At 44.6% G+C, this 288,358-nt stretch overlaps 2 protein-coding genes across 3 annotated transcripts; both read right to left on the bottom strand.

Annotated features, from left to right (window-relative positions):
• Positions 1-22,674: 22,674 nt before the first annotated feature.
• Positions 22,675-80,400, bottom strand: LOC138657732 (carbonic anhydrase 15-like). Its single transcript, XM_069745412.1, has 8 exons — positions 80,272-80,400; positions 62,290-62,325; positions 58,516-58,686; positions 58,282-58,427; positions 56,907-56,999; positions 56,764-56,830; positions 54,504-54,667; positions 22,675-23,112 (listed from the first exon to the last, which is right to left on the bottom strand). The coding sequence occupies exons 1-8, from the start codon at positions 80,336-80,338 to the stop codon at positions 22,906-22,908; spliced, it is 951 nt and encodes a 316-aa protein (XP_069601513.1). The 5' UTR covers positions 80,339-80,400; the 3' UTR covers positions 22,675-22,905.
• Positions 80,401-165,262: 84,862 nt separating this feature from the next.
• DGCR2 (DiGeorge syndrome critical region gene 2) lies at positions 165,263-283,584 on the bottom strand. Of its 2 annotated transcripts, XM_069756875.1 has the most exons (11): positions 283,277-283,584; positions 258,557-258,589; positions 250,344-250,466; positions 224,986-225,111; positions 217,556-217,775; positions 215,243-215,319; positions 214,929-215,099; positions 194,138-194,341; positions 180,417-180,569; positions 179,170-179,406; positions 165,263-168,778 (listed from the first exon to the last, which is right to left on the bottom strand). In XM_069756875.1, the coding sequence occupies exons 1-11, from the start codon at positions 283,353-283,355 to the stop codon at positions 168,519-168,521; spliced, it is 1,683 nt and encodes a 560-aa protein (XP_069612976.1). In that variant the 5' UTR covers positions 283,356-283,584; the 3' UTR covers positions 165,263-168,518. The 2 variants fall into 2 exon arrangements, with proteins under 2 accessions (XP_069612976.1, XP_069612983.1); XM_069756882.1 differs by lacking the exon at positions 258,557-258,589.
• Between the last annotated feature and the right edge of the window lie 4,774 nt (positions 283,585-288,358).

Raw genomic sequence — 288,358 nt, 5'->3', positions numbered from 1 at the left:
CTCATACAAACTTTACTGTGGCAAGTAACCAATGTGGACACTATGAAAATCATGACTGAAACAAGATAAAAAGGGGTGAAGTTGACTCAATCTTTGTGTGTCTGTGCGTGTCACACAAAGCATGGAAAAAAAGAGAAGAGAATTGTCTGAGGACTTGAGATAAAAAGGTTCCAAGTCCATGTCCCGAAATCTTGATGCTCCTTTGTCCATGGTGCGCAACATAATCAAGAAGTGTACAATACGGGCAGCACGGTGGTGCAGTGGTTAGCACTGCAGCCTTGCAGCGCTGGGGTCCTGGGTTCTAATCCCACCCAGGAAAACATCTGCAAAGAGTTTGTATGTTCTCTCCCTGTTTGCGTGAGTTTCCTCCGGGCACTCCGGTTTCCTCCCACATTCCAAAGATTCTAGATTGTGAGCCCCATCAGGGACAGTGATGATAATGTGTGCAAACTGTAAAGCGCTGCAGAATATGTTAACGCTATATAAAAATAAAGATTATTATTATTATTATCCATGGCACTGTAGCTAGTCTCCCTGGACGTGGATAGCAGAGAAAAAGTTATGGACGGTTGCAACCAGGATACTCCTGATGGTGGATAAGCAACCCCAATCAAGTTCCAAAGAAATTCAAGATGTCCTGCAGGCTCAGGATGCATCAATGTCGGTGCGAACTATCCGTTGACAAATCAATGAAATTAAACTCTCTGACTGGAGACCCAGGAGGACCCCACTGCTGATACAGAGATGTAAAAAAGCTAGACTGTAGCTTGCCAAAATGTACGTGAGTAAGCCAAAATCCTCCTGCTAAAGCATCTTGTGGACACATGAGACCAAGATAAAGCTTTTTGGTAAAGCACATCATTCTACTGTCTACCGAAAACGGAATGAGGCCCACAAAGTACACAGTACCTACATTAAAATATGGTGAAGTTTCAAAGATGTTTTGGGGTTGTTTTTGCTACCTCTGGCACTGGGTGCCTTTACTGTGTGCAAGGCATCATTAAATCTGAAGATTACCAAAGGACTTTGGGACGCAATGAAGTGGCCAGTGTCAAAAATCTGGGCTTGCGTCCTAGATCATGGGTCCAGCAGGACAATGAACCCAAACATATTTGAAGAAACACCAAGAAATGGATGGAAAGTTCCAAAGCACACAAAGGAAATAAATATGTTTATAAACAAAACATGTGTAATTGCAATCATTTTCTGGGAGAAATACTTTATTTTCTGGACAAATTTCAAGGGTGCCACCAACACTTTCGCCCATGACTGTATTACATTTTATATATTTAACTGAAAAGTAGGCAGTGTTTATAAAAATATACAAAAATATTGAAAAATGAACAAAACAATACAGTATATGCATTCACATAAAAAATGTTGTGCATCCATGATCTAGCATAAAAATTATCCCTGAAAGCCTTGTAGAAGATAATCTTATGTGAAACCAGCATTTCCAGCCAGCCACTTGTCTACAGTGGGCAAAAAAAACTATTTAGTCAGTCACCAATTGTGAAAGTTCTCCCACTTAAAAAGATGAGAGAGGCCTGTCATTGACATCATAGGTAGACCACAACTATGAGAGTCAAAATGAGAAAACAAATCCAGAAAATCACCTTATCTGATTTGGCAAGATTTATTTTGCAAATTATGGTGGAAAATAAGTATTTGGTCATTTTTATTATACTATATTCATTATACTTTAATGTTGTTTATTTATTCTTTTTGATATTTAATAAAGATGTATAATGTTTTTTAGTTAAATTATCACTTGGTACTCCTTTTTCTCCTATTTGCCATGTTTTTTGGAGTTGGTGTAGCTGTTTTAGGGTGGGCCACCATAGGTGCCTCATTCTATTAGCATTTGATATGCAGCTGGGTTGGTTTCTATATTCATTACAGGTCAAATCTCACCTTGTTCCTGTTGTGACAATTATGTATATTTATCTGTTAATGACTGTAGCACCTTTCACTGGCCTGTATAGTAAATGTAGAATTTTATGTATACAGATTTACTGTATTACTGATGTTGTTTTTCTAGATAAAATATACTATATGTTTCATCACAATTTTATTCTCAGGATTTTAGCAGGTGAAACTTTTAGAAGTGTTCTCTGTACAATAATAATGGTTGACCTAGGAGTCACTGAAATCAAATCATTTTATGAGGATAATTGGGGATATATTGCAGATCTTAACATTACTATTCACTGGATAGCATTCTTTAACATATCATTATGTTTTAGATCAACTGTTCACCAAAATACTGGTAAATATTGATAAATACTGGTAAAATGCTAGTAAAGTTTTAGTGCTCATCGCAATGTGTAATTGAGAAGTAAGAGAAAAACACACAATGTATAATATATTTGATAAAGCACAGTAATTGCAGAAAGTTAAGGGATATGACAATCACATCTAAATATTAAATATAAAGAAACAAAGTTAACCCCTTTCTAACCTCGGACAGGATAGTACGTTCGAGGTCGGATGCCCCGCTTTGATGCGGGCTGCGGCAGTGAGCTCGCATCAAAGCCGGGACATGTCAGCTGTTTTGAACAGCTGACATGTGCCCGCAATAGCGGCGGGTGGAATCGCGATTCACCCGCCGCTATTAACTAGTTAAATGCCGCTGTCAAACGGTGACAGCTGCAATTAACTGACGCTTCCGGCCATCCGGACGGAAATGCGCACATCGCTGACCCCCGTCACATTATCAGGGGTCAGCGATGCGTCGGCATAACAACCAGAGGTCTCCTTGAGACCTCTATGGTTGTTGATGCCGGATTGCTATGATCGCCACCCTGTAGCTGAGCCGATCAAGCTGTGCCAGCTTCTAGCCTCCCATGGAGGCTATTGAAGCATGGCAAAAGTTAAAAAAATCTTTTAAGAAATATGAAAAAAATAAAAAAAAATTAAAGTTTAAATCACCCCCCTTTTGCCCCATTCAAAATAAAACTATATAAAAAAAATCAAATATACACATATTTGGTGTCGACTCTTTCAGAATTGTCCGATCTATCAATGAAAAAAAGGATTAACCTGATCTCTAAATGGCGTAGCGAGAAAAAAATTCAAAACACCAGAATGACTTTTTTTGGGTCGCCGCGACATTGCATTAAAATGCAATAACGGGCGATCAAAAGAACATATCTGCACTAAAATAGTATAATTAAAACGGCAGCTCGTCCCGCAAAAAATAAGCACTAACTGACCCCAGATCACGAAAAATGGTGACGCTACGGGTATCGGAAAATGGCGCAATTTTTTTTTGTAGCAAAGTTTGGAATTTTTTTTCACCACTTAGATAAAAAATAACCTGGACATGTTTGGTGTCTATGAACTTGTAATGACCTGGAAAATCAAAATGGCAGGTCAGTTTTAGCATTCAGTGAACCTAGCAAAAAAGCCAAAAAAAAAAACAAGTGTGGGATTGCACTTTTTTTGTAATTTCACCGCACTTGGAATTTTATTCCCATTTTCTAGTACATGACATGCTAAAACCAATGATGTCGTTCAAAAGTACAGCTCGTCCCGCAAAAAATTGTCACATAGAGAATGGTTGATAGGGATGAAGTCAAGATGAAATTTGATGGTATCGAATGGTGTATATTATGAGATGATTGCTACTTACAGTACTTCTGTTCTGAGTTGATTATTGGAGAGTTTATGGAAATGGCCTTTGTATATTGTGATATTTTGCATTCATACATGTTGCATATGTATACACGTATTTATGATGTTCTTGTTGGTGATGAGCGAATATACTCGTTACTCAAGATTTCCCGAGCACGCTCGGGTGACCTCCGAGTATTTTTTAGTGCTCGGAGATTTAGTTTTCATCGCCGCAGCTGAATGAGTTACATCTCTTAGCCAGCATAAGTACATGTGGGGGTTGCCTGGTTGCTAGGGAATCCCCCCACATGTAATCAAGCTGGCTAACAGATGTAAATCATTCAGCTGCGGTGAGGAAAACTAAATCTCCGAGCACTAAAAAATACTCGGAGGTCACCAGAGCGTGCTCGGGAAATCTCGAGTAACGAGTATATTCGCTCATCACTAGTAATGGTTCTTGATTTTAAATTGAAGTATTTGTAAGTAAATCACATGTTACAATTAAGGTCAGTTCACGATTAAAACGCTTCAAGATAATTTTTGCCAAGACTAAATAAAAATTGGAATATTTTAAACATACTGTTAGGCGTCGGGATTCTCCCGCTGTACGGGATAGATTGCAAGCTCTATCGGTCTCCCATTCAGGTCCAGCCACTAAGGCCTCTTTCACACTTCCGTCTTTCATCTCCCGTCACAATCCGTCGAGTTTTGAGAAAACAGGATCCTGCAAATTTTTCTGCAGGATCCTGTTTTTTCTCCTAGACTTGTATTAGCGACGGATTGTGATGGATGGCCATCCGTTTCATCCGTCGTGTACTGGATCCATCGGCCAAAAACGGTTCGTCGGGTGGAGAAAACTTTCAGAGGAACGTTTTTTCTGCACGTCGGAAAATCGCTCAGCGACGCATCCTGCGCTGCCTGTCACTGGCTATAATGAAAGCCTATGGACGCAGGATGCATCGCTGACTGTGAAAAACAGGAATCCAGCGACGTATCACGTTTTTCTGTTCTGAGCATGCCCAGAAGGATTTTCAAGTCAGGTAAAATTAATCTCTCTCTCTCTCTCCTCTAGAATCTTATACCTGAAAATCCAGGCAGCAACTCCTTTGACGCATTCATCATAACACTGGATGTGTTCCACACGTTTCCGCTACTTTCACAACATCCATAGATACGTCGCTTAACTGCATTGCGACGCACCCACAGTGACGGAAGTGTGAAAGAGGCCTAAGATTGCTGCTCAGCATAGACGTCGTTCCTAACTTCCTGGTATGTGCTTGGTTACTGTTGGCTCTCCAAACCTATAGTAACCAGTGTTGCGCAGGTGCAGTTTGGTGCTCTGGAGCCTAAGTCCAGAAATCACCTTACTGAGCATGTCCGTGATGTGGCAGCTCCGGATTGGCCTGCGGGCGATGTCATGTCTGGCTGGGCGTGAATGTTTGGGAGTGTAGCCTAATGTTTAAAAGGCTCTCAGAGGCGCATGCCGGTGTGCTAGTATCATGTTATGTACGGCTACGTGAGTGAGTCTCTATCACTGTCTGCAATTGTTGTGTGTGTCTAGCTTGGGACTGATCATGTAGGCAGGCCACTAGTGTCTGAGGCTTTAAAGAAATTTAACAAGATGAGACACAGAAATGGGCTGAGGAAAAACAGCAAATGAAGTCAAAAAAATTCCAGCGTGATACTAATGATAAGCAACAGAATAGGATGTACAAGTGGAGAAATCCAGGTGACAGATCACGCCCATTTTATAGAAATGAGTCTCAGTCACGATCACGATCAGCATCGGTGAGATCAGCGCGAGGTGAGGGACAGCAAATGAAGAAAAAGAATGGCTCTAACACTCAAAATGATGGCCCTACAACAAGTGAGAGTCATAGAAAAATGAATACTAGACAAAATGCCAAAAAAGGATCAGATGGTAAACAATCGGAGAACGGGTCTCAGGGTGGGCTGCAGGTAATCAATTTATCCGATCATGAGTTAACTGATGCACAGTTAGAGGTACTGAGTAAGGGTTTGTCCTTCTCCCCAACTAATGGCTTAAATTATTTTACAGCGTTGAAAGATTTGCACCTCTTCTCACGGAAGCTCATCCTTAAGAAGCTACATAGTAAAGGTGCTCATGATCTGGAAGGTTGGAGTTCTGCCGAGAGAGATACCATACGGATTTTAGAGGAACTTCTTGATGAGCAAACCCCAAGTAACGAAGGTGGGTTTCCCCAGTCCATCCTTCCCAGATCCACGAGGTTCCCTCCCTTGTCACTCTGCCCGGCGGTTGAGGTTTTTACAAAACTGGTATCAAATGAATTAAAAACTTTGTCTTCATACCGCCATTATGATAATTTAACCCACAAACAGAGGGAAGCAATTCGCCAACTACAATCATTTGAGGATGTGGTGTTTAAAGCAGCTGACAAGGGGGGGGAACATCGTGGTTTGGCCAGTTGTCAAATATGAACGTGAAGCATTTCGGCAATTGCGAGATAACCAGGTTTATACTAAATTGGGATACTGTCCTGTGGTTTCTTTCTCGGCACAGCTCCAAAAAATTCTAGGTAAAGCCTTTGATTTGGGGATAATTAATAAAAAAGTTCTTGACGGATTAACGGTGCAGTTCCCTAAGACACCTACATTGTATTTACTCCCTAAAATACACAAGGACGCCGTCAACCCACCAGGACGTCCGATCGTATCAGGGATAGATGGTCTGTGTGACCCTATCTGTAAGTTTATTGATTTCTACTTAAAACCTATTTGTTGAAGCATTACCTTCTTATGTGAAGGATACGACGGACGTCCTTGCAAGGGTTGAAGGCCTCCTTGTTGACACAGAAACCATTTTGGTAACAGCGGACGTTGAGACGCTGTATACCTGCATCAGTCATGAAGATGGTATTCAAGTGGTCCGTTTCTACCTGGGGACCTCCAACCTGGACGGCCCACTGTGTGAACTCATCCTGGAATTGCTACACTTTGTCCTCACGCATAATTTTTTTACTTTTAAAAATCAGTTTTACCAGCAAAAGCGTGGCGCGGCCATGGGTGCGGCCTGTGCCCCCGCGTACGCCAACCTCTTCCTGGGTTATTGGGAGAGGTTGGTGTTTGGTGAATCGGGGGCAGGGGCCGCTGACCGTGTGCTGTGCTGGCTACGCTACATTGATGATATTTTGTTTTTGTGGCCGGGGACGGTGTGGCAATTGGATGAGTTCATGGCTATGTTAAATCAGGGGTCCCCAACTCCAGTCCTCAAGGCCCACCAACAGGTCATGTTTTCAGGATTTCCTTTGCATTGCACAGGTGATGCAATTATTACCTTGGCAAGACTAAGGAAATCCTGAAAACATGACATGTTGGTGGGCCTTGAGGACTGGAGTTGGGGACCCCTGTGTTAAAATATAACAACTATAATATCAAGTTGACATATAGACACGATGCAACTAAAATGGATTTTTTAGACATCAGTCTGGAGGTGGATGCTTTTTCCACTATCCAGACTGATGTCTTCCGTAAAGAAACATCAGTTAATGCATTAATACATGCTACAACTGCACATAGCCATTCCACAGTTAGGGCCGTCCCGGTTGGACAGTTCCTCAGGGTGAGGCGGATCTGCTCAACAGACCAAAGATTTGAATCACAAGCCACTGATTTGAAAAAAAGGTTTGAACAACGTGGCTATAGTCAAAGATGCATTAAAAATGGGTATCATAGGGCCAAATTGGTGTCTCGGGACTCACTGTTGTATCATAAGGAGATGAAGGACAAAAAGGATGATAATATACGCTTTATTTCAGTATTTAATCATGAGTGGGATAGTATGCGTCATATTTTGACAAAATACTGGCCTGTTCTCAGCACCGAGCCCTCCCTGAGACCTTTTCTTACCGATAGACCACTAATGACCCCTCGTCGCTCTAAAAACTTGAGTGACTTGCTTGTCAAGAGCCATTATGTAGCGCCCTGCCCCAATCCTTTTGTTAGTACACAATCTAGAAAAGGTTTTTATAAATGTGGTCATTGTCTGGCATGCGCCAACACTTATCAAACATCCACATTCAATTCAGTAGACCAAAAAACATTTGAGATCCGAGAATACATCTCATGTAGTACTAAGAATGTGATCTATTATGCCACATGTGGCTGCCCCTTTATATATGTGGGACTCACATCACGCGAATTGAGAATACGTGTGAGAGAACATGTGAGGGATATCAGCGCGGCTAGATCAGTAGAGGACATATCAACCCTCAAAACCATCCCGAGACACTTTCGAATGGTACATGATTGTAATCCCAAAGAATTTAAAGTGAGGGGCATAGATGTGATAAATCTTGGGATTAGGGGCGGTAACATTAAAAACCTATTGGCACAGCGGGAACTCAAGTGGATAGTGACACTCGGAACCATGAAGCCCGCTGGTTTGAACGAATCTCTCAATTTTGGTCCATACCTGTGAAGTTATATTATGATTTATGTTAATATTCTTTTGTTTTTTTTCTTTTCTCTCCTTCCCCTTTTCTTTCTTTTCCCCTGCGTTCTCTGTATTTTAATTTCACCTTAGTTTGTTTTTAATGCGTTTTATGTTTATGTTATTTAGGCCTGATTCTCATGATTTCATCCGGGGTCTGGGTCCTTCACCCCTTTTTGTTTCCTTTATTTTGGAGACAAATACTACAAGTTGACAGTGACCGGAAGTGGAGTGAAAGATATTATCGTTTGGAAGAAATACGGGACTTACCATATAGTATCTTCACTTTGTATATGATTGCATTCACCCACTGCCTGTATTTATTTATGCTCGGGGTGAACACTGACTCTGGTGTTCTGCTGCGATAGTGCGTGTGCGCGCGTCTCCTTCTCGGCTCCGCCCCCTCTGTCCAGCATTGTCCTATGGTGAATGTGAGCGGGACCAGCTGGTGCCCGCTCGTTCTCTCTGTTGGGGCGGGTCCGGGCTGGGTGGGTGGACCCGGACGGCGGCGTGCGCACGCGCCGTGATTGCGCAGTATGGCAGTTTAATCAGGTGACGGTCATGTGGTTCGTTACCATGACTATTTTAAGGTCCTGCAGACATGTGAAATCACACTTCCCCTTGATAAAGCAACGCTATTAGCAGCGAAACGCGCGTCGGGGTGCGTGCAAAGGGTCTGGCCACACTAGGTAAGACATGCTGTTCTAACTACTCCCCGCTCATGGACACAACATGGGGCAAAGAATATTTATACATGCCTGACATACATTGCGTGTCCCGGAGGCTGGGAATTTCCCATACAACTATCATTTGGGGTTTATGATTTGAAACATGGTCCATCCCCATATGTGACTAATAGTCTTTGTGTATAGTGTTAGAATATTTTTGTCTGTACCTATACTTACTATGCAATTATGTGCACAAAGTGTTTATTCTGTGGCAGACCTTTTTTGTCTGGTGTCTTTTTTGCACTTTAGCATCTATTGCACAGTCACTTTTTGATATGTGCTTGTGTTTTAACTATTGTTTTCAATAAAGCTTGTTAAATTTTATACAAACTTCCATTTGTTCTCCTGATTAATATATTAATCTCATGGGAGTATATGTGATGGTTGGGTGACTGACAGTAGTCACCACAATGAATCTGGAAATTTTTGTATAGCTAGTGTCAGTGCGGCAATTAGCCTTGGCTTAGCATCTGGTTCCTACATGTGTGTGGTTAGCACAGCAGAGTTCCAGAACAAGCACAAACCTAGTGAGGGTAATAAGCTCTGAGCATCTGTTCCATTTCTGTGTGCGAGTGACATAGCTTAGTTGCAGATCACCAGTTTTATTTCTGTGTGCGAGTGACACAACTCAGTTCCAGAGCTTCTCTTTCATTTCTGTGTAAGTGACACAGCTCAGTTGCAGAGCTTCTCTTTCGTTTCTGTGCAAGTGACACAGCTCAGTTGCAGTGCATCTGTTCTATTTCTGTACTGTTCCTCTCTGTGGAGTAACAGGTTGGAACTCAGTGTCCTGTTCACACTGAGTGGTGTTAATCCACTGCATACAGGCAATCCCTCGTCGCATTTTTCGTCATTGTTTACTAGCAGCAGTTTTCCATCTCTGCACGGTGGACCCCGGGTTGTGATTGCGCTTTATTATTTATTTTATTTAGCACAATCTGCCAACCCTAACACATACCATCAGCCTACTATTTTTACATTTCAAAATTCTAAGTTATGGGATTAGGAGGGAGAACAAACAAAGACACATTTGTTTTGTAAGAGAGTCTCATTTAATGGTACATAAGGTCCCTCTTTTATAGGGTTATGAGTAACATGCGATAAATCATAAGACGATACATTTGCAAACATATTCATGGGTAAACATTTGAAATCTACTTACATATGCAATATTCTATGTTCCCACAAAACAGTGTCATATGTTATTGTCATTGTCATGTGTTCTTGGCATATAATTTTGTTTTTATGGGAGGACATAAATTTCTTCTATGAACTTTAGTTGTGTGACTACACACAACCCCCACTTTCCAAATTCCAGTATCTACTATATAATTGTCTAAGGGTCACTTCCGTCTTTCTGTCTGTCTGTCTTTCTGTCACAGATATTCATTGGTCGCAGCCTCTGTCTCTCATGGAATCCAAGTCGCTGATTGGTCTCGCCAGCTGCCTGTCATGGCTGCAGCGACCAATCAGCGACGGCCACAGTCCAATTAGTCCCTCCCTACTCCCCTGCAGTCAGTGCCCGGCGCCCGCTCCATACTCCCCACAGTCACCGCTCACACAGGGGTAATGCCAGCAGTAACGGACCGCGTTATGCCACGGGTAACGCACTCCGTTACCACCGCTATTAACCCTGTGTGACCAAGTTTTTACTATTGATGCTGCCTATCCAACGTCAATAGTAAAAGGATCTAATGTCCTGTGCTACCAACCCTGGGACCGGAGGCTGCCGAGTGCACCGCACACTGGCAACATGACTACAAGGGCTCCTTCGGAAGGTGAGTATATGTTTATTTTTTATTTTTTAACCTGTGACATACGTGGCTGGGCAATATACTACGTGACTGGCCAATATACTACGTGGCTGGGCAATATACTACGTGTCTCTGTGCTGTATACTATGTCGCTGTACAATATACTACGTGGCTCTGTGCTGTATACTATGTCACTGGGCAATATACTACGTGGCTCTGTGCTGTATACTGTCACTGGGCAATATACTACGTGGCTCTGTGCTGTATACTATGTCACTGGGCAATATACTACGTAACTGGGCAATATACTACGTGGCTGGGCAATATACTACGTGGCTGGGCAATATACTACGTGGCTGGGCAATATACTACGTGGCTGGGCAATAGACTACATGACTGGGCAATATACTACGTTACTGGGCAATATACTACGTGGCTGGGCAATATACTACGTGGCTTGGCAATATACTATGTGACAGGGCAATATACTAGGTGACTGGGCAATAGACTACATGGCTGGGCAATATACTACGTGGCTGGGCAATATACTACATGACTGGGCAATATACTACGTAACTGGGCAATATACTACGTGGCTGGGCAATATACTACGTGGCTGGGCAATATACTACGTGGCTGGGCAATATACTACGTGGCTGGGCAATATACTACGTCATTGGGCAATATACTAGGTGACAGGGCAATATACTAGGTGACTGGGCAATAGACTACATGGCTGGGCAATATACTACGTGGCTGGGCAATATACTACATGACTGGGCAATATACTACGTAACTGGGCAATATACTACGTGGCTGGGCAATATACTACGTGGCTGGGCAATATACTACGTGGCTGGGCAATATACTACGTTACTGGGCAATATACTACGTGGCTGGGCAATATACTACGTGGCTTGGCAATATACTATGTGACAGGGCAATATACTAGGTGACTGGGCAATAGACTACATGGCTGGGCAATATACTACGTGGCTGGGCAATATACTACATGACTGGGCAATATACTACGTAACTGGGCAATATACTACGTGGCTGGGCAATATACTACGTGGACTGTGCAATATACTACGTGGACATGCATATTCTAGAATACCCGATGCGTTAGAATCGGGCCACCATCTAGTTGTTTATAACAGTAGAGGACATTAGACCAAAGGGTAAAGGCCCCTTCACATTAAGCGACGCTGCAGCGATACCGACAACGATCCGGATCGCTGCAGCGTCGCTGTTTGGTCGCTGGAGAGCTGTCACACAGACCGCTCTCCAGCGACCAACGATGCCGGTAACCAGGGTAAACATCGGGTAACTAAGCGCAGGGCCGCGCTTAGTAACCCGATGTTTACCCTGGTTACCATCCTAAAAGTAAAAAAAACAAACAGTACATACTTACCTACCGCTGTCTGTCCCCGGCGCTCTGCTTCTCTGCACTCCTCCTGTACTGTCTGTGTGAGCACAGCGGCCGGAAAGCAGAGCGGTGATGTCACCGCTCTGCTTTCCGGCTGACCGACGCTCACAGCCAGTGCAGGAGGAGTGCAGAGCACAGCGCTGGAGGACAGACAGCGGTAGGTAAGTATGTAGTGTTTGTTTTTTTACTTTTAGGATGGTAACCAGGGTAAACATCGGGTTACTAAGCGCGGCCCTGCGCTTAGTTACCCGATGTTTACCCTGGTTACCAGTGAAGACATCGCTGGATCGGTGTCACACACGCCGATCCAGCGATGTCCGCGGGAGATCCAGCGACGAAATAAAGTCCTGGACTTTCCTCAGCGACCAACGATCTCCCAGCAGGGGCCTGATCGTTGGTCGCTGTCACACATAACGATTTCATTAACGATATCGTTGCTACGTCACAAAATGCAACGATATCGTTAACAATATCGTTATGTGTGAAGGTACCTTAAGGGTATGTGCACACATTAAGTATTTGTAGCAGACATTTTTCCACCGAAATTGCTGCAGTTTACAGTACCAGCGAAATTAGATTTCTGAAATGTCATGCATGTGCTGCTTATTTTTCCTTGCAGATTTAAAGCCATTTCAAGTTTGCTGCATGTAAATTATTTCAGAGTTTTGGCAGTGTTGTTTATCAATTCAAATAAATGGGTGAAAGAAACACATTAAATGTGTATGCAAAATAAAGTTAAAAATGCATTAAAAAGTGCATATGTTACACTGAGCTTGTCCTGTCAAAAGACGTATTTTGGGGGCAGAAATTTCTGCTGCAAATATTCAACGTGTACACATAACCTAAGGACAAATCAGATGATAACTCTTTGCCCAAGATACAAATGATGTACTCTGAATTTCACAAAGTATCAGTAAGAAATGTTTTAAATATTTATTTCTTATATACGTATTACATATGTGTATACTATCAAAGTTTTATGATTTAACAAAGCATTATTCACCTAGTTTTTCTCAGTAATAACTTTATACAACATTTTACATTTTTGTGCAATTAATTAAAGGGCATCTGTCAGTAGAATCAACTACCCTAAACCATCTCTATGTACATGCAAGTCATAAGAAGCTGAATAAAATGATATCTGTAATCCAATGTATTATTCCAGAGAAATCCAGGTTTTTGTTACATGTAAATGAGCTGTTTCAGGCTATGGGCCAGACACTAATATATGCATGAGAATCTGCCTCCAGAGATTTAATTTTAAATCAAAGGAGGAGTTACCAATGTTTGACATGTAATTAACAGAGAACAGTAGAACTGAACTTTGTCTCCTTACAAACACATTTGCAGCTGTCACAGCTCTGCTGTATTGCAACACTGACTGCCTATGAGATGCAAGCTGAGAGGAACCTGCAGATGTGTCAGGTATAATCACACACAGCTCTGCATTGAGATCAGGAGAGCAGAGAGCTGCCATTACACATCACACTGGTAACTCCCCCATTTATTTAAAATATGTTCTGGAGGTAGATTCTCATGCAGATCATTGTCCTGTTCATAATTCTTAACAGCTGATCTCATCTGAGAGCAGAAAATGTAGTAAAAAGACCCTGAATCCAACAATGTATCAATTGGTTTACTGGGTGCCGCAGTTGTGACACAATCAGTTTTTAGATTTAAAGGGACACTGTCACCTGAATTTGGAGGGAACAATCTTCAGCCATGGAGGCGGGGTTTTCGGGTGTTTGATTCACCCTTTCCTTACCCGCTGGCTGCATGCTGGCTGCAATGTTGGATTGAAGTTCATTCTCTGTCCTCCGTAGTACATGCCTGCACAAGGCAATCTTGCAAGGTGAATAGTGTTGAGCATTCCGATACCGCAAGTATCGGGTATCGGCCGATACTTGCGGTATCGGAATTCCGATACCGAGATCCGATATTTTTGTGATATCGGGTATCGGTATCGGAAGTGTAAAATAAAGAATTAAAATAAAAAATATTGTTATATTCACCTCTCCGGCGGCCCCTGGACATCAGCGGGAGGATCCGGCGTCCGGCACGGCTTCTTTCTTCAAAATGCGCGCCTTCAGGACCTGTGGTATGACGTCCCGGCTTCTGATTGGTCGCGTGCCGCCCATGTGACCGCCACGCGACCAATCAGAAGCCGCGACGTCATTCCTCAGCTAAAGTCCTAGAATGAGCGCCTTTTAGGACCTGAGGAATGACGTCGCGGCTTCTGATTGGTCGCGTGGCGGTCACATGGGCGGCACGCGACCAATCAGAAGCCGGGACGTCATTCCACAGGTCCTGAAGGCGCGCATTTTGAAGAAAGAAGCCGTGCCGGACGCCGGATCCTCCCGCTGATGTCCAGGGGCCGCCGGAGAGGTGAATATAACAATATTTTTTATTTTAATTCTTTATTTTACACTTTAATATGGATCCCAGGGCCTGAAGGAGAGTTTCCTCTCCTTCAGACCCTGGGATCCATGAGGATACATTCCGATACTTGATGTCCCATTGACTTGTATTGGTATCGGATATCGGTATCGGCGATATCCGATATTTTTCGGGTATCGGCCGATACTATCCGATACCGATACTTTCAAGTATCGGACGGTATCGCTCAACACTAAAGGTGAATCAAACACCCGAAAACCCCGCCCCTATGGCTGAAGATTGTTCCCTCCAAATTCAGGTGACAGAGTCCCTTTAACATGAAGTATACCTGAGAAAGCTTCCCCCTGCCCACAAGAGGCTCTCTATACACATTGTCTATAGATGGTGAGATGCTTATCAGAAGAGGGGGCATGGTCGGTATAGGAAGGGCATGAAGGCTAGTCCAGGCAATGATAATCACCAGGATATTAAACCTTCACTGTAAGGAAACAGCACCCAGCTTGTGGCACATCGTTAAAAATCTGTGTTTCAGCCTCTATCTCCTGCTGTCTTCAGATTACATGGCAAAAACCTGCTGACAGATTTCCTTTAAACAGAGATGTCATCGGTACACTTCTAATTGGCTTCCATTTTGCTTTTTTTCTCACAAATCCGATACATTGCTTAGTGATTAATTTGAATGTGATTTGATTTAAAAATAAAAATATCCAGGGTTTTTTCTATTTGCTTGGGAACAAACATCTCTGCAGTTGAAACAAAAGAGATGAGAAAAAAACAGGTGCAATACGATGCCACCAGGTTGCCAAATTTCGCACAGATGTTAAATTCACACAGGTGTTTGAATGTAGTCTTTTTTTTTATTAGGGCATCTAAACTTTTTTTTTTCCAGAGAAGTCATCTTTTGGAAAGTAGTGGCATCACCAGGTATTGTAGGAGTCAATGCCAAAATGAAAAACATTGGTCGTTTCTCCTTTCACTTGTTTTCTAATCTCAAAAGAATATTAAAGCTGACACAAAAGGTATGCTGATACACAAAGTATGACTACAAACAGAAAACAAAGTGTATAGTATTAGTTCATTTTTGAGAAAGCTTTCTTTCCTGAGCTGCACCCCACTAATAACAATTGTGTGTCTCAGGCCGGCGTCACACTCAGCGTATGCAAATACGGCCCGTATATTACGGCCGTAATACGCTGAAAAGTCCCGAAAATAGTGGTCCGTAGCTCCTCCGTAGGCAGGGTGTGTCACCGTTTTTTGCGCATGGCATCCTCCGTATGTAATCCGTATGGCAGCCGTACTGCGTGTTTTTATCGCAGGCTTGCCAAACCGACATACGCCTATACAAGGGATCCATGTGTTAAAAAAAAAAATAAAAACATATATACTGTCTATATATATATATATATATGTCAGTAGACACACACATATATATATATATATATATATATATATATATATATATATATTATTCCTTCATACAGCGCGAGATAGCAAAAAGCCGGTAATTCAATTACCGGCTTTTGCTTTCTCCTTCCTAAACCCGACATGATATGAGACATGGTTTACATACAGTAAACCATCTCATATCACCATTTTTTTGCATAATCCACACTACTAATGTTAGTAGTGTGTATCTGCAAAATTTGGCCATTCTAGCTCTTAAAATAAAGGGTTAAATGGCGGAAAAAATTGGCGTGGGCTCCCGCGCAATTTTCTCCGCCAGAGTAGTAAAGCCAGTGACTGAGGGCAGATATTAATAGCCTGGAGAGGGTCCATGGTTATTGCCTCCCCCCTGGCTAAAAACACCTGCCCCCAGCCACCCCAGAAAAGGCACATCTGGAAGATGCGCCTATTCTGGCACGTGGGAACTTACCTAGAAAGCTCCCAGGCTCCCAGGCTTTCTAGGTAAGTTCCCACGATCTATGAACAGCCAGCAGAGGGCGCCTCACCGCAAATGAAGCTAAATATAGATCATTGACCTATATTTAGCTTCATTCCCCGGAGTTTTGCAGCAAGGAGCAGCCTGCATTAGCGGAACTCCTTGCTGCAAAATGTTTTAACCCCTTCAGAAGGATTTACAACGTTGGACTTTACAGATGTGTGGAAGGTAAGTATATTGTTGGTTTATTATGTTTTTTCTTTTACAGAACGAGGGTCTTCAGTGATTGGATTGGGCGTTAAATAAAATATTACAACAACCTTTGTTTTTATTTCATTAAAATAATTTTTAATAATGTGTGTTTTTTTTTTAACCCTTTCATTCAATTGGATTAATAATGGATAGCTGTCATAATTGACGCCTCTCCATTATTAATTAGGCTTAATGTCACCTTACAATAGCAAGGTGGCATTAACCCTTCATTACCCCATATCCCACCGCTACACGGGAATGGGAAGAGAGTGGCCAAGTGCCAGAATAGGCACATCTTCCAGATGTGCCTTTTCTGGGGTGGCTGGGGGCAGGTGTTTTTAGCCGGGGGGGGCAATAACCATGGACCCTCTCCAGGCTATTAATATCTGCCCTCAGTCACTGGCTTTACTACTCTGGCGGAGAAAATTGCGCGGGAGCCCACGCCAATTTTTTCCGCCATTTAACCCTTTATTTTAAGACCTAGAACGGCCAAATTTTGCAGATACACACTACTAACATTAGTAGTGTGGATTATGCAAAAAAAAAATGGTGATATGAGATGGTTTACTGTATGTAAACCATGTCTCATATCATGTCGGGTTTTAGGAAGGAGAAAGCAAAAGCCGGTAATTGAATTACCGGCTTTTTGCTATATCGCGGCTGTATGAAGTAAGAATATATATACATATATGTGTCTCACTGACATATATATATATACCTATTCTATGTGTACATATTTATTCTACCTATTCTACTGTAAGCTGTCAGTGTGATTTTACTGTACACCGCACTGAATTACCGGCTTTTCTCTGTAACAGCGCTGCGTATTTCTCGCAAGTCACACTGCTGGTCCGTGTGTAATCCGTATTTTTGGGGCTTCCATAGACTTTCATTGGCGTTTTATTTGCGCAATACGGTGACAAACGCAGCATGCTGCGATTTCCTACGGCCGTAGAAAGCCGTATAATACTGATCAGTAAAATACGGCAGATAGGAGCAGGGGCATAGAGAATAATTGTGCCGTATTTTTTGCGAGTTTTACGGACGTAGTTTCTGCGCTCTTATGTCCGTAAAACTCGCAAGTGTGACGCCGGCCTCACTGTTAAAGGGAACCTGTCAGCAGGATTGTGCACAGTAAACTATAGACAGCGTCAGGTTGGCGCCGTTATACTGATTAGGCCGGGGTCACACTAGACCGTAATACGGACGAGTGCAATGCGATAAAAAATCGCATAGCACTCGTCCCAATGTTAATCAATGGGGCAGCTCCCATCATCCGATATTTTCTCGGCCGTATTCAGGATCTGAGTGAAATCGCAGCATGCTGCGATTGTCAGCGTTTCTCGGCCGAGAATCGCCAATGAAAGTCTATGGAAGCCCCAAAAATACGGATCACACACGGACCAGCAGTGTGACTTGCGAGGAATACGCAGCGCTATTAGAGAGAAAAGCCGGCAATTCAGTGCGGTGTACAGTAAAATCACATTGACAGCTTCCAGTAGAATAGGTAGAATAAATGTGTACACATAGAATAGGTATATATATATATATATATATATATATATATATATATATATATATATATATATATATATATATATAGTGGGGCAAAAAAGTATTTAGTCAGTCAGCAATAGTGCAAGTTCCACCACTTAAAAAGATGAGAGGCGTCTGTAATTTACATCATAGGTAGACCTCAACTATGGGAGACAAACTGAGAAAAAAAATCCAGAAAATCACATTGTCTGTTTTTTTAACATTTTATTTGCATATTATGGTGGAAAATAAGTATTTGGTCAGAAACAAAATTTCATCTCAATACTTTGTAATATATCCTTTGTTGGCAATGACAGAGGTCAAATGTTTTCTGTAAGTCTTCACAAGGTTGCCACACACTGTTGTTGGTATGTTGGCCCATTTCTCCATGCAGATCTCCTCTAGAGCAGTGATGTTTTTGGCTTTTCGCTTGGCAACACGGACTTACAACTCCCTCCAAAGGTTTTCTATAGGGTTGAGATCTGGAGACTGGCTAGGCCACTCCAGGACCTTGAAATGCTTTTTACGAAGCCACTCCTTCGTTGCCCTGGCGGTGTGCTTTGGATCATTGTCATGTTGAAAGACCCAGCCACGTATCATCTTCAATGCCCTTGCTGATGGAAGGAGGTTTGCACTCAAAATCTCACGATACATGGCCCCATTCATTCTTTCATGTACCCGGATCAGTCGTCCTGGCCTCTTTGCAGAGAAACAGCCCCAAAGCATGATGTTTCCACCACCATGCTTTACAGTAGGTATGGTGTTTGATGGATGCAACTCAGTATTCTTTTTCCTCCAAACACGACAAGTTGTGTTTCTACCAAACAGTTCCAGTTTGGTTTCATCAGACCATAGGACATTCTCCCAAAACTCCTCTGGATCATCCAAATGCTATCTAGCAAACTTCAGACGGGCCCGGACATGTACTGGCTTAAGCAGTGGGACACGTCTGGCACTGCAGGATCTGAGTCCATGGTGGCGTAGTGTGTTACTTATGGTAGGCCTTGTTACATTGGTCCCAGCTCTCTGCAGTTCATTCACTAGGTCCCGCCGCGTGGTTCTGGGATTTTTGCTCACCGTTCTTGTGATCATTCTGACCCCACGGGGTGGGATTTTGCGTGGAGCCCCAGATCGAAGGAGATTATCAGTGGTCTTGTATGTCTTCCATTTTATAATTATTGCTCCTACTGTTGATTTCTTCACTCCAAGCTGGTTGGCTATTGCAGATTCAGTCTTCCCAGCCTGGTGCAGGGCTACAATTTTGTTTCTGGTGTCCTTTGACAGCTCTTTGGTCTTCACCATAGTGGAGTTTGGAGTCAGACTGTTTGAGGGTGTGCACAGGTGTTTTTTTATACTGATAACAAGTTTAAACAGGTGCCATTAGTACAGGTAATGAGTGGAGGAAAGAGGAGACTCTTAAAGAAGAAGTTACAGGTCTGTGAGAGCCAGAAATCTTGATTGTTTGTTTCTGACCAAATACTTATTTTCCACCATAATATGCAAAAAAAATGATAAAAAAACAGACAATGTGATTTTCTGGATTTTTTTCCCCAGTTTGTCTCCCATAGTTGAGGTCTACTTATGATGTAAATTACAGACGCCTCTCATCTTTGTGGTGGAACTTGCACTATTGCTGACTGACTAAATACTTTTTTGCCCCACTGTATGTATGTGTCAGTGAGACACATATATATATATTAATATTTCTTCCAGCACTAGACAGCTTTAAAGTCGGTAATTCAATTACCGGCTTTTGCTTTCTCCTTCCTAAAACCCGACATGATATGAGACCTGGTTTACATACAGTAAACCATCTCATATCCCCATTTTTTTTTTGCATATTCCACACTACTAATGTTAGTAGTGTGTATATGCAAAATTTGGCCATTCTAGCTAGTAAATTAAGGGGTTAAAAGGCGGAAAAATTGGTGTGGGCTCCCGTACAATTTTCTCTGCCAGAGTAGTAAAGCCAGTGACTGAGGGCAGATATTAATAGCCTGGAGAGGGTCCATGGTTATTGCCCCCCCCCCCCTGGCTAAAAACATCTGCCCCCAGCCACCCCAGAAAAGGCACATCTGGAAGATGCGCCTATTCTGGCACTTGGCCACTCTCTTCCCATTCCCGTGTAGCAGTGGGATATGGGGTAATGAAGGGTTAATGCCACCTTGCTATTGTAAGGTGACATTAAGCCAAATTAATAATGGAGAGGCGTCAATTATGACACCTATCCATTATTAATCCAATACTAGTAAAGGGTTAAAAAAAACACACACACATTATTAAAAATTAGTTTAATGAAATAAAGACAAAGGTTGTTGTAATATTTTATTGAACGCCCAATCCAATCACTGAAGACCCTCGTTCTGTTACAAAAAAAACATAATAAACCAACAATATCCTTACCTTCCGAGGATCTGTCACGTCCAACGATGTAAATCCATCTGAAGGGGTTAAAATATTTTGCAGCCACGAGCTTTGCTAATGCAAGGTTGCTCATGTCTGCAAAACCCCGGAGACTTTCCTAGAAAGCTCACTGGCTCGAGTTCATATGAGGACAACCAGCAGAGGGCGCCCTCTTATGAACTCGAACCAGTGAGCTTTCTAGGAAAGTTCCCACGATCTAGGAACAGCCAGCAGAGGGCGCCTCACCGCAAATGCAGGTAAATATAGGTCATTGACCTACTTTACCTTCATTCTCCGGGGTTTTGCAGACATGAGCAACCTTGCATTAGCAAAGCTCGTGGCTGCAAAATATTTTAACCCCTTCAGATGGATTTACATCATTGGACGTGACAGATCCTCGGAAGGTAAGGATATTGTTGGTTTATTATTCGCATTATTAATTTGGCTTAATGTCACCTTACAATAGCAAGGTGGCATTAACCCTTCATTACCCCATATCCCACCGCTACACGGGAATGGGAAGAGAGTGGCCAAGTGCCAGAATAGGCGCATCTTCCAGATGTGCCTTTTCTGGGGTGGCTGGGGGCAGATGTTTTTAGCCGGGGGGGGGGGGGGGGGGGGGCAATAACCATGGACCCTCTCCAGGCTATTAATATCTGCCCTCAGTCACTGGCTTTACTACTCTGGCGGAGAAAATTGTGCGGGAGCCCACACCAATTTTTTCCGCCTTTTAACCCCTTAATTTACTAGCTAGAACGGCCAAATTTTGCATATACACACTACTAACATTAGTAGTGTGGAATATGCAAAAAAAATGGGGATATGAGATGGTTTACTGTATGTAAACCATGTCTCATATCATGTCGGGTTTTAGGAAGGAGAAAGCAAAAGCCGGTAATTGAATTACCGTCTTTCTGCTATATCGCGCTGGATGAAATATTAATATATATACATATATGTGTCTACTGACGTATATGTATATATATATATATATATGGTTTTTTTTTTACACATGGATCCCTTGTATAGCCGTATGTCGGTTTTGCAAGCCTGCGATAAAAACACGCAGTACGGATGTCACACGGATCATTTGATGTGAGAAAATCGCATCCTCGCACTGCACACGGATCACTGTTTTGTTAACATTTGTGCGATTCTCGTCCGTCAAAAACGGACCGTTTTTTTATACGTTGTGTGTGTCCCCGGCCTTACAATGATACCTTAGTTGATGAAATCCGTCTTGTGGTTGTTGTTTAATCTTTATTTTCAGTTAATAATATGCTCGTGCTTCGGGGCGGCCTGTGGAGGTGGTCTTCATGTAGTGCGCTGCTTAGGAATTCATGTGTATGGCTTCTGACAGGTCACTGATGCCTCAGTTTTAGCTGGTGCCATTTTCAAACAGTTTTTTCTTAATGCATTTCAGGATAACATCAAATAAATTAATTATAAACACATTACATATGCAATCAGGCTGCAGCGCAGGCACCACCGCTGGCACCTGTCTGCAGAAGGGGAATTTTTTTCCAAGATATATACTGTGTGTGTGTGTATATATATATATATATATATATATATATTATAGTGAAAAAATTGGAACAGCATCAAATTACTACCTTACAAGGCATGCAGAGCTCTCCCAACCAGCAATCCAATGGTCAAAAAGTAATAAACTAAAAAAAAAGGAAAAGCAGCACAAAATAATTTAAAAAAAGTGGACTTTAATGCCTGAACGGCGTGGCAACGTTTATTGACAAAGGATAACACATCCGAAAAGTTGCCACGCCGTTCAGGCATTAAAGTTCACTTTTTTTCAATTATTTTGTGCTGCTTTTCCTTTTTTTTGAGTTTATATACACATATATATATATATATATATATATATATATATATATATATAATTCATTATGTAAACTAGGGGGCAGGTCACTGAGGAATCAATGAACGGTCAGAATCCATACACATGAATACCTAATCAGTGCACCACATGAAGCCCCCCACAGGCAGCCCTGGAGCACGAGCAAATAATTAAACTCAGAACTGAAAATAAAGATTAATCAACAACCACAAGACGGATTTAATCAACCAAGGTATCATTGTATGCGGTATAACTGGTCTGTCCATAGACTACCATGCACAATCTTGAGGACAGGTTCCCTTTAAGAGAAACACTGATTTAGATTATGAGCAAGGAATGAGCACACCTCATGACAGTTATCGTTGATAGCTAGCATTTTATAAATGCATACATGGGGACAGTCTCATTGATGCCTGGTGTTCTTCGTGGTGTAACAGTTCCATAGTTTATCCAGTGTGTTCACTGATGTGTGACGACTTGCATGCAGACACATTATTTATATGTGATGCATTCTACACTCCCTTCATTTTTCAATGCGTTCAGTCCAGTTGGGAAATTTCAGAAAAGAACAACTGCTAAGATAGCGACTCTAGCCTTGAAATATTTTGGCTGTTGTGTATAACAAAGTCAGGGTTAATACTGAGGCCTGGAGCACAGCTGAAGAACTGACAGTGGCATCTTTAGAAGCAAATACTTTGCGACCCTTAAGTGGCTGAGGTGGTCGGAAATTTTCAGTCATTTTTTGACGAACTTCTCCTTGAGCTGAGAAATAGGCTGTGTCTGTCAGGATTCGAAGCTGTAAACACAATACGGAAGAATCATTATGTGGCATAGAATAAAGATTTATACATGTCCTTATTTTAGCATGAGAGGAACACCTAGATATTACAGACTGTAGTTAAAATTTCCCTATCTTCTAATGTGCCTCTTCTAACCTCAGCACTCCACGTATGTCAAGTATTAGGTCAGATAGACAGGACAACAGCAGTGTGAGTAGCCTCTTCTTACCCCAGAACGCCTGGTATCTCAAGATCAGACAGGATGGACAGCTTCTTCTTACCTCAGCACCCCTTGGCTTCTCCAGTAATAGAATCAGAGAATCATAGAATGTTGAAAGAACCTCCAGGGTCATCGTGTCCAACCCCCTGCTCAATGCAGCATTCACTAAACCATCTCTGACAGATGTCTGTGCAGCCTCTGTTTGAAGACTTCCATTGAAGGAGAACTCACCAGCTCTCGTGGCAGCCTGCTCCACTCATTGAACACCTTCACTGTCAAAAAGTATTTTCTAATATCTAATCTGTATATTCTACCTTTCAGTTTCATTCCAATGCTTCTCATGTTTCCATATGCAAATGAGAATAAGGATGATCCCTCTACACTCTGACATCCCTTCAGAAATTTGTAGACAGCTATTAAGTCTCCTCTTAGCCTTCTTTGTTGCAAGCTAAACACTCCCAGATCCTTTAACCGTTCTACATAGGACATATTTGCAGTCCGCTTACCATCCTGGTAGCTGTTCTCTGAACTTGCTCCAGTTTTTCAATCCCTTTTTTTAAAATGTGGTGCTCAGAACTGGACACAGTATTCCAGATGAGGCCTGACCAAGGAGTAGTAGAGGGAGATAATTACTACACGTGATCTAGACTCTATGCTTCTCTTAATACATCCTAGAACTATGTTTTCCTTTTTTGCTGCTGCATCACACTGTTGACTCATGTGCAGTCTGTGATCTATCAGTATACCCAAGTCTTAGATCAGATAGACAGCAGTGTGAGCAGCCTATTCTTACCTCAGCACCCCTGCTTTTCCAAGTATTAGATCAGAAAGACAGGCTGAACAGTAGTGTGAGCAGCCTCTTCTTACCTCAGCATCCCTTGGTATCTACAGCATTAGGTCAGATAGACAGGGTGGACAGCCATGTAAGCAGCTTCTTCTTACCTCAACACGCCTGTTATCTCCAGTATTAGATCAAAAAGATGGTGGATAGAAGTCTGAGCAGCCTCTTCTTACCTCAGCACCCCTGGTATCTTCAGTATGAGATCACAAAGATTGTGGAAAGCAGTCTGAGCAGCCTCTTCTTACCTCAGCATCCCTTGGTATCTCCAATATTAGATCAAAAAGATAGTGGACTAAATTTTTGTTTTGCTTTTTTGTTTTTGGACAGTAAATAAAAATCTATTAAAGAGAAATTAATATTCACTGCTCTCCACTCCCATTGGTGTGGAGAGCAGTGAATATTAATTTCTCTTTAGCAGTGGGTGCAGGTGTAAGCCGCAGCAGCTGGCTCCTGACCCTGTGACCCGCTGATCCGCCACTGCAGCTCCCCCACCTCCCCATCCACAGCCAGAGCAAGTACATCCAGACTATAAGATGCACCCCCATTTTCCTCCACATTTTTGGGAGCGTCTTATAGTCAGAAAAAAACGGTAAGCCCTCACACAATTCCATTGATGGAAAAATTAAAAAGTTATGGGTCTCATAAAATGGTGACACAAAGCAAAAAAAATTTTTTACAACGGTTCTGAAATTTTTGACCACTCAAATATCAAAAAAATCCTTTGCGTTTTGTATCACTGTTCTCACCTGAAGAATCAAAGAGCCACCCTAATGAATGCTGTAAAATCCAAAAAGCAATGATGGAAATGTAATTTTTATTTACGGTTTCACAAAACTTGAAATTTAATTTTTTTTACTCTCTTGCCTGTACATTACATGGTAAAGTAAATTGTGTCTTTCAAAAGCACAATTTGTCTTACAGAAATCAAGCTCTCATTTGGCTATGTTGATAGACAAGAAATGTTGATGGAAGAGAGGGAGTAAAAAATTGAAAGCGCAAAAACCTGAACATTTCCCAGTCATGACAAGGTATTAAAGGAATTGAAGAATTTATTTATAAGGACATTTTCTATATTATGTATATATAATAAGGTTATAACTGGATCACTGGCCAGGTATGACAGTCACCGCAATATCTGTGTCACAGGTTTACCGCGACAGAGAGAAGCCAGAAGACCGCAGCATCTGATTTCTCCTACTCCTGCACGGATTGGAAGCATTTCACCTTCATATTAAACGTAAGTTTACATGTAAGTTTCTAATAGCAGTGCAGGGGTTAATCTGCTCAGTTGAGAGCACCTGGAAGCTTTCCTGCATCAAGGCTGCCAGCTGTACACTGTTCGCCACTACCATCTCCTATATAAACTGGCCCCTGGATAGCACTCATTGTCAGAGTTAGCCCTTGCTGCATGGCTTGTGGTTCTTGGTGGTTGTTATTGGAGAACGCATTTGGTGGATTTATCTGTAACTGTTTCTAGGTTTTGTGCGTGACAATTTCCTTTCTTCTCCTACTTTGGTTTAACCCCATCCTTGACTCCCCTGGGTTTACCTATGTTGTTTATGTTTATATTTGCATGATTGGTATTTTCCTTTATCACTGTTCATATTACCTTTTTAGTCTGGTTGGTGTTTTACGGTACACTGCTACTCCCCACTTCCCTGGGTGGGGAAAGGGTACAGACTGAGGGGGGATTCAGGAGCAAGGTACGTGGCCCTGGCATCTTCACCATCAGAAGTTTTCCAGGGAACACTGTGAGTTAGGGTGCCCTAGCGTTAGGAACAGGGAAGAAGCCCCTGGTCCTGGGACACCTGACAACAGAGTCGTGACAATATGCTTATACAAACTAAATGATAGTTGAGCATTCTAGTTTCCATTCACAAAACCATCCACGGTTCTGTACTTTCCTATATATCTTCGTACTTTCTAATACATCCTTTCTCACCCTTTACAATTCAATACATGACCTGTTTCCTAATAATGGCCACAACCTATCATCATAACCTCTTACTTGCATCCTATAAGGCCTGATTCATATTTTGTGTTTTTTAAGTTATTTTCCTTTTCACTTGTTTTTGCAGATGATTTTTGTGCTAAATTTATTAAAATGGTGCACTCAATTCATAGATTTTGCATAAAGGCCCAAATTGTTTTTTTTTCTATCTTTAACTGATCGTACGACTTTTTAGCTGGTAAAGTCATACATTACACAACAAGTTGCAAAAATGCTCCAAAATAATTGACACAAATAAAATCACCAGCTGCATCCAATTTTGGTACCTTGGCTGTTGGGGGCTATCATGCTGTGGGGGGTCATAGTACTTCATGGAAGGCTGTGAGTGGTAGCCACTATTCTATGTAGAGGGCTGTTAAGGGGTTATTATACTTTGTGGAGGGATGTATTGGGCAATTATACTATGTGGGGTGCTGTGTGGGAGCCATTTTACTATGCAGAGGGCTGTTTAGGGCCATTATACTCTATGGAGGGTTATGGGGCGATTTATATTGTGTGAAGGGCTATGTAGGGTACATTACATGGTATGAAGGGTTATAGGGGGCATTATACTGTGTGGAATGCTGTGTGTGGGCCATTATACTGTGTTGTGTGGCTGTTAGAAACCATCATACCGTGTTGAGTGCCTGTTGGGGGCTCTCATACTGTGTTGAGAGACTATGGGGGCAATCATACTGTGTTGTGGGACCGTGGGGACCATCATTCTGTGTCATTGGACTTTGGGAGCCATCACACTGAATTGTGAAACTATGGTGATATCATACTGTGTTGGGGTTAATGGGGCCTCATATTGTGTGTGGAGGAACTTTTAGAACATCATTTTGATAAAAGTGTCCTTCTGTGTTGGGAGCACTGTGGGGGCATCATACCTTGTGAGGGAGGATGGGCTACTGTGACATAATCATATGGTGCGTATGGGGGATACTGTGGAGAAATTCATATGTAGATGTAATCTACGATGTTTCGGGGGTATTTTTGTTAACATAATACTTTGTAGGGTCCACGGAAGGTATACCATATTGGGTGAGAACACTAAGAGGCTTCAATAGAGTCAAAATTACTTTGCAAGTGCCACAATACATGTCTTTCTCTCTGCCTTTGGTTACACTCACAATAGTATATAAAAAATTTAGTCCCATTCTCAACCAGGAGATTGGGACGATTTCTTCTCATTTGTCATCCGTGTGCTGTATGCAATGTTCTTTTACTCAGCAGGTACTAATCATTTAGAGGACTATTTACAGTTTCCTATGTTACAGAATTGTAATGTATCCGTAAAACTTAGATACCATACTGATAGTCCGTATGGCATATGATTTTTTTTCTCTCACTGTACCGATTTCTGAGTGATATCGCAGCATGCTGCAATTTTTTTTCTCATGCCAATTACAGCTGAGAAAAAATATTCAGACCTGCACTGCCTCACTGAACAACAATGGTCCAAGACAAATCTATCTGCTAGTGTGAGCAAATCCTTTGGAGATATGCTCTTCTGTGACTATGACTATGCACCATGACCCAGTCTTCTTCGACAATTTTGTTTTGTAGGGGGTCACATTAATGACTTTTGATATGGGGCCCCAATGATTTCAAAGTAGGCCCCTTCACGTAATGTAAAGAGGAACCATTTCCACCACATCGAGAGCCCTTTTACTCTGACGGAAATAGAATTTTAATCAAACTTGACAGTGCTACTTATACAGTGTCTACATGGATAAAATCAAGTTGCTGTTTAACTCACTTCCTGTCACAGGACGGGCTAGTGTAGGGTACCAGTCACTGCTCACTATGCAGTGAGCGCACTTATTCACTCTACCTGCACCTTGATTGACAACCTGCTCTGCTGCATATTTGGGGAGCGTGTGTGTGCAGAGCAGACTTAGTCAAGGAGCATTGGGGAGTGATAGTAGTGCTCTTACTTTGTAGTAAGTAATGACTGTGAGGCCACGTTCAGTATTTGGTCAGTATTTTACATCAGTATTTGTAAGCCAAAATCAGGAGTGGGTGATAAATACAGAAGTGGTGACGTGTTTCTATTATACCTTTCCTCTGATTGTTCCACTCCTGGTTATGGCTTACAAATACTGATGTAAAATACTGACCAAATACTGAACATGTGAACGTGGCCTAAGAGTATGATATTACTGGCATTTTAAGCAAGTTGCCTACAAAAATGTCTGAAAAACACGCAGGGAAAGGCTTTAACCGCTTGCCTGTTTTCACCTTCATGACCAGGCCAAATTTTACAATTCTGACCAGTGTTACTTTATGAGGTTATAACTCTGGAACACTTCAACGGATCCCACTGATTCCGAGACTGTTTTTTTCATGACATACTGTACTACATGATAGTGGTAAAATTTGTACTGCATGACTTGCGTTTATTTGTGGAAAAAAAATTTATTTGGCTAACATTTGAAAAATTTAGCAATTTTCAAATTATAATACCCTTAAACTAGAGAGCTATGTCACACAAAATAACATTTCTCACATGTCTACTTTACATCAGCACAAATTTTTGAAACATGATTTTTTTTTAACGGTTAAAAGGTGACCAGCGATTTCTTATTTTTCCAACAAAATTTACAAAACCATTTTTTGGGGGGGACCATATCACATTTGAAGTGACTTTGAGGGGACTGTATGGCAGGAAATACCCAAAAGTGACACCATTCTAAAAACTGCACCCCTAAAGGTGCTCAAAACCCCATTCAAAAAGTGTATTAACCCTTCAGATGCTTCCCAGGAACTGAAGCAATATGAAAGGAAAAAATGAACATTTTACTTAACACTCAATTTTTTTTTTTAACAAGGGTAACAGGAGAAAATGTGTAATTTTTCTGAGCATGCCGATACTCCAAATCTGAGGGAAAACTACCGGTTAGGTGCACAGCAGGGCTCAGAAGGGAAGGAGCACCGTTTGACTTTTTGAACACAAAATTGAGTACAATCGAGAGTAGACGCCATTTGGAGAGCCCCCAATGTGCCTAAACAGTGGAAACCACCCACAAGTGAACCCAAGAACTGATCTAGATGTAGATTTATATCGATCAAAGCATTTAGGGAGTTAAACTTCCGGGAGCGGTGCTGGCGAGTGCTGGGTGTCAGCTGAACATCCAGCGGCGATCGCGCGTGCACAGCTCATATGCGTGCGAAATCGACAAGACATAATCATTCGTCCAAGGTCGGGAAGTACTTCCCAACTGGACCTATGGATACGTCTAAGGTCGGGAAGGGGTTAAAGTCTCTTCCTATTCATTACTATTGTTGAACAACTTGCTGTTCATATGTTCAGGCTTTTGAGTGGTTTTTAACTACTTCAGTTTTCCAAAATGCCAAGCAGTTAAAAGAAGTAAGCTGTCAATTCTTCAGGCCTTTTCCTTTATGAAGATGCTCCATGCTTTACAATAGGAATCAATGTGAACCTTTCTTGCCTCAAAAAAATGTAGAATTAAATTCTTTGCTTAATGGACATAAAATTAGAAATTAACGCCCCCCCCCCCCAGCAAAAAAAGAAAGAGGCACCTAAAAACTATTGAAAAAAACACTAGAAAAACGTAAAAAAATGTTAATAAATAATAATCTTTATTCTTGTATAGCACTAACATATTCCGCAGCGCTTTACAGTTTTTTTGCACACATTATCATCACTGTCCCTGTTGGGGCTCACAATCTAAATTCTCTATCAGTATGTCTTTGGAATGTGGGATGAAACTGGAGAACCCGGAGGAAACCCACGCAAACATCAAACTCTTTGCAGATGTTGTCCTTATTGGGGCTTGAACCGAGGACTCCAGCGCTGCAAGGCTGCTGTGCTATCCACTGCACCACCGTGCTGCCCTTAAATGAAAGAGTAAGGCCGGGGTCACACTTGTGAGTGCAATGCGAGAAACTTGCGTGAGTCTCTCGCATCAATACCTGGCACTGCTGCCGCCACTTGGGACCGGAGTGTGCGGCTGCATGTATTTCTATGCAGTTGGGACAAAAAAAAAAGCAAGTGTTTTCTGAAGTGGTTTCTGCTTGAAAAACCTGTCATTTTTTACTGCCTCAAAAAAAATATAATGTGAACATAGCCTAAGTATGTGTGGGTATGTGTACTCAGAGTTCATTGAGGAGATCAAAAATTATGAGTTTTCTAGTGGAAACCACCTCAGGAAACATTGTGCCCACATCTTTTTTTCAGGCATGTAAACCCCTACAAATTTTCAAGAGGAAGATGATTCAGGTAATGTCAGCATTTTTGTTCCTGAAAATTCTTTTTTAAAGTTTTTTGTTTTGTTGCTTCGTGAGCTCTATCTTGATGATTTTAGTGGTTTAACAGCATTTTTGGGGTCTATTTTTACTGAAGTTTTCTGGGTGTTTATTTAACTCAATTCACCAAAGAAACTAGGATGTCTGTCTCAGTGGGGTGCACTTATATAATGCTGGGCAGCTTGCCTCATCTAATAGCATAGGCGTCACTATTAGGCTATAAGAAAAACACTATGCACTAAAGGTACCGTCACACATAACGATATCGTTAACGATATCATTGCAACGTCACGCTTTTGGTGACATAGCAACGATCCCGCTAACGATCTCGTTATGTGTGACAGTGACCAACGATCAGGCCCCTGCTGGGAGATCGTTGGTCGTTGGGGAATGATCAGGACCATTTTTTGGTCGCTGATCACCCGCTGTCATCGCTGGATCGGCGTGTGTGACACCGATCCAGCGATGTGTTCACTTGTAACCAGGGTAAATATCGGGCTACTAAGCGCAGGGCCGCGCTTAGTAACCCGATATTTACCCTGGTTACCATTGTAAAAGTTAAAAAAAAAACACTACATACTCACATTCTTATGTCTGTCACGTCCCCCGGCGTCCACTGTGTCAGCGCCGGCCGTAAAGCAGAGCACAGCAGTGACGTCACCGCTGTGCTCTGCCTTACGGCCGGCGCTGACACAGTGCAGGGAAACTCTCGGCAGCAGCGCGTGCATTAGCAGCGCTCCTGCCGAAAGCAGTTTTAACCCTGTGGACGCCGGCGGGGGACGTGACAGACATCAGAATGTGAGTATGTAGTGTTTTTTTTTTTTTTTACTTTTACAATGGTAACCAGGGTAAATATCGGGTTACTAAGCACGGCCCTGCACTTAGTAACCCGATGTTTACCCGGGTGCTGCAGGGGGACTTCGGCATCGTTGAAGACAGTTTCAACTATGCCAAAGTCGTTCCCCTGATCGTTGGAGAGAGCTGTCTGTGTGACAGCTCCCCAGCGACCACACAACGACTTACCAACGATCACGACCAGGTCGTATCACTGGTCGTGATCGTTGGTAAGTCATTTAGTGTAAAGGTACCTTAACTGTGTGTGACCAACGCCCTATACAAGCCTTATTTGTGTGCTATTTCCAAACTAAGCAATCAACCCCTCCAAATATTGGTAGGTTGTGAGTGGTTGTCATCAGTATTTTGTACATGCGTTGCTTCCATGCCACGTTCACACATTCAGTATTTGGTCAGTGTTTTGCCTCAGTATTTGTAAGCCAAAAGCAGGAGTGGGTGAAAAATGCAGAAGTGGTGACGTGTTTCTATTATACTTTTCCTCTGATTGTTCCACTCTTGATTTTAGATTACAAATAATGAGAAAAAGAACTGACCAAATACTGCAAGTGTGAATATGGCCTACGACGCACTTTTTAACTTTTTTTTACTTTTCTAACTTTTTAAGAAAAGCCCTTGCCAAAAAGTGTGCATGTCTTATTGTCTGAAGGCAGCTTCCGTTGATGGAGGAGAACGCATCGTTCCTGATCAAAGAGAGAGCTGCTCTCTCCTAGCCGCACACTGATGTATTTGATTGGTGCAGAGCAGGAGAGGAAGCCACTGGGACCAATACAATCTGAACAGCTGAAGGACCTTCCACCCGACTAACTCAAGGACCTTTCAGGTCATGTGAGCAGTCACATTATTATTATGGTTTGCTTATATAGCGCTATCATATTGCGCAGTGCTTTACATACATTATCATCGCTGTGCCGAATTTGTCTCAGTCTAAATTCCCTATCACAATGTCTTTGGAATGTGAAACCAAAAAACCCCGAGGAACCCACACAAACACGGGGAGAACACACAAACTCCTTGCTGATTCTGTCCTTGGTGGGATTTGAACCCAGGACCCTAGCACTGCAAACAACAATGGTGATCACTGAGCTGCAACATGTGACAAGTATAGCGTGTGAGTGTGTGTAGATGTGCTGGTGGCATTGTGTGTGTCTGTCTATATGTGCTGCAGCAGAGCGGTGTGTGTTTGGCTATATGTGCATGTAGAAGAGCTGTGTGTGTGTGTGTGTGTGTGTGTGTGTGTATGTACCATGGCTGTGTATGTATATTTGTAAGGGGTGTGGACTGGACTGTTACATTCCTTCCCCTGAAGTCACTAATCTCGTTGCGACCTTTGTCTTTTGTATATGTAATGTGTCATATGAAGTGTAATATGTTTAGCTGTATAGTGTATAAGTAATGCTGGTAGTGTACACTGTTGGATAAGTGAGGGAATAGACATAGTTTAGGCCCTAGGACATAAAATAGGTAGCATAAGGTAGTTGACTGTAGTTGGGTAGCTACATGAGGCTGAGGATAGAGTTAAGTATTGGGACCAGCCCAGTGTGAGAGGGGCTTAGCGTTAGGAAAAGAGACAACTTCTTTTAGCTAGGCAGATAGGGACAAGTTCAAGTAACAGTAGGAAGTGTCTGTAAGCAGTGCTGCCATTTTGCGTTAACCACAGCAAAGGAAACTAAGGGATCAAAGGAGTAGCTTGACCTGTAACTGACCAAAGAGGAGACCAAAAAGTCTGGTAGCCTTGCAGGCTCAGATGTCGGTGAGTACACTACCCAAACTCAGAGGTGGACCCCAATCCAGGGAGTAGTTCCATCACCACTCGGGCAAAGTGGATCGCGGCTATGGTTCAAACTAAAAAGGAGTGGGAGTAGTGGGCCAGGCCCCACTAGATGGCTCCAAAGGGACAATGTTGAAGCAACAAATGTCCGGGGGAAACATGAAGCACTATATGCGCGCACATGGCTACAGGTTTCTCATGGAAGAGGCACAAAGTTTATGTCAATGCCGAATCCCTCTGGCAGGGCCCAGTTTACAGGAAAGAGAAAATATCCTGTTCCCGAAGGAAGATTGACTGCGAGGCTGGTTTGCGGTCGCATTCTTTCTGGTCTGGACTGAGGGAAAAAAGGAGTCAGCAGCTAACCAGCCTCGCCAGGTGGTGGCAGCACCCAGGGTGATCACACCCCTGAGAGTCAGGGTCAGAAACCCCAGTGGAGAGACAGTCCCAAGCTCTTGTGGGGTCTTATCTGACGGTTGGGTTTTGGTACTATCAGACATGGCAGCCAATGCGGCCATGATACAACCTATAAATATTTTCTTCCAAAATCAAGTTTTTTTGCTTCCAAAACAGAGAGCATTTAAACCTACAACAATACAGTCCAAATCCTCAAAATAATGGCATTTAAGTCATAATGGACTTAAAAGAAAGGTTCAAACAAAGTATGATAAAACTAACGTAGTATATCATATTCACAAGGATAACTGACTAGTTTAAACCTCTAGCACAAAAAGGTAAAGGTAAAGAAGATGTGAAATGTAGCATGTTAGCTTGCTATACATGTTGCCATGGTTGATCTATAGAGGGTGGGTAAATCCTGCTGCCGTGCTGCCAGGCGCCTTCTAGAGGTTTAAACTAGTCAGTTATCCTTGTGAATATGATATACTACTTTAGTTTTATCATACTTTGTTTGAACCTTTCTTTTAAGTCCATTATGACTTAAATGCCATGGTTGTGTATACATATGTTATCTCAGATTGGGGCCTTTTATATATTTAGGAATTCAGTGTGGTGTGGTTTTCACCCTGCGTTTTGCTACCTGGCAAAATCTCTTATCTCCTGTTTTTCTGTCTGTTTCGGGTGATTCTCACAGATTTATTGCTGATATGATGTTATCGTTTATAATACTTAAATAAAGTTTGTTATCTTTAGAAATTTTGGTTATTTGTTTCTATTATGTTATATAGTCCCAAAAAATATTATTTTGAGGATTTGGACTGTATTGTTGTAGGTTTAAATGCGGCCATGATGTATACGGCCGTGGATGTGAGAATAGAGGCCAAGGTACCCTGGGTCTGAACATGGCCACCTGTAGAAAAGGAAGACAAATCAGATGATGATTGGGCCTAGTTGAACAGGTTGCACACGTGTGCATTGGCCCAGAGCTTGAATGGGTCAGAAGACCCACAAGTTCCGGGACTCCCTTGTATCGATGGCCGCAGACTGCCAGAAAAGTTAAGTTTCCTTCTTCCCAGTTTTGTTGTGCTTGTTGCACATCCCCCTGCTGGATTACAGAGTTGCTGCAGCCACTGGAGGGTCCTACACCCTCAGCCAAGGACTGAATCCCAGTAGACAGGGAAGGAAACACTAAAGGGACTGTGCCCCTCATGGACTGTGCCCCTCATGGACTGTGTCATTTCAAGAAGGACCAATGTTTGGAGGGTGGGGGGATGGATGACCCGGTGTCCCAACTGATTTGAAGTCTTGTGGACAGCTTGTGAGCCTTTGCGGAGCAGGTCCAATGCTGACCTGGCAGGACTGTTTCCAGGACTGGAAGTAGTTGGGACATGCCCATAGACCGTTGGGTAGCTGTAGTTATATTGGCCTATGGGCCCAAAGAACTTGAACTCTCTGTTTTGGGGTCCTGACCTAGTGCAACCGGGGTCATGCTGGCCCACCAGGAAGAAGGTACTTACTTATCCCATAAGAGATATTGTTTATGTGTTTTGTGTTGCATCGGTGCCTTCCAGGTTCCGAATTGTCTAGGACAGAGGTCCCCAACCTTTTTTGCACCAGGGACCGGCTTTAAGCAAGACCAGTTTTCCATGGCCCGGTGGGGTGGGGGTGGGGCAGGGGTGGGGCTCTGGTCATATGGGGGTGGGGTTATGGAGGGGTGGAGCTTAGTGCATACTTATCATGTAATTATGACATTTATAATGAGAATGTGATTCACACATTCACACACACACATTCTCACACACACATTCACACACACACACACACACATTCACACACACACACATTCTCACACACACACACACACATTCTCACACACACACTCTCACACACACACATTCACATTCACACACACACACACACACACACATTCTCACACACACACATTCACACACACATTCACACACACACATTCTCACACACACACATTCTCGCACACACATTCTCACACACACATTCACACACCCCTCTCACCTCTCCTCGCACTCTACCACAGCATCTCATTGCCTTCCTCTGACACAGCCGGCCGCTGAATGATGACGTCATCCAGCGGCGCGTCTGTGTGAGAGGAAGCAGGAAGACAGATCGCTGGGCAGCGGAGCTGCGGGGATTTCTCCCTGCCCGTCGCAGCCACCCTGCAGGGGCTCCCCTCCACCTCTGCACACGTTGGGAGCCGGCGCTCTGCAGCTTCTCTGTGCCGGCTGTCAGCTTGACAGTCGGCACAGAGAACAGCTGACTCCCTGACCGGGGGCGGCAGAATGAAGCCGCCGGGGGAGACACTGCGGACCGCCGAATGAGGCGGCCCGACTGCGCCCCTCCCTGCCGGCTGCCCCCCCCCCTAGATACACCACTGGGCGTGTCAGTGAGGAGAGCCTGCCGCCCCACCCCATCAGGAACACACCATGCTGCGCAGGAGGGCTGCGTCACTAAGACCCGCCTGACGCCCCGCCCTGTCCTGCATAATGTTCTCTGCCGGGAGCTGCGAGCTGTCACAGAGCGTGCTCTGACCAGGCGCAGGGCCGCGAAGCTAGCTGTCAGCGGCACAGCGGACCAGCTGAAAAACCTCAACGGCCCGGTCCTGGTCCGCGGACCGGCGGTTGGGGACCTCTGGTCTAGGACAAACATCATTAAAGATGGAAGGACTGTAAAGGGAGTGGAGGCAAGTTAGGGATGTGGACTGGACTGTCACATTCCTATCCGTGAAGACACCAATCGCTGTGTGTGTATTGTGTCCTGCTTCTTTTATATATAGTGGCTGGTATAGTGTAATGGTTAAGTGCACGATGACATGGGAGACTGGGGTTCAAATCCCGGCTCTGCACTGTGGAAAAATGAAATTAAAATAAATTATACCAAGGCTACTAACACTATAGAGCCTACCTCAATAAACATGAGTGTCACAAACAAAGAGTCATGCCAGCTCAGATATCACCTGGATTAACAAGGTCCTTGTCAGATGTTTAGGAACCAGGACAATCTGATAATAAATGGGCTACTGGAACAAACCATACATGGACAAGGCAAGAGAATCTGGATCTGATGAAATGCTACTATAACAGTAGACCAAATGAGAGAGGATAGATGAAGCGTATGAGGAAACTCTGCATGGATGCAATACCTGCATGTCCACTGACTGAGAAACAACTGTATACTGCCCCTATTGGTCAAACAATCAGTAGATTTGGTTCCAGAACCATCTCTATGCTGATGACACCCAATTATACACTTCTTCTCCTGTTATCACACCTGCCTTTTTAGATAACACCAGTGATTGTCTTACTGCTGTCTCTAACATCATGTCCTCCCTCTATCTGAAACTGAACCTGTCAAAAACTGAACTCCTTGTGTTTCCTCCCTCTACTAATGTGCCTATGCCCGAAATTGCCATTTCCGTGTGTGGTTCCTCCATTACTCCCTAGCAACACACCCGCTGTCTTGGGGTCATACTTGATTCCGAGCTATCATTCACCACCCACATCCGATCACTGGCTCTCTTGTTATCTGCACCTTAAAAACATTTCTAGAATTCGACCCTTTCTTACTTTCGACTCTGCAAAAACTCTCACTGTTTCTTATTCATTCTCGTCTGGACTATTGTAACTCTCTACTAATCGGTCTCCCTCTTACCAAACTCTCCCCTCTCCAATCTGTCTTGAATGCTGCAGCTAAGATCATATTCCTCGCCAATCCTTACACCGATACCTCTACCTTGTGCCAGTCATTACACTAGTTACCCATCCACTCCAAAATCCAGTACAAACTTATTACACTCACCCACAAAGCACTACATGGCTCAGCACCACCCTACATCTCCTCCCTCGTCCCAATCTACCACCCTACCCGTGCCCTCCATTCTGTTAATGACCTGAAGTTAGCATCCTCAATAATCAGAATCTCCCACTCCCGTCTCCAAGACTTTTCACTTGCTGCACCAATTCTTTGGAATGCACTACCCAGGTTAATACGATTAATTCCCAATCCACACAGTTTTAAGCATGCCCTAATAACGCATTTGTTCAGACTGGCCTACCGTCTCAATGCATTAACCTAACTATCCCTGTGTAGCCCATTCAAAAATTTTACCATAACCAGGTTCCTCGCATCATGCTCTCACATGCTTTATGCATTTAATAGCCCTCTGTGTCTGTATTGTTGCATACTTAGGCTAATAACCTGTTCATGCATCATTACAAGACCACCCGATTCTTACACTTTGGCTTGTCCGAACAGCGAAACCAATTGTTAACATCCACCATTCGTGTCTCCCCTTTTCCTCATAGATTGTAAGCTTGCGAGCAGGGCCCTCATTCCACTTGGTGTCTGTTTTGATCTATGTGTTTATTGTTATGCTGTAATGTCTATTGTATGTACAAGTCCCCTCTAAAATGTAAAGTGCTGCGGAATATGTCGGCGCTATAGAAATAAAATTATTATTATTATTATTAGTCCCCCAATGTTTCAATGTCATAAAGAGAAAGCTTTTATCACAGCTTGAGATGGATCAACTGCACTGCAGATCCACCCCACAAGAAGACCTGGAAGAACAACATGTGCAACTCCCTGAAAATTCTGATCCAATCCTGCAACTAGAGAGCACTGCAGCTGATCTAAAACAGAAGATCTTAGATAAACTAAATACCATTAATACTAGAGATCGACTGCCAAGGCTCAGCAAAGAAACATCACCAGACAGTATGCTAGAAGATGCCAATAGAGCACTTGTATCAATACCACCACTATAACTTAAACTAATAAACTGATCTATGCTACTGCCTCAGCAATAGTGGAAATGCTTGGCTATACAACCAGCAAGAAAAGTAGTATGTGCCTCCCTGGAAAAGAAGACTGGAAACAAAGATCAAGGTGACATGAAGGGAAGTCAGCCAACTAACCGAAATACAGAAGGGTCTAAAAATCAAGAATAAGACCAAGCTGGACAAGTAAAAAGGCCTGACCCTAGCTGAAGCTCTAGAGACTGCTAAACAAAGACTCACAGCACTCGCTCCAATACTAGGGAGATACACTAGAGAAGCTGAGGCCAAGAAGATAAATGCCCTGTTCTCCAAAGAACCATCCAACTACAGAGTAACAGCACAAAGGCAGCAACTCCACCAATAGCAGAGACTGAACAATACTGGAGGAACATATGGGGGAAGGAAAAACATACAACACAAGTGCAATGTGGCTGCAAGATCTGAGAATGAAACACAGCAACCACCTAGAGCAAGAACCAGTCACTATTACAGAAGCAGACATCCAACAGTGGGTCAAGAACATGAAAAGCTGGACAGCACCTGGCCCAGACATGATCCACACCTACTGGCTAAAGAAATTAACAGCGGTACATGAACTCATGGCAAAGCAGATGAACCAACTGCTAGAAGCAGGCCACCACCCAGCTTGGCTAACACAAGGAAGAACAGTGCTGATCATGAAGGATCCAAACAAAAGAACAGTTCTATCCAACTACAGCCCAATATCCTGCCTTACAACAACATGGAAACTCCTGTCAAACATCATGGCCACGAAGCTACAGAACCATATGAACCAGTACATGAATCCAGCTCAGAAAGGCATTGGGACCTACACCAGAGGCTCTAAGCAACAGCTCCTAGTAAATAGAGCAGTCGCTCAAGACTCAAGATCCAAACAGACCAATCTCAGCACAGCCTGGATTGACTACAGGAAAGTCTATGACTCAATGCCACACACATGGATCTATGAATACTTGGTTCTCTATAATGTCAACATGAAATTAAGAACCTTCCTCAGAAACTCAAGGGGCTATGGAGAACAACATTGGAAGTCAACTCAAGACAACTAACACAACTGACCATCAAATTCGGCATATACCAAGGTGATACAATGTCCCCATTACTGTTCTGCATAGGCGTGAACCCCCTCAGTCAGATAATGACAGAGTCTGGCTATGTATATAAGTTCAAGAGTGGAAGCACCATCAGCCGCCTCCTCTACATGGATGACATCAAGCTGTGTGCGAAAAATGAATGAGACATCAATTCACTAATCCACCTGACAAGGATCTACAGTGAAGACATCGGGATTTCCTTTGGACTAGAGAAGTGTGGCCGGTTGGTAATTAAGAGAGGCAAGCTAGTCAAGACTGATGGAGTGGAATTACCAACAGGGCACATAGCAGATGTACAGACATGCTACAAGTACGTCATCATCCCACAGGATACGATAATCATGATAGAGAGGCAAGGAAAGCTGAAACAACCAAATACCATCAAAGGGTAAGACATATCCTGAAGAACCAACTCAATGGGAAGAATAAAATCCATGTCATCAATACATATGCCCTGCCAGTTATCAGATACCCTGCTGGCATAGTGTACTGGCCAAAAGAAGAGATAGAAGCTAGAGATGTGAAGACATGAAAGCTCCTCAAAATGCATGGCGGTCTCCACCCTAAGTCTAGCATCCAAAGATTGTATACCAACAGAAAGGAGGGTGGTCAAGGCTTGATAAGCATCCAAGCCACCATCATGAATGAAACAAGGAGTATCCAGGAATACATCAGAAAAATGCACCAAGGCACCAAAAGATGAGATGCTGAGACAAAGCCTAAGACCAGGGTCACACATATAAATGCTGCAGCGTCGGTTTGGTCGCTGGAGAGCTGTCACACAGACAGCTCTCCAGCGACCAACGATGCTGGTAACCAGGGTAAACATCGGGTAACTAAGCGCAGGGCCACGCTTAGTAACCCGATGTTTACCCTGGTTACCATCCTAAAAGTAAAAAAAAACAAACACTACATACTTACCTACCGCTGTCTGTCCTCCAGCGCTGTGCTCTGCACTCCTCCTGTACTGGCTGTGAGCACAGCGGCCGGAAAGCGGAGCGGTGACGTCACCGCTCTGCTTTCCGGCTGACCGACGCTCACAGCCAGTACAGGAGGAGTGCAGAGGACAGACGGCTGTAGGTAAGTATGTAGTGTTTGTTTTTTTTTACTTTTAGGATGGTAACCAGGGTAAACATCGGGTTACTAAGCGCGGCCCTGCGCTTAGTTACCCGATGTTTACCCTGGTTACCAGTGAAGACATCGCTGAATCGGTGTCACACACGCCGATTCAGCGATGTCTGCGGGGAGTCCAGCGACCAAATAAAGTTCTGGACTTTCTTCCCCGACCAGCGACAGCACAGCAGGGGCCTGATCGCTGCTGCCCGTCACACTGGACGATATCGCTAGCGAGGACGCTGCAACGTCATGGATCGCTAGCGATATCGTCTAGTGTGACGGTACCTTTAGGCAGCAACAACAACAGATCTGTAATGAAGAACAGGAACATGAAGCACCATGGCAAGACAAGCCGCTGCATGGGATGTACCATTGACAGATAATGGAGGTAACTGACATGGAAAAATTGTACCAATGGCTGGAGAAAACTGGACTCAGAGACAGCACAGCGGCCCTAATCATAGCGGCGCAAGAGCAAGCACTAAGTACCAGATCCATAGAAGCAGGAATCCACCACACAAGACAAGAACCAAGGGTCAGACTATGCAAAGAAACCTCAGAAACAGTCCAACACATAGTGGCAGGATGCAAAATGCAAGCAAGAACAGTGTATACCGAATGCCACGACCAAGTAGTGGGAATTGTATACAGGAACATCTGCACAGCAAATGGGCTAAGTCCCCCAAGTCCACGTGAGAGACTCCAGAAAAAGTGAAGGAGAATGAAAGGGCTAAAATCCTGTGGGACATCAAGATCCAAGATGGATAAACAGGTATTGGCTAACCAACCAGACATTGTAATAGTAGACAAGGATCAAAAGACAGCAATGATAATAGATGTGGCAGTTCCAAGTGACAGCAACATCAGAAAGAAGGAATATGAGAAACTGGAGAAATACCAGGGCCTCAAAGGAGATCTGGAGAAGATGTGGAAGGTGAAGCCAACAGTGATTCCAGTGGTGATAGGAGCACTTGGAGCAGTGACCCCTAAGTTGGGAAAATGGCTACAATAGATCCCAGGAGCAACATCTGAACTCTTTCCAGAAAAGCACAATGCTGGAACAACTAAAATCCTGCGCAGAACCCTCAAACTCCTAGGCCTCTGGTAGAGGACGCGAGAATGGGAAGGGACAAAAACATCAACCCCATTGGGGGGTGAGAAGGAAGTTGTTGTTTTTTCTGTCATGTGAAGCATATTATGTTTACCTGTATAATGTAATAGTGTCTAAGTAATGCTAGAAGTGTACAGTGTAGGATAAATGTAGGGTAAGACATAGTTTAGGACTTAGGACAGATAGGGACAACTTTAAGCAGCAGTAGGAAGTGTCTGTGAGCTGTGCTACCGGGGTTGGTGAACTACAGCAAGGGAGACTAAGGGACAAGGAATGAGCGTGACCTTGAATTGACTGAAGATTAGACAAAGTGGCCTTCCATCTTAAAGGGGTTTGTGGATAAAACAACATGTCACGAGAGACCCTGCGTGTCACGAGAAACAATGAGTGTGAAAATGCTTTACACTGTGACGAAAACATCCATAAGTCTTTGTGCTTGCTACCCCTTGTACATAACCCTTACCAAGTTACCCTTCAATAAAACCTGTATTTTAGAATGGGAGTCTCCTTTATTGAACTCCAAAGCCTATGGTCCTGGCCAGCCATCACCATCGGCTACAGGCGGCCTGCACGGGCGTAAGGCCCTCACCTCACCAACATCAACATCCAGCCTGCAGCTACCGCCCCCTGTGCCCTAGGCAGATGAAGCCAATGGTGCTCTCCCCCGATAAATACTCAGCCCCCAAGCAAATGAATGGGTCAAAGACTAAGGTAACAGGACCACTAATGCACCCCTCCATCCCCCTCCATTGGGTCAGGTAACAAGCTCTAACAACCATTTACACTAAAATTTTTACCCTTTACACAAAAAGAAAAAAAGCCAAAAGTGAAAGATTGGTGTTGTATTCTTATACGGATTGTAGTTTTGGTGACATTCATGTAGTGATGGTTTTTCCATTGCTGCAGTTATCATCATCAGATCATGAATATGAAACCAAAATCATTATCAGTACATAAATGGAACACTGGGGCCATCAATAGTACATAAATAAGGCACCAGAACCATCATACGGCACCAGAACCACCATCAGTAAATAAATACAACAGTTGCATCATCAGTACATGAAAACATCACCAGAACCACCATCAGTATATGATAATGTGGCACCCCTAGGGGTATTTGCCACAAAAATAGTTACTGACAGTAAATGCAAATACTAAAATAGCAAGACTGCACTACCACCTCCGGCCAGAAGGGGGAGCTCCAGAGACTCCCCTTGATCCATTCTGGTCTGAGAGAAGAAATGGCAGTTGGGCTAAGGAGCTGAAAGTGAGAGGTCATACAGTTGAATCTCTAACAGCCCTGTGACTGTTACCAGGCCTAAATCACCGGCCTGAGGAGAAGAGGGATAGAGAAAAAGGACATTGTGAGAACCGGGTAGCATTAATCACTACCCAGAACAGGCGCAAAGACGGATACCGGATCCGTGGCTGTATTCATTATATATAATACAGCAACCGGAAAAACGTGAGGTGATATCAGCTTCACTAGGGCCGGACGCAGCAACAGACACAGAGTCCAGCGGTACCCCCAGAGGGGGTAAACCGATAAAAGGACTCGGGTTGCCCGTCGAACCAGGACCCGGAGGGGACAGATTGGGCCGGCAGCCAGTTCACATACAGCAGCAGGGCCACACAGAAATTGCGCACAATAAGAGGCGAAGACCCCGGCAGGGTCAAAGTAACTCAGAGTTCCCATACAGACTCCGGTGACAGGACTGGTTGTAAATCCTTTTATGTTAAAGTAAACTGGTTAAACGTTTCAGTGCCTCAGTCTTTCATTTGGACAATAGCCATCTATCCAGGATCGGGATCGTCACCGCTGGGAGAACCTGCTGCTGATCAAGTAAGTGCCTGTCCCCTCATGATACCCCTTACACTGTGCATTGCCTGAGGCCACAGCACCGGGTCAAGCCACCCGTGACATCCCCCTCAAGAGACAGACTCCATTGGTCCGGTGCTGGGTATCCCGGTCTCCTGGGCGTCACAATTGGCGTCACGAACAGGATCTAGCCAGCCCGTATACCGGGTATTGTGTGCCGTGATTGGAGCCCAAAACTGTGAAAACTGGGATGAAAAATCTTGAAAATTGACTTTATTAAAGAAAAATCCATTCCCCATTGAAAACTATTGAAAGTGACTTTTCCCCATTGGTTATAATGGAGTAAAGATGGCCGCCATCCCCTGAGGTAATCACTTCATAACCGTTAGGCACGAGACTGTTAAGTGAGCTACGCCATCACCTGAGCCCCAGTCTAACTGAAAAACTTCAGAATCCGCCATTACAGAGCGCGGTGGGTGGGAGCAGCAGGGGGCGTGTCATTGTGGGCGGCACCAAGCTGAGCGCTCTGACATCAGAGCAAGGGGAAAATCGATCCTGCTGCACAGCGGAACGAATCTACACTATCCCGATGGAAGCGGAGGACCGGAAGGGTCCGGATTAACTAAGGGGGCACAGTATGTCGCAGCACGGAGACGCCGCAGCACCCGGCAACGCTAATGCAGCTAAAAGACAGAGTGTCAATAGAGAGTCCGGCAGCGCAGCGGTGCAAGGAGTGGCGCCCATCATGCCGGTGCTGATGCCATATACCCCGGGTGGCCCATGGCTTCCAATGTATGAAGGTGAGCCTAATACCCTTGACGATTTCAGAGAAAAGATGCTGGCCCATTTTGACATGTTCCCTGTGGGTGAAGTTCAGCGTGTTAGTCTCCTGATGATGCAGTTAAGTGGCCATGCTAAGCGAGAAGTCACAGCATGGGCAGCTGATCTAAAAGGCACTGTTGAACGCATATTTGCTGGATTAAAAGCTACATTTGAAACCACGGCCAGCAGCAAAGCTAAAATACGATTCTTTAATTGCAAACAAAAAGCTAATGAGGGCGTGAGAGACTTTGCCTTAAACCTGCAGGAAGCCCTTAAATCACTTACACTGGCTGAACCCATTTTTAACACCGGAGCGGATAAACTGCTAAGAGATCAATTTATTGAGGGACTCTACACCCCTTCTCACCGGGGGCATGTGAGCATGCTTGTTTTTAAGAACCCTGAATTGACATTTGCCCAATTAAAGGAGAGTGCTATACGTCTCCAGCTGGCAGAGGCACCTCGGGATCAGGATCCTGCGCAACCCATGGCAGAGGCACCTCAACAACAGGGAGTGCCAGTGACATCAGCTATGTCTGGGGCCATTGCTAAGCCCCTGGGGCCCAGTACTAATGAGGCTCTTCAACAAAAGCTTGACTCTTTAGCTGATGTTGTTGCTTCAATGGCTAAAACCATGCAGGAGATGAGAGGACACAAGATGGAGTTGGCAAACTGTAGAGAGGATGTTCCATGGATGAGACCCCGGAGATACCCGACATGGAGAGGACGACCCCGCGACCGCTACCAACCGGATGGACAGCCCATTTGCCGCCGTTGCCAGCAGCCGGGCCACTTTGCACGAGATTGTGATTTAAACGGGAATCCCCTGGGAATGCGGGCCGCTTCGCAGGAATGAACTTTCAAGGCCCAACACCCTGGCACGACAGGTACATCGGAGGACGACCCATTATCCCTATTGTGCTGGACGGAATTCCCCTCAACGCTTTGCTGGACACAGGTTCCCAGATTTCATCTATACCGTATATCCTTTATAAGAGGTACTGGGCTGATGCAGATATTGATAAAGGGCCCTCTGATGTTGAACTAGATATATGGGCCAGTAATGGTAAGTTGGTACCGAAACTAGGATTCAGGGAGATGACCATAAAGATTGGTAAAGTAGAACTGAAGAAACAGGGTATAATTGTTGTTGATGTTGACCGGCGGAACTGTGAACCAACTGTATTGATAGGAATGAATGTGTTAGAGAACTGCTTTTCCGAAGTCATTTCTGTCTTACAGCAAATTGCTGAAACTGCCCAATCCTGCCAGCAGAGAGTTCTCCGGAGGGAAATAAAAGTATTGATGTTAAGGCAACAGGTAGAAGTTGCAGGTGGAGAAATCGGCAGTGTGAGGGTAAGTGATCCAACGTCTATTGTAATCCCACCAAAAACAGAAATGCTGGTATGGTGTAGAGCAGCCATTGGTACTAAGGGACGAGATTATCAAGCCTTAATAGATCCAGTGTACACCGACAGCAGGCCCACTATACTCACAGCACGAGGGATAGTCGAGGTACATCGGGGACGAGTGCCGGTACGACTTTTGAACTGTGGAGAGGAAGAGGTCACTTTGCCAAGGTATGCTACAATGGCAAAGCTATATACTGTTGACAACAATGCCATCACAACCATTGAGCCCTTAGAACCAACCTGTCAGGTGGAAGGCAATGGCTCAGATGGAGAAATGGAGGATTGGTGCCAACAGCTACACGTGGGCATAAATTCAACACCTACCCATCAAAAACAAGGCACACGTGGGCATAAATTCAACACCTACCCATCAAAGGCTAGTGACGGAATATGAACAAGTCTTCAGTAAACATCCATTGGACTTCGGACGGATAGAAGGGATAGAACACACAATCCCCACAGGTGACCATCCCCCAATAAAAGAAAGATATAGACCCATACCGCCCGCTCACTATCAATGTGCAAAAGATATGCTGAGGGAAATGAAACAGGCCGGGGTAATAAGAGACAGCTGTAGCCCCTGGGCGGCCCCTCTAGTGATTGTCAAAAAAAAGGACGGAACCATGAGAATGTGCGTAGACTACCGGAAGATTAATAACATCACCCATAAAGACGCCTACCCCTTGCCTAGGATAGAAGAGTCCTTAACTGCTTTGAAATCTGCTAATTATTTTTCCACCTTAGACTTAACAAGCGGGTATTGGCAAGTCCCTGTGGCTGAGAGAGATAAGGAAAAGACGGCATTCACCACACCAATGGGTCTATGTGAATTTAATCGCATGCCGTTCGGACTCTGCAACGCATCCGGTACCTTCCAGCGGCTGATGGAATGCTGCCTCGGACACAAGAACTTCGAGACCGTCCTCCTGTACCTAGATGATGTGATCGTCTACTCAAAGACTTACGAACAACACTTAATAGACCTGGCAGAAGTGTTCGAAGCCTTATCCAGGTATGGCATGAAAGTCAAGCCATCCAAATGTCACCTTCTCAAGCCAAAGGTACAGTACCTGGGACACATCGTGAGTTCGGAAGGAGTAGCACCAGATCCCGAGAAAATAAGCGCCATAAGGGATTGGCCAAGACCTACCAGCGCAAAAGAAGTGAGACAATTCCTGGGATTGGTGGGTTACTATCGCAGATTTATAAAAGGATTTACCAAGTTGGCAGCACCCTTGCAAGACACCTTGGTAGGGCAGACGAAGAAACCTTCAAACCGAAACCCTCCTTTTCAGTGGAACGACGAAAGGGAAGACTCCTTTGAACAACTAAAGAAGGCACTAACTGGAGAAGAGGTTCTGGCATACCCAGATTACCATCAACCTTTCATCCTCTACACCGATGCCAGTAATGTGGGACTAGGAGCGGTGCTGTCACAAAAGCAAGAAGGTCGGGAGAAAGTCATCGCCTTTGCAAGTAGAAAGCTCCGGCCTACTGAAAGAAATTCAGAAAATTACAGCTCCTTCAAATTGGAACTACTGGCAGTAGTTTGGGCTGTGACGGAGCGTTTCAAACACTATCTGGCCGCTGCAGAATTTATTGTCTATACTGACAACAATCCGTTGACCCACCTGGACACAGCCAAATTAGGTGCGTTAGAACAGCGATGGATAGCCCGGTTATCTAATTACAACTTCATAATCAAGTATCGAGCAGGTCGCAAGAATGGAAATGCCGATGCCCTATCCCGGATGCCACACTTGAGAGATGTAGAAGAGGAAACGGGGGAGCTTGAAGAAATTGAACTACCAGCCTTCCATCGTCCCAAGGCAAAACATCATCAGTCAAGTACCTATCAGAAACAACAAGAGGTGAATTTTAATCCGTTAGCACACCATAGATGGGCTGACACCCAAGACAGCAATCCGGCTGTGAAGTTGGTGAAGGAACTGTTGACTGAGCAAAGTGCATATCCCGATGAGGATGCCCCAGAAGAGACGCATCAACTCTGGAAAGAGAGAGGCAAAATGTTCCTGTATCAAGGGAAGCTCTGTAGAAGATACACCAATCCGAAAACACATGAATTGGTTTGGCAGATTATTGTGCCTAAACAAGATGTGAAGATGGTCCTCGAAGCTTACCATAATGGTGCTGGTCACTTCGGTTGGAAAAAGTTAGAAGTACTTCTAAGAGAAAGATTTTATTGGGTCGGGATGAGAAAATCAATCGAACAGTGGTGCAGAAATTGTGGCCCGTGCAACCTCAGAAGAAACGATCAAAAGAACCAAAGAGCACCACTGCAGCCCATAATCACCAAACAACCACTTGAACTTGTAGCCATGGACCACGTGAAGTTGACACCAAGCCGGTCCGGCTATGTCTATGCCTTGACCATCGTGGACCATTATTCACGTTTCTTGGTAGTAGTACCCGTAAAAGATCTGACAGCAAAAACAGCAGCCAAAGCGTTCCAAACGTACTTTTGTAGACCCCATGGATATCCGGAACAGGTTCTCACCGACCAAGGTACAGCCTTTGAATCAGAGATCTTCAGAGAATTCTGTAATATGTATGGTTGCAAAAAGATCCGGACAACGGCCTATCATCCACAAACAAACGGCTTATGCGAGAAGATGAACCATATTGTAATAGAACTACTAAAGACTTTACCTGAGGCAGAAAGGAATCAATGGCCAGAGAAATTGCCTGACTTGGTGGATCTGTATAATCATGTCCCGGTGAGTTCCACCAATTGCACCCCAGCTTACCTTATGCGTGCAAGACCCGGCCAATTACCAATCGATCTAGAAATGGGAATTCTGAAACCAGACGCAGAAGTCCAAGACTCCAATTGGGATATCATACGGCAAAAGCAGTATCGCCAAGTGCAAGAGAGTGTGGAAAGAAGCCTTCAGCAAACTAGAGAAAGACAAGAGCGAACTTTCAACCAGAATGCTCTAGCGACCCCATTAAGACCAGGTGACCAAGTGCTCAAGAGAAATCGTCGAACCAATAAACTGGACAATCAGTGGGAAGCCGTACCCTACACAGTTTTACCAACAAGAGTGGATAATCCTAAAATGTGTCTCATTAGCAAAAACGGAGGCTTAACATCTGTACTAGTGTCAAGAGACAATCTTAAATTATGTCCGGAAGCATTGAAAGAGCCAGACGTTGTCCAGCCAGAACCAGAAGTTATTCAACCCATACAGGTTCAACCAGTAAAGGAAAAAGAAGAGGAAGTGTATCACACCTGTATAGGAGACTTTCCCAAAACCCTACTAACATACCATGGTGCAGTAGTGGTTCCCATGGTGGCCTTTTACCCAACACCAAACCCAATACCAGAGGTCCCAAGACAGGAAGAGGCTGACCCCGTACTACAGGAGGTTCCAGGCCAGGAAGAACAGATTCCTGGTCAGAGTAATCCCATTCACGGTGGACTTGCCAACTCCATAGTCGTGGAATTATCTTTAGCAGAGCGGGCAGATACTACATCCGCAGTAGACAGTAGTACACCACATAAAGAGACACCGCTATTACGTAGATCACAGCGTAGTACCCAGGGTCAATTACCGGCCAGGTATGCAGATTACCAACTATAAAGCTCATAATGTGAATTGTATATATGTTATGCCGTATATAGTTAAACAGAAAATGTAGTATAGTCATTGTTATCAGTCTGCAACGTTTAAGCCCAGTGCCTACAGAGACTTGTCTGTATGAACTTCTTGCATATTCTTGAACTTTTTATCAGCCCGGAGGCACTAAATCAAAGCTCCGGAAAGACTGATTTTTGAACTTTGCTCCTCGCTCTTTTTGAACTTTCTTTAGACTTTATATTGATAACTCCGTTGGAAAAATGGAACTAAATTCCTGGACACTAAGTACAGTGCCTTTCCTAATACCTTCAAGGATAGAACTGTATTAATGGACGCTATTTGAAGTGACTTTGTACAGAACTATATTTTTGTTTCCTCGAGTGGTTGTTGTAACTTTTCATTTTTAAGACTCTGTACATATTAATTGTTATTTCAAAATGTTATTGTCCCACAGTCCCGGAGTACTGTTCTTAACTAAGGGGGAATGTGGCACCCCTAGGGGTATTTGCCACAAAAATAGTTACTGACAGTAAATGCAAATACTAAAATAGCAAGACTGCACTACCACCTCCGGCCAGAAGGGGGAGCTCCAGAGACTCCCCTTGATCCATTCTGGTCTGAGAGAAGAAATGGCAGTTGGGCTAAGGAGCTGAAAGTGAGAGGTCATACAGTTGAATCTCTAACAGCCCTGTGACTGTTACCAGGCCTAAATCACCGGCCTGAGGAGAAGAGGGATAGAGAAAAAGGACATTGTGAGAACCGGGTAGCATTAATCACTACCCAGAACAGGCGCAAAGACGGATACCGGATCCGTGGCTGTATTCATTATATATAATACAGCAACCGGAAAAACGTGAGGTGATATCAGCTTCACTAGGGCCGGACGCAGCAACAGACACAGAGTTCAGCGGTACCCCCAGAGGGGGTAAACCGATAAAAGGACTCGGGTTGCCCGTCGAACCAGGACCCGGAGGGGACAGATTGGGCCGGCAGCCAGTTCACATACAGCAGCAGGGCCACACAGAAATTGCGCACAATAAGAGGCGAAGACCCCGGCAGGGTCAAAGTAACTCAGAGTTCCCATACAGACTCCGGTGACAGGACTGGTTGTAAATCCTTTTATGTTAAAGTAAACTGGTTAAACGTTTCAGTGCCTCAGTCTTTCATTTGGACAATAGCCATCTATCCAGGATCGGGATCGTCACCGCTGGGAGAACCTGCTGCTGATCAAGTAAGTGCCTGTCCCCTCATGATACCCCTTACACTGTGCATTGCCTGAGGCCACAGCACCGGGTCAAGCCACCCGTGACATCCCCCTCAAGAGACAGACTCCATTGGTCCGGTGCTGGGTATCCCGGTCTCCTGGGCGTCACAATTGAATCACCAGAATCACCATAAGTACTTGACTACATCACCAAGCTTAGTACAGCAATCAATTGTATTGTCAAGTCAGCCCCATATACTTTGATGTCGCATGAGTCTACAACTTCTAGTATTAACAATAGTAATGAGATGCTTGGAGTTGTTGTTATCAATCACTATCAGACTGCGGACCATACAGGAACCACAGTACTGATGAGATGCAGGCAGGCAACTTCTCCTCTGACTGGAGTTGTTCTTTCTTTTTCTCTCCATCTTGTCCAGACTCCATGATGACTTTTCACATCCACATCTCGTCTCTGCATAGTTCCCTCTCCATCGGTCGACGGCAGCAAATACCCATATGGTGCTCTTAAAAATAGGAGCATTAGTAACATGTCCCCTCTGTACAAAAATATCTTTCCATACTATGCCCTAAATAAACCTTGTTTGGTATATACACGGTCTGCCCTTATGAGCTACACTATCCACTTTTATGATCTAAAACCACCCTTCTGTCTGCCATTATCAGATATAACTGCCACACTGTCTGCCCCTATGAACAATGGCCTATACCATGACTGTCCCTTCTCCACTGTTTTTTTGTACACTTTCTATATCTCCAAAATGACCCCCGCCATGGTAACCTCTCTCCATTTCACGCTACTTCCTTTCTGTATCGATTCTGTGCCCCCACTCCACACTATGCAGTCATACTGCCTACCACGTTGTCCTCTCCAAATTGTACCCCCTCCTCAAACTGTCCCCATACATGATATGATGGTCACAACAGCTCCCCATACAGTAATATCTACAACAGACCCCCAATATACAGTATGATGCCCCACAGCTCAGGTATAATGTACTCTACAGCCAGCATCCCCAAGCATAACATGTACCCCAAAGCCAGCATCCTCCCTTATAATATGTACCCCACAGTGTAATATCCTCACAGTCAGCATCCCCCAGTATAGAATCCCCACAGCTAGCAGTCCCCAGTATAATATCCCCACGTCAAGGAGCTCCCAGTATAATATTCCCACAGTCATCAGCCCCCCAGTATAATACCCATACAGCCAGCAGCCCCAGTATAATATTTCCAGTCAGCAGCCTCCAGTATAATATTCCCACAGCCAGCATCTGCCAGTATAATATCTCCAGTCACCAGCCTCCAGTATAATATCCCCATGTCAAGGAGCTCCCAGTATAATATTCCCACAGTCATCAGCCCCCCAGTATAATACCCATACAGCCAGCAGCCCCAGTATAATATTTCCAGTCAGCAGCCTCCAGTATAATATTCCCACAGCCAGCATCTGCCAGTATAATATCTCCAGTCACCAGCCTCCAGTATAATATCCCCATGTCAAGGAGCCCCCAGTATAATATTCCCACAGTCATCAGCCCCCCAGTATAATATCCATACAGCCAGCAGCCCCAGTATAATATTTCCAGTTAGCAGCCTCCAGTATAATATTCCCACAGCCAGCATCCTCCAGTATAATATCTCCACAGTCACCAGCCTCCAGTATAATATTCCCACAGCCAGCATCTGCCAGTATAATATCTCCAGTCACCAGCCTCCAGTCTAATAACCCCACAGCCAGCAGCCCCCAATAAAATATATGCACAGTCAGCTGCCCCCAGTATAATATCCCCACAGTGTATTTATATGTGCATGTAACACAAAAGCCCCCCCAAAAAATTGAGCCGGAGTACAGGTTGGTATAAATGCATTGCATAGTTGTGTATTTACAGTGTGGCCATTTACTGTAAGAAGCAGAACATAAGATAAAAACAAAATGGGCAAATACCCTGTAGTAAATACATAAATATTAATAGTATATATAAATAACAAAGGGCACTTTGTTTTGATTAAAAAAAACATAAACGTCATCCTACCACTACAAGGTGTACCCCAATCAGTAACGTACTGAACTCTTGTAGTTCACCTCACTATGTATCAGCAGATGTAAAAATAGATAATGGCAGAGTAGGGCCTGGGTCCTGTTGTTGATACACCCACCCATATATTTATATAAATAAAATGAACAGCCCAAAAAAAGTTAAACCACACCCCAGTTTGTACAAAGTCAAAAAATTAAACCAAAACCCCCATGAAAATTTGTTGGTATAAATCAGGGGTCTCAAACATGTGGGCGTGGGCTGCATGCGGCCTCTGAGGCTGCTTCATGTGGCCCGCAGGCATTGTAGACCTCTTGGCAGGGGGTCGCCGAAGGGAGCATTTTATTTCAGCTGAATGTGTGTCCTTAGATGCACATTCAATTGAAATGATGTACCTGTTGTAGCTGTGGATGGGGAGGTGGGGGAGCAGCAGTGGTGGAACTGCGGGTCACAGGAGGCAGAAGCCGGCTGCAGTGGCTAACCCTTGTGCCCACTGCTAAAGAGAAATTAATATTCATGGCTCTCCGCAGCAATGGGAGTGGAGACCAGTGAATATTCATTTCTCTTTAATTGCGAGCACAGTAAGCGCAGCTGCCGGCTTCCTGCAGTGGCCAGGTGATCACGTGTGCTCGCTACTAAAGAGAGTGAATATTCACTTCTCTCAACACCGAGACTATAGGAGTGGAGAGCAGTAAATATTAATTCCCTTAAGTAGCGGGCACATGTGATTTCCCGGCCACAGGAAGCAGGGTACTGGCCCGCTATTAAAGATCAAGGAATATTTACTGCTCTCCACTCCTATACTCCGGGTGTGGAGAGCAGTGAGTATTCCATCAGCTGCCATCCACTGCTTATAAGCATAAATCAGCAGATGACATCAGAACAAGAGGCTGCGAGCGAATGGAGGGAAGGTAAGTAGGATGTTTTGTTATTTTTTAATGTTTTTCTGATGGTAGCCATGCATACCAGTATTGGGATGGGAACCATGTATACCAAGATAGGGATGAGGGGGCCATGCATACCAGGATAGGGATGAGAGAGCCAGGTATACCTGGATTGGGGACATATATACAAGTGCTTCTCACTAAATTACAATATTATCAAAAAGTTAATTTATTTCAGTGCAATGCAAAATGTGAAAGTCATATATTATATAAAGTCATTACAAACAGAGTGATCAATTTCACGTGTTTATTTCTGTTATGTTGATTATTATGGCCTACAGCCAATGAAAACCCAAAAGTCATTATCTCAGTAAATTAGATCACTCTGTTTGTAATGACTCTATATAATATATGAGTTTCACTTTTTGTATTGAAGAACCAAAATAAAGTATCTTTTTGGAGATATTCTAATTTTGTGAGAACCACCTGTATATATGCAGGCAAATATAATTTTTGTATGTGATAGGATCCTGCAGTACAGTGGCTCAGTTGTTAGTTCTAACGACTTGCAGTGCTGGGTTTCTGGGTTCAAATCACACCATGGATAAAATCTACAAGGAGTTTGTATGTTCTCCCCGTATTTGCTCTGCGTTTTCCAGTTTCCTCCCACACTCCAAAGACATACTGATAGGGGATTTAGATTGTGAGCTCCAATAGGGACTGTGATGATGTCAGTAAAGTGCTGTGGAATTAATGGCACTATGTAAGCAAGTAACAAACTATTTGCCAACCCCATATGATTGCCATAAACTGATTAGCCTACGGTTATAAACCCATATTAAAGTTATTGCACTAGGAGTCACTGTAGTTCTCTCTTTTTCTCTAACAGCCCATATAATAAAGGGTTTTCTGACAGTTTCCAAAGTTCATTTTAAATCAAAGATTCATGCGTAGAACTGATCTAATAAACATGTTCTAATTGTAATCTATATGGTTGGGAAGCTCAGCTAAATAATGACCTATTGCCTGCTGCTAATTATGATAGTATTAGCAGCTAATTCACTTTTTGTAGCTATGCAATGATGTAGAAGTTTTTGTTTCTTTTACCTGTGTTTGACTAACAGAAATTGGAAGCTCAAAAACTGTCCAAATCACAGCCTCGGAGCAGTCAGGAGTTGTGAGAGAGCCTTGGTATCGATAGTACTGGGTCAACTTATTCTTGGGGGGAAGGAGGTTTTCCAGTGGAAACGTTGGTATCTCAGTAAAGTCTCCTGGAAATACATGAGCAAAGTGATGAAACTGATTGTTATACTACACTGTGTGCAGAATTATTAGGCAAGTTGTATTTTAGAGGATTATTTTTATTATTGATCAACAAATATGTTCTCAATCAACCCAAAAGACTAGTAAACATCAAAGCTTAATATTTTTGGAAGTTGGAGTGTTTTTTTTTTTTAGATTTGGCTATCTTAGGAGGATATCTGTTTGTGCAGGTAACTGTTACTGTGCAGAATTATTAGGCAACTTAATGAAAACCAAATATATTCCCATCTCACTTGTTTATCTTCACCAGTTAAACCAATATAGCTGCACAAAATTGAGAAATAAACATTTCTGACATGCAAAAACAAACCCCCCCAAAATTAGTGACCAATATAGCCACCTTTCTTTATGATGACACTCAACAGCCTTCCATCCATAGATACTGTCAGTTGCTTGATCTGTTTATGATCAACATTGCATGCTGCAGCCACCACAGCCTCCCAGACACTGTTCTGAGAGGTGGACTGTTTTCCCTCTCTGTAGATCTCACATTTTATGAGGGACCACAGGTTCTCTATGGGGTTCAGATCAGGTAAACAAGGGGGCCATGTCATTATTTCTTCTTCTTTGAGACCTTTACTGGCCAGCCACGCTGTGGAGTAGTTGGAGGCATGAGATGGAGCATTGTCCTGCATGAAAATAATGTTTTTCTTGAACGATACCGACTTCTTTCTGTACCACTGCTTCAAGAAGTTGTCTTCCCGAAACTGGCAGTAGGTCTGGGAGTTGGGCTTCACTCTATCCTCAACCCGAAAAGGTCCCACAAGTTCATTTTTGATACCAGCCCTTACCAGTACCCCACCTCTACCTTGCTGGCATCTGAGTCGGAGTGGAGCTCTCTGCCCTTTACTGATCTAGCCTTTGGCCCATCAAGAGTCACTCTCATTTCATCAGTCCATAAAACCTTTGAAAAGTCAGTCTTAAGATATTTCTTGGCCCAGTCTTGACGTTTTATCTTATGTTTCTTGTTCAAAGGTGGTCATTTTTCAGCCTTCCTTACCTTGGTCATGTCCCAAGCTTCTTGCAACCGTGTTGGCTATTTTCCATGAAACGCTTGATTGTTCGGTGATCACACTTCAAAAGTTTGGCAATTTCAAGACTGCTGCATCCCTCTGCAAGACATCTCACAATTTTGGACTTTTCAGAGCCTGTCAAATCTCTCTTCTGACCCATTTTGCCAAAGGAAGTTGCCTAATTAAGCACACCTTATATAGGGTTTTGATGTCATTAGACAACACCCCTCCTCATTACAGAGATGCACATCACCTGATTTACCTAATTGGTAGTTGGCTCTCAAGCCTGAACAGCTTGGAGTAGGACAACATGTATAATGTGATCAAAATACAACTTGCCTAATAATTCTGCACACAGTGTAGAAAACCAGTAATGAAAAGAATTATGTTTTTAACTTTTACTTTAAAAGAATAAATTCATGCACTATTATATTCCTGGTGAAACATAGGTACCGATTCATCAAGAAAATACGGGACTTGATGAAGAGACGTGGATGAGTCAGATGCTCCAGGTTCATGAAGATGAGGTGCCTCAGTGCCCAACCCCAGAAATCTTACTCCAGTCCCTAAATGGAGGAACATTTCTGGTGCAGGGAACACCACAGCTCATTGGGATAATCGAGCTGTTATGCCTCACCCCATGCCACCCCTGCTCCGTCCATTTTGGTGGAGCTGGTAGAAAGCGGTGCAGCCAGACCATGAAATAATTTGCAGCATGCCTGAGTTTGAGCCAATATTCGTCCATGCAAGTCAATGAGTCCATGGAAATCACTGGACTGCACATAGATGACATCTGAGTGCAGTTCGATTTTCACGGACTGACAGAATGGGGGAGATGGAGACATTTTTTTCTCCATCTTCTGTAAACATTTGGAGGTATGCATGACGTGTTGCTTAAAATGGAGCACCAAATAGATCATTACATAGCAATAACATTCTAATAACATTTTAATAACAATTCAGTTATATTATTTAAAGACAAAGATAAAAAAACAGCATATGTCTATAGATTACATATTGCCTATACTGACCTTCCAGAGACACATTCTTCATAGCCGCCACCAATGTACTATAATTGGGGTTCTCAGCTTCTCCTACCTAAACACCAAAACGATATTAAAATCGGCCAGATAAACAAAGATGTTATTTATCTACATTTTTGCGCAGCTCTTACCGTGATGAGAATGCCTAATACTGCCAGGCCTTGAGGATCTTTCTTGGCCTCTGTGATGCTGGAGAATTTAGTATTCATGTGAACAATATGCAACTAAGGGGAGATATCAAGAATCACAAATTTAACACTTAAAGGTTAAAATTCAACTTATTTCTTGAGGTGGGCACTAATTTTCTGTCTCTCACTCAGCTACCTACTTGCCATGGGCGGTGTGCTCCTGAAAGTTCAGAGGATAAGCATTGTTTTGCTTCTGATCTGATGGCGCTAGCAGAGGAAGCTTTACCTCATCATCATCACCATCATCATCGGAGGAGAGCAGGGACACTGTGGTGGGCCAGATCAAGCATCTGGAATCTGGACAATTTTAGAGCAGCACTTGCAAGCTCCATAGCAAACAACTTGCAAGTATTGTCTTTGTCTAAGCAACTGATCAATCTGAATTGGCTGATAACCTAGGCAAAGAGTAGTAAACCATAGATAAAAAAAAAAAAAAAACTATCCGTTCTTGAGCGTGGAGAGGATTTAGTGTGTTGGCATTTTGGGGGACCCATTGCATTATTTAAATCTGTTGCCCTGTGTGAGGACTTGCTTTTTGATGGGCAAGCTGACTTTTTTATCGATACCGTTTTGTGGTACGTAAGATGTTTTGATCACTTTTCATTAAAGTTTTTTGCAGAGGTGCGACATTCAAAAAACAGAAATCCTGCCATTTTTGATTTTTTTTTTATGCTTTATGGCGTTTACCTTTCTCTGTTACATAACTTTATTTTTGATAAGTCAGACATCTATGGATGTAGAGATACCTAATATGTTTCATTTTTAAAAACATCATCATTTCTAATGAGGGAGAAGGGGTATTTTTTCAAATTTGTTTTATTTTTTCACATTTTTAAAACTCTTTATTTTTCACTTTTTTATAGCCACCTGAAGAAAAAGCCAGCACTCCGTTCTCCAGGATGAACTCTTATTCTTTATTCAAGCATCATGTGCATAGACTACATTTAAAAAATACGTATCAGAACATTTTCTTGCGCATTTCAGAATGAAATTACTTAGTCATAGCTAATTATGGAATTTCATTCCGAGACGCGTAAGAAGATGGTCTGATACATATTTTTTAAATGTAATCTATGCACATGATGTTTGAATAAAGAATAAGAGTCCGTCCTGGAGGATGGCGTGCCGACTTTTTCTTCAGTCACAACCCCTTTATTTCATTATACAGTGTGACAAAACACCAAGTTGATATTATTCCTATAATTGCATGATGCATATTGACATTTACCACCCAATGATCTTAACACAAATATGAAGTACAAATATGAAGAAATATTTGAACATCATATTGCACAACTTGTGCGAAGAAGTAACATACCTCAATAGGAAACTGCTTCCCTTCCAGTGTATGCTCTGACCCATCCTTGTTGGGACCTCCCCAGTGGAAGTGGAATTGTAATGCTTTGTAAGTATTTGGTAGTCCTGCTCCACTGATATAAATGTCTCCCGACAGACTCAGCAACACTGAAAAAAGTGATAGGCTAGAATCTTTAAAACTTTAATAAATAAGGCTGCAAAAAAGACAGAAAATGTTGGAAAGAAAAGGTCCAACCTGAATGTCCATCATTCATAAGCTTCCACTGGCCAGGCGGAGCTTGATCAAATCCCTGGAAAGTGATACCACCCAGGTGGTCATCTCTCTTTACTTTTGTCTTTTCAATGTTGATTGGAGATTGATGGTCGCCTCCACAATTGTGACTAATGTCCTTCCAGTGATCAGGACCTGGCCAGAAATACAGAAAATAATGATATGTAGAGCAGCAGGATTTACAATTAGGTGTTCTTCACACGTGCATATTTTAGTCTTCATCTGCAAAAAAGTTTAAATACTTGTGACTATTTATTCATTTATTAATTTTACTTACTTATGTAGCGCTTTACAGATATTATTGACACTGTCCCCATTGGGACTCACAATCTAAATTATGTGACTGTTTACTTTTGACTAGGTGTCTGTTTTCACTTCTGATTTAAAAAATGGAATGACGTCCAAAGAGAGGTTTCCTAAGCAGATCTTGGAAGACAGAATTCATGTGCTGTCCTTTTTTTTTTTTGCTCACCCATTCCATTAAATGCAATTTTGGGTCCCGAGTAGGACATGTCTCTCATCTTTCTAGTTTTGACCATCAATCTGCCAAAAAAAAAATCGCCCACGTGAATAGAATAGGGCATATTAATCAAGTTAAGCAGGCCAGAATTTGTCATAATTTGTCTTATATGACTTGCAACATATCTTTCTGCATTTTAGAAAGGGATGTGGCCTAATGTGATACAATTCGGCAACATCTTTGGGTAAATACGGTATGTAAAACAAAGTAAGCCAATTTATAGTGGTGTAGACCTAGTCTATACAGTCTTAAACTATAATATATTTATGAAACAGAATGTGATACGATAGTGGTGGACCGATAGGTTACTATGACCGCCAATGGCCTGGTGAAGGCCCCTGTCACTGCCGTCTCGGTCTTTCTGTTAAGCTCAGCTGCATATGAGCTCCATTGGAGACAGAGATTTTCACTATATACTCCAATACTGTAGTACTGGAGTATATGGCATAAATGATCAAATGATTGCAGATGCAAGTTCCCTATAGAGACTATAGAAAATAAAAAATACGTTTCAAAAATACCCAACAAAAATGTAAAAACTGAAATCACTCCCTTTTCCCCATTAAAAAATAAAGAAGGAAAGTAAAAAAGTAAACATATTTGGTATTGGTTCATAAAAGTTTGATTTATTGAAATATAAAATTAAGTTACCGAATAGGTAAACGCCATAAAGAAAAAAAAATCAAAATGCCAAAATTGCAACACGTTTATGTTGATAAAAATTTAAAAATAAAAAGTCATGGCTCTTGGAAGAAGAGGAGGAAAAAAATTAAAAGTAAAGAAATTAAGTGAAAAATTCCTTGGTGATTAAATGGTTAATCAATTACTCTGGCAGTGCTACTGCCACCTGCCATATCTTTTTCTGGAATGAGCTGTGCATATTGATTTCTATCCCTTAGCTGTAAAAGCATAAATCGAGGCTGCTTGGCCAGATCCCATTTTTTATATTTGCTGTCATGTTCTCCAATGATTGGCAGGCCCTGTACTGTTTAAGGAGGGTGCCTCTGACTGCGGTGCACCCTCCTCTCTCCCCTATGGTTAATATGGCACGCTCCTGCTCCTTCCAACCCACTCTTATGTTAAGGGGATGGTTATTAAATGATGGGGCCAATGAAAACGGGAAGTGGCTAGTACAGCCCCTTCCTGGTGCTTATAATGGGGCACTGCGCCATTTCTCCTCCTCTTCCCCCTGTTCGGGTCCCGGAGGTGCTTGTCCCACCCTCGCCACCCTTTTATGGTTGTATTTTATGATTGTTAAAATATGTTTTCATTTTCTAGAATTCAAGTCACAGTGGTAAATTAAAGAAAGGACACATGGTTACGGCTCGTTGGCTGACTTGCCTGTCAATATGCTACAGGGCATTTGGCAGCGAGCGCGGTTTAATAAATTTAAGTGCCTTTCTAATGGTTGAAGTAAAATACTTCACCCATCATTTAGTGTTATCGTATTATTTAGTGTGTTATCGTATTTATTAGTGAGTTAATTCTGGGTCACCACAGTCTGATTGACTCAGACTATGTTATGTGAGAGGTGCAGAGGACTTTGACTCACAATCCAGAAACGTCAGTGGCTGGAAGAAAGATTCAAGAGTCTGTCTGGATCCCAGAAACTCCCACAGCTTTTATGTACACACACTGATTACAAGCAAGCAGGTCACAAGAGAGGATGTTAAGGTACCTTCACACATAACGATATCGTTAACGATATCGTTGCTTTTTGTGACGTAGCAACGATATCGTTAAGGAAATCATTATGTGTGACAGCGACCAACGATCAGGCCCCTGCTGGGAGATCGTTGGTCGCTGAACAAAGTCCAGAACTTTATTTCGTTGCTGGATCTCCCGTGGACATCGCTGGATTGGCGTGTGTGACACCGATCCAGCGATGTCTTCACTGGTAACCAGGGTAAACATCGGGTAACTAAGCGCAGGGCCGCGTTTAGTAACCCGATGTTTACCCTGGTTACCAGCGTAAAAGTAAAAAAAAAAAAACACTACATACTTACCTACCGCTGTCTGTCCTCCAGCGCTGTGCTCTGCACTCCTCCTGTACTGGCTGTGAGCGTCGGTCAGCCGGAAAGCAGAGCGGTGACGTCACCGCTCTGCTTTCCGGCCGCTGTGCTCACAGCCAGTACAGGAGGAGTGCAGAGAAGCTGAGCGCCGGGGACAGACAGCGGTAGGTAAGTATGTAGTGTTTGTTTTTTTTTTACTTTTACGCTGGTAACCAGGGTAAACATTGGGTTACTAAGCGCGGCCCTGCGCTTAGTAACCCGATGTTTACCCTGGTTACCCAGGGACTTCGGGATCGTTGGTCGCTGGAGAGCTGTCTGTGTGACAGCTCTCCAGCGACCAAACAGCGACGCTGCAGCGATCCGGATCGTTGCCGGTATCGCTGCAGCGTCGCTTAATGTGAAGGGGCCTTTACCGTTAGTAGCCAATCAAACCCATTTGTGTCAACTTCTGTGCATGTTATCAGGCCAAAATCAACAGATTATGTGAACTTTTGATCAGGGTCATTTGGATGTTTTGGGTTGTCATGATGATTTAAAAAGAGAAAACACAGTAGAAAGCAAATATTCTGCCGGAGTATGTAAACTTTTGAGCACAACTGTATATACCTGGGTGGGGCACATTATTCCAGGATGGGGGACATATATATACGAGGATGGGGGACATGTATTCCTGGATGGGTGGCATATTTATCCAAGGATAAGGGGGACATGATGGGGGACATGTATACCTGGATGGGGGACATGTATACCTGCCTCCCACTGCCCTGAATGTTTGGCCCATGCTGCCTCTAGCAACCCACCGCACCTGAACTTGCACTACAATGTACACTTCACTGGCTGACGCTGAACTGCCTCTTACCTTCTTATCTGCACTGATGCCCACCCACTGGGTTAATCCTATTGTTAACCATTTCCTATCTAAAATGCTAAGCCTATTATTATTATTCTATATCCTATGCTGTCCTAAGCTTATCCTTATGCTATACTCCCATTATGCATTAACATCTTATATACTGTACATCAGCATAATATATTACATTACAGTACATTGAACAAATGCTACTTTTACATATAAAACCGCAGTCTATTGTCTTCAGGGGTAGGAACAGTCCACACCCTACAAGTACGGTATATAGTCATCTGTCCCATAATCAGGGTAAAAATAACATCTTTTTTGTCCAAATAACTGTTTTGCATTGTACTTACCACACACTGGGTTTTGAGAGGTGTAACACCATTGACCTGTGTTAAAAAATATATATGTGAAAAACATTTTCTTTGCTAAATTGTACTAAAATATTTAGCGATAATGTGTCAATACTTTTTTGTGTATTTTTTGTATGTATAATGTGAATGCTTAAAAGTCAACACAATATTTTTACTTGACTTCTGATTCTGATGCCAAAAGCTGGCCACGGATGGCTTGGTTTTATGATCATTCCAGCCATTGGTCCATCCCACAGGTAAAGAGCTGCTCATAAGCTTTGCTGGCAATCAGAAAGGTTCATTAACCCCTTCACCTCGAAGCCTGTTTCACCTTCCCGACCAGACCGAATTTTACAATTCTGACCAGTGTCATTTTATGTGATAACTCTGGAATGCTTCAATGGATCCCAATGTTTCTGAGACTGGTTTTTTCATGAAATATTGTACATTATGGTATTGCTAAATTTAAGTAGATTTTTTTTTTATTTATTGGAGAAAATTTTAAACATTTTGCAATTTTCAAACTTTTAATTTTTTTATGTTTTAGTACCTTCCGTTGAGCCCCTAGTCCATAACTTGGCGTGGCTGGGATGAGAGGGACCGAGACACTTGCAGAGTCCAACGTGAGGTGATCAGCAGCAATGAGCCAGGTAAGCTGCAGAAGTTTGTATGCTACTCGGCTCTTCCTAGGTGGCCCATGCACTGTACTCCCAGCCATGCAGAAGCAGGGCACCTGGCACCTTGGTCTCTGACAGTCACTCGGGTGGTGGCCGGAGCTGGCAGTCGCAGACGGAGCACACCCCTCAGCCTGCTGCATGCTGCTTGTCCGTGCCAAAACTAACTCCTGCCGTGCGCGCTTTTGCTTGTGTACGCCCCCTGCTTCCGGTTCAGGGGTTCTGTTCAGCCCCTTAGGCTAGGTTCACATTGCGTTCATTGACTACGTTAAACGGACTACGTTACACCGTGGCATAACGCGGTGTAACATAGTCCGTTAACGCCACCATTGAATGCAATGGCGAACGCATCGCTAGCGCACGCCCACAATTGGCGTGCGCTAGCGATGTGCCGTCATTTGAGTGACGGACCCGAGACGCTGGCTGCAGCGTTTCCGGGTCCGTCACTGCTAGCGCAGATGGAGCTAGCAGATGCGCTAGCAGCAGCCCGTTAGCGTATGTGTTGAACAGGCTGCTGCTAACGCAATGTGAACCTAGCCTTATGCCTTCCCCAGAAAACAGGAGACACAGACTCAGCAGTTCCTGTCTCGGCGTGGTGCAAGTGCCCGCGGTTCAGTGCTTCTCCTTACACTAAGCAAGCATATGTTGATATATCCTAATTATAAGGTATAACCAAAAGAATGGGGCAAATATTATGAGCTCCACCATATAAAAACTACAAAAAACCCCAAAAATGGAAACCAGAGCAAAGTAAGATATAAAAAAATGGTTTTATTGAAATCTTCAAAATTATTCAAACAACAATGACCTGCTCCTGGATGTGGCGTGAAAGACCCCAACGCGCGTTTCGCACCTCTGGCTTCTTCGGTGGACGTTGTCAACGTCAGACAACGCCCCCCGAAGAAGCCAGAGGTGCGAAACGCACGTTGGGGGTCTTTCACGCCACATCCAGGAGCAGGTCAGTTCTACTCTCTACATCGGTTCTTCTCCATTGCTTGGTCTTTTCTTTCCTTATGCTTGGTCGTAATCTCTTCCATTGTTGCCTCTCTACACTTCACCACCCGGGTTATATTTTATATTGAGGTCTTTGGATCTACCGTTAACTATTAGACAATCACAGCAATAGGATTTACTATTTCCAATCAGTGTACTGAATTTATAATCTTCAATGTGCGCCTTTAGTGAGATATTGATTTAATGTAGCAGGCTATATGGTACCTAAAACGCAGGTCCTTTTTTGGGTGCGTTTTTTGATGCGTTTTTTGATGCGTTTTTTAGTGCGTTTTTTAATGCAGTTTTCTATGCAGAGTCTGTGTGTTTTCTAGGAAGTTTTTTAGGGTTAAAATGGCTGAAAATACCCTACCCCTAACCCTACCCCTACCCCTAATCCTACCCCTAACCCTACCCCTAACCCTATTCTAACCTTAGTGGAAAAAAAAAATTCTTTATTTTTTTTATTGTCCCTACCTATGGGGGTCACAAAGGGGGGGGGGGGTCATTTACTATTTTTTTAATTTTGATCACTGAGATAGGTTATATCTCAGTGATCAAAATGCACTTTGGAACGAATCTGCCGGCCGGCAGATTAGGCGGGCGCACTGCGCATGCGCCCGCCATTTTGCAAGATGGCGGCGCCCAGGGAGAAGACGGACGGACGGACACCGGGAGGCCGGGTAAGTATAAGGGGGGGAGATGAGGGCACGGGGGGGGCGTCGGAGCACGGGGGGGGTGGCATCGGAGCATGGGGGGGTGGGATTGGAGCACAGGGGGGCAGCCACACTGCAGAGGTTCTGCACCACAAACCGCAGAAAACCCGCAGACATTTTTTTCATCTGCGGGTTTTACTGCGGGTTTGACCTCACAATGGAGGTCTATGGGTGCAGAACCGCTGCAGTTCCGCAAAAAGAAGTGACATGGTACTTCTTTTTTACCGCGGCTATTCAGCGCGGCTTTTTTCGCGATTTTCCGCAATGTGGGCACAGCAGTTCCTGTTTTCCATAGGGTACATTGTAATGTACCCTGCATGGAAAACAGCTGCGGACCCGCAGCGGGAAAATCGCGGCGGTTCCGCATTAAAAAAAGGATGGTGTGAACATGGCCTTAGCACTTTATTATTTGTAGCTGCTAGTTTAGCGCTCACTATATATATTGCACTATTGGCACTTTCCATACTTGTTTGAATTATTTTTAACTATTTGATCTCTCGGAATTACTACTATACCCACGATGGATTTATGCAGTGCACTATTGGCACTTTAATTTATATGGCTTCTAGTGTGACGCTTATTTTGTATTTTCGGATCTCATCATATCTAACAGACCGGACATTCAGTGTCTCCTTCTCCCACACCACCTCCTCATCTCACCCCCTGTCTGTCGGTGTTCCCCAAGGCTCAGTTCTAGGACCCCTACTCTTCTCCATCTGCACCTTCGGCCTGGGACAGCTTATAGAATCCCACGGTTTATAATATCATCTCTACCCTGATGACACGCAGATCTACCTATCTGGACCCGACCTCACTTCCTTACTGACCAAAATCCCACAATTTCTGTCTGCTATTTCATCCTTCTTTTCTGCTCGTTTTCTAAAACTGAACATGAACAAAACAGAATTCATCATCTTTCCCCCACCTCACTCTACCCCTCCACCCAACCTATCTATCAATGTCAATGGCTGCTTACTTTCCCCAGTCCCGCACGCTCAGTGCCTCGGGGTGATCCTTGACTCTACCCTCTCTTTCAAGCCACATATCCAAGCCCTTGCCTCCTCTTGCCGATTCCAACTCAAAAACACTTCCCGGATCCGTGGATTCCTTGACCATGAATCCACAAAAACACTAGTGCATACCCTTATCATCTCACGCCTCGACTTCTACAACCTCCTACTCTCTGGCCTCCCCTCTAGCACTCTGGCACCACTCCAATCCATCCTAAACTCTGCTGCCCGACTAATCCACCTTTCTCCCCGTTACTCCCCAGCCTCTCCTCTCTGCCAGGCCCTTCACTGGCTTCCTATTGCCCAGAGGCTACAGTTCAAAACACTAACAATGACATACAAAGCCATTCACAATCTGACTCCTCCATACATCTGTGACATGGTCTCCCGTTATCTACCTACACGCAACCTTCGATCATCTCATGATCTCCTTCTCTACTCCTCTCTCATCTCTCCCTCCCACAACTGCATCCAAGACTTCTCCCGTGCTTCCCCTATACTCTGGAACTCTCTACCCCAACACATTAGGCTCTCACCTACCACGGAAACCTTCAAAAGGAACCTGAAGACCCACCTCTTCCGACAAGCCTACAACCTGCAGTGATCCCCAGTATACTGAACAGCCACATGACCAGCTCTACCCTCACCTAATGTATCCTCACCTGTTATGACCTGGTGGTCAGGACAATAATGGACCTGGTGGTTAAGAGCACACGGAATGACTTGATAGTTACTGATAATAAAGGACGAGCTCTGGGACGTGGGAACTCTGCTGACCGCAATCCCTAATCCTATCAAACACACTAGAAATAGCCGTGGATTGCGCCTAATGCTCCCTATGCAACTCGGCACAGCCTAAGGAACTAGCTAGCCCTGAAGATAGAAAAATAAAGCCTACCTTGCCTCAGAGAAATTCCCCAAAGGAAAAGGCAGCCCCCCCCACATATAATGACTGTGAGTAAAGATGAAAATACAAACACAGAGATGAAATAGATTTAGGAAAGTGAGGCCCGACTTACTGAACAGACCGAGGATAGGAAAGGTTACTTTGCGGTCAGCACAAAAACCTACAAAAAGACCACGCAGAGGGCGCAAAAAAGACCCTCCGCGCCGACTCACGGTGCGGAGGCGCTCCCTCTGCGTCCCAGAGCTTCCAGCAAGCAAGACAACAATAAAAATAGCAAGCTGGGCAGAAAAATAGAAAACCAAAGAAATACAAGCTGGAACTTAGCTTCTGCTGGGAAGACAGGTCACAAGAACGATCCAGGAGTGAACTAGACCAATACTGGAATATTGACAGGTGGCATGGAGCAAAGATCTAAGTGGAGTTAAATAGAGCAGCCAGCTAACGAATTAACCTCGTCACCTGTGGAAGGAAACTCAGAAACACCCACCAGAGGAAGTCCATGGACAGAACCAGCCGAAGTACCATTCATGACCACAGGAGGGAGCCCGACAACAGAATTCACAACAGTACCCCCCCCCCTTGAGGAGGGGTCACCGAACCCTCACAGAGCCCCCAGGCTGACCAGGATGAGCCAAATGAAAGGCACGAACCAGATCGGCAGCATGAACATCAGAGGCAAAAACCCAGGAATTATCTTCCTGACCATAACCCTTCCACTTGACCAGGTACTGGAGTTTCCGTCTCGAAACACGAGAATCCAAAATCTTCTCCACCACATACTCCAACTCCCCCTCAACCAACACCAGGGCAGGAGGATCAACGGATGGAACCACAGGCGCCACGTATCTCCGCAATAACGACCTATGGAACACATTATGGATGGCAAAAGAAGCAGGAAGGGCCAAACGAAATGACACAGGATTGATAACCTCAGAAATCTTATACGGACCAATGAAACGAGGCTTAAACTTAGGAGAGGAAACCTTCATAGGAACATAACAAGACGACAGCCAAACCAAATCCCCAACACGAAGTCGGGGACCCACACAGCGCCGGCGGTTAGTGAAACGTTGAGCCTTCTCCTGGGACAATGTCAAATTGTCCACCACATGAGTCCAAATCTGCTGCAACCTATCCACCACAGTATCTACACCAGGACAGTCCGAAGACTCAACCTGCCCTGAAGAGAAACGAGGATGGAAACCAGAATTGCAGAAAAACGGCGAAACCAAAGTAGCCAAGCTGGCCCGATTATTAAGGGCGAACTCAGCCAACGGCAAAAAGGACACCCAATCATCCTGATCAGCAGAAACAAAGCATCTCAGATATGTTTCCAAAGTTTGATTAGTTCGTTCGGTTTGGCCATTTGTCTGAGGATGGAAAGCCGAGGAAAAAGACAAATCAATGCCCATCCTTGCACAAAAGGATCGCCAAAACCTCGAAACAAGCTGGGAACCTCTGTCAGAAACGATGTTCTCCAGGATACCATGTAAACGAACCACATGCTGGAAAAATAATGGCACCAAATCAGAGGAGGAAGGCAATTTAGACAAAGGTACCAAATGGACCATCTTAGAAAAGCGATCACAAACCACCCAAATGACCGACATCTTTTGAGAGACGGGGAGATCCGAAATAAAATCCATAGAAATATGCGTCCAGGGCCTCTTCGGAACCGGCAAGGGCAAAAGCAACCCACTGGCACAAGAACAGCAGGGCTTAGCCCGAGCACAAGTCCCACAGGACTGCACAAAAGAACGCACATCCCGTGACAAAGACGGCCACCAAAAGGATCTAGCCACCAAATCTCTGGAACCAAAGATTCCAGGATGCCCAGCCAACACTGAACAATGAATCTCAGAGATAACTCTACTAGTCCATCTATCAGGGACAAACAGTTTCTCCGCTGGGCAACGGTCAGGTCTATCAGCCTGAAATTTTTGCAGCACCCGCCGCAAATCAGGGGAGATAGCAGACAAAATTACCCCCTCTTTGAGAATACCTGCCGGCTCAGGAACACCCGGAGAGTCAGGCACAAAACTCCTTGACAGGGCATCAGCCTTCACATTCTTAGAGCCCGGAAGGTACGAAACCACAAAATCAAAACGGGAGAAAAATAACGACCATCGAGCCTGTCTCGGATTCAACCGTTTGGCAGACTCAAGATAAATCAAATTCTTGTGATCTGTCAAGACCACCACGCGATGCTTGGCTCCTTCAAGCCAATGACGCCACTCCTCGAATGCCCACTTCATGGCCAACAACTCACGATTACCAACATCATAATTACGCTCAGCAGGCGAAAACTTTCTAGAAAAGAAAGCACATGGCTTCATCACCGAGCCATCAGAACTTGTTTGCGACAAAACAGCCCCTGCTCCAATCTCGGAAGCATCAACCTCAACCTTAAAATGGGAGCGAAACATCTGGCTGGCACAACAAAGGGGCAGAAGAAAAACGACGCTTCAACTCCTGAAAAGCCTCTACAGCTGCAGAAGACCAATTGACCACATCAGCACCCTTCTTGGTCAAATCAGTCAACGGTTTAGCAACAGTAGAAAAATTAGCGATGAAGCGCCGATAAAAATTAGCAAAGCCCAGGAACTTTTGCAGGCTCTTCACAGATGTCGGCTGAGTCCAATCGTAAATGGCCTGGACTTTAACAGGGTCCATCTCGATAGTAGAAGGGGAAAAAATGAACCCCAAAAATGAAACCTTCTGAACTCCAAAGAGACACTTTGACCCCTTCACAAACAAGGAATTTGCACGAAGGACCTGGAACACCATTCTGACCTGCTTCACATGAGACTCCCAATCATCCGAAAAGACCAAAATATCATCCAAATACACAATCAGGAATTTATCCAGGTACTCTCGGAAGATGTCATGCATAAAGGACTGAAATACTGATGGAGCATTGGAAAGCCCGAATGGCATAACCAGGTACTCAAAATGGCCCTCGGGCGTATTAAATACGGTTTTCCATTCATCGCCTTGTTTAATACGCACAAGATAATACGCCCCTCGAAGATCTATCTTGGTGAACCAACTAGCCCCTTTAATACGAGCAAACAAATAAGACAGCAACGGCAAAGGATACTGAAATTTGACTGTAATTTTATTAAGAAGGCGGTAATCAATACAAGGTCTCAAAGAACCATCCTTCTTGGCCACAAAAAAGAACCCTGCTCCTAACGGTGATGACGACGGGCGAATATGGCCTTTCTCCAAGGATTCCTTTATATAACTCTGCATAGCGGCGTGTTCTGGCACAGATAAATTGAACAAACGGCACTTAGGAAACTTACTACCAGGAATCAAATTAATTGCACAATCGCAATCCCTATGAGGAGGTAGGGCACTGGCTTTGGGCTCATCAAATACATCCCGATAATCTGACAAAAACTCTGGAACTTCAGAAGGAGTGGAAGACGAAATAGACAAAAATGGAACATCACCATGTACCCCCTGGCAACCCCAGCTGGATACAGACATAGATTTCCAGTCCAATACTGGATTATGAACCTGTAGCCATGGCAACCCCAAAACGACCACATCATGCAGATTATGCAACACCAGAAAGCGGATATCCTCCTGATGTGCAGGAGCCATGCACATGGTCAATTGGGTCCAGTACTGAGGCTTATTCTTGGCCAAAGGCGTAGCATCAATTCCTCTCAATGGAATAGGATACTGCAAGGGCTCCAATAAAAAACCACAGCGCCTAGCATACTCCAAGTCCATCAAATTCAGGGCAGCGCCTGAATCCACAAATGCCATAACAGAATAGGATGACAAAGAGCAAATCAGAGTAACGGACAATAGAAATTTAGACTGTACCGTACCAATGGTGGCAGACCTAGCGAACTGCTTAGTGCGCTTAGGACAATCGGAGATAGCATGAGTGGAATCACCACAGTAAAACATAGCCCATTCCGACGTCTGTGTTCTTGCCGTTCAGCTCTGGTCAAAGTCCTATCACATTGCATAGGCTCAGGCCCATGCTCAGATAGTACCGCCAAATGGTGCACAGCTTTACGCTCACGCAAGCGTCGATCGATCTGAATGGCCAAGGACATAGACTCATTCAGACCAGCAGGCATGGGAAATCCCACCATGACATCCTTAAGGGCTTCAGAGAGACCCTTTCTGAAGATTGCTGCCAGGGCACATTCATTCCACTGAGTGAGCACAGACCACTTTCTAAACTTCTGACAATATATCTCCGCTTCATCCTGACCCTGACACAGAGCCAGCAAGATTTTCTCTGCCTGATCCACTGAATTAGGTTCGTCATAAAGCAATCCAAGCGCCAGAAAAAACGCATCAACATCACGCAATGCTGGATCTCCTGGCACAAGGGAAAATGCCCAGTCTTGAGGGTCACCACGTAACAAAGAAATAATGATCTTTACTTGTTGAACAGGGTCACCTGAGGAGCGAGGTTTCAAGGCAAGAAACAATTTACAATTATTTTTGAAATTCAAGAACTTAGATCTATCACCAAAAAACAAATCAGGAATTGGAATCCTAGGCTCTGACATCGGATTCTGAACCACAAAATCTTGAATGTTTTGTACCCTTGTAGTGAGATTATCCATCCAAGAGGACAGACCTTGAATGTCCATGTTTACACCTGTGTCCTGAACCACCCAGAGGTAAAGGGGAAAAGAGAGACAAAACACAGTGCAAAGAAAAAAAAATGGTCTCAGAACTTCTCTTATTCCTCTATTGAGATGCATTAGTACTTTGGGCCACCTGTACTGTTATGACCTGGTGGTCAGGACAATAATGGACCTGGTGGTTAAGAGCACACGGAATGACCTGATAGTTACTGATAATAAAGGACGAGCTCTGGGACGTGGGAACTCTGCTGACCGCAATCCCTAATCCTATCAAACACACTAGAAATAGCCGTGGATTGCGCCTAATGCTCCCTATGCAACTCGGCACAGCCTAAGGAACTAGCTAGCCCTGAAGATAGAAAAATAAAGCCTACCTTGCCTCAGAGAAATTCCCCAAAGGAATAGGCAGCCCCCCACATATAATGACTGTGAGTAAAGATGAAAATACAAACACAGAGATGAAATAGATTTAGCAAAGTGATGCCCGACTTACTGAACAGACCGAGGATAGGAAACGTTACTTTGCGGTCAGCACAAAAACCTACAAAAAGACCACGCAGAGGGCGCAAAAAAGACCCTCTGCACCGACTCACGGTGCGGAGGCGCTCCCTCTGCGTCCCAGAGCTTCCAGCAAGCAAGACAACAATAAAAATAGCAAGCTGGACAGAAAAATAGAAAACCAAAGAAATACAAGCTGGAACTTAGCTTCTGCTGGGAAGACAGGTCACAAGAACGATCCAGAAGTGAACTAGACCAATACTGGAACATTGACAGGTGGCATGGAGCAAAGATCTAAGTGGAGTTAAATAGAGCAGCCAGCTAACGAATTAACCTCGTCACCTGTGGAAGGAAACTCAGAAACACCCACCAGAGGAAGTCCATGGACAGAACCAGCTGAAGTACCATTCATGACCACAGGAGGGAGCCCGACAACAGAATTCACAACACTCACCCATCCCCTGTAGACTGTGAGCCCTCGCGGGCAGGGTCCTCTCTCCTCTTGTACTTGTGTGTGCCTTGTTTTACTCATGTTTATTGTACTTGTCTATATTTGCCCCGTTCACTTGTAAAGCGCCATGGAATAAATGGCGCTATAAAAATGAATAATCATAATAATAATATTTTGCACTATTGGCACTTTACTTTAATATCTACTTATTTAATGGTGAACCACTGCACTCTCTTGAATTATTTGACTCTATGTAATTACTGTTTTCAATTTTCACACCATTGAGAGATCTTGAGATTATCAATTTATTTATGTGTGCAGCCTACATGATATACATAGTAATTTATTTATAAAATCCTGCTACCTTTATTCGGGCCTGTATGTGGCACTATGTTGTCGTCCATTCCTTTTTAATTGCGTCTTAAAGTAATTTAATCGTCATTGTTGTTTGAATAATTTTGAAGATTTCAATAAAAAAAAAATTTATATTTTACTTTGCTCTGGTATCCATTTTTTTTTTACCCTAATTATAAGGCGAGTCCATAAGGGTCCATAGCATCTGTAAAAATACTGTATCATGTGTATCCTGTGATAAGATTGTGTTATTGACTTAATATCAGTAGGGTCTATTAGGGCCAGGAGGGATAGTCATCGGTGAACAGGGGCGCCATATGCGCAGGATTGTTAGGGTGCCAACCTTCGCTGTAAGGTAGTGATACAACAGCACCTTATTAGGGTAAGACATAGTCCTGCTGGTAGTTAAGCTTCATATTCATGTCTGACATTAATGAGACTATTTCAAATTGAGAGAGTATCTCTAGAGTAACAAATAGTAGCCTTTTGGGTTTTTTAATTTGGCAACTTAATATCTTGGTAACGGTAACACTGGTGTTGTTTTTGGTGTATGGTTATGATTGGGTCTCTCTCTGATAAATAGGGCATTACAGGACCCTATTATAAATTAACCATAAAAAGGTAGAGGAAAAAAAGAGTACAGAAAAAAAATTGAGGAAAAAAGATAGAGCAGAAAAGGAAGAGGGGCGTGGCCTGGATCCGGAGCTGAACGGACGCATCTCACAGGAGCCCCTCCAGGCATCTCCTAAAAACCCCAGATTAGGCACAAAATCCCCTCACAAAACCACCGGAACAGGTGATCAGAGGCCCCCTTACCTCGTACCGCCTGGGCGCTGTGCCAGAAGAGGTCCGGTGACAGAGGGGCGCAGGACGGCGCCTGAAGCCTTGGAGCGAGGAGACGCCATTGCCGCCTTCCACTGCCGCCTTCCTGCGGAGCCCGAGAGGAGAACTCACCAGCGGCGGCAGCAGACAGGAGCGCGGAGGCGGTGCCGGGACGCGAGGCAGGGAGGGAGACCGCGGTGCAGCACAGAGAGACGCCGGTGAGTGTGGGAGCGCCAGCGGTGCAGGGAGAGGACGCGTGTCACAGCGGCGGCCATCTTGCACCAAAAGCCGCCGGGAGCAGATAGGCTCGCGGTGCAGGCCGCATATAACGCACCCCTGCCATCTCTATCGTCCCCTCACGTCCCTCAATATTGTGCATACCTGACCTGGCAAAGGGACGTGGAGCCACTTGGGGCTGTGGTCAATCTGCCCTGGATCCCCCCATTTCTTTTGGCGCCAAGAGCGGCAGCTGCACAGCATACTGATAGTAACGCCGCTCCTGCAGTCTTGTTCACAGCTCATAAGACACCAGGCTATCTTCCTATTTACACTGGAAATCATAATAGGGGAGAGGCAGTTGCTGTTGAGGGAGCTGGCTGTCAAATGTAGACAGGCTCGCCTCACTGATCCCTCCCCTCCCACAACCATATCTTAACCACCAAACCTACTGAGGTATATGGGCAAATTCAAAAGATGGTGTGGTTTACACTCGGATTCTGAATCTCACCCTGACAACATGGATCGCTTTTTAAATACAAATAGCCAACATAGGAACACAAGATCCAAGTCTTCCGCTAAGGGCTTGAGTGACAGCTCCTTTTTGCGGGATTCATCGGCCTCTCGAAGTTCCCCTGACAGAATGACAGATGAGGGAGAAGACAACAATGACTTCTTAGACGACATGACCGGCAGCGATCTTAGCAAATTTATTAGAACACTCCCCACCAAAAAAGACTTGGAAGTTTTTACATGCCGCATAGAAAACTATAAAAAAGAGCTCCACACCCTAAAATCGGAATTCACGTCCCGAGTGAAGGACATAGAAAAGTCTCAGGAGGCCATTTTACAGGAACTACAAACCCACGAGGAGGTCATTACCAGCCACACGCTACGACTGGAGGAGATGGCGACCGGAATGGAGGACTTAGAAAACCGTAACAGACGAAACAACATCAGAATACGCGGTTTTCCTGAGTCTGTGGGCCCATCTGATCTAGATTCCACGGTACAAAAACTGTTTCTTGAATTATTAAATGATGAGGGAGCAGGGTCCAAAGAGTTTGATCGTACACACAGATCACTTGGACCTAATCCATCTTCTGAATCAAGACCCAGAGATGTCATTTGCAGGGTACACTATTACAAAATCAAAGAGGCCATCATGATGGCCGCCAGACAGAGGGACACCATCAACTACTGTGGAACTCAGATTCTACTACTATCGGATCTCTCTAGGCGCACTCTACAGCTCAGAAAAGCGCTGCGACCTCTGCTATGCCTACTAAGAGAAAAAAAGATATCACTTATAGATGGGGATTTCCGTTCCAACTGATAGCCTTTAAAGGGGGGAAGACGGCCATCTTTCGTAACCTAGGTGATCTAACTAACTTTTTGGGCACTTTCGAATTACCAATGACTGATCTCCCCGAGTGGCCTCATTCTCCCCATCTTCCAGATATCCCCCCTAGATGGCTGAAAACGCAGCATACTAAGCAACACAAGAAGAGCGGCCCCCCCTCGACTTCGACATGAGGGGAGCACGTTTCTCCTTGGATCCTCTCCTGTCTTACAATGTGTATTGCTATATTTGTACCAATTTAAACGTGTGGTATTGGGGGTTTTTGAGGTGACTCGATCCTCAATCATTTATGAACCGCCATGTGGAACACACTCCTTGCTGACTTGTGGACCCTGTACCCACTACCGGGATAACCCTGAAAAATGGTTGATTTGCCTATATGCCTAACTGTTTATACTGTTAAAATTTAAATTTGAACCTAGCCCGGACTAGACCGGATATTAGTTAACAAAGTTTGGTTTAATATTTTATTGTTTAGGTTGTGTGGGTGACGAACAGGGGCCAGTTCTCATCTTCGGCTTCTTTCCACCCCGATTGTTGTTGTTCTTGGTGGCCTTCCGCCAAGTGACCACATAATGATTTTTCTTTCTCATTCTCGGTGTTTATTCACCACGCATTTAATCTTTCTCTACTACTTTCTATATACTTGCCCCTTCCTTTTCCTTCTCTCACCCTTCTTTCCTCATCCCTCTGTCCTGCTCCCATCCCAGCAAACATACAGAATCCTCCATAGGTTCTGGTCCAGATGTCCACATTACCAACTCATTGAAATAAACACTTGTCATGACTGGAATTAAATTTTGCTCCCATAATGTTAAAGGTTTGAACGTGCCCGAGAAAAGGAGACAAATGTACTCGAACCACAAACAACATATCTCAATCCTGATGCTCCAGGAGACGCACTTTAAAACCGGGGTGACCCCTAATTGTACCTCTTATTATTACCAAAAATGGTTCCATAGTACCAATCCTTGCTCCAAATCTAAAGGAGTGTCCATAGGCTTCCATAAATCCTTTCAACCTGAGATCCTTGACTCACTAATAGACACGGAGGGTAGATATCTTTTCTTGAAGGTGGTCTTGGGAACACGCACCATTATCCTAGCAAACGTCTATTTCCCCAACCAAGGCCAACAGAAATTTGGTTATACTTGTAAACGACTCTTGGAAAAATTTGCAGGCGCACTGCCGATAGACCTCGGAGGCGGCTTCAATCTCCTAATGGATCCCCTAGTAAATGTCTCGTCGGGTAGAACCTCTTACCCTTTGGCCTCTATTAAAAAAGTGAAGAGGCAGTTGCACGATCTACGCTTGGTGGATGTGTGGAGGGTTCTCCATCCGGGCACGAAAGACTATAGTTTTATTCTCAAGTACACTCTACATATAGTAGAATTGATTATTTTTTCATATCTCATGGCTTATTAGACTCTGGGGTAGGGGCGGAGGTGGGATCTGTGCTATGGTCCGACCACGCGCCCATTTATTTTTCGATTCAGCTCGACCCCTCTGCGAGATCTGGATTCTCATGGCGGTTAAATGAAGGCCTACTGCAGGACCAGATTTGCGTAGTGGCGGTGAAGCGCTCAATAGAGGGTTTTGTGGCGGACCATGCCGGGGACCCGACTTCCCCCTCCATGCAATGGGAGGCACTGAAGAGCGTCCAACGGGGTGTGTTTATTTCACAAGGAGCACGTCTTAAGAGGGAACGCCTGACGGACATTGCCGACCTTTGTTCACAGATACACAAACTGGAGATGCAACATAAAAAAGATCTTTCCCCGCATACTTTATCAAACTTGTCCACAGCTAGACAGAAACTCCTCACAATCCTAGACCAGAAATCCCGATGTTTTAGAGAAAGAATCAGAAGTCGTTTTTATCACCTTGGGAACAAAAGTGGCAAACTCCTAGCGAGGGCCCTACACCCACGGGGTCCACAAACATATATCCCACACATTAAAAACGCCAAGGGCAAAAAAGTTCACAGCTCTAAAGACATCATAGCCAGTTTCTATGATTACTATAAGTCCCTTTACAATATAAATGGCCAATATAGGGACCTTCCCACCCATACCTTACAGGGGAAAATCAAATCTTATATTCAGCAAAATAAACCACCCACGATTTCTGAGGAGACTTTGGCTGATCTGGAAAACGATTTCTCTTTGGAGGAGATCTCCTCCGTGGTCGGAGACCTAAAAATGGGCAAAAGCCCGGGTCCTGATGGGTACACAGCGGGTTTCTACAAACAGTTCTTAGACCTATAAGGCTATATTCACACTTTGCGGATTTTGCTGCGGCTCCGCAGCGGATTTGACCGCTGCGGATCTGCAGCAGTTTCCCATGAGTTTACAGTACAATGTAAACCTATGGGAAACAAAAAGTGCACATGCTGCGGAAAAAAAACGCGCGGAAACGCTGCGGATTACATTCCGCAGCATGTTACTTCTTTTCTGCGGATTTTCACGTGCTCCAATAGAAAACTGCAGATGAAAATCCGCAGAAGAAACCGCAGTAAAAACCACGATAAATCCGCAGTAAAAACCGCGACGGGTTTTCACTGCGGATTTTGGAATTCTGCTGCGGAAAAATCCGCAGTGGAATCTGCAAAGTGTGAACATAGCCTTAGGCCTTCCATTTCTCACAACAACTTTGTTTCCTCGGGGGGTTCCTTTCCCCCACAGGCCCTAACCGCCCACATCACAGTCATCCCAAAACCGGGAAAAGATCCATCCCTCTGTAGCAATTACCATCCTATCTCCCTCATAAACGTACATGTAAAAATATACGCTAAAATAATCTCAGAGACTTAGCCCTACCTAATTAATCAAGACCAGGTGGGTTTTGTACCCGGAAGGGAGGCAAGAGATAATACTATCAGATACATTTCCCTGATTGATAATGCATAGGCAGCATCAATAGTAAAAAGAGAAAGAGAGGAAGAGAGAATTTCCCTGACGGGAAATTCTTTCACGCATGCTCTCTTTTAAAAGACGGGACCCGTCGCTGGATTCCTGCTTTTCACAGGCAGTGACGCATCCTGCCCCCATAGGCTACTATTGTAGCCAGTGACGGGCAGTGCAGGATGCATCACTGACCGATTTTCCGACGTGCAGAAAAAACGTTCCTCGTTTTATGCAGGGTCCAGTGAAATACGGATGAAACGGATGGCCATTCGTCACAATCCATCGCTAATACAAGTCTATGGGAAAATGCAGGATCCTGCATTCTCAAAAAATGACGGATTGTGACGGCAGCTCAAAGATGGAAGTGTGAAAGAGGCCTAATACGCTACCTATGAAGCTACTTGTTACTATTATTTTTTTTCTATGGGGGAGCTGGAGCAGGGATTGGGAATTGCTGCTGCTATGACCCCAGATGATTCATACAGCAGAGCAGACAGCACAGCACAGCACAGATGATCAGACGATCGCAGCCACCAATTATCTTTCATTGATCTTATACTTATCTGCGTATAAATCGGACGAGTGCAATCCGATAAAAAAATTGGATTGATTGCACTCTGACTAATGTTTTTCACTGACTTAGCGCTCATCTGCAAATATTTTTCTCAGCTCGAATCTGGATGAGAAAACAAATAGCAGCATACGGCGAATGGCCGCGTGTATCGGACGAGACTCGCCAATGCAAGTCAACGGAGAAAAAAAAATGCATTGCATCACGTGTCAAATGCATGTGAAAAAAATCGCATTGTACTAGCATTACAGTACTTTTCTGGATCAACATTGAATAATGTTTTAAACGCAGATGAGTGCGAGCCTTTATAGATGTACAGGAGGTCTACATATCCGCTCTGCATACCAGATCTGCAGGAAACAGATTTTAATTAACCATTTTAGCACCAATTGATCAGTATTAGTGATGAGCGAATATACTCGTTACTCGAGATTTCATGCTCGAGTGTCCTCGGAGTATTTTTTAGTGCTCAGAGATTTAGTTTAGTTTCGTTTTTGTTTACAGCTGGATGATTTACTATTGATCAGCCAATAGGAACCAAAAGGGTTAACACACAGAGGTGATGCTGCAATCACCCCATCTATTTTCACTGCTATTATGCCTGCTGACATAGCTTGCTACATCATTTTTTTTTTTTTTAACTCTATTGCTAAAACGCTGTGATTGGCTTGTCAAAATTAACCAGGATGGACTTGAGTTGATTTTTCATAGTAGATGGCAAGATCAGGATCAAGGGCAGGGATAGATGTGTCTGATAAGTGGTGAAGGAAGCAGATTTCTCTGACAGCATAAATTGCAAAGGGTTTTTTTTTTTTTTTTTTATCATCGCCTGTATTATTGATGTATGAAAAGATTATTCAAAGTGCAGTTCACTTTTAAATGGCCAATTTTTTGAATGAATTTCATATAGATTCCAAGATCTTTATTTTTCCAGAGACTGGTCTTGTGAGGGACACACATGTGCACACCTTATATACTAAAAGCGGCAGAGATATTGAAAACTACTGTATGAGGCTGTAATAAAAAAGAAAATCAGTTTTTCACTAATCTACATTTGTGATATATATAAAACTATACAGGATAATATATGTATCTAAAGAAGATGAGCATCTAAGGGTTTTAGGTTTCATTCACATCTGCGGCAGAGAGGTTATAAACATTCGCATATGATCCATCAATGATGTGACAGATAACAATTAAATTAATTTATCCTCTTATATTTAATTTAAACTAAGTCTTGAATTAGGAATTCAAGAATTCGCTACCATAAATATAAGTTTTCAAATTTGTACATACAGTGCAGATTATATATACATACACACACATACATACACCCAAGTATAGTATTCGATCATTCAATGACATTGGTAGTGTGCATAGGGTCCACATGGGGACATAAGGGGCAGTGAGTAACTGCGCCTCCTATACAAAAAGGTACATGGACAAGAATACAAAAAAGATACATTTATATTTGTATGAATTTAATGTATTCTTAGCTACCTACCTTTTTGTATAGAAGGTATGCAAATATTAATTTTAACAACATTTTAGTAACATTTTTCTTGGTTTTCTTCTACAATACCAGTTTATTGAGACATCTATTGAGGATTCCCCTATATATTATATAATTAGGAAATTCATTTAAAATAGAAAAAGGCAAATTTCACATGGAGCTACTTACAGGGCATTCGGTGTTACATTCCTCTTTGTAGTTCAAAAGTATTAATACAAGTATTTCATGCACAGCATCTAAATGGACTACAGAGCAAAGCAATCCATTATGTACAATGGTGAATGACCTAGTGTTAGAAAGAGTGGAGGCAACCATGTCTAGATTTATTCACATAACAGGACAATCGTTATATTAATTTATTCTCACCTCCTCCAGACACCTGTCTAATCACGGGAAAAGTCATTAAGGTCACGCAGAGCTGATAGATGTCCATGCCGACTTTGGATTCTAGAAAGTTCTGAGCAGGAACTGACCCCACCACCAGGTAGACTGGACAGTGCCATAGAGCTCAGACATCAATATTTATATATCTGTAATGATCAGGGCTGAGTTCTTTCCAGAACATTAAGCCTGGCTCCTCCTGGGATGCTGAGGTAACTCTACCTGGGACTGTCCATTGTTGAACAATGATTGAAAGGCTGCTTGTTCCAGTCTGACCAGCTCCAGTACTGCTCTGCGTTCGCACCTATTACCATCGTATTGTCCATCAATTACTATTAATTATGACATATTATTATATTGTTTCATATATATTGTATACTATTGTTCTCCATTGGAATATTCCTCATTAATCCCCATTGTAAAGGCATAGAATGTTTTACAAATTCAGTAATAAATCATTTCTTTATCCTTATTTGAAGAAAACTATAACAACATATTCACCACTTATTATACCCATAGTCCACAATATTGCTTATGGTCACTTCGATATACATAAACACATATCCTGGTGTGGTATCCCACAACAGAAAAGAAGTGAAAGGAATTATTTTTTATATTAAAAAGGTAAATTTTTATTACATAATTAAATCAGAATACAACAATAATAAAATAAGTGAAAAAGAGCAAAATAGACAGGGGGGTGGTGACAAAAACACCAGATTACAACGGGAGAAAAAATAGCACCGAAAATGGTTCCTGTACACAGGGGTATAAGAGCTATGTAGCTACATAGAGTCAACACAGCACAGTACCGTGAAACCAAATATAATGCACCGGTAATATTACCATAAGGTCATGACAACTACAGCAAAGTGCTAACGGATATCAAGATGTAAAGAATATATATAGATAGCAACCAGAAACCTTCAAAGGAATATATTGTCCTGGAATCAAGCAACTACCTACATAGTATAGGGACTAACTGTGCATGACTTTTATGCCAGAATAATGCAGAAATTGCTAATATATCTGGTGTGTGCGCTAAGCACTGATCCAAAGCCTGCAATGTAGTATACCCAATGTAGAGAGAAATTCCAAAGTGACAGTTCTGGTTACCTGTAGTGTGACTGCTATGTCATGAAAAGACCGACTGTGTAGCGTGCAGGATAGCCGGTGCTATGGTCCCGAGCCCGACGAGCGCCGTTTCGCACAAGCTTCTTCAACTGGGGCGTGTGGAGGAATGGTCAGGCATGGGGGATTATATATCACTGCTGGATGATTGCACCGGAAGCATACAGAGGAAGTTCAAATGTGCGCGCGCATGCAGGGCCGTCCCACCGTTGCCAAGGGAACCCCCCGAGGGCGCTCCGTGACACGCAGTGGAACGCACTGCGGTCACGTGAGGCGGCGCCATCAGGAGGTCAGAGGCGGAGCCAACGGACCCCGCGCACGCGCGCGAGAACTCCAGAGATGCCGGCGAAGAAAGAGATGAGAGGGAGAGGGTGAGACCACGGGACTGGGTTTGTTGTTGGTGCGTGTATCTAGTGCAGCGGATAGATAAAGAGGGGGAGTCATATTGAAAGAGTGGATCGCTAGTAAAAAAAGGGGGAGGAAAGGAAGGGGGCGGGCCAGATGACCGAATTGTTGCAGACACTGGGACTGAGACTGTGCCGCATTGAAGGGGAAATTATAGAAGAAACCCCCGTAAAGGGAATAAAAACCAAATGTTTGGACTACTGAACCCAATATATATTGATACATGTTGAGAGAAATTGGGCATAGTAAAAAATATATATATTGGTTGACAACCATGGACAAGTGCAAAGCTGCACAAAAGTAAAGTGCATATGTGACTATGTGAAAAAAGCCGAATATTATTATAATATTAATAGGGGAAATATTGATTGTAAGGGTCTAATAATATATTTGTTGAATGATTCTAAGGAATAAAAATGTTAAGGATACACTAAGGTATGTGCCAAATAGACATAAATAAGGTGCTGAAGTGACAAAGGGGAGGAACTAAATGTTATGACCGCATTTGTAAAGGAAATGTTGTTACAAACATATATATATATGCAGAAAGTAAAATGCTGGTGTAACGGTGGAGGAGGATTTGATGACTGCGTTAGTGCAAAAATAGGCATAAATAAAGTGCTAATGAGACAATAGGGAGGGGGAAATGTTGTAGCAAACATATATATATACAGAAAGTAAAGTGCTGGAGTGACAATGGGGAAGGATTTAATGACTGCATATGTGCAAAATATGCATAAATAAAGTGCTAATGTGACAATAGGGAGGGGCTAACTATTATAACAGCTATTATAAGAGAAATGTTGTTACAAGCAATATGTATACATATATAGGTAGGGTGCAGGTGTGACAGAGGGAGAGAGTTACGTGGCAGTATTGTAAGAAAAAATGCTGTTGAAAGCCTATAGTTATGCCTAGGCAAAACATATTTTGTCGGCAAGGGTGAGGGACATGCGAATGCATGTTAAACATGATTAAACACCTAAATATGTGCAGATTAAGCATACATAAGGGTTCATGTGACTGCAGGAAGAAGAATGAACACTATAATGAATAACAATCAATATATCTCCTTTGCCTCTTTTCAGTTCCGGATTTCTGCACCCAAGGCATCATATCACCTCTCCCCAGAAAGTCCTCAGAGATCCCTTATCCCAAAATGTCCACTCCCAATCTAGGCGGATTTCAGTCGTATGGACGCATAGAAGACTTTTGATGCATCAAGTATATTTCGTGGAGATGAAGAAGAAGGTAAATATAACTGAATTCCATTCAATCCTGCGAGCATCCCAGATGTTCATGCTGAATATTATACAGGTATAGCAGCATAAATACATAATCCTATAAGTTGAAACAGAGGTTAGTATGAATATAGGGACAACAATATAAATTACAACAATTAAAAACAAGGGTTCTAAAAACTACATACGAAGAATACTAACTACATACTAAAAATAGATATAGTTGCCTATACACTAAAGATAACTAGTAATTAAAATGCCTTAAAAACCTAAATATAAAATTGAAGAGATACAGTTTACAAAAAAGAATTAAAGCCGAAGCTTTCATTTAGGCCACGTGGTGTGATTGTGCCAAGTCTATATATCCATTTGCTCTCTAGTTGTGCTAGAGACTTGGCCAGATCACCTCCACGTAGACCCAAATTGATCTGATCAATGACTTTAAATAAAAGGCCTCTGGGATTACAGCTATGATGAGTTTTGAAGTGACGTGGTACAGATTTCAATAAAGATAAATCGTCTATAGTTTTGGCCTTTTCAATATCCCGAACGTGTTCACGGACCCGAATTTTTGCCTCGCGAGTTGTTAGGCCAATATAAATCAGCCCGCATGGACAAGTGGCATGATAAATAATTCCCTTGGAGGAACAAGTGAGGTATTTACGGATTTCAAAAGTTTTAGATCCATCAAAATTCGTGAATGAATGGGCCCTCTCTGTATTCAGGCATGCCTTACACATGCCACAGGGGAAAAAACCTTGCTGTGATGATTTTTGAGTTAATTTAGATGCTGGCTCGTAATGACTATGAACCAATAAGTCACGTAAGTTTTTGCTTCTTCTTGATATTAGTAAAGGGCCATCGGGGAGAATTTTCTGTAGGACAGGGTCCGTCATCAGGATATTCCAATGTTTCTTAAATAAGGTTTTGAGGTCATTCCAGCGGTTGTTATATGTTGAAATATATCTAACCTGGTCATTGTTTGTTTTGGATTTTTTGTTGTTTTTATTGGAGGAAAAAAGCAGTTTGTCTCTAGTGATTGTCTTTGCTCTCCTATATCCATTTCTTATGTACCGTTTGCTATAACCCCGGTCAAGAAATCTATTGGTGAGGTCGACAGCCTGGTTTTCAAAATCCTGTTCTTCGGAGCAGATACGTTTTGCTCGTAAAAATTGGCCCACTGGTATACCCTTGATTGTATTTGAAGGATGTGAGGAGGCTGCATGTAAAATGGAATTAGTGGAAGTGGGTTTTCTGTGGAGGTTGGTACGAATCATGCCATCATGTAGGACATCAATTTTGATGTCTAGAAACTCCAGTTCCCAGCCAAATTGATAAGTCAGGTATATATTTAAATTGTTATCATTTAATTTTGTCACAAAATTATGGAGTTATAGTTTGGTTATAGCAAACGGTACATAAGAAATGGATATAGGAGAGCAAAGACAATCACTAGAGACAAACTGCTTTTTTCCTCCAATAAAAACAACAAAAAATCCAAAACAAACAATGACCAGGTTAGATATATTTCAACATATAACAACCGCTGGAATGACCTCAAAACCTTATTTAAGAAACATTGGAATATCCTGATGACGGACCCTGTCCTACAGAAAATTCTCCCCGATGGCCCTTTACTAATATCAAGAAGAAGCAAAAACTTACGTGACTTATTGGTTCATAGTCATTACGAGCCAGCATCTAAATTAACTCAAAAATCATCACAGCAAGGTTTTTTCCCCTGTGGCATGTGTAAGGCATGCCTGAATACAGAGAGGGCCCATTCATTCACGAATTTTGATGGATCTAAAACTTTTGAAATCCGTAAATACCTCACTTGTTCCTCCAAGGGAATTATTTATCATGCCACTTGTCCATGCGGGCTGATTTATATTGGCCTAACAACTCGCGAGGCAAAAATTCGGGTCCGTGAACACGTTCGGGATATTGAAAAGGCCAAAACTATAGACGATTTATCTTTATTGAAATCTGTACCACGTCACTTCAAAACTCATCATAGCTGTAATCCCAGAGGCCTTTTATTTAAAGTCATTGATCAGATCAATTTGGGTCTACGTGGAGGTGATCTGGCCAAGTCTCTAGCACAACTAGAGAGCAAATGGATATATAGACTTGGCACAATCACACCACGTGGCCTAAATGAAAGCTTCGGCTTTAATTCTTTTTTGTAAACTGTATCTCTTCAATTTTATATTTAGGTTTTTAAGGCATTTTAATTACTAGTTATCTTTAGTGTATAGGCAACTATATCTATTTTTAGTATGTAGTTAGTATTCTTCGTATGTAGTTTTTAGAACCCTTGTTTTTAATTGTTGTAATTTATATTGTTGTCCCTATATTCATACTAACCTCTGTTTCAACTTATAGGATTATGTATTTATGCTGCTATACCTGTATAATATTCAGCATGAACATCTGGGATGCTCGCAGGATTGAATGGAATTCAGTTATATTTACCTTCTTCTTCATCTCCACGAAATATACTTGATGCATCAAAAGTCTTCTATGCGTCCATACGACTGAAATCCGCCTAGATTGGGAGTGGACATTTTGGGATAAGGGATCTCTGAGGACTTTCTGGGGAGAGGTGATATGATGCCTTGGGTGCAGAAATCCGGAACTGAAAAGAGGCAAAGGAGATATATTGATTGTTATTCATTATAGTGTTCATTCTTCTTCCTGCAGTCACATGAACCCTTATGTATGCTTAATCTGCACATATTTAGGTGTTTAATCATGTTTAACATGCATTCGCATGTCCCTCACCCTTGCCGACAAAATATGTTTTGCCTAGGCATAACTATAGGCTTTCAACAGCATTTTTTCTTACAATACTGCCACGTAACTCTCTCCCTCTGTCACACCTGCACCCTACCTATATATGTATACATATTGCTTGTAACAACATTTCTCTTATAATAGCTGTTATAATAGTTAGCCCCTCCCTATTGTCACATTAGCACTTTATTTATGCATATTTTGCACATATGCAGTCATTAAATCCTTCCCCATTGTCACTCCAGCACTTTACTTTCTGTATATATATATGTTTGCTACAACATTTCCCCCTCCCTATTGTCTCATTAGCACTTTATTTATGCCTATTTTTGCACTAACGCAGTCATCAAATCCTCCTCCACCGTTACACCAGCATTTTACTTTCTGCATATATATATATGTTTGTAACAACATTTCCTTTACAAATGCGGTCATAACATTTAGTTCCTCCCCTTTGTCACTTCAGCACCTTATTTATGTCTATTTGGCACATACCTTAGTGTATCCTTAACATTTTTATTCCTTAGAATCATTCAACAAATATATTATTAGACCCTTACAATCAATATTTCCCCTATTAATATTATAATAATATTCGGCTTTTTTCACATAGTCACATATGCACTTTACTTTTGTGCAGCTTTGCACTTGTCCATGGTTGTCAACCAATATATATATTTTTTACTATGCCCAATTTCTCTCAACATGTATCAATATATATTGGGTTCAGTAGTCCAAACATTTGGTTTTTATTCCCTTTACGGGGGTTTCTTCTATAATTTCCCCTTCAATGCGGCACAGTCTCAGTCCCAGTGTCTGCAACAATTCGGTCATCTGGCCCGCCCCCTTCCTTTCCTCCCCCTTTTTTTACTAGCGATCCACTCTTTCAATATGACTCCCCCTCTTTATCTATCCGCTGCACTAGATACACGCACCAACAACAAACCCAGTCCCGTGGTCTCACCCTCTCCCTCTCATCTCTTTCTTCGCCGGCATCTCTGGAGTTCTCGCGCGCGTGCGCGGGGTCCGTTGGCTCCGCCTCTGACCTCCTGATGGCGCCGCCTCACGTGACCGCAGTGCGTTCCACTGCGTGTCACGGAGCGCCCTCGGGGGGTTCCCTTGGCAACGGTGGGACGGCCCTGCATGCGCGCGCACATTTGAACTTCCTCTGTATGCTTCCGGTGCAATCATCCAGCAGTGATATATAATCCCCCATGCCTGACCATTCCTCCACACGCCCCAGTTGAAGAAGCTTGTGCGAAACGGCGCTCGTCGGGCTCGGGACCATAGCACCGGCTATCCTGCACGCTACACAGTCGGTCTTTTCATGACATAGCAGTCACACTACAGGTAACCAGAACTGTCACTTTGGAATTTCTCTCTACATTGGGTATACTACATTGCAGGCTTTGGATCAGTGCTTAGCGCACACACCAGATATATTAGCAATTTCTGCATTATTCTGGCATAAAAGTCATGCACAGTTAGTCCCTATACTATGTAGGTAGTTGCTTGATTCCAGGACAATATATTCCTTTGAAGGTTTCTGGTTGCTATCTATATATATTCTTTACATCTTGATATCCGTTAGCACTTTGCTGTAGTTGTCATGACCTTATGGTAATATTACCGGTGCATTATATTTGGTTTCACGGTACTGTGCTGTGTTGACTCTATGTAGCTACATAGCTCTTATACCCCTGTGTACAGGAACCATTTTCGGTGCTATTTTTTCTCCCGTTGTAATCTGGTGTTTTTGTCACCACCCCCCTGTCTATTTTGCTCTTTTTCACTTATTTTATTATTGTTGTATTCTGATTTAATTATGTAAGAAAAATTTACCTTTTTAATATAAAAAATAATTCCTTTCACTTCTTTTCTGTTGTGGGATACCACACCAGGATATGTGTTTATATTCACCACTTATGTAGGAGGTGGGGACTTAATATACATGCACATTGTCCCCTGCATGAGAATCCAAAATCTCACTGCCGATCATCAGTTCTGGTAGTGAAAAGGGGACATAAGTAGATACATAATCATGAAAATAAAAAAGCTCAATGTCCAAGCAGCAGCCAAGTAATTAAAGGTTATTTAGAACATTTATGACCAACTAAGTTGCTATTGATGTATTTACTAAACTTGATCTGTAAAAAGTACAGGATTAGGCCGGCGTCACACTACAGAGTTTTACGGACATTAGAGAGGTGCAAAAAGTATGCATTGCACACGGACCAATGTTTCTCTATGGGGCAGCTTCTATCCGCCGTATATTTCTCGGCCGTATTTTACGGCCGTAGAAAATCGCAGCATGCTGCGTTTGTCAGCGTATTGCGCAAAAAATCCACCAATGAAAGTCAATGGGGGCGAGAAAAATATATCGATTACACACGGAGCAGCAGTGTGACTTGCGAGAAATACGCCAGACATCTCGAGGTGTCAGGAAATGTGCCAAGCCCTCAATCAGGAAGCTCAGACATGCTAATTAGCTGAAAAAGCCACACAGACATCCCGGAAGTCTGGCGCTCGCCTCCACGGAGTTGCAAGCAGCATGGCAAACCTCATAAATGTGGATATGCTCCTGGTCCTGGTCCAGGAAAGGCCTGAGATTTGGGACCAACAGGATGGCAATTATGCCAACCGGGCTAGGAAAGAGGCTGCTGGGAGGAGTATTTGTGGGATCCTTTTCTCAAATTATGACCAGCGGCCACGTGAGGGACGGAGGCAACTAAGTACACTCCTGATTATCAAATATTTCATATTACAAATTGCAGTAAGAACAATATTTGCTCCCAGTTATATTTATGTTAGGCTGATTTTGAATGTATATTGCAGCATTTCTGTAATGATGCAGGACATGATAAAGGGGTTACGTACAACATTTCTAGATGTTGCTTACAGTTAGCAAATTAACAATGACAGACTGGTCTAGAGGGGACAGAACCCTGTTCTTGTGTTCTTACATTCTACGGTGTCCCCCTTTTATGGAATTGTGATATTTGTGTGTGTTTATTTTGCTAATTGCAGATATTAAGTTAGAAATGCAGCTTAGAATAGGGCCTAGTAAAATCTGTGAAATCAATGACACCTTGAGTTACCAATGTGTACAATGTCCTTAGTCATTATTTTCTTCTCTGTCATTACAGTGGAAGATGTTATGAGACGTTGGAGAAGCATTCGGGACCAGTACCGAAGAGAAAGGCAGCAGCGGTCCAGGAGTGGCTCATCTGCTCCTGCCAAACGAAAATACATTTATTTTGACTGGCTGTCCTTTCTGGATCCCAGTATGGATCTCAGACCTTAAGTACAAACCACACATCACAGTACACATATGTTAGGAATGGGCATAGATGATTGTAATTTTTTATTTTTGTAAACTTTTTCAAATTACAGAACTCTATCCAACCTCACTGAGAGGGAGACAACAGGTTCAGATTCAGAGGCACTCATTGCTCCTGTTGGTGAAGGAGAAGAGGTGGCTCGACCATCTACGGCTCTTTCTAGGATTCTCCCTCCAGATCCATCTTCAGATGCCCCTCAGGTTTCTCATTCACCTGGTCCTGATGTTGCAGCACCACCCACAGATGACCCAGCTTCACTGATGCCCAAGGATACTTGCCACAGCAGCAGCCCAACTGTTCCTCTTGAGGCCTCACCACAGCCTGCTGTGACCTCACGCCGTGGCCGCAGATGGAGAGAGATTAGTGCAAGCAGAAGAAATGTGGACACTGGTGTCTTAAATTATTTGGCCAGGGCTACTCAGGATGAGGGTGAGAAGTCATTTGCACGTAGCCTGGCCCGGTATCTCCATCCCATTCCCCATGAGGTGAGGCTACGTGTGAGAGGGTGCATGCAGATCCTTCTTGATGCATGCACACCCCCAAATGACCATAACAATTTGTTTGAATGCACTGAGAGTTGGCAGATGTCACCATCTAACCTCTTACGTATGCCAAGAAATCAACCAGTGCATGCTCAAGAGGGATCTGCAGCACCTCCTCCATGTGGGCCTACACCTCAACCCTATCCCCAACCGAACCCACCAATGTCAACTAATTACCCAATGGCATCCTTCCAACAACCTTACCAATATGGCCACTTGTCTGGACCCAGTGTTGGAGGCTGGTCCCAACCTGGGTTTGGACGACATAGTCATATTGGTGGGGGTTATGACACACACAACTTATATTATCGTCATGATGCCCATAGTATGAACCCTTATGGCCAGTACTCAAGTGGTCAATCTGAGCAGGGCCAGATTTTGGGGCAGGCCCAACAGAGAGCACAACAACAGGGTGAAGGGCAATTGGGCCAACAAAGGCCAAAGATCAGCAACCTGAACTGCCGCCATCACCTCTACCAACATATCATAATCTGTAAAAAAGGTTTTTTTGTTGTTGCAAATTGTGTGTGATATACACACAATTTTATAATCTGCTATGATAGCAATGTGTTTTTTTGTTTAATATTTTTCTCTGGCAAAGTTTTATTGGCCACAAAAGACATATGCTGGCAATATGTTTATTGAAAGTTTCAAATTGGCTAAACCAATCATTTACAAAAACTATTTTGTAAGACAAATTCTTTGTGTTTCTCAAATCATTATGACATCATAGCCAATCATATTATGTTCATATAAAGCTAATAATTAAGTCAAATCAACACAATATAGTTCAGTAATTCAATGTTGAATTTTATATACCGTATATACTCGAGTATAAGCCGAGATTTTCAGCCCACTTTTTTGGGCTGAAAGTCCCCCTCTCGGCTTATACTCGAGTCATATACCCGGGTGTCGGCAGGGGAGGGGGAGCGGGGGCTGTGTAGTCATACTTACCTGCTGCGGCGCGGTCCCTGCAGTCCTTGGCTTCCCCGGCGCTGCAGATTCTTCCTGTACTGAGCGGTCACATGGCACCGCTCATTACAGAAATGAATAGGCGGCTCCACCCCCATAGGGGAGGAGCCGCATATTCATTGCTGTAAATGATCGGTGCCATGTGACCGCTCAATTACAGGAAGAAGCCGCAGCGCCGGAGAAGCCAGGGACTGCAGGGACCGCGCCGCAGCAGGTAAGGGGTGCGCAGCGCTATAATTACCTGCTCCTCGCTCCGGTGCGGCTCCGTCTGCAGCGTCCTCTAGCAGTGACGCTCAGGTTAGAGGGTGCGGTGACGTACTTAGTGCGCGCCCTCTGCTGAGCGTCAGTGCTGGAGACGGAGCCGCACGAGGAGCAGGTAATTATTGAAAGCGCCGGCATCCTGAGCAAGAGAGGTGAGTATGTGATTTTTTTTTTATTGCAGCCGCATTCTATATGGCACAGCATTATAAGGAGCACCTATGGGGCCATAATCAAAGGTGCAGAGCATATATGGCACAGCATTATAAGGAGCACCTATGGGGCCATAATCAAAGGTGCAGAGCATATATTGCACAGCATTATAAGGAGCACCTATGGGGCCATAATCAAAGGTGCAGAGCATATATGGCACAACATTATAAGGAGTATCTATGGGGCCATAATCAAAGGTGCAGAGCATATATGGCACAGCATTATAAGGAGCACCTATGGGGCCATAATCAAAGGTGCAGAGCATATATGGCACAGCATTATAAGGAGCACCTATGGGGCCATAATCAAAGGTGCAGAGCATATATGGCACAGCATTATAAGGAGCACCTATGGGGCCATAATCAAAGGTGCAGAGCATATATGGCACAACATTATAAGGAGCACCTATGGGGCCATAATCAAAGGTGCAGAGCATATATGGCACAGCATTATAAGGAGCACCTATGGGGCCATAATCAAAGGTGCAGAGCATTATATATGGCACAGCATTATAAGGGGCATCTATGGGGCCATAATCAAAGGTGCAGAGCATATATGGCACAGGATTATAAGGAGCATCTATGGGGCCATAATCAAAGGTGCAGAGCATATATGGCACAGCATTATAAGGAGCATCTATGGGGCCATAATCAAAGGTGCAGAGCATATATGGCACAGCATTATAAGGGGCATCTATGGGGCCATAATCAAAGGTGCAGAGCATTATATATGGCACAGCATTATAAGGAGCACCTATGGGGCAATAATCAAAGGTGCAGAGCATATATGGCACAGCATTATAAGGAGCATTTATGGGGCCATAATCAAAGGTGCAGAGCATTATATATGGCACAGCATTATAAGGGGCATCTATGGGGCCATAATCAAAGGTGCAGAGCATATATGGCACAGCATTATAAGGGGCATCTATGGGGCCATAATCAAAGGTGCAGAGCATATATGGCACAACATTATAAGGAGCATCTATGGGGCCATAATCAAAGGTGCAGAGCATATATGGCACAGCATTATAAGGAGCATTTATGGGGCCATAATCAAAGGTGCAGAGCATTATATATGGCACAGCATTATAAGGAGCATCTATGGGGCAATAATGAACGGTGCAGAGCATTCTATATGGCACAGCTTTATAAGGGGCATCTATGGGGCCATAATCAAAGGTGCAGAGCATATATGGCACAGCATTATAAGGGGCATCTATGGGGCCATAATCAAAGGTGCAGAGCATATATGGCACAGGATTATAAGGGGCATCTATGGGGCCATAATCAAAGGTGCAGAGCATATATGGCACAACATTATAAGGAGCATCTATGGGGCCATAATCAAAGGTGCAGAGCATATATGGCACAGCATTATAAGGAGCATTTATGGGGCAATAATCAAAGGTGCAGAGCATTATACAGGGTGGAGCGCGGTAATTTGCTGATTTGGGAATGAAATAAAAAAATTATGATCATTAGAAAAATTTATTTTATATTTTAATTATACTGAACAGTAATGGAATTTTTAAATTACATGGTTTTAAATAGTGTATCTGGCAAATGTCGACCTTCGCTATCCACACACTGCTGCATACGTTTTCTGAAGTTTTCATGAACTCTAACAAGCATGTCCACTGGTATTCTGCCAATTTCAGCTTCAATATTGTTCCTTAGGTCTTCCAAGGTGTTGGGACGGTTGATATACACCTTAGACTTCAGGTAACCCCAAAGGAAAAAATCGCATGGGGCTAAATCTGGTGAGCGTGCTGGCCAGTTCACATCTCCCCTCAAAGAGATAAGCCGTCCAGGAAACATTTGCCTCAAACAATTCATGGTAACCCTCGCTGTGTGTGCAGTGGCACCATCCTGTTGGAACCATGTATCCTCTAGTTCCATTGCCTCAAGAGCCGGCTGAAAATAATCCTGTATCATAGACAAGTACCGTTCGGAGTTCACAGTTATGGCACGACCATTATCCTGAAAAAAGTAAGGACCAATGATGCCTACTCGTGATATGGCGCACCACACAGTGACGCGGTCCGAATGCAGAGGTCTCTCGTGAACTTCTCTGGGGTTTGTTTCACTCCAGTAATGCATATTTTGTTTGTTTACACACCCACTGAGGTGAAAATGTGCCTCATCAGAAAACACAATTGCGTCACGGGGTATCGTTGCTAACATGTCTTCACAAGAGGTCCGCCGTGTCAAATAGTCCCATGCTGACAAATGTTGGACCACGCACATTTTATACGGGTGAAAATTCAGTTCATCATGAAGAATCCGGGGGAGAGAACGTCTTGAAATGCCAAGAGCAAATGATTGCTTCCGAGCAGAGCGTTTCGGAGATTGCAGTACTGCTGCTCTAACTCTCTCGATGTTTTGTGGTGTTGTAATCCTTCTCTCAGGTCCCCTTCGTACACATGACACATTCCCTGCTGTTCTGAATGCATTCACCCAATTTACAATTGATTGCCGTCTAGGAACACGTCCGCGTGGAGGAACAGCGAATTGTAAACGAAAAGCACGCTGCACTGCAATGATCGAGTGGGCATTTGAAAAATACGCTTCAACACAAAATGACCTCTCCTCACGTGTCCACTGTATGATGGCAACTGAAAGGCAGAGGAATACAAATCTCCCATCAGCCACTGTAAGCCACACCCACTCTCCCCTCTCTTCAACCGACAGTGCCGCCACAGCATGCAGTGCAAAAAAGAAAATTACCGCGCTCCACCCTGTATATGGCACAGCATTATAAGGGGCATCTATGGGGCCATAATCAAAGGTGCAGAGCATATATGGCACAGCATTATAAGCAGCACCTATGGGGCCATAATCAAAGGTGCAGAGCATATATGGCACAACATTATAAGGAGCATCTATGGGGCCATAATCAAAGGTGCAGAGCATATATGGCACGGCATTATAAGGGGCATCTATGGGGCCATAATCAAAGGTGCAGAGCATATATGGCACAACATTATAAGGAGCATCTATGGGGCCATAATCAACGGTGCAGAGCATATATGGCACAGCATGATAAGGGGCATCTATGGGGCCATAATCAAAGGTGCAGAGCATACAGTGGGGCAAAAAAATATTTAGTCAGTCAGCAATAGTGCAAGTTCCACCACTTAAAAAGATGAGAGGCGTCTGTAATTTACATCATAGGTAGACCTCAACTATGGGAGACAAACTGAGAAAAAAAAAATCCAGAAAATCACATTGTCTGTTTTTTTAACATTTTATTTGCATATTATGGTGGAAAATAAGTATTTGGTCAGAAACAAACAATCAAGATTTCTGGCTCTCACAGACCTGTAACTTCTTCTTTAAGAGTCTCCTCTTTCCTCCACTCATTACCTGTAGTAATGGCACCTGTTTAAACTTGTTATCAGTATAAAAAGACACCTGTGCACACCCTCAAACAGTCTGACTCCAAACTCCACTATGGTGAAGACCAAAGAGCTGTCAAAGGACACCAGAAACAAAATTGTAGCCCTGCACCAGGCTGGGAAGACTGAATCTGCAATAGCCAACCAGCTTGGAGTGAAGAAATCAACAGTGGGAGCAATAATTAGAAAATGGAAGACATACAAGACCACTGATAATCTCCCTCGATCTGGGGCTCCACGCAAAATCCCACCCCGTGGGGTCAGAATGATCACAAGAACGGTGAGCAAAAATCCCAGAACCACGCGGGGGGACCTAGTGAATGAACTGCAGAGAGCTGGGACCAATGTAACAAGGCCTACCATAAGTAACACACTACGCCACCATGGACTCAGATCCTGCAGTGCCAGACGTGTCCCACTGCTTAAGCCAGTACATGTCCGGGCCCGTCTGAAGTTTGCTAGACAGCATTTGGATGATCCAGAGGAGTTTTGGGAGAATGTCCTATGGTCTGATGAAACCAAACTGGAACTGTTTGGTAGAAACACAACTTGTCGTGTTTGGAGGAAAAAGAATACTGAGTTGCATCCATCAAACACCATACCTACTATAAAGCATGGTGGTGGAAACATCATGCTTTGGGGCTGTTTCTCTGCAAAGGGGCCAGGACGACTGATCCGGGTACATGAAAGAATGAATGGGGCCATGTATCGTGAGATTTTGAGTGCAAACCTCCTTCCATCAGCAATGGCATTGAAGATGAAACGTGGCTGGGTCTTTCAACATGACAATGATCCAAATCACACCGCCAGGGCAACGAAGGAGTGGCTTCGTAAGAAGCATTTCAAGGTCCTGGAGTGGCCTAGCCAGTCTCCAGATCTCAACCCTATAGAAAACATTTGGAGGGAGTTGAAAGTCCGTGTTGCCAAGCGAAAAGCCAAAAACATCACTGCTCTAGAGGAGATCTGCATGGAGGAATGCGCCAACATACCAACAACAGTGTGTGGCAACCTTGTGAAGACTTACAGAAAACGTTTGACCTCTGTCATTGCCAACAAAGGATATATTACAAAGTATTGAGATGAAATTTTGTTTCTGACCAAATACTTATTTTCCACCATAATATGCAAATAAAATGTTAAAAAAACAGACAATGTGATTTTCTGGATTTTTTTTTCTCAGTTTGTCTCCCATAGTTGAGGTCTACCTATGATGTAAATTACAGACGCCTCTCATCTTTTTAAGTGGTGGAACTTGCACTATTGCTGACTGACTAAATACTTTTTTGCCCCACTGTATATGGCACAGCATTATAAGGGGCATCTATGGGGCCATAATCAAAGGTGCAGAGCATATATGGCACAGCATTATAAGGAGCACCTATGGGGCCATAATCAAAGGTGCAGAGCATATATGGCACAACATTATAAGGAGCATCTATGGGGCCATAATCAACGGTGCAGAGCATATATGGCACAGCATGATAAGGGGCATCTATGGGGCCATAATCAAAGGTGCAGAGCATATATGGCACAGCATTATAAGGGGCATCTATGGGGCCATAATCAAAGGTGCAGAGCATATATGGCACAGCATTATAAGGAGCACCTATGGGGCCATAATCAAAGGTGCAGAGCATACATGGCACAGCATTATAAGGAGCATCTATGGGGCCATAATCAAAGGTGCAGAGCATATATGGCACAGCATTATAAGGGGCATCTATGGGGCCATAATCAAAGGTGCAGAGCATATATGGCACAGGATTATAAGGAGCACCTATGGGGCCATAATCAAAGGTGCAGAGCATATATGGCACAGCATGATAAGGGGCATCTATGGGGCCATAATCAAAGGTGCAGAGCATATATGGCACAGCATTATAAGGGGCATCTATGGGGCCATAATCAAAGGTGCAGAGCATATATGGCACAGCATTATAAGGAGCACCTATGGGGCCATAATCAAAGGTGCAGAGCATATATGGCACAACATTATAAGGAGCATCTATGGGGCCATAATCAACGGTGCAGAGCATATATGGCACAGCATGATAAGGGGCATCTATGGGGCCATAATCAAAGGTGCAGAGCATATATGGCACAGCATTATAAGGGGCATCTATGGGGCCATAATCAAAGGTGCAGAGCATATATGGCACAGCATTATAAGGAGCACCTATGGGGCCATAATCAAAGGTGCAGAGCATACATGGCACAGCATTATAAGGAGCATCTATGGGGCCATAATCAAAGGTGCAGAGCATATATGGTACAGCATTATAAGGGGCATCTATGGGGCCATAATCAAAGGTGCAGAGCATATATGGCACAGGATTATAAGGAGCACCTATGGGGCCATAATCAAAGGTGCAGAGCATATATGGCACAACATTATAAGGAGCATCTATGGGGCCATAATCAAAGGTGCAGAGCATATATGGCACAGCATTATAAGGAGCATCTATGGGGCCATAATCAACGGTGCAGAGCATATATGGCACAGCATGATAAGGGGCATCTATGGGGCCATAATCAAAGGTGCAGAGCATATATGGCACAGCATTATAAGGGGCATCTATGGGGCCATAATCAAAGGTGCAGAGCATATATGGCACAGCATTATAAGGAGCACCTATGGGGCCATAATCAAAGGTGCAGAGCATATATGGCACAGCATTATAAGGAGCATCTATGGGGCCATAATCAAAGGTGCAGAGCATATATGGCACAGCATTATAAGGAGCATCTATGGGGCCATAATCAAAGGTGCAGAGCATTATATATGGCACAGCATTATAAGGAGCATCTATGGGGCCATAATCAATGGTGCAGAGCATTCTATATGGCACAGCTTTATAAGGAGCATCTATGGGGCAATAATGAACGGTGCAGAGCATTCTATATAGCACAGTTGTATATGAAGCATCTATGGGACAATAATGAACGGTATGGAGCATCTATTTTTATTTTTGAAATTCACCGTAGCTGCTGCATTTTCTACCCTAGGCTTATACTCGAGTCAATAAGTTTTCCCAGTTTTTTGTGGCAAAATAAGGGCGGTCGGCTTATACTCGGGTCGGCTTATACTCGAGTATATACGGTATATAGGAATAAACAAAACAATTACAACTGAGATACAGCATAATCCTGCCAGCGAGTAGCACGCTGAAGAGAAACAAAATAATTTGTGTAAATATCCCTCACTTTTAGGCCAGAAAGGGGACGCAATGGAGGAGGGCCATGTGGTGTAGGACTACCCACATTAGTCAACATGTCTTGAACACTATCAGCTGAGGAGCAATCATGATGTTGCGTAAAATTGTGTAAAACAACACACGCTTTTATTACTTCGTTAACATTAGCCTCACTCAGCTGAATGGCAGACTGGAGGACACGCCATTTGGCACACAGAATCCCGAAGCCTCGCTCCACCAGTCGACGCGCCCTGGAAAGCCTCAAATTAAACACCCGCCGCCGGTGGTCCAGGTTGCGTCGGGGATAAGGCCTCATCACATGCCTCGTCAATTGGAAGGCCTTATCTCCCACAAGAACATATGGCACGGCTTCAGCATTGGAGCCTGGGAGTTGTCGTGATGGGGGGAGGTCAAACTGGTTTTCACGTAGCCGCCGACCCATAATGGATGAATTGAAGACCCTAGAGTCTCCAGTTCGCCCATAGGCCCCAATATCTACAATTATAAACCTGTAGTTACTGTCAACTACAGCTAACAGAACTACAGAGAAAAATTGCTTATAATTGAAGAATTGGGTGCCCGAGTGTTAGGAGTCGAGTTTCCTCTGCTGCACAGGGGGAATCTCGATCCGTGTCTGCTGCGGTCTCCCATTCGGTATCGGCCGCAGTGGGCTCTGCTCAGCGGAGACGTCGCTCCCAGCGTCTCGCTGGGGCTGATTCGGTGCATAGGGTCACTACTGCCTTTTCTGGCTTTCCTATGGTACCCTGCACTGATCTGCGGCGAGCAAGCCTCTCTGGGACTAAGTCCTTGTTTACTCACACTGAGCATGCCCAGGGCAGGGTCTCCCATTGGAGGTCGAGGGCCACATGTTCGGTCACATGCTCAGGTGCTGCAGTACATTCCATTGGTCCTTCTGGAAGGTCCTGAAAGGGCAAAACATGCTCAGGTACTGCAGCACTTTCCATTGGTCCTTCTGGAAGGTCCTGAAAGGGCAAAAACTTCAGTAGCAGCTTCCTGTGCTGCAACTATATAAACTGAGCATGACCGCACGGCCATGCGCTAGTATTGTCTTATGTTATGTGCTTTGCGCCAGTGTGGTCACATGTATGTGTGTTCAGGGACCCGGCTGAAATAAGCCCATAAAATGCTGGCTCCTCCGGCGAGGAGATTGAGTCTGAGTGTATTCAGGGACCCGGCTGAAATAAGCCCCTAGAATGCTGGCTCCTCCGGCGAGGAGTTTTGTGTGTTTGTGTGACCACTGACTGCTCTCTGTTTGGGCAGTTAGCCTGTGCCTCTGTGGAGTCTAACAGGGCACAGTGCTTTCCTTTCACGGCTACTCAGTGAATTAACTGAGTTAGTCTATACCGCCATATAGCTCCGCCGTTTGCTAGCAGCAGGTACTCCTGCACGGTGGACCCCGGGCTGCGAACGCACCAATATCAATAAACATCTCTATTTACTCGGTGCGTTCCGCTAGCCCTAACAGAATACTAGCGCCAAGGTCTGGCTAGTAAATGGCGGACATTCAGCAATCTTAGCGGTATATCCAGCAGCTGGAGGGTAGGTTGGCGGCTCTCGAGAGCTCAACCTCAGCTGTGGATGTTACCGCAGTTGCTTTACAGGCTGCTAGCGTGGCTGCAGCAACCTTGTCCACTGCCACCCCTGTTCCGACGTTATCTCGCCTCCCGCTGCCAGAAAAATTTTCTGGAAATAGCAAAACTTGTAGGGGATTCGTGAGTCAGTGCTCTATTCACCTCGAGCTCCTGGCTGCACGTTTTCCTACAGAGCGGGCTAAGGTGGGATTTATTGTGTCTCTTTTGTCGGACAGGGCGTTGGAGTGAGCTACGCCGCTGTGGGAGCGTGGTGATCATGTGGTGCAGAGTGCTCCGTTGTTCCTGAGCACTCTGAAAAAGGTCTTTTTAGGACCTCAAGTCACCCATGACACAGCGCTCCAACTACTGGCATTAACTCAGGGTGAGTCCTTGGTCAGCCATTTTTCCGTCCGCTTCCGTACTTTAGCTTCCGAGCTGGAGTGGTCGGATAAAGCCCTTATCCCCATATTTTGGAGGGGCCTGGCTGACCACATTAAGGACGCTCTGGCCACTAGGGAGATTCCTGCCACACTGGAGGAGTTAATAACTGTTTCTACTGGTATTGACCTCCGTTTTAACGAGCGGAGGTTGGAGCGAGCCCAGTGTAGGCAGAGGTTTCGGCTGGCTCCCACCTTCGCCAAACCTTTGGAATCTCCAGTCCAGGCATCCGAGTCACATGAGGCCTTAGAGGTGACACAAGCGGGATCCAAGTCTCAGTCTGCCCGTGCACATAAGGTCCGTCATGTTTGCCAGCAGTCAGGACACCTTGCCTCCAAGGGTCCTCAGCGGTCGGGGAAACGTCAGCGTCTAGTGGCAGTTGGAGGAGGTACACTAGACACGGCGACGTTTGCCTCAAAATTGTCCTTCAAGGGGACAATTACCATAGGCCCATCCACTCTTATGGTCGAGCTATGCGTGGATTCTGGGGCAGAGGGCAACTTTATGTCTTCCGCTTTTGCCCAGCGTCACGCAATACCCTTGGTGATGCTCGCCAAGCCAGTAACCGTTCGAGTGGTAAATGGGTCAACACTACCTTCACAGATTACCCACCAAACCATTCCCTTCACGCTATCTGTGTCTCCATCACATCAGGAGATAATCTCCCTATTAGTCATTCCTGAGGTAATTGATGAGGTCCTGTTGGGGATACCATGGCTTCGCTACCATTCTCCTCATATTGAGTGGTCCTCTGGGAGAATTTTGGGATGGAGTAAATCCTGCGAGGGTAGATGTCTGAGGGAGTGCGTTCAGGTTGCTACTACACAAGTACCCGCAGATCTTTCCTCTCTCCACAAGCACTATTGGCCCTATGCAGACGTGTTCTCCAAAAGAGCTGCGGAGACCCTTCCGCCTCACCGCCCCTATGACTGTCCTATTGACCTCTTGCCTGGTGCTGAGCCTCCCCGGGGTCAAGTCTATCCGTTATCTCTCCCGGAGACGGAGGCAATGTCCCAGTACATCCAAGAGAATCTGGCAAGAGGATTCATTAGGAAGTCAGTGTCACCGGCAGGGTTCTTCTTCGTACAAAAGAAGACTGGAGACTTACGTCCATGCATAGACTACAGGGGTCTTAACGCCATCACCGTTAAGAACAAGTACCCACTACCCCTGATATCTGAGCTGTTTTATAGGCTACGGGGAGCGAGGCTATTTACAAAGTTAGATCTGCGGGGTGCTTACAACCTGATTCGCATCCGTGAGGGGGATGAATGGAAGACGGCTTTTAACACCAGGGATGGGCACTATGAATATCTGGTGATGCCCTTCGGGCTCTGTAATGCCCCAGCCGTTTTCCAAGACTTTGTGAACGACATCTTCAGGGATATGCTCACCACCTCGGTCGTAGTCTATCTGGATGATGTTCTCATCTTCTCTCCAGATATTGACTCCCATCAGAGAGATGTTCACAAAGTCTTCGACCTCATACGGGCAAACTCCCTCTACGCCAAGTTGGAGAAGTGTGTGTTTGAGCAGGAGTCCTTGCCTTTCCTTGGTTATATCATCTCTGCCCAGGGTTTGGCTATGGATCCTGCCAAGCTACAGGCTGTAATGGACTGGCAGGAACCCCATTCTCTTAAAGTGGTGCAGCGCTTTATGGGGTTCATTAATTACTATCGCCAGTTCATTCCACACTTCTCAACTTTGGTAGCTCCCTTGGTTGCCCTCACCAAGAAGGGAGCAAATCCCAAGTTGTGGTCAGAGGAGGTCTCCAAAGCCTTTCTCTCAATCAAGCCACACTTCGCTAGCGCTCCCATCCTACATCGCCCCGATGTTGATAAGCCATTTATCTTGGAGGTGGATGCCTCATCCGTTGGTGCTGGAGCAGTCCTTTTCCAAAAGGATGCTCAAGGTCGGAAGCATCCTTGCTTCTTCTTCTCCAAGACCTTCACACTAGCAGAGGAATTATTCCATCGGGGACAGGGAGTTGCTGGCCATGAAGTTGGCTTTTTCGGAGTGGAGACATCTCTTGGAGGGAGCTCGCTTTCCCTTCCAAGTCTTCACTGACCACAAGAACTTGGTGTATCTGCAAATGGCCCAGCGGCTGAATTCTCGCCAGGCTAGATGGTCCCTGTTCTTCTCCCGGTTCCATTTTACTCTCCATTTCCTCTCCGGGGAGAAGAACGTTCGTGCTGACGCTCTCTCCCGCTCCTTGGTGTCATCGGAGGAGGAGGAGGAGGAGCCTCGGCTTATTGTCCCTTCTGAGAGCCTGAGAACTGTAGCTCCGGTTTCGCTAGAGTCTGTGCCCCCAGGCAAGACTTTCGTACCAGCTAACTTGCGACCGGAGGTTCTCTCTTGGGCTCACTCCCCCAGAGTGGGTGGGCATTTTGGGACCAAGAGGACATCTGAGCTTCTGGCGAGAACATACTGGTGGCCGCATATGGCCCGAGATGTCAAGGACTATATTCAGGCGTGCGTTTCTTGCGCCCAGAATCGTTCTCCTCGGCAACGGCCTGCTGGGTTGCTTTACCCTCTACCGGTGGCAGACAGGCCCTGGGAGATGGTCGGGATGGACTTTGTGGTGGGTCTACCCAAGTCGCGTGGCTGCTCCATTATTTGGGTTGTCACCGACCATTTCTCCAAGATGGTGCATTTGGTGCCGCTTCCTCGGTTACCCTCAGCACGGGCCTTGGCGGTGTTGTTCATTAAACACGTTTTCTGATTGCATGGTATGCCTGATAAGATTGTCAGTGATCGGGGTCCCCAGTTCGCATCTCGGTTTTGGAGAGAGCTCTGCCGTTTACTCAGCATAGAGTTAAACCTCTCCTCTGCATACCATCCCGAGACGAATGGGTTGTTGGAGAGAACCAACCAGACTCTGGTGACATATTTGCGACATTTCGTCTCTGCTAGGCAGGATGACTGGGCATCTTTGCTACCTTGGGCGGAATTTGCCCTGAACAACGCCGTAGCCGATCCCACTGGTCAAACTCCTTTTCTCCTTAATTACGGCCAGCATCCGCGTGTCCCTGTGCCCATGCCCGTGTCATCCACCGATTCTAGGGTGGCAGACTGGGCGGTGGAGGCACGTGACATCTGGGACCGCACACAGGATGCCATCCGGGCCTCCAAGGAGAGAATGAGGGTTTCGGCTGATACACACCGGCGCCCCGCTCCGGTCTTTGCTCCTGGCGACTTAGTGTGGCTCTCCGCCCGTAACATCAGGCTGCGAGTTGAGTCCACTAAGTTTGCTCCTCGCTACATTGGCCCGTTTAAGTTTCTGGAACAGGTCAACCCTGTGGTCTACCGTTTGGCTATTCCTCCACGCCTTGGTATCACCGATACTTTCCACGTTTCCCTCTTAAAGCCCGTTCATTTGTCCCGGTTTTCCGAGTCATCTGCTGGGACATCGGGTTCATCCACGGATGAGTTTGAAGTGAATGCTATTGTGGGGTGCAAGGTGGTACGTGGCAAGAAATTTTATCTGGTGGACTGGAAGGGTCACGGCCCAGAGGATAGAACTGGGAGCCTGTGGAGCACATTTGGGTTCCGCTGCTTATCGCAGCTTTTGAGCGTAGTGAGGCTCAAGGAGGGGGGGCCCTAGGAGGGGGGGGTAATGTTAGGAGTCGAGTTTCCTCTGCTGCACAGGGGGAATCTCGATCCGTGTCTGCTGCGGTCTCCCATTCGGTATCGGCCGCAGTGGGCTCTGCTCAGCGGAGACGTCGCTCCCAGCGTCTCGCTGGGGCTGATTCGGTGCATAGGGTCACTACTGCCTTTTCTGGCTTTCCTATGGTACCCTGCACTGATCTGCGGTGAGCGAGCCTCTCTAGGACTAAGTCCTTGTTTACTCACACTGAGCATGCCCAGGGCAGGGTCTCCCATTGGAGGTCGAGGGCCACATGTTCGGTCACATGCTCAGGTGCTGCAGTACATTCCATTGGTCCTTCTGGAAGGTCCTGAAAGGGCAAAACATGCTCAGGTACTGCAGCACTTTCCATTGGTCCTTCTGGAAGGTCCTGAAAGGGCAAAAACTTCAGTAGCAGCTTCCTGTGCTGCAACTATATAAACTGCACATGACCGCACAGCCATGCGCAAGTATTGTCTTATGTTATGTGCTTTGCGCCAGTGTGGTCACATGTATGTGTGTTCAGGGACCCGGCTGAAATAAGCCCCTAGAATGCTGGCTCCTCCGGCGAGGAGATTGAGTCTGAGTGTATTCAGGGACCCGGCTGAAATAAGCCCCTAGAATGCTGGCTCCTCCGGCGAGGAGTTTTGTGTGTTTGTGTGACCACTGACTGCTCTCTGTTTGGGCAGTTAGCCTGTGCCTCTGTGGAGTCTAACAGGGCACAGTGCTTTCCTTTCACGGCTACTCAGTGAATTAACTGAGTTAGTCTATACCGCCATATAGCTCCGCCGTTTGCTAGCAGCAGGTACTCCTGCACGGTGGACCGCGGGGTGCGAACGCACCAATATCAATAAACATCTCTATTTACTCGGTGCGTTCCGCTAGCCCTAACACCGAGTTTGGCGGCTTACGCACCCTGATATGTTTCCCATCCAGGGCTCCGATGCAGTGAGGGAATTGGCAAGTGACATTAAATCCACGGGCTATTTTGAGCAAATCATCAATTTTTGGCTCAGGCATGACAAGTTAGTGGAGTTTTGACCATATTTCCATACATGTTGCACGTACAATGCCAGAAATAGTGGATTGTCCGATGAGAAACGACAGGAAGCTGAAAGTACAGACCAAATAAGATTAGCTAAGTAAAAAAACTAAAATAAAACAGAGTTAAAACCAAAAAATTATAAATGTAAAAAGGCAGGATAAACCGTGTAACGTGCAAAATCTTCACTGGGTATGTAATTGAACATTGAAAATACATATTTTGAATCAGCTTTGGCTATAATTTACACATATAATTTTATGGAGCTGCTAAGAAACAACATAAAAAATAAAACATCATCAACATACAGTATGTGAGGATGGTGAATACATTCCGTAAGGTAAGGAGAAGACGCTCCTCTGCGGATATGCATTTTCGCATCCTGGTGTCCTGAAATGTTAGTCCTGGACGTACTGTCTCCAACAAGATGTCAAAGGTTGGTATTGTCATTCGACAGTAAAGATAAAATTGTGAGGATGTGCCCACAGAGCTCTATACAGCCTATGAAAATGTCCTTTACTGACGCGTTGTCTCAAAAGTGGATGCATTCACATTCTTCTCCTCCTTCGCGGATCCACTATTACGGGGTATGTCTGGCCAAAGCGACGAGACACCACCCAGTTAAATAACACCCGCTGAGTTGTGGTGAAATGCAGCAACTCAGACATGGTGCCAACATAACAATAATACAACAACAGATGCACACCCACAAAATGGCCAGATGGGAGCGTGCCACCTGTTGCAGAGGCTTTAAATAGGGTTGGTGATGATGATTTAAATAAAATTCAGGCCTGAAAACCGTTAAATGTCAATTTTGTAAGGTTGCAAGAAAATAACACATTACGGATGTCATATGGATTACATACGCAGAAGTACATGCGCAAAATACGCTGCCACACCCTGCCTACGGATGACATACGGATCACTATTTTGGAAATATTTCTGCGTATTACGCATGTAAAATACGGACCGTATTTCCCTACGCTGAGTGTGACGCCGGCCTTATAGTATGGCCCTATGCACTACTGAACCCCCTCATTCATCTTTCATAGGGAAACATACAGATTTAATTCTCGGTCAAACCAATCCAACCGTATGTTCCCCAGTGAGGAGTATTTCAGGAATAGAGCACCCGTCCTGTTGTTCTGCACTATGGAGCCACAGAGACTCTGTGTGGCGTTGAATAGCTTTTCTGCAGCTAAATCTGCCTTATACGCAAAAACAAATGTAGTTTTTATGGGTTTCAAGTGTCTTAATTACTAGTTTAATAAATTGATGATTAGGAGTATTGAATTATCTATGAATCCTGAAAATTTAAAATGGCTCAAAAACACCCACTAAGCTCCACCCACTTTGACCAAGACTGCTACAAAAACACCAAAAGTCAAAAACTACAAGTTGCACGAAAGATTGGAAATATTTCAAATGGTTTTATACTGGAAAGCTGGCAAAAACTATCTGATGAAACGGAGTCAATGCGTGACCCAGGTCTTACACAAAAAGTCTTTTATAGAGAACTTCGTGCATATATGTATAGTAACCAAGTCTACAATTTTCGGCTTTGTTAGCTTCTTTTCCTTTATAAAATTGTTGTAATAACCAAGTAACATACTGCCTTGGGATCATTCTTGAAGGAATAAATTTAAAGAGAACATGTCATCATCAGCAGCAGATTTTTAGACCCCAAAGTAACATCATCACAGCAAAGTAACTGTAATAATGATTACTTCCATTGTTTATATTATAAGTCTGTGTCTCTATTGTCTTGTAATCCACTGGCGAATCCTTATGCAAATGAGCTGACAAACGCATGGACTTGGTCTGCAATTATAGCGCTCTTCCTACTCACAGTGCCAGCCTCCTGACCGAAAATTACAAATCACTCTTCTCTGTGACTTGCTCCCACGGCAGCCATCATGGGCAAATGCTGTCATTCCTGGGAGAGGAGCATGTGCAGTAATGTCCTGATGACATTGTGACTATCCATCTGTGCAAGTTCCACTCCCAAGAATAATGGCGCCTGCACGAGATGTCAGCCAAGGAATCAAGTCACAGAGAAGAGTGATCTGTCAATCAATGGCAGGAGGCCAGAGCTGGAGGACAAAGAGGGAGAGAGGCTGGAGAGCTGGAAGGGCAGGGTAGCGCCTATGTAAGCTCATTTGGATAACAATTTGCCAATGGATTATAAGACAATGAAGACACAAACTTATAATATAAAGTCTTGGAAGTCATCATCATTACAGGCACTTTAATGAGATGACATTACTCTGGGATCATAAAACCTGCTGACAGGTTCCCTTTAAAAGGTTGACTTCGACTTACACATTGATGACCTATCATCAAGTACATCTTTGTAGGGTTCAACACCCAGCACCAGGTAGTGACTAGATGTAACCAATGTATGGAGAAGACCACTGAAGCTCCATACATTGTTTTATGACCACTGACGAGTACTGCAGTTTATCTCCCATTCACTTGTGAGCTGTGATGGATGTTGGACCTTGAAGAATCTCATATACACTGGTAATCTATATGCAAGTCCTGGAAATTCCTTTAACAATTGATTAATAAACTGGAGAAATAAAGATGGTGCTGTAGATGCCTATGTCTGTGGGATTTGCTTAGAGACAAATGTGCATTACATAACTCTAGGCATCCAGCGTCTGTATAGAATAACACACAATGTTTGAATGCACATTCATAGAAGGAGTAACACTGGACAATGCGAGCCGGGAGGTTTTCTTTACAATAAAAGGCTATACAGAAGTACTTCAACAGGACTCATTAACCCATATTAGTCAAATGGAAATTATATGTCAGCTATTTGTCATTAAAGTCAATGGATTAGAGCCCTCAGGCAATGCTAAAGCTTTCAGCGCACGATCTCTTACAAACATTAATGGCAATAATGGAATTTGGATTTGCTGCCAAAAATTCGAAAATGACTGTAAAGAAATGGTTAAAAAATAGCTAAAGGTCTAATTGCAGACAAAGGTAATTATATACCAGGTAAGGATTTCAGTACATCCCTAATGACCGAGCGATATAATCCTTCCACTACTATAGGAACATGCAAAGAGCAGAGAAGGGGAACTATTAACACCTTCCTGCCTGTGTATTTACATTGCAACAAGACGTTAGTCAAGGAAAAGCTCCATACATGTAAGGTACGCACGTGGTGCGGGGTGACCATCATGGTTGCCGACTTGACTTTTATTTTTTTTGAACAGCATATAAAAAAAAAAAAAAACACGGACACAATATGTTTTACGGACATATTGGGAAACCCTGGTAAATCATTATGATTATAAGTGATCCATGTGTACAGCCCATAATTCTGATATGAAGACATCAGCTGCATTCACTGTAACATGTAAAATGATGATAATTACAGTAAAAAAAATCTGTATAAGTTTCTTCAGCCTCAAAATAAATCAGACACCTTACTTTTTTTTATTGACAGGGGAAATAAGTGACCAATTTTAAGGACTGTCCAAGAATTTCTGGTTGGTTGGTAATTCTGGTGACCACCACACCATGGGCAGCAGGTGTCATCTGTTTCATACGCTGATGCGCTGTTGCAATGGTTGATCCCGACTCTTTGGTCAATAGTGATTAAAGCATCTAGATAGTTCACAGAGTTATTGAGCTTCTTCTTTATCCCATCTGTGCGATCGGGGGAAGCCCTATAGTTGTTATCGCATCTGGAAGCCTATCAACGGACTCATGGCTTGCCATCTACAGAAGCGTATTAAGCCCTGCCAGCAGCTGAGCTATATGTCTTTGTGTCAGTGTAGAAATAACATGTAAGAAAAAGTAAATAAAAATAAAAAGTATTTGAAAAATTTAAAATAAATGTAAAAAAATGGAAATCACTATTTGTCACCTTTTTACATGCTATATTACTGGTAAAAAAAAAAAAGTTTCATATTTGGTATTTCTGTTTCCATAACAGCCCAAGCTATAAAACTAGCATGTCACTTAGCCTGACCAGTGAAAGTTATAAAAAAAATTGTTTGTTGGTCACCCCGCCTCCAAAAGATTGAATAAATTATGATCAAAGGTCACATGAGCACAAAAAGTATACCAACAAAACTGCAGTTCTTCCAGCAATTAAAAATAAAACAAAAACACAAGACCCCCACATGTTACCGTCATTAAAAAAATAAAAAAGCACATAAAGAACAAGTTGACTGTACAGATATTGAATGAATGGAAACTGATAATGACACGGAGAGTACAGAATATATTGGAGGTCTAAAGTCTAGTTTCTTGCACCTTTATAAAGAAAGTTTGGATTTGTTTGCTTTTTTCCCCAAAGGTCAGATCAAAACCTTCCTTTATCTGCTTGGTCCTCCTAACCTGAGGCCAGCAGAAGCTTTCCAATGACTTCACTTCATTCATTATTATTAGGCTACAGTCACACTATCAGTATTTGGTCAGTATTTTACATCAGTATTTGTAAGCCAAAACCAGGAGTGGAACAATCAGAGTAAAAGTATAGTAGAAACACATCACCACTTGTGTATTTATCACCCACTCCTGGTTTTGTCTTGCACATACTGATGTAAAATACTGACCAAATACTGATAGTGTGACTGCAGCCTTAAGCAGATGGACAAGGGAAAGAATGACATCCTGATGGCAAAATAAAATCATCTTACAAAATCAGGCAGCCGAATGCGGTTTCACACAAAAATGAGCTAATGATCCCAGAAGTACAGTAAGTTTCAGCAATGGTTGCAATCTCTTTAGTGCAGTGGGGCAGGAAAGGGTTTATTGATGGTCCAATAGAGCAGTGGAACACACGACTATACCCATGACCTTGAAAAGTCACAAAAGTTTTGCTCAAAGTGCTTTACTCCACATTTTTGGCACATTTTTGATGAATTGGGGCATTTGTCTTAAAAAAAAAATTAAGACAAAAGTTTTGATATCAAGAGGGTTCACATATTTTGCATAAGACTTCATAAATTGGGTACAAATTTTGCAGGTCAGGTGACTTAATTATTATTTGTGGCAAGAGTATACGGACATTAAAAGTCAGACATGTCATGGCGATTTCCATAGGTTCTGGCTCAGCAAGATTTTTAGAATATGTGGAAATGGTACATTCTGGAAATGCCAGTATTTTACATTTTGCAGGTCTTGAGAATGTGCCTCCATCAAAAACTGGTGAAAAGTGTCATAAGGCACTTCTCAAAAAAAGTAGCAAAAAGGGAATAGTTACACAATAGGAACAACCTTATTGTTTTTATGTTACACAATATTGTTGCTACAGGATAATTGTGTATAATGTTCTGTAATGTTTTTAAGGACAACAGCACTTGGAAATCTATTCCTACTTGCAGGCATACTTCTGCCATGGGACAAGATGAGCCTCTTGCTTCAGGTGGCAGTCTGAGGTGATTGTCACAGGGCAACATTTTGCCTCTCCCTCCCCCACATACACTCATGCCCCACTACAGCAGGGTTGGTATCGCAGTTGGCTGCCTTGTCCAGCACAACTTTTACTCTAGCAGACCACAAGCCTGTGGCCTGTCAGAGGCGTCCGCCACGACAAGCCAGCCCACTTCCTGACAAACCAAATGGAAAGACAGAGGATTCAGTGGATGGGAGAACATGGATGAGTATACACTTTGTTTTTTTATTATTATGTGGCACAGGAGTTAAGGGTGTTCTGTCCCCACATGAGGCGAATGGAGGTGTGGTTGACTATTAAGAGTTGTGAGAGAGAATCGTACCTTCAATGTTTCCTCGATATGAGGCAGAGAGGACCAATGCTGTTCAACGTCCGGAGAGATGATGCACACCAGGGATTGTGCAATCCAGACTTGTTTATTTGAAATCTGGACATACAGCGTAGGATGGTATACAGTACTTTCTCCAGAAATGCAGGTGTAGACAAGGTACAGTAAGATTGTAAAGCAAGGAGAAAAACAAAGGAGCATATAGTAAAGGTATCAGTAAAAAATCTTTATTACTATAAACAAGTAAAAACTATCATTGAATGTCGGTAATTATGCACAATAACCCACAACAAAGCACATGAAAGGGGGAAGAAACCCCCCACACACACACAACTAACAACCCCCACCTACAGTACAAAATACTGTCTATGTAAAGAACGTCACACAATATATATACTGGAAGTAAAAAGGAAAAAACAACCAAAACCGGGCCCAGAGAATGAATAATCAATAATGTCAGCAAGGATAGCCTCTGTAACCAAAATATACCCCCACCCAAAGCATATGCAGAACCTAATCAGCAGAATGGGGCAGGTAAAGAGTAACAGCCATAGTGGCCCCTATCTACCCCAAAGAAGTATAGCATGTCAGGAGCCCAACAGGATGGGGGAGCGATGGAAGAATGAAAGAGTCACAACAGGACAAACAATGTCCTGAACAGAGGTGTAAGCCAGCATGCGGTGTCGGCTGGGATAACCCCAGCAACCATAATATGGCCCAGAAATGATTGCTTACCCGTGCAGATGGAAGGGAGGAAGATGAGGGGGGGATGGGGGGATCCCACCGGTGAAAGCGCCCCGACGCGCGTTTCGCGGCGTATACACGCCGCTTCCTCAGGGGGAAGTGTAGTGCGGTGAGATAGGACCTGTCTATAACCCCCTGACCCCGGTCACATGTCTAGAGACTGCCAATCCGAATAGCGCTGTCGGCGCATGCGCGCTGCGGCGGCACAGCCCGACAGGAAGACACAGCGCCCAGCCAGGCACGGCGGCCTAAAAGGCACACCGCACCGGACATAAGGGGCACCTGTCCACACGCCAGAGCCAACCGCACACAAGGCGATGCGCACGGCCGTAAGGAGGCGTGCCAAAAAATCAGGTGACCAGAAAGGTAAAAAATGGAATAAACAATAAGCGGAAGCGATCCACAAATATGCGTATCATGTAAAAACATATGCACATAGTTACACTGAGGGAACTGGAAAGTGGTATACAGAAATATCACTACAGCAGTAAAATATCGTAGATTAGTCCATCATGGAGACAAAATCGTGCAGCAAATCCTGTAGATCGCTCCGTAGATATCGCAAGGAGATATATACGAAAAAGGAAATCCTTCCAATGATGGTCACACATGTGACTGGCACTGATGATTTAGGCAGAAGATAACGGTGTACGACGTGGCCAGGAGCCAAAAGGACCACAGAAGGGCTCACCGAAAGTACCTACTGGTGATAAAAAGAACAATGAAATAATTAAAAACAGTTAAAAACAACAAAGAATCCACCGATGGTGTATGTTCAAACAGAAAGGAATGGGACACAGCCTGATTAGTGATGTATGGACGGGATTAGAGATAGGGAGCAAAACTAAGGGACTCATTGAGACCCTTAGGAGTTACCGTATCGAGCGTGGCAATTCACCTCGTTTCGATCTGGGCTAATCTTTTTTTGTTGTCCCCACCTCTAATTCCCAAATGGAGTACATCAATCCCCCGCACTTTAAGTAGTTTCTCGTTGCAATTGTGATGCAACTTGAAGTGACGGGGGATAGTTTTGAGATCCGCCATTGCTGACACCGTCCTCGCCGCGCCAATGTCCCGCACATGCTCCCTGATACGAACCCTAAGTTCGCGGGTCGTGAGACCCACGTATATCCTGGGGCACGGACAGGTAGCATAATAAATAACATTGGTCGTGCCGCAGGATATACGCTGTCTAATCTGAAAAGTTCTGGAACCATCACTGGAGGCAAAATCAGAGCAGCGCAGGACATTGGCGCAGGCAAGACAGTGTCCGCATGGCACACAACCAGCACGAGGGCCGCCGGTACCAAAGAAGTTTTTCTCTGGTGCAGGGATGTAATGACTCCTCACCAGCATATTACTAAGGTTAGTGCCTCTCCTTGGGGTCATAAGAGGAAAGGAGCCCAGGGCAGCACACAGGGAAGGTTCGACCTGAAGAACAGGCCAATGTTTTTTCAAGATAGACCTCATACTCTCCCATTCATGATTGTAGGTGGAGATGAATCTGATATGACCATCCCCACCTACCGCACGACGTTGGGCATTAGAATGTAGTAGATTACTACGTGGTGTTTTACGAGCTCGATCATAACCGGCCTTGATAGACCTGCGACTGTACCCACGGGCCACAAATCTTTCCCTCAGATCGATGGCCTGTGCCTCAAAACGGGCCTCGGTAGAGCAGATCCGCCGCACCCTGAGGAACTGTCCGACCGGGACGGCCCTGATGGTGGCTGAATAGTGAGCAGAAGAAGCATGTAATAGAGAATCTGATCGAAACCGAGATCGATGGGCTACAAGCCACTTTACGTAAAGATATGACAAGTGATGCCCTGAAAAGACTAAATGATGAGGTTGATATGGAGTTACAGAGATGGGCTAAAGAGATCCAATCTTTTAAAGCAAAAAAATTCCAACGTGACATTTTGGATAAACAACAGTCGAGGGTGTATCGGTGGCAGAATCCTTCTGGGCGTGCTCGCACCAGATCTAGAAATAGCTTTCAATCCAGGTCAAGGTCCACCTCGACTCGGTCTAATAAATCTACACTTGACGAGGATTATGGATCTGCCTCCCAATTGAATGGTCTCGTTGCCTCTGGTTCTGGGGATAGAAGAATGGCCACAAGGCAGTTCAGCAAAACCAAGACCCCTGGAGGGAAGGCGGCCCAGGTTGGTACACAGGGATGTTTACAAGTACTTAATCTTTCTACCCATACTCTCTCAGAGGATCAAATTTATGTCCTCAGCAGGGGCTTGACGTTCTCTCCTACAAACTCTTTTAATTATTTTTCGGCGTTAAAGGATCTCCATCTATTTTCCCGTAAACTCATCCTCAGGAAACTTCACTCTGGTAGAGATCCTACCTTGGGGATGAGTGAAATAGAGAGGGAGGCTCTTAGGGATTTGGAGGATTTGCTTGAGGAGCAACAGACACCTGATGTGAGTAAATTTCCTCCGTCCACTCGTCTCAGATCGGCCAGGTTCCCCCCTTTGTCCTTGTCTCCAGCGATTGAAGTCTTCACCAAATTAGTTGGTGAGGACTTCAAGAAACTGTCTGCACGGCGGACATTCGACAATTTAACTTCTAGGCAGCGTCAAGCGATACAACAACTTCAATCTATGAAGGACGTTGTTTTCAAACAAGCGGACAAGGGGGGGAACGTGGTGATCTGGCCGTGTGTTAAATACGAGCGGGAAGTTTTCCGACAGCTCAGAGATTCCAACACGTACCTCAAGCTATCCTCCAATCCCACAGCTCCCTACTTACGGGAACTACAGAACATCTTGGTTGGGGCCCTTGATAATAATGTCATCACTAAGCAGGTCTTTGAGGGCCTCCTTGTCAGATCACCAAGGGTTCCAACCTTTTATTTACTGCCGAAAGTCCACAAGGATGCCCTCGACCCTCCGGGGCGTCCTATTGTGTCCGGGATCGATGGTCTGTGTGATCCGGTCTGTCGTTTTATAGATTATTATCTTAAACCATTAGTGGAGACGCTACCGTCATTTGTTAAGGACACGACGGACGTCCTGACCAGGGTCAATGGCATCCTTGTGGACGAGGGGACTATATTTGTAACGGCCGACGTTGAAGGCCTATATACCTGCATTGAACATTCACATGGCCTGGCGGCCGTCCGCCGCTTCCTGGGGGCCTCCGACCTGGGCGGTCCTCTGTGTGAGCTGATTCTCGAGCTGGTGGGATATGTCCTCACCCACAATTATTTTGTCTTTAAAGACATCTTTTATTTATAGAAGCGCGGCACAGCCATGGGCGCGGCGTGTGCGCCCTCGTACGCTAACCTCTTCCTTGGCGCCTGGGAGAGGGAGATTTTTGGTGACGGGGGCCCACCGCTTGCTGCCCATGTGCTGTGCTGGCATCGATACATCGATGATATTTTGTTTCTGTGGGGGGGGTCTCCCCGCCAGCTCGAGGAATTTATGATGAGCCTTAATGAGAATTTGTTTAACATACGGCTCACTTACAATTCAAGCGAAGTTGCGGTCGACTTCCTGGACATCCGTCTGGAGGTTGACATTGACCGGCGCATCCAGACGGATGTGTACAGGAAGCCGACCGCTGTGAATTCTCTATTACATGCTTCTTCTGCTCACTATTCAGCCACCATCAGGGCCGTCCCGGTCGGACAGTTCCTCAGGGTGCGGCGGATCTGCTCTACCGAGGCCCGTTTTGAGGCACAGGCCATCGATCTGAGGGAAAGATTTGTGGCCCGTGGGTACAGTCGCAGGTCTATCAAGGCCGGTTATGATCGAGCTCGTAAAACACCACGTAGTAATCTACTACATTCTAATGCCCAACGTCGTGCGGTAGGTGGGGATGGTCATATCAGATTCATCTCCACCTACAATCATGAATGGGAGAGTATGAGGTCTATCTTGAAAAAACATTGGCCTGTTCTTCAGGTCGAACCTTCCCTGTGTGCTGCCCTGGGCTCCTTTCCTCTTATGACCCCAAGGAGAGGCACTAACCTTAGTAATATGCTGGTGAGGAGTCATTACATCCCTGCACCAGAGAAAAACTTCTTTGGTACCGGCGGCCCTCGTGCTGGTTGTGTGCCATGCGGACACTGTCTTGCCTGCGCCAATGTCCTGCGCTGCTCTGATTTTGCCTCCAGTGATGGTTCCAGAACTTTTCAGATTAGACAGCGTATATCCTGCGGCACGACCAATGTTATTTATTATGCTACCTGTCCGTGCCCCAGGATATACGTGGGTCTCACGACCCGCGAACTTAGGGTTCGTATCAGGGAGCATGTGCGGGACATTGGCGCGGCGAGGACGGTGTCAGCAATGGCGGATCTCAAAACTATCCCCCGTCACTTCAAGTTGCATCACAATTGCAACGAGAAACTACTTAAAGTGCGGGGGATTGATGTACTCCATTTGGGAATTAGAGGTGGGGACAACAAAAAAAGATTAGCCCAGATCGAAACGAGGTGGATTGCCACGCTCGATACGGTAACTCCTAAGGGTCTCAATGAGTCCCTTAGTTTTGCTCCCTATCTCTAATCCCGTCCATACATCACTAATCAGGCTGTGTCCCATTCCTTTCTGTTTGAACATACACCATCGGTGGATTCTTTGTTGTTTTTAACTGTTTTTAATTATTTCATTGTTCTTTTTATCACCAGTAGGTACTTTCGGTGAGCCCTTCTGTGGTCCTTTTGGCTCCTGGCCACGTCGTACACCGTTATCTTCTGCCTAAATCATCAGTGCCAGTCACATGTGTGACCATCATTGGAAGGATTTCCTTTTTCGTATATATCTCCTTGCGATATCTACGGAGCGATCTACAGGATTTGCTGCACGATTTTGTCTCCATGATGGACTAATCTACGATATTTTACTGCTGTAGTGATATTTCTGTATACCACTTTCCAGTTCCCTCAGTGTAACTATGTGCATATGTTTTTACATGATACGCATATTTGTGGATCGCTTCCGCTTATTGTTTATTCCATTTTTTACCTTTCTGGTCACCTGATTTTTTGGCACGCCTCCTTACGGCCGTGCGCATCGCCTTGTGTGCGGTTGGCTCCGGCGTGTGGACAGGTGCCCCTTATGTCCGGTGCGGTGTGCCTTTTAGGCCGCCGTGCCTGGCTGGGCGCTGTGTGTTATGGCTGGCAATCAGGCAACACAGCGTGCAGTAATCAGCGCACATACAGAGATCTGGCAATAACCAAAAACAATAGGACGAGCTCTGAGACGTGGAATCTCTGTAGACTGCAGTACCTGATCTATCCTCACACAACTATAAGCAGCAGTGGATTGCGCCTAACAACTACCTATGCAACTCGGCACTGCCTGAGGAGCTGACTAGCCTGAAGATAGAAATACAAGCCTGACTTACCTCAGAGAAATACCCCAAAGGAATAGGCAGCCCCCCACATATAATGACTGTTAGCAAGATGAAAAGACAAACGTAGGAATGAAATAGATTCAGCAAAGTGAGGCCCGATATTCTAGACAGAGCGAGGATAGCAAAGAGAACTATGCAGTCTACAAAAAACCCTAAAACGAAAACCACGCAAAGGGGCAAAAAGACCCACCGTGCCGAACTAACAGCACGGCGGTGCACCCCTCTGCTTCTCAGAGCTTCCAGCAAAAGACAATAGCAAGCTGGACAGAAAAAAACAGAAAACAAACTAGAAGCACTTATCTAGCAGAGCAGCAGGCCCAAGGAAAGATGCAGTAGCTCAGATCCAACACTGGAACATTGACAAGGAGCAAGGAAGACAGACTCAGGTGGAGCTAAATAGCAAGGCAGCCAACGAGCTCACCAAAACACCTGAGGGAGGAAGCCCAGAGACTGCAATACCACTTGTGACCACAGAAGTGAACTCAGCCACAGAATTCACAACAGTACCCCCCCCTTGAGGAGGGGTCACCGAACCCTCACCAGAACCCCCAGGCCGACCAGGATGAGCCACATGAAAGGCACGAACAAGATCTGGGGCATGGACATCAGAGGCAAAAACCCAGGAATTATCTTCCTGAGCATAACCCTTCCATTTGACCAGATACTGGAGTTTCCGTCTAGAGACACGAGAATCCAAAATCTTCTCCACAATATACTCCAATTCCCCCTCCACCAAAACAGGGGCAGGAGGCTCCACAGATGGAACCATAGGTGCCACGTATCTCCTCAACAACGACCTATGGAATACATTATGTATGGAAAAGGAGTCTGGGAGGGTCAGACGAAAAGACACCGGATTGAGAATCTCAGAAATCCTATACGGACCAATAAAACGAGGTTTAAATTTAGGAGAGGAAACCTTCATAGGAATATGACGAGAAGATAACCAAACCAAATCCCCAACACGAAGTCGGGGTCCCACACGGCGTCTGCGATTAGCGAAAAGCTGAGCCTTCTCCTGGGACAAGGTCAAATTGTCCACTACCTGAGTCCAGATCTGCTGCAACCTGTCCACCACAGAATCCACACCAGGACAGTCCGAAGACTCAACCTGTCCTGAAGAGAAACGAGGATGGAACCCAGAATTGCAGAAAAATGGAGAGACCAAGGTAGCCGAGCTGGCCCGATTATTAAGGGCGAACTCAGCCAACGGCAAAAATGACACCCAATCATCCTGGTCAGCGGAAACAAAACATCTCAGATATGTTTCCAAGGTCTGATTGGTTCGTTCGGTCTGGCCATTAGTCTGAGGATGGAAGGCCGAGGAGAAAGATAGGTCAATGCCCATCCTACCACAAAAGGCTCGCCAGAACCTCGAGACAAACTGGGAACCTCTGTCAGAAACAATATTCTCAGGAATGCCATGTAAACGAACCACATGCTGGAAGAACAAAGGCACCAAATCAGAGGAGGAAGGCAATTTAACCAAGGGCACCAGATGGACCATTTTAGAAAAGCGATCACAGACCACCCAAATGACCGACATTTTTTGAGAAACGGGAAGGTCAGAAATGAAATCCATCGAAATATGTGTCCAAGGCCTCTTCGGGACCGGCAAGGGCAAAAGCAACCCACTGGCACGTGAACAGCAGGGCTTAGCCCTAGCACAAATTCCACAGGACTGCACAAAAGCACGCACATCCCGTGACAGAGATGGCCACCAGAAGGATCTAGCAACCAACTCCCTGGTACCAAAGATTCCTGGATGACCGGCCAGCACCGAACAATGAAGTTCAGAGATAACTTTACTAGTCCACCTATCAGGGACGAACAGTTTCTCGGCCGGACAACGATCAGGTTTATTAGCCTGAAATTTCTGCAACACTCTCCGCAAATCAGGGGAGATGGCAGACACAATGACTCCTTCCTTGAGGATACTCGCCGGCTCAGATAACCCCGGAGAGTCGGGCACAAAACTCCTAGACAGAGCATCCGCCTTCACATTTTTAGAGCCCGGAAGGTATGAAATCACAAAATCAAAACGAGCAAAAAATAACGACCAACGGGCCTGTCTAGGATTCAAGCGCTTGGCAGACTCGAGATAAGTCAAGTTCTTATGATCAGTCAATACCACCACGCGATGCTTAGCACCCTCAAGCCAATGACGCCACTCCTCGAATGCCCACTTCATGGCCAGCAACTCTCGGTTGCCCACATCATAATTACGCTCAGCAGCAGAAAATTTCCTGGAAAAGAAAGCACATGGTTTGAACACTGAGCAACCAGAACCTCTCTGTGACAAAACCGCCCCTGCACCAATCTCAGAAGCATCAACCTCGACCTGGAACGGAAGAGAAACATCAGGTTGACACAACACAGGGGCACAGCAAAAACGACGCTTCAACTCCTGAAAAGCTTCCACGGCAGCAGAAGACCAATTAACCAAATCAGCACCCTTCTTGGTCAAATCGGTCAATGGTCTGGCAATGCTAGAAAAATTACAGATGAAGCGACGATAAAAATTAGCAAAGCCCAGGAATTTCTGCAGACTTTTTAGAGATGTCGGCTGAGTCCAATCCTGGATGGCCTGAACCTTAACCGGATCCATCTCGATAGTAGAAGGGGAAAAGATGAACCCCAAAAATGAAACTTTCTGCACACCGAAGAGACACTTTGATCCCTTCACGAACAAGGAATTAGCACGCAGTACCTGGAAAACCATTCTGACTTGCTTCACATGAGACTCCCAATCATCTGAGAAGATCAAAATGTCATCCAAGTAAACAATCAAGAATTTATCCAGATACTCACGGAAAATGTCATGCATAAAAGACTGAAAAACAGATGGAGCATTGGCAAGTCCGAACGGCATCACCAGATACTCAAAATGACCCTCGGGCGTATTAAATGCCGTTTTCCATTCATCTCCCTGCCTGATTCTCACCAGATTATACGCACCACGAAGATCAATCTTAGTAAACCAACTAGCCCCCTTAATCCGAGCAAACAAGTCAGAAATCAATGGCAAGGGATACTGAAACTTAACAGTGATCTTATTAAGAAGGCGGTAATCAATACACGGTCTTAGCGAACCATCCTTCTTGGCTACAAAAAAGAACCCTGCTCCCAATGGTGACGACGATGGCGAATATGTCCCTTCTCCAGGGACTCCTTCACATAACTGCGCATAGCGGTGTGTTCAGGTACGGACAAATTAAATAAACGACCCTTAGGGAATTTACTACCAGGAATCAAATCGATAGCACAATCACAATTCCTATGCGGAGGTAGGGCATCAGACTTGGACTCTTCAAATACATCCTGAAAGTCCGACAAGAACTCTGGGATGTCAGAAGGAATGGATGATGAAATAGACAAAAATGGAACATCACCATGTACTCCCTGACAACCCCAGCTGGTTACCGACATAGAGTTCCAATCCAATACTGGATTATGGGTTTGTAGCCATGGCAACCCCAACACGACCACATCATGCAAATTATGCAGTACCAGAAAGCGAATAACTTCCTGATGTGCAGGAGCCATGCACATGGTCAGCTGGGCCCAGTACTGAGGCTTATTCTTGGCCAAAGGTGTAGCATCAATTCCTCTCAACGGAATAGGACACCGCAAAGGCTCCAAGAAAAATCCACAACGTTTAGCATAATCCAAATCCATCAGATTCAGGGCAGCGCCTGAATCCACAAACGCCATGACAGAATACGATGACAAAGAGCACATTAAGGTAATGGACAAAAGGAATTTGGACTGCACAGTACCAATAACGGCAGAGCTATCGAACCGCCTAGTGCGTTTAGGACAATTAGAAATAGCATGAGTAGAATCACCACAATAGAAACACAGTCTGTTCAGACGTCTGTGTTCTTGCCGTTCTACTTTAGTCATAGTCCTGTCGCACTGCATAGGCTCAGGTTTACTCTCAGGCAGTACCGCCAGATGGTGCACAGATTTACGCTCGCGCAAGCGACGACCGATCTGAATGGCCAAGGACATAGACTCATTCAAACCAGCAGGCATAGGAAATCCCACCATTACATCCTTAAGAGCTTCAGAGAGACCCTTTCTGAACAAAGCTGCTAGTGCAGATTCATTCCACAGAGTGAGTACTGACCATTTCCTAAATTTCTGACAATATACTTCTACATCATCCTGACCCTGGCATAAAGCCAGCAGATTTTTCTCAGCCTGATCCACTGAATTAGGCTCATCGTAAAGCAATCCGAGCGCCAGGAAAAATGCATCAACATTACTCAATGCAGAATCTCCTGGTGCAAGAGAAAACGCCCAGTCCTGTGGGTCGCCGCGCAAAAAAGAAATAATAATCAAAACCTGTTGAATAGGATTACCAGAAGAATGAGGTTTCAAGGCCAAAAATAGCTTACAATTATTTCTGAAGCTCAGGAACTTAGTTCTGTCACCAAAAAACAAATCAGGAATCGGAATTCTTGGTTCTAGCATCGATTTCTGATCAATAGTATCTTGAATCTTTTGTACATTTACAACGAGATTATCCATTGAGGAGCACAGAGCCTGAATATCCATGTCCACAGCTGTGTCCTGAAGCACTCTAATGTCTAGGGGAAAAAAAAGACTGAAGACAGAGCTAAGAAAAAAAAATGATGTCAGGATTTCTTTTTTCCCTCTATTGGGAATCATTGGTGTGGGCTCCTTGTACTGTTATGGCTGGCAATCAGGCAACACAGCGTGCAGTAATCAGCGCACATACAGAGATCTGGCAATAACCAAAAACAATAGGACGAGCTCTGAGACGTGGAATCTCTGTAGACTGCAGTACCTGATCTATCCTCACACAACTATAAGCAGCAGTGGATTGCGCCTAACAACTACCTATGCAACTCGGCACTGCCTGAGGAGCTGACTAGCCTGAAGATAGAAATACAAGCCTGACTTACCTCAGAGAAATACCCCAAAGGAATAGGCAGCCCCCCACATATAATGACTGTTAGCAAGATGAAAAGACAAACGTAGGAATGAAATAGATTCAGCAAAGTGAGGCCCGATATTCTAGACAGAGCGAGGATAGCAAAGAGAACTATGCAGTCTACAAAAAACCCTAAAACGAAAACCACGCAAAGGGGCAAAAAGACCCACCGTGCCGAACTAACAGCACGGCGGTGCACCCCTCTGCTTCTCAGAGCTTCCAGCAAAAGACAATAGCAAGCTGGACAGAAAAAAACAGAAAACAAACTAGAAGCACTTATCTAGCAGAGCAGCAGGCCCAAGGAAAGATGCAGTAGCTCAGATCCAACACTGGAACATTGACAAGGAGCAAGGAAGACAGACTCAGGTGGAGCTAAATAGCAAGGCAGCCAACGAGCTCACCAAAACACCTGAGGGAGGAAGCCCAGAGACTGCAATACCACTTGTGACCACAGAAGTGAACTCAGCCACAGAATTCACAACAGCTGTGTCTTCCTGTCGGGCTGTGCCGCCGCAGCGCGCATGCGCCGACAGCGCTATTCGGATTGGCAGTCTCTAGACATGTGACCGGGGTCAGGGGGTTATAGACAGGTCCTATCTCACCGCACTACACTTCCCCCTGAGGAAGCGGCGTGTATACGCCGCGAAACGCGCGTCGGGGCGCTTTCACCGGTGGGATCTCCCATCCCCCCCTCATCTTCCTCCCTTCCATCTGCACGGGTAAGCAATCATTTCTGGGCCATATTATGGTTGCTGGGGTTATCCCAGCCGACACCGCATGCTGGCTTACACCTCTGTTCAGGACATTGTTTGTCCTGTTGTGACTCTTTCATTCTTCCATCGCTCCCCCATCCTGTTGGGCTCCTGACATGCTATACTTCTTTGGGGTAGATAGGGGCCACTATGGCTGTTACTCTTTACCTGCCCCATTCTGCTGATTAGGTTCTGCATATGCCTTGGGTGGGGGTATATTTTGGTTACAGAGGCTATCCTTGCTGACATTATTGATTATTCATTCTCTGGGCCCTGTTTTGGTTGTTTTTTCCTTTTTACTTCCAGTATATATATTGTGTGACGTTCTTTACATAGACAGTATTTTGTACTGTAGGTGGGGGTTGTTAGTTGTGTGTGTGGGGGGGTTTCTTCCCCCTTTCATGTGCTTTGTTGTGGGTTATTGTGCATAATTACCGACATTCAATGATAGTTTTTACTTGTTTATAGTAATAAAGATTTTTTACTGATACCTTTACTATATGCTCCTTTGTTTTTCTCCTTGCTTTACAATTAGTTTTTGGAGCGGATATATAATCTGGGTGATTATTATAGTGACTATTTCTCCTCTTTCCCAGATTTTGTTATTATGTATTCAGAACTTTGGTTTATAGATACAGTAAGATGTAGCACCAAGTATGACTGCAAGTGTGAGCAGCAAGAGTGAACAGCAAGAGGTCGAAAGACTGATGCCTTCCTAAGCCCGGTTCAAGCGTGTCCTCTCACAACAGCAAGTAAACTGAAAATGAAATGGAAGCGAAAGACATGCCTACATGAATTAACGAATAACAAGATGCCATACGGAAAAAAGCCATTGGGTGGCAGCAGAGTCAAATATAACAACAGACATTGAACAGCACACTCCCCGTCTGCAATTCTTTAAGGGATTTCACTACATTAATGTCCTTGAAATATAGTCCAACAACCTAGAAAATGAAACCAAACATGCATGCAATGCAATAACAACTTTAAACAAGATAAGACATTCATTTAAGTCAGTTCCTGAGATAATCCAAAGGAAAACCCATCTTCGGATCAGAGAAGACGCACTAGGCCAAACTATCTCTGACCGAACTGTAATCCAATGGGCAAAGTACTATTGCAGAGTTCTGTTCATAGTTTATCCTACCGGAATGTCCTTAGTAGAGAGCGGTTTTGGGCAAATGTGCCAACCATGACAGTCTTTGTCTCCATGTGAATTGTGATAAGATCTCGCAATGTGGACTAACCTTGCCATAGTCTTAACGAGTTTCATCCAATTGGAGAAGCGTTCGAAGCGATGGCAACCGAGGGTGGAGGTTGGTTTAGCATTCGTAGCCAGAGCACTGACATCAGAGCAGACTTCTGGATCATCATCCGGATCCTGGATGCTGAAGACTTCCTGGAAACATTCACCTCCCTTCTGTTCCAGCAGAAACTTTGGACCTGAAAGCCAAGAAGAGTTAGCAAAATAATTTATAGACATAGGTCTAGTGGCATGGTCGGCTGGATTAAGATCAGATGGGATATAGTGCCACTTTTCAGGTTTGGAAGACCTTCTTATTCTCTCAATGCGGTTACTGACATACACGTAGAAGCGCCTTGTTTGGTTGTAGATGTAACCTAAGACAACTTTGCTGTCACTGTAGTATTGTATGTCATCTATGTTGGTGTCCAGCTCATGTTGAATAAAGTCTGCAAGTTCTACTGCAAGCACGGTCCCAGAGTTCAAGCCAGGGAATAGTGTGGTCAGGCTTAGGAGCCAACTTAGCCTTGCCGAAAACGAAACCAACATGATCTTGGTTGTCGGATCCCGTTACCTTCAGGTAGGCAATAGCTGCAATGGCCTCCGTGGATGCATCCAAGAACACATGGAGTTCCATCCTAGTGCTGGCAGCAAGTGAGATTCCAGTGTAGCATCTCGGTATGTGGATTTTATCCAAGGCACACAAAGACTGCTTCCAGGTTTCCCATTTTGGTTCCTTATCAGGAGGTAGTGGGGCATCCCAGTCCTTGACGGTTTCGGAAAGCTGTCTCAGAAGGGATTTACCTTGTATGGTAATTGGTGCTATGAATCCCAGTGGGTCATATAGGCTATTTACCACTGACAGGACACCACGTTTAGTGAATGGTTTGTCTGCCCAGTTGATTTGGAAACCGAAGGCATCAACTGACAGGTTCCACCTCAGGTCTAAGCTTCTCTGCACAGGCGGACGGTCTGGTCCTAGGTCTATGTCCTTGAATCCAGGTGCGTGGTCACTTGACTCAAAAGCTCTCATAACAGCCAGGCTGTTTGAAGCAATTTTGTGCAGTCTAAGCTTAGCTTGGTACAGCATATGTTGGGTCCTTTTAAGTAGGTCGATTGCCGCTTCTTCTGTGGGTAGAGATTTTAGTCCATCATCTACATAGAAGTCTTTCTCTACAAAGTCTCTTGTATCTGTTCCATACTCAGACTCTCCTTCTAGTGCGGTTCTCCGCAGGCCATACGTTGCCACTGCGGGTGAAGGGCTGTTCCCGAATACGTGCACCCGCATGCAATACTCCACCATCTCTTTGCTGGGGTCATTGTCCTTGTACCACAGGAACCTGAAGAAATTCCTGTGATCCTCTCTGACTATGAAACAGTGGAACATCTGTTCAATGTTGGCGTTGATGGCAATGGGCTCTTTCCTGAACCTCATCAACACTCCTACTAGGTTGCTTGTCAGATTAGGACCTGTGAGGAAGACATCGTTGAAAGATATGCCCTGATGTTTGGCGCTTGAATCAAAAACAACTCTAATTTGCTTAGGTTTCCTCGGGTGATATACTCCAAATGAGGGTAGGTACCAGCACTCCTCGTTTTCCTTTAAGGGAGGCGCTGGCTCCGCATGGTTGTTATGGAATATTTTGCCCATAAAGGTGATGATGTGTTCTTTCATCTCCGGTTTATTGCTTAGTGTGCGCTGGAGAGAGCTGAATCTGGACAAGGCTTGTTCACGATTGTTCAGGAGCCTTACCCTGGTAGCTCGGAAGAGTAGGGGAAAAACCCAGTGATTAGTCTCGTCCTTAAGGAACACATTGTCCAATATCCTGACAAATTCCCTGTCTTCCATAGATGGGGCTACTTTGTTGTCATCTTTAGTGGTACGAAACACTGATCTTCCCAAGTCGTCTGCATAGGGAAAAGGGATAACATCAGGTAGCTGTACAGGATCTGGAGGCTTTTCCTTCACCTCATAGTGATAAGGACATGGTTTGCAGAAAGTAGTGCGCCTGTCTCGGTGTACGTATGTCTTAAAGGAATGGACTCCTGTTCGGTCCAAGCATACATTTCCTATGAGTACCCACCCCAAGTCAAGTCTCTGGGCGTAGGGGGAGTAGTCAGGACCATTACACTGTTGGCGGACCTTATGTATCCTCAAATTGTCTCTGCCGAGCAGAAGTAGGATTTCAGCATCTGTGTCCAAAGGTGGGATAACGCTGGCTAGGTGCCTTAAGTGTGGTTGTTGGAATGCAGCTTCTGGGGTAGGGATCTCATCCCTTTGGTTGGGTATTTAATCGCATTCGATTAGCGTAGGTAAGGGTATTTCTACGTCTCCGTTGATAGGAGAAGCAATGAAACCTTGTGCTCTTCTGCCGCTAGTCTCTATGTGCCCCTAGCATGTATTCAGAGTGTAGGGCGTTGCTGGTCCCTTGATTCTAAAGGCTTCAAAGAACTTAGGTACAGCTAGGGATCGATTGCTCTGATAATCAATGATGGCATACATTTTTACTGCCTTCTCTGGTTGCCCTTCTGGATAAACTCTAATTAGGCATATCCTGGCACAGCATTTAGCACTTTGATTCTCCCCACATACCTCTGAGCATGAGCAGGAAATAGCTGTGGTGGACTTGGTGTGATTCTGTGGCTCCCTGCCATGGCTTGTAGCGGGACTAGAGGTAACTGCAACTGCTGGATCGCTGGTGGCTGAGGCTGGGTGCAAGGCTGATGAGTGTCTGTCGCTATGACACTCTTCACACTTAATGGCAGATTTACAGTCCTTGGCCATGTGTTCTGATGATCCCAAGTTCGCTGAGGATTTTCTTGCGCTCCTGCATGATTTTTGACCTGAAGCCTCTACATTTGTTCAGTGAGTGTGGTCTTTTGTGAATGGGACACTCACGATTGAAAGACTTATCCCTCAACGGAATAGTATACTGCTTATCGGCAAGTACTGCAGGTGATGAAGGTTAGTCTTTCAGATGCAGGTGATGCAGGTGATGAAGGTTAGTCTTTCAGATGCTTACACTGTTCCTCGAGTCCTTGCATCCATGTGCGACGCTTTCATACCTTGATGAAGGTGTTGCTGGAGCTGCAGTGTTAGACTCCAGGAAGTCGAGGCTAGGGTCGTTCCTCATTTGGGCTTGTTCGTCAATGAACTTGCAGAACTGAATGAATGGAGTAAAGGAGACATCATGTGACCTTTTATACCTGGAGACGCACACTGCCCATTTCTCTTGCAGACTATGTGGCAGACGATTGGGTTCACTCCATGGGCAGTGTCCAGGTAGCACAGTCCAGACAGACGAGGGTCTCTTTTAGCAAATTCCAGCTCCATAAGCAGGTCACTTAAGTCCAGAAGCTTGTGGGCTTCCTTAAGGTTGATCCTTGGAACATTCTGCAGTCTCTTGAATAGGGACTTTTCTATGGCTTCAGCGCTGCCGTAGGTTCTTTCGAGTCTCTGGCAGGCAGCTGCGAGACCTGTTTCAGCTTGCCCCACATAGACGGTCCTAAGACTCTTAATACGATTTGTGTATTCAGGACCCAACCATTTTACCATGAGGTTGAGCTCCTGCTCCGCGGATAGGTTGAGATCAGCAATGGCGGCCTTGAAGGTTGCTTTCCAGGCTCTGTAGTTCTCTGCACAGTTGTCAAATTTTGAGAGGCTAGTGCTGATTAGCTCTCTGCTCACCATGAACCTGGCAAACTCGGACATGTCTGATCCTTCACTCCTTGTTACCGTATTAGCTTGTGGTGCCCATCGGGCGTATAAGCTGTGTGGCGTGGAAGGGTGAATTGTTCCCAGGTAAAATGATGTTGCTGCAGGGTTGAGCTGTGGTTTAACCTCTGGAGATTCTGATGACTGCTGCTTGAACTGTGGAGGCAGGCTGGAGTGTGCCTTGCGGTCGTCTTGCGGTGATGACTGCTCCTGAGGGGGTGCATCACGGCACTGGTCTTGGGTCTCTGTAGGGGCTGTGGGTGATACTGGCACCATAGGTTGGGCTGACTTGGACGTTTCCGCAATGTTGGGTTGAACGTCGCTGGGGAAGGTGTACGCTGCAGGTATCTGTTTCTGCAAGTAGTCGCTGCTATGAACATCTGGGTCGTCTTCTTCCTGTGGTGGCAGGCAAATCGGGTCGAGGTTTTGCTTCAATGCTTGCTCGAGTATTTTTACTTCGGCTAATACGATTTCTTCCTCCATTTCTGTTTGAAGAATCTTTGCTCGAGCTTCTGCTTCTGCCTTCTTTTCTGTGTAAGAACGTCTTAGTTTGGACCGCTCTGCGTTTAAACGGGCCTCTAGGGCTGAAGTTTTTGAGCAGGCTGATTTGTATGACCGAACAGAGTGTTTAGACAAGGCTGACCTGTGTGATCTAGTTTCTTGCAGATGGGCGATACGAAGCTCCACTTTATCTTTGGCGTCTTGCACGATGGCGTCCCTCTCTCTGTCAGTGGAATCTGCCTTGCTTAACTCTGATAGGGCTTCATCTATTTTAGAGTCTTTTAGGAATAATAATAATAATAATTTTATTTATATAGCGCCAACATATTCCGCAGCGCTTTACAAATTAGGAAGGCAGCATACTTTGCGGACAGTCTCTTGTATCTGCCGTGGGCCACGTCTAGCTGTCTTATAGTGTCCTGTAAACTCGCTGCGTCATCTTTGTGGCGCGTTGAATGCTTGACATGAGGGAGGCAACTTGTTCCCATAGGTCGTCCAGGTTGTCATTGAACTCATCCCTTTTGGAACGGTAATTCTCAAGGACCTTTAGTGTTGGCTTGAGTGAGCGTACTGGTCGTGGATCTGAGTCTGCTGCGGAAGCGGGCTCGCACAAACACATGGTGGTTGGAACCAAAGATCTCAAATTTGGACTCATCAGACCAAAGCACAGATTTCCACTGGTCTAATGTCCATTCCTTGGGTTCTTTAGCCCAAACAAGTCTCTTCTGCTTGTTGCCTGTCCTTAGCAGTGGTTTCCTAGCAGCTATTTTACCATGAAGGCCTGCTGCACAAAGTCTCCTCTTAACAGTTGTTGTAGAGATGTGTTTGCTGCTAGAACTCTGTGTGGCATTGACGTGGTCTCTAATCTGAGCTGCTGTTAACCTGCGATTTCTGAGGCTGGTGACTCGGATAAACTTATCCTCTGAAGCCAAGGTGACTCTTGGTCTTCCTTTCCTTTCCATTTTTTCGGACTGACTGACCTTCATTTCTTAAAGTAATGATGGCCACTCGTTTTTCTTTACTTAGCTGCTTTTTTCTTCTCATAATACAAATTCTAACAGTCTATTCACTAGGACTATCAGCTGTGTATCCACCAGACTTCTGCTCAACACAACTGATGGTCCCAACCCCATTTATAAGGCAAGAAATCCCACTTATTAAACCTGACAGGGCACACCTGTGAAGTGAAAACCATTTCCGGTGACTATCTCTTGAAGCTCATCAAGAGAATGCCAAGAGTGTGCAAAGCAGTCATCAAAGCAAAAGGTGGCTACTTTGAAGAACCTAGAATATAAGACATATTTTATGTTATATGTACTGTATGTCTATATGTATGTATTGTATGTAATGTATGAATGTATTGTATGTAATGTATGAATGTATTGCATGTAGTATGTATGCAGTATGTATGTATGTATGTATGTAGCATGTATGTATGTAATATGTATGCAGTATGTATGTAGTATGTATGTAGGTATGTATGTTGTATGTATGTAGTATGTATGTAGTATGCAGTATGTATGTATGTTGTATGTATGTAGTATGTTGTATGTATGTAGTATGTTGTATGTGTGTGTGTGATGTTTGTATGTAGTATGTATATAGTATGTATGCAGTATGTTGTATGTATGTATGTAGTATGTATGTAGTATATAGTATGCTGTATGTATGTAGTATATTGTATGCAGTATGTATGTTTGTGGTTTGTTTTTTTTACATTCAACACATTAGCCAGATGATGGGACTACTACTGTCCCATCATTGGCTAATGTGTCAATCACTGTCATTGTAGCAGGCATAGCCCGATGGGACTTGTAGTCCCATCGAACGATGCCTGCACACAGACACAAAGACCCCTGAGAGGCCCACACAGACCCCCGAGAGGCCCGTACAGACCCCGCCCGCACACACAGACAAGCAGTCTACGCCCACGCACCGCCCGCACTCCATTATAGTGCATCATGGCATCATTTCAGCAGCCAATCACAGCCATGCCATTAGTTAACATGCCTAACATGCCTAACAGGATGTGCCCACACTTCTTAGGATCCTCATTGGCTGAATAGAATCAAACTGGCTCATTGTGTTATGGGAACTTCCGATTCCGGTATTCGATATTGTAAAAGTATCGGAACTCCGATACAGCGAATATCGGCCGATACCCGATATTGCAGTATCGGAATGCTCAACACTACTGTTTACTGGACACCTGTTTAATTAGACTTAGGGCTCATGCAGATGTCCGTGGATATCGGTCCAAAAAGGACTGCAATTTATAGACTGGCTGTGGTTCTCCCAACCCAATCATGACAGCCTAATAGAAATTCTCTGGTTGGAGTCCCATAGCCAGTTTGTGCATTTTGGTCTGTGATGGGATTGGGATCCATGGATGACAACGTGAGCACTTGGTTGAATTCTTGTTAATTAGAAATCTGTAGTCTAAACTTTCATTTTGCTCATAAGACTTCATTGTCGTGTACTCATTTTTGCAACATTTGAATAAATTTGTTAAAAAAAATTTACATTTTGGCGGTGCAAAAGAAATCTAACTATCAATGGCCTATGTCATGCCCTCACGGACACGGAATGAACTCGAAACAACTTTAGCAAGACAAAATATGGACGCTGTTCAGAACAGACACTGACACTGAGTCACACGCAGTGCTGAATTTGGAGACTGGCATAACGGTCCAGAAAACACAGAGTAATGGGATGGGTACATATACAGACACACGGGTCTTGGGAACTGATCAGGTACCGCCAAAGCAGTATTAAGTATTGCCAGAGATGATTCATAGTTCAGATACCGCTGGAGCGGCGTCAGGCTCATGGACTGCGGATGCAATTTCAGGTTCAGGTTTTGTGTACAGGCTCTGGCCACACAAGGACCAGAGCTTCGGATTCAGGCTCTGGCCACACACGGACCATGGGAGCAGGTTCGGAGTCAGGCCCTAGCAGCATGAGGACCAGGGTAAGCATTCAAGTTCAGGAATCAAGCCCTGGCCTTAAAAGGACCAGGAGTTCAGGGACTGGGACCTATCAACTCACTAGTTGAACAAACTTACTAATGAAATCACGTTGATTAGGCACCTGCCTATTGGGGAGAGTGCCTTTTATACAAGATGCCTCCCAGCTATTGGCTGTGGGTATCTTTGCAGGTGCGGGTACTGCCCCTTTAAGAGGGGAGCGAACGGGCAGTAGGCGCACTGCTGTGAAGTGTGGGGTGCACAGACAGGAGAGAGCAGGGGACCACGCTGCAGGGCGAGGGCAGTGTTTACGTTGACGTCCCTGCATGGAGGGAGTAGAAGTCAGCATTTGTAAGCAGGTTGTGGGATGCAGTGACAGACAGAAGGCAGAGCAAGGGTTAACAGATTTATCAGTTTTAATTTTAACAAGAGGTTAACTCCTCGCAGGGAGGTTAAGGATTAAACAGGGAATGGCAGTTCAATTGTGAAAAACATTCTGGGTAAATAAAGTGGCATAAGTTTGGTGGTGCACTTATCATGTCCCCCTTGAGGAAGGTTTATCCGAAACGCGCGTCGGGAGGGTGGGGGACAGCGTGGTGCATCACTCATCGCCCACCATTACGTGGTATGTATTAGATATGTTCTCTGAATGCCTTGTGGATATTCGTTTGCCTTTAAGGTTGGATACTGTATATATGTCTTGGCACTCAGATTGAGCACTGAACTATGTCTGATCTAGATTGTTTGATTGTTTGAGTGTCCCCCTATGTAGATGCAGGTGTCTGCCAATTTTAGCTTTCTGTTGTCACTTTTGACCTGTTGTAATTGTGTAACAACTCTGCTGGCATCACGTCATGGCCTCACATCTCTCACACTATCTTACCCACTGCTCCAGGTCATGATGTGGTTTCTGTTTCATGCCAGCTCCATGTTATGTGTCTCTGCTCTCTGCATGACTCATGGCTATGTATATAGGGGGCCGGCGCCTGAACTCTCTGGTTCTTATAGGAATCAGGTGCATCTGTCTAATCAGTTTCTGACCAATTATCAAGAGGCCTCCTGTATATAGTGCAGCTCCACCCTGTGGTCTGGGCCTGTGCAATGTGTTAGCTCAGTTTGTTTCTTGCTTCTGAGTTTGCCAGGTCCTGCTCTGAGTTTCTCCCTCGCTGGAGGCTTTTCTCTGTGCTATTGCCTTAAACTTGTTGTCCGCCCTCCAGGAGGCAGTATATCCTGGTCCCTGTGTCTTTGTCCCTGTGTCTTGTTCCTTTGCCTTGTCTGTACTTAGTCTTATCTCTGTCTTTTTGTCTGTGGCTTCCTTCCCTGCTGTGTCTTTCCTTGTGTTCTCAGTCTGCTTACACTCCGCACTCTTGCGGCTCTGCCTGCTCTGTGTCTTGGTGGCTTTACCGCTACTCCACACTCCTGCGGTTCTGCTCCGTTCTACTCTGCTCCGCTCCCGTTGCTGCAGAAACCTCTTTCTGCAGTTCCTCTCTGCAATCCTTGCGGTTCCACTCTGCTTAGCTTCTGCAGTATCTCTTGCTGCAGCTTCTCTCCACATTCTTAGTAAGTTAAGTTAAACAGCTGTAGCGCCGGCCGCCGCTAAGGGCCCGGTTCAGCCTGCGGCTGCCGGTAGGGGCCCGGTGAACAGGTAAGAGGGGGCCCGATGCGGGCCCCCTCTGCTCACCGGGCCCCATACGCCAGTCACGGCTGTAATGCCCTGATGGCGGCCCTGGGTAGTAGACTCCTTATTAAGAATATCTCTGCATACCTAGAATCAGGCAGGACTTGCATGGCTCTGCACTAAGGAACCAGAAAGTTCTATGCTCAGGACGACCACCTTACGTATGTGCCATATATATCGGTATTTTATCATGCTGAATCTGCCATTACTAAAATGCCCCCTTGCCTTGCAAAGAATGTGCTACTGAAGGATTCCGAAATGAAAACTTTGGTGTTCATACTAGGCCTGTGATGGAAGACCTCGTCTTGGGCCTCTAATAATGGGAATATTCACATGTGGCAAAAATTGTTGCTGAAATTTCAGCAACTAGAAATTAGCTCTATTCCTGTATGGATAAGGTTGTTTTGGTGACAAGCACTGTAAGTCTCATTCAGACACATGGTAAGTTGCAGAAAGTTCTCAAACAACTTTGTGCTGAATTATCCTCTCATTGTGTTAACACCAAAATGTTTCCTAGAACTTACCGTAATTAAGGTATGCGTTAGTATATTTCTGAAAATTGTCTTAGCTGACAAACTAAGTACACACTAAGTAAATATACAGTAAATTGGTATAAGATACTGTTAGGAAACCATTTAATTATTCCAACATCATTTAATTATTGATCTCTAAGCTGATGGATTTATTTTACATTGAAAATCAAACCATGGACTCTCCATTGTTTACAGTGCACAGCGCAAGGCCGCCATCTAGTGGAAATTCATGACTATGCAATAATTTCGGCATATCAGGTGCCTTTAACCCCTTTACCCCCAAGGGTGGTTTGCACGTCAATGACCAGGCCAATTTTTACAATTCTGACCACTGTCCCTTTATGAGGTTATAACTCCGAAACGCTTCAACGGATCCTGGTGATTCTGACATTGTTTTCTCGTGACATATTGTACTTCATGATAGTGGTAAAATTTCTTTGATAGTACCTGCGTTTATTTGTGAAAAAAACGGAAATTTGGCAAAAATTTTGAAAATTTCGCAATTTTCAAACTTTGAATTTTTATGCAATTAAATCACAGAGATAATTTTGGAACCAATTTTTTTTTTGTTAGGGAGTTATAAGGGTTAAAAGTTGACCAGCAATTTCTCATTTTTACAACACCATTTTTTTTTAGGGACCACGTCTCATTTGAAGTCATTTTGAGGGGTCTATATGATAGAAAATTCCCAAGTGTGACACCATTCTAAAAACTGCACCCCTCAAGGTGCTCAAAACCACATTCAAGAAGTTTATTAACCCTTCAGGTGTTTAATAGGAATTTTTGGAATGTTTAAATAAAAATGAACATTTAACTTTTTTACACAAAAAATTTACTTCAGCTCCAATTTGTTTTATTTTACCAAGGGTAACAGGAGAAATTGGACCCAAAAAGTTGTTGTCCAATTTGTCCTGAGTACGCTGATACCCCATATGTGGCAGTAAACCACTGTTTGGGCGCATGGGAGAGCTCGGAAGGGAAGGAGCGCTATTTGACTTTTCAATGCAAAATTGACAGGAATTGAGATGGGACGCCATGTTGCGTTTGGAGAGCCACTGATGTGCCTAAACATTGAAACCCCCCACAAGTGACACCATTTTGGAAAGTAGACCCCCTAAGGAACTTATCTGGATGTGTGGTGAGCACTTTGACCCACCAAGTGCTTCACAGAAGTTTATAATGCAGAACCGTAAAAATAAAAAATCATATTTTTTCACAAAAATTATATTTTTGCCCCCAATTTTTTATTTTTCCAAGGGTAAGAGAAGAAATTGGACCTCAAAAGTTGTTGTCCAATTTGTCCTGAGTACGCTGATACCCCATATGTGGCAGTAAACCACTGTTTGGGCGCATGGGAGAGCTCGGAAGGGAAGGAGCGCAGTTTGACTTTTCAATGCAAAATTGACAGAAATTGAGATGGGACGCCATGTTGCGTTTGGAGAGCCACTGATGTGCCTAAACATTGAAACCCCCCACAAGTGACACCATTTTGGAAAGTAGACCCCCTAAGGAACTTATCTAGAGGTGTGGTGAGCACTTTGACCCACCAAGTGCTTCACAGAAGTTTATAATGCAGAACCGTAAAAATAAAAAATCATATTTTTTCACAAAAATTATATTTTTGCCCCCAATTTTTTATTTTTCCAAGGGTAAGAGAAGAAATTGGACCTCAAAAGTTGTTGTCCAATTTGTCCTGAGTACGCTGATACCCCATATGTGGGGGGGAACCACCGTTTGGGCGCATGGGAGGGCTCGGAAGGGAAGGAGCGCCATTTGGAATGCAGACTTAGATGGAATGGTCTGCAGGCGTCACATTGCGTTTGCAGAGCCGCTAATGTACCTAAACAGTAGAAACCCCCCACAAGTGACACCATTTTGGAAAGTAGACCCCCTAAGGAACTCATCTTGATGTGTTGTGAAAGCTTTGAACCCCCAAGTATTTCACTACAGTTTATAACGCAGAGCCATGCAAATAAAAAATATTTTTTTTCCACAAAAATTATATTTTAGCCCTCAGTTTTGTATTTTTCCAAGGTTAGCAGGAGAAATTGGACCCTAAATGTTGTTGTCCAATTTGTCCTGAGTACGCTGATACCCGATATGTGGGGGGGAACCACCGTTTGGGCGCATGGGAGGGCTCGGAAGGGAAGGAGCATCATTTGGAATGCAGACTTAGATGGATTGGTCTGCAGGCGTCACATTGCGTTTGCAGAGCCCCTAATGTACCTAAACAGTAGAAACCCCCCACAAGTGACCCCATATTGGAAACTAGACCCCTCAATGAACTTATCTAGATGTGTTGTGAGAACTTTGAACCCCCAAGTGTTTCACTACAGTTTATAACGCAGAGACGTGAAAATAAAAAATCTTTTTGTTTTCCCACAAAAATTATTTTTTAGCCCCCAGTTTTGTATTTTCCCAAGGGTAACAGGAGAAATTGGTCCACAAAAGTTGTTGTCCAATTTGTCCTGAGTACGCTGATACCCCATATGTTGGGGTAAACCCCTGTTTGGGCACACAGGAGAGCTCGGAAGGGAAGGAGCACTGTTTTACTTTTTCAACGCAGAATTGGCTGGAATTGAGATCGGACGCCATGTCGTGTTTGGAGAGCCCCTGATGTGCCGAAACAGTGGAAACCCCCCAATTATAACTGAAACCCTAATCTAAACACACCCCTAACCCTAATTCCAACGGTAACCCTAACCACACATCTAACCCTGACACACCCCTAACCCTAATCCCAACCCTATTCCCAACTGTAAATGTAATCTAAACCCTAACCCTAACTGTAGCCCCAACCCTAACCCTAACCCTAGCCCTAACCCTAACCCTAACCCTAGCCCTAACCCTAGCCCTAACCCTAACCCTAGCCCTAACCCTAGCCCTAACCCTAACCCTAGCCCTAACCCTAGCCCTAACCCTAGCCCTAGCCCTAGCCCTAGCCCTAACCCTAGCCCTAACCCTAGCCCTAGCCCTAATGGGAAAATGGAAATAAATACATTTTTTTTTATTTTTCCCTAACTAAGGGGGTGATGAAGGGGGGTTTGATTTACTTTCATAGCGAGTTTTTTAGCGGATTTTTATGATTGGCAGCCGTCACACACTGAAAGACCCTTTTTATTGCAAAAAATATTTTTTGCAATACCACATTTTGAGAGCTATAATTTTTCCATATTTTGGTCCACAGAGTCATGTGAGGTCTTGTTTTTTGCGGGACGAGTTGACGTTTTTATTGAAAACATTTTTGGGCACGTGACATTTTTTGATCGCTTTTTATTCCGATTTTTGTGAGGAAGAATGACCAAAAGCCAGCTATTCATGAATTTCTATTGGGGGAGGCGTTTATACCGTTCCGCGTTTGGTAAAATTGATAAATCAGTTTTATTCTTCGGGTCAGTACGATTACAGCGATACCTCATTTATATCATTTTTTTATGGTTTGGCGCTTTTATACGATAAAAACTATTTTACAGAAAAAATAATTATTTTTGCATCGCTTTATTCTCAGGACTATAACTTTTTTATTTTTTTGCTGATGATGCTGTATGGCGGCTCTTTTTTTGCGGGACAATATGACGCTTTCAGCGGTACCATGGTTATTTATATCTGTCCTTTTGATCGCGTGTTATTCCACTTTTTGTTCGGCGGTATGATAATAAAGCGTTGTTTTTTGCCTCGTTTTTTTTTTTTTTTTCTTACGGTGTTTACTGAAGGGGTTAACTAGTGGGACAGTTTTATAGGTCGGGTCGTTACGGACGCGGCGATACTAAATATGTGTACTTTTATTGGGTTTTTTTTTTTATTTAGATGAAGAAATGTATTTATGGGAATAATATTTTTTTTTTTTTTTCATTATTTTGGAATATTTTTTTTAATTTTTTTTACACATTTGGAAAATTTTTTTTTTACTTTTTTACTTTGTCCCAGGGGGGGGACATCACAGATCAGTGATCTGACAGTTTGCACAGCACTCTGTCAGATCACTGATCTGATATGCAGCGCTGCAGGCTTCACAATGCCTGCTCTGAGCAGGCTCTGTGAAGCCACCTCCCTCCCTGCAGGACCCGGATCCGCGGCCATCTTGGATCCGGAGCTGGACTGAGCAGGGAGGGAGGTGAGACCCTCGCAGCAACGTGATCACATCGCGTTGCTCCGGGGGTCTCAGGGAAGCCCGCAGGGAGCCCCCTCCCTGCGCAGTGCTTCCCTGCACCGCCGGCACATCGCGATCATCTTTGATCGCGGTGTGCCAGGGGTTAATGTGCCAGGGGCGGTCCGTGACCGCTCCTGGCACATAGTGCCGGATGTCAGCTGCGATAAGCAGCTGACACCCGGCCGCGATCGGCCGCGCTCCCCCCGTGAGCGCGGCCGATCGGCTATGACGTACTATCCCGTCCAGGGTCAGATAAGCCCAGGGCACCTCGACGGGATAGTACGTCTAAGGTCACAGAGGGGTTAAAGAGTTATTTTCACTTGGTCAAAAAATGGCTTTTATATATCGAGTCACAATACTTTGCAAAAATCCCTGCATTGCCCTGATTCTGCTGCTTTTTTTCTGTTTTGCACTGTGTACCTCAATTGCAGATGTATTTACATTTATTGCTTTAGGATTTCAGTAGTTATTTATTTTACTTACTCCCAGAGAGCCAATAATGGTCAGAACACCTTCTAGACATTATCACCATCATCAAAATCTCAATTCCCTAACAGTTTTTCTTTGGTGTGGGATAAAACCGGAGAACCTGGAGGAAACAAACATGAACAAGGGAGAAACTCCTTGCTCCTTGGTGGGATTTGAGCCCAGGACCCCAGTGCTGACCACTGAGCCACAGTGATGCCCATATGAAATATCTGATGATACAGAGGTCTTTAACCCCCTATTAGACGTACTATCCCGTCAAGGTGCCCTGGGCCTATCTGACTCTCGACGGGATAGTACGGCGCTCCTTCGCTTCCGAGCTCTCCCATGCGCCCAAACAGTGGTTTACCCCCACATATGGGGTATCAGCGTACTCAAGACAAATTGTACAACAACTTGTGGGGTCCATTTTCTCCTGTTACCCTTGGTAAAATAAAACAAATTGGAGCTGAAGTAATTTTTTTGTGAAAAAAAGTTAAATGTTCATTTTTATTTAAACATTCCAAAAATTCCTGTGAAACACCTGAAGGGTTAATAAACTTCTTGAATGTGGTTTCGAGCACCTTGAGGGGTGCAGTTTTTAGAATGGTGTCACACTTGGGTATTTTCTATCATATAGACCCCTCAAAATGACTTCAAATGAAATGTGGTCCCTAAAAAAAAATGGTGTTGTAAAAATGAGAAATTGCTGGTCAAATTTTAACCCTTATAACTCCCTAACAAAAAAAAATGTTGGTTCCAAAATTGTGCTGATGTAAAGTAGACATGTGGGAAATGTTACTTATTAAGTATTTTGTGTGACATATCTCTGTGATTTAATTGCATAAAAATTCAAAGTTGGAAAATTGCAAAATTTTCAAAATTTTCGCCAAATTTCCGTTTTTTCACAAATAAACGCAGGTAATATCAAAGAAATGTTACCACTGTCATGAAGTACAATATGTCACGAGAAAATGATGTCAGAATCACTGGGATCCGTTGAAGCGTTCCAGAGTTATAACCTCAAAGGGACAGTGGTCAGAATTGTAAAAATTGGCCTGGTCATTAACGTGCAAACCACCCTTGGGGGTAAAGGGGTTAACTTTATGCCCTTTAGAGATCATTGCATCTTCAACTTGCTTAATTGTTCACAATAAGGCTACCGTTACACTAGCAGTATTTGGTCAGTATTTTACATCAGTATTTGTGAGCCAAAACCAGGAGTGGAACAAATAGAGGAAAAGTATAATAGAAACATGTGCACCACTTCTGCATTTATCACCCACTCCTGGTTTTGGCTTACAAATACTGATGTAAAATACTGACCAAATACTGCTAGTGTGACAGCATCCTAACAGTAATTTTGACCAAGGGTTCCCAAAATTTTACATACCACTGTACAGTGAGTTAGTGGTCATAACCATGGATACCTCAGCTACTGCAATGTCTGCACATGGGGTAAGCGATATAGAAAATCAGAAGCACTATACCACATTTCTAATTTAATTGGAGATATTTGATAATATTGTTAATTATTACACCTACTACATATTAAGATAGGATCTTGGAAATGTGAAAATCATTTTTGAGTACAGCTTTTGAGTACAGCTTGTTTCTTAGGAGACAGACACCCACTAGTTCAGCAGAGGTGACATACAACCTCTTTTTAGTTGAGCTTGTAAGCACTACTTTGAAGCTGGACCACGTTGTTAGCTCCTATTACCTCCGCCAGCTTCAGTGCAGAGTTTACAAGCTGGATGCCAGCGGCGGTTGGTCTTCTAGGTAATGAGTTGCAAAGAAACATTGCAAGAACGGCTGCAAATTTTAATAAACAGTAAACTGCACAAGTGCTTGTTTTTACAGGCACTATTCAACAACATACCTCCCAACTTTTGAAGCTGGGAAAGAGGGACAAAGTTAGCGGCGCGCGGCAAATTTTAGGCCATGCCTCTGACCACACCCATTCACTAGTCACACCCATATCCACGTCTCAACCACACCCATTTAGCACTGCTGATCACACTGTTCATAAAGAATAATTATAAACAAAAAAATATGGCCACACAGTGCTCCATACTGTATAATGGCCACACATGATGCTCAATACTGTATAATGGCCACACAGTGCTCCATACTGTATAACGGCCACACATGATGCTCAGTACTGTATAATGGCCACACATGATGCTCCATACTGTATAACGGCCACACATGATGCTCAATACTGTATAACGGCCACACAGTGCTCCATACTGTATAATGGCCGCACATGATGCTCCATACTGTATAATGGCCACACAGTGCTCCATACTGTATAATGGCCGCACATGATGCTCCATACTGTATAATGGCCACACATGATGCTACATACTGTATAACGGCCACACATGATGCTACATACTGTATAACGGCCACACATGATGCTCCATACTGTATAATAGCCACACATGATGCTCCATACTGTATAATGGCCACACATGATGCTCCATACTGTATAACGGCCACACATGATGCTACATACTGTATAACGGCCACACATGATGCTCCATACTGTATAATGGCCCCACATGATGCTCCATACTGTATAATGGCCCCACATGATGCTCAATACTGTATAATGGCCACACATGATGCTCAATACTGTATAACAGCCGCACATGATGTTCCATACTGTATAATGACCGCACATGATGCTCCATACTGTATATTGGCCGCACATGATACTTCGTACCGTATAATGGCTACACATAGCTACTCCTACACACGCGGCTGCGCTCCGTACACTTTGCATACACGGCTCCGCTCCATACACACGGCTCCACTCCATACATCTCAAACACACACGGCTCCGTTCCGTTCACCTCGTACACATTCAGCTCCGCTCCATACACCTCATACAGACACGGCTCCACTCCAAACATCTTGTACACACGGCACTATGTACACCTCATACACACACCGCTCCGCTCCATACACATTGCAGAAGCTACTCCGCTCCGTATACCTTGCACACACACGGCTCCGCTGCGTACACCTCATACACATACGGCTCCTCTCCATACATCTCGTACACACACGGCACTACTCCGTACACCTCGTACACACACGGCTCCGCTCTATACACATTGCACACACTGCTCCGCTCCGTATACCTTGCACACACATGGCTCTGCTCCGCACACCTCGTACACACGTGGCTCTGCTCTGTACACCTCGTACACACGTGGCTCCACTCCATACACCTTTCACACTCTGCTCTCATCCGAACACCTCTTACACGACTCCGCTCCGTACACCTCGTACACACGCGGCTGTGCTCCGTACACCTCGTACACACGACTCCGCTCCGTACACCTTTCACACACTGCTCCACTCCGCACACCTCGTACACACGCGGCTGTGCTCCGTACACCTCGCACACACGCGGCTGTGCTCCGTACACCTCGTACACACGCGGCTGTGCTCCGTACACCTCGTAACACACGCGGCTGTGCTCCGTACACCTCGTACACACGACTCCGCTCCGTACACCTTTCACATGCTGCTCCGCTCCGTACACCTTGTACACACGCGGCTGTGCTCCGTACACCTCGTACACACGCGGCTGTGCTCCGTACACCCCTTACACACACGGCTCCGCTCCGTACACCTTTCACATGCTGCTCTGCTCCGTACACCTCGTACACACGAGGCTGCGCTCCGTACACCTCATGCACACGGCTCCATACACCTCGTACACACGCGGCTGCGCTCCGTACACCTCATGCACACGGCTCCGTACACCTCGTACACACGCGGCTGCGCTCCGTACACCTCGTACACACTCGGCTGCGCTCCGTACACCTCATGCACACGGCTCCGTACACCTCGTACACACACGGCTGCGCTCCGTACACCTCATGCACACGGCTCCGTACACCTCGTACACACGCGGCTGCGCTCCGTACACCTCATACACACGCGGCTGTGCTCCGTACACCTCATGCACACGGCTCCGTACACCTCGTACACACGCGGCTGCGCTCCGTACACCTCGTACACACACGGCTGCGCTCCGTACACCTCATGCACACGGCTCCGTACACCTCGTACACATGCGGCTGCGCTCCGTACACCTCATGCACACGGCTCCGTACACCTCGTACACACGCAGCTGTGCTCCGTACACCTCATACACACGCGGCTGTGCTCCGTACACCTCATGCACACGGCTCCGTACACCTCGTACACACGCGGCTGCGCTCCGTACACCTCGTACACACTCGGCTGCGCTCCGTACACCTCGTACACACACGGCTGCGCTCCGTACACCTCATACACACGCGGCTGTGCTCCGTACAGCTCATGCACACGGCTCCATACACCTCGTACACACTCGGCTGCGCTCCGTACACCTCATGCACACGGCTCCGTACACCCCTTACACACACGGCTCAGCTCCATACACCTCATACTCACACGGCTCTGCTACATCCACCCTGTAAACACCTCCTGACCTCACACATACGCTGCCTTACCCTCCTCCGGCGCCATGGCAACCAGCAAACTCCTGTACACGGAGGTCCTCCTCCCGAATCCGATCATGTGACCCCTGACTCCTCCCATCCTGTGACCTCATCACAGGTCCTGTGCACAGAGCAGCCATTATGTGCTGCTGTGCTGGCCGGGTGCAGGGAGCTCTCAGCTGACCGACCGGGTGATTCACATACCTCCCAACCAGTGCGGGACAATTAATGTCCCGCCCGGGATCGCGGGGCTGACTGTCAAAATCAGGACAGTCCCGCTGGATCCGGGACGGTTGGGAGGTGTGTTCAACAATACTCATCTAGAATAACTCTCAAAGGAAGCCTGTCATATTAAACTTGCTATACAGTGATACAGGGGGCTAAGCCAATATAAAAAACAACAACATTACTAACACTTTATGTTTTAATGGTATATAGTGCCTGAAAGTGAGGGATGCTGGGTTCACCTTTTGCATTGCTGTTACATGCCCTTCAATTTACATTTTGGGGGCTACCTTGCCTGAACTAGGCCTAAGTGCACTACCAGCATGCACAGTAAGGGCAGGTGAGTTCTCTTGGAAATCACAGACAAGTGAAGAGCCACAGATTATAAGGCCATGTTCAGTATTTTACCTCAGTATTTGTAAGCCAAAATTAGGAGTGGGTGATAAATACAGAAGTGGTGATGGGCTTCTATTATACTTTCATTCCTCTGATTGTTCCTCTTGTTGTTTTGGATTATAAATACAGATGTAAAACACTGGCCTAATACTGAATGAGTAAATATGGCCTTTTTGAGTCGTGAAAAAGAGGAATAACTCGTACAGACTTTCAATGAGCCTAAATGTTGTGTTAATACAGTATAATTTTCAAGTGGCTTTCAGCTAGTACAGTTAGTCCTCGGGTTACGACGGTGTCGAGTTACATCGTTTCATGGTTACGACGCTTTATACGACGTCTCATTCCGACTTACGCGGTTTTACGTCGTAAGTCGAACTACGTGCAACGGCGGAAGAATAGAGTCCAGTACTGTACACTGTAACCTGTTACACGAGGAAAACGAGTCTCCTGCACGCCATAACACCCTAATTATGTAGGGTACTGTGTTAGGATAGGTGTTTGGATAGGCTAAGTGTTTGCAGTACTGTACTGTTGTTAACCCCTTCCCGATCTTTGACGCCACGTAGGCGTCATGAAAGTCGGTGCCAATCCGACCCATGACGCCTATGCGGCGTCATAGAAAGATCGCGTCCCTGCAGATCGGGTGAAAGGGTTAACTCCCATTTCACCCGATCTGCAGGGACAGGGGGAGTGGTAGTTTAGCCCAGGGGGGGTGGCTTCACCCCCTCGTGGCTACGATCGCTCTGATTGGCTGTTGAAAGTGAAACTGCCAATCAGAGCGATTTGTAATATTTCACCCATTATAACGGGTGAAATATTACAATCCAGCCATGGCCGATGCTGCAATATCATCGGCCATGGCTGGAAATACTAGTGTGCCCCCACCCCACCCCTCCGATCGCCCCCCCACCCCCCCGATCTGGCCGGTACACTGCTCCGGCTCCCCTCCGTCCAGTGCTCCGCTCCCCCCCGTGCTCGTGTCCGCTCCCCCCGTGCTCCAATCACCCCCCCGTGCTCCAATCACCCCCCCTGCACTCCGATCCACCCCCCCCGTGCTCCGTTCCACCCCCCGTGCTCCATTCCAGCCCCCCCGTGCTCCGTTCCACGCCCCCCGCGCTCCGTTCCACCCCTCCCGCGCTCCGATTCCCCCCCCGTGCTCCGATCCCCCCCCCCGTGGTCCCCCCCACCCTATCATACTTACCGATCCAGCCGTGGTCCCGTCCGTCTTCTCCCGGGCGCCGCCATCTTCCAAAATGGCGGGCGCATGCGCAGTGCGCCCGCCGAATCTGCCGGCCGGCAGATTCGTTCCAAAGTGCATTTTGATCACTGAGATATAATCTATCTCAGTGATCAAAATAAAAAAAATAATAAATGACCCCCCCCCTCTGTCACCCCCATAGGTAGGGACAATAAAAAAATAAAGAAATTTTTTTTTTTCCACTAATGTTAGAATAGGGTTAGGGTTAGGGTTAGGGGTAGGGTTAGGGGTAGGGCTAGGGTTAGGGTTAGGGGTAGGGTTAGGGGTAGGGTTAGGGTTAGGGGTAGGGTTAGGGCTAGGGTTAGGGTTAGGGTTAGGAATGTGCACACGTATTCTGGTCCTCTGCGGATTTTTCCGCTGCGGATTTGATAAATCCGCAGTGCTAAACCGCTGCGGATTTATGGCGGATTTACCGCGTTTTTTTCTGCGCATTTCACTGCGGTTTTACAATTGCGATTTTCTATTGGAGCAGTTGTAAAACCGCTGCGGAATCCGCACAAAGAAGTGACATGCTGCGGAATGTAAACCGCTGCGTTTCCGTGCAGTTTTTCCGCAGCATGTGTACAGCGATTTTTGTTTCCCATAGGTTTACATTGAACTGTACACTCATGGGAAACTGCTGCGGATCCGCAGCGTTTTCCGCAGCGTGTGCACATACCTTTAGAATTAGGCTATGTGCACACGGTGCGGATTTGGCTGCGGATTCGCAGCAGTGTTCCATCAGGTTTACAGTACCATGTAAACATATGAAAAACCAAATCCGCTGTGCCCATGGTGCGGAAAATACCGCGCGGGAACGCTGCGTTGTATTTTCCGCAGCATGTCAATTCTTTGTGCGGATTCCGCGGCGTTTTACACCTGTTCCTCAATAGGAATCCGCAGGTGAAATCCGCACAAAAAACACTGGAAATCCGCGGAAAATCCGCAGGTGAAACACAGTGCCTTTTACCCGCAGATTTTTCAAAAATGGTGCGGAAATATCTCACACGAATCCGCAACGTGGGCACATAGCCTTAGGGTTAGGGTTAGGGTTGGAATTAGGGTTGTGGTTAGGGTTAGGGGTGTGTTGGGGTTAGTGTTGTGGTTAGGGGTGTGTTGGGGTTAGGGTTGTGATTAGGATTATGGCTACAGTTGGGATTAGGGTTAGGGGTGTGTTGGGGTTAGTGTTGGAGGTAGAATTGAGGGGTTACCACTGTTTAGGCACATCAGGGGTCTCCAAACGCAACATGGCGCCACCATTGATTCCAGCCAATCTCGTATTCAAAAAGTCAAATGGTGCTCCCTCACTTCCGAGCCCTGACGTGTGCCCAAACAGTGGTTTACCCCCACATATGGGGTACCAGCATACTCAGGACAAACTGCGCAACAATTACTGGGGTCCAATTTCTCCTGTTACCCTTGTGAATCTAAAAAAATGCTTGCTAAAACATAATTTTTGAGGAAAGAAAAATGATTTTTTATTTTCACGGCTCTGCGTTGTAAACGTCTGTGAAGCACTTGGGGGTTCAAAGTGCTCACCACATATCTAGATAAGTTCCTTGGGGGGTCTAGTTTCTAAAATGGGGTCACTTGTGGGGGGTTTCTACTGTTTAGGCACACCAGGGGCTCTGCAAACGCAACGTGACACCCGCAGACCATTCCATCAAAGTCTGCATTTCAAAAGTCACTACTTCCCTTCTGAACCCCGACGTGTGCCCAAACAGTGGTTTACCCCCACATATGGGGTATCAGCGTACTCAGGAGAAACTGGACAACAACTTTTGGGGTCCAATTTCTCCTGTAACCCTTGGGAAAATAAAAAATTCTGGGCTAAATAATTATTTTTGAGGAAAGAAAACGTATTTATTATTTTCACGGCTCTGCATTATAAACTTCTATGAAGCACTTGGGGGTTCAAAGTGCTCACCACACATCTAGATAAGTTCCTTTCAGGGTCTAGTTTCCAAAATGGGGTCACTTGTGGGGGGTTTCTACTGTTTAGGCACATCAGGGGCTCTGCAAACGCAACGTGACGCCCGCAGAGCATTCCATCAAAGTCTGCATTTCAAAACGTCACTACTTCAATTCCAAGCCCCGGCATGTGCCCAAACAGTAGTTTACCCCCACATATGGGGTATCACCGTACTCAGGAGAAACTGGACAACAAATATTGGGGTCAAATTTCTCCTGTTACCCTTGGGAAAATTAAAAAATTCTGGGCTAAATAATTATTTTTGAGGAAAGAAAACGTATTTATTATTTTCACGGCTCTGCATTATAAACTTCTATGAAGCACTTGGGGGTTCAAAGTGCTCACCACACATCTAGATAAGTTCCTTTGGGGGTCTAGTTTCCAAAATGGGGTCACTTGTGGGGGGTTTCTACTGTTAAGCCACATCAGGGGCTCTGCAAACGCAACGTGACGCCCACAGAGCATTCCATCAAAGTCTGCATTTCAAAACGTCACTACTTCACTTCCGAGCCCCGGCATGTGCCCAAACAGTGATTTACCCCCACATATGGGGTATCAGCGTACTCAGGAGAAACTGGACAACAACTTTTGGGGTCAAATTTCTCCTGTTACCCTTGGGAAAATAAAAAATTGCAGGCTAAAAGATCATTTTTGAGAAAATAATTTTTTTTTTTATTTTCATGGCTCTGCGTTATAAACTTCTGTGAAGCACTTGGGGGTTCAAAGTCCTCACCACACATCTAGATTAGTTCCTTTGGGGGTCTAGTTTCTAAAATGGTGTCATTTCTGGGGGATCTCCAATGTTTAGGCACACAGGGGCTCTCCAAACGTGACATGGTGTCCGCTAATGATTGGAGCTAATTTTCCATTTAAAAAGCCAAATGGCGTGCCATCCCTTCCGAGCCCTGCCGTGCGCCCAAACAGTGGTTTACCCCCACATATGGGGTATCAGCGTACTCAGGACAAACTGGACAACAATATTTGGGGTCCAATTTCTCCTATTATCCTTGGCAAAATAGGAAATTCCAGGCTAAAAAATCATTTTTGAGGAAAGAAAAATTATTTTTTATTTTCATGGCTCTGCGTTATAAACTTCTGTGAAGCACCTGGGGGTTTAAAGTGCTCAATATGCATCTAGATAAGTTCCCTGGGGGGTCTAGTTTCCAAAATGGGGTCACTTGTGCGGGAACTCCAATGTTTAGGCACACAGGGGCTCTCCAAACGCGACATGGTGTCCGCTAACAATTGGAGCTAATTTTCCATTCAAAAAGTCAAATGGCGCGCCTTCTCTTCCGAGCCCTGCCGAGTGCCCAAACAGTGGTTTACCCCCACATATGAGGTATCGGCGTACTCGGGAGAAATTGCCCAACAAATTTTATGATCCATTTTATCCTACTGCCCATGTGAAAATGAAAAAATTGAGGCGAAAAGAATTTTTTTGTGAAAAAAAATTACTTTTTCATTTTTACAGATCAATTTGTGAAGCACCTGAGGGTTTAAAGTGCTCACTAGGCATCTAAATTAGTTCCTTGGGGGGTCTAGTTTCCAAAATGGGGTCACTTGTGGGGGAGCGCCAATGTTTAGGCACACAGGAGCTATCCAAACGCGACATGGTGTCCGCTAACGATGGAAATAATTTTTCATTCAAAAAGTCAAATGGCGCTCCTTCCCTTCCGAGCCTTACCATGTGCCCAAACAGTGGTTTACCTCCACATGTGAGGTATTGGTGTACTCAGGAGAAATTGCCCAACACATTTTAGGATCCATTTTATCCTGTTGCCCATGAGAAAATGAAAAAATTGAGGCTAAAAGAATTTTTTTGTGAAAAAAAAGTACTTTTTCATTTTTACGGATCAATTTGTGAAGCACCTGGGGGTTCAAAGTGCTCACTATGCATCTAGATAAGTTCCTTGGGGCGTCTAGTTTCCAAAATGGGGTCACTTGTGGGGGAGCTCCAATTTTTAGGCACACGGGGGCTCTCCAAACGTGACATGGTGTCCGCTAAAGAGTGGAGCCAATTTTTGATTCAAAAAGTCAAATGGCGCTCCTTCCCTTCCAAGCCCTGCCGTGCGCCAAAACAGTGGTTTACCCCCACATATGAGGTATCAGCGTACTCAGGACAAATTGGACAACAACTTTCGTGGTTCAGTTTCTCCTTTTACCATTGGGAAAATAAAAAAATTGTTGCTAAAAGATAATTTTTGTGACTAAAAAGTTAAATGTTCATTTTTTCCTTCCATGTTGCTTCTGCTGCTGTGAAGCACCTGAAGGGTTAATAAACTTCTTGAATGTGGTTTTGAGTACCTTGAGGGGTGCAGTTTTTAGAATGGTGTCACTTTTGGGTATTTTCAGCCAAATAGACCCCTCAAACTGACTTCAAATGTGAGGTGGTCCCTAAAAAAAATGGTTTTGTAAATTTCGTTGTAAAAATGACAAATCGCTGGTCGAATTTTAACCCTTATAACTTCCTAACAAAAAAAAATTTTGTTTCCAAAATTGTGCTGATGTAAAGTAAACATGTGGGAAATGTTATTTATTAACTATTTTGTGTCACATATCTCTCTGGTTTAACAGAATAAAAATTCAAAATGTGAAAATTGCGAAATTTTCAAAATTTTCGCCAAATTTCCGTGTTTATCACAAATAAATGCAGAATTTATTGACCTAAATTTACCACTAACATGAAGCCCAATATGTCACGAAAAAACAATCTCAGAACCGCTAGGATCCGTTCCTGAGTTATTACCTCATAAAGGGACACTGGTCAGAATTGCAAAAAACGGCAAGGTCTTTAAGGTCAAAATAGGCTGGGTCTTGAAGGGGTTAAGGTACAGTACTGTATGAACGTATGGTCCGACTTATGTCGAAATTCGGTTTACGCCGCCGCGTAAGAACGGATCAACGTCGTAAGTCGTGGACTACCTGTATACTCTTAAAAAAAAAAAAAAACAAGTTGCCTCCTATTTTTAACTAGCTGAAGAGCCCGGCGTTGCCTGGGCATAGTAAATATCTGTGATTAGTTATAGCACCTCACTTCTCTTATTTTCCCATCACGCTTCTCATTTTCCCCCTCACATGTCTCATTTTCCTCCTCACTCCTCTCATTCCCCCCTAACACTTGTCATTTCGACCTCACATCTGTCATTTTCCGATCACTCCACTATTTTCCCTCACTACTCTCATTTTGCACTCACACCTTTTCATTTTCACCTCAAACCCCTTTTTCACCTCACACCTCTCATTTCCCCCTCAGTATATACGTTTGTCATCTCCCTTATATATAGTATACACCTGTATGTCATCTCCTGTATATAGTATATACCTGTATGTCATCTCCTGTATATAGTATATACCTGTATGTCATCTCCCATGTATATAGTATATACCTGCTATAGGTCATCTCCTCCTCTATATACCTATGTGTCATCTCCTCTTTTATATAGTATATACCTGTATGTCATCTCCTCCTGTATATAGTATATACGTGTGTCATCTCCTCCTGTATATAGTATATACCTGTGTGTCATCTCCTCCTGTATATAGTATATACCTGTGTGTCATCTCCTCCTGTATATAGTATATACCTGTGTCATCTGCTCCTGTATATAGTATATACCTGTGTGTCATCTGCTCCTGTATATAGTGTATATCGGTGTGTTATCTCCTCCTGTATATAGTATATACGTGTCTCATCTCCCCTGTATATAGTATATACCTGTGTGTCATCTCCTCCTGTATTATTATTATTAATATATATAGCACCATTAATTCCATGGTGCTGTACATGAGAAAGGGGTTACATACAGGGTTATAGATATCGATTACAGTAAGCAGGTTTACAGTGACAGACTGGTACAGAGGGGAGAGGTCCCTGTCCTTGCGGACTTACATTCTGTGGGGAAGAGACAGAAGGTAGGGGCGAGGCGGCGGCTCTGGCGATGGCGGCAGCTCTGGCGATGGTGAGGCGGCAGAATGGTTATTGCAGGCTGTAGGCTTTCTTGAAGAGATGGGTTTTCAGGTTCCGTCTGAAGGAGCCGAGGGTGGTGGATAGTCGGACGTGTTGAGGCATGGAATTCCAGAAGATGGGGGATATTCAGGAGAAATCTTGGAGGCGGTTGTGTGAGGAACGAATAAGTGTGGAGGAGAGTAGGAGGTCTTGGGAGGATCGGAGATTATGTGAGGGAAGATATTGGGAGATTAGTTCAGAGATATAGGGAGGGGACAGGTTGTGGATGGCTTTGTAGATCAGTGTTAGTAGTTTGAACTGGATTCGTTGGGGAATGGGGAGCCAGTGGAGGGATTTGCAGAGGGGAGAAGCAGGGGAGTAGCGAGGAGAGAGGTGGATTAGCCGGGCAGCAGAGTTGAGGACAGACTGGAGTGGTGCAAGAGAGTTAGCAGGGAGGCCTCAGAGGAGGGTGTTGCAGTAGTCGAGGCAGGAGATGATGAGGGCATGCACAAGAGTTTTGGTAGATTGTGGGCTGAGGAAGGAATGGATTCTGGCAATATTTTTGAGTTGGAGGCGACAGGAGGTGGCAAGAGTTTGGACGTGCGGTTTGAAGGACAGGGCAGGGTCGAGAGTTACCCCGAGGCAGCGGATTTCAGGTGCGGGAGAGAGCGTGATGCCGTTTACCATAATAGATAGGTTGGGTAGGGGAGATACGTGAGATGGGGGAAAGATGATGAGTTCGGTTTTGTCTACATTGAGTTTTAGGAAGCGAGAGGTGAAGAAGGAGGATATGGCTGACAGACACATCGGGATTCTGGACAGCAGAGAGGTGACATCTGGGCCAGAGAGGTAGATCTGAGTGTCGTCCGCATACAGGTGGTACTGGAAGCCGTGGGACTTTATGAGTTGTCCTAGGCCAAGAGTATAGATGGAAAAAAGTAGGGGCCCTAGGACAGAGCCCTGAGGGACTCCAACAGAGGGCGGGATGAGGAGGTGGTGTGGGAGTGGGAAACGCTAAATGTGCCTGTATATAATATATACCTGTGTGTCATCTCTCCTGTATATAGTATATACCTGTGTCATCTCCTCCTGTATATAGTATATATCTGTGTCATCTCCTCCAGTATCAGTATATAGTATGTACCTGTATGTCATCTCCTCCTGTATATAATATATACCTGTGTCATCGCTCCTGTATATAGTATATATCTGTGTGTCATCTCCCCTGTATGTAGTATATATCTGTATGTCATCTCCTCCTGTATTAGACCGCATTCACGTTATTTGGTCAGTTTTTTTATCTCAGTATTTGTAAGCTAAATTGGCAGCCTGATAAATCCCCAGCCAACAGGAAGCCCTCCCCCCTGGCAGTATATATTAGCTCACACATACACATAATAGACAGGTCATGTGACTGACAGCTGCCGTATTTCCTATATGGTACATTTGTTGCTCTTGTAGTTTGTCTGCTTATTAATCAGATTTTTATTTTTGAAGGATAATACCAGACTTGTGTGTGTTTTAGGGCGAGTTTCATGTGTCAAGTTGTGTGTTGAGTTGCATGTGGCGACATGCATGTAGCTTTTTTTGTGAGATGAGTTTTGTGTGGCGACATGCATGTAGCAACTTTTTGTGTGTCGAGTTGCATGTGACAGGTTAGTGTAGCAAGTTGTGTGCAGCAAGTTTTGCGCATGGCGAGTTTTATGTGTGGTTCGTTTTGAGTATGTGCAAGTTTTGTGTGAGGCAACTTTTGCATGTGTTGCAACTTTTGTGCAAGTGGCAATTTTTCCACGAGTGCAAGTTTTGCGTGTGGCGAGTTTTCCATGAGGTGAGTTTTGCACGTGTGGTGAGTTTTGCGTGAGCCTAGTTTTGCATGTGGCGAGTTTTGCGCATGGCGAGTTTTGAGCGGCGACTTTGTGTTTCGACTTTTATATAGCGAGGTTGGTGTATGTGTGGTGAAATGTGTGCTGAGGGTGGTATATATGTTCAAGCACGTGGTAGTGTGTGGTGCATTTTATGTGTGTGTGGTGAGTATCCCATGTCGGGGCCCCACCTTAGCAACTGTACGGTATATTCTCTTTGGCGCCATCGCTCTCACTCTTTAAGTCCCCCTTGTTCACATCTGGCAGCTGTCAATTTGCCTCCAACACTTTTCCTTTCACTTTTTCCCCATTAAGTAGATAGGGGCAAAATTGTTTGGTGAATTGGAACGCGCGGGGTTAAAATTTCGCCTCACAACATAGCTTATGACGCTCTCGGGGTCCAGACGTGCGACTGTGCAAACTTTTGTGACTGTAGCTGAGACAGTGCACATGCCAATCCCGGACATACACACACAGACACACACACACACACATTTAGCTTTATATATTAGATTTACAATTTATACCACCTGGGGGCAGAATGCTGGTCACACTGGGGGCAATATGCTGGAGACACTGGGGCAGATTGCTGGACACGCTGGGGGCAGAATGCTTGACACACTGGGGGCAGAGATGCTGGACACACTGGGGCAGAATTGGAGGCATGGGACAGAATGAAAGACATGGAGCAGAATTGGAGACAGATCGTGCAGGATCATGGGGCAGGATGGATACGATGGAGACTGATGGGGAGATCATATGGGGCAGGATGGTTACTCATGAGGGCAGGATGGGAGAACATATGGCTGGAGCCAGGAATGAGATACACGGGGTCAGGATGGGGGATATATTATTTCCAAAGGGGCTAATTAAGGGATATTATTACTGCAGTTATGTATTTATTTTATTTTTAGAGTATACTGTTTTAAATGAGGGGGCGGTCCTGTTACTGTGTAGAGACACTATATTGCCTCTTTCTTCATGTGGTGTAATGTAGAAGTTGGGAAAAATTAAGTAATATGTTCAGCAAGCAGAGCTCGAGATAACTTATTTCCTGCAGAGACGAGTCCTGGCTGGATGAAGTGATGGCTGTCTGTGCTGGATGAAAGATGAAGGACTTCACCTAGAGACGTCACTGGTGAGTCAGTGTTACCTATTTACTGACACTATACACTGTATACTATATACAGAGGTCCTGTGTATAATGTCACCAGTGATCACTGTATTACGTCTACACAGACACTGCATACTAAGTACAGATCTCCTATGAATACTGGCACTTATGGTGATAAAATTGTGTTTTTTTTCTTCCTAACTCAAGGGTAAATTGACTAGATCAATGGATGTTTGACAGGTTATAGTTTCACACAGCAACTATTTTTCTTGAATAATCTGGTTCAGGTATATGATGACCCCGTTACATGACCGGGGGGCCCACAGTGTCTGAACAGCCCGGGGCCCTGGCTACCCTTAATCCACCCCTGTCACTGGACCGTGCAAATTCATTGCATCCAATACATTGTTACGGGTGAAAAATATAGTTCTTACCGATAACGGTATTTCTCTGAGCCCATGACGGCACCACGGAGAGAGGGGATCCGCCCACCAAGGACAGGAAACCTACGGATAAAAAGGCGGTACCACTCTCCTGCATCAGTTGTTTTACATAGTTCTCTATGATGGGAGACTACTAAAACATTTGTTAATTTTAACTGTTTATCATAACGAGATACCACGTGACTTTAAAACTATGAATAGACTATGGCACTATTTTGATGTGAGCACCCACAAGTGAAGGGAGGGAATGTACGGGTGCCGTCATGGGCTCAGAGAAATACCGTTATCGGTAAGAACTATATTTTTCTCTGATCGCCCATGACGGCACCACGGAGAGAATTGCATAGATAGTACATTCAGGGAGGGACCACCGCCTCCAGAACCCTTTTACCGAAAGTAAGGTCTGAAGAGATTAGGTCCAATCTATAGTGCCTATAGAATGTGGATGGTGAGGACCAGGTAGCAGCTCTACATATCTGGTCAATGGAAGCTCCGGCCTTCTCCGCCCAGGAAGTTGCTACTGCCCTTGTTGAGTGAGCCTTAACCTCCCCGGGAACGGACATCCCACTTGCCGAGTATGAGAGACTGATGGCGTCCGTGATCCATCTTGCTATGGTGGCTTTAGATGCTTTTTTCCCCTTCCGGGGACCCTGGAAACACACAAACAGAGAGGGATCCTCCCTACTCTCTCTAGTGACTTCTAGGTAATGTAAGAGACATCTTCTTACATCTAGTGTATGTAATGTTTGTTCCTCCTTGTTTTTAGGGTTGGGACAGAAGGAGGGGAGAGATATCTCTTGAGACCTGTGAAATTTTGAAGCCACTTTCGGGAGATATGCTGGGTCTGTTTTTAAAATGACCCTATCCTCTAGAAATTGTGTGTAAGGAGGGTTAACTGAGAGAGCCTGTAAGTCGCTAACCCTACGGGCAGAAGTGAGGGCGACTAACAGAGCTGTTTTGAGAGATAGGTATTTTATTGTAGATTCGTGTAATGGTTCGAATGGTGACAGGAACACATGGGCTACTTGCACAGTGAACAAGTCTGTATGATCATGTTCACACACCACCAAGAAACCTGAAGACACAAAAGAGAATAGTAAAACCAAAAACACTCAGTTTGAAAAAATGTTGCAGTAATCCGCAAGTGCTAGTAAAAGATGTAAAAAACAGGGTATTTGGTTGATACGTTTTTTGCAAAAAATGTATACTAAGCTGCTCTACCAATCTTCACGGTATACCCTTATCAGAGCAGTCCTAACTAATGTATGCAATCCCTATCTGATGTATTTAAAAACCTGATCATCTGTATATAACCTGTGTGAACAGGGTTCAGAGAGGAAAAATCCATGTGTGCATACAGGGTAGAACAGCTTTTGTGCAGATAGCCCAAGAGGAGTGATGGAACTCCCCAGTCTTGTAGACACAAGAGAACAATTATGGAAACAGGAAGACATGGGCTACTTGCACAGTGAACAAGTCTGTATGATCATGTTCACACACCACCAAGAAACCTGAAGACACAAAAGAGAATAGTAAAACCAAAAACACTCAGTTTGAAAAAATGTTGCAGTAATCCGCAAGTGCTAGTAAAAGATGTAAAAAACAGGGTATTTGGTTGATACGTTTTTTGCAAAAAATGTATACTAAGCTGCTCTACCAATCTTCACGGTATACCCTTATCAGAGCAGTCCTAACTAATGTATGCAATCCCTATCTGATGTATTTAAAAACCTGATCATCTGTATATAACCTGTGTGAACAGGGTTCAGAGAGGAAAAATCCATGTGTGCATACAGGGTAGAACAGCTTTTGTGCAGATAGCCCAAGAGGAGTGGTGGAACTCCCCAGTCTTGTAGACACAAGAGAACAATTATGGAAATGTTGCGGATTACTGCAACATTTTTTCAAACTGAGTGTTTTTGGTTTTACTATTCTCTTTTGTGTCTTCAGGTTTCTTGGTGGTGTGTGAACATGATCATACAGACTTGTTCACTGTGCAAGTAGCCCATGTGTTCCTGTTTCCATAATTGTTCTCTTGTGTCTACAAGACTGGGGAGTTCCACCACTCCTCTTGGGCTATCTGCACAAAAGCTGTTCTACCCTGTATGCACACATGGATTTTTCCTCTCTGAACCCTGTTCACACAGGTTATATACAGATGATCAGGTTTTTAAATACATCAGATAGGTATTGCATACATTAGTTAGGACTGCTCTGATAAGGGTATACCGTGAAGATTGGTAGAGCAGCTTAGTATACATTTTTTGCAAAAAACGTATCAACCAAATACCCTGTTTTTTACATCTTTTACTAGCACTTGCGGATTACTGCAACATTTTTTCAAACTGAGTGTTTTTGGTTTTACTATTCTCTTTTGTGTCTAATGGTTCGATTGGTGGACTAGTCAGGGCTTTAAGGACCAAGTTTAAGTCCCATTGAGGAACTACTTTTACCGGAAGAGGCCTCGATCTTCCTGCCGCCCTGATGAATCTAGAGACCCACCTATTTGAAGCTAAGTCAAAATTGAATAGGGCTCCCAATGCCGCCACGTGAACTTTTAGGGTGCTAGTGGCTAAACCCATCTCCAACCCGTTCTGTAGGAACTCTAATATGGAATTAAGGGGAATTTCTTTCCCTATTTTTGCACCTGAAGAAGACAAACTTTTTCCATATCTTGCCATACTGTTTTGTTGTAACTGGCTTCCTACTTTGTAACAAAGTTGAGATTAACCCCGGGGAGAACCCCCTGCTTTCTAATAGTTTCCTTTCAAGAGCCAAGCTGTCAAGTGCAAGTTCTTGACTCGTGGATGACAGACTGGGCCCTGTGACAACAGATCCTGGAGGTCTGGTAATACCCAAGGGTCGGATATTGACATCTTCCTCATCCATGAGAACCAAGGGCTCTTCGGCCAGAACAAGGCAATTAAGATGACCAGCGCCCCGTCCTCCCGAATCTTCCTCAGTACTGCTGGAATCAGAATGAGAGGAGGGAAGGCATAGAACAGATGGTGACCCCAAGATATCAGGAAAGCGTCCACAGCTACTGGGTTCCCCAGGGGAGATAGGGAGCAAAAGTAGGCTACTTTTTTGTTTAGATGATTTGCAAAGAGATCTATTTTGGGAACACCCCATTTCTCTGTGATCTGGGTAAATATCGCTTGATTTAGTTCCCATTCCCCCTGTTTTAGGCTGGACCGGCTGAGGAAGTCTGCTTTGTAATTGTCTACTCCCTTTATGTGCAGGCTTGTTAGGGATAAGAGATTGCTCTCAGCTATTTGTAGAATTGAGTTGGTCACTTCCATTAGATTTTTGGAACGTGTGCCGCCCTGGTGATTTAGGTAAGATACTACCACCCGGTTGTCCGACATCACCCTTACATGGTGAGAGTGAAGGACCCCCAAGAATTCCTGAAGGGCAAATTTTACCGCAAGAAGTTCCTTCATATTGGAGGATTTGTTTGCTAGAGACGGAGACCAAATGCCCTGGGCTACTAGGTCGCCCAGATGAGCCCCCCACCCTGAGGGGCTTGCGTCCGTAGTCAGGACTTTCGATATCTGAATTACCCATGGGACTCCCTGAGAAAGATTTTCCTGCGATTTCCACTATATCAGAGAGTGATTGGTGCGAGGAGATAGAGTTAACCGCCCGTCTAAATGCCCTCCTAGATGGATTTGCTCCGATAATATCTGCCATTGAAGATCTCTTGAGTGTAATTGGGCCCACTGGACCGTGGGGATGCAAGAGGTCATGGAGCCTAAGAGGGACATGGCCTGACGGAGTGTTATGGAGGGGAGAGATTGGACTCTTGATACTAAACTTTTTAGTTTCTGTATCTTGTTCTCCGGGAGCCGACATTCAATTTTTTTGGAGTCTAGAGTAAGACCTAGGTACTCCTGGACCTGAGAAGGCGTTAGTCTGGATTTTTCTATGTTTATTAGCCAACCCAATTTCTTTAAGGAATGTATCACTATTGCCAGTTGATCCTCGCAATGTTGCGGGGAGGAGCCAATCACCAAGAAATCGTCCAGATATGGAACGATTAGGGTATTTTCTTCCCTGAGGTGAGCCATTACCTCCGCGATCAGTTTTGTGAAAACCCTCGGGGCTATGGCAAGACCAAATGGTAGAGCTGAGAACTGGAAGTGACTTAGGACTCCCCTGATGTGAACTGCCATCCTGAGGAATCTCTGGTGATCCTTGTGTATTGGGACGTGATAATATGCGTCCTTGAGGTCTAGGACCACCATGAAGCATTGGGGAAACAACATTTTGATAGATGACTTTATCGTTTCCATCTTGAATGCTTGAACCTCTAGATAATCGTTTAGATTTTTCAGATTTATAATGGTCCTGAAGGAACCGTCTGGTTTTTTTCTCAGAAATAGAGGGGAATAGTATCCTTGCCCTCTTTCTTGAGGGGGAACCTCCAGGAGTACTCCCTTTTTTACTAACCCGACGACCTCGTTTTCTAGCGCCAACTGCTCTTCTGCCGAAGATCTTGTAGATGTTATCGTAAAAGAGGGACGAGGGCATCTCTTGAATGTTAACCTCAGTCCTGATTCTATGATGTTTAGTATCCATTGACTGGAGGTAATCTTTTCCCAGGCTGGGAGAAAGAGAGATAATCTCCCTCCCACCTGGGGCGAACCTTCATTGTGAAGGTTTCTTGTTATCTTTGGGGTTTTTGTTGAAGATAAACCCCTTATTTTTGTTCCTCTTATCTTCCCATTTCCCCTGGCCTCTCCCCGGGTTCTTACGGAAAAACCTCTTGTTCCGAAAGGGCTTCCTATAAGAGGGGAGACCCAGAGAGGGAAAGGACTTTTTCTTGTCCCCTGCTTTTTCCAAGATGCCGTCAAAGGTAGAACCGAACAAAAATTCTCCTTCGCAGGGGATAGTACACAGTTTTGTTTTTGTTTGCAGATCGCCAGGCCAGTTCTTAAGCCAGAGGGCGTGCTTGGCCGCATTAGCAAACGCTGCTGACCTGGCGGCTAATCTGATAGAGTCAGCCGAGGCGTCAGCCAGGAAAGCCGCAGCCCCCCGTATTACTGGTAAAGTATTCAGCATCGAGTCTCGGGAAGTCTTCCCCTTTAATTGACCCTCCAGTTGATTTAACCAGATCATTAGGGAGCGAGACGTGCATGCAGCTGCTACTGCTGGTTTTAGGCCTCCTCCCGCTGACTCCCAAGAGCCTTTGAGAAAGGCGTCCGCCTTCTTGTCCATAGGGTCTTTTAGGACCCCCATATCCTCAAACGGGAGAGCGAATTTTTTTGATGCTTTAGCTATTGCTACATCTAATTTGGGGGCTTTCTCCCAAAAGGAGCAGGATTCATCCTCGAAGGGGTATTTCCTTTTTGGAGTTAGGAGAGACTTTTTCATGGTTTTTTTTCCATTCTTTCTTAATTAAAGCTGCAATTGCGTCATTAAGCGGAAAAGCTCTTCTCTTTTTTTGTTCTAGGCCCCCAAACATGATGTCTTGTGCCGATTTTTTAGGGTGGGAGTCTACTAACCCCATAGTACTTCTCACTGCCTTTATGAGGCCATCGGTGTCCTCTAGTGGGAAACAATTGTGCCCCCCCCCCCCCCAGGAAGAAGTGGATGAAGAAGTGGATGATGAAGATGAGGAGGAGGAGGATACTGAACTCGCACTATCGCTGTCAGATTTTGAGACAGGAGACGGGGACCTGTGTCTATTCTTTCTCCGTTTTTTTCCCCTTTTTAGGGATCTAAAGGTGTCTTCCACTTGCTCCTTAATCAGGTTTTTTAGATCGGTTGCAAACCCAGGCAGGCTTTCAGATACTGTCTGTTGTATGCAAGAATTACATAGCCGCTTCTCCCAGGCGGGTGGAAGATCCTCTCTACAGATGGCACAGATTTTGTGCTTTGTTTTACCTACGCTTTTCCTCCCCTAGAAGAGACAAATAGTAATCTTACTGTCTCTGACTTTCACGAAGATCCACTTACCACCTCCAGGACCCATAAATACCGGTTGGGGATTCTCTGCCTCTGGCTTTTTCCCCGACGCCGTACTGGACTCCTTACTGTGTTGGGACCGTTGGCGTTCTTTGCTGGTGTCCTGGTGTCCCTTCTGCTGTCGCCTTTTTTGCTGCTGCTGCGGCGATGCTATAGGTGGAGGTGATTCTGGCAAGGGTGATGCCGGGTCGCTCATACTGCTGCCGGTCTGCGGTCGCTGCTAATAACGCTTTCTGTGCTCGTGCTGCGACTACTGGTAGCTCCTGAGGCTCCTGCTGATATATTGCAGAGCCACTGGGAGGAAGTAACTCCTCCATTTAAATCTTTCCCGCCGACTTTTTTTTTTTTTTTCCCATTCTCCCGGCGCCTGCGCAGTAGCGCCCAGCCGACGGCGAGGAGCGCCGAACGCCGGCGCCTGCGCAGTTGAGCTTCTGCGGCATCGCAGATTCCCCCAACGCCGCCTGCGCAGTAGCGCCCAGCCGACAGCAAGGAGCACCAAACGCCGGCGCAGTCGAGCTTCTGCGGCTCGCAGTCTATGCCTGATCGGCAATCCCCCGCACCTGCGCAGTAGTCGGTCAGGCTTCAGCGGCACCTGCGCAGATCCGACCGCCGACGTCTCGCGAGACCAGCGCAACTCCGGGCATGCGCCGGACTTTCAAGATGGCGCCCGGAGTGCAGATATGGCGCTGCTGACCGGCGCCCCCGGTCCTATGCAGTCCCTACCGCGCGGCTCTGCATGCCTGATGGCAGTGCAGTGTGCAGGCCGACGCTTGTATGGGGAGGGCCGCGCCGCACCTCCCGCAACCACAGAGGGACCCCCCTGGATGTTGCCGCGGCAGCACGGTGGTGCAGTGGTTAGCACTGCAGCCTTGCAGCGCTGGATTCCTGGGTTCAAACCCCACCAAGGACAACATCTGCAAAGAGTTTGTATGTTCTCTCCGTGTTTGCATGGGTTTCCTCTGGGCACTCCGGTTTCCTCCCACATTCCAAAGACATACTGATAGGGAATTTAGATTGTGAGCCCCATCGGGGACAGTGATGATAATGTGTGCAAAAATGTAAAGCGCTGCGGAATATGTTAGCGCTATATAAAAATAAAGATTATTATTATTATTACCTGGGGAGGTGACCGCGAACTCCTTGTCACCTCCCCAGCACACCCTAGAGGCCCACTAGCCCCCAGCGGTGGCGCTTCGGGTCACCATCCCAGCCGAGGCAGAGGGACCCCAGCTGCCTGAGTCGGACTGGTTGGCCCCGGAATTCCAACGTTGATCTGGTAAGTCCGTAGGTCTCCCATCAAGGACAGGAAACCAACTGATGCAGGAGAGTGGTACCACCTTTTTATCCGTAGGTTTCCTGTCCTTGGTGGGCGGATCCCCTCTCTCCGTGGTGCCATCATGGGCGATCAGAGAAATTTGCTTTACGGAGACTAACGTATCTGCAAGATAAATGGACATGCCGCAGTCTGGAAAGAGAGCCATGGGCATAAGTGCACGCATAGTGGAGATGGAATTTCTTGAAATCCCATCCACTATGTTGTAACAGCTGGACGCTGAGGTTTGGATGCTGTGGATGTACACAGCGTCCAGCCCACAGCGTTTACTGATCGTGAGCACATACCCTCAAATATTGAAAAAAAAATTGATTTCTCTGGAATAAAGCACAAGATCGCAGTCTGACGTGCTGATTTCTATGGGTGCCATACTTTTAGTGGTAGTCCCACTATTCAGACACACTATTCTGTATAGTTCCAGCATTGAGTCCTATATTCTTCTATGGCAATCTGTATTTCTGAAGCTCTAAACTGAGATCGAAACATCATATGTTCACTGTGGATTGCAAATAAATTTTTTTTCTACATCAATTGAGTGCCAAGTTCTTCAAAATATGCATTTGGTGAACAATCGGCCATTGTGACTTTACAGTATACGTCTGGAAGTTTCCAGATGTAAACCGCAGGCTAAGTACACGGACAATGTGCAACAAGCCTAAGCGATGCACAAGCATGGCTATATGCATATATTGCTTTGGTGGCTTCTGCCTGAATACTGCAGTAAATTCACTTCAATGGGAGCTAAAGCTCAGTATTCATCTACTAAGAAATGTGCGGGGCTACTATGTTCAGTCTGTATATTGCATGGGTCTGGCCGCTGGGGCAGTTTTCCGCTGATAGGTGGAGTCTGCTGGTGTCGGACCCTCAAGGATCTCATATTAAAGAACTATCCAGCCCATAGATCAAATGATTACACCCGGTGAACCCCTTTATGTGCGTTCTCCCCTCTACAGCAGCGCCATACATGTTGTTCCAGCTCCTCTGAATTCCTTGGAACATTGACAACCTCTATTTTTCCGTTGACAGACAACAGATCTGAGTAGGGGCTTGTTTTTTGTGAGATGAGATTAGTTTTTATTAGTGGGACATAAGACCAGACACCCATCCATGGGAAGCTATACAGATGAACATACTTACAGGGTAATCTCACAAAATTAGATCAAAAAGTTTATTTCACTTCTTCCAAGTGAAACTCATATTAGATAGTCATTACAGAGTGATCTATTTCAAGTGACAACCATCGAGGCATCTCCCTTCTGTCCACTGCAGGCAAGATATTGGCTCGTGTCTTGCTCAACCGCCTTTTACATCACCTTGAGCAAGGACTATTACCCAAAAGCCAGTGTGGTTTCCGTGCTAAACGTGGAACAGTAGATATGGTCTTTTCAGCACGTCAACTTCAGGAAAAGTGCCAGGAGCAACACCGTGACCTTTATGTAACTTTTGTTGATTTGACCAAGGCTTTTGACACAGTCAGTAGAGATGGCCTGTGGAAGATCATGGCAAAATTTGGCTGCCCGAGCAAGTTCATCTCAGTCATCCGGCAGTTCCATGATGGCATGATGGTGAAGGTTCTGAACGATGGAGACGTATCTGAGGCTTTGCCAGTAACAAATGGCGTAAAACAAGGCTGTGTGCTGGCTCCAACCCTGTTCAGTATGCTGTTCTCTGCAATGTTAAGTGATGCCTTTAACAACTGTGAAGATGGAATCCAGGTTAGGTACAGGACTGATGGCAAGCTATTCAACCCAAAACGCCTGAAGGCGGTTACGAAAGTGCATGAGACTGTTATCCGTGAATTACTATTTGCTGATGACTGTGCACAACGCTAGCACAGAACAGCAGATGCAGCATGAAATGGACAGTTTTTCGCAAGCCTGCGACCGTTTTGGTCTCGAGATCAACATTAGAAAAACCGAAGCTATGTATCAACCGGCTCCAGGAAAACTGTACAAGGAGCCACGTATCACGGTGAAGGAGCAAAACCTCAAAGCAGTCGATAACTTCACCTACTTAGGCAGCACACTTTCCCGTGAAGTAACCATAGACGCTGAGGTTAACAACAGAATCGCCAAAGCCAGTGCCGCCTTCGGGAGACTGCGTAGGAACGTCTGGGAACGAAGGGGACTCCGCCTTACCACCAAGCTGAAGGTCTACTGCGTGGTGGTCCTCACCACTTCTCTATGCTAGCGAGACCTGGACAGTGTACAGCCGGCATGCTAAACAGCTTAATCATCTCCACATGAGCTGCCTCCGCAGACTCCTCCACATCAGGTGGCAAGACAATGTCCCTGACACGGCAATTCTGGAACAAACTGGGCTCTGCAGCGTTTACACTCTCCTGCTGAAAGTCCAAGCCAGGTGGGCTGGACATGTGGTCCGAATGCCGGACAGCCGACTACCGAAACAACTGCTGTACGGAGAACTGTGCCAAGGAAAGCGAGCAGTTGGGGGGCAGAATAAGCGCTATAAAGACTGCCTTAAGGTGTCTCTCAAAAACCTGGAAGTCAACACCAATGAATGGGAAGAGCTTGCCCTGGATCGCCCAGGTTGGCGGGGCAGGATCACCTCAGGAGCACGTGCAGCTGAAGATAGGAAAATCTGTGACGCCAAAAGCGTGCTGTACGCAAGGCACAAGCAGAATCTGGTGTACTGACCACATCTGCTTTCGTATGTCAAGTATGTGGGCGAACCTTCAGGGCCCGGATTGGACTCATCAACCACCTCCGGACCCATAACTATTAATTCTCTTCTAACCCTGAAGTCATGGTCATCTTCGAAAACGAAGGACGAACATCATTTCAAGTGTTTATTTCTGTTAATGTTGATGATTATGCTTACAGCCAATGAAAACCCAAATGACATTGTCTCAGGAAATTAGAATACTTTATAACATCAGCTTGAAAAATTATTTTAAAATCCGAAATGTTGGCCTACTGAAATGAATGTTCAGTAAATGCACTCAATACTTGGTTGGGGCTCCTTTGTCATCAATTACTGCATCAATGCGGCGTGACATGGAGGCGATCAGCCTGTGGCACTGCTGAGATGTTATGAAGCCCAAGTTGCTTTGATAGCAGCCTTCAGCTCGTTTGCATTATTGGGTCTGGTGTCATCTTCCTCTTGACATTAACTCCATAGTGAATCTAGGGGGTAAGTTCAGGCGAGTTCACTGGCCAATCAAGCACAGGGATACTATTGTTTGTAAACCAAGTATTGGTACATTTGGCAATGTGGACAGGTGCCAAGTCCTGCTGCAGAATGAAATTTCCATCTCCAAAAAGCTTGTCGGCAGAGGGAAGCATGAAGTTCTCTAAAATTTCCTGGTAGACTGCTGCACTGGACTTTGGTCTTGATAAAGCACAGTGGACCTACACCAACAGATGACATGGCTCTCGGAACCGTCATTGATTTTGGATACATCACACTAGGCCTTGGAAATCAAGGTGCCAGAGTCTTTGAGGAAGAGTGGAGAGACAGAATCCAAGCTGCTTAAGATCAGTCTCACCCTGCCCTGCTCTGCCCTTATTCACACTGATGTCTTTTGCCAAATGGTAAAGTTTTAAGACTTGAGAAATGTTAGGACTGACCCGATGTGTACACCTTGTCATGGTGCGATGGCTTTTATGATCAAACTAGTGTTAACGAAGTACGCTATGCTATTTACATGTATTACAATTTACCAACTAACTTGATGTAGGGTATGTGCTCAGTTTGGCTTTCTTCTTGGTTTTTTCAGCACCATTACAGCGACAGTGTTATAAAGTGTTTTTATAATTTACCATTTTTGCACGCTAAAACACTGATTTACCTAAAAAATATTTGTTATTGCATAGCCATATTCTGAGAGCTATAATTTTTTTTTCCCGCAGAACAAGCTGTGTGGGTTCTTTTCTGCTGATGAGTTTTAGTCGCACTATTTTGGACTATATAACATTTGATTTTTTTTCAAGATTTGGGTGGCAGTGAACAAAAAACAGAAATTCATAGAAATTTATAACTGGTTTTTATTGTCTCCCCCCCCCCCCCCCCCTTGTCATTCATCGTGTGTGAAGTGATTGGACATGTTTATTCTTCGGGTCTCAACGATTGCAGTTTTATACCCCACATTTATATAGGGGTTTTAGGTTATCTTTTTTTTTTTTTTTTAACACAATAAAATAGATTTTTCACAATTTATTTTTTTCATCACAATACTCTACTAGCTGAATTTTTTTTTGTGGGACCAGATATTTTTATTGATACCATTTTTCTATCTTTCTATACTATGTTTTGTGTGTCCGTATGACAAAAACAGCAAATGTTTTTATTGTATTTTCATATTTTTTACGATGTTCAACAAACGGGTTAAATAATGTAGTTTTATACATCGGTTAATTCTGTACACAGAAATATCTAAAGTGTCATTTTTCTTTTGTAAAGAAAAAAAAAAAGTGTTTTTCCCTGCAAAACATTTTTCCATTTTGTTTTTGTACTTTTACTTTTCAGATTTTTAGTACATTTGATTTTTTTTTTTGTTTGTTTTTTTATACCTAGTCCCAGGAACTTTCACTGGTCTGATCCCTGATCTAATACCCTTGACAGATCAAAAAGGGTATTAAAGCTGTCAATCAGACACAGGCAAGGCAGGACCTTCCAGGCCATTGCACCTGGGTGACCTAGTGGCCAATATTCAGTTTGGGCTCACCGTGGCACAACACGATCACAGGAAAGAGGAAGCCCTCTCTCTACGATGGTGAGCATGATGTATAGCTGACAGCCACTGATCATTGTACGAGTAAAGCGTGACTAAATTGTTTGCCGCAGAACCATATGTATACGGCGCATATTATGAAGGGGTTAAATAAAGGGAGGCAAAAGGATTTAAAAAACAGTTCAAGGGAGAAGCATTTAAAACAGCCTTGTGTAGCAACATGCACAAATCAAACAATATGAAAATTCCATAATACAGTTTTATTTTGGCATCTGAATGAAATGTTTCTCACAGTAATGAGGGAAAGAAAAAAAATAAATCAGTAGATTGTGTTAAATGAAGCTTAACAACCTGAAAAAAAAATTAAACAAGTCACGGGCTAAAACATACAGCATCAAGTGTCATATCTACATGTATATCAAAATTATTTACACATTGCCACAGGTAAAAGTCACAAAATCTGAAAAATCAATGAAACAGAAAGAGTTATGGACGCATATTTCTGGACTTCCTGCCACACGATAGTGGCTTGTAATGAATCCCTTCACCAATTGGGTAAAAACAGCCAAGGAGAATCTATAAAAGCACCCAGAACAGGAAAAAGGTGATACTTACGTTACTCTCGGCTCTTACATAGTTAACATCCTTTCTTGGCATTTATGACTTGTGCTGGTATGGCCATACCATCCAGCACATAAGGAGCCATTTCTTCTGTCATGGGGTTGTCCAGTGAAACATGTTATGATTCATCCACAAGAAAGATGATAACTTGCTGATTGGTGGGGTCCGACTGCTGGAACCCACACTGATCAACAGTGCAGTCCACATTTATCCACATTAGAATATTGCAGCAGTGAGCATTCTCAACCGCCACTCCATTCTCTATGCAACTGTTCAGCTCTATGTTCTGCCCACAAAGGATGGATTGAGCGATGGGCAGACATCTAACCTGCAGCTCCATGTAGTAGCTGGCAGGGCTGTGGAGTCGGTAAGCCAAACCTCCGACTCAGACTCCTCAATTTCCATGACACAGACTCTCGACTCCACCAAAATGGGCTCCGACTCCACAGCCCTGGGAGCTGGGATAAAAGTACCCTGTCGAGAATACAGTGTTCTACAGATTTCATATGGTCCCACAGCTCAGGGCCCCAAGTTCAGTCATTTATCTTTCTGCAAGTTGTTGTATCCGGATAACCCCATTAAAGTTCACTGAAAAATGTCTCCCTTGAGGACCTATCCACTCCTCTGTACGGCTCATTTACAGTAATTCTCTTCTGTGGTTGAACTTTGCCTTAAGGCACAGGCCTCGTGCCTATGGGTGTCAATCTCTATACCACAGTATAGCTTACCCAGTGTAAGACCCTTACACCAGAAATCGGATTTAACGATACTAGCTTGTAACAAGGATGAGACAAGGTACTTACTATTGACTCAAGTCTGTCAACTAGCTAACAAAATCTATGCTGTCACAAGACACTGAATTTGTGGTTTATGCCACTGTTCTGCTACGAAGAAATACACATGTAACAACAGTATCAGTATCTAGTGCATCTGCAAGCAAAAGGATAGCTAAATACAAACTTTAATGCAGTCTTCAAATGGCTCCTTAGATCCCTACTACCTTCTCACCTTTATGACATGGGAGTAGTGGCGGATGTAAAGGGTAAATGTTTTCATTGAATCAATTTTTTTTAACTGGAGTGCATCTTTTACAAAAGATAATTTTATATTTTAATACTAGGCCATAAGAGATTCATCCATAAACAGTTAATACAAAAACAAAGCGCGCTAATTAAACGTTTGGATATACCGTAATCACTTTACAAATTTGTTTTAAGGAAAATGGATATTAGGTGTAGTGCATATTAGTACTTAGAGTAAAGGCTATAAAAATCGCAAAGTTCGGTGTGGCAATATTTAGCAGATTTAGAATATTGCACTGGAATTCCATAGTGTTTAGAAAAATCTAAGTTTGATTTATTCTTGATTAAATAATAGTTCTAGCAGTGACCAAAGGTAAATATGGCAAAAGTAAACTAGTATAGCTTTAGTTAACATACAGTCCTGGGAAGATGGGGGAAGAATCAGCATTTAAATTTAAAAAAAATATTTTAGTAGGAAAAGTTACTAAATCTGACCATAGTACACAGAAGAAAACAAGCTGAAGTAACACGTTTTGCTGATTGGGCGGCCAAAGGCAAAGCTATAACTAGGTGCAAAAGAGAAGTCTTCTTAAACAGGTCTCAATTCATAAGCAAAAATATTTCAAAAACAAAATATTAAATTTAGGAAGCGCAATCCACAAGGATCATGCAGCTTAGGTCTGGTGTCCGCTATTAGAAATGAAGTGCCAGTATGGAAAAAAAAACAACTCATTTTAACATTGCTGGCATGATAAAAACAGGCAAATACACATTTAAAAGACAAATCAAATTGCCAATCTGTGCTAAAGTACTTCATTCATTCTAGCCCAGTGTTTCTAGATCAAGGACATTTCATTTCTCTTCGAGTCTAGATGAACGAGGTTTCCAACTAAAGGAGGAAAACTAACGAGTCATCAAACTAGGAAACTGCCTTAAAAATGTTATTTTCTGCAGATATAAAACCCCAACCCATTCCCTCCATTCCATTGTAATAACTAGCATATCATATGTCGTCATGCTATGATATGGTAATAAAGCATTTTGTATGGAGACCACTGGATGCACCTGAACTAAAGCAAAATATGGACACTGATGTGAATGTGTAAGTACAAAGTCTTTGTTCATAAGTAGGGAAAAGTAGTATCTGAAAAGCTTCTGGTCCCAAGAGTAGAGATTATCCACGCCCTTGCAAGTCTCACAATGTTCTGTGCAGGATGTGGGGATAGCGCTAAATATTTTACATCCAATTCTGCCCAAGACGCAATGGCAATTGTTGAAACTCCAATCCGAAATTTAAAAAAAAAAAAAACAAACAAAAAAAAAAAAAACACTAGTCATCCATGCCTGTGCTTCCGTCATGGTTTTGCATTGTGCTGGAGCTGAATTTACATAATCTGAGGATTCCATGAATGCAGTTTCTTGCTCAATTATTACAAGTTATTGAATTCAGAGAAACATAAGGTCGAATACAATCCAAAAATATGTATAAAAACTCTACAGAAGACGACGTCTTCCTCACACTCACACGTACACTCCAGGGGGAATGGAGAAAGTGCAGCACTTGAAATGTAATATTTACATGATAACGCACTCAATTTAAGATTGTGTTAAGATTGTGGTGTAACCTGCCTATTTAACACTCGATTTGCCTCAGTAGCTTTGTGTGCAATGGCAGAAACACCTTAGGTAGCAAAAGGGTTAAGGACATTTTTTTTATTTTTAAAAAATAAGCATGTGTGATCAGGGAGCCTTCTTGCAGAATATTTCAGCTTAATGCTTTCAACAGTTCAATCAGGTTTGTGAAGTCAGGGGCACAGTAAGTATGGCGTTCTCAGATTCCTGATTTTTCACTCCAATCTCAAACTACAGTGTTTAGAGAACAGTTACTCGGTGAGGACACAGATTGACCAGCAGTGGGAAACGCTTCATTTTGAAGAATATTAGGGGCCACAAGTAGTGACGTGCTTCTGTCTTCAGAGTCTTCTGCATCACTTTGTGGTTGGGGAAGTGGTGGCTCTGCAGGTGGCAGTGGTTCCTCTGTAGTTTGTGGTGAAGAGGCATTGCTACTGCTTGCAGTGGAGATTTGCCCCAACCCAGCTGATTGCCTTGTTACTTGATCTGAGTTCACAAGGGAAAAGAGAAAAAAAGAATTAAGTGAAAAGAAAAAAAAATAAATCAGTAAATCAACATGTCAACAAGAAAACTCAAATTCAGTGACAAGTCGAAGTTTGGGTGCACCAATAAGAAATTCCCAACATGCCTCAACAATCACAGGCCTTCGTTAGAATTTAGTCTTCTCATATGTGCCAAAGGGACTAGACTACATACTGTTGGTGCAACTGCAGCCCCAGCACCTACTATTAATCCGGCCCAGAGGACCATAGTACTTGGGCCGATACATGTATTTTGATGGCTGCCGGCCCATTCATTTCTTCTTGCTCTGTGAGACGCAGTGTTCACTACTGAGCACTGAGGCGCATGCAATAAAAGATTACTTTGTGGATGGCGTTAGTGCATAATTTGTACAGACCCGAGGTATGGTAAAAATAACCAAATGGCCCTTGGCAGAAAAATTTAAAAAGATTACCCACCACTGCTCTAGAGGCTGGAGATTTCCTATTCTTTTGCATTTTTGTCTCACTTAAAAAGTTTCAGATCACCAAACAAATATAAATATTAGACATAGATAACACAAGTAAACCCAAAATGCAGTTTTTAAATGAAGGTCTTTATTATTAAGGAAAAAAGAAATACAAACCTACAGGGCCCTGTGTGAAAAAGTGATTGCCTCCCACCCCCTAAAACATAAATTAACTGTGCTTTATCACATCTTTGGTAAGCAGAGTTCAAATTCCCTAGCCACACACAGGCCTGATTACTGCCATGCCTGTTTTCAATCAAGAAATCACAAATAGGACCTTCCTGACAAAGTGAAGTATACCAAATGATCCTCAAAAGCTAGACAACATGCCGTGTTACAAATAAATTCGAAAATAAATGATAAAGTAATTGAGAGCTATCAGTCTGGAAAAAGTTATAAAGCCATTTCTCAAAGTTATAAAGCCATTTCTCAAACTTTGGGACTCCAGAAAACCACAGCGATAGCCATTATCCACAAATGACGAAAACATTGAAGCTCCCCAGGAGTGGCGGGCTAACCAAAATTACACCAAGAGTGCAGCAATGTCTCATACAAAAGGTCACAAAATACCCCACAACAACATCCAAAGACCTGCACCCTCACTTGCCTTAGTTAAGGTCAGCGTTCATGACATCACCATAAGAGAGAGACTGAGCAAAAACAGCCTGCATGGCAGAGTTCTAAGACGAAAACCGCTTCTGAGCAATAAGAACATAAAGGCTTGTCTCAGTTTTGCCAGAAAAAAAAATCTTGATAACTACCAAGACTTTTGAGAGACTACTCTATGCACTGAGACAAAAGTTGAACTTTTTGGAGTGTGTATGTCCCATTACATCTGGCGCAGAAGTAACGCAGCATTTCAGAAAAGGAACATACCAACAGTAAAATGTGGTGGTGATAGTGTGATGGTTCGGGACCTGGAAGACATACTGTGGTAAATGAAACCATGAATGCTGCTGTCTACCAAAAAATCCTGAAGGAGAATGTCCAGTCATCTGTTTGTGACCTCAATCTGAAGCACACTTGGCTTACACAGCAGGATAATGATCCAAAATGCACCAGAAAGTCCATCTCTGAATGGATCAAGAAAAACAAAGGAGTTGCCACAAGGGGTGGCCTTGTCAAAGTCCTGACCTTAATCCGACAGATGCTGTGGCATGATCTTAAAATGGCGGTTAATTCTAGGAAACCCACCAATGAGGTTGAATTACATAAATTCTGCAAAGGTGAGAGGACCACAATTCCCCCCAGAACGTTATGAAAGACTCAGTGCCATTTATCGCAAACGGTTGATTGCATTTGTTCCAGAAAAGGGTGGCCCACCCAGTTATTAGGTTTAGGGGGTAATCACTTTTTCACACAGGGCCCAGGTGGTTTGAATTTCTTTGTCCCTTAATAAAAACATTCATTTAAAAACTGTATTTTGTGTTATCTTTGTCTAAGATTTAAATTTGTTTGGCGATCTGAAACATTTAAAGGGAACCTGTCGGCAGGATTGTGCACAGTGACCTACAGACAGTGTCAAATCGGTGCCATTATACTGATTAAAATGATACCTTGGTTGAGGAAACCCATCTTGTGGTGGTTGTTTAATCTTTATTTTCAGTTTTGAGTTAATGATTTCAACGTGCTCCGGGGCGGCTTGTGGTGCTCTGATTAGGTATTCATCTGTATGGCTTCTCACAAGTCACTGATCCCTCAGTGACCTGCCCCCTAGTTAACATAGTGAATATTATATATGCATGTTGGAAAAAAAAAAAAAAAGGCACTAGCCATGGCACCCAAGCTGCAAAATAATTGTGTATGTACTGTGTATAGAATCAATATGATTGAGGTTATCCTGATACTCCCCTAAAAAAATCAATTTGAAAATGGCGCGCAGTAGCCGGCAGCGCCATCTTGCGCGAGAAAAAAAATTTCATCCTCCAAGATGGTGCCGACTGCGCAGTAGCAGATATCTGTGATCGCCAATAGCTGCTACCGCGCAGGTACGGTGGGCACCATCTTCCAAAGGATTTTTTTTTTTTGGAGGGGGGGGGGGGAATATCAAGATAACCTCAACCATATTAATTATATACAGTGCAGACCAAAAGTTTGGACACCTCATTTAAAGATTTTTCTGAAAATATGTCTTATATTGTAGGCTCTTCAAAGTAGCCATCTTTTGCTTTGATGACTGCTTTGCACACTCTTGGCATTCTCTTGATGAGCTTCAAGAGGTAATCACCGGGAATGGTTTTCACTTCACAGGTGTGCCCTGTCAGGTTTAATAAGTGGGATTTCTTGTGCCTTATAAATGGGGTTGGGACCATTAGCTGTGTTGTGCAGAAGTCTGGTGGATACACAGCTAATAGTCCTACTGAATAGACTGTTAGAAAGCAGCTAAGTAAAGAAAAACGAGTGGCCATCATTACTTTAAGAAATGAAGGTCATTCAGTCAGAAAAATTGGGAAAACTTTGAAAGTGTCCCCAAGTGCAGTGGCAAAAACCATCAAGCGCTACAAAGAAACTGGCTCTTCTGAGGAGATCCATAAGGAACATTGACAGCAGAAAACCTCTTCTCCCACACGTCACGCACATAAGAAACCTGAGAAAGTGGCACAGAAAAGGCGACCCAGCGAGAGCAGCACTTGCAGCCAGCAGTGCACCACCAGCAGCAGTAAAAGTACCAAAAAGCCCTCAAGTCCCAAACAAAGGAAGGTGGAGGAAAAGAATGTGGAAAGTTCAAAAAGCAACAAGTTGGAAAACCATGAGAAAAATGGAACACAAAAAAATAAAAGCTGTCAAATGATACCAAGCCTTCCACTGCCCACAAGGAATCGTCCATGAAAAGGTTACATAAACCCTCTTCTGAGGAGATCCATAAGGAACATCGACAGCAGAAAACCTCTTCTCCCACATGTCACGCACATAAGAAACCTGAGAAAGTGGCACAGAAAAGGCGACCCAGCGAGAGCAGCACTTGCAGCCAGCAGTGCACCACCAGCAGCAGTAAAAGTACCAAAAAGCCCTCAAGTTCCAAACAAAGAAACTGGCTCACTTGAGGACCGCCCCAGGAAAGGAAGACCAAGAGTCACCTCTGCTTCTGAGGATAAGTTTATCCGAGTCACCAGCCTCAGAAATTGCAGGTTAACAGCAGCTCAGATTAGAGACCAGGTCAATGCCACACAGAGTTATAGCAGCAGAAACATCTCTACAACAACTGTTAAGAGGAGACTTTGTGCAGCAGGCCTTCATGATAAAATAGCTGCTAGGAAACCACTGCTAAGGACAGGCAACAAGCAGAAGAGACTTGTTTGGGCTAAAGAACACAAGGAATGGACATTACACCAGTGGAAATCTGTGCTGTGGTCCGATGAGTTCAAATTGGAGATCTTTGGTTCCAACCACCGTGTCTTTGTGCGACGCAGAAAAGGTGAACTGATGGACTCTACATGCCTGGTTCCCACCGTGAAGCATGGAGGAGGTGGTGTGATGGTGTGGGGGTGCTTTGCTGGTGACACTGTTGGGGATTTATTCAAAATTGAAGGCATACTGAACCAGCATGGCTACCACAGCATCTTGCAGCGGCATGCTATTCCATCAGATTTGCGGGATAGTTGGGCCATCATTTATTTTTTGACAGGACAATGACCCAAAACACACCTCCAGGCTGTGTAAGGGCTATTTGACCAAGGAGAGTGTTGGGGTGCTACGCCAGATGACCTGGCCTCCACAGTCACCAGACCTGAACCCAATCGAGATGGTTTGGGGTGAGCTGGGCCGCAGAGTGAAGGCAAAAGGGCCAACAAGTGCTAAGCATCCCTGGGAACTCCTTCAAGATTGTTGGAAAACCATTCCCGGAGACTACCTCTTGAAGCTCATCAAGAGAATGCCAAGAGTGTGCAAAGCAGTCATCAAAGCAAAAGGTGGCTACTTTGAAGAACCTAGAATATAAGACATATTTTCAGTTGTTTCACACTTATTTTTTAAGTATATAACTCTACATGTGTTAATTCATAGTTTTGATGCCTTCAGTGTGAAAGTACAATTTTCAGTCATGAAAATACAGAAAAATCTTTAACCCCTCTGTGACCTTAGACGTACTATCCCGTCGAGGTGCCCTGGGCTTATCTGACCCTGGACGGGATAGTACGTCATAGCCGATCGGCCGCGCTCACGGGGGGAGCGCGGCCGATCGCGGCCGGGTGTCAGCTGCTTATCGCAGCTGACATCCGGCACTATGTGCCAGGAGCGGTCACGGACCGCCCCCGGCACATTAACCCCTGGCACACCGCGATCAAAGATGATCGCGATGTGCCGGCGGTGCAGGGAAGCACCGCGCAGGGAGGGGGCTCCCTGCGGGCTTCCCTGAGCCCCCCGCAGCAACGCGATGTGATCGCGTTGCTGCGAGGGTCTCCTCACCTCCCTCCCTGCTCGAGCCCCGGATCCAAGATGGCCGCGGATCCGGGTCCTGCAGGGAGGGAGGTGGCTTCACAGAGCCTGCTTAGAGCAGGCACTGTGAAGCCTGCAGCGCTGCTAGTCAGATCAGTGATCTGACAGAGTGCTGTGCAAACTGTCAGATCACTGATCTGTGATGTCCCCCCCTGGGACAAAGTAAAAAAGTAAAAAAAAAATTTTCCAAATGTGTAAAAAAAATAAAAAAAAATATTCCAAAATAATGAAAAAAAAAAAAAATATTATTCCCATAAATACATTTCTTCATCTAAATAAAAAAAAAACCAATAAAAGTACACATATTTAGTATCGCCGCGTCCGTAACGACCCGACCTATAAAACTGTCCCACTAGTTAACCCCTTCAGTAAACACCGTAAGAAAAAAAAAAAAAAAACGAGGCAAAAAACAACGCTTTATTATCATACCGCCGAACAAAAAGTGGAATAACACGCGATCAAAAGGACAGATATAAATAACCATGGTACCGCTGAAAGCGTCATATTGTCCCGCAAAAAAAGAGCCGCCATACAGCATCATCAGCAAAAAAATAAAAAAGTTATAGTCCTGAGAATAAAGCGATGCAAAAATAATTATTTTTTCTGTAAAATAGTTTTTATCGTATAAAAGCACCAAACCATAAAAAAATGATATAAATGAGGTATCGCTGTAATCGTACTGACCCGAAGAATAAAACTGCTTTATCAATTTTACCAAACGCGGAACGGTATAAACGCCTCCCCCAATAGAAATTCATGAATAGCTGGCTTTTGGTCATTCTTCCTCACAAAAATCGGAATAAAAAGCGATAAAAAAATGTCACGTGCCCAAAAATGTTTTCAATAAAAACGTCAACTCGTCCCGCAAAAAACAAGACCTCACATGACTCTGTGGACCAAAATATGGAAAAATTATAGCTCTCAAAATGTGGTATTGCAAAAAATATTTTTTGCAATAAAAAGGGTCTTTCAGTGTGTGACGGCTGCCAATCATAAAAATCCGCTAAAAAACTCGCTATAAAAGTAAATCAAACCCCCCTTCATCACCCCCTTAGTTAGGGAAAAATAAAAAAAAATGTATTTATTTCCATTTTCCCATTAGGGCTAGGGTTAGGGCTAGGGTTAGGGCTAGGGCTAGGGTTAGGGCTAGGGTTTGGGTTAGGGCTAGGGTTAGGGCTAGGGTTAGGGCTAGGGTTAGGGTTAGGGTTGGGGCTACAGTTAGGGTTGGGGCTAAAGTTAGGGTTAGGGTTTAATTACATTTACAGTTGGGAATAGGGTTGGGATTAGGGTTAGGGGTGTGTCAGGGTTAGAGGTGTGGTTAGGGTTACCGTTGGAATTAGGGTTAGGGGTGTGTTTAGATTAGGGTTTCAGTTATAATTGGGGGGTTTCCACTGTTTCGGCACATCAGGGGCTCTCCAAACACGACATGGCGTCCGATCTCAATTCCAGCCAATTCTGCGTTGAAAAAGTAAAACAGTGCTCCTTCCCTTCCGAGCTCTCCTGTGTGCCCAAACAGGGGTTTACCCCAACATATGGGGTATCAGCGTACTCAGGACAAATTGGACAACAACTTTTGTGGACCAATTTCTCCTGTTACCCTTGGGAAAATACAAAACTGGGGGCTAAAAAATAATTTTTGTGGGAAAACAAAAAGATTTTTTATTTTCACGGCTCTGCGTTATAAACTGTAGTGAAACACTTGGGGGTTCAAAGTTCTCACAACACATCTAGATAAGTTCATTGAGGGGTCTAGTTTCCAATATGGGGTCACTTGTGGGGGGTTTCTACTGTTTAGGTACATTAGGGGCTCTGCAAACGCAATGTGACGCCTGCAGACCAATCCATCTAAGTCTGCATTCCAAATGATGCTCCTTCCCTTCCGAGCCCTCCCATGCGCCCAAACGGTGGTTCCCCCCCACATATCGGGTATCAGCGTACTCAGGACAAATTGGACAACAACATTTAGGGTCCAATTTCTCCTGCTAACCTTGGAAAAATACAAAACTGGGGGCTAAAATATAATTTTTGTGGAAAAAAAAATATTTTTTATTTGCATGGCTCTGCGTTATAAACTGTAGTGAAATACTTGGGGGTTCAAAGCTCTCACAACACATCAAGATGAGTTCCTTAGGGGGTCTACTTTCCAAAATGGTGTCACTTGTGGGGGGTTTCTACTGTTTAGGTACATTAGGGGCTCTGCAAACGCAATGTGACTCCTGCAGACCATTCCATCTAAGTCTGCATTCCAAATGGCGCTCCTTCCCTTCCGAACCCTCCCATGCGCCCAAACGGTGGTTCCCCCCCACATATGGGGTATCAGCGTACTCAGGACAAATTGGACAACAACTTTTGGGGTCCAATTTCTCCTGTTACCCTAGGGAAAATACAAAACTGGGGGCTAAAAAATAATTTTTGTGGGAAAAAAATTTTGTTTTATTTTTATGGCTCTGCATTATAAACTTCTGTGAAGCCCTTGGTGGGTCAAAGTGCTCACCACACATCCAGATAAGTTCCTTAGGGGGTCTACTTTCCAAAATGGTGTCACTTGTGGGGGGTTTCAATGTTTAGGCACATCAGTGGCTCTCCAAACGCAATATGGCGTCCCATCTCAATTCCTGTCAATTTTGCATTGAAAAGTCAAACGGCGCTCCTTCCCTTCCGAGCTCTCCCATGCGCCCAAACAGTGGTTTACTGCCACATATGGGGTATCAGCGTACTCGGGACAAATTGGACAACAACTTTTGAGGTCCAATTTCTTCTCTTACCCTTGGAAAAATAAAAAATTGGGGGCAAAAATATAATTTTTGTGAAAAAATATGATTTTTTATTTTTACGGTTCTGCATTATAAACTTCTGTGAAGCACTTGGTGGGTCAAAGTGCTCACCACATATCCAGATAAGTTCCTTAGGGGGTCTACTTTCCAAAATGGTGTCACTTGTGGGGGGTTTCAATGTTTAGGCACATCAGTGGCTCTCCAAACGCAACATGGCGTCCCATCTCAATTCCTGTCAATTTTGCATTGAAAAGTCAAATAGCGCTCCTTCCCTTCCGAGCTCTCCCATGCGCCCAAACAGTGGTTTACTGCCACATATGGGGTATCAGCGTACTCAGGACAAATTGGACAACAACTTTTTGGGTCCAATTTCTCCTGTTACCCTTGGTAAAATAAAACAAATTGGAGCTGAAGTAAATTTTTTGTGTAAAAAAGTTAAATGTTCATTTTTATTTAAACATTCCAAAAATTCCTATTAAACACCTGAAGGGTTAATAAACTTCTTGAATGTGGTTTTGAGCACCTTGAGGGGTGCAGTTTTTAGAATGGTGTCACACTTGGGCATTTTCTATCATATAGACCCCTCAAAATGACTTCAAATGAGACGTGGTCCCTAAAAAAAAAATGGTGTTGTAAAAATGAGAAATTGCTGGTCAACTTTTAACCCTTATAACTCCCTAACAAAAAAAAAAAATTGGTTCCAAAATTATGCTGATGTAAAGGAGACATGTGGGAAATGTTACTTATTAAGTATTTTGTGTGACATATCTCTGTGATTTAATTGCATAAAAATTCAAAGTTTGAAAATTGCTAAATTTTCAAAATTTTCGCCAAATTTCCGTTTTTTTCACAAATAAACGCAGGTACTATCAAAGAAATTTTACCACTATCATGAAGTACAATATGTCACGAGAAAACAATGTCAGAATCACCAGGATCCGTTGAAGCGTTTCGGAGTTATAACCTCATAAAGGGACAGTGGTCAGAATTGTAAAAATTGGCCTGGTCATTAACGTGCAAACCACCCTTGGGGGTAAAGGGGTTAAATGAGAAGGTGTGTCCAAACTTTTGGTCGGTACTGTATTTAGTACATATGCAATTATGGTACCATGGCTGGCACCTGCAGAATGTTTTTTTTTCTTCAATATGTACATATATTATTCATTATGTAAACTAGAGGGCGGGTCAGTGAGGGATCAGTAACCTGTCAGCAGTATTCATTATGAATAACTAATCAGAGCTCCAAATAAAGACACCCCCCCAGAGCACAAGCATATCATTAACTGAAAACGATTAAACAACAACCAAAAGATGGATTTCATCAACCCAGGTATCATTGTAATCAGTATAACGGCGCGGACCAGACATTGTAGGTTACTGTGCACAATCCTGCTGACAGGTTCCCTTGACAAACATGCAAATGAATAGGAAATCAGGAAGGGGGTAAACACTTTTTCACACAACTGTATCCTTTTTACAGAGCACAATAGCAAGTTACTACTACAGCTAAGGTTTTTATCATACATACAAGATATTTCTTATCCAGCATTTCTATAAAATCCAGTTAAAGTGCCTAAAGAAAATCCGAACCATATGCAGTCTGTACAGTCCCATAAGGCTCCGCATGTACAGGGATAGAAGCTTTCTTTCAGAGTTTACCTGCATGCACACTAGAAAGTCCAATATAAATCATCCATGATTGTATTTTCTCATCAGATAAGAGGTTTAGTACAGGATTAAAACGTGGAAAAAACAAACAAACAAAAAAAAACCTTCCAAGTGAAATTGGAGGCTTTTGAAGTAGAGGTGTGAAGGACAGAGCATAGGCAGGTTTCACACTAGCATTCAGCAGGGCTGCGGAGGAAAGCCTTCTTCCTCTGTGAAGCCCCGCCCATTGCCACGCCTCTTCCTTCAGCTCCGCCTACGTCTGCATGTGTCCTGTGTACCCCATCTTTAACATTGGGTACGCAGGCCATGAGGATGTATGCGGATGCCTCTGCATGCGTCGTTTTGAAGCTGCGCCAACCGCAACAAAATCCTAACATGTTGCGTTTGACGCAGGTCAGCACAGAGTCAAGACGACGCATGCAGAGGCATCCGCATACATCTGTATCGCCTGCATACCCAATGTTAAAGATAGGGTAAGCAAGACGCATGCACATGTAGGCGGAGCTGAAGAGGTGTGGCAGTCGGCGGGGCTTCACGGAGGAAGAAGGCTTTCGTCCGCAGCCCTGCCGAACGCTAGTGTTAAACTAGCCTAAGCGCTGTCCTTTTCTTCTCATAAAGAAGGGGTCAAATAAGCTGCTGCGCTCCCCTGCGGTCGGCGGGCATGTCAAAACGACGCATGTCCCTGCGTACCCAATGTTAAAGATAGGTACGCAGGACCCATGCGCATCTATGCAGATATGAAGGGAAGTACGCAGCCATACACAGAGCACCCAAATACAAGTGTGAACTTAGCCTAAATCCTTGAAAAAAACCTCGATTAACTTCACACTTGTTAGTGTACATGGAAACTAAATTTTATCCATAATTAGGACACGCATCTCTCCTTTGTTCTTGGGATCATATACCTACTATAAGGTTATCCCTTTTAATACACATGTATTATTTATAACGTCACCATTGGTTTGCCAAAATGTAGAATATAAAATACTCACCAGTTGTTGAGCAAAGAATGATATCCGGACATATTGAAGCTTCATATGGTGGGGGTGGACCTTCCGGGGGATGGATGTCAGAGTATTTATATGCCGTATAAGGAGGAGGTGGTTCATGAAAATGAAAAGCTCCACCCTCGCCATCATCAGAAAGGTGGAGAGGTGTCAGGCCAGTTCCAAAGCCATCAGGTCCATAATCAAAACCTGGCATTCTACGGCCCAAGTTAAAATGATGTACTGTGGGAGGAAGGAAGATACCCATTACATGTGTAATACTTACAAGATGCTGTAAATGACACGGTTTATTTCGGTATACTTAACTGCAGAAGTAAAACTCTAAAAGTTCCTCCTAAAAAGGTAACCAGTCATGACTTTCATACTGCCTGACTACAGCATATGCCACAAGTTTTCACAGAAACATACTGGAGACTAAGTCTCTCCCTATACACAGGTTCATAGTCACTGATGGACTTTTGAAAGCATTTAAAACTTACAGGCTGCCATAATCTAGCCACAAGCATAGGTTTCTATGTGGTGGTTTCTTGGGTTTTTTTTGGGAGGGGGGGGGGGGTATATCTTGTCATTAATGCAGTTTTTTACATTCCAATATTCAATGTTTGCATACATCTTTGAGCACAGAGTGCTGCTGTATTTATTTGGTGTGTATATTATGCAGTGATAGCATCTTGTACCTGTTCACATTTGCTTCATTCTATTAGGAGAAACCAGTCAATTTTTGCTTCTTTGTGGTTTACAAAACGGTAGATGCCTTCTTGCAGGTAATACAACATAAGGGGTGTAAATTATTCATAGAATACTTCATAATTCAGGGTGTTTAATGACACAGAGCTGCATTCCCTGCATAGACAGTAAAATTATAAAATCCAGGCCACTTTGCATTAGTGGGAGTTTAGGTGCTTGTGACATAGTGTTATACATACAGCTTAATATTATTTTATTATTATTATTATTATTAATTTATATAGCACCATTAATTCCATGGTGCTGTACATGAGAAAGGAGTTACATACAGGGTTATAGATATCGATTAATAATAAAGTAGTAGTAAGCTCCAATATTCCTTCTAGTGTTGCCAGGTAATGACCGCTATAAGGGCATTAGGTTGGAGGAATGAATCTAGTTTTAGGACCTATTTTGATCAGAAAGGTCAGTGGCTTTAATACAAAATTTATGTTTAATCATCTTCAAAAGGTAATAAAGAACATATATACAGGAACATTGCTTACAATTGGCTCCAATCAAGGACTCTATGCGTTCCCTCCGTCTCTGGCGCAGTCGATGAACCATGAAGAGCAGGAGAGAAAGTATAAGGAAAGAAGAGATGCAGCTCACAATCAGACGCATGCCACTGGCCATGGAATCAAAGAGACTGCTTCCATCTAGAAATGCAGAAAGAAAAGATGGATTATTTTAGCCTTATTACGGTATGTTTGCTGTCAAAATTTCTAACAAAGATTTAATAAGCTTCACTCCCATTAGCTGTAGTTGATCTGGAAAAATGTGCATCACTGCCACAAGTCAACACATCAAAACATAGTAACATAGTAACATAGTAACATAGTTAGTAAGGCCGAAAAAAGACATTTGTCCATCCAGTTCAGCCTATATTCCATCATAATAAATACCCAGATCTACGTCCTTCTACAGAACCTAATAATTGTATGATACAATATTGTTCTGCTCCAGGAAGACATCCAGGCCTCTCTTGAACCCCTCGACTGAGTTCGCCATCACCACCTCCTCAGGCAAGCAATTCCAGATTCTCACTGCCCTAACAGTAAAGAATCCTCTTCTATGTTGGTGGAAAAACCTTCTCTCCTCCAGACGCAAAGAATGCCCCCTTGTGCCCGTCACCTTCCTTGGTATAAACAGATCCTCAGCGAGATATTTGTATTGTCCCCTTATATACTTATACATGGTTATTAGATCGCCCCTCAGTCGTCTTTTTTCTAGACTAAATAATCCTAATTTCGCTAATCTATCTGGGTATTGTAGTTCTCCCATCCCCTTTATTAATTTTGTTGCCCTCCTTTGTACTCTCTCTAGTTCCATTATATCCTTCCTGAGCACCGGTGCCCAAAACTGGACACAGTACTCCATGTGCGGTCTAACTAGGGAAACCACTGCTTTCACTGCATATTGTTGCCTCCGATAATTCCATTTGACGTTTAAAAAAAAAAAAAAAAAAAAAAAAAAAATCTAAATTGAAAAGTTATTCTCGCTACAGCTCTCTGGCCAGAGTCTCAAGTGTGGGGCCTGAAGCAGACGCTTATTTCTTGCTTTAGATTTGATACGAGGAAGAGTGGCAGCCCTGCAGAATATAGTGTGCTCAAGAAAGGGACTCGTCCAGATGAAGTAGGAACCTCCACATCACAGAAAGGGTAATTTATTTTGATCCAGCAATGAGTCAAAACAGATGTAGTCAATTGTTTCGATTGGGAGTCGTCTTTGTCAAGGACATCTGTGTGTTGCAAAAGACGAAAATCTCATCTCCCGAGATCTTGGTGCCGAGTAGGGTTGAGCGAAACGGGTCGAACATTTTCAAAAGTCGCCGACTTTTGGCTAAGTCGGGGTTTCATGAAACCCGATCCGACCCCTGTGCGGGGTCGGCCATGCGGTACGCGACTTTCGCGCCAAAGTCGCGTTTCAATGACGCGAAAAGCGCCATTTCTCAGCCAATGAAGGTAAACGCAGAGTGTGGGCAGCGTGATGACATAGGTCCTGGTCCCCACCATCTTAGAGAAGGGCATTGCAGTGATTGGCTTGCTGTCTGCGACGTCACAGGGGCTATAAAGAGGCGTTCCCGCCGACCGCCATCTTACTGCTGCTGATCTGAGCTTAGGGAGAGGTTGCTGCCGCTTTGTCAGAAGCAGGGATAGCGTTAGGCAGGGTCCATTAACCACAAAACCGCTTGTGCTGCAGCGATTTGCACTGTCCAACACCACCCTCGGTGTGCAGGGACAGTGGAATTTTTTTTTTTTTTTTTTTTCCCCTCAGCGCTGTAGCTCATTGGGCTGCCCTAGAAGGCTCCCTGATAGCTGCATTGCTGTGTGTACGCCGCTGTGCAAACCAACTGCTTTTTTCAAAGCACAAATCCTCTTGTTCCTTCCTTTCTGCACAGCTATCTTTTTTGTTTGTCCACACTTTTTATTTCATTTGTGCATCAGTCCACTCCTTATTGCTGCCTGCCATACCTGGCTGAGATTACTGCAGGCAGGGAGATAGTAGCTGCCTGCCATACCTGGCTGAGATTACTGCAGGCAGGGAGATAGTAATTGTAGGACATTCCCTGTTTTTTTTTTTTTTTTTTTTTTGGTGGGAGATTAAGATTGGCAATTTGGCATTTCTGCTAGAGTGCCATCCCTGTGTGTGCCATCTCTCTCACATAGTGGGCCATAGAAAGCCTTTTCATTTTTCTGTATTTTTTTTTGTGGGGTGTATAAATTCTCCCTGATAAAAATACAGTGGGAGATTAATATTGGCCTTTGGGCTTGTGTGCCAGTCCTGAGTGTGCCATCTCTCTCACAAATAGTGGGCCATAGAAAGCCTATTTTATTTTTTTTTGGGTTTTATAAATTCTCCCTGAAAAAAAGGGAGATTAATATTGGCCTCTGGGCTTCTGTGCCAGTCCTGAGCGTGCCATCTGTGCCAGTCCTGAGCGTCCCATCTCTCTCACAAATAGTGGGCCATAGAAAGCCTATTTAATTTTTTTTTTGGTTTTATAAATTTTCCCTGAAAAAAGGGAGATTAATATTGGCCTCTGGGCTTGTGTGCCAGTTGTGAGCGTGCCATCTGTGCCAGTCCTGAGCGTGCCATCTCTCTCACAAATAGTGGGCCATAGAAAGCCTATTTAATTTTTTTTTTGGTTTTATAAATTTTCCCTGAAAAAAGGGAGATTAATATTGGCCTCTGGGCTTGTGTGCCAGTTGTGAGCGTGCCATCTGTGCCAGTCCTGAGCGTGCCATCTCTCTCACAAATAGTGGGCCATAGAAAGCCTATTTAAATATTTTTTTGGTTTTATAAATTCTCCCAGAAAAAAAGGGAGATTAATATTGGCCTCTGGGCTTCTGTGCCAGTTGTGAGCGTGCCATCTGTGCCAGTCCTGAGCGTGCCATCTCTCTCACAAATAGTGGGCCATAGAAAGCCTATTTAAATATTTTTTTGGTTTTATAAATTCTCCCAGAAAAAAAGGGAGATTAATATTGGCCTCTGGGCTTCTGTGCCAGTCCTGAGCGTGCCATCTGTGCCAGTCCTGAGCGTCCCATCTCTCTCACAAATAGTGGGCCATAGAAAGCCTATTTTATTTTTTTTTTGGGTTTCAGAAATTCTCCCTGGAAAAAAAAAGGGAGATTAATATTGCCCTTTGGGCTTGTGTGCCAGTACTAAGCGTTCCATCTCTCTCTCTCTCTCAGTCAGTGGGCCATAGAACGCATATTTTTGGTTTTATTTGTTTTCTAAATTCTCCCTGAAAAAATCATTTTATTTTATTTGGTTTCTAAATTCTTCCTGATAAAATCATATTTTTTTTATTATTTTTATTTCTAAAGTCTCCCTGAAAAAAAAAAAAAAAAAAAACAACCAAAAAAACAGTGGGAGATTAATATTGGCCTTTCTGCTTGTGTGCCAGTCTTGACTCCTGGGTGTGCCATCTCTCTCTCTCTCTCTCTCTCTCTCTCTCTCTCTCTCTCCAATTGTGGTCCATAGAAAGCCTATATTTTTTTTCCTTGATTTGGGTTCTAAAATCTACCAGAGAAAATAACTACATCAATCATTGGTAGAAAAATATTGGCCTCTGGGTTTGTGTGCCACTCCTGACTCCTGTGTGCGTCATCTCTCAGTCAGTGGGCCATAGAACGCCTATTTTTGGTTTTATTTGTTTTCTAAATTCTCCCTGAAAAAATTATTTTATTTTATTTGGTTTCTAAATTCTTCCTGATAAAATCATATTTTTTTTATTATTTTTTTTTCTAAAGTCTCCCTGAAAAAAAAAAAAAAAAACAGTGGGAGATTAATATTGGCCTTTCTGCTTGTGTGCCAGTCTTGACTCCTGGGTGCGTCATCTCTCAGTCAGTGGGCCATAGAACGCCTATTTTTGGTTTTATTTGTTTTATAAATTCTCCCTGAAAAAATCATTTTATTTTATTTGGTTTCTAAATTCTTCCTGATAAAATCATATTTTTTTTATTATTTTTTTTTCTAAAGTCTCCCTGAAAAAAAAAAAAAAAAAACAACCAAAAAAAACAGTGGGAGATTAATATTGGCCTTTCTGCTTGTGTGCCAGTCTTGACTCCTGGGTGCGTCATCTCTCAGTCAGTGGGCCATAGAACGCCTATTTTTGGTTTTATTTGTTTTCTAAATTCTCCCTGAAAAAATCATTTTATTTTATTTGGTTTCTAAATTCTTCCTGATAAAATCATATTTTTTTTATTATTTTTTTTTCTAAAGTCTCCCTGAAAAAAAAAAAAAAAAAAACAACCAAAAAAAACAGTGGGAGATTAATATTGGCCTTTCTGCTTGTGTGCCAGTCTTGACTCCTGGGTGCGTCATCTCTCAGTCAGTGGGCCATAGAACGCCTATTTTTGGTTTTATTTGTTTTCTAAATTCTCCCTGAAAAAATCATTTTATTTTATTTGGTTTCTAAATTCTTCCTGATAAAATCATATTTTTTTTATTATTTTTTTTTCTAAAGTCTCCCTGAAAAAAAAAAAAAAAAAAACAACCAAAAAAAACAGTGGGAGATTAATATTGGCCTTTCTGCTTGTGTGCCAGTCTTGACTCCTGGGTGTGCCATCTCTCTCTCTCTCTCTCTCCAATTGTGGTCCATAGAAAGCCTACATTTTTTTTCCTTGATTTGGGTTCCAAAATCTACCAGAGAAAATAACTCCATCAATCATTGGTAGAAAAATATTGGCCTCTGGGCTTGTGTGCCACTCCTGATTCCTGTGTGCGTCATCTCTCACTCAGTGGCCCATAGAAAGCATATAGTTTGTTACATTTGTTTTCTAAATTCTCCCTGCAAAAATCTATTTTTTTTTTTTTGGGGGGTTTCTAAAGTGTTCCTGAAAAAAATAAAAATAAAAAAAAAATAATAGTGTGACATTAATATTAACATTTGTGCTTCAGTGACAGTCCTGCGTGTGGGGCATCTCTCTAATTTGCAGCCACCAAAAAAAGAGTGTGTAACATTGGGCCTGATTTTCGCTGTGGTCTCACCAACCTGTAAAGGGGTAGCTAAATCATACAGAAGTTATAGCTCACCGTGTAAGTTGTGTGACTGCAACAAATAACGTTAGTTTGGTTACGTTTTTAAAACAATGAGGAAGTCTAGTGGAAGAGGTCGTGGCCGGGGGCGTTCATTGTCAGCTGGTAATGAGGGTAGTGGTAGTGGTGGAGCATCAGGTGGTCGTGGGGGAAAAAATATTGCACCTAAGTCTGGAGCTGTGGAGCCAGGTTCGTCGTCCGGCTACACAAGGCCTCGAACGCTCCCTTTTCTGGGATTAGGAAAACCGCTTTTAAAGCCGGAGCAGCAAGAGCAAGTTTTGGCTTATCTTGCTGACTCAGCCTCTAGCTCTTTTGCCTCATCTCGTGAAACTGGTAAAAGTAAAAGCAGCGCGTCGTTAGTGGATGTTCACGGTCAGGGACAAGTCACTTCCTTGTCCTCTTCAGCAAAAACAACAACAGAGAAGAATGCAGCAGGCGACACAACGGGTTACTCCATGGAGCTCTTTACACATACCGTCCCTGGCTTAGAAAGTGAAGCAGTTAACAGTCCATGCCCATTACAAATAGAATCTGACATGGAGTGCACTGACGCACAGCCACAGCCAGACTACTATGCTGGTCCTTTGACTCAGACCACAACATTGCCCTCGCAGGGTGCTGATCAAGAATCAGACCCTGATGAGACTATGTTGCCCCATCACGAACGCTATACCACCGAACGACACGGTGACACAGACGAAGTTGCGCAGGAGGTACAAGAAGAGTTATTAGATGACCCAGTTCTTGACCCCGATTGGCAGCCATTGGGGGAACAGGGTGCAGGCGGCAGCAGTTCTGAAGCAGAGGAGGAGGAGGGGCCGCAGCAGGCATCAACATCGCCACAGGTTCCATCTGCCGGGCCCGTATCTTGCCCAAAACGCGTGGCAAAGCCAAAACCTGGTGGAGGACAGCGTGGCCATCCGGTTAAAGCTCAGTCTGCAATGCCTGAAAAGGTATCCGATGCTAGAAAGAGTGCAGTCTGGCATTTTTTTAAACAACATCCAATTGATCAGCGCAAAGTCATCTGTCAAAAATGTTCTACTTCCTTAAGCAGAGGTCAGAATCTGAAAAGTCTCAATACTAGTTGCATGCATAGACATTTAACCACCATGCATTTGAAAGCTTGGACTAACTACCAAACGTCCCTTAAGGTTGTTGCACCCTCGGCCAATGAAGCTAGTCATCAACGCAACATCCCTTCCGGCAGTGTAGGACCACCATTTAGCGCACCACCTGCTGTATCTGTGCAGGTATCTTTGCCAGGCCAAAGCAGTCAGGGTCAGGGAATCACCAGTTTCGTAGTAGGAAACACTGCATCTAGGGCACCGGCGGCAACAATACCATCTCCCACCGTCTCTCAGTCTGCCATGTCCACCGGCACCCCCGCTAGTTCCACGATCTCCAGCTCTCCAGTCCAGCTCACCCTACATGAGACTATGGTTAGAAAAAGGAAATACTTAGCCTCGCATCCGCGTACACAGGGTTTGAACGCCCACATAGCTAGACTAATCTCGTTAGAGATGATGCCCTACCGGTTAGTTGAAAGCGAAGCTTTCAAAGACCTGATGGACTACGCTGTACCACGCTACGAGCTACCCAGTCGACACTTTTTTTCCAGAAAAGCCATCCCAGCCCTCCACCAGCATGTTAAAGAGCGCATCGTCCATGCACTCAGGCAATCTGTGAGCACAAAGGTGCACCTGACAACAGATGCATGGACCAGTAGGCATGGCCAGGGACGTTACGTGTCCATCACGGCACACTGGGTAAATGTGGTGGATTCAGGGTCCACAGGGGACAGCAAGTTTGGGACAGTTCTGCCTAGCCCACGGTCTAGTAAACAGTTGTCTGTAGCCGTTCGCACCCCCTCCTCCTCCTCCTCCTCGTCCTCCTGCAGAAGCAAGAGCTCGTCCACAGACCGCAGTCGCACAAACACTCCATCCGCACCTGCCACTGTTGCACACCAGGTCTCCCATTATGGGGCAGCTACTGGCATACGTCAGCAGGCTGTATTGGCTATGAAGTGTTTGGGCGACAATAGACACACCGCGGAAGTTCTGTCCGAGTTCTTGCAGCAAGAAACGCAGTCGTGGCTGGGCACTGTAGATCTTGAGGCAGGCAAGGTAGTGAGTGATAACGGAAGGAATTTCATGGCTGCCATCTCCCTTTCCCAACTGAAACACATTCCTTGCCTGGCTCACACCTTAAACCTGGTGGTGCAGTGCTTCCTGAAAAGTTATCCGGGGTTATCCGACCTGCTCCTCAAAGTGCGTGGACTTTGCGCACATATCCGCCGTTCGCCTGTACACTCCAGCCGTATGCAGACCTATCAGCGTTCTTTGAACCTTCCCCAGCATCGCCTAATCATAGACGTTGCAACAAGGTGGAACTCAACACTGCACATGCTTCAGAGACTGTGCGAACAGAGGCGGGCTGTTATGTTTTTGTGGGAGGATACACATACACGGGCAGGCAGTAGGATGGCAGACATGGAGTTGTCAGGTGTGCAGTGGTCGAAGATTCAAGACATGTGTCAAGTCCTTCAGTGTTTTGAGGAATGCACACGGCTGGTTAGTGCAGACAACGCCATAATAAGCATGAGCATCCCCCTAATGCGTCTGCTGATGCAAAGTTTGACGCACATAAAGGATCAGGCGTCTGCACCAGAGGAAGAGGAAAGCCTTGATGACAGTCAGCGATTGTCTGGTCAGGGCAGTGTACATGACGAGGTACCGGGCGAAGAGGAGGTGGAGGATGAGGAGGATGATGGGGATGAGTATATTTTTAATGAGGAAGCTTTCCCGGGGGCACGGGAAATTGGTGGCGTGGCAAGGCCGGGTTCTGGTTTTTTGAGGGACACAAGTGACGTAGATTTGCCTGCAACTGCCCCTCAACCAAGCACAACCGCAGATTTGACAACGGGAACTTTGGCCCACATGGCGGATTATGCCTTGCGTATCCTCAAAAGGGACACACGCATTACAAAAATGATGAACGATGACGATTACTGGTTGGCCTGCCTCCTTGATCCTCGCTATAAAGGCAAATTGCAAAATATTATGCCACATGAGAACTTGGAACTAATATTAGCAACAAAACAATCAACTCTTGTTGACCGTTTGCTTCTGGCATTCCCTGCACACAGCGCCCGTGATCGTTCTCACACGAGCTCCAGGGGCCAGCAGACCAGAGGTGTTAGAGGGGCAGAAATCAGAAGTGGCGTTGGACAGAGGGGTTTTCTGACCAGGTTGTGGAGTGATTTTTCTATGACCGCAGACAGGACAGGTACTGCAGCATCAATTCAAAGTGACAGGAGACAACATTTGTCCAGTATGGTTACAAACTATTTTTCATCCCTTATCGACGTTCTCCCTCAACCGTCATTCCCATTTGATTACTGGGCATCCAAATTAGACACCTGGCCAGAATTGGCAGAATATGCATTGCAGGAGCTTGCTTGCCCGGCAGCTAGTGTCCTATCAGAAAGAGTATTCAGTGCTGCAGGTTCAATACTAACAGAAAAAAGGACTCGTCTGGCTACCCAAAATGTAGATGATCTAACCTTCATTAAAATGAACCACAACTGGATTTCAAAATCTTTTGCCCCACCCTGCCCGGCTGACACCTAGCTTTCCTATGAAAAGGTCTTGCCTGTGGACTATTCTGAATGACTTTTCCAATCTCGTAATTTTCTTCACCTGATTGTCCAGCATACGACATGTTTCCACCTCACGAAATGGCCAAACTCCCCACACGGGGCCGTGCTATCGCCACTTTGCGCTTGGACCCTTGAGAGTGCTGTTTGTCTGAAGAGGTGGGTGTGGCCGCTTTTGGTCGACGGCACTGCCACTGGGTCCCTCATAGTACAATAAAGTGTCTCTGGCGGTGGTGGTGCGCACCCAACGTCAGACACACCGTTGTAATATGAGGGGCCCTGTGCCTGTACCGCCGGCCACAAGACAGTTCCCCCCCCCAGCTCAAACAGTGCTCTACCACTAGCAAAATTATCTCTCACAGCTTCACCAATGTGTAGTCTAGCCGCTGACATCCTTCAATGCCTGGCACTGACAATACCATTGTTTTGACATTTTTGTTATGTTAGGCCTTCGAAGCCTGTCTGCGGTCCCTTCTTTCTACAACTACTACACTGACCAGGCCACTGCTGGCCGTGTTACCCTGGAACCAATTTAAAAGTGCCTACAGTCAGCCCAATTTTGTTATGTTAGGCCTTCGAAGACTGTCTGCCGTCACTCCTTCCACTAGACTTCCACTGACCATACACTGCTGCCCATGTACCCCTGGAACCAATTTAAAGTGCCTACAGCCAGCCCAATTTTGTTATGTTAGGCCTTCGAAGCCTGTCTGCGGTCACTCCTTCCACTAGACTTCCACTGACCAGACCACTGCTGCCCGTGTACCCCTGGAACCAATTTAAAAGTGCCTACAGCCATGTGTTATTATTTTAGGCCTTCGATGCCTGTCTGCGGTCCATTCTTTCAACTACTACTACACTGACCAGGGCACTGCTGGCCGTGTACCCCTGGAACCAACATCAGAAAATATAAAAATAAGTATTTTGCTTATAAAAAAGAAAATACTGGTGAGATATCAAATGCAGACATTTTAACATTAAAAACAAACACACAACTCTAATCTGGTACAGTACTAAAAATGGCCACCAGCTACAATTACTTTCTCCTGCAAGTAGTTAACTGAAAGTTTTTTTAAATTGAAAACACACATATGGCATCCACCGAGTGTTGTCCTGTCGCGTCTTCTTTATATTATTGCCGAGAAGATGCAAAATAATGAAAATAATAAAATCATTAATTACCAAAATAATAGAGAAAGTCAACACCACATTGCAAATAAACATTCATTCCAAATAAAGAAGCAGGGCGCGTCCGAGGGTGAGTATATACCTAATAAGAATATAATCACCCTCGGACGCGCAATGCTTATTTCCAACAGCCTTCCTTCCTAAGAATCAGCCCTTCCGTCGTGTAGAGAGACGTTGTGTTACACTCCAAGGTGTTCCCCAGGTTGCCTTTCCTGAGCTTCGATCTTCCGGCTCTCGTTTAGTAGTTCTTGGAAACTACTCTGCATTAGGCCTTCAAATTGGGTATGGGGTGTAGAGAGATGGTGTGTTCCACTCCAAGGTGTTCCCCAGGTTGCCTTTCCTGAGCTTCGATCTTCCGGCTCTCGTTTAGTAGTTGTTGGAAACTACGCTGCATTAGGCCTTCAAATTGGGTATGGGGTGTAGCGAGAGGGTGTGTTACACTCCAAGGTGTTCCCCAGGTTGCCTTTCCTGAGCTTCGATCTTCCGGCTCTCGTTTAGTAGTTCTTGGAAACTACACTGCATTAGGCCTTCAAATTGGGTATGGGGTGTAGAGAGAGGGTGTGTTACACTCTAAGGTGTTCCCCAGGTTTCCTTGCCATTGCTTCGGTCTTCCGACTCTCGTTTAGTAGTTGTAGAAAAGTACACTGCATTAGGCCATACAAAATGGGTATGGGGTGGAGAGAGATGGTGTGTTACACTCCAAGGTGTTCCCCAGGTTGCCTTTCCTGAGCTTCTATCTTCAGGCTCTCATTAAATTGTGGTTAAATGGAACAACTGCATTTGGCGTACTAGTTGGTTTGGGGCCTACTATCGGTGTCTGCCACTCCTTGCTGTTCTCCTCCACTGAACAAAGCTGTGCCGCCTGTTTACTACGGTTGCCAATTTTGAACTGCATTTCGACTACTTACTGATTTGGCCCTACTCTCTGTGTCAGCCTCTCATTCCAGTTGTCCTCCACTGCAATGCCCCCTGGTTATTCCTGTGTTACCAATTTTGAACTGCATTTAGCCCACTTTCTTCTTTGGGCCTATATCTGTGTTTCCACTTCATCGTGCCCATTGCCCAGCCAGTGATAGATGAGTCTGCTGGTACATTGACCCATAACGCAACATTCCCCGTGCACGCTACACAACAACATTGTGACCCTGCTGAAAGTCAGGTTGCTCTTCCCGCATACCATACCACCTTACACGGGGACAAAGAGGAAGGTGCAGATGAAAGTGCAGGTTCCTTCATCAGGTGGGGGGAGGAATACTAGTTGGCGACGTCACTGGCACAGGGCCTCTCATAGTACGCAAAAGTGTTGCTGCCGGTGGGAGGCGCCCCCGCCGTGCAAACACACCGCTGTACTTTGAGGGGCCCTGTGCCAGTGCCAATGCCAACGAGTGGGCCCCCCCTGCTTGCTCAGGTTCACAGCACTTGCAAAGTTGAAATACTTACCTCTCCCTGCTCCACTGCCGTGACGTGGTCCAGATTTCCTGGGCCCACTAATTACTTGAACCAGCCCTACCCCCCACAACTTTAGCCAAATGACCCCCAATTTCAAATGCCTTCCAATTATTATAAGGTAAATTACGCTTGACAAGCTTCATTAAGAAGAATGGATGGTTTTGACATTAAAATGGCCACTCTAGGTGTTTTCCTGGCCCCCACTCACTGCCGACTATGCTGCCCCATTGACTTGCATTGGGTTTCGTGTTTCGGTCGATCCCGACTTTACGTCATAATCGGCCGATTTCACTCGACCCGACTTTGGACATAGTCGGGTTTCGCAAAACCCGGCTCGACTCTAAAAAGGTCAAGGTCGCTCAACTCTAGTGCCGAGATCTCCATCTGCGCATGCGCAGTCCCCTGCAGCCATTTTCCCGGATTCAACCACATAGTAAACTATGTAAGTGCGGGGGCTCTGGGCTTTCCCAAAATGTCGGCAGAGCCCCCATACCACCGAACACCGGCAGTGGTGCACATCCATACACGCCCTCGTCCCGGCCTGCAGCAACGCTCCACTCTTGCCTCCTCCAGCAGCGATTCTGGGACCCTGCTCCACCGCGGCCGGTAAGGTATATCTGCATTATAAGACGCACCCCCATTTTCACCCTAAATTTGGGGGGAACAAAGTGTGTCTTATAATCCGAAAAATACAGTAAATGTCTGTTCTGTTCCTGATCTAAGGATCTGGGCTTTTAGTGGAGATAAATCTGTGCTGCACTTTATGTACATGCTCAGTAGTGAAGTTCTTCCTCTACAGATCAGAGGAAAAAAGGCACTGGGAAGTAATACCTGCACTCATCTCAGAACTGCTGAAGTGAACAGGAAAACAGGATTATGGCAAGTAAACAGCTTGATTATTGTATCACAATGGTGATGAAAGGCCTGATGTTACCATTTTACTACAGTAAATTTATTACTTAAACATGAGCCACGTATGATGGAGTCTGAGTCGGGGAAATTGAGGAGTCTGAGTGGGAGGTTTGGATTACCGACTCCACAGCCCTGCTATGTGTCAATATTAGGATCTGAAGTGGAAGTATTTTTACTGGAGTAAAAAAAGTCTGCAATTGGAAGCCACAGAATTGCTGGTAGGAGCGGTCTGTGTCCGCTCTGAATAAGCAGAAATCAGCGACGGGCAGGTAGATAGCAACTACTTGCCTATAGGTTCTTTCTCATATAAAAAAAATTAGCAAAGTCAGATACAACTCCTTTAAGTATATTAATCAATAAGCTCATCTTTAACAGGCATAATATAGCACTTGCACCTCAGAGGCCTACAGAGTTTATTTTTCATGCCTGATTATGTACGGTTCCCTCAATAGCTTAATAATAGATTTCTGTAGAAAGCTTTGTGCCAGCAGCTGTTTATTTGAGTTGAAGTAACCTACACCCTACATTAAAATCAGATCCCAAATACTCTCTTCCCGAACAATGTGCATTGTAGGATTGTAAATTGAGTATTATAACAATCATTCTTGTACTAATCTGAGTTTCCCCACTGCTATTTAGCACTCTTGCTATGCTTACTTTAATTAGTGTGCAGTAACAACTCTGTATCCAGGCTACCTAGGCAGCTTTAGAAAACCCCAAATTAATCTCCACCACCTACACAAGGCAAACCTGCAGTATGCAGAAAACAGAGGTCACACCACCCCTATGCTTGGAGAGATGTCCACATATACAGGTTATGAAAAAAATATGGTGCCACTTTCTGCTTTCACTAATATGGGAGTTATGGAAAGCAGGCCTGACTGTTGCCATAACCCCGACAGAAGTGGAAGGAGAGCGCAGCAGGTGACAAGCATTTATTCTCCATTTTGGTAAGACAGCCACATCACCTCTCCTGTGGACATGATATAAATGTATATCTCAACAATATATCAAGCCAATTAAAATGCATGAAATCACTAGAGGCAGCTGGTGAAAATAAAATAAATGATTTGTTGCTTTTGGTTAAAGCACCTTGGCAGCAATACTGACTGTGGTTATGTTTTAATTTATGTAATGTGGAAACCCTAACATTAACATATAGAAAATGCAACCCTGGCAAGCATGCACTGTTCTAGCAGAGACGCTTTCACAAAACGTTACACTCAATGAATAAGTAATAGCAGCAATTATCATAAGGCTACACAGCTAAAAACAAGATCTTATATTATGAGTCCCACTGAGAACCAGAAAAATACAATTTTGAAGCGGTTTCGCAGCCTGTAATTCAGGGAATTATTTTCACTCTTTTCCCCCCATTGTTTTTGTATTTGAAACCGCTAACATACAGTACTGAACAGAGCAATTTCTGAACAGACAATGCTATCCTTATAGCTTTCATTCATGCTCGTTTGTGGCCACTCTTACCAGGATCTAGGCAAGTGAATTTACAGCATTCTTTTGGATCCTTGAGATATTGCTGGCATCCTTGTGGTTTCTCACATAGAGCAGCCACACACATTTCGGGTTCACCATTGTGGCAGGTGCAGCTGAGACATGGATCATCTCCTTTTGGCGTGAAATAGTAGCCCTCATCCACAATGTTATCTTTGATATCAACACAAGTCTGACCTAGAAATACATAGAAAGAAAAACAAAGACACCTTGTTAAGGTTTTACAATTTAAGTAGATACACAAATGCCTGCTAAACCATTTACAGCACATTAAATAGCTGAAATCCCTTTAAGGCTGAATCCCTTTAAGGCTTTACTAGTGATCGGTTCCTGTTAGTATAGCTTGCTTTTACTAAAGAAATCGCCTGTTTACATATATAGCAGAATTTAACAACCAACCCAGTTTGGACTTGAAACAGAATGTCATTATTTCATGGAACAGTTTTAGTCAAACGTGAAAATAATGCTTTAACTTAATTTTTTTCAAAACTAGTATTGTTAATAGTTTATTTTTAGCAATTAACAAAATGAAAGAACAAGCGGAATGGTGGTATTCAGTGTTCCTAAATTCCCGTGTCGTGCCCTGCAAGACTCCCACCCTGACAAGTGCATTGCCCAAGTGTGATCTATATACAATTAAACCCCTAAAATAACTATACATAAAGCCCCCCCAATGTGTTTCTGCCTCTATGTTGAGGCCTCATCAGGGGAGTGTACTTGTATATATATTAAGAAAAAAAAGTCCAAATGTCAGGGGTATCCAGAGATGTACAAGGTGTCTTTCACATGTCCGTGTCTCCAGTACGCGTGGTGACAGTGTGGTGACAGTTTTCACATGCACTGCAGACACTTACACACGTAGACACATTTAAGTGAATGGGTCTGTGCATACAGTATGTCAGTGTCTTTCAAAGGACCATGCGAGTCCGTGGGCAAAATACGCTGACATGTCAGTTTTAGTTTTGCTTTTTTAACAGCAGCACGTGCCACAAAACGTCCCGCACAGGGATGACACACAGATATCATCCATGTGACACGTGTCGGCACTTGAGAAGCAGCAGCAGTACAGTAAGCGCTGTTCCCCGACGCCGGGTGCTGAACATGGCTCTCATTCTCCCCTGCTCTGCTGGCATCAGCACGAGAAGGGCAGAATGATGGCCCCCCCTTTTTTTTTGACAACCAGCCTTCTTGAAGCTGACAGCTGAAAGTTGCAGCCCCCAGCTGTGAGTTTTGCTTGGCTGGTTATAGAAAATACAGGGGAACCCATGCCGTATTTTACATTTATAAAGCAGGTGGCAGGTGATGAATACTCCTATCAGCTCCTCCTGTTGTCACTGTTATTAGCGGCAGCAAGTGTAGGCTGATGGGAGTATTAGTCCCATCAGCTGCTGCCTGATGTCTCTTATTAGTTTAATATAACAACACCTTCTCTGCTCGCACTGATTGCCGGGAGAGCAGGGGAGAATGATAAGAGCCGTCTTCAGCACCCCACATCGAGGAACAGTGGTTACTGTACTGCTGCTTCTCAGGCGCCAGCGCGTGTGTGGTACTGATGCAGCACACGGTTGCCACATGTGTGCTACAAGTATTACACAGGCGGACACTGACATCCCCAGTACCGAACATGTGAAACAGGTCTAAAAGAGGCACTTCAGTGGCAGTCAAAACCTCCAACAGATTGTGCAGAGTGCTGAACAGCCTTTCGACAGCCCTTTTGTTATGTGGGGTTTATTTGAGCAAGAGCTCTTAATGATTCATATTAAAAGTTAGTGATTCAGTTTCAGATAGAGATAGGACATGATGTTAGAGACAGCAAACAGACGATCCCTAGTATTTTGAAGCACATATCATGCTTCAAACAAAGATAACAAATACATTTTTGGTGAAGAATCAACAACAAGTGGAACACAATTGTGAAGTTGAACAAAATTTATTGGTTATGTTACATTTTTGTGGAAATTAAAAAACTGAAAAGTGGGGCGTGCAATATTATTCGGCCCTTTTAACTTAATACTTTGTTGCGCCCCCTTTTGCTGAGATTACAGCTGCAAGTTGCTTGGGGTATGTCTCTACCAGTTTTGTACATCGAGAGACAAATTCTTGCCCATTCTTCCTTGGCAAACAGCTCGAGCTCAGTGAGGTTTGATGGAGATTGTTCATGAACAGCAGTTTTCAGCTCTTTCCACAGATTCTCGATTGGTTTGCGGTCTGGACTTTGACTTGGCCATTCTAACACCTGGATACGTTTATTTGTGAACCATTGCATTGTAGATTTTGCTTTATTTTTGGGATCATTGTCTTTTTAACTCAGATAGTTTTTTTATTAAAGTATAAAATTTCAATAAAACATTTGACATTAATACATGTATTTTCCAATTTTTACCAACATTAATCCCCCTCCTTGCCATTTAGACAGCTCACGCTCTTCACTTAACACTTCACTTTTTTTTGTGTGTTTTTATGGGTTATGTTGTCATGTCTTTGATATTAATTGTTGTTTTTTATTTTTAGTATAGTTCTGTCATATTATTCCCTTGATGTGTGAATGACATAACCTTCTGGGCCACATAGTTATGCTGGATACAACATTCTAACAGCAACATCGGAAATATGGAGGACAGGCTGGATACCATCACCACTATCACATTATATGAGAATGTCATATCATAATATTTTCACATTCTTTGTGTGCTATGTATTATTATTTGTTTTTTTGGGTTATTCACGTTCACGGTTTTTTTGATACATTATAGTTTTTTTCTGTATTATATGTTTTATATATACATATATATATATATATATATATATATATATATATATATACGGTATATATATAGATGGTGCTTGCATTATAAATGTATTATGTATAGTCACGGTTAATATACATTAATGTGGCGGTAGCACTTCTCTTTGCCTTCCGTTCCGGTAATTGTCCCAGCATCTTCTATTTCTCTCCGGATCCTGTGGTGCGCAGGTCCTCTGTGGTGCGCCTCAGGGCATGGCTGATGGCGAATAGGGATGACACGTGCGTTCCAGTTACGTCGTACCCACAGGGACGCTGACACGCAGTGTTGTTCCGCCCGCCGGAAGTGATGCTTTTTGGTGCGCACAGGTCAGGGGACATGCGCCGGCTACACAGTTTCCGGCGCCTATGGGTATTTAATGTCGGCCCTCACACACCTGATCACCGCACCTTGAGAAAGATCAGCGAAACGCGCGTCGGTGGCGGCGTGACACGGGCCCGGCTCTCCACTTTATTATGGGTAAGCTCCCTGAATAAGTATTTTTACTCAATTGCATACTGATATGCCGCAACTTTGTGAAAACCTGTGACGCTCCATTTGATATGTGTTGGGGGTGAGCTTCTCATTAAAACTATGGGCACTATGCACTTTATGGTTAATCATTGCTAGCCGGGTTACCTGTGACTACCCTTACCCTGTTTTTGTGTAATACCCTGTGTTATTATGCTATTATTGTATTAATGAATTATTAAATAAAGTACTGTACATGGTTTTGTAAAAAGGAAAATTTGTTTGGACTGAGTACTCCATTTATTCTCTTGGTTATATAGTGTTATCAGGAGTGTCCATTTGATGTTAGAATGCCTATGATATGAGGACTATATAGACGCAACTCATGGGCAGAATATTTAGAGTGTTCTATTTGGTTTGGCTTTATTTCTTCACTTAACATGTCTTGTAACAGTATATACATTATCATTACATAATATCTTCCATTACAGACATATAGACCATTATCATGTAAACGATACCACCTCAGGCCTGTCTTCCCTTAACCTCCTCCTAACCCAGTGCCAACCAAGGAGTCCACAATTTGTCAAACAAGACCATTTTCCCTCGTTTCTGATGCACTCCCTTTTCCATGGCAATGACCTGCTCCACATACTTAATGTATTCACCCCTCGAGGGAGGCTCCTCTTTAATCCAGTTTCTTGCTATGACCTTCCGAGCCATGTATAATAATCTAGCGATTGCCATTTTCAAATTGTTATCCACAACTATCTCCTCTACATAACCCAACACGAACACCACTGGTTCCCTTGGAATTACACATCTGTACGCCCCTTCTATCCGGCTGAGAACCACCAACCAAAAAGCTGTCAATCTCGGACACGTCCAGAGCATGTGAAACATTCTCGCATTATCATTCCTACATCTAGGGCATTCCGAGTCAGATCTCAACCCAGCTTTTTATAGGACATCCGGAGACCTATACACTCTGTGTATAATATAAAGCTGGGAAAGTCTATATGGCTCATTCAATGATAGTTTTGGTATCCATTCTAATACAGATTCACACGATTCATCCTCTAAGGCAGGGGTCCCCAACTCCAGTCCTCAAGGCCCACCAACATGTCATGTTTCCAGGATTTCCTTAGTCTTGCCCAGGTAATAATTGCATCACCTATGCAATGCAAAGGAAATCCTGAAAACATGACCTGTTGGTGGGCCTTGAGGACTGGAGTTGGGGACCCCTGCTCTAAGTGACCCAATTCTCTTTCCCATTTAGCCCTTGCACCAATCGGATATCCCAATGAGTGAGTATGAAGTAAGTCCTTGTACAGGGAGAAGATAACACCCCTCGTTGTCCCCACTCCACAGATGTATTCCAATACGAAGTCACTTTGGATTTTGAGACAATCCCCCTTATTCTGAGCTACAAATGCATGTCGGACTTGTGCATATTGATATTCCCCGGATGTCTTAAGGCCCCTTCACATTAAGCGACGCTGCAGCGATACCGACAACGATCCGGATCGCTGCAGCGTCGCTGTTTGGTCGCTGGAGAGCTGTCACACAGACCGCTCTCCAGTGACCGACGATGCCGGTAACCAGGGTAAACATCGGGTAACTAAGCGCAGGGCCGCGCTTAGTAACCCGATGTTTACCCTGGTTACCATGCTAAAAGTAAAAAAAAACAAACACTAGATACTTACCTACCGCTGTCTGTCCTCCAGCGCTGCGCTCTGCTTCTCTGCTCTCCTCCTGTACTGTCTGTGAGCCGGAAAGCAGAGCGGTGACGTCACCGCTCTGCTTTCCGGCTCACAGACAGTACAGGAGGAGTGCAGAGCACAGCGCCGGGGGACAGACAGCGGTAGGTAAGTATGTAGTGTTTGTTTTTTTTACTTTTAGCATGGTAACCAGGGTAAACATCGGGTTACTAAGCGCGGCCCTGCGCTTAGTTACCCGATGTTTACCCTGGTTACCAGTGAAGACATCGCTGGATCGGTGTCACACACGCCGATCCAGCGATGTCAGCAGGAGTCCAGCGACGAAATAAAGTTCTGGACTTTATTCAGCGACCAACGATCTCCCAGCAGGGGCCTGATCGTTGGTCGCTGTCACACATAACGATTTCATTAACGATATCGTTGCTACGTCACAAATAGCAACGATATCGTTAACAATATCGTTATGTGTGAAGGTACCTTTAAGCTCATACTCCGACTGCAGCTGGGAAAAGGGTTTCAGCTCCCGCCGCTCAAGAATCTGATAGACATATCGAATTCCCTTAGCTTGCCATTCTGATATACATCCCATTGCCAAAAACTCCAATAGATTATTATTACACCATAGCGGAGAGAACCTGGTAAGACAGGTAACCCCACGAATTTGTTTAACTCTCCCCCATATTTTATAAATCAGAAACAATGTTCGATACGTTTTCCCAAGCATCCCCAGGGAACCCTCTTCTAAACACTGTACCGCTGGACTTCTTTTTGTCATCCTTTCTATCAAGAGTTGTACCCCATTGGCAGACGTCCCATGCTCCCAGCCCTTTAAATGCTGACATTGGGCTGCTAAAACGTATATTTCTGGATTAGGCAAAGCCAAACCTCCTGTGTCCTTAGGGCGTTGAAGCGTCTCCAACCTGATTCGTGGGTGCCGTTTCCCCCACACCAAACTTCTAAATAATAAGTTAATCAGTTTGAATTTCCCGCGTGGTATCCAGATAGGTGAATTATGGAGAACATACAGTATCTTAGGCATCAGAATCATCTTAATAAGATTAACTCGACCTACAACAGACAAATGCAATTTAGACCAAGCCCCTACCTTTGCCTTAAAGAGTTCCCAACACCTGTGTCAGATTCTTATGCAAATAATTTGTAATCGGCATAGAGATTTGTATTCCCAAATATTTGAATTGGTCGGCTATTTTAAGTTTGCCCCTTCCGTGGAATCTCCCAGCTCATCCCTTACATCATCCACCCTGAGTGGAGTTGATTTATTCCAATTTATCTTTAGCCCCAACAAAGCACCAAATCCCTCGATGAGCCAAATAGCATTGCTCAAAGAGTCATGTGGGTCTCTCAAGAACAGTAGTATATCGTCCGCGTAAAGCGCTATCTTCTCTTCTATCGACCCATATTTAAACACAGAGACCTCGGCAGACTGTACAATTTTGGCGGCCAACGGCTCCACGGCCAAAGCAAAGAAAAGAGGGGAGAGCGGACACCCCTGTCTCGTCCCTCTATGTAGCTCTACCGTATGAGAAAGCTCCCCATTCACTCTCACTCTAGCTGATGGTTGCGCATACAACAACTGAACCCTAGACACAAATTGTGGTCCAAAGAAAAAACACTGCAATACCTGCCACAAGTACCCCTATTTCACGCTATCAAATGCCTCATGAGCGTCTAAGGAAGCAATAACCATGACCGCCGTTATCGGCCCCCAGTTGTAAATTCATAAAAAGCCTTCTTAGATTAACTGCCGTAGACCTGTCAGGTATAAAGCCAGACTGATCTGGATGTATTAACTTAGAAATTACACCCGTCAATCGGGTCGAAAACACCCCGGCCAGAAGTTTAACGTCCGTAGTGAGCAAAGAGATCGGGCGAAAAGATTTAAGCAGTCGTAGATCTTTATCCTCCTTCGGTATTACAACTATTATCACCCCCCTCATGGAGGATTCCCTTATTTTTAGCCTTCTCCAAGACTACTCAGTCTGGACAGCAACACTACACTCCCTCCATCTCTTTATAAATTTCGGCTGGTAGTCCATCTGTACCTGGTACCTTGCCATTGCCCTTAATGCGCGGCTTAGTTCTTCGTCTGTAATAGGCCCCTCAAACTTTCCCTATCCACCTCACTCAGCCTAGGTAAGACAATACCCTCGAGAAATGCTATATTGTCTCCCACCGATGGGACAACACCAGAGGAGTACAGATCAGTATAAAAGTCCATAAAGACCCTTAAGATCTCAGAAGTCTCCGACACTTTCGTACCGTTGTTAAGTTCCAATAAATGTACGAATGATGTAACCCTCTGAGCAGAAGCCACCAGCAAAAAGAATATGCCCAACTACCTCCCCCTCCTGGTAAAAAGCTAGTCGTTGGAACTCCCTCTTCCTCCCTGCCCTCTCCAAAATAATTTTATCCATATTATTCTGGGCTTCTTTTAGCTGATTCCCAGCATCAGAAGTACCCAGTGTGACCAACTCATCTTCAGCTATTCTCAACCTTTCCCTCACGGCATTCTCCGCCTACTTTGACCGCCGCTTACATCTACTGATATGGGATCATTGTCTTGTTGGAAGACAAATCTCCGTCCCGGTCTCAGGTCTTTTGCAGACTCCAACTGGTTTTCTTCAAGAATGGTCCTGTATTTGGCTCCATCCATCTTCCCATCAATTTTAACCATCTTCCCTGTCCCTGCTGAAGCAGGCCCAAACCATGATGCTGCCACCACCATGTTTGACAATGGGGATGGTGTGTTCAGGGTGAGGAGCTGTGTTGCCTTTCCACCAAACATATCGTTTGGCATTGTAGCCAAAAAGTTCGATTTTGGTTTCATCTGACCGGAGCACCTTCTTCCAAATATTTGGTGCGTCTCCCAGGTGGTTTGTTGCAAACTTTAAAGGACACTTTTTATGGATATCTTTGAGAAATAGCTTTCTTCTTGCCACTCTTCCATAAAGGCCAGATTTGTGCAGTGTACGACTGATTGTTGTCCTATGGACAGACTGATCCACCTCAGCTGTTCATCTCTGCAGTTCATCCAGAGTGATCATGGACCTCTTGGCTGCATCTCTGATCAGTCTTCTTCTTGTTTGAGATGAAAGTTTAGAGGGACGGCCGGGTCTTGGTACATTTGCATTGGTATGATACTCCTTCCATTTCAATATGATCCCTTGCACAGTGCTCCTTGGGATGTTTAAAGTTTTGGAAATCATTTTGTATCCAAACACGGCTTTAAACTTCTTCACAGCAGTATCACAGACCTGCCTGTTGTGTTCCTTGGTCTTCATGATGCTCTCTGGGCTTCAAACAGAACCCTGAGACTTTCACAGAGCAGGTGCATTTATACGGAGACTTGATTACACACATTTGGATTATATTTATCATCATTAGGCATTTAGGACAACATTGGATCATTCAGAGATCCACAATGAAGTTCTGGAGAGAGTTTGCTGCACAAAGTAAAGGGGCCGAATAATATTTCACGCCCCACTTTTCAGTCCTTGAATTTCCACAAAAATTTAAAACAACTAAATTTCGTTCAGCTTCACAATTGTGTTCCACTTGTTGTCGATTCTTCACCAAAAATTTAAATTTGGTATCTTTATTGTTTGAAGCATGATATGTGGGAAAAGGATGAAAAGTTCCAGGGGGCCGAATACTTTTGCAACGCACTGTAAGATCCTTAGGGGGTCTACTTTCCAAAATGGGGTCACTTGTGGGGGGATTCTACGGTTTAGTTACATCAGTGGCTCTGCAAAAAACGCAACATGACGCTCGCAGACCATTCCATCAAAGTCTGCATTCCAAAACGCCACAACTTCCCATCCGAGCCCCGACGTGTGCCCAAACAGTAGTTTTCTCCCACATATGGGGTATCAGCGAATTCAGGACAAATTGCACAGCAACATTTGGGGTCAAATATCTCCTGTTACCCTTGGAAAATACAAAAACTGTGAGTGAAAAGATCATTTTTGTGGAAAAAATATGATTTTTTTTATTTTTAAAGCTCTCTGTATTATAAACTTCTGTGAAGCACAGGGGAGTGCTCACCACACATCTAGATAAGTTCTTTAGGGGGTCTACTTTCCAAGATAGTGTCACTTGTGGGGGTTTTCCACTGTTTAGGCACATCAGGAGCTCTCCAAACGCAGCATGGTGTCTGATCTCAATTTCAGCCAATTTTGCATTGAAAAGTCAAACAGCGCTCCTTCCCTTCCGATCTCTGCCATGCGCCCAAACAGTGGTTTACCTGAAAAAATGGGGTATCAGCGCACTCAGGACAAATTGTACAACAACTTTTGGGGTCTAATTTCTCCTGTTACCCTTAGTAAAATAAAACAAATTGGATCTGAAGTAATTTTTTTGTGACAAAAGTTAAATGTTCATTTTTTTTTTAATACTCCAAAAATTCCTGTGAAGCACCTGAAGGGTTAATTAACTTCTTGAATGTAATTTTGAGTACCTTGAGGGGTTCAGTTTTTAGAAAGGTGTCACTTTTGGGCATTTTCTGTCATATAGGCCCCTCAAAGTCACTTCAAGTGTGAGGTGGTCCCTAAAAAAAAATGGTCCGGCAAATTTTGCTGTAAAAATGAGAAATCGCTGGACAACTTTTAACCCTTATAACGTTCTAACAAAAAAAAAAATGTATGTTTCCAAAGTTGTGCTGATGTAAAGCAGACATGTGGGAAATTTATTAACTATTTAGTGTGATATGACTCTCTTATTTAAGGGCATAAAAACTAAAAGTTTAAAAACTGCGAAATTGTCAACATTTTTGACAAATTTCCATTTTTTTCACAAATAAACAAGTCATATCGAAGACATTTTACCACTATCATAAAGTAAAATATGCCACGAGAAAACAATGTCAGAATTACCAGGATCCGTTGAAGCGTTCCAGAGTAATAACCTCAAAGTGACAGTGGTCAGAATTGTAAAAATTGGCTCTATCATTTAGGTGAATACAGGCTTCGGGGTGAAGGGGTTAACAAGCCAGAAAGAATAGACTTATCCATATGCAGACTTTTGAATTTAAGCATTTCTTTCTGGTTGGTCAAGAAAACAGACTTGACATTTGCTATAACACATTGTGCTCTTATCCTTGATGACTAGTTATGTTTACGAATATGCTAATTATGTATGGTGTAGGCCAGATAGTTTGGCGACTTTGAAAACAGAGGAGGAAAAACTAGGCAAATAGATTAAATAATCAACAAATGCTACTTGATCTCATCTCCATTCTTACCCTTTATGTCAATACTAAATTAATAAAAAGTATATTATAAAAAGAGGTCATATGCCTCTATAAAAACAGAGAGACTGAAAGACAGCCAGAGTTTCAGCCAAGATATCCAAAGGGGCAGAGGCAGCACAGCAGCCAAAACATCATGGCTCCATCACGAGTGACACAGATTTATTATTTTACAGGATGCCAACCTAGGGGACTTCGGCCTCAGTTGGAAGAATACAGATCTGCTCCACTGACCATCGCTGAACCATGGATACATTACGACTGCATCTTTGTAATAGAGCATCATTGTCCCTAAAAGAACTTCCATTAAAGTTTTTATCCTGTTAATATATTGCAATCTTCTACTCAGTTAATTATTCTGTTTTGCATTAGGTCTGTGACAAAACACGATTAAAAAATTATTAGCTGAATGCTTATCAATGCACGATCCACAAGTACCGTATAAACACTCGAGTATAAGCCGAGGCACCTAATTTTGCCACAAAAAACCTGGGAAAACTTATTGACTCGAGTATAAGCCGGGTATGCTTTCTCCCCTCATCCCCAATCCTGATATGCATGGTTCCTCATCCCCATCTTGGTATGCACAACCTCCTCATCCCCATCCTGGTATGCACAACCTCCTCATCCCTATCCTGGTCTGCATGGTCTTCTCATCCCTATCCTTGTATGCATGGCACCCCCATCAGTATCCTAGTATGCATGCTCCCATCAAAAAAGCATAACAAAAATTAAAACATCCTCCCTCGCAGCGTCTTGTTACAACTAAATAGTAATTAAAAGGCACAATATATGTAAAGGGGCTGAGAGCATATAAATGTGAAGCTCTCACTAAGTGCCAGCAGCTGCTTTATGGTTGTTAGCAGCGCATGGCAGGGACGTCATGCGCTGCTTACAAGCAGAGCGCAGCTCCCGGAATACTCACTGCTCTCCACACCGGAACTATGTGCGTGGAGGACAGGGAGTATCCATTGCTATTAAGTAGCAACCACAGTGTCAGCCGCAGCGGGAGTGGAGAGAGGTGAATATTCATTTTTCTTAAAGGGAACCGGTCACCCCCAAAATGGAAGGTGAGCTAAGCCCACCGGCATCAGGGGCTTATCTACAGCATTCTGGAATGCTGTAGATAAGCCCCCGATGTATCCTGAAAGATGAGAAAAAGAGGTTAAAATCTCAGCAGCACACTTGCTATCTTGGCGTCATTATTGACACACAACTTTCCTTTATTCCCTAAATCCAATTACTCACTCGTGTTACCTGCATCTTTAAAACATCTCCAGAATCCGACATTTTCTCACCTTTCATTCTCATTTGGACTACTGCAACTCTCTACCGATCAGTCCAAAGTCTATGCACTCAATCCATCCTGAATGTGGCAGGAAGGGCCGTACTTATTGTCCAGCTGCTACACAGATGCCTCCACCTTGTGCCAGTCATTGCACTGGTTCCCCATTCACTACAGAATACAATACAAACTTCACTTACCCACAAAGTTTTCCACAGTTGTGCACCACCATACATCTCCTCCCTCATGTCTATCATTCTACCCATTCTCTCCGTTCTGCAACTGATCTAAGACTAACAACCTCCCACCTGTATCTCCAAGATGTCTTTCGTGCTCTGCCCGTTTTCTGGAAAGCGCTACCCAAGATGACCAGACAAATACCTAGCCCCCACATATTTAAACTTTATTTAAAAACATGTCACTTCACTAATCTAACCCTTGCATGTTCACCTTTTCTAACTTTTTCTCAGAATCTGGTCTCCACATCCTCCATGAAACCAGTAGCACTTGGTCAATGTACTTAGAGACTAGCTCATGACCGGCTCAAGCAACTTATTTGAAATGCTCTATTTATTATAATAATGGCTGGAACATACATGACTTGCACTTTTTAGCTATTGTAACCCCAATTTCCATATAGAATTGTAATCTTGAGAGCAGGGCAATAACTCCTGTAACTGTTGAACCATGTATTTTTTGTTTGTTCATGATCTGTCTTAATTGTAAAGTGCTGCAGAATATGTTGGCGCTATAGAAATAAAATTATTATTATTAGTAGCAGTAGTATTAGTAGCAGCAGTAGTAGTAGTCTTCGTAGAGGAAATAAGGCTAACAAGCCTTCAACATGTAAACAAGGTCAAGCGTCTCACTCAACTATACTTGGGGGCACAGCAACTTGGAGGCAGAGAAACATGCAGAAAAATGGCAGCAGGTGCTCTGGACTGCTGTCACAATTTGAAATATTTGGCCTATACAGAAGGCAGCTTGTTGGTCAAAGGGCTGGAGAAACGTACAAAAATTAATGTCTCCAAACAAGAGCGAAGCATGGTGGAGGTTGCTTGTGAGTTTGGGGCTGCACATCAGGTAGTGGAGTTAAAGAGTTGGTCAGGATTAAATGGTGTCTTCGATGCTGAAAAATATAGACCGATACTCACATCATACAATCCCATCAGGGAGAATTCTGCTTAGCTCAAAATTTATTGTGCAGCACGACAATGACTCCAAACATACAGCCAGTGTCATTAAGAAGTATCTACAGTGTAAAAAAGAACAGGGAGTCGTGGACGTGATGATATGGCCTCCATAGAGCCCTGATCTCAACAGCATCACATTTGTCTGGGATTACACGAAGACACAGAAGATTTTGGGCAAATCTACATCCACAGATCTGTGGTTCGTTGTTAAAAATTTTTGTAACAACTTTTCTGTCAAGTTCCTTCATTGGTTAATTGCTAACCAATAATGAATTGATTTAAATTTCTCGCTTGTTCCTTCACTTAGCATTTTTGTTAATTGATAAACACACACTATTAACATTTGAATTTTTTAAAAGCATTCTTACTCTGCAGCATTTTTTCCAGGAGCGCCTAAAACTTTTCCACAGAACTGTATGTTACTGGGCAATTTAAAGTTTTTAGTCATCATTTCTTTTTAAAAAATATGTTAACCCCAAAGTCTGTTTTCACCTTCATAATCAGGACAATTTTTACAATTCTGACCACTAGCACTTTATCTAATATATAGTTGCCTAGAATACTACTTCCTGCAATTTGTGCCAACTTCCGTGGCTTTGTCCGGAGCTAATGTCCGGAGCTAATGTCCGGAGCTAATGTCCGGAGCTAATGTCCGGAGCTAATGTCCGGAGCTAATGTCCGGAGCTAATGTCCGGAGATAAGTGACGTCAACAGTGTCCAGTGTCTGATTGGTTGCCGCCTGCTGCGAGCGACCAATCAGAAACGTGCCGTACTGTGACACACTCCGCCCGCCATTTTGGTGTGATTTTTGAATTTTTACCTCACAGCAAGTTTCTACTGCGTGGAGGCGGGCCCAGTGACGTTGCTCATCAAGCTCCTGCCGAATTTCGTCAAAAAAATGATAATACCATTTACCAAAACTATATATATTTAGTTGTGAAGTGGTTCAGTGACATTTTCACACCAATTTTGAACTTTTGTTTGGTGTTTTCTCCATATACTGCCTATTATTTTTGTTCTTTCTTACTATTATTTATTAATTGTATTATTCTTACATTTGAATAAATAAAGTATATATGGATTCTAGACTCCCGATTCTTTAGAATCGGGCTGCCATCTAGTTAGGTAATAACTCTAGAATGCTTCAATGGATGATGCCACTGATTCTGAGACTGTTTTCTCGTGACATATTGTACTTTATGATAGTGGTAAAATTTCTTTGATATGACTTGGGTTTATTTGTGAAAAAACTTAATTTTTATGCCCTTAAATCAGAGAGTCATATCGCACAAAATAGTTAATAAATAACATATCCCACATGTCTACTTTACCGCAGCACAATTTTGTAAACTTTTTTTTTTTTTTAGGAAGTTAGAACTATTAAAAGTTGACCAGCGATTTCTCATTTTTACAACAAAATTAGCAAAACCATTTATTTTTTAGGGACCAACATTTGAAGTGACCTTGAGGAGCCTATATGACAGAAAATACCCAAAAGTGACACCATTCTAAAAACAGCACCCCTCAAGGTACTCAAAACCACATTACATAAGTTCATTAACCCTGCAGGTGCTTCACAGGAATTTTTGGAATGTGGAAGGAAAAAAATTAACATTTACTTTTCTGTCATTAAGATATTTCTTTAGACCTATTTTTTTTTTTTTTTACTTTCGCAATGGTAACAGGAGAAAACGGACCATACATTTTGTTGTAACATTTCTGCTGAGTACGCTGATGCCCCATATGTGGGGGAATACTACTGCTTGGGCGCAAGGCAGAGTTTGAAAGGAAAGGAGCGTCATTTGACTTTTTGAATACAAAGTTTGATGGAAAAAATAGCGGTCGCCATGTCGCGTTTGAAGAGCCCCTGATGTGCCTAAACAGTGGAAACCCCCCACCCCCCACAATTGACACCATTTTGGAAACTAAACCCCTTAGGGAACTTATTTAGATGTGCATTAAGCACCTTGAACCCACAGTTGCTTCAAAGAAGTTTATAACAAAGAGCAGTGGAAATTATAAAATACAATTTTTTTTTTTTTTACCAAATACATCTTTTTTAGATTCATATTTTACATTTTCATAAGGGTAACAGGAGAAATTGCTAAATATAATTTGCTGTGCAATTTCTCCTGAGTACGCCGATACCCCATATGTGAAGTAATACTACCTTTTGGGTGCACGGCAGAGCTTGGAAGGGAAGGAGCGACATTTGACTTTTTGCATGCAAAACTTGATGGAATAATTAGGGGATGCCATGTCGCGTTTGGAGAGCCCCTGATGTGCCTAAACAGTGGAAACCCCCCACAAGTGACACCGTTTTGGAAACTAGACCCCTCTGGGACCTTACCTAGATGTGTGTTGAGCACCTTGAACGCCCAGGTGCTTCACTGAAGTTTGTAACGTTAAGCCGTGAAAATTTAAAAAAAAAAAAATAAATCTAATTTTTCCCACAAAAATCTTTTTAGCTACAAATTTTGCATTTTCACAAGGACAAAAGGAGAAAATGGACCCCAAAGTTTGTTGTGCAATGTCTCCTGAGTACGCCGATACCCCATATGTGGTCGAAAACTACTTTTGAGGCACAGTGCAAAGCTCAGAAGGGAAGTAGCACCATATTACAGTGCAGATTTTGCTGCACTTGTTTGATGGTGCCATGTTACATTAAGGCTACGTTCACATTTGCTTTGTTGTGTGCTGCGTCGGCGACGCAGCGCACAACGCACGCAAAAACGCATGCAAAACGCTGCGTTTTGTGACGCATGCGTTCATTTTTATAGCGCAAAAAAAATGCAACAAGCGCCCTGACGCTTGCACCCAAAAAACGCATGCGTCACAAAACGCAACACAACGCATGTCCATGCGCCCCCCATGTTAAATATAGGGGCGCATGCGTCGCCGCGGTTGTGCCCGACGCACCGCAAATGTGAATGTAGTCTAACAGAGCCCCCTGAAATGCCAGAACAGCAGAACCCCCTATAAGTGACCCCATTTTACCAATTAAACCTCTCAATGAATTTATCTAGGGGTGCAGTGATTATATTGACACCACAGGTGTGTCACAAACTTTTAGAACACTGGGCAGTGAAGAAAAAAATATTTAACATTTTTACCATAAAGATTGTGTGTGAGCCCCAAGTTTTACTTATACACACTGGTAAAAATGGCACTAAAATATGTCAGACAATTTCTGGTGAATGTAGAAATACCCCATATGTGGCTGTACAGTACTACTTAGCCATACGGAGAGACTTGGGAGGGACGGAGCGCTATTTTGCCTCCTGGAGCGCAGATTTTCCTAGACTGGTTTGTGGAATCCATATAAAGAGCCCCTGAGTGCTAGAAAAGCAGAATTCCCCCTCAAGTGACCCCATTTTGGAAATTATAAGCCTTTGGGAATTTATCTACAGATGTAGTGACGATTTTGACTCCATGGGCGTTTTCCAGAAACAAGCAGTGGATGTTGTCGATTGAAAATTGCAAACTGGCGTTGCAGTGACCATTACATTATACCCAGCTCATGCTTCTGGAGTCATGCACCTTTAAATTAGGCGGGCTTTCATCACTACAGAATGTGGGAGTTAAATGTTGTTTAGGCACACTGGGGCTCAGAACGGAGGGGGGCATTTGGATGCGGAGAATTTATTTTGGGGAGCGAGGAGTCATTTAGCTTTTCCAGAGCCTTTGCGCTATCAGTAACCTTGAAGCCCCCTATATTTCTGTTAATAGATAGCAGATCTGAGTGGGGACTTGCTTTTTTTTGTGGATTGAGTGGAAGTTTTTATTGGGGACATTTTACGTAACGTTTGAGATCACAGTTATGCGGTGCTCTACACTGTGCACTTACTTTGGGGTTTCCATCTAAATCTCTGAGTGACACGATTCAGATGAAACCCCCAGATGGATCCATTCACTATAATGAGGCAGCAGAGTTACTCTAGACTCCGTCGGGCCTCTGCTCCGTGGTGTCCTTTTCAGAATAGCACAAAACTGTGGTCGACGGGACTTTTATGCAATCCTAAAGACAGACACCGCCGAATCCCAGGTCCTATGGCGTCCACAGTGCCTCCATCTGCCTCATTATAGGGAATCTTCCGCTGGGGCTCTGTCTGAATCACACATTTCAGACATTTACACGGAAACCCCTGTGTAAGCACTCAGTGCAGAGCGCAAGATAAATGTGCGCCGAGCCTTACTGCGATCTTTGGGAGGCAGAATGAAAAAAATCAACAGCGTGTGAAGAATTGGTTTTATTTATTTTTTACGCCATTCCTCGTGCGGTATAAGTGAATAGGCGACTTTATTCTTCAGGTCGGTGCGATTACAGTGATACCAGATTTATGTCGGGTTTTATGTTTGGCTTCTGTCAGAATATCAGTTTTGTTATTGTATAGAATATTGTTCTGTCAGCAGAACAATATTGTATCATACAATTATTAGGTTCTGTAGAAGGACGTAGATCTGGGGATTTATTATGATGGAATATAGGCTGAACTGGATGGACAGATGTCTTTTTTCGGCCTTACTAACTATGTTACTATGTTACTATGTTCTGTCACATACTAAAAGACGCTTTTTTATTGCGATAATTAGTTTTTGCATCACCATATTTTGAGAGCTACATATTTTTTTCATATTTCAGCTGACAGTATCATGTGACGTCTTGTTGTTTTTATTGGTACGAGCTGATGTTTTTATTGGTACCATTTTCGGCAACATGACAGTTTTTGATCGCTTTCTATTCCGATTTTGGGGGGGGGGGGGGCGCAGAACAAAAAACAGCAATTCATGATTTGCTTTTTATACCATTCCGCATGTGGTAAAATTGGTGAGGCAGCTGTTGGAGGCTGCTGATGGAGCTGTATGGCAGCTTGTTTTTTGTGGAACAAGATGACGTTTTCCGGGGTACCATTTTTATTTACATCTATCTTTTTGATCGCGTTTTATTGCACTTTTTGTTCGGCGGTATGATAAAGCATTTTTTGCTGAATTTTTTATTTTATTTTTTTTACGGTGTTCACTGAAGGGGTTAACTAGTGGGACAATTTTATAGATCAGGTCATTACGGACGAGGCAATATCAAGTGTGTACTTTAAATGTTTGTTTTTTTAATTTACATAAATAAATGTATTTGTTGGAAAAATATTTCCTTTTTTCTTTCCTTTTATTTTTTTAAAAATATTTTTACACTTCGTAATTTTTTTTTTTACATAAACGAGTTTAAGTAAGTATGATACCCCTGATGAAGCCACCGTAGTGGCGACTCGCGTAGGGTACTTGGCTCTTTTTTGTGCCTGTCACTAATATTGGGTTATTATACCCATTTGGTCTTTGGGAAAGTTTGGTGTTGCATGCTGTGTACCTAAGCACCACATTGTGTGCCTGTCTTGGCATTTTCCAGGATTGGGACATATAGCTTGCCATATATTGTACTACTGGGAGAGTTATGCTTCTCTGTGTCCATATTTATGCCTTACTTAAACTCGTTTATTTGAGTGCTATTATTTGATGTGCATTACTTCCATCGCACCACTCGAGGAGTAGGGGCAGTAAGCATGTGGAGCCGTATGTATTATTTGCCTTTTTATATCTGAATGTTACTACCTTAGGCTATGTGCACACGTCAGGATTTTTTCCTGACATAATCCTGAGAATTCTGCCAGAAATCCGCATGCTTTTTTCGCGCGGATTTCTTGCGGAATTTGCGTGTTTTTTGCGTTTTTTTTTTTTTTTTTTCCGGAATGTCCTTTTTGATAGGAAATCCGCAAAAAATCTGCAAAAAGATAGAGCATGTCCGGATTTTTTGGGGTATGCGTTTTTTTGCGGAAAAAAACGCTAACATCTGCACAAAAAATGCGGAATGCATTCTAAATGATAGGATGCATAATGTTAGCTTTTTTTAGCGGATTTATAGCGTTTTTATGGCGAAATTCCGGAAAAAAAACGCTAAAAATCCGGACGTGTGCACATACCCTTAGGTGCCATATATCTGGTTCCCAGTAGGTTAGGCCTTTACATCGGCCTCCCCTTGAGTGGTTTTATTTTCTGCATCCATTTACCTCAGTGTTCTCCAATGTTGTATACTTGCTCTATATGATTTATACCGTATTTTTCGGACTAAAAGACGCACTTTTTCCCCCCCAAAAAAGGGGGGAAAATGGGGGGTGCGTCTAATAGCCGCAATGCAGGCTTACCTAGGTGGCAGAGGTACCATACCTCTCACTGCACCTCCTGATCCCAGCACCTTCTCATCCGAGCACCTTCTCATCCCAGCACCTTCTCATCCCAGCACCTTCTCATCCCAGCACCTTCTCATCCCAGCACCTTCTCATCCCAGCACCTTCTCATCCCAGCACCTTCTCATCCCAGCACCTTCTCATCCCAGCACCTCCTCATCCCAGCACCTCCTCATCCCAGCATCACCCCACCTCTGCCGACACCTTGCCTCCTGTGACCCTGCTCTGCCACCGCCATAAGATACTGTAAATTCGGACAATAAGACGGACCCCCATGTTATAAAAAAATCTTTTTTTCTGCAATTTTGACCCCAAATTTGGGGTGCGTCTTATGGTCCGGTGCGTCTTATAGTCCGAAAAATACGGTAAGTGTCTTTATTTCTAGTATGCTTATTAGCAAATATGCTGTCCATATAGGAGTCTGAGGATTACTTGCACTCTTCTTTCCCCTTCATTTGTATACGGGCATATGCCTCATTCTAGGCAATTGTTTTTCAATGGTTTTTAAATGTTTTTGTCCTGTGTTATACCTCAATAAAAGCTGTGTTTGTTGCACATTTCCTTGCTGCCTGGTGATCCCCTTTGTATGGCCTTTGCTTTTTCTTTTTCAATATGCACATTTCTGTTAATATTGCTACCCAGATAAGACCTTATTTCGTGCTTTGTCTCCTTTCAGTCTTTTCCCTTTTTTCTCCACACATACCTTTGATCGCTGTAGCCAAAGGGTTCTATTTTAACCTCATTGGACTGGTTTCCAAAATGCACATGGCTTGTTTAGATGTTCTTTTGCATACTTCTGATGTTGAATTTTATGGCAAGGAAGCAGGAGAGGTTTTATTCGGATGACTCTTCCATGAAAGCCATATCTGTGCAGGGGTCTCTGAATAGTAGAACCAAGTACCACAACTCCAGAGTCTGCTAAATCTTTCTGAAGTTTTTTTGCAGTCAAGCGAGGGCTCTAATTTGCCGCTCTAGCAATCCTACTAGCAGCTTCACAGAAATTTTGATTGGTCTTTCAGGCCTTATCTTTACCTCCACTGTTCCTGTTAACTGCCATTTCTTAATTACATTTCAAACAACGGAAAGGGCAAGTTGAAAACGCTTTGCTATCTTCTTAGAGCCTTCTCCTACTTTCTGGGCTTCCACCATTTTCAGAGTGCTAGCAGCTGCTTAGAAGAACCCATGGCTGCTGTTTTTTAGCACAAGGTTAGAGGAGGCTGGGTTTTTATAAAGCTATGAAATTTGCATCACCTGGCCTTTCCTTACGATAGTGAACAAGCCATAACCCTAACAGGCTAATTAAGGTCTGAAACATCGGTCAGAGTTATATGAGAACACAAATCTCCAAGGGTGCCCAAACTTTTGAATCAGCCCATTTTTCCTTTTTGTAATTTTTAAACTAAAAAAAAAATGACTTTTTTTAACTAAAATACAAGGGAAATAAATCTTTAACTTTAGCCCTTTTACAGATCATTTCACCTTCAACTTGCCTAACTGTTCACAATAACATTAATTTTGACAAGGGGGGGGGTAATTAAAAGGATCTATTTTACCCATGATAAAAAAATAAGCAAAACTTGGCTTTATTTGGCTTAAGGAAAATAATTTCCATGTAGTAGGAATGGATTTGTATTATCCCTCATTCTTTTTATGACCATTGAGCAAATTCTTCACCCTTTCTAGCTGCAGTTCCTCTGGAGACTGGCATACTGTGCTGGTTTTTATCACCCAGCAACAAAGGATAACCAACCACCTATAAAGGAGGAAATTCAGATTTACCAAAACAAGAAATCAGGAAAATCTACTTACTGCGTTTGCAAAGAAAGGAGGACTTTTCGTAGCAGTTCTCAGCATACCAGCTATGGAGTCCATGATGGCGGAGGGACGGCAGATAGAAATACTGCAGCTGGGCACAAAGGATGTTCTCATTTTCATACATTCCAAATATGGGAACAGGAGGTAAGAACACTTCAGAGGAGCCTAAAAGACAAAATTCTGTCAGGCAGGCTTATAGCAAAAAACTAAACAAAAACAGACTTCATGCTCAGAAGCAATTATTTAGTGTGTCCATATATTATAGAATTGTTATGAAACAGAATTTGCTTCCTTGACGCGCCACGTACCTTTGTAAGCGACTTCCCAGTGCCCCTCCACAGAATGGTTCCTGTTTGTTATCACAAACTGGTAGCCTACCCAAAGTCTAGAAAATAGATACAAACACAAAAATTATTACTGAACAATTGTGTGGGTTTGTATAAGAGCATTAGAGTTATGAAAAATCACCATTATAAAGTAAAAATATTCAGTGAGATTTCTATTAGAGCCATGGATTTATTTCAGTTTCTAAAAATCTTCATTCCCAAAAACTTTAAATGGTTTTAACGCTAAGTACAAGAGACAGATCTAGTTGTGGTCTTTGGCTACCAGGAGGTGAGGGCAGGCAAAAGTATTCTACAGAAAAGCACAATTATTAATATATACTGCAACACTGGATGTGTGTTTGTGCGTGCTGAAATAAGTATTGAACGCGTCCCCAATTTTCTAAGTAGATATATTTCTTAAGGTGCTATATGACATGGAAATCTCACTGAAAAGCAGTCATCATGAAATGTTTACCCATCATGAGATGTTTCTTGTGTGGCACCTTGGTAATGAGACACCTTTTTATAGGCCGTCACTTGAACCAGCTGATGTTTTTCACCTACTGGCAGGATTGCTTTCTAATTACTGAGACTTCAGCTGGTGTTATGACTTTCCTCAGGTTTACTGAAATACTAACTTTATTCAGAGTAAAATAGTGCTTTTGTAATAATAACAATAATAATAAATTATTATTTTTATATAGCGCCAACATATTTCGCAGCGCTTTACACACATTATCATCGCTGGGGCTCACAATCTAAATTCCCTATCAGTATGTCTTTGGAATGTGGGAGGAAACCGGAGTACCCGGAGGAAACCCACGCAAACACGGAGAGAACATACAAACTCTTTGCAGATGTTGTCCTTGGTGGGATTTGAACCCAGGACTCCAGCGCTGCAAGGCTGCTGTGCTAACCACTGCACCACCGTGCTGCCAGTATGTTTTTTTTATTTATTTTTTTTTTTTTTACAGCGCAACACACAGGATAAGGCATTATAGTTTTACAGCATGTTTCAATATGATTAATGTGAAAAAAAATGTATTTCTTTTTTTCTCCATTTTACTAAATTTGCACTCAATCACTGTTTAACAAACTTTTTGCACCATCCTCAGAGCCAAAACTTTTTCAACTTTCCATTTATAGAGCTGTAAGACGTCTGGTTTCTGCGAAATTAGAAGTGGACTTATTTGTGCTATTTTGGGCTATGTACAACTTTTTAATCATTTTTGTTTAGTATTTAAGCAGAATTCACCTGGCATAATAAGTATTCATACAGTGTTCTAGTATGTGTCGTTACTGATGCAGTGATAGAATGTGATATTTTTAAGCTAGGTTTATTTTTTCCAAATAATTTTTTTTTTTTTTTTAGTTTTTTTCTCTCTCCTCTCTTCACATGTTCAAGTCCACTTAAGGGACTAAGAAATATTGATCTTATGACTGCATTAATAATACACACTACTACTTGGGTAGTGCTGAATATTACCCTATCCCAGCAGTGCTGGAGTTGACAGTTGTCCTATAAGGCTCCAACTTCCACAACATCTAGTAGTCTGTGGTGTATACCAGGCCCAGAGGCCTTTGTTGGGCCTTGTATATCCATAGCCACCCATTGGCAGCCCTCAATTATGCTGTTGGGTTGATGATGTGCTGACAAAGCGAACACTTTGTCATCTCCTCATGAGCTGCTGTCCCTAGGGATGGCGGCATATGAGGAACTAATCTACTAGGATACATTGTGGGGTACTCATGCTTATTACAGATTAGAAATAGGCTCGATGCTATCGCATCAGGAGTACGGTGAAATTAACATCTGTGTGTGCTTAGTGGTGCTGACAGGAGCAGCGGACATGTCTCATACCGTTTGTGCTTTCCAACATATCTGTTCTATATCATCCCTCTGCATTTTTGTATTTTTGCACAGGTGCAAGTGAAAAACACATCACCGCTATTCACGCGCATGAGTAGTAACGACGCGGCTGTTACTGTGCCTGCGCAAGTGACACTGTCGCGGTGCCTTATGGGATTCGGGGACAGCGGCCGGAAGCCCCAATTAGCGATAGATATATAGATATACACACACACACGTCATCTAGTGTTAAGGTTGCAGTGATACCAATTGGGGTTGCAGTTTTATCAAACTATGTACCAAGCCTTTGCCATGAAATGGCAAATTCATGCAGGGAATTATTTGAGGTATCTTTACAGCCTAAAAACCATTGAAAAAAAAATTCACATAACATAATTGCCAGACTACTCATAGTATTCCATAAGCATATAAATCATATACCTCACCTTCTCTGGTCTTTCCTTAAATATGGCCTTTCTTCCATTTCCCATTCTTGAGCCAAAATAAACTTTAGTTCGGAGTCTGTGGTAAATGTAGCTAGAGAGCCATTCACCTTCTGACAGGTCTGAACAGCATCCCAGTAGTTCTCACCGGAGGAATACACCTTATAGCAGCTTGCTGTGCCATCGTAGTGATGCCACCCTGATGGGCATTTACCTAGGAAACCTAAAAGGAGGACGGGATACACACATTTATAGATTTAACATATTAACTTTTCTTTATTTGACAGAAATGATGATCTGAAGAAGTGTAAATCTACTAAAGGTTTATCCTACGGGCTTCATTAAAGTATTTATTTTCATCTATCTTAATATGCATTCCTAGTTTGTGCTATTTATTAATGGGAATGTAACATCAACATTTTTTTTTTACCAAATAGCCAATCACCGATAGATGTTTTCTACAAACTGGTGATTTTTTTTATTACATTTTCTATGCAGGCTTATAAGTGCAGTCATGTTGCTCCAGCTTATATTAACAAGCTTCTGAATTATGTCCAAGTGGCTACGGTAAAACATAAGAAATATTAGACGGAGGGAAGTGATCACCGATATGCAAATGAGGCTATATATCCAAAGCCTCTGTCACTCCAGCTCTATTCCTAATCTAGCACCACATCCTCCTCTTGACAGATGATTCCTATGCCTGTAGTCACACATCAGAGGCTGTCCGTCAAGCAGGATGGGGAGGGGGGCGTGGCCTAGCGAGCGATGTGAGCGGACGTGCGACGGGTCTCTCTCCCCGCACCGCTCCTAATACTCACCCTTGAAGGCGCCGCCGAACGCCGAAAACCGGGCAGAGACGCTCCGCAGGACCCCTGTGCACGGAGGAAAGCACCGGAGATAACGAGCGGAGAAGAGCGGTGATGCCACGCCGAAGACAGTCGGCACCCGCGGCTGGCGCGAAAATCCAAGATGGCGCCGTGGCAGAGGAGGAGGCGGCCAGAGCCAGCACTTCATACCGCCGGAGGCTTGAGGTAATCGCCCGGCTGGAGCGGTTTGCTCGGACGGAGGAGGGGGGTGCCCTGCTGCTGGGCCCTGAGGGGCCAGATGAGGAGGAAGTCCCGCAGAGGCAGAAGAGAGGAGGGGAAGACACCCTCAGTGTGGTGGAGGAGCAGCTTTCTCCAGGGAAGATGCAGGAAGTGCATAGTGCAAATAATATGACACCTGCCGCCAGCCCAGTGCAGGCTAATGACTCTGAGGATGTGCAGCAATTAAACATGGGGGAACCTACACTGCAGGACATTTTCTCAGTCGTTATACACTGCAAATCTGCCCTGGCCGCGCTGAATCTTAAGGTACCGTCACACATAGCGACGCTGCAGCGATACCGACAACGATCCGGATCGCTGCAGCGTCGCTGTTTGGTCGCTGGAGAGCTGTCACACAGACCGCTCTCCAGCGACCAACGATCCCGAGGTCCCCGGTAACCAGGGTAAACATCGGGTAACTAAGCGCAGGGCCGCGCTTAGTAACCCGATGTTTACCCTGGTTACCATCCTAAAAGTAAAAAAACAAACACTACATACTTACCTACAGCCGTCTGTCCTCCAGCGCTGTGCTCTGCTCTCCTCCTGTACTGGCTGTGAGCACAGTGGCCGGAAAGCAGAGCGGTGACGTCACCGCTCTGCTTTCCGGCTGACCGACGCTCACAGCCAGAGCAGGAGGAGAGCAGAGCACAGCGCTGGAGGACAGACAGCGGTAGGTAAGTATGTAGTGTTTGTTTTTTTACTTTTAGGATGGTAACCAGGGTAAACATCGGGTTACTAAGCGCGGCCCTGCGCTTAGTTACCCGATGTTTACCCTGGTTACCAGCAAAGACATCGCTGAATCGGTGTCACACACGCCGATTCAGCGATGTCTACGGGGAGTCCAGCGACGAAATAAAGTTCTGGACTTTCTTCCCCGACCAGCGATCTCCCAGCAGGGGCCTGATCGCTGCTGCCTGTCACACTGGACGATATCGCTAGCGAGGACGCTGCAACGTCACAGATCGCTAGCGATATCGTCTAGTGTGACAGTACCTTAAGGGTGGATGATTTAACAGTTGAAATGAAGTCCCTTAACTCTGCTATGCGTAAAGTGGAGAAAAGAGTGGAGGTGGTGGAAGAGCACGTGGGCAGTGTGGAAGATCAGACAAACGAACTGTTAAAGAGAGAAAAGAAATATATTCAGCGCATTGCAGAACTGGAATTTAAAACAGACGACCTGGAAAACCGTTCCCGAAGGAACAATTTAAGAATAATTGGGGTGCCGGAGAAGGTGGAGGGGAATAATCCTACTGAATACATTGAGGCATGGCTTAAAAACTCGGTGTGGGGAGCTGACCTTACCAACCACTTTTCTGTGGAAAGGGCCCATAGAGTCCCCACCCGGCCCCTGCCGCCTGGATCTGCCCCTCGAGCCCTGCTGGCAAAAATTTTGGACTATCGGGAAACCCTACTAAGGAAGGCCAGGATCAGAGACGGCCTGAGTATAGACGGAAATCGGATCTCCATCTATCCGGACTATTCGGCATCGGTGCAAAAACTGAGAATGAAGTTCGGTGAAGTCAAGCGGCGGCTCCGAGATCTGGACCTAAAATATTCGATGCTATACCCGGCTAAGCTCAGGGTGGTGGCGTTGGATCGTGTTCATTTTTTCCAAAATCCAGAGGAGGCTATGCACTGGCTAGATATCAATGCCAAAAAAATTGGCGCGGATTGGAACCGATGAGACCGACGCTGAGACTTTGCTACCCTTCTGGTTTTACCCCCTGATTGTGATTTTTGAACTTGCTTTGTGTTTTCAGACAGAATACACTCAAAAGTTTAAAATATTGTGCTCGGCGGCGCAATGAATATTTCATGTTGGTCACGGTGGGAGGGGGAGAGATGGACTGCAAAGGGCTTAGTTCTAGGTCGTATCAAGAGCTCTCAGTTCTCATACAGAGAAAGAAAGTTTGTTTTATTTGAATCCCATTGAGTTTTAGATGGGGGAGTTGGGGAAGGGGGATAGGAGAGGGGGGGCGGGTATCGGGGGAGACCTGAAGGAGACTGCTCTAACTTATTATTCTTTTTCAAGGAAATGGGAGGGGATGTTAATATTATAAGCTGGAATGTTAGGGGATTAGCGGACGCTACTAAACGTGCGGCAATATTTCAGTATTTACTGAAACAGAGGCCCTCAGTGATCTGCCTGCAAGAAACCCATCTAGTGGAGGAAAAAGTTGATATGTTACAGAAACGGTGGGTGCGCAAGGCGTATCATTCAACGTTCTCTAATTATGCAAGGGGAGTGTCAGTCTTAGTCCATACTAATACCCCATTTGAGGAAATTGAGGTTAAAATTGATACGGATGGTCAATATGTTTTGTTGGTGTGTAAAATCTTTAATCGTTTAATGTGCATTGTATCATTATATATACCTCCGCCATACTCTGGAAGGAAAATTCAGGACATATTGGAGTCTATAAGAGGTTGGGATTGGATCCCCCTTCTAGTGGTGGGTGATGTGAACAATATAGCAAATGACAATTGGGACAAGAGTAATCACGCTTCACTGCGTAGGGACGGTAATGACACTCCTTTTGGTAACTATCTCAGAGAAATAGGTTGGATTGATCTATGGCGGGTTCACAATGCTAATACATATTCCTACTCCTGTTACTCGACTACATATGGCTCGATGTCAAAAATTGATGTCGCCTTGGGTAATGATAGGATGAACGAACTGCTAAGCGGGGTGGAATATAATCCCAGGATTTTATCAGACCATAGCCCTGTTCAGGTCTCTCTGAAGTTGTCAGGTCAGGATGGTTCAGGGAGGTAGCGCAGAATGCCATGTAGTATGGGACACTATGAAGGCGTATTTAAGGGGAATTTTGTTTCGGGACATCTCAAGACATAAGACAAGGACCAGAGTGCGGGATCAAGTTGTCCTAGAGGAATTGAAGGCAGCAGAGGCGGCATTGGGGGAACATCGTACTAAGGAATCTCAGAGTCGTATGAGGGCGGCTCAGCAGGAGGTTGACCAGTTGTATTTGAAAAAAACGGAGAGGTTGAGGGCCTTTCAGAGAGAAACTTTCTACTCAGAGGGGGAGAAGGTGGGGCACTTGCTTTCGGTGGTGGCGTCCGCACAAAGAGGCTCTTCACATGTCTACTCTATTAAGACGGAGGAGGGGACGTTGGTTACTCAGAGGGAGCAGATACTGGAAGTGTTTAGGAAATTCTATGAGAAATTATATACGTCCAGCGTGGGGAAGGGATCCGAAGATATGGCGAGGTATTTGGAGGAGATTGATCTGCCCCGGTTGAGTAGAGAGGAGTGTGATTTATTGGAGGAGACGATTGGGGAGGAAGAATTGGGGGCTGCCTTGGCGGGTGTTGCTGGGGGTAAGGCTCCGGGAGCTGACGGCATTCCAGCTGAGGTTTACAAGACCTTGAAAGAAACTCTGTTGGCCAAACTGGCAGGGGTGTACAATAGCTCGTTGGAAAGAGGGGAGTTACCTTTGTCAATGAGAGAGGCCATTGTGGTGGTCATCCCTAAAGCCGACAAGGATCCACTGATACCAGAATCCTATAGACCAATTTCACTCTTGACTGCCGACATTAAGATTTTGGCAAAAGCCTTGGCAAATAGGTTGAGTAGGGTGATAGACAAATTGGTACACCCTGATCAATCAGGCTTCATGCCTAATAAATCAACGGCACTCAATCTGAGAAGGTTGTTTTTAAATTTACAAATCCCTTCCGACAATGTTGGCAAACGAGTTGTGGTATCCTTGGACGCCCACAAGGCCTTTGACTGTGTGGAGTGGAGTTATTTGTGGTCAGTGCTGGAGCGTTTGGGGTTTGGACCTAAATTCATCTCATGGGTGCGGCTGCTGTACTCCTCTCCAGTGGCAAAAATTAGAGTGAATGACGCCCTTTCCGAGACTTTCTCTTTGTCTAGGGGAACTAGACAGGGTTGTCCTTTGTCCCCGCTGCTTTTTGCCCTGGCGGTGGAGCCCCTTGCTGCAAAAATTAGAGGATCCCGGGAGGTGAGAGGATTTATGTAAGGGGACTCAGAAGAAAAGGTAGCGCTATACGCCGATGATATTTTGCTCTTCTTGGAAGATTCTGGGGAGACCCTGGTCAGGGCGGAGGCCATTATTGAGGAATTTGGGAGCTATTCGGGCCTGAGAATCAATTGGGAAAAGTCCAATATGATGTTAATAGATGGGGATTATGAAAATAGTGAAATGAGGGACTCTTCTACAAAGTTGAGGTTAGCTGATAAATTTAAATATCTGGGGATCCAGATCGCGTTACCTCTGACGAGTTTTGAGGAACTGAATTTGGCGCCACTTTTGCGGAAGATACGCATTAAAGTTCAGGCGTGGAAAAAGTTACATTTATCGGCTATTGGTAGAATAAATCTAATAAAGATGATTGTGATGCCGCAACTTCTTTATGTGTTGCACAACTCCCCTATATGGATATCGCAGAATAGATTTCGGAGGATTAAATCTTTGTTTGGCGAGCTGATTTGGGGCGGGAAAAGTCCTAGATCTAAACAGGAAATTCTACAAAGACCAAAGACGGAGGGGGGAGTTGCACTGCCTAACCCATGGTTATACTTTTTGGCTTCACAATGTCAACATTTTAGGGGATGGGGTGTGGAGTCGGGTTGGGAGCGGACACCCTGCAGCCTGAGGAAATTGATTGGGTCAAGGGTACTGAGTGAGGGCCTGGAGGGTGGGCACTTCCGAGAGAAGGGTTCTAAATTCTGCACTATTAGGCTTATTCATAAGGTTTGGGACAAAGTTAAGGGAATTAGGGGAGTGAGGGCACTTACTAGGTTCTCACCCATTTGGAATAATTGTCTCCTACAGGAGTTTAGACAGATGGAGGGATTTCATGTTTGGAAGGAAGCAGGAATCTCTCGGATGAGCCAAGTCTTGCATCAAGGTAGAATTAGGAATTTCGAGGCACTGCAGGAAGAATATCTACTGCCAAACTCTGAGCTGTATCAGTATAGCCGCATCTCTCATGCATATCGGGCACAATGTAGGAGGGGGCCTATAGAGATTCAGGTGGATCTAATGTTAGATTTTATCCTTATGGGGGAAGGCACGAAGGGGGTGATCTCGGGAATATATGAATTCCTTCTATTCTCTTTTTTAGAGGGGCATCCTATTAGAGCCAGGGCGAAGTGGGAGGCTGACCTGGGGGTGATTGACAACGATCATTGGGACTCAATATTGGAATACGTGCCCAGGATCTCGATGAGTGAGCCTGGGAGGCTGTCACAACTATTTGTTATTCATAGGGCTTATAGAACTCCGGACATGTTATTCAAAGCTGGTCTGAGACCTAATTCCGAATGCCCTAAGTGCTCGCAGTCCGAGGCGGGTATCCTCCATATGATGTGGCAGTGCCCCAGGTTGTCCTCGTTTTGGATCGTGGTGCTAAACAAAGTGGGACTGACATACAAATGTTCGTTGCCACGGGATCCTCTGGTATGCATTTTGGGTTACGTAGAGGAGATTGTAACTGATAATGCGTACAAAACGGTTATTGCTAGATTGCTGTTTATCGCGCGAAAGTTGATCGCTAAGTTCTGGATTAGGGTAGAGCCACCAACGAGAAGAGACTTCATGATGCAAGTGGATCATGTTGTGGCATTGGAGAGGAGCATTTATTCTAAAAGAAACAAGATGGACCTTTTCAACAGGCTGTGGAAACCCTGGCTCGAGTCGACGTGATCTGAGAGATTTTGTTCTTGATTTTGGGTCCTCTGCCCCCGTGGGAGCAGTATTGATATGACATCTTTTTTCTGGTTAATGATGGACGTTTGGATAGATCGGAGCGGTTCTTGTTAGGTCTCTAGAGGATGGGGGTGAGGGGAGGGGCGGGAGGCGGGTCTGGGGTTAAAAAGTTTATTGAAAATGTAAAATATATATGTGTATTGTTTGCAGCAATGTAATCTACATATATTTGTCTTATTGTTCAATAAAAACATTTGATTAAAAAAAAGCAGGATGGGGAGCGATGAGCTAGGAACAGAGCTGGAGTGACAGAGGCTTCAGGTCTACAGACTCATTTACACATCAATTAAAATACCGATTTCTTAGCAACGAAGGAATGGACTGGCCCTGTAATGGTATTGCTGGACTTGTCTTTGAAAGAGCTACATGCACATGTAAATATTTGCGTGGTGAAATCCCGCTGACAGATTCTTTTTAACAAAAGGTCATTAAATAATTCTGTATTTTTTTGGATTATACACTATAGCCATTTTTATCTATAACGTTTGCATGTGTCATAATTCTACTTCCTGGATACAAGATGAAAACGGAGTGCCATCATATCAAAAGGCAATTAAATGAATGAAACACAGGAACACAAACTTACTACTAAACCGCACGGGCTGGGCCAAGTTAACCGTTTGGAATCGAGTCCCCTCTCCAGTCCGGACACGACCGTGTCGTGACTCCACGCTCTCTTTTCCATGAAACCCTCTTTGGTCTCCTCCCACTCCTTAAACAAAAGAGGAATAAATACAATTTTAAAAAAAAAAGTGCTGAAATTCAATACAAATCATCCCTCCCTCGTATATGCCAGTTGCCGTATTTGTTCAGGATCCATGATAGACATGATCATTGTTACTATTTATGATCCATGTCACACGTATAACAGTCTTTTTTTAACGGATAAAATAGCATACAAAAAACACAAAATCTGTTTGTTTTATATAGAGCATTAACAGTTAAAAGGGGATTCTCAAGTTTAGCAGTTTGGATAGAGGATAATTTAGCGGTCGCTGGGACCCCAGTCTAGTGAACCAGGGCCAGCAGTGGGTGATCATGCATACCTGCGTTCATTTCATTCATTATGGGAGTGTCAAAGACCAGCCATACATTGCGCTCGGCTTTCTCTGGCGAGCCCATTAAGAATGAATGGAGCAGCCGTGGACATAATCTACCACTGTCCCATTCACATGCAGCTCTTCAGAGCCCTGGTTCTCGGGATTGTTAGAAGGCCCAGCGTTTGAGAAGTTATTCCCCATCACATGTATAGAGGATAACTTCTAAACTTGAGACAACCCTTTTAACTAGCCACGTGAAATAACACTACTAAAATTTCCCTCACTAAAAATCGGCGTGAAACAAGGTTTCTATACTCTTCTGACATAGGTCCATATGGCTGGCAGGCATAGCTGCAAGCTGCAAAGAGGCAGGTGTGGTTCTGGATTTAGCCCACAAGAATGTGTTGTGCAGAGTGACTCTAATGCCACTTGTGCTGGGCGCAGTATCAGTATCAGACAAACCATATGCTCCTATTTCAGGAGCAGTGAAATATCGCAACCCCCATAACACTGTTCTGGAATTTGTTTCCGGTCTGATAGATACTACTCGTCATCTTCAACAACTTGTTAACACCAAAGTTCCAAGCGAATCTGTAGTAAGGCTGAAACAATTTGGATGCAATTTTGTCACTCGCAATATAGCTGCTGTATACTGTAGTAGCAGTATCTAGAATAGACATCAATTTTATGTGCATTTTCTAAATAAAAAAACCTCTACATTAACGGCGATTTTCCATTTTAAAGCTTTTGACTTTCTTCCAAGAGACCTTTATACTTTTCTCTCGACAGAATATGAGGGCTTTTGTTTAGTAGGAGAACACTATTCATTTTACCAAAGAAAATAAATGTACAGACAAATGAGAAAATAAGGAATAATTAAAAAAAAGCAGTTCCACAGCGATATTTTCATTTTATTGCATTTTTTGCAACTAAAAATAAAATTTTTTAGCCATTCTTCAGATATTAACACTTTTCTTTTGCTTAAAGTTTGTTGCCCAGGAGACAGACAAGAGTCCTAAAGCTGGATAGGATTAGGAGGTAACAGCGTGCTCCAGTGAACCTGGTTAACAAAACACTGCTTACAAACTCAATGGTAAACAGTTTGTAAGCAGAGATGAGCGAATGCGAACTGTAAAATTCGGGGTTCCTAGCAGACACCCAGTGTCCAGTGCTAAACTCTAAACACAGACTTCACGCAGAAGCCCATTGCACTGTTCGGGTTTGGATGCCGAATAAAGCTAACTGAAATGCTGCAGCGCAGCCAACCAACGTGCTTTACGACTGTGGGTACTTTCAGAACCATCACAGCCATGCCAAGTATTGGCATGCTGTGTTTGGCTGGTGCACCATGTGACCCAACCTGTATGAAAACTGGATCATGGGTTGTGCCACCATTCTATTCTTAACCTGGTGCAGAGTAACCCCAACAGTGTATTACTCTGCGGGGCACTTCTCTACACTGTACCCTTTTTTGGGGTGCAAAAAATGAAAAGAGCATCAAATAGGGGACATGGTGCTGCTGGTGGTGGTGTAGCTGCTGCAGGGAGAAGACATGGGCGTTCTGTGCCTGCTGGCACCCAAATGAAACACCTTCTTTGGGTGAACGAAGGCACAGGGACTAACGGCGTAGTTTTGTGGGCCCGAGTACCACTGAACGTATGGTGAGGCCACAACAGTTGATACGGTTTTAGATTGGATTGCTGAAGAGTGCCATCTGTCATACACCTCACCTCCTTGCAAATCAGCCAAGCAGTCTGAGCCCCAAGTCATGCAGCAGTCACTTCTGATTTTTGATGACTCTGCTGACTGTGGTTCCATGGGCCATCTACTTAACCCTGCCCAAGAAGTGGACGAGATTGAGTGCACTGATGCCCAACCAGTTTTCTGTTTGAGGATAAGTATATGGATCAGCAGACAACCACAGCACATCTGTGATGACGCCGCCGAAGATGAAACACAGGTGCCAACTGCTGTATCTTTCCGCAGGGTGCAGACCGGCAAAGACAGCAGGGGCAGAAGTGGGTGGAAGATGATGCGGGGAATGAGGAGGTCATAGAGCCCATATGACGTGCTCAGTTCGGTGGAAGAGAAAGAGGTCATACTGCCCCAGCTATACAGCAAAATAAGGAGCAGGGTGGAAAAGCACAGTGGCGGGCCCCTAGCCAGTACTTTGGCTGCTATTGCCCACTGAGCCGACGAACTGAGAACACTAAAGCCAACTAAAAGGAGCTACATTGCGCAGGGGCAATGTGCGAAGAGAAGAGTGGTTTGCACGCTGTACAGTCAGTCTGAAGCAAAGCATAAATGTTCTGAACCTAAGCACCACCAGCATGACAAGGCATCTTAATCACACCACGAGGAGTAGTGGAGTACACACCTGAAATACCAGAAAAGATCCAAGACTTCTCCTGCTCCCTCTCCTGCTGCGGTTTCGACCCTCCCTCCCAATTCCAATCAACAGGGCCACCTGGGTCACTGCAAAGAAAGGATGTGACAGCACCACCATCACCAGCAGTGTCACGGAGCATCTCCACATCGTCCCATGAAAGTGTTCAGCTGTCCATCCCCCAAACACTGGAGAAAGATGGAAAATACCTCTATGCACAACTGCATCAGTGGCAAGGTCCACATAACCACCGATACGTGGATCAGAAAGCACGGCCAGTAACGTTGCATCTCCCTAATTGCCCACTGGGTAAATGTATGACAGCTAGGCCTGAGGCGGAAGGTATTCTGGTGTATGTCCTACCACCACCGAGGATTGCTTCTCTGTCCATGTTGCCTCCTCCTCCAACTCTGCTTCCTCCACCGCCTCTCCATCCAGTCAGCGTAACACCTGCACCACCAACGTCAGCACAGCCAGGGAGAAAAGACAGCAGGCTGTTCTGAAATCTGAAACTCATCTGTTTTGGGGAAAAAAATAAAAATACCACTCCGCGCATGAGCTGTGGATGAGGATCAAAAAACAGACCAATGAATGATTGGTGCCACTACCTCAAGTCCCGTGGTGTATGATAACGGGCGAAATTTCGTAGCAGCTCTGGGCCTTTGCCGGTTTGACATATCGCTTGCCTGGTCCATGTGCTAAATTGGTGGTGCAAAGCTTCCTTAAAAATTAGATATGTCAGGGCTGCTGCTGAAAGTGAGGGCTGTCTGTGAGCACTTTTGGCGTTCTCACTCTGCTGCAGCTCGACCTGTCTGTGCTGCAGTGACATTTCTGCCTTCACGCTCACTGCCTCATATGCAACGTACCTGCAAGGTGGAACTCCACGTTACATACGCAAAAAACTGTGGGAGCAGCAGGCAATGATGACGTTTCAGCAGTAGCACGGGTGAGTTGCTCTAAGGAACACCAGTTCATCAACGAGTGGGCTATATTGTGCTGCTTCGAATACTGCACCAACATGGGCAGCGCTGATGATGCGGTCATCAGCGTACTATCCTACTTCTATGCCTGCTTGAAAAAATGCTTCAGGCGATGATGGATAAGGTGGTGGCAGGCACAGGAGGAGGAACTGGTACCATTCACCCCGATATCAGACCAGTCACCCACACATGGCTTGGACATTGGGGTCCTGTACCAACAACGGTTAGGACCCCAACGGCAAAGTACACGGCTGTCCAACCCGGTGACAGTTTTGGAGGATGAAGCGAAACTATTAACAGCATGGTAGTACTCACAGCAGCTCACAGGCATCACTGGAGAATGGTGAGGAGGAATACAGAGGACACAGATGATACAACTCCCACCGAGGACAGCTCATCGTTGCCTCTGGGCAGCCTAGCACACATGAGCCAATGCATGCTGCTACGCCTGCACAAAGACCGCCGAGTTGCCCAGATTGTTAGTAATGCTGATTACTGGGTTGAAGCCTACAAGTAATCTACAAGGACAACACACCATCCTTACTTCCGTCACTGGAGCAGGATCGGAAAATGAGGGAATACAAGCGCCCACTGGTAAACTCACTACTGATGGCGTCCCTACCTGTCAGCACGGGCTCAATGGAAGAACAAGGCAGAGGAGGAGGAGGAAGTCTCCAACAGGGCTGGGGCACCAGCACCACCACCTCAGAAGGGAGGGTTAGCATGGTCAATATGTGGAAAAACTTCCTAGACACGCAACAACAGCCGGCACCACCATCTGATATGGTCCGTTTTAGCAGGAGGTAGTGTTTCAAGTTCAAAAACGTGGTAGAAGAGTATGCGTCCACACATCCCCACGTACTGAGTGATGGGTTTGCCTCATTTAACTTCTCGGTCTCCCAAATTGGACACATGGCCTGAGCTTGCTCTGTACGCCTTGGAGGTGCTGGCCTACGGAAAGTGTACTGTCAGATTGTGTGTTTAGCACAGCGGAGAGCACAGATCGGAGTATTTGTCTGTACATTGCAAACGTGGGCAAGCTCACATTCATTAAAGTGAACCAGGCATGGGGCGTGGCTTGGGCATGGAGCTGTGAGCACACATCTCTCCTGAGCTCCAGCGTGCCTGAGACCTCTGCAGCAATTATATAGCCACCATCAGCTCCACTCACCCACCCATGTTGAAGAGCAAGGTCGGGCTCCGCTCCCAGGCACCCAGGGAGCTCACAGCAGGTCCTGCAGGCTCCAGTATCACCAGGTACATGTCGGTGTCTGGGAGGGCGGGAAAGAGAGCAGCTCCTTCAGCCATGGTGGAGGGGGGAGGTGCTTCCTCCTCCTTGCAGCAGCATGAACACAGGAGCTCTCCACCTGGAAATGCAGGCACTCAGAAGAATGGGGCCACAGCAGAGAAGGCACAGGAGAGAGGACGAGTGATTGCTGCACCAGGGACCAGCCGCTCACCACAGAAGCTGACAGGAGGGAGCCCAGCACAGAGCAAGGGAGAGGTGAGAGCTGTGACCTGCCCCTCCAACCCTGGACAGACTGTCACAGGCTGGGGACCTGTCTCCCCCTATACTGCACCCTTATCAGGCTCAGGAAACTGAAATGGGCCCCCCACTACTACCACCAGGGAGGCATGAGAGAGGGGCCTCTCCCAGTTTAGTGCCAAAGGACATTGTGCCCACCATCACTGCATCTCATGGCCTCCACACACAGGCTCCTGTTAGGTCCCTGGCCTCTGATGACTATATAACTGCCTCTGAGCTGAGAGCGCAGCTGAGTGCCTTCCCTACAAAGGCTGACATGGAGGGCTATATACAGCGTCTGGAGGCAGTGTGCAGGAGTGAAGTGGGGTCCCTTAAGGAAGACGTGTCCCACCTTACCACCACTGTCTCTGCATTAGAAGCTAAAGTGGAGTCGCTTTCCTCACAATTGCAGTCAGCAGCAGCTTCTTGACCTACACTCAGAGACTTTCAATGTGGTCCTAGATATGCTGGAGGACTCTGAGAACAGGAACCGGAGGAATAATATCAGGCTCCGTGGGATCCCTGAGTCCGTAGCCCCACGTGACCTCTCCTCGGCCCTCCATGGCATTTTCAATTCTCTCTTAGGGAGGTCACCCACTGAACACATTGAAATTGACAGAGCCCACCGCTCGCTAGGCCCAAAGAACCCCGATACATCTAAGCCGAGGGACGTCATCTGCAGGATTCACTACTTCCAAACTAAGGATGACATCATGCGTAAGGCGAGGGACCACGATGCTATTGACTTTAATGGGTCTGATGTCCTTCTCTTGTCTGACCTCTCACGCTTCACCCTGGCTAAACGGAGGGCACTGCGCCCCCTCCTGGAGGTGCTGCGGGAAAATAAGATCCCCTACAGTTGGGGTTACCCATTTCAATTACAAGTACGCAGTGATAAAGGATTGATAATTTTGAGATCCCCGTCAGATCTGCAGAACTTCACCGCTGCACTGGGCTTACCCATTGTCACACTGGGAGACAGGCCTCGCCTTACTGCGTCTGACCTATGGGGCCCACGCCGTGCTGGAGGCCCCCACACCGGGTCGCTGGGAAAGAGGAAACGGGGCTCCCGCCGTAGACCTGCCTCCGTTACTCATGCTGATGACACTTGATCACCTAATTCAGACCTTATGATCACTATTGCCCTTTTCTCTTTTTGCTTTCTTGCCGCCTACATTGTCCCTCCATGTTGCCAGGCTCCCACGGGGGGCTTGGTCGTGACTTTGCTTTAGCCTGTTAATTGTGGATGGATTGGAGCCACATGTTTTGTAGCGGTGATATTCCTATTTGATTCTACCTAGGACTCCTGAGCGGGGTTCCTAACATGGTTCATTTTGCACTATTTATGAATGTCCACCTACATCAATTGACTCCTCATGTACTGTGCTCAACTGTTGCACTACCGAATTAATGTGTTAATGTTATTTTATGTTGGCTAACACTGCTCTTTCTCCTGAAATGTGACTTTTGATGATACCCCTTCGGGGGCTTGTTATGACTCTGCTCATTTCGACAAATGTACTTGGCCCATGATCCGCTGTTATGTTCATTAACAATGTTTATGTTACCAAGGTCATGGGCCTACTGGGTAGAGTTGGATTTTTTTTTTTATTTTTTTTTTTGCTGCAGGGGCTCGGCTGGTTGCTCTCTGCTCAATCACCTCCCCACTAGGGTGTGTCTCTGACACTACTTCTCAGAGTTTTCTCTGATATTGTCCTGTACCCTTGAGGCCTAGTGGCTTCTTGGTTTTTCTCTTTTTTTTTTTCTGGTCGGAACCCTGTCTTCCGGCTGAACTACTCTCTTTCCTTGGTGCTTTACTTTCTCTGTTTCTATTTTTCCCCACTTTCCACCCCTCCTACTCCTTTCCGACCCGATTGTACCACCCGCAGGCCCGATAGTTCCTATGGCGTCTCTACAACTCTGCTCGCTTAATGTCAGGGGGTTTAATGTCCCTGAAAAGCGATCAAAGGTTTTATACGGTATGCATAAGAAACGGGTTGACATACTTCTGCTGCAGGAGACACATTTCCGAGCAGACAGAATCCCTAAGCTTAACCATAAATACTACACACAGTGGTTCCATGGCAGTAACTCTGACTCCAAGTCTAAAGGTGTCAGCATTGCATTGCACAAGTCTTTACAGGCTCAGGTAGTTGCCTCTAAAGCGGATTCTAATGGTCGATATGTGTTTTTAAAGCTCAAAATTGCCCATGATTTGTTCACCATAGCTAACATTTATCTCCCCAATCAAGACCAGGTCCGAGCGTGCAGAAAGTACCTACGGGACCTCTCGGCCTTTGCGGAAGGCTATGTGATTATGGGAGGGGACTTCAATATGGTGTTGGACCGCGCTGTGGATTCCTCTTCGGGCAGGTCAGCGGTGTCCCTCTCACAGCTGGAGAGACTGCGGCGGGCCCTGACGGACTCAAGGTTGGTGGATGTTTGGAGGTTACTACACCCCACTACCCGAGATTATACCTACTTCTCCACAGTACATAATTCCTATAGTAGATTGGATTATTTTTTGATCAGCCACGGGCTCCTGTCTCTTGACCCAAAGTCTGACATTGACACGATGTTGTGGTCAGACCATGCCCCAGTTTTGCTCTCCCTTCGGCTGCCGAGCCTTTCTCCGAGAGAATGGACCTGGTCCTTAAACCCTGGTCTCCTTGGAGATCTAACATGTCAGGCGGCCGTGCGAACAGCAATCTCAGACTTTCTAGATTTTCACAAGCATGACCCCACGGCCATCCCATACCAATGGGAGGCTCTGAAGGGAGTAGTACGGGGAGTATTTATACAACAGGGGGCCCGACTGAAGAGAGAGAGGGAGACTAACATTGTGGGTTTGTTGACTCGTATCCAAACTCTGGAGTTGGATCATAAACGGACTAGAGATGCTGGGGTGCTGGCTGATCTCCTCCGGGCACGCTGTGAGTTGAGTGCCTTGTTGGACACGACATTAGCACGACAGAGGGACCGCTTTCATAAATTTCTGTATAAGTACTCTGATAAACCCGGGAGAGCTCTAGCGAGGTTTTTGCACCCCCGTGCTCCCACCACTTATATCCCTACCATGAGGTCTGCTACAGGTGAACTGGTCCATTTTCCTGAGGAGATTGTGGACTCATTCAGAGCATATTACGACTCTCTCTACAATTTAAGTGGCCCGCTGTCTGATATGTCCCCTTCCGAGTTTCAAGCACGGGTGGACGACTACATCCGGGACACTGAGCTCCCGCCTATGTCGGTGGAGGAGTCTGAGGCCCTGGAGAGTCCTCTCTCGGAACAGGAGGTTTTAGACACGATAAAATCTTTGGCTAATGGTAAAAGCCCTGGTCCTGACGGATTCTCCGCCGCCTTCTATAAGTTATATGCGAATTCCCTGGTCCCCTTCATGACCAAACTGTTTAACTCCATCTCGGCCAGCTGCCCCTTTGCCCCCCAAACGCTGATGGCCACAATCACCGTGATTCCTAAACCGGGAAAAGATCCCCTATTGTGTGCAAGCTATAGGCCCATATCCCTCATTAATGTGGATGTGAAGGTGTTCGCGAAAGTGTTAGCTGGTAGACTGAACCCTATTCTCCCTGGGTCCATCCATAGTGATCAGGTGGGCTTTGTGCCGCACAGGGAGGCCAAGGATAACACAGTGAAGACGTTGCTTCTGACCTCGTACATGCGCACAGGAAAGGTACCAGCATGTTTATTATCTATTGACGCTGAGAAGGCGTTTGATCGCCTAGGCTGGACCTTTCTACGTGCCTCCCTGAAGCAACTGGGAGTGGGAACTAACATGTTGGAGAGGATTTTTGCTCTGTATCATAGGCCTACGGCCCGTCTTAGAGTGAACGGTACCCTTTCCCCGCCCATTGACATAAGAAACGGGACCCGTCAGGGTTGTCCCCTTTCCCCCTTACTTTATATCCTTGCGATGGAGCATCTGGCAGTGGCATTACGGAAGACTCCTGATATTGAGGGTCTGCGGATTGGCCAACATGAGTTTAAGATATCCCTGTATGCGGATGATTTATTGCTGTACATTACCAACCCGACCGTGGCTTTTCCTGTACTCCTCCGAGAGTTCCGTAGGTTCGGGAAGGTTTCAAACTTTAAAGTCAACTACTCCAAGACGGAGGCGCTCAATATCTCCCTGCCTGATGATCTAGTCTCTCAGCTTCAGGCGTCCTTCTCTTTTAAGTGGAAGACCGATGCCTTAAAATATTTAGGAGTCTTAATACCTGCTGACATTAGCGCAACATATGCTCTGAACTACGTCCCGCTCCTGCAGAAAACTATCTCGGACCTTAAACGGTATGGCAGACCTCAGCTATCTTGGTTCGGACGGGTGGGAGTGGTCAAAATGGATATTTTACCCCGATTCCTCTATCTTTTTCAGACTGCTCCAGTGCAGGTTCCAGATTGCTTTTTCAGGCGCCTGCAGTCAGCTATCAATAGCTTTATTTGGGGAACTAAGAAGCCGCGGACTCGGTTCTCAGTGTTAGTGAGACCCAAGACTAAAGGGGGGGTAGGCCTTCCTGATTTTAAACGTTATTATCAGGCAGTCTTGCTCTCTAGGATTGTCGACTGGAGGTTCGGTGATGCTCATAAACAGTGGGTGCTCCTGGAGAAACTTTTATCGCCCTCTTCTTTGTACTGGCTGCCTTGGCTGGGGGGGACCGGACGCCCACCTGTGTCGAGTTTTGCTCCACTCACACAGATTGTTTTGAGGTTCTGGGATAGATCCTATGTGAAATTACGCCTGACCTCCCGATTGAGCAGACTGAGTCCCCTTTTTGACAATCCGGCCTTTCCCCCAGCAATGAATAGATCTACGTATCTGTGTTGGTCACGACTTGACGGGGTGGGACTGGGTCAGGTGAAGGATAAGCTTGCGGGGCTCTCCGGCATGCGGGGGTTACGAGGTTCTGATCTTACGACACCGCAGTCCTGGCTGGAGTTTCTGCAATTGCGGAGCTTTCTTTCCAGTGTGCCGATGGTTGCGCTGACACCATTTGAGTCCCTGATGCTCCCTACCGAGGGTCCCTCCCACATGGTTTCGGTGCTCTATGGCCTGGTCTTGAATTCACTTCCCCCTACTACGCTTGGATTTATGGAGGCTTAGGAGAGGGACCTGGGGATCACCTTTTCTGAGGCGGATAGTCTAAAAATCTTCACTCTTGCACATAAGATGACGATGTCCAGTCAGGCGCAGGAGAGGAATTATAAATTACTGACACGCTGGTATAGGTGTCCCGTCCTTCTCCACAGGATTAACCCGGAGATCTCGGACGCCTGCTGGAGATGTGGCTCTGCCACGGGCTCTATGCTTCATGTTTGGTGGTCCTGTGGTCCCCTGCAACCCTTCTGGAACTCAGTCTTCGATGCCTTTCATTTGATGACTGGGGTCCGCCACGAGCCCTCCCCCCAAATGGCACTACTGTCCCTGATACCCAGTTCGATAGCTTCCGTTAAAAAGGGGATCCTGAGATTTTGCCTCATAGCTGCTAGGGCAGTTATTCCCCGACATTGGAGGTCCACTGAGGTCCCCTCCACGGAGGAATGGATAGCTGAAATGGATAGATTACATCGTCTAGAGTCGCTGGTGGCGGGTGATGGTGATGCTGCATATGTCCAGGGACGCACCTGGTTCCTCTGGCAATCCTTCAAGGAAAGCACAGGGTTCCTGACTTGGCTGCGTACATACTCATAATTCTCAATACGTGGGCGTATACATTGTTGGGTCTCCCTTAATCCCCCCTTCTTCCCCTTCCCCCCCCCTTTTTTTTTTCTCTCTCTTCTTCTCTTTATTTCTTTTTCTTCTATCTCTACAATTGCTTTTCTCACAGGTTTTGTATCCTGTATCCATGTCCCGAGGTGATTCTCAAGATGAGAAGCATGTACCCTTTATGTGCCAGAGTCCTTGTTCAACTACACTTGTGCTGTGTGCTCAGAGGCGTAATGTATAGTTCTGGACATTGTAATGATTCATTTTATTGTTTTTCCTGTTTAAAATTTCAATAAATATATTTACTGAAAAAAAAGTGAACCAGGCATGACTCCCACAGGACTTTGGCTGACTAGAGAAGAAAACCAGCTGCACACAGCCATTGTTGTACTCCACCACAGTTTTGATCATTCTAGTTGCCATTCCTAATGTTTTGGCGCCTCCCCAAGTTAAAACAAAAAACACAGTGTTGGATACCACTTCTTCCATCTACACTGCCATGTCCACCTCCACTTGGACCTCTGTCTCCTGGTTCAAGATTTTTTTTTTTTATTCTATGTCAGTTTAAAGGGAACCTGTGACCACCCCCAGGCGTTTTTAACTAAAAGAGCCACTTGCGCAGCACTAATGCTGCATTCTGTCAAGGTGGCTCTTTTGGTTGGGGTCCCTGCCAACGCTGAACTATTCATTTTTAGAATTTGCCTTTCCTACCTGTATTTTGTCAGGGGGGCTTGCCTTTTCCTCTCTGACACAAACGCCTCCCTGCCAACACTTAGGGCCTCCCTGCCAACACTTAAGGCCTCCGTGCGCCGGGGGCCGCCTCCACTTCCTTCACCAACGTCCCCGACGCCTGCGCTGTAAGTTTTTTTTTTCCGGGCATGCGCAGTTTGCGCTGCCCTTCGACTCCCATCACATGATGGGAACTTACAGCACAGGCACCGGGTACGTTAACGAGGGAAGTGGAGGCAGCGCCTGGCACACAAAGGCCCCGAGTGATGGCTTGGTTTGTGTCAGGGGGGAGAGACTTGTCCCCCTGACAAACTACAGGTAGGAAAGGCAAGATTCTAAAACGAATAGTTCAGCGTTGGCAGGGACCCGAACTAAAAGAGCCACCTTGACAGAATGCAGCATTAGCACAAGGTGGCTCTTTTAGTTAAAAACGCCTGGGGGAAGGGTGACTAGTAACTGAATCAAACTATGGACTACAGCTCAACCAAACCCAAACATCCACGGGCCCACTCATGCCTACTTGCAAGGCCTAATTTCCTTTTTTGTAAATTTTAAAATATGAATATATGTATAATATATACACTGGGGAAAATAAGCATTTGATTCCAGAATGATTTAGAGATGATTTGCAAAGATTCCTCCTGACGTGTGCGCAAACCTCATCATCAGCTACAAAAAAAATGTCTTGACTGCTGCGCTTGCCAACAAGGGTTTTGCAACCAAGTATTAAGTCGTGTTTGCCAGAGGAATCAAATACTTATTTCTCACTGCAAAATGTAAATGTATATAATTTATACAATGTGATTTTCTGGATTTTATATTTGATATGCTCTCCCTCAATGTTAAAATTAACCTACCCTTAAAATTATAGACTGTTCATGTCTTTGTCAGTGGGCAAACTTATAAAATCAGCAAGGGATCAAATACTTATTTCCCCCACTGTGTATATACAATGCTCAAAAAAATAAAGGGAACACTTAAACAACAGAATATAACTCCAAGTAAATCAAACTTCTGTGAAATCAAACTGTCCACTTAGGAAGCAACACTGTTTGACAATCAATTTCACATGTTGTTGTGCAATTGGAATAGACAACAGATGGAAATTATTTGCAATTCTCAAGACACTCAATAAAAGAAGTGGTTCTGCAGGTGGAGACCACAGACCACATCTTAGTACCAACGCTTTCTGGCTGATGTTTGGTGACTTTTGACTGTTGGTTTGACTGTTGGTTGTGATTTCACACTCATGGTAGCATGAGACGGACTCTACAACCCACACCAGTGGCTCAGGTAGTACAGCTCATTCAGGATGGCACATCATTGCGAGCTGTGGCAAGAAGGTTTGCTGTGTCTGTCAGTATAGTGTCCACAGGCTGGAGGTGCTACCAGGAGACAGGCCAGTACACCAGGAGACGTGGAGGGGGCCGTAGGAGGGCAACAACTCAGCAGCAGGACCGCTACCTCAGCCTTTGTGCAAGGAGGAACAGGAGGAGCACTGCCAGAGCCCAGCAAAATGACCTCCAGCAGGTCACAAAAGTGCATGTGTCTGCACAAACGGGTAGAAACAGACAGATGGGGGTTGTGCTCACAGCCCAACACCATGCAGGATGCTTGGCATTTGCCACAGAACACCCGGATTGGCAAATTCGCCACTGGCGCCCTGTGCTCTTCACAGATGGAAGCAGGTTCACACTGAGCACATGTAACAGACGTGAAAGAGTCTGGAGATGCCGTGGAGAGCGATCTGCTGCCTGCAACATCCTTCAGCATGACCGGTTTGGCAGTGGGTCAGTAATGGTGTGGGGTGGCATCTCTTTGGAGGGCCGCACAGCCCTCCATGTGCTCACCAGAGGTAGCCTGCCTGCCATTAGGTACAGAGATGAGATCCTCAGACCCCTTGTGAGACCATATGCTGGTGCAGTTTGCCCTGTATTCCTCCTAACGCAGGACAATGCCAGACCTCATGTGGCTGGAGTGTGTCAGCAGTTCCTGCAAGATGAAGGCATTGAAGCTATGGACTGGCCCGCCCGTTTCCCAGACCTGAATCCGAATTAACACATCTGGGACATCATGTCTCGCACCATCCACCAACGTCACGTTCCACCACCGTCACGTTCCACCACAGACTGTCCAGGAATTGGCGGATGCTTTAATCCAGGTCTGGGAGGAGATCCCTCAGGAGACCATCCGCCGCCTCATCAGGAGCATGCCCAGGCATTGTAGGGAGGTCATACAAGCAAATGGAGGCATTACAGACACAACTGAACATCATTTCCTTGCCTTGAGGCAATTCCACTGAAGTTGGATCAGCCTATAATTCGATTTTCCACTTTGATTTTGAGGATCATTCCAAATCCAGGTCTCCATGGGATATTCATTTTGATTTACATTGATCATTTTTATGTTTTATTGTTCTCAACACATTCCACTGTGTAATGAATAATGATTTGCAACTGAAATATTTCATTCAGTGATATCTAGGATGTGGGATTTTAGTGTTCCCTTTATTTTTTTGAGCAGTGTATATTTTTTGCCTAAAATACAAAGGAAATGTGTCATCTTTAACTTCAGGCCTTTTAGAGATCATTCCATCTTCAACTTGCTTAACTGTTCACAATAACAGTAATTTTGGCCAGGGGTCACTAAACTTTTACGTGCCACTGTAACAGGACATGCAACAGACATGTGGAGGAATGTTTGTCTGTTGCGTACATATTGCAAGAAACTCCTAGCCGTGACTGGTGTGGCGTATTTTTCAGTTACTACCACATGCTTTATACTTAATCAGCATAAATATCTCCAGACAAAACCAAAGTGTGTGGAATGATCATATATCAATTCTAATGCAGCTGGAAACAGAAAGTGGTCTTCTGTAATGCTGTTGGATCGATAACAGTGACTACCAGCATTTCATTTTAATGGTGCGGTTTAGATCAATGATAGGAGCACACTTTGGGCAGAAGTGTGTATAAACAAAATAGGAAGAAATTAAAAACCATTTTCAATGACGTCCTGCAAAGAAGAAATGAAACAGCAGATTCCAAACTCGCTGTCGATTGCTGTTCATAGGACACAAGATATCGATGACCTTTGTATCTATATTAAGCTGAGGACACTGAAAACGGACCACGGTTAATAAGACACCTGTGCAAAAGGGATCATCTGCTTCACATAAGCACTAATTTAATTAAAACCAAAATATGTTTCTTTCAAAAGTTCCCAGAAACACCACAATACTTGTCCATGGGTTGTGTCTGTATTGCAGATCTGTTCCACTAAAGTGTGACCTGCAGTACCACAGATAAACTGTAGACAAGTGTGGTGCTGTTTTAGGAAAAAAGAAGCAAATGTTATTCACTACCCAGCCTACATCCTGTGTCAGATATAATTGAAAATAAAAGGGTGCAACTTTGATGATAGCATAAGGCCGGGTTTCCTTTTATCCATGCCAGCCTTACAAAAAATGATCACCATAATTATGCACGGTAAAGTAAATGCTATAATGGCACTGTTACACAGATTCAATAGCTAACATTAGTGAAGGAATCTGCATTTTGGATGTTGTTAAATCAGCATTTGAAGTGCGGGTGACATAAGCTTTTCATTAATAAGGGAACGACTGTGGGTAGGTTCTTCGGGTCCTGCTCCTTTCCCTCCGCCTGCCTCTGGTGTCCAGGCCGTCTTTCTGTTTTAAAGTTAGTGCCGGTAGGTTGATCATCAGGCGATCTTTAATAAAATGGCGCTGGTGGCAGCACATGCGCAGATTTATCTCTCAGTTCAGATAAAAGCAGAGATCTCAATCTGCACATGGGCCTGCAGCGGCGCAATTTTACTGAAGACCGACAAAACCTCAATATGAGGAAGGAGGAAGATACAGATACTAGAGGGCAGGAGCTGAAGACCCTACCCCCACAGCCCTGCCCCTATGCACCAAAAGCTTATGGTTATTGCGCCCAAACTCCAAATGTTGATTAAACAACAACAACCAGGATGCAGATTTCTTCACTGAAGGGATCTATTGAATCTATACAACAGCATGATTATGGCCATACCTTTACTTTAATATGCATAATTGTGACGATGGGTTCTATTTAATCCGTTGTTTTGTGCCACAAATTATGTCAAAACAACATCAGCTTCATCAGGCTTTTTCATCAGTTATTAAACAGGTGAGCCGGAATCAAGATACACAATATTTAGCATTTTTAGTGCCTAGCGCAACAACTGATGTTATTAAGGTTTTATTTAATTCTAAGCATGGTATAGAATTAAATATCATAACTGTATGCATATACATATCTTGGAGTAAGTTTTAGAAGAAGTCACCTCACAGTAAGACTATACAGTTGACATGGAAGCATGAAGGTTTGAGAACACAATCTCCATGGTCTATCCCGAAAAACGATATCTTTATCTTACTAGATTACATATATATTGAGCATGACATGCATCAGACCTATAGAAAGGTGAGAGGACATGGTATGGGTACAACAACATCAATTTAAAACCTGTTTGTTTCATTCCAAGATACATTAAGTATTGATGCAAGACACAGTCATCTGGTTAGAGGGGACAAAATCCATATGTGAAGTCTGACATTTTAGAATTGAGATGTAGTGGGGAGCGTGGAGGATATATAGCCAAACATTAGTAAATAGCAGTATTGGGTATTTTGTGTTTAAATATTGTTTATTTTGTTAGGTTCATGTAAGAAATTTTACCAAAGTTAGGGTTCATAAACACGTTAAGCATTTGTTTGTTTTTTTGCTTTATCTTCCGTGCAGTTTAGACACAAACTGAAGAAATTCCTAGTACCAGTAAAGTGAATGAGATTCCTCAAGTCTCATGCACACATTGCTTATTTTTTCCTTGGAGGTTTGAAGCGCTTTCACATTTAAGCACGTCACTATGTTGCCAAAGCACAATGCAGACTGCATCCCTTCTTGGAGCGAAGAGGGAATATGAATAGATCGGCTCCTGGATACAATTAGCTTGGCAGTAAAGCCTCATTTATATTTCATGATTTTATTCTGAGGGCAATAGTGATCAGATGAAATTGCTCTCAAAGTTGTAGACGAAAGGCAATTTGGATTTGGAAGTTTTTTTTGTTTTTTTTTAAATTTGGGCTTTCTGGCAGATATGATATTTGAGTTGATGAAAGTGAACTTGGGCTTTTGAGATCCTGTGAACTAAATCTAACATTAAATCCAGAAGTGGATCTTGCTGAGGGGGAAAAAATCCTTTTTATTCAGGGTAATAAAAACAGTCTTCAGCCCCAGACTGGGGATTTGTCTAATTATAGCCTAGTAACAAAACCCATAATGTCCTTTGAAAATGGCCAGCCTTTCTAGCAAAGTCAGTCACAAACTTCTGGGCTTTAGGGTTCCACAATCTCTCACAACCGCTCTGACTCCCAAGTGCAGAGTTGGTGGAAAGAGAGAGCGCTCATAAGATTTTGCCCCGTCACTGCAGGAGCAGCTAGGAGGGTTGTATGATGCTGCATTGCATGTCGGGATCAATCATAAATCGAAAGTCAGGTCCATTCGGGGGAAATTAAACCTCTCAGGTCCCTCATGCCCCAGAACCACCAGCAGTAGTGTCTGCATATGTAACAGTCCTTTTACTACATTATATATAAACAGGTCTCTAGAACAAGTAACTCCCAAAGTGAGTTTATGATATGTAAATGAGGGCTTTGACTAGTCGGCCCAGTTAACATATTATAACATAATTGACAAGCACCATACTTACCTAGGGAATGCGTGAGGCTTCTTTCCCTCAGTGCATTCATCCCGCTTCAGAGGATGAATGCAGTCTTCTCCACTTCCGACCATTCGCAGTGCGCCTCTTGAAGACAGGACGTGTACACCCAGCTTTACAGAATGAATGCGGTGAGAGAAAGAAGCTGCGCACATGCGCAAGCCAAGCTTAACACTAGCGATGACGCCGGGTTTGTAAGTTAAGTTATCACACCCACAGTAGCATGATAACATCTAGGTGAGCTGAGTAGTCTGGGGACACCAACGCCCCATCGACTAGTCAAAGTCCTCATTAACATATCATAAACAGACTTTAGAAATATTTTTTCTAAAGATCAGTTTATGTATGTAATGTAATAAAGGGACTGTTATGCAGTGTATTTATATATGCAGACATCTCCTGGTGGTTCAGGGAGTACGGGGGACCGGACCGGTAAGAACCCTTCTGAGGGTTTTGTTACTGGGTTATAGTTAAACAAATTTCCAATCTGGTGTTGCCCAGTGGCATATTAAAAAGACTGACTTAAAACTAGTTACAGGTACTGCTCAGTGTATATCCAAGAGTTCATTATGACCTTTTATGTATTTCCCAATTTTACATAGACTTTAGTATGTAGAGTTGTTAAATCATCTGTATTGGCTGTGTTGGTCAGAATTTTAACAAGGGCACATAAAGTACTACAGTCTAATGTATCCCCTTTCAGGAAAAAAGCAGGCAAAGAAGCATCATCTGGTATGTCAGCAAGGCCAGAAATAAGAAGAAAAAGCTTTATCTAGCTCTCACACAATGGAGGATGGGCACTGCAATTTCTTTAACTGATGTATATGGTTTAGAAAATCATCTTGATAATTTTGAGATGGAAGGGGTATTCCATTCAACAAATGTCTCAACCTAATGCCAAGGTTCTTGTCATGAGAATTGTTACGTAGCTGTCGATAATACCTGTGGCCTGTCACTTAATTCAAGGTTTATGGCACGAATATAAGCAATTGGTGACACCTGATGGTGGTCTCAGCAGGATGACCCACAACAATCAGGGTATGTGCACACATTCAGGTTTTTTTCGCGTTTTTTTCGCGATAAAAACACGATAAAACCGCATTAGAAACCGCAGACATATGCATCTTATTTAGAATGCATTCTGCCATTTTTGTGCACATGATGCATTTTTTTTTCAGCGAAAAAACCGCATCGCGGTAAAAAAAAACAAAAAACAGCATGTTCATTAATTTTGCGGATTTTCTGCGTTTTTCCCGCTAGTCTATGCATTTGGGGAAAAACACACCAAAAACGCATAAAAAAACGCATGCGGATTTCTGGCAGAAATGTCCGGTTTTTGTCAGGAAAATTTCTGCAAGAAATCCTGATGTGTGCACATACCCTCAAACTTATCACCTATCCACTGATTGGATGATCCTATAAAGCCTCATTCAGAAAGTGAAGTGTGGAATGATCCAAACACAATAATTGGATGTCTGAATGAGGCTTAAAAGGGGTTGTGCACTTTCAGAAAAGGGGGCACCCCTGAGCTGTGGAAAACCTAAAACAAACTCCGCAGATACTTGCCCTCTCTGGATCCAGGCCTGGCTCTCCACCGCTTCTCCAGTCCCGGTGTTTTGGCCGTAGAGGTGAGGTCACACCAACAGCGTGATTGTTCACAATGTCAAGTGCTGCCAACCTAAGCATAGCTGTCCACCTTAGTGACTGGATAGAGTGGATGATGAGCCCTGTGGACGTGACCTCAAAGCCAAAGCACCAGGACTAGACCAGCGTTGGGGTTCTGGCGCTGAGCTTCGGTAAGGCGAATAACTACGCAATGTTATTTTAGGCATTTTACATAGTTTGGGACTACTTTTCTGAAAATAGGTGACCCCCTTTAACCCCTTCCCGACCCATGACGCCACGTAGGCGTCATGAAAGTCGGTGCCATTCCGACCCATGACGCCTATGCGGCGTCATGGAAAGATCGCGTCCCTGCAGATCGGGTGAAAGGGTTAACTCCCATTTCACCCGATCTGCAGGGACAGGGGGAGTGGTAGTTTAGCCCAGGGGGGGTGGCTTCACCCCCTCGTGGCTACGATCGCTCTGATTGGCTGTTGAAAGTGAAACTGCCAATCAGAGCGATTTGTAATATTTCACCCATTATAACGGGTGAAATATTACAATCCAGCCATGGCCGATGCTGAAATATCATCGGCCATGGCTGGAAATACTAGTGTGCCCCCACCCCACCCCTCCGATCGCCCCCCCACCCCCCCGATCTGGCCGGTACACTGCTCCGGCTCCCCTCCGTCCAGTGCTCCGCTCCCCCCCGTGCTCGTGTCCGCTCCCCCCGTGCTCCAATCACCCCCCCGTGCTCCAATCACCCCCCCTGCACTCCGATCCACCCCCCCCCCCCGTGCTCCGTTCCACCCCCCCGTGCTCCATTCCAGCCCCCCCGTGCTCCGTTCCACGCCCCCCGCGCTCCGTTCCACCCCTCCCGCGCTCCGATTCCCCCCCCCGTGCTCCGATCCCCCCCCCCCCGTGGTCCCCCCCCACCCTATCATACTTACCGATCCAGCCGTGGTCCCGTCCGTCTTCTCCCGGGCGCCGCCATCTTCCAAAATGGCGGGCGCATGCGCAGTGCGCCCGCCGAATCTGCCGGCCGGCAGATTCGTTCCAAAGTGCATTTTGATCACTGAGATAGATTATATCTCAGTGATCAAAATAAAAAAAATAATAAATGACCCCCCCCCCCCCCCTTTGTCACCCCCATAGGTAGGGACAATAAAAAAATAAAGAATTTTTTTTTTTTCCACTAATGTTAGAATAGGGTTAGGGTTAGGGGTAGGGTTAGGGGTAGGGTTAGGGTTAGGGGTAGGGTTAGGGTTAAGGTTAGGGCTAGGGGTAGGGTTAGGGTTAGGGTTAGGGTTAGGGGTAGGGTTAGGGTTAGGGCTAGGGTTAGGGTTAGGAATGTGCACATGTATTCTGGTCCTCTGCGGATTTTTCCGCTGCGGATTTGATAAATCCGCAGTGCTAAACCGCTGCGGATTTATGGCGGATTTACCGCGCTTTTTTCTGCGCATTTCACTGCGGTTTTACAATTGCGATTTTCTATTGGAGCAGTTGTAAAACCGCTGCGGAATCCGCACAAAGAAGTGACATGCTGCGGAATGTAAACCGCTGCGTTTCCGTGCAGTTTTTCCGCAGCATGTGTACAGCGATTTTTGTTTCCCATAGGTTTACATTGAACTGTACACTCATGGGAAACTGCTGCGGATCCGCAGCGTGTGCACATACCTTTAGAATTAGGCTATGTGCACATGGTGCGGATTTGGCTGCGGATTCGCAGCAGTGTTCCATCAGGTTTACAGTACCATGTAAACATATGGAAACCAAATCCGCTGTGCCCATGGTGCGGAAAATACCGCGCGGGAACGCTGCGTTGTATTTTCCGCAGCATGTCAATTCTTTGTGCGGATTCCGCAGCGTTTTACACCTGTTCCTCAATAGGAATCCGCAGGTGAAATCCGCACAAAAAACACTGGAAATCCGCGGAAAATCCGCAGGTAAAACGCAGTGCCTTTTACCCGCGGATTTTTCAAAAATGGTGCGAAAATATCTCACACGAATCCGCAACGTGGGCACATAGCCTTAGGGTTAGGGTTGGAATTAGGGTTGTGGTTATGGTTAGGGGTGTGTTGGGGTTAGGGTTGTGGTTAGGGGTGTGTTGCAGTTAGGGTTGTGTTTAGGGTTATGGCTACAGTTGGGATTAGGGTTAGGGGTGTGTTGGGGTTAGTGTTGGAGGTAGAATTGAGGGGTTACCACTGTTTAGGCACATCAGGGGTCTCCAAACGCAACATGGCGCCACCATTGATTCCAGCCAATCTCGTATTCAAAAAGTCAAATGGTGCTCCCTCACTTCCGAGCCCTGACGTGTGCCCAAACAGTGGTTTACCCCCACATATGGGGTACCAGCATACTCAGGACAAACTGCGCAACAATTACTGGGGTCCAATTTCTCCTGTTACCCTTGTGAATCTAAAAAAAATGCTTGCTAAAACATAATTTTTGAGGAAAGAAAAATGATTTTTTATTTTCACGGCTCTGCGTTGTAAACGTCTGTGAAGCACTTGGGGGTTCAAAGTGCTCACCACATATCTAGATAAGTTCCTTGGGGGGTCTAGTTTCTAAAATGGGGTCACTTGTGGGGGGTCTCAACTGTTTAGGCACACCAGGGGCTCTGCAAACGCAACGTGACACCCGCAGACCATTCCATCAAAGTCTGCATTTCAAAAGCCACTACTTCCCTTCTGAGCCCCGACGTGTGCCCAAACAGTGGTTTACCCCCACATATGGGGTATCAGCGTACTCAGGAGAAACTGGACAACAACTTTTGGGGTCCAATTTCTCCTGTAACCCTTGGGAAAATAAAAAATTCTGGGCTAAATAATTATTTTTGAGGAAAGAAAACGTATTTATTATTTTCACGGCTCTGCATTATAAACTTCTATGAAGCACTTGGGGGTTCAAAGTGCTCACCACACATCTAGATAAGTTCCTTTCAGGGTCTAGTTTCCAAAATGGGGTCACTTGTGGGGGGTTTCTACTGTTTAGGCATATCAGGGGCTCTGCAAACGCAACGTGACGCCCGCAGAGCATTCCATCAAAGTCTGCATTTCAAAACGTCACTACTTCAATTCCAAGCCCCGGCATGTGCCCAAACAGTAGTTTACCCCCACATATGGGGTATCACCGTACTCAGGAGAAACTGGACAACAACTTTTGGGGTCAAATTTCTCCTGTTACCCTTGGGAAAATTAAAAAATTCTGGGCTAAATAATTATTTTTGAGGAAAGAAAAATTATTTTTTATTTTCATGGCTCTGCGTTATAAACTTCTGTGAAGCACCTGGGGGTTTAAAGTGCTCAATATGCATCTAGATAAGTTCCTTGGGGGGTCTAGTTTCCAAAATGGGGTCACTTGTGGGGGAGCTCCAATGTTTAGGCACACAGGGGGCTCTCCAAACGCGACATGGTGTCCGCTAACAATTGGAGCTAATTTTCCATTCAAAAAGTCAAATGGCGCGCCTTCCCTTCCGAGCCCTGCCGTGTGCCCAAACAGTGGTTTACCCCCACATATGAGGTATCGGCGTACTCGGGAGAAATTGCCCAACAAATTTTATGATCCATTTTATCCTACTGCCCATGTGAAAATGAAAAAATTGAGGCGAAAATAATTTTTTTGTGAAAAAAAAGTACTTTTTCATTTTTACAGATCAATTTGTGAAGCACCTGAGGGTTTAAAGTGCTCACTAGGCATCTAAATAAGTTCCTTGGGGGGTCTAGTTTCCAAAATGGGGTCACTTGTGGGGGAGCGCCAATGTTTAGGCACACAGGAGCTATCCAAACGCGACATGGTGTCCGCTAACGATGGAAATAATTTTTCATTCAAAAAGTCAAATGGCGCTCCTTCCCTTCCGAGCCTTACCATGTGCCCAAACAGTGGTTTACCCCCACATGTGAGGTATTGGTGTACTCAGGAGAAATTGCCCAACACATTTTACGATCCATTTTATCCTGTTGCCCATGTGAAAATGAAAAAATTGAGGCTAAAAGAATTTTTTTGTGAAAAAAAAGTACTTTTTCATTTTTACGGATCAATTTGTGAAGCACCTGGGGGTTCAAAGTGCTCACTATGCATCTAGATAAGTTCCTTGGGGCGTCTAGTTTCCAAAATGGGGTCACTTGTGGGGGAGCTCCAATTTTTAGGCACACGGGGGCTCTCCAAACGTGACATGGTGTCCGCTAAAGAGTGGAGCCAATTTTTGATTCAAAAAGTCAAATGGCGCTCCTTCCCTTCCAAGCCCTGCCGTGCGCCCAAACAGTGGTTTACCCCCACATATGAGGTATCAGCGTACTCAGGACAAATTGGACAACAACTTTCGTGGTTCAGTTTCTCCTTTTACCATTGGGAAAATAAAAAAATTGTTGCTAAAAGATAATTTTTGTGACTAAAAAGTTAAATGTTCATTTTTTCCTTCCATGTTGCTTCTGCTGCTGTGAAGCACCTGAAGGGTTAATAAACTTCTTGAATGTGGTTTTGAGTACCTTGAGGGGTGCAGTTTTTAGAATGGTGTCACTTTTGGGTATTTTCAGCCATATAGACCCCTCAAACTGACTTCAAATGTGAGGTGGTCCCTAAAAAAATGGTTTTGTAAATTTCGTTGTAAAAATGACAAATCGCTGGTCAAATTTTAACCCTTATAACTTCCTAACAAAAAAAAATTTTGTTTCCAAAATTGTGCTGATGTAAAGTAAACATGTGGGAAATGTTATTTATTAACTATTTTGTGTCACATATCTCTCTGGTTTAACAGAATAAAAATTCAAAATGTGAAAATTGCGAAATTTTCAAAATTTTCGCCAAATTTCCGTGTTTATCACAAATAAATGCAGAATTTATTGACCTAAATTTACCACTAACATGAAGCCCAATATGTCACGAAAAAACAATCTCAGAACCGCTAGGATCCGTTGAAGCGTTCCTGAGTTATTACCTCATAAAGGGACACTGGTCAGAATTGCAAAAAACGGCAAGGTCTTTAAGGTCAAAATAGGCTGGGTCTTGAAGGGGTTAAGGGTACCGTCACACTATACGATTTACCTACGATCACGACCAGCGATATGACCTGGCCGTGATCGTAGATAAATCGTAGTGTGGTCGCTGGGAGCTGTCACACAGACAGCTCTCCAGCGACCAAGATGCCGAGGTCCCTGGGTAACCAGGGTAAACATCGGGTAACTAAGCGCAGGACCGCGCTTAGTTACCCGATGTTTACCCTGGTTACAAGCGTTAAACTAAAAAAAAACAAACAGCACATACTTACATTCTGGTGTCCGTCAGGTCCCTTGCAGTCTGCTTCCCGCACTCAGTGACTGCCGGCCGTAAAGTGAAAGTGAAAGCACAGCCGCTGTGCTCTGCTTTCACTTTACGGCCGGCAGTCACAGTGCTGGAAGCAGACTGCAAGGGACCTGACGGACACCAGAATGTAAGTATGTGCTGTTTGTTTTTTTTTAGTTTAACGCTTGTAACCAGGGTAAACATCGGGTAACTAAGCGCGGTCCTGCGCTTAGTTACCCGATGTTTACCCTGGTTACAAGCAAACGCATCACTGGATCGCATCGCTAGATCGGTGTCACACACACCGATCTAGCGATGACAGCGGGAGATCCAGCGATGAAAGAAAGTTCTAAACGATCTGCTACGACGTACGATTCTCAGCAGGATCCCTGATCGCTGCTGCGTGTCAGACACAGCGATATCGTAACGATATCGCTGGAACGTCACGAATCGTACCGTCGTAGCGATCGAAATGTTATAGTGTGACGGTACCCTAAGGCTAAGAAATCATTACTTGGCAATTAAAAAATAAAGCTTTGCTCATTAACCACCTGAATTTGGCGGATTGCCTTGCGCAGGCGTGTACTACGGAGGACAGAGAATGAACTTCAATCCAATATTGCGGCCATCATGCAGCCAGCGGGTAAGGAAAGGGAGAATCAAACACCCGAAAACTCCGCCCACATGACCGAAAAACGGTCCTGCCAAATTCAGGTGACAGGTTCCCTTTAATTGAGGAAGAAAGATCACAGCCTGTAGTTAACATCTCTTCCCTTGTGTTAGTCCCCTAAAAGCCCCCATACACACTGAATAAAATAGATAGGAAATAAACAAGTAGGCACATGATTACAACTTACAGATTTTGCGTTTCTGAAACTAGGGGACTAGACAGAAGCTGTCTGTATGCTTACCTGGACAGTTAACCTCATCGCTTTCATCCTCGCAGGTTGGCCAACCATCACACTGCCACTGTAAAGGAATACACTGGATCGCTCCACTGTGGCATGCAAACTGCACATGTGTGCAGCGCAGTTCTAGGAAGAAAAAAAAACGTACATATTTAGAGCAAAGAATAAATTCGAAATCAAATATACAATAATGTCCAGAGGTTTAAAACAACAAAATAAAAGAATAACGACTCATGAACAGCCTCAATATTAATCTGACCATACCAATTTGATGCTGTCCATGAAAGGTTTGTCTGAAAGCAAACCGCCCCCTGTTCTCAATAGCCAAGTATGCTTGGCCAATAAATTAACGGAGTTGATTGGATTTGAAAAAAAGGCTAGCAAGTTAAAATGAATCTGTGATACAAGCTAACTAGTTCCATCCATGACACACAGGCAGGAGTCACCGATATCCAGGAGGCAGGATCTATTGGTCACACACCAGGTTTTAGCCATATAAGTATAGCAGTGACATAAACCAATATTTTATGGCTTTAATCATTAGGATGCACTGTTATACAGTACATTATACATGTTCACAGAATACAATTGGTCTGCGCTTCTTTATGCCTTTTTCCAAAATAGCTGCAATATCGCTGTGGTTTTTTTCACTGCAATTTCAGGAAAAAAACGAGGCAAAGAAACCTGCACAATAGCATTATGAGAAAATGAATGATGATCCAATTAAACTTCCAGAAACATTTAGGCTATGTGCACACGCTGAGTAAATGGATGATGCAGAAATGTCTGCACCATTTCTGCATCTCTTGGCAGGAATATCAAAGCTGTAAAAACGAGGGGTTTTTGCCTGCGTGTTTGACTGAAGTCAATGGTGAAAAACGCAGGGCAAAAACGCACAGAGAAGTGACATGATGCAAAGTATTTTCTGCACCAAATCTGCGAGTCACAAATAAGCAACGTGTACATGACGCTTCAGGCTTCTCATTCACTTTGCCGGCATCAGGATTGCTCAGGTTTAGCTAGGAAGTCTGTATGGCAAAAACGCATCTAATCTGCAACATGTGCACTTGCCCTTAAAATTAGTCCCATGGGCTCATTACGCACAATAACTCTGTACATCTTTAGCAAGATTCTAGGTTAAAGAAAGAGGTTTAATTTTCAGGGAATACCAAACTTGGCAACTAAAAGTGAGAACGTGGCCTCCAAGGTTTGAATTTTCCCTGCAGCTGACTGCTTGGCTGGCTACTGTATAAAAATGGAAATGACCAATGCTAAGGTTATACAGGCCTCACATATTGACTCATTCTAAGGCCAGTCTCACACGTCCAGATAATTCCGGTACCGGAAAAATCGGTACCGGAATTGTCCGTGTACTCACGTTGAACATCAATGTGGCACACGTGCGGCAGCCGTGTGCCGACTGAGGACCACACGGACCGTGCAGGAGACAGCGCTAGAGTTAAGCGCTGTCCCCTGCATCTGGTGCTGAAGCCGCCATTAATTTCATCTCTCCAGCATCGTTCGCTGGAGAGAAGATATGAAAATTTTATTTTTTTTTGTGTTTAAAAAAAAAAAATATAAAAATCCCTGTCCCCAACCCCCTGTGCGCCCCCCGCTGTTAATAAAATACTTACCCGGCTCCCTTGCTGCTTCCTGTCCTCGTCGCAGCTTCTCCTGTATGAGCAGTCACGTGGTGCCGCCTATCACAGTGATGAATATGCGGCTCCACCTTCCATAGGGGTGGAGCCGCATATTCATCACTGTAATGGGCGGCACCACGTGACCGCTCATAGAGGAGAAGCTGCGGCGAGGAGAAGCAGCAGCGAGGGAGCCGGGTAAGTATTTTATTAACAGCGGGGGGGGGGGGGGGGGGGGGGCGGCGCACAGGGGGTGGGAGGGGGTTGGGGACAGGGATCTTTATTTTTTTTAAACACAAAAAAAAAAAGATTTTTCATATCTTCTCTCCAGCGAACGTTGCTGGAGAGAAGAAATGAATAGCGGCTTCAGCACCACGCTGGGGGGACAGCGCTTACTGTAGCACTGTCTCCTGCACGGCACACGGACAACATCCGTGTGCGGTACGTGTTTTACACGGACCCATTGACTTTAATGGGTCTGTGCAATACGTGCGCTCCCACGAACACTGACATGCCTCCGTGTTTTCCAAACGGACACACGGTCCGTGAAAACACGCCGACATGTGCAGAGACACATTGATTTTAATATGTCTACGTGAGTCAGTGTCTCCGGTACGTGAGGAAACTGTCACCTCACGTACCGGAGCTACTGACGTGTGAAATCGGCCTAAAGTTGCGTTCACCCACAAATCCAAGAAGACATTAGGATCGTTGGCTCAGTCTTGCAGATAATATAGCTGTCTACCTGCAAGATAAAGGAATTTGGCAGTGAAACCGTGGAAGAAGAGTGGCAGCACAAGGCTGCTGAGGCTTTCAGGCGCATGTAAAGGCAGCCCTAGGATAGGCCAGTGTTAGGAGATGCCAGAACCCTATCATCTGCTGTTATCAGCCAGATAAATAGTGTAGGAACAGGAGCAGCAATCCTTCATACACTATTTCTTTGTCCCCACTGCTAACATTCAGCAGCTCCTGAAGTTGGTAACAACAATGATAATCGACTGGGGTGTCAGGCATTAAACCTCCACTGGTCTGATATTGATCATCAATATCGCAGTCCTGAAAATAACTCTAAGTTCTAAGCAATATGTTCAGGAATCTTCTCTATGGCATGCCATATGGGGCTCTCTCTTACCAAATACATGGCATATTCATAGGATTTCCCAAAAGGGTGGATGGGAGTCCAATTGTCTTGACTAAAAACATTATAAACAAAAGCAAAGGGACTAAAAGTATTTCAGCCTAAACAACATAAATAATATCCTATGTTAATTCAGTGGGTCTCACAGCTTGGACCCCCCACTGGCCCACAGGACAGCTAACTTGTGTCCACTGTTCCCCACAACCAAGGCAGGAGTTAAATAGAGCAGGTCACGCATGTGCATTACTGCTCTATTGATGTCTATGGCAGTGTCGGAGATCGCAGAGAGCAACATGGGGTTTTAGAGTCATGGACTTGAATGGATCAGCGGAGCACATCAGTTACTGGTTCCCATAATTCATGCCTCACTTAGACACTCAGCCTTCTGTTGTGTGCACTGGTCCCAATGTAAATAAAAGTCTCAAAAATGAGGAACCATTCCCAAATCTTTAGCGGGCTTGTCTAATACTTTCATACTGATGGCTTACACTCAGTAAAGTTTATTAATATTATATTGGGGGGCGGGTGACACCCTCCACCCCCACTGATCAGCTGTTCCTGGCAGCCAGATGTGATCAGTTGGGGACCGAAACACCACGCTCCATCAACTGTATAGTGGGGTACTGCAGACCCACATTTTCATTTGAAATAGGTGCAGATGTACAGTACCCCACTATACACTTGACAGATGTGCTGTGCAAAATTTTGTATCAGGATCTATTCCCATCTGCCCTTTTGAGTACCATTAACTCAAACAGTAAAATGAAAATCATGTGAATGATCTATCTGTTGCAAAAAAAATCCAGGTAGAAGCCCCCACCTCATTGTAGATTGTAAGCTCTCATGAGCAGGGTCGTCTTATTTTGCTTTAATTATTATATTGCTAACGTTGTTACTTATGACTCTTGTGTTTGAAACTGTTAAACTGTAAGGCTGTGTGCACATGTTACCTGCGGATCCGCAGCGTTTTTTGCTATGCAGAAACGCTGCAGATCCGCAAGGGATTTACAGTACAATGTAAATCAATGGTAAAAAAAAATGCTGTGCTAATGGTGCGGAAAATTCCGTGCGGAAACGGATTAAAAGAAGTACCAGGTCACTTCTTTTTTGAGGATCTGCAGCGTTTTTGTACCCATTCCATTATAGAAATCCGCAGGGGTAAAAAACGCAGTAAATCTGCAGCAAATCCGCTAAAAAAAAACGCGACAAATCCGCACCTGCGTTTTCTGCCAAGAGATGCAGAATTTGCACCAAAAATTCCTAAGCCTTATCCGCAACGTGTGCACATAGCCTAAAGCATTGTGAATATGTTGGCGCTATATAAATAAGGATTATTATTATTATTATGGACCATAATGGCTCTGCTATTAAAATGATTTCCGTTTCTCTTTTGCTAAAACGGAATAGAGAAACCGAACTCAAAAGTGACATTGGGGCACTGTTCAGGATCTGCATCTCTTGGTCTTGGCCAAAGTGAAAAACACAAGGAGCATCTATAGACCAGAAAGTCCTGCCTTGCATTACAAGAAGTATGTAAAACTAAGAATGTCTTTAGAGAAAAAAAAATGTAATATACGACAAAAAATAACTTTACCTATGTGGGTTTCGCTACATGAGAAAGCAAAAAAAAAATGTTTAAGCATTTCCTGTAGCTTTAAAATTTAAAAGGGAAGGGGGGAAGGAAGCCCAATAAGTACATCCTTTTCAATCTACAAATCTGTTCACTGTTACCAGAAGAAAAAAAAAAATCCTTAAAAGAGCCTCAGCAAACTCCCCCCCTAAACCATGCTTATTATGTGTATAATGTATTGTAAGTGTATTAAGTTACTTACCAACCACCACCGTCCCCAATTTCCAGAGCTGCTCGGGTCCTCCTCTGGACCACATGACTGCTCTTTAGCTTAGCCAGCTCACACAGCGAGTACCAAATTAGGAGTGCGTCTTATAATGCAGATATACCTTACCAGCCGCGGTGGGGAAGGGTCCCAGGGTCGCTGCTGCAGGAGGCAAGAGTGGAGCGTTGCCGCAGGCTGGGATGAGGGGGTGTTCAGTGGTGCAGGGGCTCCGCTGAGATTTTGTGAAATCCCACATCTCCCAAGATCTTGGTGCGGAAATCTCCATCAGCGCATGCACCTCCCCCGGCAGACATTTTCTCGGAGTCCACCGCATAGTAAACCATGTAAGTGTGGGGCTTTGGGCTTTCACAAAATGTCAGCAGGGCCCCACACCACCGAACACCCCCCTCATCCCAGCCTGAGGCAACGCTCCACTCTTGCCTCCTCCAGCAGCATCCCTGGGACTGCGCTCTCTCCTCCGCCCACCGCTGCCACCTCCAACTCCCCTCATCTCTTCCGAGCACTTTGCCACATACTTCAAAAACAAGATCCACCAAAGGCAAACCTTTACTGCTCCACCACCCCCAACCACTTCATATACCAGATCTCTGCCCTTCCCTAATAACTTCCCTCTCCAACATCACTGAAGGAAAACTTACCGCCTCCTTTCCAAATCACACCTCACCACCTGTGCACTTGACCCCATCCCTTCCCACCTGCTCCCCAACCTCACTAACATGCTCATTCCAGCCCTAACCCATCTCTTCAACCTATCGCTATCTTCTGGTACCTTCCCCTCTGCCTTCAAACATGCCACCATCACACCCATCCTCAAAAAAGCTAACCTTGACCGAAATGCTATGCCCAGCTATCACCCCATATCACTGCTCCCGTTTGCTTCCAAACTCCTTGAGCAGCACGTCCATGCTCAACTTAAATCCCACGTCTCATCCAACTCTCTCCTTGACAACATCTAATCTGGCTTCAGCCCCCACCACTCCACCGAAACTGTTCCGACCAAAATTAATAATGACTTACTTACAGCCAAAGCTTACAGACAGTTCTCCATCCTCCTCCTTCCCGACCTGTCCTCTGCTTTCGACACAGTCGACCATTGCCTACTGCTACAGATTCTTTCTTCCCTTGGCATCAAAGACCTTGCCCTGTCCTGGATTGTCTCATACCTTTCCGATTGCACATTTAGCGTTTCCCACTCTACCTCCTTATCCCTTCCTCTCTCTGTTGGAGTTTCTCAAGGCTCTGTTCTAGGGCCCCTACTTTTTTCATCTATTCCTTTGGCCTAGGACAACTCATAGTCCCATGGCTTCCAGTACCACCTGTATGCGGACGATGCTCAGATCTACCTCTCTGGCCCAGATGTCACCTCTTTGCTGTCCAGAATCCTGGAGTGTCTATCAGCCATATTCTCCTTCTTCAACTCTAGCTTCCTAAAACTCAATGTAGACAAAACTGAACACATCATCATTCCCCCATCTTGCGTATCCCCCCTACCTGATCTATCTATTATGGTAAACGGCATCACACTCTCTCCCGCACCTGAAATCTGCTGCCTCGGGGTAACTCTCGACGTTGCCCTGTCCTTCAAACCGAACATCCAAACTCTTGACAACTCCTGTCGCCTCCAACTCAAAAACATTGCCAGAATCCGTCCCTTTCTCGGGCAAAAATCTACTAACTCTTGTGCATGCCCTCATCATCTCCCGCCTCGATTACTGAAACACCCTCCTCTATGGCCTCCCCGCTAACTCTCTTGCACCACTCCAGTCTGTCCTCAACTCTGCTGCCTGGCTAATCCTCCTCTCTCCTTGCTTCTCCCCTGTTTCTCCCCTCTGCAAATCCCTCCACTGGCTCCCAATTCGCAAACGAATCCAGTTCAAACTACTAACACTGATCTACAAAGCCATCCACAACCTGTCCCCTCCCTATATCTCTGAACTAATCTCCCACTATCTTCCCTCATGTAATCGTCGATCCTCCCAAGACCTCCTACTCTCCTCCACACTTAATTGTTCTTCCTACAACCGCCTCAAAGATTTCTGTCGAATATCCCCCATCCTCTGGAATTCCACGCCTCAACACGTCCGATTATCCACCACCCTCGGATCCTTCAGACGGAACCTGAAAACCCCCCAAAAAAAACTCTTCAGGAAAGCCTACAGCCTGCAATAACCATTCTGCCGCCTCACCACCGCCAGAGCTGCCACCACCTCACCACCCGAGCTGCCGCACCCCCAACCTTCTGTCTCTTCCCCATTGTCCCATAGAATATAAGTCCGCAAGGACAGGGTCCTCTCCCCTCTGTACCAGTCTGTCATTGTAAATTTGTTTACTGTAAACGATATCTATAACCCTGTACATACCCCTTTTTCTCATGTACAGCACCATGGAATTAAACTATATAAATAAATAACAGTTTTGATCTATCCTTAGAATAAGGTCATCAATGTCAGATCGGTTGGGGTCTGACACACGGCTCCCCTCACCAATCAGCTGTTATCAGTGTTGGCGGTCACCGGCTGGAGGTACTCACTTGCCAAGCTGCTCCATCCTCTGGTAGTGGCCGAGGCTTGGTGCTGCACATCCGCCTACTATTTGAATCAATAGGAGGCAAATGTGTAGTACCCCGCAGCGGCCACTATCTACAGACTGCCTGCTCCGCAAGGGAGTACTAGCGGATGGCGGCCACTGACACTGATTACAGCTGATCGTCAGGAGGAGTCGGACCCTGGCTGATCATACATTGATGACCTGCTACCTAAGGATAGGTCAGCAATGTAAAAGTAGTGGACAACCTCTAACAAAGCAACAACAAGTGAGCCGGCTTGTGTCATTTCAGGTCATATGGGCGATCTGTAAGCATTTTTTAACACCTTTACACTAGATTACATACATATTTAGTAAGTGATAAAGAAAAAGAATATGAATCTCCTTTAACAAAATGTATTGTTACTGGCAAATTTGCACACTTATTTGACCCCAACCCTTTGCCGGGATCTTGCAAAAGCCGCACAGTGGGACCCTACCTTCAGAATCAAAGATTTGGGGAAGAAAAAAAAACAAAAAACACAGGAACACGTAAATTCAACCTTAGGCTTCATTAAGATGTCTGGTTTTTGTGTACGAGTGTTATCCGTGGTTTTCACAGATAGCACTCTATGGGGCCATTTACAAGTCCATGATTTTTCACAGAGCGAGCAGTCTGCAGAAAATCACAGAAACACGTCCCATTTTGATCTGAAGGTTGGATCAAAATCGTCAATGCAAATCTGGATCCAAAACATCCGAATGTGGTCCGATTTTCACGATTATCAGAAAGGAGAAGGTGGAGAAATTCTTTTCTCCACGTACGAGAAAAACTGATGACTCGGACCACACTGATCAAAATCAGATTTAAAAAAAAAAAAAAAATATATATATATATATATATATATATATATATATATATATATATATATATATCAAACATCTGAATGAGGCCTTATTGGGCATACGCAACTGTTAAATTATCTTTTTTTTTTTCGTGACAGCTATTCACCAAAATAGAAAAACACTATCTACTCACTACCAACACTAAGGCATGCTCACCTGATTGCAGTCTTGCGAGAACTACTCGAGGACCTGAAATTTAAAATTTAAAAGACACTTACCAAAAAAAGATATGATCCAATGGGTATTTAGAGAACAACGTATAAAACAGAGTTGTTACTTATTTAGATTCCAGGTTAGCTATATCATCCCATAAACTACAATGTATGTTAGTAAATTAAAATTGTTACGAAAGTGATCATTTGTCAAAAGTAAATTCCTAAACCAAAAATAACACAAGTATCTTTGGACATATCAAATTCAGGGGGTAAAATGAAAGCGTAATTTACTTGGCACGCATTTCGATTGTAAGTCCTCAAAAAAAAAAAAAAAAAGTGTTCACCTCTTTTAAAGAGTATTTGCACTTTAAACATTTTTATCCTTTTATGCTTTTTCAGCCTTTCTATAGTTATCGGTGTAAAATTAGCTGCCAAAAATTATATTCCCTTCCTGATGCTGAAGACATGTTGAAGCTGTGTGTGGGCAGCGTGTACACTCTCAGTGCCTAGAGCTGGGTGCCCAGTGATTGGGTTATTACAGCCTCTGCTTACACAAGCACACCGAGAGTCTCAGGAACATGCTCCCTCACAGCATCAAGCTACGGTACATAAGTAGACAAATATACGACTATAAAAAGGGCAGATATTACAAACATTTTATTTTAAATTACTGTGCACTTGAAGAAAAAAAAGTTGAAAGTCAAATAATTGGCCCAATTAATTAACAGTCAATGTAAACATTCCAGCAATCACTTGATGAAGTAATATAATTCTTACTTTTTGGTGATAAGATCATTTATGTAAAAACAAAAATAGTGGCATCATTGCTTACTTTAAACAGGGAATGTGCTGCTGATCATGTGATGTCTATGGGGACAGAGTGATCTTATTAACGATCATTCTGTTCCCCACGGTTTGTGTAATAGATGAGGAATATGATGGTTCAGAGTCCGCGCTGCCGAAGGTCCAAAAGTATAAAGCATGAATGCGGTTCATTTCGTCAAGGCGTTTCAAGGTTTTCAAATCTCTTCATCAGGATAGACAAAACCACAATGCTCATTCTGTTCCCCATGGTTTGTGTTGGCACATCTAATCTCACCATAAGGCTATGTGCACACTTTGCGGATTCCACTGCGGAATTTTCCGCAGCGGAATTCCAAAATCCGCAGTGAAAACCTGTCGCGGTTTTTACTGCGGATTTATCACGGTTTTTATTGCGGTTTCTTATGCGGATTTTCATCTGCATTTTCCTACTGGAGCAGGTAAAAATCCGCAGAAAAGAAGTGACATGCTGCGGAATGTAATCCGCTGCGTTTCCGCGCGGTTTTTTCCGCAGCATGTGCACAGCGGTTTTTATTTCCCATAGGTTTACATTGTACTGTAAACTCATGGGAAACTGCTGCGGATCCGCAGTGGTCAAATCCGCTGTGGATCCGCAGCAAAATCCGCAAAGTGTGCACATAGCCTAAGTATCTTGTATCTTCATACATAGATATTTAGGTGGTAACACTTTTTCATTAATTCCTGAAACTCACCTGAAGGGTAAATAAACTACCTGGCAGAAGTTTTCAATATGTCGGAGGGTGCTGTTTTTTTCAAAATGGTATCACTTTTGGAGGGTTTTGCAATATATAGGACCCCCAAAATTCACTTCAAACCTGGATAGGTCCCTAACAATAATACATTTTGTAAATTTTCTTGAAAAAAAAATGAAAGATTGCTGCCACATTTTTAAACCTCCTAAAATGCTGGTGAGCGGATGCTTTTTATTACATTTTTGAGGGATGCACGAACGGTGAATGGGGGAAAAAAAAATGTGAGTTGATTTTCCTGTTTATTTTATTCACATTTTTTGTAAGTGTTAATTATTTTTATATTTTGACGGGCCAAACTTTTACAGGTGCAGCAATACCAAATAAAATAAATCTATTTTTTTTTTTTTTTTTTTTTAATGAAAGCTCTAGTCAGTGTAAAGTCTCATTCAGACGTCTGTGATGCATGGACATTTAACTATCCCCCAAGCTCTGAGGATTTGGGGAGCTTATCTAATACTAAAGGTACGTGATCGTTGGTAAGTCGTTGTGTGGTCGCTGGGGAGCTGTCACACAGACAGCTCTCTCCAGCGACCAACGATCAGGGGAACGACTTCGGCATCGTTGAAACTGTCTTCAACGATGCATAAGTCCCCCTGCAGCACCCGGGTAACCAGGGTAAACATCGGGTTACTACGTGCAGGGCTGCGCTTAGTAACCCGATATTTACCCTGTTTACCATTGTAAAAGTAAAAAAAAAAAAAAAACACTACATACTCACATTCCGATGTCTGTCCTGTCCACCGGCGTCAGCTTCCCTGCACTGTGTAAGCGCCGGCCGTAAAGCAGAGCAATGACGTCACCGCTGTGCTCTGCTTTACGGCCGGTGCTGACACAGTGCAGGGAAGCTGACGGCGGGGGACGTGACAGACATCGGAATGTGAGTATGTAGTTTATTTTTTTTTTTTACTTTTACAATGGTAACCAGGGTAAATATCGGGTTACTAAGCGCGGCCCTGCACTTAGTAACCCGATGGTTACCCTGGTTACAGGTGAACACATTGCTAGATCGGTGTCACACACGCCGATCTAGCGATGACAGCGGGGTGATCAGCGACCAAAAAAAGGTCCTGATCATTCCCCACGACCAATGATCTCCCAGCAGGGGCCTGATTGTTGGTCGCTGTCACACAAAGATATTGTTAGCGGGATCGTTGCTACGTCACAAAAAGCGTGACGTTGCAACGATATCCTTAACGATATCGTTATGTGTGAAGGTACCGTAAGGATGTATGATCAGACACAGAACTGAGGAGACATTTCAAAAAACCTGATCTGCACATCCAAACATAGACACAGTGTGAACAGGTGCTGAACCCAGAGTCGCCAACTCGTATATAATCAAACAAATAGGGCAGCACACTGCAGCGCCAAAACATGCAAACTTGAAAACACGAAATTTTTTTAAACTGCATTACTGCACTAGAAATATGAAAAATGAGAGCTTTTAGCGCATAAAAATGGCCAATTTTATGTGTACCTCGTAGCCACGTTACGGCATCTCTCTTATACGAGGTCCTACTCTAAACCTACCTCTCTGAGAATAAACGTCTCCATCTGAATGGGTACATGTGAAACCTCTCCTTGGACTCAAATTCTCTCTCACTGTGGAGGGGTATTGGACCTACTATAATTAAAACACCTGAAGCTAGGAGGCAGGGAGTGCACGATCAGAAGGCTAGAGAATACATTTCAAAAAACCTGATCTGCACATCATTTGTTTGACAGAACTGAGGAGAGACTTCTAGAGAAACAGAGTTGGGGACAACCTGTCCTATTGTGTGCCTATATAGTGGTATATGCTGCACCCTTCAGGCCGACATATAAGTCGGTGCTCCAACGAAGGCTACTATACACGATGTGAACAGGACTTACATTTTAGCCCAATAGAGTACCTTTGCACTGCGTTTTAACCACATCTTTGGTAGTTTTCATTTTAGAGAAAGCAGTTTTGTGACGATTTCATGATGTCTTTTTCCAACTTTTTGAAAAAAATAAAATAAAATAAAAAATCTGCAGCCAGATGTTAGCTGTAAGTCAATGAGGAGATAGAGTTCTTTAAAACTCACTTTTTGAACTGGTATGGGTTCTCCTATAGACTAATCTATACAGGACTTGATAAACATAAGCAAAAGACGACTGAACTAACCCAAAAAGCATTAGGGCATTTTCTGAACCCAAAACAAGTACCGTATGTATAAAGGAAGCCAGAGGACATGTTCCCACAGGGCAAGTCTGCAGCATACAAAACAGTAGTGCTGCTAATGAGCACTGAAGGATCTCCTATGCACATGCTGCAGATTTGAATTGACAGCATTTTCACTGCAATTCAGTGAGCAATGAAAGGGGACTCCGCTCATTGGCGCCAACATCTTATGAGAGCACAAAGTGCCCAGCATCGCCACACTCCTGCCTCTTAAAGCAGCGACACTGCCTCCAGTGACCCCGCTCCAAGCCCCCCATCCACACTCCTGCAGCAGCAACACTGCCTCCAGTGACCCCGCTCCAAGCCCCCATCCACACTCCTGCAGCAGCGACACTGCCTCCAGTGACCCCGCTCCAAGCCCCCCATCCACACTCCTGCTGCAGCGACACTGGTTCCAGTGACCCCGCTCCAAGCCCCCATCCACACTCCTGCAGCAGCAACACTGCCTCCAGTGACCCCGCTCCAAGCCCCCCATCCACACTCCTGCAGCAGCGACACTGCCTCCAGTGACCCCGCTCCAAGCCCCCCATCCACATTCCTGCAGCAGCGACACTGCCTCCAGTGACCCCGCTCCAAGCCCCCCATCCACACTCCTGCAGCAGCAACACTGCCTCCAGTGACCCCGCTCCAAGCCCCCATCCACACTCCTGCAGCAGCGACACTGCCTCCAGTGACCCCACTCCAAGCCCCCCATCCACACTCCTGCTGCAGCGACACTGGTTCCAGTGACCCCGCTCCAAGCCCCCCATCCACATTCCTGCAGCAGCGACACTGCCTTCAGTAACCCCGCTACAAGCCCCCCATCCACACTCCTGCAGCAGTGACACTGCCTCCAGTGACCCCGCTCCAAGCCCCCCATCCACACTCCTGCTGCAGCGACACTGCCTCCAGTGACCCCGCTCCAAGCCCCCCATCCACATTCCTGCAGCAGCGACACTGCCTCCAGTGACCCCACATTACTTTGTGTTCTGTCAAAAACTATCTCAGACAGATGTCTGTTCAGCCTCTGTTTCAAGACTTCTATTGAAGGAGAACTCACAATCCCTCGTGGCAGCCTGCTCCACTCATTGCTTACCCTCACTGTCAATTTTTTTTTCTAATATCTAATGTCTATCTTCTTTATTTCAGTTTCATCCCATTGCTTTCTCGTGTTTCCATGTGCAAATGAGAATAAAGATTATCCCTCTAGATAAAAGCACTAGAATAGTTGACTGGTAGGAGTACCAGGTATCATACTCCAATCGATCAGATATTTATGACCCATACTAAGGATAAGCCATCAATATAAAAATCCCGGACAAGGAGGATGAGGTTGTTCGCTACTGGTTAAAAAGAATGGCTGTTTTAGAGTATCCCATTTTGAAGCAGGACATACTTGGCCCTCAAGGAAACACATCCTTGGCCTCTTTGCTCCCTTCCCACTAAGGGTATGTGTCCACGGGCTGTTTTACATCTGGACTAGCTGCAGATTGAATGCTGCGTGGTGCCGCAACGTTCAATCCGCAGCGTCCAGATGTTACAGCATAGTGGATTTTATGAAATCCCGTCTCTCCACTATGCGTTGTAACACGTATCTGGCGGCCCTGCGATTCCGGACATGCGGTGCGTCTTTTTAGATCGCAGCATGTCTGTTTACCTTGCGGCGACGCTGCGCCACCGCAAGGTAAAACACAGGGCCCTATGTGTGGGGTGCGATGATTCCGGATGTGTGCAATGAACACATCCGGCATCATCGTGTCTCCAGAAGGGGGCGGAGCGAGTTTGCCGCTCCGTCAAAACCGCCGGCCATCCTGAACGTGGACACGTACCCTAAGAATCTGGAGAGTCAGACAGCTTTCCCATTTTCTACACTCTCTCCCTTCTAGGAAGTTATACAATAACAAGACAGCTTGTCCGGACACAGGGCCCCTGAGGCTATGTGCACACATAGAAAAATCTGCTGTGAATTTTTCCGCAGCGGATTTGATAAATCCGCAGTGCAAAACCGCTGCGGTTTTTACTGCAGATTTATCACGGTTTTTAATGCGGATTCTGCTGCAGTTTTCTATCTGCATTTTTCTATTGGAGCAGATGGAAAACCACTGCGGATTCCGCACAAAGAATCAACATGCTGCGGAAAATAATACTCACCAAGGGGCGGTCCCGGTTCCGCTCGGTTCCGATGGGTCTTGCGATCCGGCGCCTCCTATCTTCGTACGATGACGTCCTCTTCTTATCTTCCTGCTGCGGCTCCGGCGTACTTTATCTGCTCTGCCCTCAACAGGGCAAAGTACTGCAGTGCGCAGGCGCCGGGAAAGGTCAGAGAGGCCCAGCACCTCCGCACTGCAGTACTTTGCTCTGCCCTCAACAGGGCAGATAAAGTACGCCTGCACAGGAGCCGCAGTAGGAAGAAAAGAAGAGGACGTCATCCTATGATGGGAAGCGCCGGACCGCGACACCCATCAGACCCGAACGGAATCAGGACCACCCCTGGGTGAGTATAATCTAACTCGTTTTTCCTTACCTTTCAGGTTACATCGGGGGCTTATCTACAGCATTACAGAATGCTGTAGATAAGCCTCTGATTCCGGTGGCCGCAGCTCATTCTTGAATTTTTGGGTGACAGATTCCCTTTAAAGATGAGCCAGTAAGTTGACAAAGAGTGTCCAAGTCCCAGGTGAAAATGTGAAAATAAAATGTTTTCTGCCATATAAAATGGAATGTTTTGACCCATCAAAAACGTCTTTATATGGCAGAATACATTTTGTTAAAGTTTCTCACACAGGACTCGGACACTGTTTTTCACTATCTTCTCATTTCTGACCAGGACCTGGCTGCCGTCCTTCTCCACAACGGTGACACACCATTAAAAATATACAGAAACTCAGTCCTGAGACACTTAATTGCGACTGCCAGAGCGTGTCTTCCTCTACAATGGAAAAAAGATACCACCCCGACAATCTCCCTCTGGTTCGCAAAGATGAATGAAGCGATGCTTAAGGAGGAACTCACTTCTATGAGCAATAATACCTATGAATGCTTCTACTAAACATGGTATTACTGACTGGAATTTAGATCACCAGCTGATTATCTGGCTCTAATTGTAGATAGCTGTTCTGCAAAAACATTCCCCCTTTCGCTCTCATTCCTGCTCTCCCTACTTCCTTTTTTTGTAACTCTTCTGCTTGTTTTCTTTCTCCTGAATTTACTTATATGTTGCTGTTGGTTCACTTTGACTATTCTACTATATAATTGTCTAAGGGTCACTTCCGTCTTTCTGTCCTTCTGTCTGTCACGGATATTCATTGGTCGCGGCCTCTGTCTGTCATGGAAATCCAAGTCGCTGATTGGTCGTGGCTGTTTTGCCGCGACCAATCAGCGACAGGCACAGTCCGGAAGAAAATGGCAGCTCCTTCCTCCCCGCAGTCAGTGCCCACTCCGTACTCCCCTCCGGTCAGCGCTCACACAGGGTTAATGGCATCGTTGACAGCGGTGTAACGCACTCGGTTAACGCTGCTATTAACCCTGTGTGACCAACTTTTTACTATTCATGCGGCCTATGCAGCATGAATAGTAAAAAGATCTAATATTAAAAATACTAAAAAAAAATCGTTATATGCTCACCTTCCGTCAGCCCCTCGGATCCACAACAGGCCTTTCCCGCTCGCGATGCTCCAGTAACCGGTCCATGCTGCGATCTCACGAGATGATGACGTAGCAGTCTCGCGAGACCGCGACGTCATCATCACGCGAGACCGCAATGCACTCTCAAGACCGGAGCGTGCGAGGACCATCAGTAACCGGCCGCTTTGATCGGGAGGCTCCGGAAGGCGAGTATGTAACTATTTTTTATTTTAATTCTTTTTTTTTTTGAACAGGGATATGGTGTATACTACGTGACTGGCCAATATACTACGTGACTGGACTGTATACTACGTGTCTGGGCAATATATACTACATGACTGGGCAATATACTACGTGGCCATGCATATTCTAGAATACCCGATGCGTTAGGGTACCGTCACACTATACGATTTACCAACGATCACGACCAGCGATACGACCTGGCCGTGATCGTTGGCAAGTCGTAGTGTGGTCGCTGGGGAGCTGTCACACAGACAGCTCTCCAGCGACCAACGATGCCGAGGTCCCCGGGTAACCAGGGTAAACATCGGGTAACTAAGCTCAGGATCGCGCTTAGTAACCCGATGTTTACCCTGGTTACCAGCGTAAAAAAACAAACAAACAGTACATACTTACATTCCGGTGTCTGTCCCTTGCCGTCTGCTTCCCGCACTCACTGACTGCCGGCCGTAAAGTGAAAGCACAGCACAGCGGTGACTTAACCGCTGTGCTCTGCCGGCAGTCAGTGAGTGCGGGAAGCAGACGGCAAGGGACCTGACAGACACCGGAATGTAAGTATGTACTGTTTTTTTTTTTTACATTTACGCTGGTAACCAGGGTAAACATCGGGTTACTAAGCGCGGCCCTGCGCTTAGTAACCCGATGTTTACCCTGGTTACAAGCGAACGCATCGCTAGATCGGTGTCACACACACCGATCTAGCGATGACAGCGGGAGATCCAGCGACGAAAGAATGTTCCAAACGATCTGCTACGACGTACGATTCTCAGCAGGATGCCTGATCGCTGCTGCGTGTCAGACACAGTGATATCGTATGGATATCGCTGGAACGTCACGAATCGTACCGTCGTAGCGATCAAAATGGCACTGTGTGACGGTACCCTTAGAATCGGGCCACCATCTAGTGAGACTATAATTAGGGAATTAATATTCTGCCTTCATTATACATTCAATGTTAAGGTTCTAGATTGTGTGCAGGATCTTTGGAATTGATAACACTGTACTTCCTAGTTATTACTATCTAATGGAGATTGTACTTTACTTCAGCACGGTTAGTGCCTTGTGGTTGTACCACTTGTTTCTTTTAGAAATCCACAAATAAAAATAAATTGTAAAAAAAAAAAAAGTCCAACGCAACCCTGCATAAGCCGAAAACAAATTGAGGAAAAGCTCTGTATTCAGTCATCTTCCAATCCAAAACCTTGCTGAAATAAACCCTGCAGTAAGACCTACCAGCACCTTTATCACATTGGACTGACTGAGCATTACAGACGGTTCACAGACGCCGTCAGCATAATACTCAGCCAATCTAATTTGTTCCAACTTTATGCTCGACAGAATGCAATGTGAGCAAACTGTTCTGTAAATGCTGGATGCATGTACAATTTTTCAGCTCACTGCCCAGGTTTTTATATTCCTAATGATGGAGCAAATACCACTGTCAGCAGTCTCAAAAGCAAAATGATATTTCCTGCTCCCCTGTAATGGAAACAGCAGGAATAAAAAAAATCGGATACATTTACTAATTTTTGTGATTTTTTTGGCCTCTAAACCGCAACAATCCTAAAACAATTAGTGATAAACACGCATGAGCGGGATGACAAACATAGTATTGCAAGAAGGTAAAGTCTAATATTCCAACTTTGGACAGAAATGAACAGTTAATGTCTTCAAGAGTGCAAGATGGCTAGTGTCGTGACAAACGGTAATTGGCTTTTTCTGTCTCCCTTCTAAAGTGGGTTCATTTTGCGCATTAAATCCTTAACATTTAAAAGACAATCTGCACACCACTTAAGGTACCGTCACACTAAACGATATCGCTAGCGATCCGTGACGTTGCAGCGTCCTGGCTAGCGATATCGTTGAGTTTGACAGGCAGCAGCGATCAGGATCCTGCTGTGCCATCGTTGGTTGGCGCGGAAAGTCCAGAACTTTATTTTGTCGCTGGATCACCCGCTGATATCGCTGAATCGGCGTGTGTGACGCCGATTCAGCGATGTCTTCACTGGTAACCAGGGTAAACATCGGGTTACTAAGCGCAGGGCCACGCTTAGTAACCCGATGTTTACCCTGGTTACCAGCGTAAATGTAAAAAAAAAAAAAAAAAAACACTACATACTTACATTCCGGTGTCTGTCCCCGGCGTTCTGCTTCCCTGCACTCCTCCTGCATCCTGTGTCAGCGCCGGCCAGCCGTAAAGCAATTACAGCGGTGACGTCACCGCTCTGCTTTTACGGCCAGCTCTTACACAGTGCAGGGAAGCAGAAAGCCGGGGGACGCGACAGGAATGTAAGTATGTAGTGTTTGTTTTTTTTACATTTACACTGGTAGCCAGGGTAAACATCGGGTTACTAAGCGCAGCCCTGCACTTAGTAACCCGATGTTTACCCTGGTTACCCGGGGGCTTCGGATCGTTGGTCGCTGGAGAGCTGTCTGTGTGACAGCTCTCCAGCGACCAAACAGCGACGCTGCAGCGATCAGCATCGTTGTCGGTATCGCTGCAGCGTCGCTAAATGTGACGGTACCTTTAGAAGCAGAAAATTCCTTTACCATGTGTAAAAAAAAAAAAGCACCTAAGAGGACTTGTTACTATTTCAGAATAAAATCTATTTATTATGGAGCATACAACACACGTATACTTCACATAAGACTAAATGAAAGATGTGAACAATCTATTTTTCCAATTTTCAGGGGGAGTTCGCCAATTGATTTTGCAATTTAGCATGTTAAACTGGTGACATCATAGAATAGCGGCTGCAGAGCTGAACACAATGTTTTTATTTTTTGAATTTCTCCTCTGTGTTATGGAGATATATTTGCTTGTAAAGGATATAATGTTTTCTGGAGAATGGGTCATGTACTTTTTCGCCTTTGTGATGTTGACCAATTATTTGAAGGAAGTGTCCTATAGGGGAAAAAGAAAATGTTCGTGGAGAAAGTCAGAAGAAAATGCCTTCTATTGTGAGAAGTAACAAGAAAACCATGATCTCAAGGAAGAGTAGGGGGAAAAAAACCTGTACTCAGACCACTTTGTAGAGTAAAGGTACCGTCACACTTAGCGACGCTGCAGCGATACCGACAACGATCCGGATCGCTGCAGCGTCGCTGTTTGGTCGCTGGAGAGCTGTCACACAGACCGCTCTCCAGCGACCAACGATGTCGGTAACCAGGGTAAACATCGGGTAACTAAGCGCAGGGCCGCGCTTAGTAACCCGATGTTTACCCTGGTTACCATCCTAAAAGTAAAAAAAACAAACACTACATACTTACCTACAGCCGTCTGTCCTCCAGCGCTGTGCTCTGCACTCCTCCTGTACTGGCTGTGTGAGCACAGCGGCCGGAAAGCAGAGCGGTGACGTCACCGCTCTGCTTTCCGGCTGACCGACGCTCACAGCCAGTACAGGAGGAGAGCAGAGCACAGCGCCGGGGACAGACAGCGTTAGGTAAGTATGTAGTGTTTGTTTTTTTTACTTTTAGGATGGTAACCAGGGTAAACATCGGGTTACTAAGCGCGGCCCTGCGCTTAGTTACCCGATGTTTACCCTGGTTACCAGTGAAGACATCGCTGAATCGGTGTCACACACGCCGATTCAGCGATGTCTGCGGGGAGTCCAGCGACGAAATAAAGTTCTGGCCTTTCTTCCCCGACCAGCGACAGCACAGCAGGATCCTGATCGCTGCTGCCTGTCACACTGGACGATATCGCTAGCGAGGACGCTGCAACGTCACGGATCGCTAGCGATATCGTCTAGTGTGACGGTACCTTTAGGGTACGTGCCCACGGTCAGGAATAGTAGCGTATTGGACGCAGCGTATTTTCGCTGCGTTCTACATATGCGCTTGACTTTTAGAACTACGCAAATTTATTGCATCTGATGACAGTCTTTTCAGGGAAAAGTACGCAGAGGAGACAAGCGTCTCCTCTACAGAAATTAAAATGCTGCTCCTCCAAAATCCACACCGCAGGTCAGTTTATGCAGCATTAAAAAGCCCAGTCAGAATGGGATTCCCATCCACTGTGCTTGTAATGTAGAACGCAGAGCTTTGGATGCAGTAAAAATCCGCTGAATCCAAAACATTACTATATCTGACCATGGGAACACCGCCTAAAGCAGAGCGGAATGTGATTAAAAGCACTTATGGTATTTCAACTCAGGGCAATCAGTGTGAGATAAAGGGGAAATACAGCAAAGCAGCGTGATGGCAAACACATTCAGCTTTTCAATCATGGCAATCAGTGTGGGGGGAGAGAGAGCTGGGCGCAATTACAAAGACGAATGCAGCTCTACCATACAGTGCTGAGAGTTCAGCTGTGTCCCCATCCCCCCATGCCGCGATTTGGACTTTTAGGGTACTAGTTGCCAAGCCTTTTTCTAGCCCTTTTTGGAGGAATTCCAGAATCTCCTGAATTGGGATCTTTTCCGATAACCTGACACCAGAACTAGAGAGGAATTTTTTCCAGACTTTGCCATACGCCCTCGTAGTTACCGGCTTGCTACTGGCCAATAGTGTTGAAACTAGATTTGGAGAGAACCCCCTCCCAGTTAAAAGTTCCCTCTCAAATTCCATGCTGTCATGTGCAAATTTTTTATTTGTGGATGGTTTATTGGTCCCTGGTACAGGAGATTTGGAATATCTGGGAGAACCCAAGGCTCTGATATGGACATTAGACGCAGCAATGGGAACCACGTTCTTTTTGGCCAAAACGGGGCTATCATTATCACTCTTGCTCTGTCCTCCCTGATCTTTTTTTAGAACTAGTGGTACTAGAGCTAATGGAGGAAAGGCGTAAGCCAGTTGGAAATCCCAGGGAATTAGAAAGGCATCTAGGGTCACTGGATTCCCCCGTGGATCTATTGAGCAGAATGCCTGAGTTTTCCGGTTTTGACGGTTCGTGAACAGATCTATATCCGGGGCCCCCCAACGATCTACTATGAGATTGAATATGTCCTGGTTTAACTCCCGTTCCCCCTGTTTTAGTTGTGTTCTGCTTAAAAAAATCTGCCTTCTGATTTTCTGTCCCTTTGATGTGAAGGGCTATCAGGGAGAGCAGGTTGGCTTCTGCTAGTGATAGAATAGATTTCGTCACTTTCATCAGAGGTTGTGACCTTGTTCCCCCCTGATGATTCAAATATGCCACTACTACCCTGTTGTCCGTTAGAACTCTCACGTGATGGTAATGGAGGGAGGTTAGAAAGTGGTTGAGGGCATACTTTACGGCTAACAGCTCTTTCATATTTGAAGTGAGGAGTTTTTCTTCCCCTAACCATGGACCTTGAGCCACTTGACCTTTTAGGTGAGCTCCCCAACCCCATGGGCTTGCATCTGTGGTCAGGGTTATTGAAACTGGCCATACCCATGGTACCCCTTTTGTGAGATTGGCCGGGAATGTCCACCAAACTAAAGAAGCTATTGTTTGTGAAGATATTTTTAACTGCTTCTCTAAATCTCCCCTTGAACGGCATTCTGCTTCCAATATTTCCCACTGGAGTTCTCTGGAATGACCCTGAGCCCATTGGACCGCAGGAATGCAGGCTGTCATTGACCCTAGTATGGACATGGCTTTCCTCAAAGTAACTACTGGGGAATGTCTTAAATTGTCCACTAGTTTTATCATGTTAGACACCTTCACTTCTGGAAGACGACATTCTTGTTTTATTGAATCTATTATTATCCCCAAATATTGTTGTATCTGAGTTGGGATAATTCTGGATTTTTCCAGATTCAATAACCACCCCAGATTTGATAGGGCTGCCATTACTTTGTCTAGCTGCTGACTGCAATGGAGATGAGACCTGCCCATCACTAGGAGGTCGTCCAGATAAGGGACAATCAATACATCTTGCTCCCTTAAGGTACCGTCACACTAAGCGACGCTGCAGCGATACCGACAACGATGTCGATCGCTGCAGCGTCGCTGTTTGGTCGCTGGAGAGCTGTCACACAGACAGCTCTCCAGCGACCAACGATGCTGGTAACCAGGGTAAACATCGGGTAACTAAGCGCAGGGCCGCGCTTAGTAACCCGATGTTTACCCTGGTTACCATCGTAAAAGTAAAAAAAACAAACACTACATACTTACCTTCGGCTGTCTGTCCCCGGCGCTCTGCTTCCTGCACTGACTATGAGCACAGCGGCCGGAAAGCAGAGCGGTACAGTGCAGGAAGCAGAGCGCCGGGGACAGACAGCTGAAGGTAAGTATGTAGTGTTTGCTTTTTTTACTTTTACGCTGGTAACCAGGGTAAACATCGGGTTACTAAGCGCGGCCCTGCGCTTAGTAACCCGATGTTTACCCTGGTTACCAGTGAAGACATCGCTGAATCGGCGTCACACACGTCGATTCAGCGATGTCTGCGGGGAGTCAGCGACGAAATAAAGTGCTGGACTTTCTGCAGCGACCAACGACATCAGAGCAGAATCCTGATCGCTGCTGTGTGTCAAACTGAACGATATCGCTAGCCAGGACGCTGCAACGTCACGGATCGCTAGCGATATCGTCCAGTGTGACGGTACCTTTATGTGGGCCATTACTTCTGCCATTAGTTTTGTAAATACCCTCGGGGCTATGGCAAGGCCGAATGGAAGCACTCTGTATTGGTAATGTTTTCAGCTCTCCATGCATCATCACTGCCACCCTGAGATATTTTTGAAAATCTGGATGGATCGGCACATGGTAGTATGCGTCTTTCAAGTTATGACAGTCATGAAACAAGACGGATGAAGGGTTCTGACACATGACTTTATTGTTTCCATTTTGAAACTTTCTGTCACTAGGTATTTGTTCAACTTCTTCAGGTTTATTATTACTCTGAAAGTCCTATCCGGCTTCGTCCGAAGAAAGAGAGGAGAGTAGAAACCTGTTGCTTCCTCTTGTGGGACTTCCTGGAGGACATTCTTTGTTAGGAGATTGTAAACTTCTTTCTGGATGCTCAGATGTTCGGTCTCGGACTTCCTTTGCGGTGTTATAACGAATTGATGGTGTGGCCTTGTATGAAATTTCAGCCTCAAACCCTTCTCTATTATGTTCAAAGTCCAGTTGCTCCCAGATATTTTTTCCCAGGCTTGGAGGAAGCATGTCAGTCTCTCTTCCACCTGGGGCACACCTTCATTGTGGCTGTTTTTTATTATCTGGTTTATTGAACATGAAGCCTCCCCTTCTAAATTTTTTATCTTCCCATCCATCTTTTTGATTTTTTGGGGGGCGCCTTTGCATAAACTTCCTCCCTCGAAAGGGCCGCCTATAGGATTGGTTGGGAAATCCTGGAAAAGCTTTTTTCTTATCTGCGGCTTTTTCGAGGATATTATCCAGGGTAGGCCCAAACAAAAATTCCCCTTCGCATGGTATGGAACAAAGTTTTGCTTTTGTTTGCAAGTCACCCGGCCAACTCTTTAGCCATAGTGCTCTCCTGGCCGCGTTTGAGAATAAGGCTGACCTTGCTGTCAGCCTCACTGAGTCTAGGGAAGCGTCTGCTAAATATGCCGCAGCTCCCCTCATGACTGATACGGAGTCCAATATAGACTCTCTTGCTGTTTTATTTTTCAATTGTGTTTCCAGATGATCCAGCCAGACCATTAGAGCTCTGGCTGTGCATGTAGCGGCTATCCTGGGTTTTTAACCCTCCGCTAGTGGCTTCCCTTTCCCTTTCCTTTTAAAAATCTATCCGCCCTTTTATCCATAGGGTCCTTGAGGGTCCCCATATCCTCAAAGGGCAAAGCAAATTTTTTGGAAACCTTTGCAATCGCGACATCCAATTTCGGAGCTTTTCCCCATGAAGCACAAGCTGGGTCATCAAACGGATATTTCCGTTTGGGGGTCAACAGGACTTTTTTTATCTGGCCTCTTCCATTTTTTTTTTATTAGGGCCTGAATTTTTTCATTTAAAGGAAACACCCTATGTTTCTTTTGTACTAGGCCACTAAACATAAGGTCTTCAGCGTTTTTTTTAGCACGAGTGTCTGCCAGACCCATGGTTGTCCTAACCATTTTTACTAATGCATCTGTTTCTTCAATTGGAAAACAGTTGCAGCCGCCTTCTGAGGATGCGGAGGATGATGACGATGAAGATGCCGAACTCTCTGAGATATAATGTACACTATCTTCCTCGCTAGAGCTGTAATCTGGGGGTTTGTTTCTCTGTTTCCTCTTTTGGCTTTTTTACTCCTTTTAGAGCTTCTTCAACTTGGGATTTAATTAGATCTTTTAGCTCAGACGCAAATCTTGGGGTCTCTTCATTTATGGTGCTCTCTATACATAAGGCACAGAGCTTTGTTGCCCATGCAATTGGTAGATCTGCCGAGCAGGGCGGGCACACAGTTTTAATTTCGTCTGGCATTTCCTCTCCTAGGAAAACAATAAACCCCTATTTAAAACCTATACATTCACGGAGGTCACTTACCCTCCCAGCGTGAGGAAGATACCGGTTCTGGTCTTGGGGATGCCTCCTCCACTTGAACCGTTGTTTTCCTCCTGGATATATTAGAGCCTCTGCTGTGCTGGGATCCTGAGCTGGGGTGCTGTGTGGGTTGATCCTGCTTTTGTTTTTTCTGCTGGTGACGGCGCTCCTGTGGGTCTTCTCCCAGCTGGGATTGCGGAGTATCCTCCACCGACTGCTCTTTTCCACTCATGGTGGCACGATTTGAGCAGCGGTGTTCAGTCCCTCCGCTGTTTTTATCTCCGGTGTGCGGCGCAAGGCAACATCCGGTCTATCCAGAGATACCCTGCGCCGCCCCGGAAGTGACCCCCGCGCCTGCGCAGAAAGATACCCCGGACTTCGAGGGACAGAGGCGGCCTCTGCCTCACCATGCCAGTGCCTCCCCTCAGTGACTGCCGTCACCTTCCTCCTGGGCTCCAGACCGGCGGTTTAACCCCACGTAGCCGCCGCTACCTATTACTGGCCTTGCGAAAGAACAGAGGAGGAGGCAGACTTGATCCTCTTCACTGCCTCCTCCCCGCACATACCACACAGGACCCGCCGGCCCCAAACGTGCCTTTGGGGAGAACATCTACGACCGCGGCAGGGCCCCCCGCTGCCTGAACTCGGCCCAATGGTCCCCGGAATCCTGGTTGCAGTAAGCTGTGGGTTCCCCATCAGAGACAGGAAACCGAACTAAGGTGGAGGAGAGGTCCCGCCTTTTTAACCTGTGGGTTTCCTGTCCCTGAGGGCGGATCCATCTCTCTCCGTGGTGCCGTCATGGGGGTAAGAGAAAAACTGCATCCGCTGCCCACGTCGTGCAGTTAATTTCACAACGTCCGTCGGGCCGACGCATGGCGACGGCCCCGTACCGACGGAAGTGTGAAAGTAGCCTAAGACTCTCTGGTAATGCCCCTTTGCTTATAAATTATATCCTAAATTTTATGAGCTCCGATCTCTGCAACAAAGATAAGCCAAAAAAACAACAACTATGTTTTGTTCAGATGTGCAGCCACTATTCCGTGATGTCGTCAGTTTAATATGCTTATACTGGTAAGGCTAGGTTCAGATTGCGTTAGTGCAATCCGTTTAGCGCCTAGCGCTAGCGGATTGCGCTAACGCAATGTTTTGTAAAGGGGTCGCGTTAAACGTCCCCGCTCTCGCAGATCTCCGATAGCGGGGAACGGACCCCGGGCGCGCTTCGGACGCTGCAAGCAGCGTCCGCGGCGCGCCACAAAACACCGGCACATCGCTAGCACGTGCCGAAAATGGCACGCGCTAGTGATGCGCGTCCCCATTGCTGTGAATGGGCGCGCTAACGGACGCGTTGCACAGCGTTAATTTCGCCGTGCAACGCTTTCCGTTAGCATGGTCCCATTAACGCAATGGGAACCTAGCCTAACAGGTCCCCTTTAAAACCATTTCACGGCACCAAGAAAAATCATTAAAACACAGTAGATTCTTGTTCAAACTGTCCACAATCTGCTTTACTTCTTACACTGAAACATCTTAATGGGAGTCTATCACGCCCAAAATACATTTTAAATGGGCTGTAATGTGCTGTAGGATTTAGTCCGTCATCAAAGAAACATATGATGAGGCGTTGTTCACATCACCCAACTGCTACAGCAAGTGATAGGTCACAGCTGTCCTGTGACAAGACAACTGTGAAGTCATCACTTCTGAAGTTGGCACAAAGAGAAATGTGCTGGATCCATGGGTGCAATAGCAGACAAGTATGGCCCATGTGGCTATTATCAAAGAATCTAAACCAGGGGAATGGGGCAAGGTTGTAGTGAGAATTAACTATTCCTTTAACAAAATGGCTTTTTTAGTGCCACTTACTTAGGCATCAGGAAGAGAGCAGCAGTGATGACACCGCTTCAGTAGATGCCTGCATACTATTCTGAGGTCAAGCATATATGCACAATATCTGCTGGCAGAACACAAGTGCTGGATACAAAATTGAGAGGAACAGGAGAACCCTTTTAAAAAGCCCTCAGTTTCCAGTTAACCCCTTTATGACCCAGCCTATTTTGACCTTAATGACCTGGCCGTTTTTTGCAATTCTGACCAGTGTCCCTTTATGAGCTAATAACTCAGGAACGCTTCAACGGATCGGAACGGTTCTGAGATTCTTTTTTCGTGACATATTGGTCTTCATGATAGTGGTAAATTTAGGTCAATAATTTTTGCGTTTATTTGTGAAAAAAATGGAAATTTGGCTAAAATTGAAAGTTTCGCAATTTTCAAATTTTGAATTTTTATTCTGTTAAACCAGAGAGTTATGTGACACAAAATAGTTAATAAATAACATTTCCCACATGTCTACTTTACATCAGCACAATTTTGGAAACAACATTTTTTTTTGCTAGGAAGTTATAAGGGTTAAAATTTGACCAGTGATTTCTCATTTTTACAACGAAATTTACAAAACCATTTTTTTTAGGGACCACCTCACATTTGAAGTCAGTTTGAGGGGTCTATATGGCTGAAAATACCCAAAAGTGACACCATTCTAAAAACTGCACCCTTCAAGGTGCGCAAAACCATATTCAAGAAGTTTATTAACCCTTCTGGTGCTTCACAGCAGCAGAAGCAACATGAAAGGAAAAAAATGAACATTTAACTTTTTAGTCACAAAAATTATCTTTTAGCAACAATTTATTTTTATTTTCCCCAATGGTAAAAAAAAGAAATTGGACCCCAAAAGTTATTGTACAATTTGTCCTGAGTATGCAGATACCCCATATGTGGGGGGGTGGACCACTGTTTGGGCGCACGACAGGGCTCAGAAAGGAAGGAGCGCCATTTGACTTTTTCAATGAAAAATTGGCTCCAATCTTTAGCAGACACCATGTCGCGTTTGGAGAGCCCCTGTGTGCCTAAACATTGGAGCTCCCCCACAAGTGACCCCATTTTGGAAACTAGACCCCCCCCCCCCCCCGTGGAACTTATCTAGATGCATAGTGAGCACTTTGAACCCCCAGGTGCTTCACACTCAATTTTTTCATTTTCACATGGGCAACAGGATAAAATGGATCCTAATATTTATTGGGCAATTTCTCCTGAGTACACTGATACCTCACATGTGGGGGTAAACCACTGTTTGGGCACATGGCAGGGCTCGGAAGGGAAGAAGTGCCTTTTGACTTTTTGAATGAAAAATTAGCTCCAATCGTTAGCGGACACCATGTCGCGTTTGGAGAGCCCATGTGTGCCTAAACATTGGAGCTCCCCTACGTGACCCCATTTTGGAAACTAGACCCCCCAAGGAACTTATCTAGATGCATAGTAAGCACTTTGAACCCCAAGGTGCTTCACAAATTGACCCGTAAAAATGAAAAAGCCCTTTTTTTTCTTTTTACAAAAAATTTATTTTAGCCTCAATTTGTTCATTTCCACATGGGCAAAAGGATAAAATGGATCCTAATATTTATTGGGCAATTTCTCCTGAATACACTGATACCTCACATGTGGGGGTAAACCACTGTTTGGGCACACGGCAGGGCTCGGAAGGGAAGGAGTGCCATTTGACTTTTTGAATGAAAAATTAGCTCCAATCGTTAGCGGACACCATGTCGCGTTTGGAGAGCCCCTGTGTGCCTAAACATTGGAGCTCCCCCACAAGTGACCCCATTTTGGAAACTAGACCCCGCATGGAACTAATCTAGATGTGCGGTGACCACTTTAAACCTCCAAGTGCTTCACAGAAGTTTATAACGCAGAGCCGTGAAAATAAAAAATCATTTTTCTTTCCTCAAAAATTATGTTTTAGCAAGCAATTTTTTATTTTCACAAGGGTAACAGGAGAAATTGGACCCCAATAATTGTTGCGCAGTTTGTCCTGAGTATGCTGGTACCCCATATGTGGGGGTAAACCACTGTTTGGGCAAACGTTGGGGCTCGGAAGGGAGGGAGGACCATTTGACTTTTTGAATACAAGATTGGCTGGAATCAATGGTGGTGCCATGTTGCGTTTGGAGACCCCTGATGTGCCTAAACAGTGGAAACCCCTCAATTCTAACTCCAACACTAACCCCAACACACCCCTAACCCCAACTCTAGCCATAACCCTAATCACAACCCTAACCCCAACACACCCCTAACCACAACCCTAACCACAGCCTAATCTTAACCCTATTTCGAACCCTAGCCCTAATTCCAACCCTAACTCTAATTCCAACCCTAACCCTAAGGCTATGTGCCCACGTTGCGGATTCGTATGAGATTTTTCCGCACCATTTTTGAAAAATCTGCAGGTAAAAGGCACTGCGTTTTACCTGTGGATTTACCGCGGATTTCCAGTGTTTTTTGTGCGGATTTCACATGCGGATTCCTATTGAGGAACAGGTGTAAAACGCTGCAGAATCCACACAAAGAATTGACATGCTGCGCACAATACAACAGAGCGTTTCTGCGCGGTATTTTCCGCACCATGATCACAGCGGATTTGGTTTTCCATAGGTTTACATGGAACTGTAAACCTGATGGAAAACTGCTACGAATCAGCAGCAGCCAAATCCGCACCATGTGCACATAGCCTAATTCTAACCCTAATGCTAGCCCTAACCCTAGTGGAAAAAAATATATATTTTCTTTATTTTATTATTGTCCCTACCTATGTGGGTGATAAAGGGGGGGGGGGGTTATTTATTATTCTTTTTATTTTGATCGCTGTGATAGAACCTATCACAGCGATCAAAATGTACCTGTAACGAATCTGCCGGCTGGCAGAATCGGCGGGCGCACTGCGCCCGCCATTTTGGAAGTTGGCGGCGCCCATGGAGCACACAGACGGACACCGGGAGGGACACCGGAGGTCAGTAAGTATGAGGGGGGGGGGGGGGTAAATCGGAGTACAGGGGGAGCGGACAGGAGGGCGGAGGACTGCAGATGACAGGACGGAGGGAAGGAGATCGGTGGCGCTAGAAGCGCTACATTCAGCGCAAAACGGCCGTCATTGATCCCTGCACACCCTTGTATTACATGCACACCCCCGAGCCGTGAAGATCCTGTTTTATCATGTTTGAATAAAGGAATCACATCACTCTAGGACTGGTGAGTGCTGCCGCATTTTTTCTGAGATACGATTTGTCTTAAGGTACCGTCACACTTAGCGACGCTGCAGCGATACCGACAACGATCCGGAATCGCTGCAGCGTCGCTGTTTGGTCGCTGGAGAGCTGTCACACAGACAGCTCTCCAGCGACCAACGATGCCGGTAACCAGGGTAAACATCGGGTAACTAAGCGCAGGGCCGCGCTTAGTAACCCGATGTTTACCCTGGTTACCTTCCTAAAAGTAAAAAAAACAAACAGTACATACTTACTTAACGCTATCTGTCCTCCAGCGCTGTGCTCTGCACTCCTCCTGTACTGTCTGTGTGAGCACAGCGGCCGGAAAGCAGAGCGGTGACATCACCACTCTGCTTTCCGGCTGACCGACGCTCACAGCCAGTACAGGAGGAGTGCAGAGCACAGCGCTGGGGACAGACAGCGGTAGGTAAGTATGTAGTGTTTGTTTTTTTTTACTTTTAGGATGGTAACCAGGGTAAACATCGGGTTACTAAGCGCGTCCTTCGCTTAGTTACCCGATGTTTACCCTGGTTGCCAGTGAAGACATCGCTGAATCGGTGTCACACACGCCGATCCAGCGATGTCGACGGGAGATCCAGCGACGAAATAAAGTTCTGGACTTTCTTCCCCGACCAGCGACAGCACAGCAGGGGCCTGATCGCTGCTGCCTGTCACACTGGACGATATCGCTAGCGAGGACGCTGCAACGTCACGGATCTCTAGCGATATCGTCTAGTGTGACGGTACCTTTAGTTCTATTTTCCATGCGAGCACCCAAGGTCCGCAGCCAGGTTCTCCATTACACCAAGCACAGACTACAGTTGGCCCCGTGTTCCTGGGCTGTGCTGCTCAACATTTTTTCCTTTTTTGTTTATTTCTTGATAAGTAAATCTAATTGTTTACTGACCAATGATATGACCTAATATAATCCAGCCTCATGTACACAATTATTCACAGTGGGTGGAAACTTCTTTCCATAAAAAGCAAAACCTTGCTACAGCTCTCACAGCAGCCTACAATCAATTTTACGAAAAATGGATCAAAGCACATCATAAGACTCCTAAAATGTTCCACAACCAATGGCTCAAGAGCCACATGTGACTACTGTCTCTAATGGCATAATCATAGCACAACTCTGGTCACAGCCATATCATTGGCAGTTAGAGAGTCTAAAGGTACCTTCACACTGAACGATATCGCTAGCGATCTGTGACGTTGCAGCGTCCTGGCTAGCGATATCGTTGAGTTTGACAGGCAGCATCGATCAGGATCCTGCTGTGCCATCGTTGGTCGGAGCAGAAAGTCCAGAACTTTATTTCGTCACTGGATCTCCCGCAGACATCGCTGAATCGGCATGCATGACGCCGATTCAGCGATGTCTTCACTGGTAACCAGGGTAAACATCGGGTTACTAAGCGCAGGGCCGCGCTTAGTAACCCGATGTTTACCCTGGTTACCAGCGTAAACGTAAAAAAAAAAAAAAAAAAAAAACACTACATACTTACATTCCGGTGTCTGTCCCCCGGCGCTGTGCTTCTCTGCACTATGAGCGCCGGTCGGAAAGCAGAGCACAGCGGTGACGTCACCGCTGTGCTTTACGGCCGGCCGGCGCTCACAATCAGTGCAGAGAAGCACAGCGCCGGGGGACAGACACCGGAATGTAAGTATGCAGTGTTTGGTTTTTTTTTACGTTTACGCTGGTAACCAGGGTAAACATCGGGTTACTAAGCGCGGCCCTGAGCTTAGTAACCCGATGTTTACCCTGGTTACCAGGGGACTTCGCATAGTTGGTCGCTGGAGAGCTGTCTGTGTGACAGCTCTCCAGCGACCACACAGCGACGCTGCAGCGATCAGCATCGTTGTCTAGATCGCAGCAGCGTCGCTAAATGTGGCGGTACCTTAAGTCACCATAATATGCAGGTCTACATAAGGAGGTGTGCTACAATCACAACTTATCACCGTACTGATGGCGAATAGAGGGTTTAGCATGTGCACTGTCACTCCACTCAAAGTCTATGGGGGTGATGGAAAAATTGGAGTGCTGTGTAATGACATTGTGCATGCTCCTACACCTAATTCACTGATCAGTGGGATTTCCAGAAAATTAGAAACTAAATCACCCATCCTGTGGATATGTGATAGATTGGGATTGTTGCACTACTGCCTTAAGTCCAGCATATGATGGCGGCACAGCAGTAGAAATAAAATCCGGCTTTAACCTTCTGCCACAAACATTATTGTGGGCCACTGTGCATTTAGTCAAAGACGCATTCGTACAGTCCAGCAGAATGTGGCACTGCCATAGAAACATCTAATCTGACAGCTCAGCAATATTGGGAACCCCCACGAGAAAGCTACTGTTCTGGAGATAATGCAGGACCAGCATCAGTAACTCACCCATTAGGGTATGTGCACACGATCAGGAATTGCGGCGGGTTTGATGCTACATATTTATGAAGCATCAAACCCGCCACGGCCAGATGTTACAGCAAGTGGATGGAACTTCTAGAAAGCCAATGTCCGCTATGTGTGCATGTGCGCCAGCGGATCACCCACGGAGACTGAGATGCAGCGCCTCTTTCCAGAAGGGGGTTCTCATGTCCATTCTTCAGGAGCGCACCCCTCCTCAGCTTCCCGGGTAGACACTCCTGCATGCACGTTCTGACCAGTAACGTTAATCTGCTGGCCTGAATTGTGACCTATGGTTCACCTATATGAGCCAGTGATTTCTTGAAATCCCATCCACTATGCTGTTACATCTGGACGCTGCGCAAGTGCACAGCATCCAAATGGCAGCGGTTCCCGACCATGTGCACGTACCCTTAGAGTATAAAAAGTAAGAATCTCTCCATTCTTAATAACAAGGATTTTTTTTCAAGACGATCAAATTGCAACCTTAATAAGAATAAGGCTAGGTTCACATTGCGTTTGGGCGATCCGTTCAACGGATTCGTTACTAAGCGGCATTAACGCAATGTAACGGATCCGTTATCGAGCCCATAGACTTCCATTATCTTAAAGCATCCCAACATGTCAAAACCAGCATGCGTTAGCGATGGTCCGTTACTTTGTGACGCACCCTCGACCCTGGTCTACCGCGTTTTCGGGTACGATAGGTCTTAACGCACAGTGAACGGACGTGTTTGCTGTGCATAGATCTCTATGGCTAACGCATGCCAATGCAATGCTACCATGTGTTAGCGCGACTGAAGAAAAAGATTTTGTGCATCAGCGTTAGCGCAACGGATGGCACTAACGCCATGTGAGCCTAACCTTTTACATGCCACTGGTCATATGCTGGACACCATTCACACGCCTCCGCAGGGACGTGACATCCACAGCCAGTGATCGGCAGCAGCGGTACAGTGATGGGGCGCTGATCCTGGCCCTAGAACATGCCCCTTCACCTGTGGCAGCGCCGTGTGATAGCGGCTCAGCTGCCGGCAGGGGGCTCCGCATGAGGCGGTGACAGAGCGCGCCGGTGCCTGCTGCTGCCCGGTGTGAGGGCCCAACACACGGCCTGGCCGCCATCCCTCAGCCCGGGCCCAGTAGCACGGCCCCGGTCACACAGCGCCCCCACCGAGGACTCACCTGGCCGCAGCGGCTCGGTCAGGGTCAGCACAAGCAGGAAGAGGACAAGGAAGGTGCCGCTGTCCGGTTTGGGCACCATTTATCCTCCGTTCATCCTCCCGCCAGAGCAACGAAAACCGGACACTCGCCGCAGGAGGGGAGCGTAATGGGCGCCGGTCCCGGAGGTTATGCACCGTCACCACAACAGAGCGCTAATCCTTATGGAGGACACACGTCCCCTAATCCTTCTCGGTAACGGGTAATGCACCGCTGCTCAGATCTCCGGGAACAAGATGGCGGCCTCCGTCCCCTCACAACAAACAGAACACAACGCAGCCAATCACAGCGCTCCGGGGGCGGGCTCTACGGTGGGTCACGTGACTCCGGAACTCACCGGCGTGTGGGCGGGGCAGAGTCAGCGGCAGTGCGTGATTATCGCGAGTCACCTTGTAGTGTGTGGTAATGGAGCTAGAGGGGACGGTTAGTTATTGAGGAAATCTGGACTCCGGTGCTTGGTGCCGGTATGTGACTGCTGTCATGGCGGCGCACAACTATCAGCTCCAAAGTATCGGCCTGAGGTAAAGCAAGACCGGAAAATGGCGGCCCTATAACGGGAAGTCACCTCACGTTTCTAATGCAGTAATGTAGCACGAATTCTGTTTCCACGAAATACGCACGATACTGAAGTTGGATTCTTATTCGTCAGTTTCTTATTAGGCAATTTTTTCTTTTCTGTTTTTTTATAGGTTTAAAGGGAACCTGTCACCCCCAAAATTGAAGGTGAGGTAAGCCCACCAGCATCAGGGGCTTATCTACAGCATTCTGTAATGCTGTAGATAAGCCCCCGATGTAACCTGAAAGATGAGAAAAAGAGGTTAGATTATACTCCCCTAGGGGCGGTCCCGGCGCGGTCCAGTCCGATAGGCGTCCCGGTCTGGGGCCTCCCATCCTCTTACGATGACGTCCTCTTGCCGCGGCTCCGGCGCAGGCGTACTTTATCTGCCCTGTTTAGGGCAGAGCAAAGTACTGCAGTGCGCAGGGAAAGGTCAGAGGCCCGGCGCCTGCGCACAGCAGTAATTTGCTCTGCCCTCAACAGGGCAGATAAAGTACGCCTGCGCCGGAGCCGCAGCGTGAAGACCAGAAGAGGACGTCATCGTATGAAGATAGGATGCCTCGGACTGGACCACGACGCCCACTGGATCGGACCACCCCCCCAGGTGAGTGTAATGTAACTTGTTTTTCTCTTCTTTCAGGATATATCGGGGGCTTATCTACAGCATTACAGAATGCTTTAGATAAGCCCCTGATGCTGGTGAGCTTAGCTCACCTTCGATTTTGGGGGTGACCGGTTCCCTTTAACAACAAAAAATAAACATCACAATTATAACGTACAATGAAGCAAGGTGTCCTGATGTGAATACACTTCAAAACCGCCACAAAAATCATAAAACTGGCACAATAATGGGCACCAAAGGGCGTTAAAAGGGGTTAAATGACTTTGGGCCAATGATCTCGCACAAAGAATACACAGTCATTAAGCCCTGTACCTGTATCAAACCCAGGTCCTTACAGCCTGGCCCAAATGGGTTCTGCTCATCAGAATTGGCATCAAAGTGAGCAAGCAGCCAATATTCACAGATTTGGATAAGTGAATTTTTTAAAGGGTTAAATAACTTTGGGCCACTGAATCCACACCACCATTACATATATAGTGATGCCACGCATCAAACCCCGGTGCCTCCAGCCTGGCCCGAATGGATTCTGGGCATCAGAACTGGCATCAAAGTGGGCAAGAAGCCCATGTTCACAGGTTGTGTGAGATCAGTGGCCCAAAGTTATTTAACCCTTTAAAAACATCAATTACTTATTCAAATGGCTAAAATCAACTGTCTGCCCACTTTGATGCCAGTTCTGACGTCCAGTAACCATTTGGGCCAGGCTGGAGGGACCTGAATTTGATGTGGGGCTCCCTGTTCTATGTGTCCGCAGTGTGACATCAGTGGCCCAAAGTCATTAAACTCTTTAATTAACGCCCTTTGATGCCCATTTTGGTGCCAGTTGTATGATTTTTGTAGCTGTTTTTAAGTATTCACATCAGGCTCCTCACTGCATTATACGTTGTTATTATTATGATGCCTATTTTTTGTTGTTAAACCTATAAAAAACAAAAGAAAAAATAGCTGAATAAGAAACCAATTTCATCTTAAAATACATAGACACAGCAAAGCTGCCCAAAAGAAAGTGATTTCCTTGGCAACCAGTCACCACACCACTTTGATTTTCTAAACCACTGTTCAAATAAAAGCTGCGCTGTGATTGGTTGCTATGGGAAACAGTTTTTTCTTTTAGACGGTTGTGATAAGTGAGCCCCATTATTCCAACAAACATGATGGAAGAAAGACGTGACTAAGCCGCCCGGATCCCGACCAGTGCTCGGGTATTCTGCCACAGACAGGAGGCCCATTCCTTATTGCTTTCACACATTTTTTCCAAGTTTTTCTTATTTTTAGGCTTTTTTTAATGTCATGTGCCAAAGTATTTTTGTAACTTTGTTTTCTGCTTGTTCGTCACTCGCCATTTTGTTTGTTTTTTATGCAGATGTTTTAACCAGTTTATCAGTTACAACTCCAAAAAGTTGCTAAATTGTCTTGCAATGTCATGGCCAAAAGTTTTGAGAATGACACCAAAATTATATTTTCACATGATCTGCTGCCCTCTGGTTTTTATTAGTGTTTGTCTGATGTTTATATCACATACAGAAATATAATTGCAATCATATTATGAGTACCAATAGGTTATATTGACAGTTAGAATGAGTTAATGCAGCAAGTCAATATTTGCAGTGTTGACCCTTCTTCTTCAAGACCTCTGCAATTCTCCCTGGCATGCTCTCAATCAACTTCTGGACCAAATCCTGACTGATAGCGGTCCATTCTTGCATAATCAATGCTTGCATTTTGCCAGAATTTGTTGGTTTTTGTTTGTCCACCCGTCTCTTGATGATTGACCAAGTTCTCAATGGGATTAAGATCTGGGGAGTTTCCAGGCCATTGACCCAAAATCTCTATGTTTTGCTCCATGAGCCATTTAGTTATCACATTTGCTTTATGGCAAGGTGCTCCATCATGCTGGAAAAGGCATTGTTGGGCGCCAAACTGCTCTTGGACGGTTGGGAGAAGTTGCTTTTGGAGGACATTCTGGTACCATTCTTTATTCATGGCTGTGTTTTTAGGCAAGACTGTGAGTGAGCCGAGTCCCTTGGCTGAGACGCAACCCCACACATGAATGGTTTCAGGATACTTTACAGTTGGCATGAGACAAGACTGGTGGGAGCGCTCACCTCTTCTTCTCCGAATAAGCTGTTTTCCAGATGTCCCAAACAATCGAAAAGGGGATTCATCAGAGAAAATGACTTTGCCCCAGTCCTCAGCAGTCCACTCCCTGTACCTTTTGCAGAATATCAGTCGGTCCCTGATGTTTTTTCTGGAGAGAAGTGGCTTCTTTGCTGCCCTCCTTGAAACCAGGCCTTGCTCAAAGAGTCTCCGCCTGACAGTGCGTGCAGAAGCACTCACACCAGCCTGCTGCCATTCCTGAGCAAGCTCGGCACTGCTGGTAGTCCGATCCCGCAGCTGGAACCGTTTTAAGATACGGTCCTGGTGCTTGCTGGTCTTTCTTGGGCGCCCTGGAGCCTTTTTGACAACAATGGAAGCTCTCTCCTTGAAGTTCTTGATGATGCGATAGATTGTTGACTGAGGTGCAATCTTTGTAGCTGCGATACTCTTCCCTGTTAGGCTGCTTTCACACATCAGGTTTTTGGTTTCAGGCACAATCCGGTAAATTTGCTAAAAAACAGATCCGGTGTAAATAGTGAAAAAACGGATGCAAACTGATGCACCGGATCCGTTTTTTTAGTTGGATCCGGCTCTATGTACTGCACATGTTTTTTGAGTTCCTGGTGAGATCAAGAAATGAGATGGATTGTTTATTTAAAGAGGTTGTCTACTACTTTTAAATTGATATTCTATCCTTAGGATAGGGCATCATTGTCCAATTGTCCGGGGTCCGGTACTTTGCACCCCTGCCGATTAGCTGATCCGCAGCAAAATCTGCAACGTGTGCACATAGCCCCACAAGCCACAGCCACTACAAGTAGATGGCCAAGCTCCACAAGTACTCCCAGCGGCTGGCACTGATAACAGTTGATCAGCATGGGGTGCCGAGTGCCAGACCCTGGACAATCAGTCATTGATGCTCTAACCTAAGGATAGAATATCAATTTAAAAGTAGTAGACAACCTCTTTAACCCCTTCCCGACCTTTGACGCAGCATATGCGTCATGAAAACCTGTGCCATTCCGACCTGTGACGCAGCATATGCGTCATGGCCGGATTGGGCTCCTGCAGGCCGGGTGAAAGGGTTAAATGTAATTTCACCCGGCCTGCAGGGACAGGAGGAGTTGTACTTAAGCCCAGGGGGGCTTCACCCCCCCCGTGGCTACGATCGCTCTGATTGGCTGTTGAAAGTGACATTTCACTTTCAATCAGAGCGATAGTAATATTTCACCAATGAAAATTGGTGAAATATTACAATCCAGCCATGGCCGATGCTGCAATAGCATCAGCCATGGCTGGAGATTGTGATCTGACCCTCCCACCGCCACCGATCGCCTCCCCTCCGGTCCTCCATCCTGTCATTTCATGTCCTCCGCTCCCCTCCGTCCTCCTGTCCGCTCCCCCTGCTGTCCGGTCCCCACCCCTCGCTGTCCGATCCCCCCTTCCCCCATCATATTTACCGACCTCCCGTGTGCCTCCCGATGTCCATCCGGCTGCTGCATGGGCGCCGCCATCTTGGAAAATGGCGGGCGCATGCGCAGTGCGCCCGAGGAATCTGCCGGCCGGCAGATTCGTTACAAGTACATTTTGATCGCTGTAATAGGTTCTATCACAGCGATCAAAATAAAAAAAACTAATAAATAAACCCCCCCTTTATCACCCCCATAGGTAGGGACAAAAATAAAATAAAGAATTTTTTTTTTCCTTTGCCCCACTAGGGTTAGGGTTAGTTCACACTGCGTCTAAGCAGTCCGTTAGACGGACTACGTTA

The sequence above is a fragment of the Ranitomeya imitator genome, chromosome 1, assembly GCF_032444005.1.
Source record: "Ranitomeya imitator isolate aRanImi1 chromosome 1, aRanImi1.pri, whole genome shotgun sequence".
Taxonomy (NCBI): Eukaryota; Metazoa; Chordata; class Amphibia; order Anura; family Dendrobatidae; genus Ranitomeya; species Ranitomeya imitator.
The sequence above is the reverse complement of the archived record's forward strand: the minus strand, read 5'-3'. Positions and strand labels throughout refer to the sequence as shown.

What these genes read in the sequence shown, in the direction of transcription:
- LOC138657732 (XM_069745412.1), bottom strand. Translation starts at nt 80,338, where the DNA reads ATGGACATCTATCAGCTCTGCGTGACCTTAATGACTTTTCCCGTGATT. An exon ending in TAGACAGGTGTCTGGAGGAG is followed by an intron (nt 62,326 to 80,271) that starts GTGAGAATAAAT and finishes TTTTTAACACAG; the next exon opens with GTCAATGGTGTTACACCTCT. An exon ending in GGAAGCAGTTTCCTATTGAG is followed by an intron (nt 57,000 to 58,281) that starts GTATGTTACTTC and finishes ATCTCCCCTTAG; the next exon opens with TTGCATATTGTTCACATGAA.
- DGCR2 (XM_069756875.1), bottom strand. Translation starts at nt 283,355, where the DNA reads ATGGTGCCCAAACCGGACAGCGGCACCTTCCTTGTCCTCTTCCTGCTT. An exon ending in TCTCGCAAGACTGCAATCAG is followed by an intron (nt 250,467 to 258,556) that starts GTGAGCATGCCT and finishes TTTTCTTCCTAG; the next exon opens with AACTGCGCTGCACACATGTG. An exon ending in CTCCTTTCTTTGCAAACGCA is followed by an intron (nt 194,342 to 214,928) that starts GTAAGTAGATTT and finishes ATGTATTTCTAG; the next exon opens with GTCAGACTTGTGTTGATATC.